The following is a 288,358-nucleotide window of genomic DNA, read 5'->3' as shown; positions in this document are numbered from 1 at the left end:
ATGTGCTCAGCAATGTGTCCAAGACTAGTCTGTGCAGCTTGTAATTTACATTATCTCCTTGGAAATTAACGTTCAGTTTTGTGCTGTAATTAGATTTCTTATCCTGAGAGATACTGCGCAGCCCCAACTCCCATTGAGGTAGGAGTTGCATGCTGAGTTGCAGGTGGTCAGTACCTCTCATGATCAAGCTGTCATCCAGCCTCATGTAAGAACAGCTCATTTATAACTAGGGCCCTACCAAATTCAGGCCATGAAAAACACATCACGGACCATGAAATCTGGTCTTTTGTGTGCTTTTACCCTATACCATACAGATTTCACAAAGACCAGCGTTTCTCCAATAGTGGGTCCTGACCCAAAAGGGAATTGCAGGGGGGTCACAAGGTTATTTTAGGGGGGTTGAAGTATTGCCACCCTTACTTCTGTGCTGCCTTCAGAGCTGGGTGGCCAGAGAACGGCAGCTGTTGGCCGGGCACCCAGCTCTGAAGGCAGTGCCCAGCCAGCAGCAGCGCAGAAGTAAGGTTGGCAAAACCATACCGTGCCACCCTGACTTCTGCGCTGCTGCCTTCAGAGCTGGGAGGCCAGAGCGTGGCGGCTGCTGACTGAGGGCCCAGCTTGCAGGCAGCAGCGCAGAAGGGTGGCAATACCGTGCCATGCCATCCTGACTTCTGCGCTGCTGCTGGCGGCGGCTCTGCCTTCAGAGCTGGGCTCCCGGCCAGCAGCCGCTGCTCTCCAGCTGCCCAGCTCTGAAGGCAGCACCGCCACAAGCAGCAGCGCAGAAGTAAGGGTAGCAGTACTGCGACCCCCCACACCCTACCATAACCTTGTGACCCGCCTGCCCCCCAACCCCCCCCCCCACACACACACACAGCTCCTTTTTGGGTCAGGACCCCTCCAATTACACCACCATGAAATTTCAGATTTAATTAGCTGAAATCATGAAATTTACGATTTTTTAAATCCTATGATCATGAAATTGACCAAAATGGACCCTGAATTTGGTAGGGCCCTATTTATAACTCATTCAGCAAAGAACACTGAAAGCACCTGAGGTTACATGCCTAGCAACCTGCAGGTGGCACTCCAGACCAAACAATCCCTTGGAAAGAAAACTAAGGGAAAGCAATGTTACGCAATGATTTTTAAAATGAACATTCCTATTGGCAGCATGCCAGATTCCCAGCGTGGTTACCTCTGTGTAAATCCAGAGTAACTCCACTGAAGAGTTACTCCAGATTTACACTGGGGTAGTAGAGTACATTCTCTCTCTTTTTTAAATTGGATTAAAAGCATCAAGCCAAATAATGCCACAGTAATTTCAGGGAGGTGGGGAGGTTGCAGTGAAAGGTCATACTGGTTTGTCTTTTTAATTAAAATGTTTTGGCTTTAACTGATGAAAACTAATTTATTTTGTGCAACTATTTTGATTTATTGCTGGAATGAGTTGCTGTGCATCATCAGTGTTAAATCAGGCTACTCTGTTCAGAGGTCTTGACGTGATGGAAATGAGAGAAGGAACATTTCACATCTTTGCTACTTGGCAATGGGAAAAAGCTGCCAAGTTCTTTGGGGCAAGTAAGGGAAATGGCTTCTTTTCAGAACTGTGGCGTGTCAATGAAGATATGGAATGTGGGTAGAAATTAGTTTTTAGCTCTAAGGGCCCGATTCTGCCTTAGGATGTACGTCTACACTGCAGTTGGGGGTGTGATTGTAGCTCAGATAGGCATACCCGCTCTAGCTTTAATCGAGCTAGCATGGCTAAAAAAAAATACTCTGGCACAGGCTGTACAAGCCTGCCTAGAATCTGTCTGCCAAGCTAGCTAGTTTAAAGCTAGCAGGAATGTACCTACCTGAGCTCCAATATTGCCTCCCCTTGCAAAGTAGATGACCCCTTAGGTACACAGTTGCAACTCTCATTGAAATTCTGTGCCTAAGCACACAGAAATTAGATCTTGGTGTCTAAGGGAAGACTGGTGCACAGGAGATTTATACTTGAGGGGGGTTGAAATTAGAGCTGGTCAAAAAATTTCTGTAAAATGGTATTGCTGGGTTTTGACCAGCTCACAGATTAGCTGAAATTTTTTGAATACTTGAAATTTTGATCATTTAAATTACCCACATTTTTTCTGCATGGATTTTATCCCTAAAATATCTTTTCTACATATGAATCATCTCAACATTTTTTTGAAATTATATTTTTAAGTCTTTCTACCTAGTTGTAAACGTAACAAAAGTTTTTCTAAGAGCTTGATTATGGAACCTTTATTCATATAAAGAAAAGGAGTATTTGTGGCACCTTAGAGACTAACAAATTTATTTATTTGATGCATCCAATGAAATGAGCTGTAGCTCACGAAAGCTTATGCTCAAATAAATTTGTTAGTCTCTAAGGTGCCACAAGTACTCCTTTTCTTTTCGTGAATACAGACCAACACGGCTGCAACTCTGAAACTTGTCCTTATTCATATAGTCCCCTTGAGGACAATAACTATATCATTATTCAGAGAAGTCGGGGCCAATGTCCTCCCAGTAGCTCAGACTCGCAAGAAATAAAAATACTTTGAAATTTCACACTTATGCCTTCACATCACACGTACGCTCACAAATCATTGAAATCCTTCTCCAGCATATTTCTACCATGGTTTTGTTTACAAATAGTGATCCTGATTCCGCAGTCTTTATACTGGCAAAGCTCCCATTGAAGTGCCACATGGGGTCTTCTGCTAAGTACTGGTACTGATTGAAGCATGTTTATGAGGTACAAAGCAAGGTCCTAATACTGCAAACATTTAAGCACAGAATTCGACTGCGACCTATTGATTTCAATGGGACTACTTAACTTTACGTACTTGAAGTACATCGATAAGCGTTTGCAGGATCAGGGCCGTCACTATGTTACCATTGCAAAAACCCTGGGTAAAAGCAACAGCAGTTCTACAGAAAATCTTGGTAAGGATACCTGGGATTGTGCCAAAGCATACAGGGATTTTCAGCTTAATCATGAAAGTGCACAGCATTAGAATTAACAGTGCCATGCATTGTTGTCAGATTACAATATTCCAGAACTTTGTTGCCCAGATTCGATGTGTGATTATGTTAATACTTGACTTTCTGATTAAGATCATTGAAAAGGGGATTGAAAATGGCTTTAAAATGCTGGTAAGTGGCAATTAGATATTAATAGCTTATTTCTGTCCCAAAGGTACTGAGCACTCACAACTCCTGTTGAAATCAATGCAGGCTACAAGCACTCAGCACCTTTGAAAAATCAGGGCATAAACACATTTCACTAACAAATGTCTGGAAGGGGAAAGCAATTCCTTATAAAGTAAAACAAATAAAGGGCAGTACAGCCTTGATAATCTGAGTGATGCATGGACATTTTGAATAGAGCTGGATAATTTATGTTGTTTAGTTGTAACCCAAAACTCTAGAAAACTACCAACCAGTAAATAAAAATCAGAGCCCAACAATATCCTACCTCACCCATATATTATCAGCCCTCATCACATCCTTCCTTTCATGAAAGCCTGGTAAAATAAGATGGGCTGTGCAGTTTATTCTGGGCTATTTCAGGCCAGCTGGGACTTCAGATTCTAAAGCTGAAAGCCCCTTGCAGAGAATCCCCCACCAGCAGCCCCCTCTTTGTTAATGTGAGGATGCTCCTACTTGAGCCCCTATGCTGAGTTCAATGGCAACAATGTCACAAAGGAAGAGTGGTGCTCTCTAGGGTAGGCAGGTGCTAAGTCATGAATCCTACAATCAAAGCTAGCACCTAAGGCCTACCAATAGGCAGCCAGATCTAATCAAGGAGCTCTTGTGCAACATGCCCATGGTGAGAGGTCTTAATCAAGAAGGCTGTCGCATTCTATACCAGTTTCAGTGTTCAAATTTATCTGAGGCATAGTTCCACATACTCTGCAGTGGTTCAGTCTAAAGGTAACAAAAGCATGGATGATGGATCCACACACCAGAGGAATGATTGCAACCGCCAAGCTAGATGGAGAAAAGCAGTCTTGGCTCCTGCTGCTATTTGGTCATTTTAGGGTATGTCTACACCAGAAATTAAGGTATATTTGGAATGTGTTAGACATAACAATGCTATCTTTAATCTAGCTAGTGTGGGTAACAATAGCAGTGAAGACATGGTGCCTAGGACCCCAGCATCGACCAGCAATCTGAGTATATACCCAGACTCCCTGGTGGGCTTGTACTGGGGCAGCTAACCCATGAGGTCACATCATCATTACCACTGTTACCTGCACCAGCTAGATTAAAACTAGTGCAGGTATGCACTTGAAGTACAGATGTACCCTTTAAGAGTAGCTGGGGATCTAACCAAAACTGCAAACTGAGTTAACGACTGAGAAAAGACAGACACACACTCTCATCACCAGGGCAGCTATAATCCTTACCCTATCCACCGTTTGCTTCCCCAAATCCAAAAGCATCATTTCTGTCATATCTCAAGTAACAATTATACTCCTGGGCAAATTCTGTGCCAGAAAATTAAAAAATTCTGCACACAATATTTTAATATTCTGCATATTTTATTTGTCAAAATAACACAATAAAATCATGCCAATTTCAATTATTTTGGTAATTTATTTCAAAATACTTGTCAGCATATATGTCTGTAACAATACAGATAAAAAGATACAGGGAATGTTTTTTTGACAAATAGATTCCTTAATAGGCATATTAATACAGAGCTAGCTAGCCCTCATTCATAGTAATGCAGATTGCTATATATTGAAGATCAGACTAGATTATCATAATGGCCCCTTCTGGCCTTAAAATGTATGCATAATCAATAGAAATTCAATGTGATTAATAGATCTTGAAGAAATGACACTGATGGGGATAAATGAGATTTGAATATTCAATGCCAAATTGTATTGTAAATATTTCAGTGTTCTTATGGTATATAGTTATGTTCTTCAGTTTTATAAGCTTTGCTGTATTTCTTGCCTGATCCAAAACAAGAGATTAAACCTGTTAAGACAATTCATTTTTCATATTTCCTACAGTTAGAGAACATGTACCAGTAAGAATATTACTCTCATTCTTCAGCTTGATAAAGTGTTTTCCCTGGTGCATTTTGGAGCACTTTAACATTAGTGCTAACTGAACGCACTTGGTAGATTCGAATGCTCCAAAAATTGCATATTTTGTGTGTTCTCATTTCAAGCCCTGCTCATAAAAAGTAAAGAAAACATCAACGTGAAATCTACAGTATTTATACAGCAAGACACCAAATTTATTTGTCATACCTTTATCACTTTGATAAAGTCAGGAATATAATTCTCAAACGGGTTTTGCTGATTTTTTTAAAATACTAAAAAGATTTAGTTTGTGAGGTTTATCTCCCATGTAGTTCAAAATATAGTGAAACCGATGATGACTGTAAATCCAATCATATAGCTTAAAATGCCTACATTTAAATTCCACATTTTCTGCCTTTTATACATATTATAAAATAAAACTTCATTGTTTAGAAGTCATTTCAGTAGGTCAATAAGGGCACCAGTCCTGCATGAACAATAAAAAAGTAGTAAGATTCCTGCAACAAGACACACAAAAGTTACACATGAACAATCAGATGCCGATCTATAATAGAACTGGGCTGGGCTTTATATATAGATAGCTATTCTGGTTTGCCTCCCACTTATCTACAGTAATGTATAAACAGCATAAAGATCTGAATCAACAATCACCCTCAGTCAGGCACACTAACTCAAATATTCATGCCAAGACCAATACATTTTTTTAAATTAGTGGTAATTTGCCATAACCTCTTAAGAGGTGGGCGGGTCCAAACTTCCTGGTTCCACCCAGATCCAAGCCAGTACAACCTTCCTAAGATATTTTAAGTAATCTAAGGGTTTCTAACATAAAAGCTCTATTGGCTTTTTAAAGAGACGTGAACAGTAGCTCTTCCTCTCATGAAATGTCCATGGATCAGCTGGCTGAATTCCTTGAATCCTGGCTCCCTGGCAAGGATCTCACAAGCTCTGCATCTGCAACTGTGGAGTCGTATAGGTCTGTAAATCACAGCTCTCTCTTTCCCAGAGAGGACAAATGCCAGGCACACTTCATCTGACTTATACCTTAACTCTCAAAATCTCTCAGGAAAGTAATAAGCATCCACAAAACCACCCACAGAAGTTGTGTGTGAATGTTATGTAAAAATTGGGGCCAGATCCTTGCCTCAATACAGCCCCTTTGTGCTACTCTAGTGATGCAAAATGGTCGCAAAGTTAGCTTAATCAGCTTCCAGGATAATGCTTGTGTGCGGGGGAATCTCCCAGGTGGCATAAATGGATCGATACATAACATTAAAATGTAGTGTGTGAACAGAGAAGAAAAGATTAAACCAACTATCATGGGAGACAGCTTGATTCAGCAGATGAGGTACAGAATCAGGACACCTGGGCTCTCTTCCTGGGTTTGCCACTGAATTGCTATGCAGTCTTGGGCCAGTTACTTAAACTCTCCCTGCCTCTGATTTCCCATCTGTCCACTCCCTGATTAGCTGCCTTTGTAATACAACTACTTTGTAAGGTCTATGAATTTAAAGGTGCTATATAAGTAATATAGGTAATAATTATTGATGCAAATGAGAAACAAAGACAATCCAACCCAACAATTTATTGTACAAACACCAGTGACTGTCACAATGTTTATTAATAGCTATAAGATGTTTTTTTTCTTCGAATCCACACAAATTGAAAATGTTGACAAGAATCCCTGTGAAGCAAAATTTCACAGCGCCTTAGCGCTGGCTGTATTCTACCAATTAGAGACAAGCCAGCCACAGAACCACAGACTCAAACACCCTTAGCTTGGATTCAAACCCAACTTCTGTAGCAGGCCTTTGCTATTCAGTTCTGTGAGGGAGTTCTCCGAGTGAAGGAGGAGCGATTATGTGATCCTCTGGGAAAGGCTGTTTGTAGTGTGTATGTTTGTGGTGTGCTTGCTGCCTGACTGAAATACACCATGTGGTCTGTTCGTTTGGGAGACCGTGGGCTGAGCCTAGTGGCCTGCTAGGCAAGGCTGAGAGCTTCTTAATGAGGCTTTGAGCCCTAAGCCCTTTAACACTCATCAACCCTTAACCAGGGGGCGGGGCTACTCAGGAAGACCAGGGCTTTAAAAAGCCCACTCCTAAGTGATCAGAGGAGCTAGCAAATGGGAGTAGGTAACAGAGGAGTTCTGCAAGGGAGTTTGGAGAGGGAGAGGGAGAGGGAGAGGGAGTGTGAGGGGAGGGGAGGGGAGGGGAGGGCTAGATACACTTTATATTTTTAAACTTAAAGCCAAAACCACCCCCTGATAAAAACAAAAACAACAAAGGAACAAGCTGCAGGAGTAAAAAGAGAATGCAGGCAGAATTCCAGCAACAGAGTGGGGGCTATCCAGTTTATTGCACCCAATGCAGCATGTATGATTACCTGCCCTATGGGCAGGTGGTATAAGTGTGCATTCAGTGCAAGGAGCTCCTGGCCCTCAGAGACCAGGTACAGGCTTTGGAGCCCAGAGTGGCTGAACTGGAGGAGCTAAAGAAGACAGAAAAGTACATAGATAAGACTTTCCGGGACACAGTAAAATGAACCCAACCCTGGTTCAACAGGCTCTGTTCTGTTGAGGAGGATGAACGTCTCAGGGAAGGAGAACATCCAACTAAAGCAGGTGGAAACAATCCCATAGTTGGGACCTTCCTTCCAGATGTCATGGTATCCTCTCGCACTGAGGATACCTCCCCAGGGGAGGGAACTCCAGTTATTAGGAAGAGACAGGTATTAGTAATGGGCGATTCGATTGTTAGAAACACAGATAGCTGGGTTTGCGATGACGAGGAGAACCGCATGGTAACTTGCCTGCCTAGTGCAAAGGTTGCGGATCTCTCAAGACATCTAGATAGACTTATGTGTAGTGCTGGAGAGCAGCCAGTAGTCATGGTACATGTCGGTAGGAAAGGATTAGAGAGAGGTCCTGGAAGCCAAATTTACGCTGCTAGGTAAGAGATTGAAGTCCAGGACCTCCATATTAGCATTCTCTGAAATGCTTCCAGTTCCATGCGCAGGGCCACTTAGACAGGCAGACCTGCAGGGTCTCACTGCATAGATGAGAAGATGGTGTAGAGAGGAGGAGTTTACTTTATTAGGAACTGGGGAAAACTTTTGAGAAAGGAGGAGCCTATACAGGAAGGATGGGCTCCACCAAAACCAAAATGGAAACAGATTGCTGGCACTTAAAATTAAAAAGCTCGCTGGGCAGTTTTTAAACTAAGGACTGGGGGAAAGCCAACAGGTGTGGAGGAGCACATGGTTCAGACAGAGACATCCCTTAGGGGAGGATCTATTAATTGAGATCCTCTATGTCCTAGTAAGGAGGAGAGGATGGAAGATAATAAAATAGGGGTAGGATCTGATGGGAAACAGTCAAATGAAAAAGAGTCTCATTCAATTACATCATGTAATTGCAGACAACTAAAAAGTGAAAAGTTTTTAAAGTGCTTATATACAAATGCTAGAAGTCTAAATAATAAGATGGGTGAACTAGAGTGCCTTGTATTAAATGAGGATATTGACATAATAGGCATCACAGAAACTTGGTGGAATGAGGATAATCAGTGGGACACAGTAATACCAGGGTACAAAATATATCGGAAGGACAGAACAGATCATGCTGGTGGGGGAATGGCACTATATGTAAAAGAAGGAGTAGAATCAAATGAAGTAAAAATCTTAAATGAACCAAACTGTACCACAGAATCTCTATGGATAGTAATTCCATGCTCTAATAATAAGAATATGGCAGTAGGGATAGATTACTGACCACCTGACCAGGATGGTAATAGTGACTGTGAAATGTTAAGGGAGATTAGAGGGGCCATAAAAATAAAAAACTCAATAATAATGGGGGATTTCAACTATCCCCATATTGACTGGGTACATATCACATCAGGACGGGATGCAGAGATAAAGTTTCTTGACACCTTAAATGACTGCTTCTTGGAGCAGCTAGTCCTGGAACCGACAAGAGGAGAAGCAATTCTTGATTTAGTCCTAAGCAATGTTCCCTCTAATTTTTGACAGGCCGTGTGCACAAAAAATTTCTTCTGTGCAAATTTTTGTGCTTCTGTGCAAATTTTTGTGTGCGCGGTGTTTCGCCGTGTGTGTGGGGTTTAGGATCTGTGTTCATGCACACATGCTCACAGCTTAGAGGGAACAGTGGTCCTAGGTGGAGCACAGGATCTGGTCCAAAGAGGTGAATATAGCTGAACCGCTTGGTAATAGTGACCATAATATAATTAAATTTAACATCTCTGTGGCGGGGAAAACACCACAGCAGCTCAACTTTCTAGTATTTAATTTCAGAAAGGGGAACTATTCAAAAATGAGGAAGTTAGTTAAGCTGAAATTAAAAGGTACAGCACAAAAAGTGAAATCCCTGCAAGCTGCATGGAAACTTTTTAAAGACACCATAATAGAGGCTCAACTTAAATATATACCCAAATTAAAAAACATAGTAAGAGAACCAAAAAAGTGCCACCCTGGCTAACCAACAAAGTAAAAGAAGCAGTAAGAGACAAAAAGGCATCCTTTAAAAAGTGGAAGTTAAATCCTAGTGAGGAAAGTGGAAAGGTGCATAAATTCTGGCAAATGAAGTGTAAAAATATAATTAGGAAGGCCAAAAAAGAATTTGAAGAACAGCTAGCCAAAGACTCAAAAAGGAATAGCAAAAAAAAAAAAATTTAAGTACATCAGAAGCAGGAAGCCTCCTAAACAACCAGTGGGGCCACTGGACGATTGAGACGCTAACGGAGCACTCAAGGACGACAAGGCCATTGTGGAGAAACTAAATTAATTCTTTGCATTGGTCTTCATGGCTGAGGATATCAGAGAGATTCAGAAATCTGAGCCGTTCTTTTTATGTGACAAATCTGAGGAACTGTCCCAGATTGAGGTGTCAATAGAGGAGGTTTTGGAACAAACTGATAAACTAAGCAGTAATAAGTCACCAGGACCAGATGCTATTCACCCAAGAGTTCTAAAGGAACTCAAATGTAAAATTGCAGAACTGTAGTTTGTAACCTATCATTTAAATCTGCTTCTGTACCAGATGCCTAGAGGATAGCTAATGTGACCCAATTTTTAAAAAGGGCTCCAGAGGTGATCCCGGCAATTACAGGCTGGGACACCTAACTTCAGTACCAGGCAAATTGGTTGAAATGATAGTAATGAACAGAATTATTACGATGCATAGTTGAACACAATTTGTTGGGGAAGAGTCAACATGGTTTTTGTAAAGGGAAATCATGCCTCACTGATCTACTATAATTCGTGGGGGCGGGAGAGGGAGAGTCAACAAGCATGTGCACAAGGGAGATCCAGTGGATATAGTGTACTTAGATTTTCAGAAAGCCTTTGACAAGGTCCCTCACCAAAGGCTCTTAAGCAAAGTAAGCTGTCATGGGATAAGAGGGAAGGTCCTCTCATGGATTGGTAACTGGCTGAAAGATAGGAAACAAAGGGTAGGAATAACCTGTCAGTTTTCAGAATGGAGGGAGGTAAATAGTGGTGTCCCCCAGGGGTCTGTACTGGGACCAGTGCTATTCAACATATTAATAAATGATCTAGAAAAAGGGGTAAACAGTGAGGTGGCAAAATTTGCAGATGATACAAAACTACTCAAGATAGGTAAGTACCAATCAGACTGTGAAGAGCTACAAAAGGATCTCACAAAACTTGGTGACTGGGCAACAAAATGGCGGATGAAATTCAATGTTGATAAATGCAAAGTAATGCACATTGGAAAACATAATCCCAATTATACATATAAAATGATGGGGTCTAAATTAGCTGTTACCCTTCAAGAAAGAGATCTTGGAATCATTGTGGATAGTTCTCTGAAAACATCCACTCAATGTGCAGCAGCAGTCAAAAAAGCAAACAGAGTATTGGGAATCATTAAGAAAGGGATAGATAATAAGACAGAAAAATATCGTATTGCCTCTATGTAAATCCATGATATGCCCACATCTTGAACACTATGTGCAGATGTGGTCGCCTCATTTCAAGAAAGATATATTGGAATTGGAAAAGATTCAGAAAAGGGCAACAAAAATTATTAGGGGTATGGAACGGCCGCCATATGAGGAAAGATTAATAAAACAGGGACTTTTCAGCTTGGAAAAGAGATAACTAAAGGGGGAATATGATAGAGGTCTATAAAATCATGGCTGGTGTGGAGAAAGTAAATAAGGAAGTGTTATTTACGCCTTTTCATAACACAAGAACTAGGGGTCTCCAAATGAAATTAATAGGCAGCAGGTTTAAAACAAACAAAAGGAAGTATTTTTTCACACAACGCACAGTCAATCTGTGGAACTCCTTGCCAGAGGATGTTGTGAAGGCCAAGTCTATAACAGGGTTCAAAAAAGAACTAGATAAATTCATGGAGGATAGGTCCATCAATGGCTATTAGCCAGGATGGGCAGGGATGGTGCCCCTAGCCTCTGTTTGCCAGAAGCTGTGAATGAGCGACAGGGGATGGATCACTTGATGATTACCTGTTCTGTTCATTCCCTCTGGGGCACCTGGCACTGGCCACTGTCGGAAGACAGGATGCTGGGCTAGATGGAACTTTGGTCTGACCCAAAATGGCCGTTCTTATGAATGGCCAATGAACTTTCTACATAAAAGGGACAGTGTCCTAATTTAATATAAAAACCCATTTAAAGAGATTCAGTGCACACTACTCACCTTGTGTGTCTTATCTCTATTTTTTTAATCCTGTGATTTTTTCTATGTTAGGATCTTAATAACCTACTTCTTAGCTAGCTTAGCTAACCATATTATTTTAAATAACATGCCAATCCCCAGAGTGGCTTACAGACGCCACTACAACTGCTCGGCTGTTACTGAATAAGCTATTTCACAAAGCAAATACTGAGTCAACAAGTTGTATTTTTGCTTACAGTACTTCCATTCAAAATTTTGTGAAGCTTCTATTCAGCCTAACATTTAGCAGGCCTTTTGTAAGCACAGCAATATTCTCGTTCTGCTTCTAAAAGCTATAGGGCACATAGTACACGTAAAACCACTCAACTGGCATGCAGCCATCACATTTCTTTTACATTTCCCTCAAACGCTCTTTCGCAATATCATCGGCATATGGAACAAATAGGAATCTGCAGGACAAGCCACCAAATGCAAAGGATGCCAAGTAAAAAAGCATTTGGCTGAATTGCAAACAAGCTGAGAAGACTATTAAAAAAGTGGAGAACTAAAATGAATCATGTGCCCAAGTCTCCTAGTTTTCCAGGAATGTCCTAGTTTTAGGTCTTCTGACTTTCCAGTAGGGAGAGCAAAAAAGAGTATGTTTTGTTTTGTTTTGCAGTTTTTGCTAAACCCTAGCTGGCTTGAGATAATAGTTATTTGCCCACCGTGCCTACCCACTTCCCCTGCCTCCTCTGGCTCTGCTGTCACACAGCTGCCCTCTGAGTGACTGCAGTGCAGCTTCTGCCCTCTGCCAAGGGTTGTCAGCAGGCAGGGAGTGAAGAGCAGATGCGCTGTCAGATAAGCATCTCCTCACCCCGTTTCCAGGGCCAACTTAAGGCCAACACTTCAAAAGGTATGTGTTTAGGGCCCCAGAGCTCATCTCATCCTGTTATGTTGAGAGGGGCTTGGATCACAAACCTCTGTGAGATTGGGCCAGTGGGAACACACACGTCAATTAACAAGTTAATCAGAAGCCCTCCACAAATAAGACAAAAGGGAGTTGTGACGCCACCCAGGAGCTTGGACTGAGTGGTTGGAGAGGTTGTGTTGAGTATTGTTCTCTGTTTATGTGTTTGAGGGAAGGCAAAAGATTAGAAAAAAGAAAAGGAGTACTTGTGGCACCTTAGAGACTAACCAATTTATTTGAGCATAAGCTTTCATGAGCTACAGCTCACTTCATCGGATGCTTTGAATGTTGTTTTGATTTTAGCCAAACTGTTCTGGTTAAATTGTCTCAACTAGTCTGAATCACCAACTTTTCTTTAAAAAGAAAAGGAGTACTTGTGGCACCTTAGAGACTAACCAATTTATTTGAGCATGAGCTTTCGTGAGCTACAGCTCACTTCATTGGATGCATACCGTGGAAACTGCAGAAGACATTATATACACACAAAGACAGAACACACAACAGAGAACAGACAAGAACAGAGAGAGAGAGAGGCAGAAAGCAAGAAAGCCAAGCAGCAGCCTGTGAGTACTCTGTCACCTTGGTAAAAGACAGAGAGAGAGAGAGAGAGAGAGAGAGATTTGGGGCCTGGCTTCTGGTGCTAGTTAAAAAGAGGCTTGAGGCTGTTAGCAAAGAAACTGCTCCTTTTGTTCTTGTTTTTTCCTGCTTTTGGAGAAGCAGGACTTTGTACATTCCTTGTAAATAAACAAGATTGCATCAATTTCCACTTCCAACTGGCACATTGCCAGGGCCCTGAAATTTGACTAGCTGCTTGGGTTGAAAAGGGGGAACAATACCACCAGTAGGAGATCATCATTCACATGCTTGGAGGCAGTATTGCCATACCCAAGCACTTAAAAGGGCAGACTCCCCAAAAGCATGAGATTATTATTTAAAAAAAAATTTTTTTTAAAAGCCAAGTTTTGTATTTGCTTCTAGCTTTCGAGACATAGCATGCTTGTCTTCAAACTTTTCTCCACAACCATGAGCGGTAGAATGTTACTCTTGTTTTAAAATGAAAGTCTCACATACTGACACAGCTCTACATGCTTCAAGACCCACCAAATATTGTGAGAGTTACCAGCACTGCAGCAGGGAGCAGACTGTCACCACAAAGCCATCTGCTCCACAAGACAGGCAGAGACAGCAGCTGCAACTTCACCCACAGCTGCTAGAGTAGAGAAGGAAGAAAGAAACTGCCCAGACCAAATACCTCCATGTTGCCCTGCCATATAACACTACAAGCCCCGTCCCAATTAGCCCAATTTGCTAGAGCAAATTGGCCAAACAATCACAGCCAGGCAGAGCTGGGGTAAGGGGCCTCTTACCTATTGTGCCTTTGCTCTTCAGGGAGCTGGTGTGTGTGTGGAGGGAACTGATAGGGCCTCCTCTGCTCAGCTGCTACACAGTGCTTTATTTGTAATGAAACAGGTGCCAGGGCTGATGCAATTTTTTTTTTTTTACTTTCATAACTGATGTGGCAAGCCCAGAGGCATGAACTGCCAAGCCAAGGGGTGCTGGGGCTCAGCCCTGGCAAGCCCTAGCACAAATTAAAAACTGCAGCTACAGATTGTCTTTTGGGTAGCAGATGCATGGGCTGGGGCCACCTGACCACCACAGCTGCTCCCGATGGACCATTTGCTTGGACAGCAGGAAAGCAGGGAGCTTCCAGCTGCTACTGTTGCTCCTGCTCCAGCAGGCAGGCAGGCTGGGATTTCTTCCATTCTGGCGCACTAGAGCCAGGGCAACTGCTAGTATTGCTCTGTGGCAAGCTGAGGTGGAGGGTTTGACTTGTGCTGTTCCTGCTCTTTGGGACAAACCCTAGCCCGTGGTGCAGAGGGCTCTGTGTGTGGGAGAAGGATCTCCTGGCACCCCAGCGGATAGTTCTGATCACCTGACACCACCGCAGCAGAGCGCTCTCTGAGGTGGGCTTGGTGGGGCATCACTCACAGACTCCTGTGAGGAATGGCAGAGTCTCAGGCTTCCCTTCTCCCAGGCTAGAGACTAGCCAACCTGAAGAAAGGAAAGGGGGCTGAGGAGGAAAGAAACCCCACCAACCTAAAGACCACCAGTGCATGACACCTGCCTGCCACCCCAGCAATAGACGGGTCCTGAGTGGGAGTTTCCAACACATCACACCCCCCATCTCCAGGCAGAGGATACCATGTTTGAAAGAGGTGCTTCTTTCTCTGTTATCCCAGCAAACTCCCCTGCTGGGATGACAGGAACCACCCCCCCGAGTCCTCAGTTCTCACTGAACTCAGTGAGAGCTGGGGAGCGAATGCCTTCCAAGGCACACTCATCACTGCACAGGATAGGGGTCTGCAGTGGAGATTCATTACACTACTGATTAATCTGTACCAAGTTTGCAACAGGAGATTGGTGCAGCTGAAGCTCATTCACCCTCCTCTCTGACAGGCTTCAGGTGGCAATTCTAGGCCAGTCCTACTCCCCACTGAAGTCGGTGGCAAAACTCCCATTTGACTTCCATGGAAGTATGATCAAGCCCTTGAACCTTAAAACGTTATGCCTCAGGACAAGTGGAGCTGCTTACATGAAAATGGTGCACTCAAAGGCAGAGCCTGGATCAGAAACTATTGACACATCACAGCAAAAGTCCTGGGAAAAGTCCTCTCTATTGCAACCTAAAGACCCAGTCTCATGAGAAGCAACTACTTGCTCTCTGGTACCTGTATGGCTTCTATTTAAACACGGGGGAGCCAGATACAAGCATTCAATGGCAGAACGTGGCTTTGAATTTATAGTTTGAACAAGGTAAATAACTATATATTTTGCATAGATTTCAGGCCAATTTTCTTTATTTTCACCCACCTGCAAAATTAAAGGCTGTTTTTAAAATTGGAGCCCTCTCTGTTACCATGCTAGCTTAAGAGAACAAAGTGAAATAAAAAGCAGGTTTGAGTTCCTGGTGAAAAAAAATTGTGACTCAGAGCCTCATTCTGGTTTAGGACACACTAAAGATAATTCTAGGCCATTATCAGAAAAATGAATGGTTTGCTATTGAAAGCTTATTTTCTTTTTTCTATTTATTTTTAAGATAGCAATCAGCATTGAAGAATGCTCTTTGCATTCTTATTTCAAGTGAAGTAGTGTTTAACCATGGGCCATCTGCTACCAAACAGGCAATCTGCCCACTGAAGATCAGAAAAATGTAAAGACTTGAAGCATAAATTGCAATGTAAAGGGGTATTCTCCTTTTCTGCAAAGTATTGATTGGGAGACTCCTATATTTGGTATAAAGTAGAACAATTTGGCCAGAACGGCAGGCAGTCCAGAGTCAACGACATGAACAAGAAGTCATTGTTATATTAGAATTTGAATTAAAAATGTTTTGTCCTACAGTAGAGCAGTCCGCTTTTGTGATGCGTGTTCTTCTTCTAAGCTGTGCTGCGAGCTTAGATAAAAGTGACCTGTAAACAGATGCAAAGCAATGTCATTATATAAACAGGACAAGGCAAGGCAGTAAATCATTTTACCTGTTTGATTTCCTGTCCTGGAAGACAAGGTATATTTAAAAAAAATCTGCAGAACTGACACATTAATTTGTTTTACAGGTAAATGGATACAAGCACTCATATAATAGATTCAAATAAAAATATGCTGGTGAAGGTGTATATATAATTTAATGAGTTCAAGTCAAGTCCTTGATCGCTTTAAATTTGGTAGACTTCACAGCAGCATTGGATAATACAGTCACGGTATTCTTTGACATGATATTTTTGAGACCATAAGCTGCATTTTTAGGGTGAAGCAGATGATACCTTAAATGTCTTCCTGCCATCCTCAGAATATCTAAAATGTCACAGACATCTATGGCACTATGGGCCTGGTTTTCAAAAGTGCTGAGTGGACATCGGATGAAGTGAGCTGTAGCTCACGAAAGCTTATGCTCAAATAAATTGGTTAGTCTCTAAGGTGCCACAAGTACTCCTTTTCTTTTTGTGAATACAGACTAACACAGCTGCTACTCTGAAACCTGTGTAATTACAGTACGTGCACATCCTTTGGAGGGTCCCTCTAGCTGTGACAAGTTGAGAGAGACATGAGGGCTTAAAAAAAGCTGCACTTTTTAACACTGTGGTAACTAACACAAACGAGCGATCCTGAGGCAAAAACATAGTGAAGAGCAGGCACTGCAGTTTTACAAGATAAACTCACTGAGGGCAGCCCTATATCCCTCCTTGGGGTTGACCCTGGCAAGCTTACCTCATGGTAAAATTTAAGTGCCCTGAGGTAAAAAACAAAACAAAACAAAAAAACCCCAAACACAAAACCCACAGCTTTTTTAGCAGTGAAACCAAACCTTGAACAGTAACAGCTCAATAACTCTAGGAGCGGAGGTTTAACTTTTTGAATTTCCTTTCTACTTGTTCCAAAGTGATACCGTCAAGTTTGACATTAGTGATATCTTCACTGCAAAAGGTTTGTTTTTACATCAAGCTAGCTACTTTAATGTAAAATCCCAGTGAAGCAAGGCTATGTACTCGTCACCTACGGGTAGCTAGTTAAAATCAATCTTGTAGCTCATACACACACGCTCCTGGGGTTTACCCCATAACTACAACAGTGCCTTGCCTCCGCTGCTGGATTTTACAGTGAGACAGATTGATATCTGGTGAATTACTTATAATAAAGTTTTAAACCAATTTTAGGTGCTACAACTGCCAATGTTAAACGTTTATTGTTCCCTATCCAGGCTTCCCCAGGATCATCCCTTTTTTTAAGCAGCTGTCCCCGGAAATATAGAAGGGTGCTCAGTCCACAATGCCAGCTGTCCAGTTTTCTAGGCTCAAGATCATCCAGGATGGCCTGATTTTTTTGTACCTTAGAGATGGCAACCCTATCCTGAGCGCAGAGACCTCGTGACAGGCATGTTGCATACATTGAACCCATGACAGATCTTGGAGATAGGATATGCTATAGGGCTAGGCAAACTGACCCCAGGCAAACAGAGCCAGCATGGGCTGTTACCTCCTGCTGCCCTGGGTTTGCCTTCTTTATTCTCCTAAGAACAATCCAAATCTCTCCCAGCACAGCTTCAGGGGCTCCAAGGTGCTGAGTTGTAGCCCCAAGGCTGACCTTGCCCTGTTTGTGCACTCAGGGCTTGCTGCGCTCACTGCCCACAGCTTCTAAACAGGAGTTTGGTGCCAGCTACTTTTTCGCTGTTGGAACAGTTAGACACTGGAAGGAGGAGTCTAGGCCCCAGACACACGGAAGCACAAACTATTCTCCATCCAGTGCATTACCTACCCCCATCCGCGCTGGGGCTGAGGGCCAGGGCACCCAGTACAACATCTCTCCTCACCCCCAGCCCGTGCTGGGGCTTCAAGCCAGGGCTCTCCATCCTCCTTCCAGCCCAATTCATGCTGAGGCTGGGACTAGGGTGAGGCAGGTATCTGGTTTTTGACCAGAACACCGGGACACAGGGTGGATAAAAATCCATGATTTAAAAAATAATAAAAAAAAATAGGATTTTTTTTAAATTTAAATTGGATTTTTTTTTATAAAATGCTTTTTGAGGAAAAAAACCTATTAAAAGATAGTTTTAATTAAGATACATTATAGCTCAAAGATATCTCATCATGGAATAGGGATTAAAAATTCTAATTCTATAGTATGAGACAATATATTCATGTAATGTTTAAGGAAAGTTTTGTAAATGAGTTCCAATAGTTCATGGATTAGGGACCCAATTTTATGGGATTCCACAGGCTTCTGTATAGATTATTTAAGTTAATCTTTCTATCTACCCAATGGGACTCAGTGCTAACTCTAAAAGATACCATCAGAGATGCTTAGTTTTGCAGTTCTCAAACTGTGCATTTGTGTCTCCAGAGCTAACATACTTGTTAACAGCAAAAATGTTTTTAAATAAATACATAAATAATATATAGCGGTGAGAAATAACAGACCTCAGCCCTATTGTCCCTCTGCAAATTTGTGTACATAGAGTCAATCCCTTACCACTCTCTAAAAGTGCAAAGTTTCAAAAAGTTCAATGAATAGAAGATTGTTGGGGGCAGAATAAACCTGGACAAGGAGAAAAAGCCTGGAGATGAATGTGAGAAGGGAGGGACAAGAAGTAGAAACAAAAGTGAAACTGTTTTTGAGCAGCATATTCCAGAAGTCTTGAGGTCTTTCTGAGTGTAGCCTTCATTGATTTGAGGTCTACCATACCATGCTCATTTGATGCACCTTCTAGCCAAAGACTTCAGTGTTCCAGAAATAAAGGCTAATGCTGTTGAACTTGCAAAATACTTCCGTAACAACCACTTTGCAGCAGCTGCTCTGAAAAATGTGAGAGGACCCAAGCTAACTCTCCCACAAGACGTGCGATGGAACTCAGGAATGGACTGTTTTGAGCACTAGATCAAGAACTGGCCTAATCTGATGACACCTTGTGAACAAAATTGTGAAAAAACAGATGGCACCATCACAACCAAAGTTCTCACCACTGGGGCTTAAGAGAAATGTTGAACACATGCTGAGTACCCTGAAGCCTATTTCTATAACCTTGAACAAAATGCAGGGAAATAGCTGTTTTATTGCTGACGCTGTTGAAATTTAGAAGGAACTGAGTGAGATCTTAAAAAGAGAAATGTGCAATGATAGAGTTAAATGATAAACATTAAAAAATGAATGGGACAAGCACTTTCTCAATACTCAGTACCGGGGTCAAACCTTAACTGCTGAAGAAGAGGAGTTGGCTATGACATGGACATCCGGCAATCATCCCTCCATAATGCCAACTATAATAAACTTCAGAGCTAAGGGTGAACCATTCAAGAAATAGATGTTTGCTGATGATGTTTTAAAGAAAGTCACACCAGTGAATTGGTGGAAGTCACTTAATCACTTGGATTCAGAGATCGTTGAAGTGATAATTTCACTTTTAACAGCAGTAGCTTCCCCTGCCAGTATAGAAAGAATATTTTCTTCCTTTGGACTAATTCATTCCAAATTGAGAAATCGTTCGGGACCTGAAAAAGCAGGAAAGCTTGTTTTTTCTTTTCCAGATTATGAACAAACAGGAAAATGAAGGTGAAGATGACTGAGTTAGCTGCAGAAGCCAATATTTTAAGTTTCTCATGTTGACCTGGCTGACATAGTCGATTTAATTTTTGTTGTTTTTTTAAAAATATTTCATTTAACTATTTTAGCTAAAAACAATTTTAACAAAAACAAACCTGATTTAAAAAAAGTTTGAATGTTTAACTAAATTCAAAAATTCATACTTGTTTTGTTAAAATATTATATGTTTGCTGTTGAAGAAAAAAATCCAGAATACATAACATTATTGTCTTAGTTAAATAAAACAATTTAAATGTCTGTCTGGTGATGTTCTCCTAATACAGCATGGCAAGAAAATCCTCCAAATATTAATGATTAACCTATTGAATTGGAGCTAGTTCACCTCCCAATGACTTCATAAATATCTGCTTCAATTACCTTTGGTAAATGAAATAACCAAACAACCATTCATTTTCTGATATAGCTGTAAAACTAATCTGAGAAGTTTTTTTTTTTAAAAAAATCACTTAAAAATGTATAGTGTGTACCTTTGTTGCCGGCACAGAGTGCTCGAGGCAAGCAACAGCTGGGTTTGTTGCCCGGTGCGCGTCATGCCAATGACCACAACGGGGTGGAGAAGCAGAGAGATTTATTTGGAGCTTTAAATGGGGCGCAAGGAGACTGAGCTGTTTTAAATTCTGCAGCAGATTTTAGTATATATTTTATATTTTTGTTAATTTTATTATATAAGCTTATGCAATTAATTATTTGTTGCCCTGTATAATATTGTAGCCAATTAGCTACAGCAGCCAGTTGTGTTTTTTTTTTTTAAGTAGCATTGCTTGAGCCTTACCTTATTTGGTTTTATTTGTTATTGGTTTTTGTTAAATATTTTTGCTTTATTTATTTGTTTTTTAGGCTGAAGCTGACTTTGGTTGGCGAGCCGTGTGCAAACCTGTTTGTTTGTGTGCTAGCTTTTTTAGTGTTATGCAGGATTATAGACGGTTTAAGGAGCAAAGGGGCTTTGGTTTATTTGGGCTTAGAGCAGGGCTTTTTTGGTATTTGTGGTTTTTTATTTTTTTGAGTTATTTAGTGTAGTGTTTAGTGTTTTTAATAATTTTTTGGGGAATATTTAATAAGTTTGTAGCTGAATTTTTTTATATTTTTTGAATAATAAGTGATTTAGCGCTGAGGAGTTAGAATTTTTAACAAGAGGATATAATGGGGTTTTTGTGGAGCGGGAGGCACATATTTTGTATATGACTGCTTTACAACAGGCAAGCAAGAGGAGAATTATAATACACAACACGACACCTGTGAACAGGAGACGAACAATGCTTTTTTTTAGGTTGGGCAGCCATTTTTAGAGTGAGTTAAAGATAGTGGGCTTTTTCTGGGGGGCTTTTTATTGGTTAAGGGCCTGTTTGGCTGACAGGAAGTACTTGTTAATATTTTGTGAATTTTTTGGGACATACATATAGCATTTATTTTTAATTAGGGCATACACCTTGCTTTGTGTAGCCAAAAGGTAAATATCTGCTTCAATTACCTTTGGTAAATGAAATAACCAGTCAACCATTCATTTTCTGATATAGCTGTAAAACTAATCTGAAAAGTATATTTTTTTAAAAAAATCACTTAAAATGTATAGTGTGTACCTTCTACAAATGAAACCTACACCTATCTCTGAGTTGTGAAGAATATGTATTAAGGGTATAACAACCAACAAGAATGCACTTTTATGTAGAAATCCATGATTAAATCAAATCTTCCTGACTAGTGATTTAAATCAATCATGATTTAAATCAAATCCACCCTGGGACTAATATGTAATGCTTAGGTAATCAAAAAAGGCAAGCATTTTCTACCACATTTCTTATGAACAAGTATAGATCTGTTACAAAATTTCAAGAATCCCATCTTTTCTCTGTATAATTTTAGGTATCCTTCCCAACATCCTTTTTTGACCTAGACACTTGTTTAGCTGAATGTTACTTACAGCTAGTATTCCTGTAATCCTATAATCTTGGCACAATGAGACCGGCTAAGAATCTGATGGGAGAAAATGGAGATTTAACTAATATAGTTTCATCCAAATAAGAAAATCAGCATGTTTGTGAGTCCTTGCTGTAGAAAATTTTTGCTATTGATTTCCAAGCTCTTTACAATCATTAATCAATGCTCAGCACAATCTCATCATTTTACAGATGTGGAGATTAAGATTTTTAAAGATATTTGCGTGCCTAAAGATGCAAACAGGCATCTAGTGGGATTTTCATGGGAGTTATGCACTTATGCACTTAAATGAAATCCACCCACCCAGTCGAAAAGGGATCCTGGCGGCTCTGGTCAGCACAGGGACTGTCTGGTTTGCGGCACGCAGAGTGGGGCTGGCAGGCTCCCTGCTGGCCTCCGCTCTGCGGGGCTCCCAAAAAGTAGCGGCCAATGGGAGCTGCGAGGGAGGCGCCTGCGGATGGGGCAGCGTGCAGAGCTGCCTGGGCGCACCTCCACGTACAAGCAGGAGGGAGAACAAGTAGCTGCTTCTGGAGCTGATGGAGGTAAGCGCTGCCTGGAGCCTGCACCCCTAACCCCCTCCCGTCCTCCGAACCCCTCAATTCCAGCCTGGAGTACCCTCCTGCACCCCAATCCCTCATCCCCGAGCCCACACCCCCAGCTGGAGTTCTCACTGCCCCCAACCCCCTGCCCCAGCCCTGATTCCCCTCCCACCCTCTAAACCCCTCAGTCCCGGCCCGGAACACCCCACTGCACTCGAAACCCCTGCCAAACTCATCCCCCTGCCCCAGCCCCTAACCCCCGGCCCCAGCCCAGAGCCCACACCCCCAGCCGGAGTTCTCACTCCCCCCACCCCAACCCCCTGCCCAGCCCTGATCCCCCTCCAAACCCCTCAGTCCCAGCCCAGAGACTGGACCCCCATCCCAGCCGGAGTCCTCATCCCCCTGCCCCAGCCCACACCCCCAGCCGGAGTTCTCACCCCCCCCCCCCCATTGCCCCAACCCCCTGCACCAGCCCTGATCCCCCTCCCACGCTCCAAACCCCTCAGTCCTAGCCCAGAGTGCCCTCCTGCACGCCAAACCCCTCATCCCCACCCCAGAGCCTGGATCCCCGCCCCAGCCGGAGCCCTCATCCCCCCTGTCCCAGCCCAGCAGCGAAAGTGAGTGAGGCTGGGTCGGGGAGAAGGAGCGACAAAGGGAGGGGCATGGAGTGAGCGGGGCGGGGCTAGGGTGTTCCTTTTGTGCCAGGAAAGTTGGCAACCCTAGCTGGGAGGGGAGCCCTTAGGGCTCTCCAGTGCAACATCCCCCCCCAGTCCGTGCCCGGGCTGAGAGCCGGGATTCCCCAATGCCAGCCCCCTGAGGCTGTGCCGGGGCCCCTAAGGGCCACACCCGCTCCCGCCCCCCCCGCCGAGGCTGTGCCGGGGCCCCCCAGGGCCACACCCGCTCCCGCCCCCCCCGCCGAGGCTGTGCCGGGGCCCCCAAGGGCCACACCCGCTCCCGCCCCCCCCCCGCCGAGGCTGGGCCGGGGCCCCCCAGGGCCGCTCCCGCCCCCCCAGGCTGGGCCGGGGCCCCCCAGGGCCACACCCGCTCCCGCCCCCCCCGCCGAGGCTGGGCCGGGGCCCCCCAGGGCCACACCCGCTCCCGCCCCCCCCACCGAGGCTGGGCCGGGGCCCCCCAGGGCCACACCCCGCCCAGCAATGCCGGGGGCCCCGCTGCTCCCCGCTCCCGTTCCGGATTTGCAGCGTGGCTCCCCGCCCCAGCTGGGCTCGGGCTGGCCCCGTGGCGCCTGCCAGCGGAAGGGAAGGGAGGCGCCCCCGGCCAGAGCGCGGCGCCATGGAGGCGCTGCTGGCCGCGGCCCACTGGAGCACGCTGCTCGTGTGCACGGTGATCAAGCTGCCGCAGGTGGTGGCCGTGCTGGCGGCCCGCTCCGCGCGCGGCGTCAGCCTGGAGAGCCTGGTGCTGGAGCTGAGCGGGTAAGAGACCGGGGCAGGGGGGCCGTGGCCAGGCCTTGCCTTTGCTCCCGGCCTGGGGCCGAGGGACTTCTTGGCACGGGGAGCTCGCCCCGCTTTGCCCGCTCTCCGTGGGCCCGGCCGGCTTCACACGCGAGCCCAGGGCTGAGGACGAGTTGTTCCCCCGGCTGAAGTTTGCTGAGGGCGGGTCCTGACTGTGAGTGGAAGGAGGGACGCGCGCCCCGCTCCTGAATCCTTATGGAAAAGGCGGCGTCTCCCTGTAGCCCACCGAGAACTTGCAAAGCTCCCGCCAGCTTCAACATGCAGCAACTTCCCAGCCCCCCGGGCAGCCAGCCGGGGATTCCCCGCGCTGCATCTTCACCACCACCAGTATCAGCGCAGCGGGGAGACGTTGGCTTCCAGGCCTGGGCTTTAGTCCAGCAGAACAGGCTGGTACCTCATGTACTTTCAGCAAATGTTTTATCAGTTTCTGTCAAGGTTCCTCCCCCACTCTGAACTCTAGGGTACAGATGTGGGGACCTGAAAGACCCCTTAAGCTTATTCTTACCAGCTTAGGTTAAAAACTTCACCAGGATATAAACTTTTTGTGTTGACCTTAAACAGTACGCTGCCACCACCAAGCGATTTAAACAAAGAACAGGGAAAGAGCCCACTTGGAGATGTCTTCCCCCAAAACCTCGCCCCAAGGCCTACACCCCCTTTCCTGGGGAAGGCTTGATAACAATCCTCACCAAGTTGTATAGGTGAACACAGACCCAAACCCTGGATCTTCAGAACAATGAAAAATCAATCAGGTTCTTACAAGAAGAATTTTAATTAAAGAAAAGGTAAAAGAATCACCTCTGTAAAATCAGAATAGAAAATAATTTATAGGGTATTTAGATTCAAAAACACAGAGGATCCCCTTCTGTGCAAAACTTTAAAGTTACAGAAAACAGGAATAAATATCCCTCTTAACACCGGGAATAGTCACATAAAACAAAAGATAAACTAATCCGCCTTTCCCGGTTTACCTATGCTGGTTGCAATATTGGAGACTTGGATTAGGATGGGTTGGAGAAGATGGATTTCTGTCTGGCTCTTTCAGTCCCAAGAGAGAACAAACACATAAACAAAGAGCACAAACAAAAGCCTTCCCCCCCCCCCCAACAAGATTTGAAAGTATCTTGTTCCCTTATTGGTCCTTTGGGTCAGGTGCCAGCCAGGTTAGCTAAGCTTCTTAACCCTTTACAGGTAACAGGATGTTGCTCTGGCCAGGAGGGATTTTATAACACTGTATACAGAAAGGTGGTTACCCTTCCCTTTATATTTATGACAGTTTCCATTCCCCAGAAAGCATGTTTTAAGTGAAATGGGATAATCCTTTACCTTGGTTTCATTCTTAAAGCAGGCCCCAGCCCAGGGGGCTGGCTACGCTAAGCTTGCCTGACTTCAATTGGAAATGGAATGCTGTTTTAAATTAAAAATCCTTACAATTACCCTCTTATGAAATACCCTTTTGCTCTAACAAAGAGATTCTGTAGATGTGTGCTTAAAAGTAAACCCATTTTGGCCCAGGCTCATATGACTTACCTTAAACGTTAGTCAACAGTTAGTGCTCAGGGGCAGTAGTTTTGAACTCCTGGTAATGCCACAATTCCCCAGGGAATGATAACCAATCAAGGCTTATTTTAAAAAGCCTTGACTTGAAAACCTATTTATTTATGGAGTTAGTCTGTGTAACTTGACCTTCCTACTGTTGTCAGCTTCATCCACTACCCACCACCCACTCAATTATCTTTCTTGGCAGCTGGTGCATCCTGTCTTAATTTAGACTGTAAATTCTTTGGAGCAGAAACTGTCTTCTTGATTTGTGTTTACACAGCACAATGAGGCCCCCAATCCTGACTGGCACCTCTAGGTGCTACTGTCATACAAATAAGAAGCAGAGAATTGTATGCTCCATTTTTGCAATAAGTTTGCTCAACTTTGTAAAGTGCACGCAACTGCTCTGGTGCTATTCTCATCACAAGCACTTGCAAGAAGTAATAATGAGTCCTAAGCTGACAGACTCAGTCAGACAGGTGGTGGTGCTCTTTATTGGCAATGCTTTATATAGAAGGAGCAGATGCACTGATGTTTAAATCTGCTGAACTGGAGTCACAACTTTTGGATTATGTTTGAGAGTAAAGTCATTGGTAAACTGCAGCCTACATAAACCTCTGAACCAAGCCTCCACCTTCAATCCAATCACCCTTCTGCTCTGAAGCCTACAATAAGCTAATTTATTACTATTATAAAAGTTCGGAGTAGGGCTTGAGTGCTCAGCATCTCTTAAACTGGGGTCTTAAAAAGCTGATTTTATATGTAACTCTGCCCACTGCACCCTATTCTATTTCTGTGGTGTCTGAACTCTGGATTGTGAATTCCTTGTGGCAGGATCTGTCTCTCTCTTATGTGAGGCATCAGCCCCAGCTGCAGTTGCACCACAAATAATAAAGGACATTATTTGCCTCCTTAGTAGTTTAGACCTGTCCACACTGTGGCCTCAATTGTCTCCTGAACTGGCCACTTTGTGTGTCTTAGATAGCACCAATTTGCAGCATCTGTCTCTAAGTGTCTAGCTGAGAATCCCATAATACAATAACTGTTATTTGGATGTAAATTATAAAGACAGCATTCAGTACAATATTTACCAGCAAGTGTAGGCTTGAATGGAAGGATGGTGCAGTTATTAAGACACGAGACCACAGTTCAGTTCATTGCTTTCCCCTTGGCTTCATCTGTAGCTTTTTGCAACCTAATTTCTCTCCTCAGTTTTCTCATCTAGATCAGGGATAAAATTCCTTACCTACCTCACAGGAGCATGCTCAGGAAGTTTGTAAAGCATCCTTTTAAAGAGTTATATAGAAGGAGCTGGGGGAATGCAAAGTATTATGCAGTTGCAGCTATTAAAACAAAATATAATTAAAAAACTAAAACCCAATTTTAAATATGTTGAATAAAAAGAAACTAACTGGAGTACCACATTTCAAATATTCAAAACACTGGTTTGTACAATGCACACTTTTAGAACTGACAGTGGTATTGTATCCTACCTTGCAGTTGATTAACTAAATGAACCCAACTATAACTATAACTAAATGGACACAAAAAGAAAAGGAGTACTTGTGGCACCTTAGAGACTAACCAATTTATTTGAGCATAAGCTTTCGTGAGCTACAGCTCACTTCATTGGATGCATACTGTGGAAAGTGTAGATGATCTTTTTATATTCACACAAAGCATGAAAAAATACCTCCTCCCACCCCACTCTCCTGCTGCTAATAGCTTATCTAAAGTGATCACTCTCCTTACAATGGGTATGATAATCAAGTTGGGCCATTTCCAGCACAAATCCAGGTTTTCTCACACACACCCCCAACCCCCGCTGCCCACGCACAAACCCACTCTCCTGCTGGTAATAGCTTATCTAAAGTGACCACTCTCCTTACAATGTGTATGATAAACCTATAAATAGGTTTGTTTCTAACCAAAACCAAATTGTGTGTGTACATGCATGTCAGTGCATGGGAGAGAGAAAATCTATGAGTGACTTTCATTTGCAAAGTATTAAGTGTTCCTCATTGGGTGAAGTTGCTAGGAACAGCTGACTGCATATACATTGCTAGCACTCCCAACTTTACTAGAAATGCAGTTTGATTCTGAAGATTAACTATGTAAAAATGACAGGTTTCAGAGTAGCAGCTGTGTTAGTCTGTATTTGCAAAAAGAAAAGGAGTACTAGTGGCACCTTAGAGACTAACCAATTTATTTGAGCATAAGCTTTCGTGAGCTACAGCTCACTTCATCGGATGCATCACGATTGAGTATTGAGCATCACAACAACTTAAGCTCAAATAAATTGGTTAGTCTCTAAGGTGCCACTAGTACTCCTTTTCTTCATGTAAAAATGGCATCTTTTCTCTTCACACATCTTGGTCTGTTCAGGGTCGTAGCTGCTGACTGTGACCCAGTTTTGCAAAGATGTAAGTACACATGGAAATTTATGCACTTGCGCAGTCCTTGTTGACTTCATGCTACACCAGGGGTGGGCAAAATTTTTGGCCTGAGGGCTGCATCGGGTTTCTGAAATTGTATGGAGAGCCGGTTAGGGGAGGCTGTGCCACCCCAAACAGTCAGGCGTGGCCCGGCCCCTGACCACTATCTGATCCCCCTGCTTCTCGCCCCCTGATGGCCCTCCTGAGACTCCTGCCACATCCAACACCCCCTCTGTCATAAATATAAAGGGAAGGGTAAACCCCTTTGAAATCCCTCCTGGCCAGGGGAAAGCTCCTCTCACCTGTAAAGGGTTAAGAAGCTAAAGGTAACCTCACTGGCACCTGACCAAAATGACCAATGAGGAGACAAGATACTTTAAAAAGCTGGGAGGAGGGAGAGAAACAAAGGGTCTGTGTCTGTCTGTAGTCGTCTTGGCCGGGGATAGACCAGGAATGGAGTCTTAGAACTTTTAGTAAGTAATCTAGCTAGGTATGTGTTAGATTATGATTTCTTTAAATGGCTGAGAAAAGAATTGTGCTGAATAGAATAACTATTTCTGTCTGTGTATCTTTTTTGTAACTTAAGGTTTTGCCTAGAGGGGTTCTCTATGTTTTTGAATCTAATTACCCTGTAAGATATCTACCATCCTGATTTTACAGGGGGGATTTCTTTATTTCTATTTACTTCTATTTTTTATTAAAAGTCTTCTTGTAAAAAACTGAATGCTTTTTCATTGTTCTCAGATCCAAGGGTTTGGGTCTGTGGTCACCTATGCAAATTGGTGAGGCTTTTTATCCAACATTTCCCAGGAAAGGGGGGTGCAAGTGTTGGGAGGATTGTTCATTGTTCTTAAGATCCAAGGGTCTGGGTCTGTAGTCACCTAGGCAAATTGGTGAGGCTTTTTACCAAACCTTGTCCAGGAAGTGGGGTGCAGGGTTTTGGGAAGTATTTTGGGGGGAAAGACGCGTCCAAACAGCTCTTCCCCAGTAACCAGTATTAGTTTGGTGGTGGTAGCGGCCAGTCCAAGGACAACGGGTGGAATATTTTGTACCTTGGGGAAGTTTTGACCTAAGCTGGTAAAGATAAGCTTAGGAGGTTTTTCATGCAGGTCCCCACATCTGTACCCTAGAGTTCAGAGTGGGGGAGGAACCTTGACACCCTCCTTCCCTGATGGCCCCCCGGGCACCCCTGCCCCATCCAGCCCCCCTGCTCCCGGTCCCCTGACCGGCCCTGGACCTCCCGCCGCCCCATCCAACCCCCCCTCCTTCCTGACTGCCCCCCCTCCAGGACCCCTGCCCCATTCCACCCCCCTGCTCCCTGTCCTTTCACTTCCTTCTCCTAGCATATAACTGAGAGATTGTTTGACCTACAGAATTATTACTTATGCATGAATTATATGGAAATAGCCTATCTATCAAGCCCTGGGTGAGTAAGCAGTACTGGCAGTTACAAAATATCATTTATTTGTGAACTGAGCAGATATGATCAGCAAGTCAGAAACACACACAGAGCTACACAATGCCATCTTACAACGTTATTTTTCAGAATAGAATCTTGTATTAGAGGTGTCAATACCAATGAGAAGGTGGTGTCAAAATTTAAAACTTTGTTGATGCATACAAGGAATACCTGATGTTGTGTTTCAGAGTAACAGCCGTGTTAGTCTGTATTCACAAAAAGAAAAGGAGTACTTGTGGCACCTTAGAGACTAACCAATTTATTTGAGCATGAGCTTTCGTGAGTTACAGCTCACTTCATCGGATGCATACCGTGAAAACTGCAGAAGACATTATATACACACAGAGACCATGAAACAATACCTCCTCCCACCCCACTGTCCTGCTGGTAATAGCTTATCTAAAGTGATCATCAAGTTGGGCCATTTCCAGCACAAATCCAGGTTTTCTCACCCTCCGCCCCCCACCCCAAACTCACTCTCCTGCTGGTAATAGCCCATCCAAAGTGACAACTCTCCCTACAATGTGTATGATAATCAAGGTGGGCCATTTCCTGCACAAATCCAGGTTCTCTCACTCCCTCACCCCCCTCCAAAAACCACACACACAAACTCACTCTCCTGCTAGTAATAGCTTATCCAAAGTGACCACTCTCCCTACAATGTGCATGGTAATCAAGGTGGGCCATTTCCAGCACAAATCCAGGCTTTCTCACCCCCCCGCCCCCTTCCCGGGGACACACACACACACACACAAACTCACTCTCCTGCTGGCAATAGCTCATCCAAACTGACCACTCTCCAAGTTTAAATCCAAGTTTAACCAGAACATCGGGGGGGAGAGGGGGTGTAGGAAAAAACAAGGGGAAATAGGCTACCTTGCATAATGATTTAGCCACTCCCAGTCTCTATTTAAGCCTAAATTAATAGTATCCAATTTGCAAATGAATTCCAATTCAGCAGTTTCTCGCTGGAGTCTGGATTTGAAGTTTTTTTGTTTTAAGATAGCGACCTTCATGTCTGTGATTGCGTGACCAGAGAGATTGAAGTGTTCTCCGACTGGTTTATGAACGTTATAATTCTTGACACCTGATTTGTGTCCATTTATTCTTTTACGTAGAGACTGTCCAGTCTGACCGATGCAAACGGCAGAGGGGCATCGCCGGCACACGACGGCACACATCACACTGGTGGATGTGCAGGCGAACGAGCCCCCGACAGTGTGGCCGATGTCACCAGGCCCTGCGATGGTGTCCGCCGAACAGACACGTGGGCACAGCTGGCAACGGGCCCCGCTGCAAGAATAAGTTCCTGGGCCAGTGGCCCTGCCGTGCGGCACGTGGTTGCCGGTGAGCATCCGCTTCAGGCCGCGGGGCCGTCCACAGGCAAGGACCGGCCCGCCCCCCAAGACCCGCGAGAGTGCTGGGCCATCCCCCAGGACAGGCCGCAGATCCCCAACAATGCGTTGGAGGGGTCCCAGTTGGGGGCCGAAGGTGACGGCCAGTGGCGCTCTGCCACTTCCCCGATAATGTCACGGCTAACCGTGAAGCGCTGCCCCAAACCAGCCATAAAAATGTTGGCATACTGTGGGGCCATGCGGGTACCCATAGCAGTGCCGCTGATCTGAAGGTATACATTGTCCCCAAATGTAAAATAGTTATGGGTAAGGACAAAGTCACAAAGTTCACCCACCAGGTTAGCCGTGACATTCTCGGGGATAGTGTTCTTGACGGCTTGTAGTCCATCTTTGTGTGGAATGTTGGTGTAGAGGGCTTCTACATCCATAGTGGCCAGGATGGTGTTATCAGGAAGATCACCGATGGATTGAAGTTTCCTCAGGAAGTCAGTGGTGTCTCGAAGGTAGCTGGGAGTGCTGGTAGCGTAGGGCCTGAGGAGGGAGTCTACATAGCCAGACAATCCTGCTGTCAGGGTGCCAATGCCTGAGATGATGGGGCGCCCAGGATTTCCAGGTTTATGGATCTTGGGTAGTAGATAGAATATCCCAGGTCGGGGTTCCAGGGGTGTGTCTGTGCGGATTTGATCTTGTGCTTTTTCAGGAAGTTTCTTGAGCAAATGCTGTAGTTGCTTTTGGTAACTCTCAGTGGGATCATAGGGTAATGGCTTGTAGAAAGTGGTGTTGGAGAGCTGCCGAGCAGCCTCTTGTTCATATTCCGACCTATCCAGCACTCCCAGCTACCTTCGAGACATGAACCCATGGAGGGGAAGCCCTTGAGGAATTCCACCATGATTTCAACAATTTCCATCCCACCATCGACCTCAGCCTGGTCCAGTCCACACAAGAGATCCACTTCCTGGACACTACAGTGCTAATAAACAATGGTCACATAAACACCACCCTATACCGGAGGCCTGCTGACCGCTGTTCCTGCCTGCATGCCTCCGGCTTTCACCCTGGCCGCACCGCGCGGTCCATCGTCTGCAGCCGGGCTCTGCGATGCAGCCGAGTTTGCTCCGGCCCCTCAGGCGGAGACAGGCACCTGCAAGATCTCTGTCAAGCTTTCTTGCAACTGCAGTGCCCACCTGCGGAGGTGAAGAGGCAGGTTGGTGGAGCCAGAGGAGTTCCCGGAGGTCGCCTACTGCAGGAGAGGCCTAGCAAAGGAAGTGGCAGAGCGCCACTGGCCGTCATCTTCGGCCCCCAACTGGGACCCCTCCAACGCATTGTTGGGGATCTGCAGCCTGTCCTGGGGGATGGCCCAGCACTCTCGCGGGTCTTGGGGGGCGGGCCGGTCCTTGCCTGCGGATGGCCCCGCGGCCTGAAGCGGATGCTCACCGGCAACCACGTGCCGCACGGCAGGGCCACTGGCCCAGGAACTTATCCTTGCAGCGGGGCCCGTTGCCAGCTGTGCCCACGTGTCTGTTCGGCGGACACCATCGCAGGGCCTGGTGACATCGGCCACACTGTCGGGGGCTCGTTCGCGTGCACATCCACCAGTGTGATGTGTGCCGTCGTGTGCCGGCGATGCCCCTCTGCCGTTTGCATTGGTCAGACTGGACAGTCTCTACGTAAAAGAATAAATGGACACAAATCAGATGTCAAGAATTATAACGTTCATAAACCAGTTGGAGAACACTTCAATCTCTCTGGTCACGCAATCACAGACATGAAGGTCGCTATCTTAAAACAAAAAAACTTCAAATCCAGACTCCAGCGAGAAACTGCTGAATTGGAATTCATTTGCAAATTGGATACTATTAATTTAGGCTTAAATAGAGACTGGGAGTGGCTAAGTCATTATGCAAGGTAGCCTATTTCCCCTTGTTTTTTCCTACACGCCCCCCCCCCCCCCGATGTTCTGGTTAAACTTGGATTTAAACTTGGAGAGTGGTCAGTTTGGATGAGCTATTACCAGCAGGAGAGTGAGTTTGGGGGGGGGGGGGGCGGAGGGTGAGAAAACCTGGATTTGTGCTGGAAATGGCCCAACTTGATGATCACTTTAGATAAGCTATTACCAGCAGGACAGTGGGGTGGGAGGAGGTATTGTTTCATGGCCTCTGTGTGTATATAATGTCTTCTGCAGTTTCCACGGTATGCATCCGATGAAGTGAGCTGTAGCTCACGAAAGCTCATGCTCAAATAAATTGGTTAGTCTCTAAGGTGCCACAAGTACTCCTTTTCTTTCTGATGTTGTGTGGTATTAAGGTTTAATGGACAACATTTGGGATGGGCCTGGGCTTAAGCCACACGTGCAAGTGAGTTCAAACAAATGCCAATACATTTTATACCACGTACCACCACAACATTGCTCCTTCCATGTGTTTTACAGGAAAATTATTTTGGGAATGTTTTAAAGAGTTTTTTATTTTGAAAGTTCATTGGCACTGTTCCTTGTGTCCTTCCACCTGTAAAGTCACCTGATTTAATTACCTTGACTCCAGTTGTACAGAACTCACCTCAGCACTAGAATACTTAGCAGTTCTCAAACTTAAGTAACCCAAGCCCAGATTGATTTAAAAATTTTTGCAGACCCCCAACCCCACCCCTCAATCCCAGACCCTGCCCCCACTCCATCCCTACCCCAAGGGCCTACTTCTTTCCACCCCCACTCCACCTCCTTTTCCCTCCCCTTCCTTCCCAGCACCTCCTGCACACCACTGAACAGCTGTTCCGTGGCATGCAGGAGGCACTGGAAGGGAGGGGGAGGAGTTGATCAGCGGGGCTGGCTGGCCCTGGAGATGATTCTGCCCCCTCCCACAAGTGCGCCCCATCCCTGCACCTCCTGCAAACTGGGGAACAGCTGTTCTGTGGCATTCAGGAGGCACTGAGAGGGAGGGGGAGGAGTTGATGAGTGGGGCCGGCAGCTCTGGCCACGATTCCGTCCCCTCCTGAGCACCTCCCGTCCCTGCTCCTCCCTCTGTCTCTCAGCACCTCCTCCATGCCATGGAACAGCTGTTCCCCCTGGCATGCAGAAGGTGCTGGGAGACAGGGAAGAGTTGAGGGAGGGAGGGGGAAGAGTTGATCAGCAGGGCCCACGGACCCCCTGGAGTACACTTGCAGACCCCCAGGGGTCCGCAGACCCCAGTTTGAGATATGCTGCTCTATCTATATGTGAGGCCTCTCTGTAGACCAGACTCTCTGAGTGCCATATCATGCAAGAAGATAGGATACAAATACTCCAGAAAGTTGCACTAGTGTCTAATAAATTTTCAGCTGGGGAGTTCAGGAGTTAGTTTTAAGTCTTAAATGGTTTAGGAGCCAGATACGCAGGGAACTGCCTCTCTCCCTGCCCCATACTGCTACATTTGAGACCAGTAGGTATTTAAGCTGGAGCTCTGTCCTACAGTTCCTCTTAATTCTACATGTGGACTCCTTGACTATGGCATTTGGTTTCTTCTGGCTGGGCCAGAGCTTAAATTTTTACAGGATGCCAGGGGGTTAATATGATATTTTTTGTGAAAGTTTAACCTGGTGTCAGGGAAAGCTTTCTGACAAAGATCTGTTATGGTATGGCATAGTCTCACAAGGGAAGTCGTAGAAGCACTATTGCTTGGGACATTTAAAACTAGATTTTTCACCACACTAGTAAAGATCCACTAGGAAATGAAATGCACAATCCTGCACCCACAGTGAGAGGCTCTGGATGGTTTAGTAGGTATTTTCCACTTCCAGGTACTAGGATTCTGCAATTATTCAGCGTTTTAAAACAATTTTATTACCTCATTTTTAATTTGGAACATCATAGGTAGGATTATTATAATAAATTGAGAAATCAGAATTATTCCCAAGGCAGGTCAAAGAAGATTTCTCATAGGTTATGACTGGGGTTTAAAGACCTGAAAGCTTCTTTTCCTTCTCTTGTAAATAGCAATTGTTTGAACTAAACCTTTCAGACACTATCACTGAGACCTTTGTGTGGAAGTGATGGCCAATCTGTACAGCTTGTCAGTTCACGTTGTGACAGGGTCGGGCCAGATGGCTACAGGAGAGTAACAGAAGGCAGATATATTAGCCTCAGGTTAAGTAGGTCCCTTTTCCCAGATTTCTTTCGCAATATCTAGTATGCCATGGGGGTGGCGTCCCGTATAATAATTCAAAGGGGGGAAAACGTAGTTGAGACCTGAGGTACCTCCCAGATTGCAAACATAAGGTAGGGTAGTATGGTGTCCCAATCCTTCCCATCCCGACTTACCGCTTTCCTTATCATTCCCTTGAGGGTTCGGTTAAACCTTTCTACCAGCCCATTGGTCTGCGGATGATAGACTGAAGTTCTCAGGGTATGTGTATGGAGCAGCGTACAGAGGTCCTTCATCAGCTTCGACATAAATGGAGTACCTTGGTCTGTTAATATCTCCTTTGGTAGCCCCACTCGTCAAAGATCCCCACCAGCTCTTTAGCTATTGTTTTAGAGGCCGTGTTCCGCAGGGGGATGGCTTCTGGGTAGGGAGTAGCATAATCCAGAATGACAAGTATATATTGGTGGCCCTGGGCTGTCTTCTCCAGGGGTCCCACTAGGTCCATGGCTACTTGCTCAAAGGGGACCTCTATGATGGGATGGGGACTGTGCAGCTGGCACTCCGGGCAGAACACACAGTACCTCCGCACTTCTTCATGTACTCCGGGCCAGAAGAATCGTCGCAGGACCCGTGCCAGGGTCTTTTCTACCCCCAAATGCTCTCCAAAAAGATGACTATGGGCCAGACTTAATACAGCATTCTGGTTTGGTGTCAGATCAGTGGATATCCTGATCTGCTCCTGCATGTTATTTCCCTGGATCGGGGTCTCTTGAGCCACTACACACGCCTCTCGTTGGTGCCAAGGCTTTAAGAGGTTAATGTGATAAATTTGTTCTTGTTTCCGGCGTCCTGGCTGCCACACCTTGTAGGTTACTTCCCCCACAGGTTCAACCACCTCATAGGGCCCCTGCCATTGGGCCAAAAGCTTGCTTTCTGCCATGGGTACCAACACCATCACCTGATCCCCTGGTTGGAACTGTCGGACTTTTGCCTGGCGATTGTAATGGGTTTGCTGGGCCTCCTGTGCCTTTTCCAAATGTTCCCGTACATTAGGGGTGACCCGGGCTATCCGTTCTTGCATGTGCAACACATGGTCAATTATATTTCTCCCCTCATTGGGTGCCTCTTCCCACTCAGTGCTCCGACTCTTTGTGGCTTCTGGTGGGCCTTCAGCCCCTCTCTTTTTCTACCTGGGCTCTCCTGGTGGCCCAGTCACCCGCGTTCTAGGGCTTGGTGCTGCTAGTTTAACCCGGGGAACTGGGCAGACCCGTGCTCCCTAATCCACCTTGTGGGGGGGTCTCACTAACCCCACATATGTACACCAGACCAGTGAAGCTAAATGGGGTAGAGACCACAGCACCGATCGATTCGGGGAGTGCTATCACGCTTGTCTCGGGGAAGCTCGTGAAGCGTAGTCAGCTGCTGTGGGCTAAGCGTACGGCGATAACATGCGTCCATAGGACAGTTGGTTATTACCCCACCATCCCAGTAAAAATCGAGATTCAGGGGAACACTACTGAGGTAGCAGCAGGTGTAGTCCCTAAACTCCCATACCCGGTGCTCATAGGGAGGGACTTCCCAGGGTTTGAAGAATTACTCCCAGTAGGGGAATTGGAGAAAGGGGGAAGCCCTGAAAGTAGTGAGGCATCCACCGTAGACTGTCAACCCTCAGCCTTCTCTGAAATAGCCCCAGATTTGTTCTCCATTCCCAGACAGCATAGAAAGACGAAAAGGGAAAGAAGGGCAGCTAAGGCCTTGGGAACCCGAATACTGGCCCAAAGCCAGAGGTTGCTCTCGTAGGTAGGCAGACCCGAGCAGCTGAAAAGGAGGCTACCCAGGAGGGAGAAGCACCCGAGTCTGACCCTAACGCCTCTGAACCAGTAAAGGCAACAGAGACTGGCCCCCGAGATCTTGGGCAGATTAACCCCGAGAGAGGAAATATTGGACGGGATCAGGCCAAAGACCCAAGGAACGACAGCATTAGGAAGGAGGTGACTGAAATAGATGGGGTCCCCGTGGAAGGGAAAACCCAGGGACCAGGACCCTACTTCATAACGAAGAAGAATCTCTTATACTGGGTTGCTCCAGTACGGGGGCAGAAGGTACAGCAGATCCTAGTACCTCAAAAACACTGGAATGCAAGGGTGACCAGATGGTTTCTGTCCCTACAACCTTTCCAATTCACCATACAACACTGGGCTGGAAGCCACCACGGCAATGCAGATGGCTTGTCACGAGTACACTGCCTGATGTCCCAAGTTTCCCAACCCCGTAGTGTTGAGCAGAGGGGGGGATATGTGACAGGGTCGGGCCAGATGGCTACAGGAGAGTAATTTTTTTTTTGAAGCAAAAGATTTTTTTTTATTTGCATAACACACTTACAAAGTAAAAACAGCAGCGTATGCAATGTGTAACACAGCAACCAATCACAATTGTTTTCGCATTAGCTTCAGGGGAGGGAAGTGTTCAAGCTTGCCTGGGCCCAGAGCGGGAGGCTTCCTCGACTCTCATGGTCTTCCACCCTTCCGAGTTACCTAGTGGCCCAGAGCGAGGGGGCTTCCTCGACTCTCGTGGTCTTCCACCCCCTCGAGTTACCTGGCGCCACGCCCGAGTGTCACCAACAATTCCCTCCTCTGAAAGCACCCAACAAGAGGGGCAGGCTGTGGGGTGGACAAGCGGGGTGGGGGGGTGGACAAGCGGGGTGGGGGGGTGCACGTGCCCCCACGTGTGAAAGGACCCCTCCTAGATGGTGTCCGCAGCAGCAATGGCTGGGGCTGGGGTCCCTTACTCTCTCCCCCAATCAAAGGGACCCGGATGGGGACACCGAGCAGAGAACCTTGGACAGCGCCCACCGCTCCTCTAAAGCATCAAGGGAGTCGGTGGACGCCGCCCAGAGGAACTCCACCCGGATACGTGAACGGACAGAGGATCGGAAAACGGCCCCACAGTCACAGGAAACTCCATCGGCCAACCTCCTCTCTCTGGTTTTATAGGTGGCCATTTTAGCCAAGGCCAGGAGGAGGTTAACTAAGAGATCCCGCGACTTCGTGAGGCCACAGATGGGCAGTGCATAAATAAAAAGGTGAGGGGAAAAATGCAACCAAAAACATAATAGGAGATTTGTGAGGAGCTGGAACAGGGGCTGCAGCCTGGCACACTCCAAATATAGGTGAGCCAGGGTTTCCCTCACACCACAAAAGGGACAAGTATCTGGGACGGGGGTGAACTGCGCCAAGTACGTGCCTGTGCTCACAGCTCCATGAAGGAGCCGCCAACTGATATCCCCGATGGGCCTCGGAACCAAGGTGGAATATAGGCTGGCCCACCGGGGCTGCTCACCCTCCAAAGGTGGCAGAAGGTCTCGCCCCTTTGTGTCAGGGCTTGACACTAGGGTGAGGGCGTGAAGGGTGTGGAGCATGAGCGTGTATAGATGTTTCCTTGGCGCGGTTTGGAAGCGTACCGGCTGCAGTTCATGCAGCCGGCTTGCAGTGAAGGGGTGAGGGGGTTGATTGGGTCTGCGGGGCAGGGGTCCAATTAAAAGGTCCAGCGGGCCTAGGATAGAGGGTGGGCAGGGCGTGCCCTTGAGCAGGACCCGGTCGAGGTAAGCTCGAGCAGCGGGCGGCAAAGCGGCCTTCGCCTCCTGAAGTATGCGCCGGGGGGGCGAGGTCTGGAGAGCCCCATGCGCCGGGCGAGTGTCAGGGGATCCAGCCAGTCTTCCTGGTCGTAGTCCAGGAGGTCTCTGACTCTCGTGACTTCTGCCAGGATTCATCTCTGGCGTACCGAGCAGGACTCCGCCACCTGCACACAGAGCTGGGGGTTGTGTAGAAGGGGCTCCGCGAGGAGATCTACCCCCTCGGCGGCCGCCGCGGACCTGGTCATTAAAAACAGTTTCCAAGTCCGGAGGAGGTCCTGGTAGAAGACCGGCAGCCCGGAGAGGTCTCGCGGAAGTCCTCCCGGATGGAGATAAAAGAGCTGCCGTTCATATCGGAGCCCTCGGATGCGGCGCAGGATGGCGTGCGCCAGTGTGCTCCACGCCAAACTGCCTGCACGATAGAGGAGCCTCTGTAGGGCCTGGAGGCGGAAGACACGGACCTGATTGTGTAGACGCTTCAGGCCCTGTCCTCCTTCCTTCGGGGTAGATGAAGAACCCCTAGAGGGGCTCAGTGCGTTCCTGACCAAAAAAACCCAGAATCGATGTCCGGAGGTCGGTCAGGAAACCTGGGGCCAGGACCAGGGTGTTGAGCTGGTACCAGAGCATGGACAGGACAAGTTAATTAAGCACCAGCGCTCTCCCTCGGAGGGAGAGACACTGGAGTAATCCCGTCCATTTCCAGAGCTGCTCTATCACCCCGCCCTCTAAATTTTCCCAGTTTTCCGGTGGAGAGGGATGCGTGGTAGAAAGGTAAACGCCGAGGTAGAGCAGCAGACCCGCGCTCCACCGGATGGTCTGAAGTGCGGGTGGGAGGGAGCCCACCTGCCGCCAGTCTCCTACCGCCAAGCCAGAGCTCTTGACCCAGTTGACCCGGGTGGAGGAGGCTGCCGAATAGATGGCCTGACAAGCCTCCACCCGCGCCAAGTTGCCAGGGTCTTGGATCATGAGGAGCACGTCATCTGCATACGCCGACAGGACCAGCTGCAGCTCCGGCTCCTGCAGCACCAACCCTGTCAACCTCCTGTGCAGGAGACAGAGGAAGGGTTCGATCGCCAGAGTGTACAGTTGGCCCGAGAGGGGGCACCCCTGCCATACTCCTCACCCGAAGCTGACCGGTTTGGTCAGGGTCCAGTTGAGCTTAACCAGACACTCTGCGGAAGTGTACAGCACCCGGAGAAAACCCACAAACTGGGGTCCGAAGCCAAATGCCTGCAGAGTGCTCAGGAGGTACCCATGGTCCACCCTATCGAACGCCTTCTCCTGATCTAGGGACAGGAGGGCGAGTGACAGACCGTCTCTCCGCCCGAGTTCCAAAAGGTCTCGGACTAGAAATGGGTTGTCAAAAATGCTGCGACCCGGGACAGTATAGGTCTGGTCTGGGTGGATCACATCTGCCATCAAGGACCCTAGCCGCAGCGAGATTGCTTTCGCTACGATTTTGTAATCCGTGCTAAGGAGTGAGATGGGACGCCAGTTTCATAAATCGCAGAGGCCCCCTTCTTTGGCAGCAAGGCGAGCACCGCTCGCCTGCACGACAGAGGGAGGACCCCACTCTGCAAGGACTCAGCCCAGACGGTGACTAGGTCTGGGCCGAGGATGTCCCAAAACGCGCGGTAAAACTCCACGGTCAGCCCGTCCATGCCCGGAGATTTATTGGTGGGCATGCGACGGAGGGCTTCTGAGAACTCGGCCAGAGCGAGAGGCAATTCTAGCCAGTCTCGGTTGCTCGCGCTGACTGTAGGGAGCTCCTCCCAAAGCACTCTGCAAGCACTAGTGTCGGTCGAATCTGGGGAGAAAAGACTTGCGTAGAAGGCTCGGGCCCTCCCGCACATCTCCGCCAGTTCTGTGAGGAGGGCCGTCTTCTGCCAGGAGGCAGGTGACGGATTTCTTAGCCCCCCTCGTTTTCTCCAGGGCATAGAAGAAGCGGGAGCCGCAATCCATCTCCCGAAGGAGGCGGATGCGGGATCAAACAAAGGCATCCCGGGCCCAATGGTCCTTGAGGGCCCAGAGCTCCTTCCGCTTCTCCCGGCACACTCTGCAGAGGAGCGGGTCTTTGGGGCTGGCGGCCAAACGCCTCTCCAACTCTAAGACCTCCCGTTCCAACTGCTCTATCGCCGCATTTCTCCATTGGCTGGTGCCCTGGGTGTAGTCGCGGCAGAAAAGCTGGGCGCGCACCTTCCCCAGGTCCCACCATCGCTGCGCCAAGGGAAAGGCACGCCGCTGCCTTCGCCAGGCCAGCCAGAATTCCTGGAAGGATGTCACGAAGCCTTCATCCTCCAACAGGCTGTTGTTAAAATGCCAATAGGCCAGCCCCGGCCTCTCCGCGCAGAGGGAGGCTGTCACGGTGGCTAGGTAATGGTCAGAAAATGGGGCCAGCCGCATGCTGGAGGAATGGGCTCGTGAGAGATGGAAGCGTGATAAATAAATGCGGTCCAACCGGGAGTGGCTCGACCGATGGGCTTCCATCCGGACAAAGGTGAACGTGGAACTGTCATCCGGGAGGTGGTCACGCCAGATGTCCACTAGGGAGTGATGTTCAACTATCTCCTGGAGGGTGTCCACGGCGGCCAGGCTCTGCTCGGTCCCCGAGCGGTCTCGCTCCTAGAGGGTGGTAGTAAAATCCCCTCCCAGGACCAGGCACTCGTGAGAATCTAAGGTGCCGAGGAAGGCGGATGCCTGCTGATAAAATTGCAGCCGCTCCGGGCCCGGTGTCGGGGCATAGACGTTAACGAGGTTAACCACGAGCCCCTCTATACGGACCCGGAGATGCAGCAGGCGACCTGGCATGGCCTCGGCGACCCCTAGCACCTCAGGCCGTAGGTTGGGGGAGAACAGGGTCACCACTCCAGCCTGCCGAATCGTGGAATGGCTAAAGTAGACCCTGTTCCCCCACTCCAGCCCCCAACTGTCTTCGGCGGTCGGATCCGTATGGGTCTCCTGCAGGAAAATCACAGAGTAACCTCCCTCCCGAAGGAAGGGGAGCACCTGGAACCTGCAGAGAGCCACCCTACAACCCCGGGTGTTCAACGTTGCGATGGTGAGAGGTGTCATGGGGAGGGCCAGGGGGGATCCTCACTGACAGGGACGCTCGCATCCCCCAGCGGGCCGCGCAACAGTCCTTGACCCATTCCGTAGGTGAGTAATTGGTCACGGAAGACGCGGACCTGCCAGTAGGCCGTGGCATCCTGCTTCCCCATCCCTTTACCTTCCCCCATGAGGGCCCTTGTGGCCCGGAGGATTTGAAAAAAAATCCCCCCATCGCTGGAGAGCAAGCTGTACCTTGTTGCGGGAGCCACGGACATCCTCTAAAAACTTCTGCAGCTCTCCTCGCAGCTCATGGGGGGGTGGGGTTACAGTTTCCCGGTTGTTCCCCGGTGGGGCCCTTGGTGCAGCCCCGTGGTCCACTAAAACGGACAAGCAGGGTGCGGACCCCCGACGGGGTGCCTGATGGGCTGGAGCTTCTAGGCCCGCCTCAAGCTCTGGGGCGATAGGGGACGGTGGAGGGAAGATAGCAGCTCCTAATGGGTCTGGGCAGGAGAAAACAAAGGCTGCTCCCTGGGGGTCATCAGTTGGGAAAGGGAAGGAGACAGCCCCGGTGGCAGCAATAACATTGCAGGAGGTAAATTGGATAGGGGCAGGGGCGAGATTCTGGGTTTCGGGAGGCAAGCAGCTGGATGGTGGCGCCTCCCGATCAGACTTGAGGGTTAAGGGGGTGGGGAGGGAGCTCTCAGTGATACTGGGCGCGGGCTCTATGGTGGATTTAGCGGCCACAGCATCAGGAGGTGGATTATCTTCTGTTGGGACCCCGCCCGGGAAGGAAATCGATTGCTCTGCACCAACGGGGGTGCCCCTGGCGACTCGTGTCCCAGCTGCGTGGCGCCGGCTGTCACCTGAGCAGGCTCGCTAGTCATCAGTGGGGTGCCATCAGTGGCCGGGTCGATGGAGGAGTCCAGGGGCTCCTCGGAGGTGGGAGCAGAAGCAGCAGTTAGGGGGAGGGAGCATGGGGAAAAGAGGGGTGGAGTGAGGTCGCCCAAATCTAGGTTTGCTGGCAAAAGGTCGTCCTCCCCCTGGGTGACCGGGGTCAGATCTAGGGCCTCGATCTCCTCGAACATGGAGGAGAGGACACTTTCCGTCGCCCCGGGGTTCTCCCCGCTGGCACCCGCCACAACTGTTGCCTCGGGGTTCACGGGGGCTTCGGGTAGTGTCAGGACAGAAGGGGCTTCCTCGAGGGTCTCGGAGGGGAGGGTCTCCCGTGGAGGGGAGACACTATCTTCTGGTGCTACCACGTCTTTCCCGGCTAACACCGGTGGATGTGACGCACTCATGGGCAGAGCGGAAGGTTCGGCATCGGTGCCCCCCTTCCTGGTCTTCCGGGGGGCCTGCACCTCGGGTAGATGAGGCGGAGCTCGAGCCTTCCGCTTGCCTCGCTTCCCCTGGACTAGGGCCCAGCCCTCTATGGCCTCATCTGGGGGCTGGTTAGCAGGGGTCGTGTCAGGGGGTAAAGGCGATGGCTCAGGGACTTGGGGCGGGGGCGGGGACGGACGGACGGTGGGGCAGCATAAGAGAGGGAGGATTCTCCCTGGGGCAGGCTCTCTCCCATGCCTGGTGGTATCTCTGCCACACCCTCCTCCATAGGCCCCGCCAGATGGTCAGCAGCGAGGGCGGGTCTCTCCCGCTCGTCTGGGCGTTGTAGGGGAGGTGCCCCTTGGGCCTGAGCAGGAGAAGTGGTGGTCCGAAGAAGAGGGGGGGGGCGGGTTCGGGTATCGAGCGGCCAGGGGCGTCGGCAATGACGGGGCCGATGTCCTACCGGGTCTCGGGGATCCCAGGTGCCCCTCCTTGCCGGGCTAAGGGGCAGTCCCTCCGGACATGCCCTGACGCCCGGCAGAGGTAGCACCGGGCCTCTCCCGTGGAGAAATACACCCGGTAACGGGCCCCCTGGTGGGGACTAGGAAGGACCCCTCGAGCGCCTCTCTGCATGCGCCACCGACGGCAGTAGAAGCTGCACTTGCCGGCGGAAGGAAAAGATGTGACGGAGGGTGGGGTCCTTGCAGCCCAATGGGAGAGGGCTGATGACAGAAAAAGGTTTCCCCAGCGTGGAAAGGGCAGGTAACAGGGCAGCATTGGGGAGAAAAGGAGGGACAGAGGTCAGGACCAGGCAGACGCCCAGGTCCTCTAGCGGCTCTAGGGGGACAAACACCCCCCCCACTGCCAGGCCCCTCTCCACCGCCTCCTGGGCGGCAGCCTCCGATGCTGAAAAGAAGACGACCTTCCCATACATTTTGGAGGCCGCCACAATGGCCGAGGGCCCTACCACCCTCGCCAACGCCCGCACGTAGGTCTCCATGTGGGGCGAGGCGGGCACCAGGAGGCATTGGACACCGTGCTTCCTTGTCATGGTGGGGAAGGGGCCCCGGCCGCTGTTGATGGTGGCAGAAGCAGTGGGCAGGAGAGATGACGAGGCGGCGGGGGGGGGGGGCTGCTGCCGCCAAGGCATACATCATGGGGGGTGAGGGAGGGACACCCGCAGAGCTGGTGAAGGGGGCAGCGGGGAGGGACGCCGTGGTCAGTGGCGGGGCCGCAGCAGTGTGGGTAGCCCCTGCCACGGAGGGCCTGGTGGTTTTAGCGGGTCCCTTCCCCTTCTTCTTGCCCTGGCTTTTCCCGCTGGCTGGGGACTCCCCTAGAGTCTGGGGAGATGGTGGGCATGGCCGTGGCAGAGGTCACCCCGGTGCCGTCCATTGCTGATGCTCCAGTGGGGCGGTGGCAGGTGGTTAACAGGAGTTGGGGTCAGGTAAAAAGGGACAGGCTGTGGGATGGGCAGTTCGGGGTCAGGGGTGGGGGGCACATGAACCACTGTACACTTGTCCAGAGAGTCCTGTTTGGTTGGCTGGTGCTTCTGGCCTACATGGTGGAATCAGGGCGAGCAGCTAAGTCCAGAGGCAGATGTTAAACAGCCAGCAATGACGATGGAGGAGGCAGTTGTGAAGATGGTAGTGTGGGGGTTGGGAGGACACAGATGGATTGGGGGGCAGCTCCGTGCCACACCCCCTGTGTCCCTACAAACACAGTCACGACACAGTCAAGGCCTCCCCCCACACGAGAGCACAGTTCGAAAGTTACTCAGTCTTGGGCCCCCTCCACGGCGATTTGTAAGTTCCCCGGGTGGTGTTCCTCAGGTAGATGGCTGTTTCTCTGTCTGTTCCAGGTTTTCTTTTTTGCACTCCAGAAATGCCAGAGCAAGTGATAAGATTCCTTTCAACCAGAGATGGGTCCGCAGACAAACAGCAAGCAGCTGGGTCTGGGGGTTGGGTCCTTCCACTCTCCCCCTCCAGGGAAGTGGGCCGGCAGGACCGCCTTTCTCGGGCGGGGGGGGGGGGTTCAGCTGGAGCAGCAGCAGCATCCAAGGGTGGGTGGGGGGCAGCTAACAGCCGGCCGGCACTCTGGCAACAACGGAAAAAGAAAAAAAAACAACAAAGGAAAAGAAAGGGAGGAGAGCGTCTGGCCTGGTCGGGGGCGGGGGGGGGGGAGCTGAAAGCAGGGGCAAAAAGCAAGGAAAGCCCAGGCCAGAGGGCAGCAGCAGAAGAGCAGGCTAAGTAGGTCCCTTTTCCCTGGGTAAGGTAACAAGGAAGGTTTCAGAACAATCAGGAACCTTCTGGAGACAAGACAGGCTGATTAGAACACCTGGAGCCAATCAAGAAGCTGCTAGAATCAATTAAGGCAGGCTAATCAGGGTACCTGGGTTTTAAAAAGGAGCTCACTTCAGTTTGTGCATTTGAGGAGCTGGGAGCAAGAGGCACTAGGAGCTGAGAGTGAGAGCGCGGACTGTTGGAGGACTGAGGTGTACAAGCATTATCAGACACCAGCAGGAAGGTCCTATGGTGAGGATAAAGAAGGTGTTGGGAGGAGGCCATGGGGAAGTAGCCCAGGGAGTTGTAGCTGTCACGCAGCTGTTCCAGGAGGCACTCTAGACAGCTGCATTCCACAGGGCTCTGGGCTGGAACCCGGAGTAGAGGGATGGCCTGGGTTCCCCCCAGATCCTCCCAATTCCTGGGCAGACACAGGAGGAGTTAACCTGGACTGTGGGTTCACAAAAACGGCCAAACTGAGGGCTGCCGTGAAGCTCCAAGGCGAGCAAATCCGCCAATAAGCATAAGACCCACCAAGGTAGAGGAGGAACTTTGTCACAACGTATATATATTGAAACAGACTGCAAGATCTTCAGGCCTAGGACTTTGTCTTCCTGAATGGACAGTTTGCACAATGGGAGCTGGATTCCGCTTCTGGTGTTTAGGCACTCCCACAACAGACAGGTTTTTAAAATGAAATTGTCAATGAACCTATATTATTATAGTCTCTGTGCACAAACAAACTGTTCAATTATTTTCTCTTTAGCTTCCTTGTGTTTCTAAGGTACCAGAGTTACTACAGTTACCCCCTAGAGACTTACCTGGAATACCCCATCCTAATTGCACAAGGTAATATTTTTCTTGTTTTATATTTTACCTTTTCCCTGATTTCCTATCTGTAATGACTGATCTTTTCTTTCAGATGTCATTCTCCTGCTCTTTGTTCTGCATTACAGTGGCAACATGAAGAAAGCTTTGCCTTACATAGTCATGTATCCTTTGACGTCTACTCATTTCCATTTACACAGCACTTCTGGCAGCTCTTTGACAGAAGACTGAGCATTTTATCTCCTAGTGCCAGTGAAAACCATATTCAGCCACCTTTTAATGTGCATTTCGTATTTGCATGCAACTTTCTTAGATCCCAATAAAACCCTGTATACAGCAAACCCTATGTCAGTAACTGATTTTACTGGACCCACAACTGAGGAGGAATGGGAGTAATTCATAATTTACATTTGTGTCAGATATGCACAATGGAAAATATGAAGCTTCTTGTAACTCTTTTACACAATTACATCAACTGTGGCTCATACACACAGTGACTTTTTTAAATGCTCCGTTGAAAAGATATACAGCTTTGGGTTTCCATTTGGCACTGGATGCTTTGGAGCGGGGCTTGATAAATTTATCAGACACCAACCAGAGATAATGTGAAAAATGCGGGTGAGGGAACCACCAGCAACATGTGGGGTAGTGACTGCTGAGAAAGTGACCACCCTGCCATTCCTGCTGCTGCTGAAGGGGAGAGGGCTGGGATTTACACCAGCATACTGTCTTTGGGCTCTGTTTTGGGGCTCCATCTTTCCTAACAGCTTCAACCTGCAGGTATGTGTTAAATGTGAAACTCCATCCCCTCTATTTCCTGGAGGGCAGAAAGAGAGGTTGTTGGGTCCTGGGTTTTTATTATCTTCCATGCCAAGAGCTCCAAGTCGTCTGGCTGCTGCTATTGGGGATGCTCTGTAGTACTTCTCCCTCAGAGTCTCCTGGCTCCTGCAGGGCAGTGGGTGGGTGGGTTTCTGCTATCCTGCACCTCCCATCTTCTGTTTGGCTCCTCTTCATACTTGGGTAACCAGTGCTGCCACTTGCTGCTGCTTTAAGGATGGACATTATTCTTGACAATTTCACTACTATTCCTAGGGTTTTGAATAGCAGCAGTAAAACAGTATTGTTAATTTCACTTTGCCACTGCCTGCAGACTTGTGCTATTGCGACATTAGATTAAAATTTATAATAAATAAATTACAACGCAGTGGGTTGTTAAAATGCTGCTACTGATAGAACATCTTATTTGCAGTTTACAAAACTGCTATAAAAATACTCAGAATTATGGTCCTGAACCTTAACCAGGTATGTGACTTTATTCACATGAATAGCCCGATTGATTTCAGCAGGTCTACCAATGTGTTTAAAGTTAAGTATGTGCCTAAATGTTTGCAGAATCAAAGTTCCAGGTTTGTGATGGAAGTAATTATTCCAGCATAGAGTGACTTTTATTCCAGAGTAATGTCCACACACAGAGCTGTTCTACAATTGCTATTACAGACTAGTTTATTCTTAAATAGCTATTCCAGTCAGTTTCCTAGAGTAGACAAGGCCTTGGTGAAAGTCCAGCCCTCAGTTCCAACATCCCCCAGGGAAGGGGAGTGTATGAGGCCTGGTCTGTTGTCCCCAGGACCCTGCCACAGGCGTATTAGCCTGTTGTAGTAGCCTCTGGGAGGTACAGTGATTGCTAGTAAAGTGGTGATATGTTTCATACCTCTGCTTACTTCTAGAGCCATCCTGGGACCAGTGTTAATCTGATTAAAACTGTTTTGAGTAAAACAAGGTTACAACACATTTTCTCTATAGAAACCGTTTCAGCAAGAGTATTTTCAGTGAGATTAGGAAAACATAACTAATATCCTGACCTACAGATTTTTAAGTGTTCAGGTGCCCACATAACTATGAGCATTATGAAACTTAACCCAAGGTAAGATTTGTGGGAGGATGGTACTTTCTAACTCTGCAGAAATGGATAATAGACCTGGCCATGGTAAGTAGTAACTCTTAAGTTGAAAGTGTCCCCATATAGATGTCATCCCTTTCATAGCTCCATTTATCAGTGAAAAACAATTTTAATCATTTTTATAACAGTAGAATCCTCTTTATCTGAGCCACCTTTATCCGGCTCTCTATATTAACCAAACCCACCAGTGCACACAGGGGAATATGGGAAATTGACGCTTTAGTGGGCAGGGCTCAGGCTGACAGCTTGTTAAAAACTCTCATTGGTTTTCCTGTTAATAAATGAACAAAACATTGTATGCAAGAAATAAGGGTTTGTGTATTTTGTAAGCAGATAAGATGCTTTTCCCAGAGGGGTCAGCTAGTTTAAAAGCAACTCTGCATCTTAAAAAAAGAGAGGATAGAAAGCTCTTTACCCATTCTCCTGATTATCTGAATCCGACCTGGCCCCGGTTCCACTTAGATGGTAAATGGGGTTTCACTGTATTTTATAATTTATTCTAGAAGGTGTTCTGAAAATGAACTCTTCTGAGCTGTTAATGAGCAGTTTTCAAGTACTGATTTGTCTCTCATCTCTATTAATACAGTCACCAACTGCTGTAATTGTTACAGTTCATGTTTTAGATTTCTCTTAGAGCCTGTACCACAAAACTAGGCCAATTGGTTTCTGGTCAGTTTACTTTGTTTCATAGTTTCTTAGTAAGATTCTGTAACATTTGGGATGCAACCAATGAAGGAATTTTTTTAAATGTCAAAAGTATTTCTACTTTTAAAAAAATGGCAAAGCATACATTTTAGGCCTACGCTAAATACTTTATTCGAACTAGAAACAGGGTGTTTTTTTTGTTTTGGTATCCTTTTCTGCAGAATTTGTGTACGTTAATCAGTGCAGCAAGTAAATTTGCTCAGCTGCGGTATCTGTGGCAGACAAGAGATTCCGGACAAGTGAGCGCCCTGACCTGGAGTATGTCTGCATACACATGTGCAAGTAAGCAACATGCAAAAGCATTGGGTTTTGTATAATAAAGCGACCACCCCAAAGCCATTACTGTTCCTAATGTATCTACAGCAAGAGGCCTTGTCAAACCCATAGTAAATCTGAATCTTCCCCAGGGTAGCTTTCTGTATTATTGTCTAAAAGTAAGGGTGAAATCCTGACCCTGTCGAAGCCAATGGGAGTTTTGCCATTGACTTCAGCCTAGTCAGGACATTGCCCTAAGTTTAATAATTTGACCATATTTGAATGTTTTTCTTTGAGAGCAGGATATTTTTTATGCATGATATTTCATCTGTTACTTTTATGCAGAAAGGGTCTGTCCTTTATTATTTTTTAAAAAAATAATGAAAATCCAGGCTAGAAAAATAACAAAATTTGCAGCTCTGATGTGCATTGCAACTGTCTTCCTATTTTGTCCTCACAACTTAATATCCTAGGACTTTCCATTAGTTAATTACTATAATACCAGACAATTGACAATATTGGAACATCACTGATCAAACATAATATGGAGCCATATAATAGAGCCAAAAATCATATTTTTCTTCATTTAAATAAATGATTTATACATAATTCTGTATTTCATTAGAAAAAAAGCTCTCCTGTCTTAAAGGATCAAATGAAAGGATCTCAAGCCATTTTCCAGCAATAATTTTAAAGACATAGCACTAATTCAGGAAAACTTTTAGAAACATTTGCTAAACATTAAGTCATGTCATGAAAGGAATGAACTTAAGCATGTTCCTAAATCCAGGCAATAGCTTGTATAGGGTTCTGGTGTATAGGTTAGTTATCCTTGCCAACTCCTGGTAGCAGTTCATACAAAAGGGCCTGCTACAACTGTTAATTAGAAATGTCTTGTGCAATTATGTCTTAGCTTCTGATCTTTACACAATTTCTTTTTAAATTACTAAAATGTTTTATAATAGAGATAGTGTCAGATCACTCGCATTGTGAGACATGATCTTGATCCAGAGATTAAGGCCAGAAGGGACCATTATGTTCATCTAGTCTGACCTCAAGCATTATACAGGCCCATGGAATTTCATTCAAATTCCTGCAGTGAAAGGAATTATTCTTGTGTATAGCATAAGTGAGACATGGACAGAGATATATATATAAATTCCCCAATAAATTATAAATTATATAAATTCCCCAATACAGTAAACTGGTGAAATTTTGCTATAGTTTTTAACTGGCAATTTGATATAGAAACTCATAGCCATCTGACAGACTGAGATCAGCCACCAAAAGAGAGAAGAAAATGGTAAATATGGAAGTAAGAAGCAATAAGCTTTTGCCACGGCTTACCTGGTGGTAAAATTTTTCCATTTGAAAATTTAGGAAAGTTCCAGCTCTATCAGCATCTTGTTTTATTACTTTCAAATGAACTCTTGAAAGAAAGCGAGCTCAGGGTTGGGACTTCATTTTTGAGGCTACAATAAGCGGAGGTTACATTTAAGATGTGGATATTTGTATGGGTTGTGTGTGTGTGTGTTGTGTTTTTTTTTTTGCTTGATTTTTCTCAACTGCAAAGCAGAAGTTTCATTGTTTTTAGTAGTTGGATGCATCAGCAGATCCTCTCTGGCATGCTAATGACAATTCCTTTAATTTACAGCAAGAATAGTTACAACTTTAATGACCACAAATGATCTTATGGGTGAGTAATATATGAAATTGCCTTCATTTCTTCACTGCCTCGCTATCCAAAGAGAACAGCATCCAGTTCTCAATAGAATAAACTATGTAGCTGAGTGGCTTATTCCAGCAAGGGAACTGGATTACTGCTGAGAAAACAGCACAGGGCTATTATTATGGCGAGGCGTTTAACACCCATGGGGAAGACGATGGGAAGAAAAATCTATTTGTGTTCATCATAGGGGATGTTGGCAGTTTAAAAGGCAGCTCTACTCTTAGAGAAAAAATAGATTAAAAATTTTGCTTAATTATGGAAAGGCCTGCATAAAGTAAAAACAAAACCCCCTCTTTCTGTTGAAACACATGGTAATTCAGTAGTGACTTTTCCCAAATGGATAAGATGTGAAAAACAGCTGCTTCTCTCTCACTGGTAGACTTGTGTAGTTAAAAAGAAAACACCACCCCTATTCAAGAACTGTAAAACTATTGAAATTATTTGTACTAGTTTAAAATGTGAAGGAAGTACATGAATAATGAAACTTACATTTGGCCGAAAGTAACGTAGATTGCTGTGATGCTGTCACCAACAAGTGCAGTGAAGTAAGAGATAGAATAAATTCATTATAAAACTAAGGGATGTTTAAAATCAGCCATTTACTCGGGGTGGGGGGAGGAGGGGGGACAGACAAAATACAGTGCATTTGAGAAAGTGACCCTGCCTATTTTTGGCATTTCAACTGCTCAAACTAGTACAATCAAAAATGTCATTTTTAGTGGAAAATGGCTAAATTTTCACGTGGCAGAAAGCAGTTTTAGACAATGGAAATGAGTAAGTCAGTATTTTTGATGTTTTACCAGATGAGCTAAAGAAAACTGCTCCATTGTACTACAGAGAGTAAATTTTAAAAGGACATTAGTACCCATAAACTGCATCAAAATGTAGCACAATGAAAAACAGATGGGAGCAGTGACATTTGGACTTTAAACACAAATGTGGCCTGTCAACTGTTTGAGGGTTGAGAGCTCACACTATTTTCCCCTTCATTGTTCTTGGTTACTCCATGTCTGGTGGTTATGCAGCATAGTGTATTTATAAATATCACCAGCTCTTAGAAAAGTTTGTTTTTGTATATTTCAGTATATTATTTACTTCCTAAAATGGAACAAATGGGATAAAGACACATGTGTAGTGTCAGGTGAACAGAGAAACTGCTTCTTTGATTTTTCAAATAAATTTTGTAGCCTTACCTAAAAAAAAATACACTGAGCAAATCTCATTGTTTCTTTCAAGTTTGTGTCAGATTTTTGCATATTAAACTCTAGCAATTACCAATAAATGTTTACTGTTAGAAAAAACAAACCACCTCACAAGCCTGAACTTAGTAGACAGAGTAATTTAAATAGAACATTACATATGTTTATATACTCCTGTAAGATGCAGGTGATGGAAAAACAGGTATTGTGTGAATTTAAACCAGATTTATTAAACTTGCCATACATGGCAAGTTCATTTTTAATGTCAAAGTGATTCAAAGAAGCAGATTTACATTAAGGAATCTAGATGTATTTATTTTTTAAATAGTTCTGGGTATTACTTAACAAATCACTATTCATCAGGTGAGAATACATCTGCCTAGTTCATTTCCCCCGCTCAAACAAAAAATGAATCTGGAAATTATTTTCAGAATTTTTGATGTCTGACATATGGGTTCCTTAACACAGTATTTTGAGGCAGTCCATTAAGGAGTTGTGGAAGGTGAACTGTTCAGAATGTACACTAGTAAAACTTTGTGCACAAGTTATTGTATCCTGTGGAAACGGCAGCAGGTAATGTTAGCATTCATGCTTATAACATTTTATTAATTGAATGTTTTTCTCCTTCTTAGTTCTAGTCCGTTTCATAATCATGCTGGTTCTTAACATATGGGTCACAGCCACAATACTGCATTACAGGAAGACTGAAAAGACTGATTAGATGACAGCTTCTCCCCAGCTTCAACATATATCAAACAGTTTGGACCAAAAAAATACAGTGAAACCTGAACAAGAGATCTCCATGTCCAGGCAGCCTTCTGTATGCCACCTGCCTCATCTTATCCCTTAAAACATTAACTACAATGTTGCCTATGTTTTATTACAATTAATGCTACTTAATGAAGCATATTTTATTAGAAGAAAATTTTATTGGTCATTTAAGACAGGTTTCAGTGGTACCTGACATTTTCTCTGCAATTTTTTTTCTTCATATTTTGTACTATGTAGATTCCTTGGTTTTTTTTACTCTTGGGGGAATTTTGCACCAAAAAATTAAGTTGTGTACAATATTTTCAAATTCTGCATATTTTGTTAAAATAACCCAATATAATCATGCCGGGTTCAATTTTTTTGGTAATTTATTTCAAAATACCTGTCAGCAACTATGTCTGTACCAATACAGCTGACAAAAAAGATTCCCCCAGGAGTAGAGAGTTAAAGAAACCCCTGTAACAACCCCGTTTCTGTTTCTCTGCCCCCTCCCCCATCCAGAGCTGAGCCACAGGGCCAGACACCTGTACCTCTCTCCCCAGAGTCCAGTTGCAGGGCCCCCAAGAGGGAGAAACAGCTTGATGCTAGGTTCCAGACTCGTACAATAAACTCCATACACCACCCTTTTTTCAGGGTGTGCTGGGAACTGCAACTGCTAAGAACCCTCCAGCTCTGTCCCTGTCCCTCTAGCAGTGTCTTCTATTTGTGAGCTGGGCTCTGCTGGGTCCAATGGGGCTCTGCGATGCTAATTCTGCATAGAACAGTAATTCTGCACAAATTCTGCATTGTGCAGTGGCCCAGAATTCCCCTGGAAGAAGTTCTTGTAACACTCCAGTTCTCTTCAGATTAAGGGTCATCTTTTCAGCAGTTTTCTTCATTTATATAGGCACAGTTTTGTACCTCCAAATTATTTTGATTTTTCTTTTGCAACTGTATGACCACAACTCATTAGTAGGTTCCTCTATCTTTTTTGTAAACAGATCTGTAATTAGATATCTGACTACCTATGGAGTCTGCAAAGAAGGAAGCCAATTGAAAATCTGGCCCTAAATTTGTAATTCAGCTGTAGTATCACAGAACAAGCTAGGTTTGCCGCACCCATAATGAATATATCAAATGCTCCTTTCATCCAATTAAAAAGCTTATATCATCATACAAAACACCCGTAAGTCAGCTGTTTTGTCTAACCCATCTTTACTGGGATAAAAGCAAAAGTGCACCTATTAACCTTTTAGGGATCTTTCAATCCTACAACTCTAACCCATACCCATTTATTTGGTGGATGTTCAGCTGCCCTCTAGTAATGGCTAGGTCACATAGAGAGGTTAATGTGTAAAAAGACAGGTCGTCCTGGGATGCCCCCTCATGGCTAGAAGTGGCCCTGAAGGTGCCCCAGCATCAGCTTCTCCATCCTAAGGTTCCTCAAACTCCACCTTCACTCTTTAGTCCAATAATACCCTCATTGTGATCTAATTTATTAGTGTAAATGCTTCAAAATGACCCCCAAAGTCAAAGTACAGTCCATCATCATAATACAAAAGCCAGGCTGTTCTTTGGCCTCCCTCTTTGATCACAGCAGGGGGTGCTCAGTGTTCTCCCCAGTGTCAACCCTCTTCTCCCCCCCCCGCCCCCCCCAAATGAACAGTGTCCACCTGCCCTTGGCTTAATGGAAGTGCAAGATAATTAAGGGCCACCCATCCTGGGCTTAAATTCTGAGTCCTGCCCTGGATTCCCCCAGGATTAGTCCCTTGTATCTTCCTCCTCACCGAGCTCTAAGAGTCAGCAAGCAAACTTCCTTCCACTGCTCTCCTGGCCCAGAGCTTTCCTAGCTCCTTGTCTGGAACACTGGCCTGTCTGGATTTACCTTCTCTCTTGACTCAAAGTCAGCAGGGTAAACTCTTTTCTGTTGCTCTCTAGCCCCGAGTTTTTTTCCAGCTCTCTTCCTTCATCAGCTCTCCACGACTGCTTCCGTGGGGAACTCCAGCAGCTCACTCTCACTGCAGGAACCTTCTACCAGATCCCAGCTGCCTCCTATTGCCTTCTTTTCCAGACTTCTGCCAGACCCATTTTATAGGCCAGGTGTCTCCTCTGCATTCCCATTAGAAGGCAGCTATCCAGGCACAGGTGGACTAGGCCTGCTCCCTTTTAAAGGGCCAGTACTCCAGCTCAATGAGCCTGCTACAGTCTTAGCGAGCAAACAGCTCAGGCAGTAGAGGTTTTTGCTTTAAGATCCCAGTGATGCCAGGTTCGCTCTCCACTGCTGATGCCTCACCTCAGTGCAGGACATTACACAGCCACAGGCAAACTCTCTCTCCTAGGGGCTCACCTACTTTCTAATAGAATCTGACGTAACTCCTTCTATTATATGGTTCTGCAAGTTCTCTGAGTTGTAAGATGCAAATATGTACTTGAGGTTTTACTTTTACATTCCACTCATAACATGCTTTGTAGTAGAGCAAAATATCAGGTTTATTAAAAGAGATAGGTTTGCGTAATTACTAGCAGTGACTTTTGACATTTGTCTGTGGGGAATGAATACTACGTTTCCAACCAGCAATTGTTATATTATTCTGGTGTGTAGCATGCCTTGTTTTCTCCCAGAATTACATTTTTCAAGTAGAAAAGCATCTTCTTTTTAAAAGAGCTTCTATACCGCTATTGATTTAGTCTATTGATCACTAAGGGGTTAAAGCCTGGTCCCATGGCAAAACTTCCATTTAATTCAACAGAATCAGGATTTCAACCCAGTGTGTGAGATCATAGGCACTAATCCAGCAATTAGAACCACAGAAGTGGACCCTGTGTACCTGTGCAGAGCTCCATTACTTCAATGTGAGCCTAAGGGTCTGCTTGCACAGAAAAGATTGCAGGATCAGGACCTCCAGTACCAGAAATCACAGTAACTTCATAATATTAAAATATTTTTTGCCAACCGTACAGGTATTTTTAATGCCTTTCATTGTATTTCAAAATCAGTTACTTGGTATTGAATTAACGGAGCGAATGCAAGGGTAGATTTTTAGCTTTAGACAGTCTGTACAAATTTTCAAAAGTTTCTGTATTGGCTGTGCAAAGTGTGACTATTTAAAAAAGCATTTAAAAATATTTTCCTACTGGGTAAAAACTGTATAAAACACACTTAAATGGATAAATCAGCACCAGTTTTTCTGTTCTGTAGTTACACATGAATAATGTCATTTTCAACTATTTTTGTTAATATATTAGATATCTTACACTGGATTTTTAATAAATCCCATTTCTGCAATAAAAAAAGCAACTTTTATGACATTTGTCTTGATCTTGCCATCATACACAGAGGGAAAACTGAATGTTTATTATACATACATATTTATCTACGTATTTAACACCTTAGTGTTGGAAGCATCATGCTGTTTAATAAACTATAAATAGTTATATATAAATAGTTTATTTCTGGAGCATCATCCCTCAACAGTGGTGCATTAGAGAGCTCCCACAATCAGATCTCTTGGAACATCCACCACTAGCTCACTATGATATGGGATGATTTGGGGATTAGAAATGGATTATTTGTAGAGGCATTTGTTTTTCTGGGGAACAACTTCCTCCACCTCCATAATGAAAAAAAAGTGTCTCCTAGTTCAGTGTGGGTCACAGGTCCCCCTTAGGGAGCTACAAAGGGTTCATCGAGCCGTGAGTGTTTGGAAGGAAAAATGTAATCAATATGCCTGTTTTTGGTTTTTCTAATTAAAGAGACTACACTAGTCTCTTATCTCTGTGCCCTCCGCTCTCACAGGGGATCTTCAGCAGAGAGAGAATCCCTGCTATGGGAATCATTCATCAGGAAGTCTCTCAGCTAAGTGGGGGGTAAAGAGGCTCCCAATGTCAGCAGGAGCCCCAGCTCTAGCAGATAGGGAAAAGCGGGTGAGGGAGAGACAGGTGCATCTCATCTTTATAATGGAATGATTTTTACCAAGTGCTAAGCCTATGTTCCAAATAAATATCTCAGCTCGAGAAAATCTTAAGAGTTGTGAAGTCATCACATGCCAAAGGCTAAGTCTGCAAATATACCAAACCAGGAATTCTGTTTCTGTTAAAGACGTGTATGAAGAACTCCCTGATGAAGCTATGAAAGTGCTGCTTTCATACACTTCCAGTTACCTGGGCAAGTCTGGGTTTTCAGCAATGATTTCTGTGAAAACTAATCACCAAAATGGTTTTAACTTGGAAAATGACTCACATCTGGCACTATCAGAGATTCAGAAACATTGAGCAACTCTGCAGTTCAAAACAGGCCCATTCTGCTCACAAAAATCTTAGGCTGTTTCCAAACATGCCAAAGAATCCATATTTTCAAATTATAGTCTTAAAAACCCAATTTAGATTGGATTATATAATTAAACTCTGTAGATGAATAAGGTCACAAACCATCCAAACTCTAATGTCCTTTAGCCACAAAATGACTGAAGATGTCTTCTCCTTCCCCAACCACCATGGCAATAGTGACTGCTGAGTACTGAGACTCTTCAAAACGGGGAGATGAGCTCTAAAGAAGATAGAAAAAAGCATTCCAACAGGACAGGCTTTCCGCAGGATATCACAGATTCACATGAGGAATTTCACCTGATAAAACTTACTTATTCACTGTTAAGATAAACTCCTAGGTTCTTTGATACATTACAATCAGTCCAGTATTTGAAAAAGTTCCAGAGCTGGATGTGACCGCAAGTTGAGAGGAGCCTCCATTTAACTAGTCCTCTACACAAGGCGTGATTGCTATCCCGTGCTATCCAGTCACCCTTCCTGCCAAAGCACATGGAGCTAAAGAAAAAAAATGTATTGAAGATTTGGAGCCACTAGACTGAATGTCACTTACTACTTGTGAAGGACCATGAAGATATGGAGGTCAGTGGAAGAGAGGTAGTCTCCCAGCCCCACTGTTATGCTTGCTATGCTGGTGACTGCCATTTTAATTATTTTCTTTGTTACGTGCTGTTCCATCTCCTCCCAGCTTCTTGAGTGCTACATGTAACAACAAATTCCTGTAAATCTAAGCAGGTGAACTGGAATTTGCAGCTTTAATCTCTAAAGTCTTATCTACACGTTGTGGCAGAGCACGCCTGAGGGGTGTTTTTTGTAGAATACTCTAATGTGTTGCCCTAATTACCCAGTGTAGACCACATTATGTTAATGTGAACTAGGTATCTGTTAGAATGCTCCAACTCCCCCATGTAAATCCTGCTAGCGTGCTCTACCTATCACACTCCTCTATAGCACTTTGCTGTACTGTGTAGACAAGCCCTAGCAGGTGACAAACTGTTGATAATCCCCCCACTTTTGTCCCCAGGGACACTGGACTTTCGACTGCAAAGAGGTAGCTCCGAATATATGAAGCACCTCCATAAATTGGACGTATCTAGAGAGTTCACCAAGATAATCAGTGTGACAGGCTGACATTCCTGCAATATACTGAATTAAGTTGCACTTTATGTATTGCGCTTTAATACTTTTGGGGCTCATTGTATTAAAAATGCAATTGAGTATGTGTTATTGTGGAATTTTATGTATTTAACTTCTGTAGGAGACTGACTAATGCAATCTCTGGCAGGTATTAGGAATTTCCAAGGGCGTTTTGAAATAATACATGTGAAGCAGATTTCCTAGGAAAACCTGAGTGTAAGGGAATGCAAATGACCCACTTTGAATCCACTCTTTTGAAACTGTGCCCTGAGGATGAAAATTAATTACCTGGTCCTCGAAACTCCAGATCAAAAGTCTCCTGAACAGTATAAAGGGTGGACAAAACTTATGAGTGTGCTTGTTCTGAGCTGAAGCTGTGATGAACTTGTGATCACAAAAGAAACCCCTTAGGTGAGGTTTGGAAGGACTGCTCCGGCAAGAGCCCATGTTAGGGTGGGGCTGATCTCTGGTAAGAGTAGTAGCATGTCTGTAGGTTCTTTTACTGTGTACTTCGTAGTGCTTTTACCTTAAAGAATCAAATAAAAGTTATTTTGTGGTAATTTATAATTGCTGACAATCTCTCTATCATCAGTCTCAAGAGAAAGCAAGAAGGTGCACTTGGGCAGCCTGCTGGGATTAACACAGTGAAATCCAGGAATGGTACATCCTGGAAATACCCCAGTCAGAAGGGAGAGAGACGCAGGTCTCCACCCAAGAGAGGCAATGACCAGGGTGTTAGGAGCCTGAAAGTGGGTGCGCTTGCTGGACCATTGAGGGAATATACAGGTGCTGTTGCCCTGAATTGTGACAATCAGGACTCCCTGTAATTTGTAGACTGTTGGCCTCCAGTATTTACCCAAGGGCCAAAAGAAACATTTCCAGAAAACCTGCCAATTACTTGCCTCTGCTCAGTCAGGAAGAACAATACCCAGCCACTGGAGCTCACACAGGGAATCTGAGGATACATCTAGACTGCAGTTACTAGGCCTGATTGCAGTTTGAGCCAATGTACCCAAAATAGCTGTAATCTAACTAACCGAGGTCCTGGAGCAGCGAAGCTATAGCAGTACAAACTTCAGTGTAGGCTAGCCCTATGAGAAATTACCAGGGTTATAAATGGGTTTGTGCACCCTGCACATACTGCTGCGACTTCACTCTTCTGGGACCTGAACTAGCTAGATTAACATTAGCTCAGCTATGTTGGCTGGAGCTGCAGTCAGACCCTGTGATTACAGTACAGACATACCCTCAGTGGGACTGGGCTTTAATTTCACAGATTACCAAGGTTCTTTTATTCCCAGCGATGTTCTTGAGAGCCTGATGTAGGGGTTCACCAGAAAGAATTTAAACAATGGCAAAACAAACTTTCTAAACAAATAATGTGAACAAATATAACCCTCCATAGCTCTTCTGTACATTATGCCAATGGCAGTAGCCTTTATTAAATTAATAAGAGATTGCTGTATGTTGTGTCTTAATCACTTAATCTTGTTCGTAGGGAAATGCTTTTAAAAGTTAAGTTTGCAATGATGGTCAGAATTAGTAGAACAAACAACATGGTCTTGGCAAGTATTTCTGAAACTGACTAAAGAATGAGCTTGCCCAATTCTGAATAAAACAGACCCTACATGGGCTATGGGGAAGTGTGACTGTGAACAGAATGTAATCAGATCAATAGGTTAAGGTAATGTTTTATACAAAGCGAGGTAAATGGGAAGAGCTGAGTATGAGGAAAAGGAAGCTGATATGCAGGTATGTCTACAGTGATTGTAATTAAAATCTTGATAATTTTGCATTCCAGATTACCTTTTTAGCAGGCATCCTAGTTTTCCATGATAAAAAACCAAAATCCTCCAATAAAAAAAACCCCCAAATCTATATTTTTTTGCAATTAAAATGAAACGCTGAACTTCAGTTTCCCTAGCCACAATAAATATGGGTAGCAGTTGAACATGTTTTATTGATATACAGTAGAACCCTGTTTATCCAAAACTCCACTACCCAGCTGTCCATATTAACCAAATCACCAGCCGCCCGGTGTTGTCAGCCCCTGGTGGTTCTGTTAATACAGAGAGCTGGATAATGGAGGCTTAGATAAATGGAGTTCACTCCGTGTATGTTTTTATATTTTTCACAAAATGTAAAAAATAAAGAGTCTCTGTAAAAATGCAAATTCCACGTTTTTTCGCGGCAAACAGATTTCTAGGATCCCTGATTATTAATGTTATTCCTCAGTACAGGGAATAATTAGGGAGTTCCACAGTAACATTAGTTACTTGCAAGGGCAAAACTAAGTACAATTTACTGTTTGTACAAACACACACACATACATCTCAAAGATGAGGCTGGTAAACACAGTATATTCTCTCTTTGGAGGGTGGATATTTCACAATGATTTTTAAGGTTAAACTTGGTTATAAAAATGCTAGCTATCAGAGGCCATATTATCTCCTCCCATATGAAAAGCCACATGAAGGAACTTCTTATGAGGAAATCCCCAGGATGATTTCTTTGTGGAGATTCCCTGTAACATGATGCTTGGAGTGGGGTGTTTCTTCCACAGAAAAGCCACCCCAAATTTGGCAGATCCCTAGGGATCCTCGGGAGGTCAGGGCCTTCCATGTGGAGACACTGCAGTGGCTCTGGCCCCAAGCAGCTCCTGGGCCTTGCTTACCATGTTGTCATTGGATCTGTGCTGCCAGGGACCTCCTTCTGGCCTTAGTTAGATTTCTTTACACCTTCCCCTTAAATGACAGATTTCATTTTCACACAATCATGACAATTGCTGCCTTTTATATATAAATATTTCAATTAATTACCAGTTTTGTCAACATCAGGAACTATTTTACCTTACTCAGATAGCTTTTTTTTTTTATATATATATATATATATATATATATATATATATATATATATATGTATATTCTCCAATTCAGAATAGGATAGAACTTCCCACAATGTAACAAAATATTTTATATAAAATATGCATGCTTTCAGTGAATGGAAACAGTTTTATTGAATACATTTTTAAAATTTTGTTTTGTCTGCAAATAAGCATTACCTAAAACCTGTTTCATTTCAGTAAATCACAACAAGCAGGGAAAGGATACACAGCTTTTACTGTGCATTGGGCCAATACTTGAACCTTTTAGTTTTAAGTTGAAGAATACCCAAACATTTTAGGTTGAGAATGCATAACTATAAAACTGAGCACAGACTGGGAAAGTTACATTGTATTAGCGGTAATAAAATGTAACTATATCCATTTTCAGTACTTCTGTGGTCCTAAGTTCACTCTCCATGATAGTGTTATACAAGTCATGGTCCTATCCTTTAAACATCTCAACACTGTTCCCAAAGAAAAGATCAAGTGAAATGTCTTCCTTCCTTGAAACGTTCAATAATATTTTTAATGATCACACTACCAAAAATTATATAAATATATATATATAAAAAAAGAGACCAAGTAGGAGGTTACATTTTTTTTTTTTTTTTTTACTGTCGATATGTTTAACATAGCATCCTGTAGTTGTATAAAACATGCATTTTTGGGGATAATTATGAACACAGCATGAACGAGCCCACATAAATTATATTTTTGTACAAGTCCAAGTTAAAAAAAAAAAATCAGATTAAGTGCCTCTGAGGCCCTTTATTCCCAGCTATAAGTTCTCAAAACACACTACTGAAATATTTTTCTACGCCTACAGCTATGTGCTAGAGAACTGGATTCAAAAATTTAAAATACATCTACAGTCTGTTTTAGTTTTCTTCAAAGTTTGTGACAGTCCTTTGATATTGTACTGTGAAAATGTAAAAACAGTCAGACTTTTTTTCCAGAAATAAAAACACATCTAGGAGAATACGCAAAACAAGGCAAAATGAAGTTTCATAGCACTTAATAAGGGTAATATAAAGTCAATGACTAATATTGAGGTTTGTAAAAAGGACTGGATGAAAAGTTACATGTACACATGAAAGTTATATTAGTTTCAATACTATCAATTATTGTTTCTGTAACCAAAACTCCTCCCCCACCCCAAAACCAATCAATATACATTCAAAATAGGCTGACATTGATATAATTGTGTGTAAAAATAGTGCACTATTTTTTCTGCCACAAAGCAAATTTGTATCCTAAGAGCTGGTAAACATTCTTTTATCCTTAAATACAGAGAATGGGCATAGACCTTGAAAAAATTAAATTAAGGCATTCAGATAGGTAAAATAGGACTGCCCATTATGAAATAATTGAAATGAGTTTGTACTTCAAACGTCTCATTATACTAGCTGCTCAACAATGACATGCAGCTTTTGATAAACATGTATGAATGATATTAACTTCAACATTATGGCTTTACACAAGTGCATAGTTGCAACTGCAGTAAGTAATGGTATCTGATTAATATGCATAAAAAAATAAAGTGGAAAGTTTTTTTAAAACCCTCTTGCAGTATTACAGTACAATATATATACACAGTATAATGGTCACTTCTTAAAGATGCAGTCTATACCACTGTGGTGGATCTTTCCCGCCTACTTTTCTGGCAAACATGCTGGTGGCATCTCTCTATCAAAGTTGAAAGATGGATTTCTTCAGTTTTAATTTTCACTCTTCTCAATTCTTTTGTGAAATGTAGTGTGTGTGTCTTGCCAAGATAAACTTTTTTGGAACAAGACTCCAAAAGGTTAGCTAAAGTATCCTTATACTATTACCAACAGTCCTCATTTGATCAGTTACCCCAAGGGATTACAAAACAGCCCTCAGAGATTAGTAATTTATATTGCAGCAAAAATTGTAAACCTCTGATATATATAGTACAGTCTCTCAGGAAAATATATATTTTAATAAATTTTGGGATATCGTGTTTCAGTCTTGTTTTAGTGGGAAGAAAATTATCACCTTGAATAGTGACTGCATTCACAGAAGGCAGTTAGCTGAAAAAGAAGAAAGGTTTGATCAGTAAATGCAATGCACATCCCTCTGCTGAAAAGATAAATTTGCTCCAATTTTTTATTTTAAATATGCACTTCTGCACTCTTGCAACAAATGCTACTTATTTGCATTAAATAGCATTATGTTATTTTAAAACACTGTATCCTATGCACCACAATTTCAAACTTATTCTGAGATTAAGACAATTATATTTTATTGATACTAATAACTCAGTTCATTGGGCATTCTCCTGAGGGAATTCTGCGCCAAAAAATACAAATTCTGTGCAAAATATTTTAAAATTCTGCACATATTATTTGTCAATAAATAATCATAATCAGCATGGCAGCGGAGAGCGCATGGCAGCAGAGAGCACAGGCCACTGGCTGCATGGAGGTGGGAGGTTGCCCTGCAGCTCCCCTCCCCCTCCAGGACACATTTGGCAGTGAGGCTGCACCTGACCGTAACACAGCACAAGGGCTGGACCTGCTCCAGAAACACCTTGGAGCCCTGCCCCGCCATGCCAGGCACACTAGGTGTGGGCAAGCAGGCTCAGACCAGCAGGATCCAAGTGTGGAGGGGCTTTGTGTGTGTGTGGGGGGGGAATCCAAGTGTGGAGTTGAGAGGATTTGGTGTGGGGCAATCTAGGTGAGGATGGCTCAATGGTGGGGTCCAGGTACAATCTGAATACACAGGAGCTCTTTGGGGAGAAGGGTTCCAAGTGCAGGGACAATGGGACTCTGCAGGAGGGGTCCAGGTGAAGGCAGTTGGGGCTCAGCAGGGGGAGTCTGGCGCTCGTTGGGCGGGGTCTGGGTGTAGGGAGCTCACTGGGGGGTCTGGGTGTTGAGGGAGTGGAGCTTGGTGGGATGGGGGTCTGGATGGCTCATAGGGATGGTCCAGGTGCATACAGGGTGGGGCTCATTGGGGTGGGGTTTCAAGCATGTAGGGCTCAGCAGGGAGTGGTCTGGGTTTAGGGGTGGGGATCTGGATGCACAGGGATGGGACTTAGTGGGGGAGTCCAGGTGTGTGTGTGTGTGTGTGTGCGCGCGCGCGCGTGTGTGTGTGCGCGTGTGTGTGTGTGTGTGCGTGTGTGTGTGCGTGTGTGTGTGCGTGTGTGTGTGCGCGTGTGTGTGTGTGTGTGCGTGTGTGTGTGCGTGTGTGAGGATGTGAGGTTCAGAAGGGGGTCTGGGTATAGGGGGGGAAGTCCAGATGCATGGGGGTTGGGTGGACAGGGGAGCAGCTCCGTATACAGTGACCCCTCCCTCCATGGTTGAGGAGCAATGGGGGCAGGAAGCAGGGCAGAGGAATGTGCGGAGCCAGGGGAGATTTGCAAACTAATTAAACTAGTTAAATTAAACAGTTAAACTAGTTTTACTTAATTATAAATAGAACTGCTTTACATTTACAATAGCATTCAAGGAATTCAGCTCACTGCATTAGCAATGCAATTTTACTTAGAATTTTTTCAAGTGCACTGTTAGAAACCCAAAAAGCACAACACTACAGAGAAAAGCCAAGTCATAAATCTGTATTTCATAGCAATATTAGGAAATGCACAATGCAAAGCTCTTGTTTCAAGTTTGCTAGCCATAGACAAGTCACTTTACACTTTAAAAAGGCATTTTTACTGCAAACTGACATATCTTCAGTGTGTCAAATAAAGATTAAAACGTGACAATTTTTATTTTTACATCTCAAAAATGGTTTGTTTATAGAGGTTAGCAGTACTACTGCTATAAGTATATTCTCTGACAGTAGCAGTTATCTCCTTTTCCACTCAACTGGGGCAGATAGACATGAATTCTGAACAGAAAACTATAATTAAAATCACGTATGTAAAAGGCAAATACTCATTTTTAGTTAAAGTGACTCCTCTGAAAATTGATCTTTTTCAAACTGAATGAAATCTCATTTTGAATGCATAATATTAAAAATGAGATTTCTCATACTTTTTCTGCTTTGAAAAACAAAACCCAACTAGCATGCTCTATTCAAAAGTCAAACAATGCATTCCTCACTACTTTGATTTACCCTTTTACATCTTCAGAAATCAAAAACATCATCATCACCATCAATATCATCATCAACATCATCAAATGACCAATCCCAGTCTTTAAATGCCAAATCAAGCAATCTGCAATAGGAGGTTTTGATGTTTAAAATGGACTACTCTTTATTAAAATATTCCAAAGTCCAATGTTATTAAAATTATCACTATCTATTACAATACTGCCTTGTGTACACAGTCTTCTGATTTAACATTTCATGACATGTGGCATAACAAAAAGCAGGTTATAAATGAGGATTAATCTTTACATAAGTTTTCATTTCTCTATACAAAGTCCATGGCCATGCTAAATGCATATATATAATTTGTTTTAATAAACTAGATGAATTTAGTGCTCATGTAGATCAATATATTTTATACACTGGAAATTTGACACATAAATCACTAAATGTAATGTAGATTCCATTTAACTAATTCATATGACTCTTTCAGACTAAAGTCAGGAATCCTATTTTTGTAACATTTAGTAAAGTTGTTTAAAAAAAAAACAACTCTAAAGCTTCATAAGGGCTAACTGCCGTCTTGTCTTGATGTTGCAGTTCTTCTTGGCTGAGCTGCAATTTTATGCTCATCTGCTAAACCTTCCATGAAAAAATGTGAGCCATGAACAATTGTTTCAGCTCATCTAAAGAGCTAATATTTTATGCAAGTTAAGATTAATACATACTAAAGCATCTGAATACTCTAAAGGGGTTGGTCGGTCTGGATTTGCAAACAAATTAATGTAAATTTTACCATCCAGCATTTAGGACTTCATCGGAAGCCCAATAAAGTCAATAGGGGTCTTTCCATTGACTTCAATGGATTTTGCATCAGGCCTTTAAACATGACAAAGCGAGGATGGAGGAAAAACACTGACCTAAATAAAGTGCGTAAATGAACCTCCTCTAGCATAGTGTTTAAAATAAAGCATGTATTTATTATAATTAGTTTACATGTATTAAATATGATGGGCTTTGAGTTTTGTTTTTAATTTCTTTAACTTTCAAAAAATGATGAATCACTGAAGTTTTGATATTTATTTATTCTATGAGCTGTAAGTGTTGTCATTCCTCATATAGTGGTAGCAGATATTAGATATCAAAAGAAGTTGTCATTCATGTGGGGAAGCGAAGGTTAAACTTCTGCCACGATTTAGTGCCGCAATGAAACTGATAATCAGAAACTACACATAGTGTATGTGGAAACTGGTTTGCCTTTTAAATTATTAAAAAGAACAGCTGCGAAAAACTTAAAGAAACAGTCAGGACATTCAAGTCTTATGAGGGAAAATCCTCATTATTAATGAGGTATAGAAAAGAAAAATATACATTCCATATTGTAAACCCTTGCAGTAAGAACCTTTACAGAAACACAAGTCAAACACAAACTGGCCATAGCATTCACACTAATTCACAAAAAAATATGTCGACTATTTGATGAACACACCAAAAAAAAATCTTAATTGAATTGATTTGACAAAGAAGCTCGCAATAGTAAGATGGATGTGATGACCTCACAGGCCTTTTCCATCTATAACTCCTACGATTTTACAACATAATTCAATATTAAATACATTAACAAAAAGCCATAATCTGGACAGGTTTCATAGAATCAGCAAAAACAACGAGGAGTCCTTGCGGCACCTTAGAGACTAACAAATTTATCTGGACATAAACTTTCATGGGCTAGAACCCAGTGCAGTTGCAGGAATAAAATGTGTAAAAGCAAAAAGATACGCAGAATACATTTTTTGTTGTTACTCTGACATACTTCAGATTTCCCACAGTATATTTAATTACAATATCCTGGGGCAAATTGGTCCCCGGTGCAGCTCTGCTGAAGGTAGAGTTGCATCAAGGATTAATCTGAGCTATTATGCAGTTATCTTAGGTGAAAATAGTATCAGACTTTAATTTTAACAATCCCATCCGTATTAGGATACAGAAACAGAGTATATGGGTTATGAAGGAGAAAGATTTAAAACAGCAATACACAAGCAATATACAAAATCCAAAAATGACAAATACGTTTAACATACTTATGTGAATTTGTTCTTTTTTTTTCAAAAACTAGATTACCAAATGTGATTGATTGATAGATATAAATATATAACTTTCAAAATATTGTCATTTACAGATTTTAAGTGAGTTCTCATGGTTAGTATGGTCAGCATGCTCACAGGATGAGACACAGGTCCCTATTACTTACTGTTGCTATGGCAAAATATACAGTATAGAAAAAAAATCAGTGAAGAATGATTCGAAGGAGAGGGCCAGAGCTAAAAAAAAATTAGTAATAAAATGTAGAAGTAAATCTTACATGTACTATGTTACATGAACATTTTGTTAAAAAAAATCATGAGGATGAAAGTAGACTGTTACATACAAGGTGAAAATCTTAACTGAAAATTGCTGTTGACAAGTCAGAGTCTATGATTTGCTTCTTCAGAGGTCAGTAATACAGCCTGGAATAAAAAACGGTTACCTACCTTTTGTAACTATTGTTCTTCGAGATGTGTTGCTCATGTCAATTCCAAGACGGTGTGTGTGTGCCGCGTGCATGATCATTGGAAGGTTTTCTCCTAGTGGTACCCGTCGGGTTGGCTGTGGAGCCCGCTGCATTGGCGCCCTTATGCTGGTATGAATACAAGTCCCTGATGACCTGCTCACCCTTCAGTTTCTTCTTGCTGGATACTCCGACAAAGGAGAGGCGAGTGGGCCTTGGAATGAATATGAGCAACACATCTCAAAGAACAACAGTTACGAAAGGTAGGTAACCGTTTTTTCTTCAAGTGATTGCTCATGTCCATTCCAAGTAGGTGACACTCAAGCAGTACCCTGGAGGAGGGGTCGGAGTTCACCGAGCTGCTGACTGTAGCATGGCTCTACCAAATACAGCATCATCTCTAGCCCGTTGAGTGATGGTGTAGTGCGACGTAAACGTGTGAACAGACGACCCCGTCTCTGCCCTGCAGGTGTCCTGAATGGGGACCTGTACCAGGAATGCTGCAGATGAAGCCTGTGCTCTTGTGGAGTGCACTGTCAATACCGGGGCCAAAATCTTTGCTAGGTCATAGCATGTTCTGATGCTGGCCGTGAAAGAAGAGATTCACTGAGATGAAATAGGGAGACCCTTCATTCTTTTGGCAATAATGATGAAGAGCTGCGTTGACTTCCTATATGGCTTTGTTCGCTCGATGTAAAAGGCTAATGCCAGTCTAACATCCAGGGAATGGAGCATGCATTCCCTGTTGTTGGTGTACGGCTTAGGATAGAACACCGGCATGTGAAACTGTGAAACTGCCTTTGGGAGGAAAGCTGGGTGCAGCCGCAATTGTACCTTGACCTTATAAAACATGGTATAAGGGGGCTTGGACGTCAAAGCCTTGAGCTCAGACTGGCTGATGTGATAGTCACTAGGAACACCACCTTTCCAGTACAGGTAGAGAAGGGAGCACGTTGCTAAGAGCTCAAAGAGAGGGCCCATGAGCCTTGAGAGCACCAGATTAAGACCCCATGGAGGGATTGGTTGTTTTATTTGGGGTACAGTCTGTCCAGCCCTTGAGGAAACAACCCACCATAGGGATAGGAAACACTGAGTGTCCCATTGAGCTGGGATGGAAAGCAGAGATTGCCACCACATGCACCTTTACTAATGAAAATGCCAGCCCCTGTTGCTTCAGGTGAAGCAAGTAATCCAGGATAAAGGGAATCAAGGACTGCAACAGAGTACCACCTTTCTGGAGGGACCAAATGGAAAATCTCTTACACTTTGCCACATAAGCGGCGTGAGTGGAAGTCTTCCTGTTGCTGAGGAGACCCTCCCTAACTGAGTCTGGGCAGGAAGTTCTAGCGGAGTCAGCCATGGAGTTTCCATCCTGTGCGATGGAGAGACTCTAGGTTGGGGTGCTGGAATGGCAGTGGTCCTGTGTGATCAAGTCTGGAACCAAGGGCAAAGTCATGAGCGTATCCACTGACAGGTCCAGCAGTGCTGATGTGGCCATGGTGGTAGGAGGCCTCCAACTATATTGAGTGCACAGCTTGAGGGCTTCCTGGCACATGGGAGAGGAGCGAGCACCACCTTCTCTGTTTATATAAAACACTGCTGTGGTATTGTCTTTCAGTACGGATACACATCTGCCCTGTAGATGGGTTTGAAATGTCGAGCAAGAGAGGCGAACCATCCACAGCTCCCTGACGTTGATATGCAGTGGAAGTTCCACCTGAGACCAGAGGCCTTGTGTCCTGAGTTTGTCCAGGTGTGCCCTCCATTCCCTCGCTGATGCATCTGTGACTGGAGACAGCGACGGCTGAGGCATGGAGAATGGCATTCCCACACATACTGCTTGTGGGTTGAGCCACCATGGGAGAGATTCGAGAACCCTAGGAGTAAGAGTGACTAGTCTATGTGGTCTCGGTTTGGCCTGTAAACTCAGGCTAGCCACACCTGAAGAGGATGTAGCTGCAACCTGGCACACTGTACCACATACGTGCAGGCAGCCATATGCCCGAACAACTTCAGACAAGTTCATGCTGTCATAGTGGGGAAATCTCTTGAGATCCTCTATGATGGCATGCATGGCAAGGAAACAAGCTCCTGGGAGAAAAGCCCTGGCCTAGGTCGAGTCCAAGAGGGCTCCGATGAACTCTATCCTCTGTTTCAGAGTAACAGCCATGTTAGTCTGTATTCGCAAAAAGAAAAGGAGTACTTGTGGCACCTTAGAGACTAACCAATTTATTTGAGCATGAGCTTTCGTGAGCTACAGCTCACTTCATCAGATGCATACCGTGGAAACTGCAGCAGACTTTATATATACACAGAGAATATGAAACAATACCTCCTCCCATCCCACTGTCCTGCTGGTAATAGCTTATCTAAAGTGAAATATCTAAAGCTATTACCAGCAGGACAGTGGGATGGGAGGAGGTATTGTTTCATATTCTCTGTGTATATATAAAGTCTGCTGCAGTTTCCACGGTATGCATCTGATGAAGTGAGCTGTAGCTCACGAAAGCTCATGCTCAAATAAATTGGTTAGTCTCTAAGGTGCCACAAGTACTCCTTTTCTATCCTCTGTGTAGAGGTTACAGTAGAACTTTTCACGTTTAGAAAGAGACCGAGCCTGAGGAATTCACCAGAATGCACCAGAGTCACATAGTCCTCCACTTGGGCCCAAGATCGACCCTTGATCAGTCAGTTGTCCAGGTACAAGAAAACTTGCACCTGTCACTTTCGCAGGAAGGCCACCACAACTGTCATACATTTGATGAACACCCGAGGGGCCGACAAAAGGCCAAATGGGAGGACCGTGAACTGACAGTGGGTGTCATTGACCACAAATAAAATGAAACGTCTGTGGGACAGGATTATGGACACATGGAAGTACGCATCCTTCAAATCAAGAATGGCTTACCAGTCCCCTGGATCCACAGAGGGAATGATGGAAGCCAAGAAGACCATGCGAAACTTCAGCTTCTTCATGAATCTGTTAAGGTTTCACAGGTCAAGAATAGGCCGGAGCCCACCCTTGGCCTTGGGGATTAGGAAGTAACGGGAATAGAATCCCCTGCCCCTGAACTCCATAGGAACCTCTTTTACTGCCCCGATTTGTAGGAGCATTTGCACCTCCTGCACTAGAAGTTGCTTTTGAGAAGGTTCCCTGAAGAGTGACAGGGAAGGTGGGTCAGAGGATACAGAATTGGAGAGAATATACCAATCCTACCATGCTCAAGACCTAGACATCTGATGTTATTTGGGCCCAAGCATGGTAGAAATGGGATAGACTGTTCACAAAAGGAGGGGAAATATCAGGGATTGGACTGGTGTGATGTCCCTGGGCGCATCTTCAAAAGTTTTTCTTAGGAGCTGGCAACTGTCTCACTGAGCCATGGCTCCGGGTAGAGGATGACTGCGGAGGCCTTCCCCTAGTATTCCTACCTCGTCTCCTGTTATAGTCTTGTCTCGGCTGAGAGGGGTAGAAGCAAGGCGGTGGCTGAGGCTTAAAATGCTTTCTTTGCGGGGCTGGCGTATGATGCCCCAAGGACTTTAACGTCGCTCTAGAGTGCTTGAAACTGTGGACCCTAGAGTCCGTCTGCTCAGCAAAGAGACTCGTACCATCGAAGGGCAGGTCCTGGAAAGTCTGTTGGACCTCCAGGGGGAGGTTCAAGACTTGAGCCACAAGCTGCACCGTATTACAATGGCCGTGGACATTGTACGGGTGGCCGAGTCCGCTGAGTCTAATGCAGCCTGCAAGGAAGTCCTTGCAATGGTCTTCCCTTCCTCCAGGGCCACCCCAAAGTCAGAGCAGGAGTCAGATGGAAGCAGCTCCTTAAAGTTGGACAGGTAGTTCCAAGAGTTAAAACTATAGTGCCTAAGAAACTGCCTATTGATTGGTGATTCGAAGCTGGAACCCCCGGTGGAATAGACCTTATGGTCAAAGAGGTCCAGCTTCGTTGCCTCTTTAGACTTTGGACTGGGGCCCTGGTGACCCTGCCTTTCTTTGGCATTGGCTGCATCCATGACTAGCATGCCCGGCTGACGGTGGGTGAAAAGGTATTAGTATTCTTTAGAGGGTACAAAGTACTTCCTTTCCACCCCTTTAGCCGTGGAAAAAATGGAAGCAGGAGTGTGCCAGAGGGTCTTGGTAGTATTGTGGATGGTCTTGATCAATGGCAAGGCCATGCTGGAAGGACCTTCTGGTGTCAGAATGTCCACCATAGGGTCCATTTCTTCTGACACCTCCTCCGCTTGCAGGCCCAGATTTTGGGCTACTCTTCTCAGCAGCTCCTGATGGGCTCTATTGTCCAAAGCCGGTAAGGAGGCAGATGAGCCCGCTACTGCTTCGCACAGGGAGGAGGATGAAGAAGCCCTCATAGGCACAGGGTCCTCCTGACCTTCCAACTCACAGAGGTCCTCCCTTGCAGGAGCTTCCTGTGCAGTGGCGGATGTGAATTTGGAGTCGGTTCTGGTGCTGGGCTTGGAACCCCTTTGAGGTTCCCTCACCATGGAGGCAGGTGGAGGTCCCCGTCTGTCAGACGTGACTAAAAGGGACCTGAGGCTTGGCCTCTGGGCTCTATGATATGCCCATTGGGTTCAAAACAGCCACTGAGCAGGTGCCTGCCACTGTGGTGGCCAGAGCATCATTGGAAGTTGCTGCGTCTCGTTATGCCTGGAGTGACGAGACCAGTGCCGGCTGCGTCTGGAAACACCTGACTCCAGCTCTGACTCTGAGCATGAGTCTGATCTTGGGCTCCACGGCAGTGTGGGACGGTACTGGTGATTGGTTCCAAGGTGAGGACGACCGGTGCTGTAGCATGTCCTGTTTGCCCTTAGACAATCCAGCCACCCTGCGCCATGCTGGAGCTGCTGATGCTGTCGGCTCTGCCAGCTCCGGGGAGTGCTGGGTTGCCATCTCTATGAGGTTCCTAGCAGCCTTGAAAGTGTCAGGAATGGACGGCATGTCCAACTCCCCAGTTTGGCTCTCCCCTCCCGGGGAGTCCAACGGGACTGGACTCAACAGTTCCCCCTGGGTGGCCAGAATTAACAGTACCAGCTGTCCCTGAGCAGGAGCTGAGTGTCCCAATGTGGGATGCACTCCATGGGCAACCTTGTGTTCCACTGCTCGGACTGTCAGCGAGCGCCCTTTTTCAGCTCTTCTCCATTTCTTATGCGGCACTTGGAAGTGAGATCGGTGCCAAGAAATCAACAAACTTGTCTTCAGTGCCAGTGCGTCAGTGCTGTGGGTCTCTGGACCCTGAGTTCTTCACAGGCACCACAGCCTCCCTTACTGAGGCCGATGCGTGCTGCATTGAAGCACTGGGCTTGGATCCGGATGCAGTCTGAGCCAGCTGGGGACAGAGATCTGACTCCATAAGGAGAAGCTTAAGTCTAAAGTCTCTCTCCTTCTTCGTCCTTGGGCAGAAGCTCCTGCAGTTCTTGCATTTGTCGGTCTGGTGGGTTTCCCCCAAGCACTTTAAGCATGAGTCATGAGGATGCCCCGGTCCCCAGAGGGAAGTAAGAAAACAGGGAATGGGGAGAACTTCCACCAACAGAAACTTATCTACGAACTAACTAACTAAAACACTAGAAAAAACTACACTAAGCAGAACTATATAAAAGAACACCTGTTCGCTAGAAGAGCTTGCCCGAGGCAAGAGAACAAAGTAGCTCCAACAACCGTCACTGGCGGTAAGAAGGAACTGAAGAGGTGGCGGGTCGGCAGGGACCTATATTCACTGCCATAAGGGCACCACTCCAGGAGGCTCCACAGATCGACCCGACGATCGAGCATGTGGTGCGCATGCACCTGCTTGGGACTGATATGAGCAATCATTTGAAGAAAAATGTTAACTAGACTGCAATTAATGCGCAAGTGAGTGCATCCCACTTTGCTCCTGAACAGTCAGAAGACAGTACTGGCAGGGTTCATGATTCAATCTGATTACAAACTTCCGCTTCCTGATTGGTTCAGGATGATTATTTCTTTTTAACTTCTAACTTTGTCTACCATTTAGAATGTAAATTTAAATACCACGGAATTTATTTCATGACTACGATGGAAAGCTTTCTAGATATTCTGAAAGTACGCAAGAATGTAAGGAAATCTTCCTGGGGTGAACATCAAGATTTATTGCCCCTCAAGTTATATATCATTTTAAGCTTCACCTGAGTCAATAAAGCTTGATGTTCACTTCAACATAGTCAATATCAGTTTAATAAATTGGGCAAATATGGACTAGACATGACCATCAGAAAGCTACTAAAATGTTCAGGTTTAGTGAAGGATTTTTGAGCATAGTTTTTTAACTGTTAGCTTTAAGGATTTAGGAGGAAAATTCATTTACAAATGTTTTAATAGAGATGTACAAGTATTCAACAGATTATAAATACATGAAAATCCTACTGACGTCCACTTTGGAAAAGCTAGTGCTTTAGCAAAGATATTCTTCCAATAGACTTTTCTCTATTAGGATAATTCCTTAGTGGATGGCTGGCAACTGACTTACTCTGCGTATTTCGCTGATATACTCAACCAGTTTGACTGGCTTTGCAATAATAATACAAATTTAACTCTGAAATAGGACTACTAGAGCTTACCTTTTGTATCATCACTGATAGGTCTAAAAGGAAATTATTTAGAAGTTGTTACCATGGTTACAATTTTGTTGTTTTGGGGTGCAAGAATGGTCCTGGCACCACATTCAGCCAAAGTACTGAGAAGCAAGTCAGTGACCATTCATTTAAAAGAGACAAACTGGTTGAGAGTGGGGGAACTCAGTTACTGCAAGCACAGGTAAGGTTTAATCCTCTGATAGCCATTACTGTAAAAGTTTTTTGGGGACTATAAGACTTTTAACAAATTTTGTCCCTTCTCTTTTTACAAGTATCAATGTCTCTGTCACAAATGCATGTGCTGTATATGGACACACATCATGATTTTCCTCCCCATATTATACAAGTATAATTTAATGTGAACTTTTCATATAAATAATGTATAGCAGAGAGAATCCCATACAACAGGCTACAAGATGGTACACAGAGTTGTCTAGGATTGTAAGGTAAACCCGTGTTTCAGAAATACAGTGTGATCTGTAAATAAAGATCACTGTAGTGCACACACAAAAAAGGGCAGAGTTAAGAGTGGACATTTAACTTTTATATTTCCTGACTTAAGTGTTTTATTTTCAACCTTCTATTCAACCTTAATCTTCTATTAACACAGGAGTTTCGTGTACAGTATTAGATACAAGTCAGTCCCAGAAGCTTTTTCTCTGAATATAATTTGCATATCAGTAATGTAAAGCTGAAGAGAACGAATATGGGTATATCACCCAATCAGACAGGGCAGCTCTCACTCTACTGGCTCCTATCAGAGGACAGTCTGTGTAATTGGGAATTGTTTTCGGAGAAACAAACACTTTTGTTAGTACACATCAAAAATACATCACAATTATTCAACTGTGATGACCGGGAGAACCTCATGGTGACTTGCCTGCCTGGAGTGAAGGTTGTGGATGTCTCAAGACATCCAGTTAGGCTTATGTGTAGTGCTGGGGAGGAGTCAGTGGCTGTGATATATGTAGGTATCAATGACAAAGGGAAGGATAGGAGGGAAGTCCTGGAGGCCCAATTTAAGCTGCTAGGTAAGAGACTGAAGTCTAGGACCTCCATGATAGCATTCTCTAAAATGCTTCCAGTCCCACGTACAGGGCCAGTTAGCCAGGCGGAACTGCAGGGTCTCAGTGCATGGATGAGATGATGGTGTAGGGAGGAGGGGTTTATATTTACTAGGAACTGGGGAAACTTTTGGGAAAGGGGGAGCCTATACAACAAAGATGGGCTCCACCTAAACCAAAATAAAACCACATTGCTGGCACTTAAAATTAAAAAGCTTGTTGAGCAGTTTTTAAACTAAGGGCTGGGGAAAAGCTGACAGGTGCGGAGGAGCACATGGTTCAGACATCCCTTAGGAGAGGATCTATAAATGGAGTTTCCCTATGTCCTAATAAGGAGGAGAGGATGGAAGATGATAAAATACAGGTAGGATTTGATGAGAACCAGTCAAATGAAAAAAAGTTCCTGTCAATTACGTCGTGTAATGGCAGGCAGCTAAACAGTGACAAGTTTTTAAAGTGCTTATATACAAATGCTAGAAGTCTAAATAATAAGATGGGTGAACTAGAGTGCCTTGTATTAAATGAGGATATTGACATAATATGCATCACAGAAACTTGGTGGAATGAGGATAATCAATGGGACACAGTAATACTATGGTACAAAATATATCGGAAGGACAGAACAGATCGTGCTGGTGGGGGAGTGGCACTATATGTGAAAGAAAGCGTAGAATCAAACCAAGTAAAAATCTTAAATGAACCAAATTGTACCACAGAATCTCTATGGATAGTAATTCCATGCTCTAATAATAAGAATATAGCAGTAGCGATATATTACAGACCACCTGACCAGGATGGTGATAGTTGCCCGCAGACTAAACAATCCCAGTTCCCTCAGCCTCTCCTCAAGTCTTGTGCTCCAGTCCCCTAATCATTTTTGTTGCCCTCCACTGGACTCTTCCCAATTTTTCCACATCCTTCTTGTAGTGTGGGGCCCAAAAACTGGACACAGTACTCCAGATGAGGCCCCACCAATGTCGAATAGAGGGGAATGATCACGTCCCTCGATCTGCTGGCAATGCCCCTACTTATACAGCCCAAAATGCCATTAGCCTTCTTGGCAACAAGAGCACACTGTTGACTCATATCCAGCTTCTCATCCACTGTAACCCCTAGGTCCTTTTCTGCAGAACTGCTGCCTAGCCATTTGGTCCCTAGGATCTAGTCCAAAAGGTGAATATAGCTGGACCTCTTGGTAATAGTGACCATAATATAATGAAATTTAACATCCCTGTGGCAGGGTAAACACCACAGCAGCCCAACCCTGTAGTATTTAATTTCAGAAAGGGGAACTACACAAAAATGAGAAAGTTAGTTAAACAGAAATTAAAAGGTATAGCACCATAAGTGAAATTCCTGCAAGCTACACAGAAACTGTTTGAAGACAACATAATAGAGGCTCATGTTAAATGTATACTCCAAATTAAGAAACATATAGAACCAAAAAAGAGCCACTTTGGCTAAACAACAAAATGAAAGAAGCAGCGAGAGGCAAAAAGGCATCCTTTAAAAAGTGGAAGTTAAATTCTAACAGGGAAAACAGAAAGGAGCATAAACTCTGGCAAATGAAGTATAAAAATATAATTAGGAAGGCCAAAAAAGTATCTGAACAACAGCTAGCAAAGACTCAAAAAGTAGTAGCAAAAAATGTTTTAAGTACATCAGAAGCGGTGGGGCCACTGGATGATTGAGATGCTAAATGAGCACTCCAGGATAATAAGGCCATTGCGGAGAAACTAAATGAATTCTTTGCATAGGTATTCATGGTTGAGGATATGAGGGAGATTCCCAGACCTGAGCCATTCTTTTTAGGTGACAAATCTGACGAACTGTCCCAGATTGAGGTGTCACTGGAGGATAGCTAATGTGATACCAATTTTTAAAAAGAGCTCCCTGGCAAATACAGGCCGGTAAGCCTGACTTCAGTACTGGGCAAATGGGTTGAAACTACAGTAATGAACAAAATTGTCAGACAATGAATGAATGAATGATGAACATAATTTGTTGGGGAAGAGTCAACATGGTTTTTGTAAAGGGAAATCATGCCTCATCGATCTACCAGAATTATTTGAGGAGGTCAACAAGCATGTGGAGGGATCCAGTGGATATAGTGTATTTAGATTTTCAGAAACCCTTTGACAAGGTCCCTCACCAAAGGCTCTTAAGCAAAGTAAGAAGTCATGGGATGAGAAGGAAGGTTCTCTCATGGATTGGTAACTGGCTGAAAGATAGGAAACAAAGGGTAGGAATAACCTGTCAGTTTTCAGAATGAAGGGAGGTAAATACTGGTGTCCCCCAGGGGTCTGTACTGGGAGTAGTCCTATTCAACATATTCATAAATGATCTGGAAAAAGGGATAAACAGTGAGGTGGCAAAATTTGCAGAAGATACAAAACTACTCAAGATAGTTAAGTCCCAGACAGACTGTGAAGAGCTACAAAAGGATCTCTCAAAACTGGGTGAATGGGCAACAAATTGGCAGATGAAATTCAATGTTGATAAATGCAAAGTAATGCACATTGGAAAATATAATCCCAATTATACATATAAAATGATGCAGTCTAAATTAGCTGTTACCACTCAAGAAAGATCTTGGAGTCATTGTGGATAGTTCTCTGAAAACATCCACTCAGTGTGCAGTGGCAGTCAAAAAAGCAAAGAAAATGTTGGGAATCATTAAGAAAGGAATAGATATTAAGACAGAAAATATCATATTGCCTCTATGTAAATCCATGATATACCCACATCTTGAATACTGCAAGCAGCTGTGGTGGCCCATCTCAAAAAAGATATATTGGAATTGAAAAAGGTTCAGAAAAGGGCAACAAAAATGATTAAGGGTATGGAACGGCTGCCATATGAGGAGAGATTAATAAAACAGGGACTTTTCAGCTTGGAAAAGAGATAACTAAGGGGGGAATATGATAGAGGTCTATAAAACCATGACTGGTGTGGAGAAAGTAAATAAGGAAGTGTTGTTTACTCCTTCTCATAACACAAGAACTAGGGGCCACCAAATGAAATTAATAGGCAGCAGGTTTAAAACCAACAAAAGGAAATACTTTTTCCACACAACACACTGTCAACCTGTGGAACTCCTTGCCAGAGGATGTTGTGAAGGCCAAGACTATAACAGGGTTCAAAAAAAGAACTAGATAAATTCATGGAGGATAGATCCATCAATGGCTATTAGCCAGGATGGGCAGGGATGGTATCCCTAGCCTCTGTTTGCCAGAAGCTGGGAATGGGCAACAGTAGGATGGATCACTTGATGATTACCTGTTCTGTTCATTCCCTCTGGGGTACCTGGCATTGGCCACTGTCAGAAGACAGGATACTGGGCTAGATGGACCTTTGGTCTGACGCAGTATAACCATTCTTATGTTCTTATGCTAGTGAAAAATGGCATTAAAAATTGAATTGTATTAAAATTAACCTATAACCTGATTAGGTCTGAAATCTGAGATAATTTAAAACTGGTATAGCACACAGGGAAAATCAGTCTGTGCTTGATTTGATTTAATTATTTAGCTCTCCCATTCCAGCCCTAAAATTCAAAGGGTTAAATTAAAACAATTATACTGTGTTGTCTCATCACGTTCCAAAATACAACGGGGCCAATTAAAGTTATATATTCGCATTTCACTACCTATCTTCTTAAGGCAATTCTTGCAGTTCTGTACGCTTGCTCAGCTGCTGATTTTACAAGTTACATAGATGATAACACACATCTGAGATAAGAAAAGGGCCCAACAGTTCAGGCTTTCCTTAGTGTTCTGTAACATCTGCTACCAAGCAAAGAGGATTATGGACATTAGAAGTATAATAACTGTATTGTTATTGCATGGCATCACTAAAGGGTAGAGAAGTTAAGGTGGTTTGTGTGCTTGAACTATGTATTTTCATTGTTTAAAATATCTGGATTCCTTTTAAGTGTAACCTTGATGCTGAATTTTGCATTTGTAATGCTTGATTTTGTGATAATTGCAACATCTCTCTAATGTTTTTTACTCTTAAATTACTATATATAATCTCCAACTTTAACTCCATTTTAAACATTTTTTTAAACTGGGAAGAAATGTAAGGCCTGACCCAAAGCCCAATGAAGTAAATGGAAAGATACCAATGGAGCAGCTTCTCTTAAACATGTAATTTACCTACATTTACCTGCAGCCCAGCTCAACACACACAAAATGTTAAGTGTAAGAATTGGGTTTTCAGTAGAAATACCAGACAGGCAGTAAGATGCCTGCACTTTTCTACTAAGTCCTTCAATATTTTGGTACAGCTGAAGTTCTAAATCACATATGATCTAACTATATGAAGTTCCATTTCTAGAAGGTTTGGGGTGGAGTGGAATCTCATCTTCCAAGACAAGTAACTGTACTGCTGGAGCATTCTTTAGTCCAGGAAAACTGCTAATTAGACTGTGATTCTAATAAGCTATTGGATAGCAAAGTAGTCAGTACTTACCTAAAAGAATATTAAAAATGAGATCAGTTTATTGTTTTGCTTTTGGAGTAAATTTATCTTTAGTGTCATTCAGCATTAAAAAGTAAGAGAGACAGAAGGAAATATGGCTTTTCCTGTCTCTACACTGGATTTCAGCAGGTAACTCCTACAAGCTGCAACTAATAGACTTCTCCATCTCCCTCAAAGAAAGATGGGGTAGAGAGAGAAAGCATGTGTACACATTCTTATCTGTTAATCTGGGTGCTTGTGACAGAAACAAAGAGACCAACAGAAAGAGGCTAAAACAACAGTGAAAGAAGAATTGGTACCTAACTTTAGCTACTCCTTTTCTCAGAGTCCCCATTTAAGATTTCAATAGTCTCTCTATTTTAAATCAACCATATTAATCCTGACTTGGCAAAAATGTAAAGAATTAAATGATATATGAGATAGAGAAGGCAACAACTTATACCATCTCTACGTATTAGGTTCTGAAAAGAACCAATTAAATTTAATTGTTTTTTTGTTTCATTTTTGGGGGGAGGGAGGGTGTTTTCTAATTAGCTCTAATATTAGCAAAGTCATCTAGGTTTGTATGCTGGCACACATAATGGAGTATACATGGAGACTCCCTTTCAATAAACTAGCCTGAGTTTTCCCTCCATTAACAACAATTCGACACTGTGAGAGGATGATTTAGGATATCAGAAGAGGAACTTCTCTAAAAAAGTGCTATGATCACTGGTTGGTAGTGACAACTAGCCCATAGTATTGTGCATCATTGAGAACGTTACCCCTCACAACTGAACAATTTCTCTTGATGAAGTTTGAGCAGACATTAGTCTTCTTGCTGATCCTCTCCTCTGACAGACTGCTGCACTAAGCACAACCCTTTCAAAAAAATCAATGGTCTAGATAAAGTTAGAGCCCTCTTCTCCTGATTATAAACCAAAGACTAGGCAGAAGTAAGCTAATCATCTAGATAAATTTTCAAGTACATTTTCCTCTGTCTTAAGATAACAGAATCCGCTATCAAGACCTTTGGAAAAAATTGAGGGGAAGAGAAATGAAAACCTGATGTGGAGATGAGAATTAAAAATTGTCTTTGTCAACAGCAAATCTCAAGAATTTCCAGTGGAGATTAGCTATGGGAATATGAAAGACTGAATCTTAAAGGCCTAGGCAGGGACACATGCACCCTGGAGATGAATAAATGGCTGCAAAGATGGTATTGATCAGAGGACGTGGGCTTCCTCAACCATGGGATGCCATTCGGGAGGGAAGACTATTGGTAAGAGATGGAGTCCACCTGACCAAGAAGAGGAGCATCCTTGGACACTGACTAGACAAACTATGAGGAAGGCTTTAAAATAGGTTCAAAGGGAGCAGAAGAAAAATGCCCACAGGTTGGTATATAAAAAAAAGTGACCTTCACAAAGGGCGAGATGCTAGGGGGATAGGGGAGGGAAAATGGACAATTACAATAGTTTCAAAGAAGCAATAAGATGGAAAAACTGTGGATGTCTATACACAAATGTAAGGAATATGGGGAATAAACAAGAAGAACTGGAAGAATTAGTACACAACAGTTAAGTCTTAATTTAGGTTATCACTGAAACTTGGTGGGATAAATCTCATGATGGGAGTACAGGTATGGAGGGCTATATCTTATTCAGGAAGGAGAGACAGGGGAAAAAGGGAGGAGGTGTTGTTGTATACATCAAAAATGTATACACTTGTTCTGGACTTGTTTATAGACCTAATGGGGGTCAAAGTGGACTTTCTGTGGTTGACAAATTACCTGAGAAGATAGCAGATGGTAGAGGAATTGGGTTGCTAACTGGACTTCCTTGTATTATCTGCCTGTAAGAAGCCAGTCATTAAGCTATGGGAAGACAGTAAACCCATTTCTTCTCATCCAAGCTGACACCACTGAAAAGACCTTTGTAAAGATCCTGGGTGCCATAGCTAGTCTCAGTGGAAGGACTCTGAATAGTTAATGGTCATGACCAAGGAGGAACCTGAGGAACCTTCTGTGAGCTGGGTGAATGTCTATATGAAAGTATACGTCTTTCAAGTCTAGAGCCATGAACCACACGGCTTTGTCCAGAGAGGGAATTACTGATACCAATATAAAGAAAAGGAGTACTTGTGGCACCTTAGAGACTAACAAATTTATCTGAGCATAAGCTTTTGTGAGCTACAGCTCACTTCATCGGATGCATGAATAAATGTGTTAGTCTCTAAGGTGCCACAAGTACTTGTTTTCTTTTGGCGGACACAGACTAACACGGCTGCTACTCTGAAACCTGATACCAATATGACCATGCAGAATTTTAATTTTTGTATAAATACATTTAGTCAGTGTAAGCTAAGAATCAATCTCCATTCCCCATTCTTTTTGGGGACTAAGAAGTAAGGGGAATAGAATGCTTTCCTTTGATGTTGAGGTGGAACTCTTTCTATGGCTCTCCAGTGGAGAAATGAGTCCACTTCTTGACACAGAATTTGGTCATGAGATTTATCCCAGAAAAGGAACCATAAAGAGGTTTTATGGGCTGGGGTTGACAGAAGCTCGATCAAATAGCCATAGTGAATAATTTCCAGCACTCGTTTGTCTGTTGTTAAAGCTCTCCAGTTGTTGGTCTCCAAAAATACTGAGGGGCAATGGGTCTTGACAGTCCCATCAAAAGAAATTCGTTGTCTGTGGGTTAGCGTGAAGTGTGGCAATGGATGTTGCAGGAGCTGTGTACTTAGGCCTTTGTATCTTTTGTTGTTTGAGTGGTGGTTCCTGGAAGCACTGGTGGTAAAATGGTTAAAGAGGTAGTCTTGCTCTGTACTCCTGCTTATGATGTTTTCTCTTAGGAGCAGGAGTATAGATACTCAGAAAACAAAGCATGGTCTTTGAGTCCTTGAAAGAGTGAAGAGAAGCATCCTCTTTTCACAGAGTAATTTAATTGAATCAAAGGGCAGATCTTGAATTGTATTCTGCACCTCTCTAGGAATACCTGAGGATTGTAACCCAGAATCCCCCCTCATGGGAATGGCCATAGCGTGCACAGGATCTACTGCAGTCTGGAGATAGGTTTTGGCCACTAGTTTGCCTTCATAAATTATGGACTGCAACTGAGGTCTATCTTCCTGAGAGAGCTTGTCCTTAAAATCCAACAACAAGCATGATTAATGAAGTTGTATTTAGTTAGAAGGGCGGGATAATTTGACATTCCAAATTGGAGAGAGGGGGAAGAGATTTTTCTCCTTAGGAAGCTGAGCTGTTTAACACCCTTGTCCAAGGATATAGTTTTGAGATATTGCAGTCTGGATCTTTTGGTGGCTGCTTGTACCACCAGAGTTGGGCCGGGTGCAAGAGAATAGAAACTCTGCCCCCTTACATGGAATGAAGTAGCATATCTCAGCTCTCTTTGCATTGGAAGTGCGAGAAGAGGGAGTGTGCCACACTGTTCTAGCTGTATTCATGATGGCCCCATTTATCGTGAAGGCCTCTCAACAGGGACTTGAGGTTTACAAGATGTCCAGAAATCTATGTTAGGGCTCCTGAATCTCTTCAAGCTGTATCTGGAGCTCAGACACCACCCTTTGTAGGAACTCCTGATATTGCTTGTGGTCATCTGGCAGAGATGGTAAAGATGGGGGTAACTGCCTCATTTGGGGAAGATCATGAAATTGCTCCCGAATCATCAGAAATGTCAGATCCAGTTCAACTTCATTTTCCTCATACACTGATGGGGCCAGTTCTTGTTGGCCAGGAGATGGTAAGTAAGGCTCACATACTGCTCCCAGGAGCATAAAGTAGGCATCCCAGGGGCCCCAAGGACCCCAGTATGAGGAATCAAGTGGCTGAGAAGGACCCCATGGCACAAGGTGACACCTGTGTCTTGGAAAGTCATATCTGGTTGGAGAATGAAACCCAATCTCTGAGGACCAGTTTCTAAATAGTAAGATTAGGGCCCTTCTGGAACTTCTGACTCAACGAATGAAAAAGCCGGATCCTGAACTACCATTGTAACCAACTGGTGATTGGGTATTCAGGCTTGTGGGTGGCAGAGGAGAGCAGATTTGTATCCTTGGAATAACTTCCTTCTCTGGCGTAACTATGTCTCTGAATAAAGAGGGACACAAAGGGGGAGGGTGATGATAGGGGAGAGCAAAAATATCCTTTGGAAAGACATAGGTCTCGAACCACCCTAGGGTTTGGCGGGAGTTGGTGGAACTGTTGGATCTGATGATTCCCTGGTCACAGTGGAAGTTGGATCCAGCCACAGCTGTGACTGTATCAGTACAGGGTCTGATCTGGATGTCGAAGGGATGTCTGCCTTTCAGTTTACACATTGGAACCAATATCAGAACTTAAGTATCTGTGCTCCTTTGCACCACTTCCTCCTGCTGAGGTGGTTTACTTGAGTCTAAATCTTCAGACCCATGCACAAAGACTCTCCCAACTTTGAAGAATGCAGACAGGGAGGGATCTCTTGTCTTCAGGGAAGCTTTGGAAAAAGATTTGTTTCTATGCTTGTGAAAAGCCCCTTGTTCTCATGAGAAGCCTTCTTCTTAGGCTTGGAAATCTTAGCTTTGACTCCTGAGCTTGTGCTCAGAGGAGCACTCCCTGTTGACTGAGGCCAGTGTACTGGGGTGGGGGTGGGGCAAAGAGGGAGGCATGGTGTGTGTCTCCATGGCCCAGATCTGATCGGGGTCTCATGGTCTTCTCCATCAGATATTTTCTAAACCTTAGCTCTCAACCTTCATGAGTTCTGAGAAGGAAGGAGAGGCCAATACTGTACTTAGATGAGATGTGAATCCCACCTAGGCACTAAAGCCAACGTTGGTGTTCGTCACTCACTGAAAAGGAGTGGCAGCAGAAAATGCAATTCTTGAACCCTGGGACACTGGACATAATCCTAAGTTCCCTGGGAGGATTTCCAGGAGGCAGGGAAAAATAACTAACTACACTAGTAGTTAACGCTAAAAGAATAAAATACCAAAACTATTTACAATATGTTTACAGATTGAAGGAGTCAAGGGAAGAAGCTGGACACAGAAGATTCTGCCTTAGGCCATGCAGTGGTAAGAAGGAACTAGAGAGGTGCCAGTCTGCGCTGCCCCCTATGCCCTCTGTTCAGAACACGAAAAGAACTGCGCATGTGCAGACCAATGGACACAGTTTACTAAAAATCTCCAGACTCAGGTGCATGGTGCACATATGTACCCACATTTGGAATATACATAGGGACCATTCATTTGAAGAAATACTAATGGGTCTCGCAATGTAATTATAAATGGAGAATCATCATCGAGCAGGCGTGTTTCTAGTAGAGTCCCACAAGAATCTCCTTCTTGGCCCTATGCCATTTAACATTTTATCAGTGATCTGGAAAAACAAAATCCTCACTGATGAAGTTTGCAGATAACACAAAAATTGAAGAAGTGGTAAATAATAAAGAGGAGAGATCACTGATACACAGCAATCTGGATCACTTGGTAAACTGGGTACATGCAAACAATATGAGTTTTAATATGCCTAAATATAAATGTATACATCTAGGAACAAAGAACGTAGGCTACACTTACAAGCTAGGGGGACTTTATCCTGGGAAACAGATTCTGAAAAAGATTTTGGGGTGGAAGATAGTCAGCTGAACATGAGCTCCCAGTACAATACCACAGCCAAAATGGTTTAATGAAATTCTTAGATGCATAAACAGGGGAATCTAGAGTAGGCATAGAGAGGTTATTTTACTTCTGTAATTGGCACTGTTGCAACTGTTGTTGGACCATTGTGTCCAGTTCTGGTGTCCTCAATTCAGACAGAGGTTGATAAACTGAAGATGGTTCAGAGAAGAGTCACGAGAACATGTAAACGATTAGAAAACATATGTTATGGTGACAGACTCAAGGAGTTCAAACTATTTAGCTTAACAAAGAGAAGGTTAAGGGGTGATCTGATCAGTCTATAAGTACGTACAGGGGGAACAAATATTTAACAATGGGCTCTTCAATGTAGCAGAGAAAACATGATTCAATGTTTGGAAGTCTAACATGATTCAGTGTTTGGAAGTTGAAGCTAGACAAATTCAGATTGGAAATCATGCTCAACTAATTATTTTGGGGAAGTTCTATTGCCCTGTGTTACCCAGGAGGTCAGAGTAGATCATCACAATGGTCCCTTCTGGCCTATAAATCTATGAACAGTCTTCAAATATATTAAGGCTGTTATAAAGAGAATGGTGATCAATTGTTCTCTATGTCCACTGAAGATAGGACAAAGAGTAATCAGCTTAATCTAAAGCAAGGGAGATTTAGGTTAGATATTAGGAGAAAATTTCTAATTATAAGGATAGTAAAGCACTGGAATATGCTTCTGTGGGAGGTTGTGGAATTTCTGTCATTGGAGGTTTTTAAGAAGAGGTTAGACCAACAACTGTCAGGGATGGTCTAGGCATACTTGATTCCTGCCTCAGCACAGAGGGTTGCACTAGATGACCTCTTGAGGTCCATTTCATAGCTCTATGATTCCATAAGCCATTAGTGACTTTCTGGCATCTGTGTTCTACCACCACTATGCTGCTTAGCAGGGTCTTTTATTCTGAAAAGCACATTCGTTGAAAACACCTCTCTGTTACCTATGTTGGCTATCAATTGATGAAAAAAAGGATGGGGAGTCCTGCTGTTTATCAGAAGTTTATCAGAAACTTTTCTTTGTTACCACAGAGAACTCTGAGAGCTTGGCTGAGTTCTGTGCTCTTTCAGTCAGAAGCATCTTTTATATTTACATCAGCCCTTGTGTTCTGGAGAGGGACAATAAAAGAAAGTACAGTCCCTATTGAAGGGTATGTTCTCTTGTTCTCTGGAAGGAACATTTCTGAAGTGTCAAGACTCCAAGTTTTTCAGCAATTAGACGCTAGAGTGAAAAGACCATCCCTTTAAGTGGGACTCCTTTCTCAGGGCACTGAAGATGCAGGAGACTGGCTCTTGCAGTGCTATATCTGGGGGAGAGGGAACTGTGGTGGGAAACAGCTTGACAGCTCCATTTATTCTGCACTAAGAGTGATATAAAGGCTAAGGAATATAGAAATTTGTCCATGCAACTATCCAATGGATTAGCTGACACAGCGGGTGGGAAATGGACCAACTAGCACCTTTGAATCCTAAAGATTCATTGCCTCCAAACTGTGGCAAAACTTTAGGGTGGGTGGGGGTGGGTGGGTAAGTAAATAGTACTCGTGCCTGGAAACACAGACTGAAAAGTAAGCTAAAGAGAAATATCTTCTGTGTACTGTATGAAGTTAGGTAAGATTGACACAGAGTTCTGAGGACAGGAATAGTCCTGATGTCAATTTTTCCTCACATGTAGATGGACAATAGAGAAGGTAGAAGTAGCCTATTTACTTAAACACTGGGTGAGCTTTAACAGGAATACCTGACACTTAGACTTTACATGTTCAAAGGGCTCTTGTAATAGTATGTACACATTACTTGCAAACACACACACACACACACACACACACACATACACACAGAACACATTATTAAGGTTGCAACGTCAAGCACCCAAAAGTTAGGCAATTCCGGAATTAAGGTTGCCTTAATTCAGCCCTCTTGTGAATATGCATTATTATAGGGACTTCAATTACACGAATACATGCTCTTTCTTCCACAGAACTCCTGCCTCATTCAGTGCACAGACAATGAATCAGTGTTGTGTAATGAATAAGGTTGTTGTCTGTCAGACACTTACTTCATTTTTTGCAGAAATTGGAATGTGTGTGGTGAATGAGGCAGATGACTGCAAGAAGAGAAAGGATGGTTTCATGGTGAAGGCAGCTGAATGCTGCCCTGGGGAAAATGGATTCTATCCTTGCCTCTGCCACAAAGTTCCTACGGGTATATCTATACTACCCGCCGGATTGGCGGGCAGTAATCGATCCAGCGGGGCTCGATTTATCGCATCTAGTCTAGATGCGATAAATCGACCCCCGAGCGCTCTCCCATCGTGTCCTGTACTCCACCGCCGCGAGAGGCGCAGAGAAGGCACCACGGTGAGTAGGTCTAAGTACGTCAACTTCAGCTACATTATTCACTAGTGTAGACGAGGCCTATGTGATGGCGGGCAAGTCACTTATACCAAACTTTTCACAGATGCTCATTAATTGCGTGTTCCTCATTTTCTAGCTCCCCAACCTGAAACCTTGAGGTACGGTTTGAAGAAGTGCTGACATTGTAACTTTTAAAGTAAGTGTGTCTGTGTGTGTACTGTCCTAGATTTTTCAAAGAAGCAAACTAAAAAAATAGAAATTCTATCTGGTGGAATCATATTGACACCCACAAGGGTAATTACCAGAGTTGGAACCTTTAGATCCACTGCACAGATCTCTACCACTTGACCTAACAGACTAACTGATAAGAGTAGTACGTAGTCATCCTCTAGAACTAGAGTACAGGGTGGAGAGAGACTTTTGCCAGTGGGTTTTCACAGATATTTGTAGGCAGCACAGGGATAGTGAGATTCTGAAATCTTGGATTCCATTCCAAGCTCTGCAGTAGAGTGGCTCTAGTGGTCACAGACCCTTCTGCCCCAGTTCCTACTAGCCTCTCTTTGCCCCAGTCTCCTCGCCTTGCCAGTCCCAGTCTCCCCTCCTACTATGCACTGGCATCCCTGTCCCTACCTCTGTTTCCATCCTGGCTCCCAGTCTCTTTCTCTAGCCAGCCCCAGTCTTTCCCACCAGGCTGCCAGTTCGATTTCAGCCCCCGCTATCCCCCATCCTCTTCTTCCCACATAGCTCCTTGCCCTCAATCTACTCCTTCTACTGCCCCACCTCTCCTCTGAGGTCTGGCTTTTGTCCCTTCTGTATTCAAGTCAGACTGCTCCTCCTCTACGCTGCCTAGTTTCTGGGTGCCTCCACTGAAGCAATGAGAACACAGAAGAACCACACAGCCTATAGGAGAACCTGCAGGGAAAAAAATCTTACTTAGCATCTGCAGCCCTGAGATGCAGCATGTTCAGTGCACACAGAATCTTCAGACAATCTAGGTGCCAACCGCTAACAAGTCTTTACTGAGCATGTGTGAACTAAGAATTTTCAAAGGTTTGTAAATTTGCCAAATTTGGGTTCCCCCCCGGACAGTAAAAAGCACATTCCGGATACAAAGGCAACCAGCATTGACAGATTTAAATTCCCTGCTCCAAAGCATGGAGGCACTATTACTTCTTAATGAAATACCTGTAAGAACTTTTTTAACGTGAGCAAAACAACATATTTCCCCCTAATCTCACGCTCTGAAACAGATCAACTATTTTTGCTGCAATGTTTCCAAGACATTTGGCAGAAGAAATTTCAGCCCAAATGGTTAAAGTTTCACAAAAAGTTATAAGCAACTGAAAACAGGATCCTATAATGTGAAGCAAAAAGCACCCTTACACATAGGTGACTGCTACCAGTTCTGCCTATAATATATAACACATACAGTAGATTTAATTCAGAGATAGGCTCATTTAAATAAGGAAATGAAACATGCTTCCTCACACAGCTTTCTTAATATTTTGTATACTGAAATTCACAAACGATGACAGGATGGTCTTGCATTTCATTAGTCACAGTATAAATACAAAAGGAATCAAAACAAAAAAAGATATCTTTGTGAATTGCCCATAACACTTATGTAATGTAATGTATCACAGTGGGAAACTGTTTAAAGTTATTCTTTAATAGCAACTTTTGCGTTACCTTGGTTTGTTTGGAGGAAGCTGTCGGCTTGGCCGTCTCATAGACTGATTTGGCTGTACCTTCATGGAAGTTCTAGGAGAAGATCGAGCAAAGGGGTCAGGTGCTGGAGGCTTTTTTGGAATTTTTTTCACCAATCGGCTCACCCATTTCTGTTGTTCCTCTGTAGAATTAGCTAACAATAGTAGATTCTTTGCAGTTGAAATATCATAATATACTGTAAGAAAAATTTTAAAACAAAATCTCATTATTACATTTTTTACATGAGCTCACCTTAAAGACTAATGGCCAGATCTCTGAGTTCTCATAAATTGCACAGAGTGGAAGTCAAGTGGTGCTATACAAACCCAGTATAAAGCTGTCACTTGGGCTGTTATGATCACAATGCTACTTTGGGTATATAGATTATGCCACAGCACCTTTAACCTTCCCGCCAAAGGAGCCTTTCCAATCTATCCACAGTCTGCACCCTCTTCTGATTTCTTCCATTTGGAGGATAAGGGGATGATTATTCTCCATGTTACTAAGGAAGCAGGTATACAGGGAAACAAACATATGCTGTTACAGCCATCTCATATGCCCATAAGAGATACTGAGCACAGAGAACTGTGGAACTCAGTCCAGAGGGAGCAACTTTTCTGAGTGTCATAATCCTTATTGCCACATACACCGACATCGCTGTCCTATACCAAAATGCGACACAATCCGCTGTGTAAGTAGCCTTTTTGGGTAGCCCTTCCCTTACGATGTTGACAGCACTGAAAGTATGTGGCATACATGCCCCTGTGCTGGCTGAATGTCACTATACTGCAGTGAGCTGATCTTCCCTAACGGAATCCTGATATGCACCCAAGGATCTGTCACTCCAGCAATTACTACCTTGAGCTTATCTGAGATCCCATCATTATGAGAAACCTGTATCTGAATTATTACCTTTAGTTAATTGGCAACCAGGCATTTATTCAATTATTCACTACTTACCTTTGCAAGGTGCTATAATCTCTTCCTTTTTATCCATGTGATCTTTGTGACATTTGATATGGCAGCGGCGACACTCTAGAGCAGGAGGAGGTTTAAACATGTGCCACAGTGGCTTCATACAAGCCTCACAGTTGGTTGGAAAATGATACAGAGTGGGTATAAACTCATGTCCCTTGTGGCAAATGTAATTTGATTTCTCCCCCATAGGCTCCACAGGAAATTCTGGTTCCTTCTTGCTTTCTCCTTCATTAGCATACAGAATCTAGAGTTAAAGCAAAATAACCAGAACATTCATACACAATGGGTGTAGGTAAAGGGCAATTATTTAGTTAGCAAAAATTCAGAAATACAAATTAGAGTAGGTTAGAATAGATTTTCTGACAATTTATATGATCTACTTTTCTCACTTGTACTTGTGCCTTCTTTAATAAAAAAGTTAAAATATTTTTGAAGCATCTTGTATTTATTTTCATAAGGAATTTTATCAGTTTGTTTTTCTAAAAAACACTAATTTATAACTACATACCTGGAATATCCTGGGAATCTCTTTGGAATCTGCTCTGTACACATCGGTCTGTGTGACTGGCCGGACATGGAACAATTTGCTGTAGAAGCAGATTTCAAAGAAATAAAATAAAACAAAAAAATACATTTGATATTAGAGTGTTATCTAATTATTAAATGCACTGATTTAAAATATACAATTACGGAATTGTATTGTACCTTAGCTAAAAGGGTACATCAGTGTGATGTAAAGACTGCCAGCAAACAAAATTCTAAATCCACTTTATTCAACTCCTATTCCCAACTCTGCATATCAATCTCCAGCCCTTAAACCACATAGCCACAAGAGCCAAATTAAATCTGAGTATCTGCATTCTGCACTTGTTAAGCAGAATGTTAGGAACCATTAAGAAAGGATTAGATAATAAGACTGAAAATGTCATATCGCCTCTATATAAATCGACGGTACACCCACACCTAGAATATTGCCCAGTTCTGGTCACCTGGTCTCAAAAAGGATACATTAGAATGGGAAAAGATACTGAGAAGGGCAACAAAAATGATTAGGGGTATGGAACAGTTTCCATATGAGGAGAGATTAAAAACACTGGGACTTTTCAGCTTGGAAAAGAGGCGATATGATAGAGGTCTATAAAATCTTGACTGTCATGGAGAAAGAGAATAAGGAAGCGTTATTTACTCCTTCACATTACACAAGAACCAGGGGTCATGCAATGAAACTAATAGGCAGCAGGTTTAAAACAAACAAAAGGAGTATTTCTTCACATAATGCATCCTGTGGAACTCGTTGCCAGCGGATGCGGTGAAGGCCAAAACTATAACAGAGTTCAAAAAAGAAATAGGTAAGTTTATGGAAGATAGGTCCATTAATGGCTATTAGCCAAGATGACCAAGGATGCAACCCTATGCTCGAGTGTTGCTTGCTTCTGTTTGCCAGAAGCTGGGAATGGACAACAGGGGATGGATCAATCACTGATTACCTGTTCTATTCATTCCTTATGAAGCATCTGGCGTTGGCCACTGTTGGAAGATAGGATACTGGGCTAGATGGACCATTGGTCTGACCCAGTATGGCCATTCTTATGTTTATGTACTGCACTTGTAACCCACAGCCGAGTGTGTGACACAGTTTCCCCACTCTGTGACAATCTGAGAGGATCTGAGTTGTTACAGCCCCCAGCTATAAAGTTTTGGCTCTTTAGTTCAAGCTATAGCTCCTCAAGCTCCTAGTTCTGGAGGTCTCTAGATCAGTGCCCAGTGTGTCAGCCAAGAGGGCAATCAGACACACACTGACTGACCTCAAACTGTAGTTTAAATAACATATGACAACAGAGTCATTATCAGCTCTCAAAAATATTTTCTAAAGTTGTTTTCTTTTCAAGGTCATCTGCTAATGTTCACCTGAAAGTTAACAAAGTAACGTATACCACAATCTCCTGTAATAATACTTACTCAATATCTAACACCATGTAGGGGTTAGAATGTTCTTTATCTTGTTCACTATCATAGAACAGAATCTTCTTACTGCTTACAATTACATACTGTTAAAAAAGATACAAAGGTATTAACATAGTTCTTGAAATACAGGCTTTATCTCAAGTATTTATTTCTGTCAAGTCAAATACTTTCATAACATTCTTTCATAATTTTATTATTAAATAGTCAATAATAGCATGGTAGTTTGGGTCCACAATTTGAGCACAAAGTAAGTCATACTTTATATCACAATGACATAAAATTATGATAATTTGGTAACAAACGACCTTTATATTTGTAAACATCTATTTTAAAAAAGGTTAAAGAATGGAACCCAATAGAACTGCTAACAGGATACAAAGCTTTTGGTTTCTATGTTACTAGTTTAATTTTGACTCAGATTGGTCCTGTTCACAGTGAACACGCATCCGTCCCCTTCACAAAAATCACCACAGTTAGCACATTTGTTGGTAGTCTCAATAAAGGAGCCAAAGACTGAGTAGATAAGAGAAAACCTCCCACCCTAAAAGTTGTCCAGAATAGGCAGGTTGGTAGACTAGAGGGAGAGAGCTGACACCACCATCACCTATGCTGTACCTGTTCTGTGTTTAAAAAAAAGACATCAGGGAAGCTTGAGATACACCACAGGCTGAAACACCACCAGTTCAGGGAAGACATCCAGTTCTTTATCTCCTACCTATCCTAGTGTGTTGTTGGGATCAGCACCTAGATGATGAGCAGTTGACTAAAGCTGAACCAAGGCAAAATTGAGGTGATGCTGGTAGGAAGAAGGAAACACCTGAACTCACCTCTTCCTCCCTTATCAAGGGCATCCGCCCTTGGATTATGTCAGTTCACAGACTTAGGATCCTGTTTGGACTCCTCACTGCTAGATAACCAAACAGTAAGCGGCAGGTGCGTAAAAAATGTCTACTCCCATCTGTACCCTAACCTAACAGACTCAGACCTGTCAATGGTGATCTGTGCATGTACTATCTTCAAGACTGATTAGAGAACTGATTATGTAGGAAACAAGTCACATCTTTAAAAAGCTGCAACTGATACAAAATCTAGCAAATCTGTTAAGTAGAGGTCAATGATTTATATTTCTCACCTTTTTCACCCATCCAAATTTCTTAGTGTTATTTCGGACAGGTAGTGATAGCCAACCCTCTAATCTTGATTCTGCAAATAAATATTAAAGTAAGTATTTAAACAACACACATCCGAGGCCACCATGCATATGAAATAGCCTTTATTTAGAAAGAATAAGGCAGACATACAAATACCACAATCTGATAAGCAAAATGCCTTGCAACATTTATCACAGCAGATTTTTCAGGGTCAAAAAGCTGTATTGCACAGCCAATACTAGCAAATAATGCCACTCAAAAACTAGTCATTCAGACTAAGAAAAAAGACCCAATGTCTAACTATAAAATTATGCTATCACACATACATTCTCTTTAGTAAAAATAAGACAAAGACATTTATGATTTTAAATGCCTATAATTATTTAACTATCAGCCTCCAGCCACTAAAATTGCTTGTGTGAAGACATTAGTACAGAATACACAACATTCAGTTTTAGGGAAAAAAACACCTTCTAAATATGAATACACATAAGCAAATACATATTTTAAAGCCTGTATATTGAAGTTTATATTTAATGCATACTACATTTATTTATTTACTATACAAGATCAATACATTTCCTCAAATATTAATTTACTGTGGGAGTTGCGGTGGGTTATAAATAAAATTAACTATTTTCCTGAGTAACAGCAATAGCTAAATCACAAGAGTTTTGGCATTATAATTAGAACTCCTTGCTCTACAACCTTTTCCTCAGAACCTGTGTAAATCACCACAGCTTTCTCACCAGTAACAAGAAGTCACCTTTGGCTAACCTTTTTGCCTTTACTGCATTCAGTAAACGCTCACTGAACCACTTAATAAGAAATAGCTTTTGCTGCTAGTTTCACACACTAGGAATATTTTATACCACCTTTTCTCTGAAGATTTCAAAGTGGCTTTACATACATTAAGCCTCAACATCTTAACTGTAATTTAATATTTGTTTTGTGGTAGAAGCCAAAGACCAATCAGGATCATGCTCTCACTGTGCTAGGTACTGTATCTACATACAAGATCTCCATGCTCCCGCTTACGAACTACTTGAAGATAAGAATTTACCTCATTTGTGAGGCAAGTAGTATTAGGCAGAACTGCTTACCCATAATAATTGCTTTTTGATTATCTATATCAGAAGAGATCATCATACTCATAGATCTCTGCCTCTGCACAAAAACTCTACATTCAAAGTTCTAACACATTTGATTTTAACAAGAGCATCTTGTTCCAGCAGCCTGTGCGTGGAATGTAACATCCCCTGGCCCTGTAATCACCAGTTCCTTTTAAGCAGGTAGTGAAACATTCCTATGTGTACAAATGGGAATTGAATACAAAGAGATAAACTTTGCAGAACCCTCAACATTGTAGAGAGAAAGGTAGGAGAGAGGTTATCTAGTATGATGTATACACTATCTTCAGAGTATATTTGTTTGTTTGCAGGTACCCTTAATGAGGATGCACATTTTAATACACACACCAAGTACATGGGCAGCACTGCACATACATTTTGCCCCATTTGTCTGGCTTGTTAGATTGTAATGAAACAATTTAAATCTTCATCACAGCATCACATGTGGCTCTTCAGGGTCCAACATATGACTTTTAATGGTCTCAGTGGGTTTGCCTGGAGCTACTCTCACTCTGCCTGATATCAGGCAGAGCAAGAAGAATGCTAATCAAAAGAATGCTCCCCAGTGTGAAAAGAAAGAAATATTCACATACTACTCTCCAACCTCTAAGAATTCAGCTTGAGGGGGGACAGAAAGTGAATCCTCCCATTTTACTGCTTCTGGGGGCTATTCTCTACTAAGAGAACAGAAAAAGTGACAGGCAATTGTCCCTTACCTGCTGTCAGTGCAGCTGCATAGTTTAAATACTCTTCATTTGATTTGCTGCTAAAACTGGCTCCACCACAGTAATGGTTAAATGCTCTCCCTCCATAACTTTTCCCACATACAGGGATAAGAGAAAAACCGCTGACGAAAAATATTCAGCCACCTCCAGGAAAAGGAATTGGGAGGAGAAACTGGGTCCCACGAAGAAATGCTCAAGGGGTTTAAAAAATCTCCGTCAGCGGAGCTGCATACGCATTCACCTGCTTCTGTTGTTGTGTATCCCTATAGCATGTTTCCCAGTATCAGAAATATGAGAATCTAGTCTCTCTCCTCTTAAACTGCATCCTTAGTCTGGGGGCAGGTACAGGATGAGAATCTAGTTTCTCCTCAAACTGCATCCTTAGTCTGGGAGCAGAGACAAGACAGAAGAAAACATATTTCCTAGGAAATCCCCCTCATGGCAGCTTAGATTTGCCTGTATGCTCAATATTGAACCGTGGGGTTTTTTTAATCTCATCAGGGCAATGTCCCAGCCGTGCTTTATTATCGGAAAGGCAACAGATGTGATTCACTGAAGTCAGTATATAATTAAACATTTCTTAAAGACAGCCTAATTTGGCCTGAACTCTGAAAGCCCTACTGATCTAAGAAGGGTCCCAGGATAAAAGTATGGCGGTTATAACAGCAGCTAGAAAGAGAGACCAAAATCTAGTTTGTGTTTCTTTTATAAGGAGCACCAGAACATAAAGAATCTACTTTTTTCCCTACCTCCGTGTGCTGACAATATTCCAAACTTAAATTTATCCCTATGTTGAAAGTTAGTGCATGTTTCAGTTAATCCATAATCAAAGAAATCTTTAGTCAGATATTAGATGTCACTATGGTAAAAAATCCCCTCACTTTAGTACTAGGAGGGTTGATCCATAGAGTATGTGTATATTCACATATAATTAGTTCAAAATACATAATATATGTTTATAAAAAAGAGCTATCTTTCACCACAGCCTTAAATAATTATTTTCTTCTTGCTGCTGGAAAAGTAAATTTTGATAACTTGCTACTGCCTTTTATGCTGACAAGGATCCATAATGAACACACAAATCTTATGTATTAGGGACCAATTTTTCAAAAACAACCTCCAAGTTTTTGGCGTCTTAGTCATGTAACATCCAACTTTACACAAAGAATTTGGGCAAGCCAAAATTGGATTTGCACAGGCAAGTAGTAGCTGTACTCACAAAAAGAAAAGGAGTACTTGTGGCACCTTAGAGACTAACCAATTTATTTGAGCATGAGCTTTCGTGAGCTACAGCTCACTTCATCGGATGCATAACCACAGTATGCATCCGATGAAGTGAGCTGTAGCTCACGAAAGCTCATGCTCAAATAAATTGGTTAGTCTCTAAGGTGCCACAAGTACTCCTTTTCTTTTTGCGAATACAGACTAACACGGCTGTTACTCTGAAACCTGTACTCACAAAGTGAACTGCTAGATATTCAACTGGAGTAGTTAACTGCTCAACCGGAACAAATAGGTAACGTTTTGGATACCCAAAAACTTTGAGGTGCATAAAGTTAGGCACAGACACTGGATAAAGACTACTTTGAACATAGGACAATAAAATCACCTTACAAAAGATTTCTACAAAATGATTGTTAAACTATAGGTCTGATCTGGTTGCAAACACTGAATATTTAGAAAAAAACAGGCCAATTCTTTGTTCATGCAACATTCTCTTTAGTATGTTCTTGATTACAACTCGTACTTCCAGTGCTTTCGAAAATAGCATATTAATGGTGTTAGTTATAAAAAAGGCCCAAAAGAAAAAGTTAGAACAAAACATAAGTGCACCAAATCGTTTCAGGCATGTCACCTGTGCTATCAGATTCTGAAGGGATGTGTACACAAGACAATGGTTCTTCCTCTGAGTCAGAATCAGAGTCGAGAAGCATGTGAGAACTGGAAGGCTTAGTGGCAATACTGACAGAGGTAGAAGAATGCTGGTAGGTAAGAGACATGGACTCCATAGTGTGGGATTGAGTGATATGGACTAAACACCCAGCACAAAGGAGGAAAAAGGACAGAAAAGTTAAAACAGAATCACTGAAAAGAGAATATTAGTTTTTACATTTTATCATTTAACACAGTATTTACAAATGAACATATCAATTAAGAGGAAAAATAATTGTTAGTTCGAATGAGATACCGAATGTAATACTTTAATACTTAAACAATTGAAATGAACTTTTTTAAACAACTTCAGAAGAACGAACTACGTATAGTCAAAATAAAGATTGTTTTCAGTTAGTGCATGGATATTAAGTGCTATCAGATTACTGAAAAGGTACAAGGAAGTACAGAAAAAGCAAGGAAGTCATGGAAGCATAAGAATGTCATTTAATGATTTGATGTCCATGATAAAACACTATGACACTGATAAAGATAGGAACATTAATACAAACATCGTACCAGGGAATCCATCATCTGCCTCGGCATCCCCAGGTCCGCTGCCTATGCTGCTGCAGTCTAGGCCAATATGTATTGACTGGAGCTGCGAGCGAAGCTGTTCAATGTCGCTATCCTTGCTGTCAAGCGTCATCTGCAGTTCGATTCGTATCTGGCTCTCCTCTGCTATTTGCTGTGAAAATTATTTGAAAAGGTTTGCCTTTTAGTATTACTGGTGTACTCTATAATTTCTTATTTTTAGTATTTTCTTGGTGGAATGAGGACTTTATAACCAATCTTGAAATATACAACTATTTAATTTCTTTAGCTGAATCATCCCTAAAATATGGAAAACGTACATATAACATATATGACATCTTGGAATAATTTTAAACTCAGATTCAATTTCTTAAAACAAATTTAAGAACATTTTTATTGTTATTTATTGCTGCAAATTCACTTCTTACTGCCTGCATTTCATTGATCTCCTTCTGATATTTAATCATCATCTGGGTCAACTTTTCACGTTCAGATTTCAGTTCCATATGCAATTTCCTATTCTCCTTTTCTTTCCTCCGCACATCAGTGTCAGCTCCACGTTTGACTGGATCCTTCCGATTCATGATCTCAGCCAACTTGTTTACAGCCTTAAAACAAAAAACAAAACAAAACACAGAACACATAATAAAGCCCCCATAGGTAAACAATAGATACAAATAATGTCATCTCTCCAACCCATGATTAGCCTCTATTAAAATATTTTACCCATGAATTCAAAAATATTTGTGCATTTCCATCTAAATAAAATGCCAATTTAATTCTGTGGATCAATGAAGTATTGTAAAAATGATAATGACATTTCACTCTGGAACAAAGTACTTTTGTTCTTTTACATACTTTCTTTAGATAGCCCAGTTAGTTGGAAGCCAAATAAAACTTTGAATTGGAATGTCTAATATGCCTCTAGGATGCCCAGAGCACAATGCAGGAGCACAAAATCTGACACGAAGTCTAGTATCCAAACTTTGGCAGAGTTTATTACCAGATGCTTCAGGGAAAGATGAAAACACAGAGGAAGATAATTCAGGGATGCTAACAATATAATTAAATCAAACCATGTCATAAGCAAAATACATGTTAAAACTAGCTTCTCTGAATCAAAATAAAGGATTTATCTGGATTAGGGATTTATACTGGGCTAAATCACACTGGGACAAACTGTTTTATTCAAGTACCGTGAATCTATATTACAGGTCTGTACCCAAGATGTGCAAGTTTTCCTTATGTAATCTGGTTTAGTAAAAATCTCTGAGGATATAAAAATTGTGTCCAGGCTTCAATGAGTGCATACAGCTGGTTTATAACAGAAAGCAATCATTACATTTAAAAATTCTATCTGCTGCCTGAACAATATATTATTCCAATCATCATGATAATCTGCTCAATCTTTTATACTTACCTGGGTTTTCAGTGTTCTCTCAGACAACAACTGCTTCTCAAACTGAGTTTTAATAATTGTTGTATTTGTTTCTTCCTCTTTTAGCCTTGCAATTTCTGCAACAAGGTAATAAGAAATCTGTAATGGCTAATTAGAGCATTAAGTGGTACACTTTTTGAGAACTAAAGCATTTTCAAATCAAATTCAAGTTGTGCAGTGAACACTCACGTTCTTGGACTTCTTTCAGTTTATTATTCAGTTCTTCTTTCTCATTAGCAAGATTAGCCACATCACTAGTTAGTGTCCTATTGGCTTCCTCCAGCTTAAAAAAAAAAAGTATATATTACCACACAACAAAAAGTAATGCAACAGATTTATCTGATTACTTAAAAGAAGGAAAATACATCAGAATGAGACCAAGGTAAAAGAAAAGAGGATTTGGAGCAGGAAGAGAAATTGGAGGCACAGAGGAGAGAATGACCAAACAAAGATATGTGAGGAACTGGGGGCATGGAGAAGAGAGAGGGGAGCGAAATGAAAAATGTTGTAAAGATTGAGAGATATGGAAAAAAGGAACAGGAAGAGTCTGCCATCAAAATCAAGACACTAACAAGCTCAGGACTTGGCAGAATTCATGAAAAATTACAGCCATCTGGAGGCGAGAGACTTCAAAACAGAGAATGTGCAGGTTTAAGTGCTGTATGGAGTTGAGAAAGCTTGGAATTGAAGACAGGGAAAGGAGCTCACTGCAGCAAATATTTAGAATGAAAAGGAACTAAAGGAGAGCCTGCTGAAAGAGAGGGCAGGGATATAAACTGAATCAGAGAAGCACAAGCACAGAGCTGAAGATAATCATATACTGAAGTGAATTTCTTGCAAGACAGAGCAGGCATTCCATAGACAATTGAAGGAAAGGGTTAAGTTTAAGACTGGTAGGGACAGAAGAGCATATGGTTATGAATACATCAGGATTAATTCATATTTCAGAGATGTGGAGGAGGAGGCAGATTTTAGATAACGATCTGTGAGAGCTGGAGAGAGGTGATAGAACTGAAGTACAGAAGGTTTGTGTAATAAGAAGGGCAGGTGAGGGGAAAAGAGAGACCCACGTGACGAACACAGTGGAGGTGAAGATCCAGAAGATGTGTGTGGAAGCCAGGGATTGAAAATGAAGAAACATTTCAAGGAAGGAAAAGAGGTAGTGATGCCAGTTAATGATGGAATCAACAGCAGTTGATGGAAAATGCAGACCACATGCCTACTGATTAACAGAGATGAAGTAGGCTCCACATTTTGGGATGTGACTAAGAATTAATGAGACATTGCAAGAAAGTCAGTTCTTAATTGAGAGTGCTGGCAGCTCCAGCTGCTTCTTGCTTTCTAGAGGACCCGAAGGGCAGAGAGGGTGACCTATACCTATATGTTTAGCACATTAGGATCAGTGGATATAGAATTGGCAGGCCTGGATCTTTTCTCTGGAACTAGCTAATAGATCTGAATCCCTCCCAGGCTGTTTACCGCTAAGTTTTAGTCACAGGTATTTTTAGTAAAAGTCATGGACACGTCACAGGCAGTAAACAGAAATTCACAAGTCCATGACTTGTACTATATACCCCTAACAAAAACTTGGACCAGGGGGCTGCGGGTGCTCTGGGGGGAAGAGGTGCTGGGGGTAGAGGGAAGGTTGGTGGGGCTGGTAGGCTCCCTGCACCGCTCCAATAGGAGCTGCATGGGCAGTGCCTGCAGGCAGGGGCTGCGCCCCCTGGCCCCTCCACCTAGGAGCTGTAGGGACATGCCGGACGCTTCTGGGGAGCCCTGCCGAGGAAAGCACTGCCCCGCACCCCAACCCCCTGCCACGGTCCTGAGCCCCTCCCAAACCCAAACTACTGCTGCTGTGGGGGTGGGGGGAGAGAAACAACACGGTGGCCCAAGAGTGCCCCAGCAGCAGCCCATGCGGCTGGCCCAGGGGCTGTCTGAGCTGCTCGGGCAGCCCTGGAGCTAACCATTGCAGAATCCCTCCAGCCACAAACCCCTTCTAGCCAAAGGAATCAACTCCTAGGATGTCATGTTTCAGAACGACTAGGAATTCTTATGGCCACACTATACACATCTGAAAAAATATGATTTAGAATGGAAAATGTGACATAACCTTGATTATAGCAACATAAACTATACCATCATACACAGATTTTTATATACAACTGAATATATATACATTCTCAGTTTTGTTTCCATAGATTCAAAGTATGGAAATAACTATTTTTTCATCCAGATGTGAAAAATATGTAAACAGAAAATGTTTCTCGGTATTTGTAATGATTTCTAAATTTCAATTAAACAATATTAACCATGTAATGGCTTTTAAAATAAGAAATTCATGATCTCATACTGCTTTCCTCTAGTCTACTTTAACAAAAATCCAAAAATCTTTCAAGCTGTGTATTTCTGTAAGCCTCCAAATGTATCTTTGTTATAATGATTAAAGAACTTATAGCATGCACAAAAATATACCACAGGAGTTATGATGCAGATTACTCACAGATCCTATGGTAGCGTCTTTCTCAGTAAGTTCTTGCTTATGCCTAGCCATCATCTCTTTAATCTCCAATTCTTTCATGATCTTCTCTTTTTCCAAATCAGAGTACTGTTCTTCAGCAATGGAGCGAGCAAGTTGCTCTGAATCAGCTTTTGTCAAAGTTATCTCAAGTTGTGCAGCCAGGGAGTCTCTACAAATTATTGAAAAAATAATTAGTTCAGAAACTATATGAAAACCTTTTCCAACTGAAGTAAATATCCTGATTTTCTGTACATATACAAATAAGCGTCAAACCCTCACCTCTCATCTTGTAACTCCTGTATCTTTTGCTGCATTTCTTTACAAAGTTTGGTCTTTTCTTCACATTCCTCTTTAAGCTCACGAACTTGAGTCTTGTACAAAGTCTAGAATTTGAAACAAAGAAAAGGAAAGAAAAAGGACTTGCATATTCTAGCTGATGGGGTATCTGAATGAATGAGACAAGATCATGTTAAATCAAAAATCCTTTAATACAGCAAGAGACCAAGCACAACAGTGTCTTGTCTCTTCTAGGCAGCAATACTCCCCAAAACAGTTTCTTTCACCTTCAGTTCATGCACCCTCTCAAAGAATCCCCTTCATCACTACCCTCCTGAAACCCAGCTAGTGGGGAAAAGTGAACCCATTGAAATCCCCTCCAGCCACCCATACATTCCTCCATAAATGTAGTGTGCTGTCCTCACACAATGATTAGAAGTTCGAAAGTATGTATGCAAGTACAATTTATACTCCACACATACACGCTTTTTGATGGGTTTTTTTTTTTTTTGTATTGCAACGTAACTCATTAAAAATACTTTAGAAATTTGTTTTTAGAGTGATTTGGAAAAAGCAGCCTTTCCAAATCTATAATATTAAGACAGTTCTTCATAAGCTATCACGTCCATTTAACGGAAACATAACTAACAATCAAGAATTATTTATTTGTTCATGTACAAAGTTGATCTCCCACAGAAATACATCTTTTTATAAAGATTATTATTTTAAGCGGGCAAATAAGTCATTGCAAATTAATTACATGACAAATTGAATCCTTTTCTTTCTGTTTATGCATTGCTGTGACAGATCCTACTTTTGCACAAGTATTTGCAAAGTAGTTTATGAGAACAAATTTCAGACTACATGAACATTTGCAGACTGTTCTTTAAAAAGTATTTGCAAGTCACTATCTGAGATACAACTGTTCATCTAACTTAGATGGTACTGTTTCTGCCCCTTAAAGACTGGATTGGTAAAATAAAAGCTACAATACATACTGAGAAATACTGTTCAGCTTCAAGCTGGTCTTGAAGCTCTTTCATTTGTCCATCTGCATCCTGACGTTCTCTGTAAAGTTATAAAACAGTGCTTGTAAGCAAAATTTGTGAAGACGTTCCAAACAACTGCATAAGCACAGAAGGCTGTGTGCATGCACACACATCTATAAAACTCTCTTCTATCTTAGCGTCCCCTGATCAAAGTATGGTCATCTACACCAAATCCTGAGGGATCCTCTGTCCCCCAGGTCTCTCTTGTTCTCCTGTTCTTCCCGGACAGCTACGAATACTGCGCTCCTTTCTGATCCGGAAAGGTTAGTAAACAGCCTTTTAAACTGACAGTACTGTTACATGGACTAGCCAACAAGAGACATTACAAAAGCAAATAGTCATTGGCCTCTTCTCTCATCTCCATGCAGGACATCAATAAAATGACAATCTGAGCTCCAAAACCTCAGGTAGTCAGAGTCGCAAGATGGACCTTGAACGTTAATTTACTGCTCTTTATAGTGCAGATTTTTTTAAACACACCCATTATTAAAGCAACTCATTCAATCACTAGTCAGCACTTCTGAATAATAGTAATACTTTGCACTTCTTCCATCAGAGGACCTCAAGAGTGCTTTACCAATGGCAGTGAATTAGACCAGAAGAGCCTCCACAAAACTCATTTTATAGATGGAATAAAAATGAGATCTTTCTAACACCTACATTAGTCTTGACCATTCTTGCTCCAGATAACATACATTGCTAATTACAACAATGAGCAACAAATCTCATATGAAACAAACTCCCCTTCCCAATTTGGTTTTTAGTATCATCATAAAAGATTTATTTTAATTAGTGGTAACTGCTTAGTGTTTGTAAGTCACACTGAAGATGAAGTTACTAAGTGCTAAGTCTATTATCTCATTTTTAGCTGCAAATTTAGAGGTGTGCAATCATTTTAGTCTGATTCCAATATAGACTCTTCAGGAAAGCTAATTCTAATCAGCTTGTCATGTCACTCAAATCTTAACATGATCCTTTATGCCTTCACACAATCTATTTTTTGGAAAACAGCATTTCAGAGTAGCTTTCTATTGAATCTACAGGTGTAACTCATGTGGTCAGGATTTTTTTTTCTTTTTTGTAAGCTCTTTGGGGCAGCAACTGTCTCTTAGCATTTGTTTGTACAGAACCTATTACAATAAGGCCCCAATCTCTGCCAGGGCCATTAGATACTACTATAGCATAAACAACGGCAAACAACCATCAGGAGTGTCTATGATATGATTGATTTTTGTATAGTCAGGATTTTATATACATACAGCTTTCAAATTTTGCATAAGTAAGATAAAAATGCAACTGAATTTTTAAAATTAAAGAATTAAATAAAACTGTGATGCAACTCTACTTACTTGCGGAGTTCATTATTTTGCTTTTCCAAACTCAGTTTGATTTCCAGGAGATGGTTATTCTCTTGTTTTAGCTGTTTCTCTGACATTTTCAATGTGTTGACTTGTTGTGTTTGCATCTTCAGGTCATTCTGCGTGAGGCAGCGCTTTTGTGTTTCCTGTTCTATTTTTAATGTCAAGTTTTTAACCTGAAAAACATATTAATTTTTGTTTTGTTACATCAGAGGAATTTTACAGACCCATACAGTAAGGAACTCTAAAAACAATATTTACACTTGCACTGATTCTCTATTGTTTTTATTGTATTAACTATTGCACAGCTCAAACATGTCTTTTTTGGATATAAAGATTATTCTATAGCTAAAATTATCTCTAAGTAGAATAAGAAAGTTTTTCACCCTAATATTACAGAATTTTACATTCCACATAACAAATTTTTTAAGTCTGTCACAACATTGAAAAACTTCAGAAAATGAAACTTTACACTGTAAGGAAACCTTCCTGCAACCTACAGAAGTGAGTGTGGAGATATACTTACTATTATTTTCATTTGTAAAGATTTACAGATACTGCCCATAATCAGGAAACTTTCATACTTTTAAAACTGGAACAAATTTTACAATATCCAAAAAGTTCCAATTCAGACTTCTTATATAATTGCTACTTACATCTTCATTTAGTTTATCCTTTTGTTTAAGGAGCTCATTTATTTTCTGTTGCGACTGTTTGAGATCACAGTCCAACATAGAACACCGCTTTTCAATTTCTAACAAGGAGTTTTCTACTTTTTGCTTTGAAGCTCTCTCCTCCAACAGCTTCTTTTCCATTTCTGTGAAATAAGAGCATTTAAATGTGAAGTCAGTAAGAGTTGTGGGTGCTCAGACCTTCTGAAAATAAGGACACTTATTTAGGTGCCTAGCTGTGGCCAAAATTTTAAACTTGGGTGCCTACAATTTAACATACTTTGGATTCCTGTGGGATGAAAGGTATTAGATGGCACGACAAACTGATGATAAAATTATGAGACACACAAAGATGAGTGACTTAATATCTTTTACAGGACCAACTTCTGTTGGTGAGAGAGATAAGCTTTTGTGCTTATATGGAGCTCTTCTTCAGGATGTGGGTCTAGGATCCTTAGAAAACAGACAGCCATTTTCCCACCAACAATGCTTCAAAGCCTTGGCAACTTTAACAGAAGGATCTGGAGTTAGAATTGATGAAGAGCTCGACGCCCTGAAACCTTCAGTAAGCAAGCTTCCTGGAGAAAGCCACAGGCACCAAACCTAGTCTCTTAGGCTTTGCATCTGATGGCCACCCAAGAACCAGAGGGTTTAACAGCTAGAGCTTCCTTAAAGGAAGTACCTGGAGCCTATTCTGCCCATCTTTGAACAGTCTGGGCATGAAAGTCCAGCAAATGAAACACATAGAAGGAGAATGACCTTTCCTCAAGGACTTCAGGCACCTAATATGGTTGCCCAACACTGGGAGGACAGATGAGCACAAAGTATGCCTCTTAAATCCAGTTGTTTTTTTTTTGATTCTGCCATAACACGGAATCAAACCTACCAATTCTACAAAACCATCTACACTTATTACTATACTTCAATTACACTACACACTAAAAACAACCACCACAAAAATTACCAAAGGTACGCTCAATGGAGAAAAACCCCTGGATCTGAATGGATCAGAGCAGTTCATTTCCATTTAGCATAGCAGTTGAAAGGAACTGAGGTGGTAGAGGACCCCCAGCATTTCCTTATATGGCCTCGTGCTCAGAATGTTCAAAAACACTGAGGGGAAATATAGGAGAGGGCGTACAACTGCTCCAATGAATACGGCTTGGAGACGGTTCTACTGTTAGGCACCAACAGGCCTATAAGTGGGAATATGCAGAGTCATTCAAAGAGGTTAACGTACATGACATGGAGTGACTACCTGTACTAAAATCCTTTTATTTATCCCCAGAATAGCTACCAAGAGGGCAGTGCATGAATCCTTAAATCATTCCACCAATGTACCTTAACCCTAACATGCAGGAGGGTATAATTCAAACAGCATCTGCATTCAAACCCTGACCACTCTTGGGATGGTCAAACGGGGGAGTGGGGGTGGGGGAGAACTATGCCAAATGTGATTACTTTATGTGATCTGAGCAACTCTAGAATTTTTAATTTATATGCAAAACTCTTGAATCAGCTTCCTAACGTGATTCAGAAGTGTATAATCTTATAAATTTCAACTTCACAATTAGCATTATAAAACTTATATTATCTAGATTACATAATTTTAAAATTAAGATTGTATGCATACCTTTCATGGCTTCAGACTTGGCTTCCTCAATAGATTCATAGATTTTATTCTTGTCTGCTAATCGTGCTTTTGTGGCTTTATGTTCAGCTTCTTCTTGTTCCAGGTTCTGCTGCATAACCTTGAGTTTATATGTCATGTCTATTTCCATGTTGCTCTTCTCCTGTTGAAGTTACAGGAAAAAAGGAAATTGACTTATTTGACAAAACAGTTACTCTTGACTGCAAACTAAGGCTAACATAGTTACGAATGGTAGTACTATGAAGCATGACTAAAAGGCAATACACTAACAGAAGAAGACATAGTCCATGCTCCAAGGATCTTACAATTTAAGACATCAGTCCTGCAATTGATTTAGTGTGGGCACAAAGAGGCACTGCATGGTTGCAATGGTACTCCTGTGTGTAGGAAATTATTGGATTGAGGCTTAAAAAGGGAGTACTATGTCAAGTTAAATATGGTTCAAAATTTAGGATTTGTGAAAGCAAGATTTTATAAAACTTAATACCAATAGAAAAGTTTTTCATAGATTTGCTATTAACAGCAGTTTGTTTTCTTTAAAATTTCTGCTTTAAAAGAAATTTGTACGGAACTGTAGCTTTACTTGGCACTTTACAGAGAAAGAAAATAACATGGTTCCTGACTAGCAGACTGTAATCTAAGTGAGAAAAACACAGAACATACACACAGAGAAAAGGTAGCCAATATTAAAGCAAAGAAACGTAGTGCAAATCACATTCTATAATACAACAAGTAAAAAAGTTCTACACTTCAGCAAGTTCCGATTTTTCAATGGGGACTAAAATAACCTTGTACACAATACAGCCTACACAATAGAGCATCCCTATAACATCTAATCTGCTATGGGCAATCTTTCAACATGTTGCACAGGGAGCTTTCTAAGCAATCTATGCAACACACCAAGAATAAATTCCTCTAATACACTGGGGTCGGTCCACAGACCATGTCTAAGATTTCCAAAGGGGTCCGCACCTCCATTCAAAAATTTTTAGGGGTCCACAAATGAGAAAAGATTGAAAACCACGGCTCTAAGATATTCCTCTATCTTAAAAATACATTTAGTGATTTCCTATACATGCTGAAAATTATTTAAAGAGAAAATTTAGGGAAAAAAGTTACCAATTCATGTAACTACCATGGAGCTTCAATCTGATGCAGTTTAGTTTCTATTAATGCCATCATTTTATATTCTACCTTTTATACTGCAAACCAAGTATATATTCTACTCTAACGTGTGCAGTTACCTTTTCCAAATCTGTGAACCTCTCTTGCAATTGTCGCTTCTCCACTTCTGCTTTGGCTAATGCACTCTTTCCATTTTTTACTTCTTCTTCTAGGCTAGATATTCGACCTAAAAATATTCAAAACAACCACCACTCAGAAAAAAACTTAGCAATAAAAAGAAAAAAAAGGTAGCTACAAAAGTTAAAACAAATACATTCACATTTAATAGGTGTTAGCAACATTTTACATCTACTGATACAATTTTATTAAGGAAAGATACAATTGACTTGGACAATTTATTAAAATTAGTTACAATTCCCAGATCAAATAATTACACTATACTCTTTTGTATTTCTGAAATGCAAATTAATGTAGACATTTGCTGTAATACCTTGTAGATCACTGATAATCTCTGACCCATGACTTCGATCTCTTCTTTCAGATTCTAGGGCTGACTGAAGATTGATGAAGTCCTTCTCAAGTTTGAGTTTAGCATTCTCAAGCATGCAGTTTTTATCTTGTAATTCTCGATTATTAGCTTCCAACTGCTGGATTTGCTTTGTACTTTCAGTGTGGTTCTTCCTTAACCTGGCTGCAGTATCAGACTCTGTGCGTAGTAAAGCATTGGCTTCATCCAGCTATTGATTAATAAATGCACATTTTAGACAATTAAAATGAAAAACGACATCTCCATTACAAATTAATCATCAATTTATGGACTGAAGGAAAAGGAAAAATATCAAAATGTTTTCTAACATGACATTAGTAAACCAACATTTCATATTAAAGAGCAACTTCTGTAACTTCTTGCAATTTTCTTCTGCTAAATAGGAAGCCTGAACTTCAGTAGCCCATTATAACAATGGCTTTAAATTAACACTAACACACACACACACACACACAGAAATACAACTTGCCTGTCTTTGTAGCTGATTGATTTTCTCATTTGATATCTGAGAGTTCTGATTTCTTCTTTTCAAATCTTCCAGCTGGTCTTTCAAACTGTTAACTATAATAAAATAATCATATGTGACCTCCATCACACACTGATTCACAATCTTTAAACAGATCTTACCAACAAAACAACAGTTCTGTTATCTTATGTTAAAATCCCCGTGTACCACGTTTAAGGTTCTGTTGCACATACCATCATTTTCCAAATTGCGTTTTTTATCTGCTTCATGTTCTGCTTTCCGCTGGTATTCTGCATTCTTGTGTTGAAGAAGAGCTTTCTCTCTTTCTAATTGCCTTAATGCAGATTCTACATTCTTCCTTGATGTTACCTGGAGATAATTACAGTTAAGTTCAAATCAAATACACAGAACCATGGTATTACTTTAAAGTTATAAAGGATAGCTCATGGATTCCAATTAACTTACAAATATACAAAAATGTATTCCATCTGCTTGCTGTATACACACACCATAACACCTAACAGCTGTGTTTGTATATAACTGCAGAACAATACACAATTAGCAAATAACTATATAGTTATACAATTCTATTTCTAAGGAATCTGGGTAGTCAGGAGATCAGCAAAGGATGTAAGGCCAGTTCAAATCCACTCCAGACTGGCAGTGCCCTAAAGCTGTTACTGTATGAAGGCTATTGATAGTCTATGTTAAACGATTGTGCGGGCTTCTGTCTAGTTTCCAGTGAACAAGTATGCAATGAACAAGCAGCATCAGCAAAACTGGCAGACTCAGCAGCAAAACCAATGATTAAATGGGCATGAAAACTAAGCTATATTCATCTCCTCCAGAGGTGGTCCCTGAACATCAGGGTTGAGGCACAAGGATGGGGGCAGTAGAGGGATGCTTGAACTGCTACTACCTGTTACCTGCTCTATGGAGGGAATATTTCAGCCTTCAACAGTATCAACCCTGCATCTTTAACTGGAATTCAATTCACACATGCTATTTCTCTATAAATTATTAACTAAGGCACAGGACATAGTAAACATGATTCTGAAATCAATTAAATAATGCAGGAATCACTCTACCCTTCTCTTGCCAAGATATTGCAATAGTGGCAGCAGATTTATGCTAGGGTATACTGTTAGAACACAAACTCATGTTCTTGTGCCATAGTTCCATTGTTCCTTAAAAGTTAGTGTATCCTGAGAAACGTAAACACACCTAAAACATGTAAGAACACTTAAGCAATAGAAAATACACTGATTTACCTCTTCATCTAGTTCTTTCACAGTCTTCTCTAAACGAGCATTAACAGACCTGAGGAATATGAAAACAATTAGAACAAAAGCAAGCATTGGTTATAATGAAAAACGCAATAACATGGATGTGTCTTGTGAATCCTGCTTTAAGCAACCACACAAGCACCAAGAAAAAAATAATTTGTCCAGTAGAGGTGGTCTTCTCCAAAGACAAAACAAAAAGATGGTCAGGGATGCAACTCCATGCTCCAAGTATCCCTAAACCTCCAACTACCAGAAGCTGGGACTGGACTACATGGGATGGATCACTCAATAACTGCCCTCTTTTGTTCCTTACCTCTGAAGCATCTGTCACTGACCACTGTCGGAAGACAGCCTACTGGGCTAGATGGACCACTGGCCATTGGCCTGACCCAGTATGGCCACTGTTATGTTCTAAAGGTAGAGGGAATCATATGGGGCTAACAAATTGACTGTTTAAAATGGGATCTCCTTAGTGGAGCTGGGATCCCTTAAGTATGCTTTTAATTGTATTTTAAGTTTTTAAAATGGAAAATTAAAAAAAGTTTGGCATAAATATACCAAATATAAACCGCTAACTCTTACCTGCACTTCTGTTCTAGTTCATCTTTGGCTTGTATTTCATTACTGAGTTGTTCTTCTAACTTGCTCATTTTTTTCTGAAACTGTGCAAACTGTCAGAAAAAGTATGGTCCACATATAAAATACGAACACGTAAAAACGAGTGTAGTTCAGTTAGATAACCAAGACAGATGAGCAATGAAAATCAATATAATCTTACAACTTGATGGGAACAGAACATTATTTCTTAACCAGCCACCACCACTGGATTACTGGGAATTAAAGTTACATCTCTGCAAGATATTAACGCTCATAAAGATTCTTCATGAAGATATCCATAGAAACAAAACTTGTTGCATACAATATTAAAATAAATCTATCCATCACAGTATTATGTGCTGCAGATGGTGAACCACAAAAGCTCCACAGGAATAGAATGTTGTTTTTTGCCCTCTCCTTTATTCTCTCTAACCCCAACTCTTGAGAGCAGATTCTTTGGATTAGTCTCTCCAAAAAAACTATATTGAACATATGACCAAAATGGATGACATTTTAAGAATGCCTCTGAGCATGCTCAGGTAGAACACATCATGAAAGAAAGTGAGAATTTCTTAGTCTAACACTTGCACAGAATCTAACTTGTCCCCATTACATTTTGGAAAACGCCATATTGCCAATTCCCAACATTCTAAAACCATACACAAAATACACAAAAATTCATGAGACTGGATTAAAGATCATAAATTTAGGAGTTTTTAATTGCCTTCTGGGCTTCTGAGTCTATAGGGTTCATGTTTTTAAACTTTCTTCTGCAAACATAAGGGGAAGAAACATTTTAAAAAAAACAAAATTTGAGATGGTCACAATTACATGACTATAGGAGCTGGGGCATTAAGAAAAACATGAAATACTGTGATATTCATAATAAAAATGACAAGAGTTGGCAACACAAATATAGCATTTTATCAATCCTTTGTATTTTACTAATCAGAAATATAGAAAAATAAAATATTTGCTATTGAAACATACAATTGAAGGGACTATGTCACATATGCTTGGCTCTAAAACTACTGGAAGAATTCAGCAGACACTGCATGCAATTTTAAAAGGCAATAGCCTCCTTTTAAAGAGCACCACACACTCCTAATCTGCACAGTATGATGGAAAGGCAGTACAGAAGCACAGGGTGTATTTATTTTTATGTTTGCCGATGCATGGCATGAGCTTTTTCCGCGGCTGTTTTTAAAGGTTTAAAAATTACCAACCCTCACAATTTTTAATTAATGGAATAATCTCCTTGATTTACTAAGAGAGGGCTAAGATCAATAATGGTTAGTATATTTGTTTATTTTGAGATACACAAAAATCCTATCAGACTTGCTGCCATTTTAGTGAATAAACTCAGTTGGCAAGCCACAAATACTGAATAAACCTTCCTGCTTCAAAACTCACTCATACTGAGGGTCACTTTTATGCTCACAACCATTCCTTCACCAGTACTGTGTGAAAATTTACTTTTCATGCCCTGGACAAATTAGCAATAAATCACTTAGATGTGGAGCCAAAATCTACAACGTTCCCTGGAGCAAAATCTTTTGTGGTGAACAGAGCCTTACACGTTTATTTGCAAAGTAAATTGTGGTTGCCAAATAGGAATTAAAGGTAACTATAGTATAAATCTGAACAAATATTAACCTTATTTCACTTATAACTAACTGTAGGCTCTTTCTTAAAAGCAATTTACAAGTTCTTTTATTCATAAACAAATTAATCTACTGTTAGCAGTTTACTGGGATAAACCCTTAACATCTATTACTTCATGCTGACAAAAACTAACTTAGCTATCTTAATTTCTTTCATGATTCAAAATAATACACCTACCTCTTTGCTGTCCTATAAAAAGAAGAAAACATTTTTTTTAATCATGAGCATTAAAAAGGCAAAGAACAGGAAACATTTCCTACAAATCTTTTTTTTTTTTTTTTAATGGTCTCACCATGCTTAATAAAATTTCAGACTTAGAATATTTTATATTTTGAAGGTCATCTTGGATTCTAATCATGTTTTAATTACAAAATGTTAAAGAATTTACAAATATTTGTTTTATTAGAACTAATATTCTCTACTATAGGGAATACATTTTCAATGGTTGCAGAAATTTATAAAAATGTTAATACACCTTTTTAAATTTCTAAATTAAACTAATACTATATAAACACAATCCTTTCATTTAAAATGTACACTGCACAATTTCATGTAGTAGTTTGACATTTTCATGTTTACAGATGGAATCTGTCAGTAATTATACAGAAATATTCTAACATTAAGCAATACAAATTAACTATTCATAACTGAATATTGTTTAAATCCACTGTGCAAGTCTTAACAGACAGCAAAATAATTTAAACATACATTAATGTTTATTAAAAAAAAGTACTTACCTCATTTTTCCTGGATTGCATGGATTCATTTTCTCTACAAGACTGAGGAGAGTCACTTAGCAACCTGTCGGAAAAAAAACAACTCTTATTCAAGTTTTCAACAACTCTAGCAACCATGCCAATCAACTCATTTTAATCAATTCTCTCAAGTCTTAACCTCTGCTAGGCTATTCTCCGAATGAAGCCATTTTTATTCAGTATGAGTTTTCATTTGAATGTTCTCTTGACCAAAGTAAACGTTCAGACTTTTTCAGTTCAACACAAGTTTCTAATGTTTAAATGAATACTTACAATAGTTCTATAATTATTTAGATACAATACACATGACTAATAATGCAAATTCAACATAAATAGTAATGAAAAGAAACAGCCCTAACACAATGTATGTCCTAGTTGTACACTTTTTTCTAAAATTAGCTAATCCAAAAATCCAGTATATATGCTGGAGTACAATATGTAGTAAATTTTATAAATTACTGCATAAAAATTAGAAACATCCAAAAATTGGCATATTTTGATAAATCCAATTTAAACTCCACATTTCACATATTCAACAATTTTACAGTGTAAAATTAGATGTGTGTTTAAAGCAAAAGGAGAGGAATGTAATAAAATAATTTTCAACTGTATTTGACAAGATGCACATTAAAATACATCACATACAGATTCTCTCGATAGTAGGTAAATCCTATAAAAGGCAGCTGGTTTCCCACAAAGGCTTTGGGGATTGGAAAGGTTTCCACATCTCCTTTGTCATCCTCAATGTCATCAAAATTACTGCTGTCTATGTCACTGCTAAGCTCAGGTACAACAGGAGCAGCAGCTACAAAGGAAAAAATGGTCAGCTTCATGGTAAGATTCAACATTCTGTTGTGGATATATCAACACACTATATAATGAAAGGTAAATACGGCATACAGTAATTTCATCATTTATTTTATATTATTTATCATATAGCAGATCCATTAATATTTTTGGATTAATAAAATAATTTTCTTTCCACACCCACATCTGACAAAGTAAATGTTTTGAAGTGATCTGTTACCATGCAATACAAAGAAAATCATTTAAATAAATCAGTTTGCCGAAGAAGGCAGTTTTTATTGCATAAAACATACATTTTCTAAAGCATCCAGATTTAGGTCAGATATTTAATCCCAATTTTATCTTAACTATATGAATAAGCTTCAATAAGTGTGTCTGATTACAGAAGTTTTGATCAAATGGTAAACTAAAACAGCTAAATTTTTGCCAGAGGCAATTAAGTTCTATGAACTTAAATGATTCTAAGTGGTAGGTTAGACAGTACTCATACAACTTCAGGAGGTAAGCAAGTTAGGAAAGTACAACTGACTATGTAGCCATTTGTTAAAAAAAATAAAAGATCAAACTCTGTTGTTCAAACAAATGCACTCTCTCTATATTTACAGCATGGCAAAAAGAGGAAGGGGGGGGATGTTTATGAACCCATACTGGCATTTCTTTTATTATAAACAAGAACAATAGTAAGAAAAACAGCCTATGTGACACCCCTTGAGACCCAAAAAATTACTGTACAAAACTGTTACGTGAATATTTTAAGTGTTTTACATTTTTAATTCCACACTGTTAAAACAGTAGCTGTTTATGCAAATATTGAACATATTCAAAATATAAACTACAGTTTACTTACTCTCTCGAATGTTATCCCAGTTCCACTGATCACTCTTAAAGAAAGGGTGCTGTTTAATTTCTTCTACACCATTTCTCCCAAGTCGCACCTCTCTAAACATAGTAATTAACCCAATTTCACATTAGAAAAATCAGTACTCCATTTTTGTTAAGTAACTTGTGACTTTGCGCTTAAGTGCACAGAGACTTTAAACAAAATTAAGGTTCAAAGAGATATGGGCAGTCAATGTAATTCAGGCGAACTTTAATTAAAATCAAATCATCTGTTGTTTCTCATATTAAAAATGCTCCCAGTTTCTTAGCAGGCACTCTCTCTGCACGTACTAAAATGGCTAGAATTCTGAATCTGCCACGTGTGGAGTAAAATATTTTTCCATCTAGATTTTGTGTAGAAAGGGAGCACACAGGCACAAGTTTTAAATAAAAAAAATTAACTGCAAACTTAGAAAGTCTGCCAAACCACATGACAAACCTTAGGACGCAAATGAAGGGAGGTCTGGCTTAGTACACAGAACGGTTATTCAAAATTCCAATGAAATAAATATTTCAAAACTTCTATCCTCCTCCCCTGAAAAATAACCCTTACATGCCTTTTGCTTACATTTACAACAAAGACACCATGTGGCAAGTTTTAGATGTGACAACAAACATTCTTTATATAAGACTATCTTTTAACATAGCTCTCAGAACATAAAAATAACTTATGGACTTGAACAGATAAGTCACATGATAGATGCTCATTCCTTCTTGTCACTTTAAGTGCTTCAGTAGTGATTATGTATACAGAAAGAGAGCATCTGTTTTAAATAAATCCCCCAAGCACACATTTAATATAAACAGGAAGATGTACACACGTGGGGGAAGTACTCCTGGACACTTTTATATTATTAAACTCTTCTCATATCTCCTCTCCACCTTTCAGCCATCCTGGGTCTTGAACAAGACAAATCCCCACTAAAGCAGCTCTTTCATGAATGGTATTTCTTTAGCTGCATGTAATCTTACTCAACAGACCAGACAGTCCATCTTTGAAATAAAGAACTAGTACATACCACCAGATACATATTTCTTTAAGTTTTTTTAGTTGTTGTTTTTTTTAAATCAATCATTCTACACAGTCAGTTACCGGGCTAGATTCTCTACTGTGGCCAGGCTCTGTTCAGCACTAGGGAGCAGAGGGCACCAGGGAATTAGTTATTCCTCTGATTCTGCACTGTGTAGCTCTTGTGTCCATTGCAGCATCTCCTAGGCTGTGCTAGTGCCTGGCACAGGAGGATAGCAAAACATAGGTGAGAGGGAGGAAGGGAGAGAGAGAGGTGGAGGTGGCTGGGGCAAGAACATGCTACATCAGCTTAATACCAATGAGGAGCTCTATTATACAAGACGAGATCTCATCTAGCAGTTTACATCCAGAATCATTCCTCTTTGTGGGGAAATTAGCTATACTTGTAAATTCTTACCTCAAAAGCAGGTTTTAAAAAGCATATCTAAGAAAATCTCTTCTAAGAAAACTAGAATAACTCTCTGCATAAAATTCTCTATTTTTGATAATGTATCTGTTTTCATTATTATTTACTGAGCGCTGACGACACGCTCAGCGCTTAATGAATGCAAGACAAGTTGGTCCCTGTCTCAAGGAACTCACAATGTATTTCAAACATTGTTACTGTATTTTGGACCTTGTTTGCATGGCACTAGGAAAGATTTTCTTTGGGGCAATTTTGAATTCTTAGGAAGAGTGCAGACAATGTAATTATTGCCAGAAGTACTCATGAAAACGTTAGTTTTAGTTAAACATAACAGAGTTTGCACAACAGCCAGCCACTAGAAAGCAGAAGATACGGTTAATTTCTCACAAAATGAGAATGATTTAGATAGCACAATTAAGGGGAAGGAATCCATTGTTCTAAGATACAGCAAGTGTGTTTGCACCCACTATAAGAGAGATTGTACAAATGTAGTACACACACGTACCTGTCCGTTAAAAAGTCACAGATGAGGTTCTTTGCATGCTTAGAGATTTCCACATCATCTGGGAAACTTAATGAATTCTTGTGATCCATGATTTTACTATATGTTCCTACCAAGGAGTCTGCATAAAATGGAGTGTCCCCTAAAATAAAACATGCATAAATGTTAAGATTTTTAATTTAAAATTTAAGTATTTTAAGATAGACAGAGAAAAAAGAAAGCAGACCTATAAATTATAAAGTTCAGGCTTATTCTGAAAAGTGGCTGTATAAAAATGGGATTGCTTGATCCATGTTTATTGTATCTCAATTTTAAAAAAAAATCATATGTACTCCATTTACAACTAAAACTATTTCCCCCCTAAATACCCACACTACAAACTAAGCCTATGCCCAGGGGAATCAAGCTACGATATTTCCACCATCATTACTGAAGTTTCTGCACACCAAAACAGATCTGTCATACTCATACAGTGTCTTTCAATTATGCCCTCAGTAACACCTTTGTAAATCCACTGACTTCAAGGGGCTTGGATAGGAGTAATTGATTGGAACCATTAAACATTTCGGTTGATGGATGTTGTGGAATAGAATTCACAATTAACTCTTAGTGGTTTCAGTTCTGCACTTCTAACAAGAACAAACAGCAATCAAAATGTATTTGTCACCAAAGTGATCAGCTAACACTCTGAATATGCAAAAAGAACAGATCCGTTGACCAAGAGGCGGACATTTTTACATAATTCTCTTTCAGAGTTGAAACACACTTTAATGAAAAAAGCCCCTGAGGAATATGTTTACTGACCAAGTTACCTATTTTGTCCATCAGAAGGAAAACATTCAGCAGAAAAAGGCATTCTGATTTAACAGATTCGATAAATTATCAGCAATTAGAACATTTTCACCATGTGGAAAGTTTATTAATCTCTACAAACCAATACATAGAAGCCATTTTGCTCTTGAGGAGGATATAAAAGAGAAGAACCAAACACAAATAGGCTCCAAGAAAGAACAAGTTAGCATTCACATTAGTATCAATTAAACTCCCAGACTCTGCTGTGACCTCCCAACTAGTCCTAGTATGGTTCCTACAGAAATCATCCATTTAGGGTGACCAGACAGCAAGTGTGAAAAATTGGGAGAGGGGGTGGGGGGTAATAGGAGCCTATATAAGAAAAAGACCCAAAAATCGGGACATTTGGTCACCCTACATCCATCAGATGCACAGATTCCATGGTCTACCAATGCTCCCTCCTTCTTCACTCTAAAAGGGTCTTCTCTCCCCTTTTCTCTTCAGCACCATCATAAAAGGCTCCTATCAAAGCCATTCATCACCACCCTAGTATCCCCTCAACTAAGGTAATCCCTCTCTTGGCAGCCCAATTCTCTGCTTTCCAACTAATACTTCAGCTTTGTATCTAATGTACAATAAAATGTAATACAATTTCATTCGGTGTAGCACCTTTCATATAAACTGTATCCCAAAATGCTCTACAGCCTTATTTTAAATATAAATTAAAATTGATGAAGTCAGAAGCAGAACTATTAAGAAGTAAAGCCAACAGAGAACAGATATTTTCAGCTGAAATTTGAAATAAGGAAATCAACGAGGCCAAGAAGTTCAACCACTGTTCCTGACTGCAAGAGCTGCAAAGGATTGTTTTTTTTTTTTTTTATTAAAAGTGTTCAGAGCTATATTAGCAGAAGGAATGGAGGGCAATAGAAGGAAGGATTGTTTAACAAGCTGAAGCAAGTCTACTGCAATGTTCCCTCTAATTTTTCTCACCTATGTGCAGAATTTTGTTATGTGCACCAATATGGAGGTGATGTGTGACACGTCATCTTCATATTGGTGCACATAACATAATTCATATGATAGGGGTGGAGCCGAGGGGTTTGGAGTGTGGGAGGGGGCTCAGGGCTGGGTCTGGGGATAAGAAGCACAGGGCTGGGGCAAAGGGTTGGGGTGCAGGCTCTGGGGTGGAGCCGGGGATGAGGGGCTTGGGGTGTAGGAGAGTGTTCTGGGGCTATGGCAAGGAGAGAGGACTCCCCCCAGCTCTCTCTCCTCCCTGCAGCACCTGGGCTCCCGGAGTGCCTGCACGGCACTAAATAGGCTGCTGCACATCCGCACAGCTTACAGAGAACTTAGGTCTACCAAGGTATTTAAAACTGAAAAGGTAATTTTGAACTGGATCCTCAAATTAATGAGGTGGCATTGGAGTGGTTTTAAGATGGGGATGATATAGCTGAACTTTGTGTGTGTGAGAAGGCAAGCAGCTATAGTCTGCATATCCTTGGTGGTGAAAAGAAGCTATCTGCAATAGTCTACGAAAGAAGAGAGGAAACCATGGATGCGGACTTCAGTGAAGTTGGACTTTAGGCAGTATTGTACATGGGCAATGTTGCTGAAATGTTGAGAAGAACATTTACAAACAAACAATATATGCTTGTGATGCAGGAGGAGTAAATCAGATATAAGCAAGACATCAATTATATGTATTGTCGGGTTCAAGTCAAAGAGGCAAATTGATGATGCTCTTATTTAAGAGAAAACACTTATATGTGTAAACATTTAGTTGAATGAAGTTGAGCCACAGCTCAGTATAAGGAGAGAGCGTGCACAAGCAGGAGTCATTGAAAAATATTAAAAGGTAGACATGGTTGAGTATCATGACTGTAAAGGTAGTTAAAGGCTGAAATAAGATATCTGAGGAGAAAGTAGATGGAAAAAGCAAACTGACAACTAAACTATTGTGAGATACAAAGGAGCAGGAACGATGGTGCAGAGAGATGGAGCAGTCATCAGCAACCGAAAAAGACTAGTTATGCAAATAACAGCGGATCCAGGACAGGGGGGGAAAAGGGAGGCTCATGTAACTATCCATATGAAGATAATGCTGGGAGACAAAATGATCCACAGTGTCAAAGCCTTAACTAAGGTCATGAAGAATGAACAGAGAAAAGGAAATATGAACAGTAAGGGCAGAGGAACCATAAACAGGTTAAAACCTAAACAGAAACATTCCCAGGAGATGAGATGGGGAAACGGGAAAAATCTGAGGGGAAAAAGTTCAGAAGAGCTGGCAGTTTATCAAGGAGACGATATTAAAGGCACAACTGCAAACTATCCTGATATGAATGAAAGATAATAATAAGCCAATACAGCTGCATCAGGAGTCTCTTCAATTACTTGAAAACCAAAAAGGAATCCTACAAGAAATAGAAACATGGACACATTGCCAAGGATCAGCACAAAAGAATAGCACAAGCATGTAGGGACAAAATACAGAAAGGCTAAGGCACAAAATGAGTTACACTTAACAGGGACATATAAGGCAATAAAAAAAACAGATGAAAGAAAATGTACGTCTACTACATAGTGGGGAAGAAGAGATAATAATGGACAACACCAAGAAGGCTGAGATGTTTAATGTCTATTTTGTTTCAGTCTTCTCTAAGAAAGAGAATTTATCCAGATGCTTAATACAATTAATATTAACGGGGGGACGGGACGTGGAGAGAAGACACAAACCACAGGGAAATGAAAAGTTAAAGAATATTTAGATAAGTCAGATATATTCAAGTGGGCAGACTTTAATAAAATTCACACTAAGATCTTAAGCCTTAAGGTAATAGCTGAAGCAATCCCAGAACCATTAGTGATGATGTTAGAGCTCTCATAGGGTATATGTCTACACTGGAATTAAACACTTGCAGCTGGCCCTTGCCAGTTGACTCGAGCTCCCGGGACTTGGGCTGTGGGGCTGTTTAATTGTGGTGTAGACGTTCTGGCTTGAGCTGCAGCCCGAGCTCTGGGACCCTCTGACCTCACAAGGCCCTCGACTCTGGGTTTCAGCACAAGCCCAGACATCTACACCGATATTAAACAGCCCCGCAAGCCAGAGTCAGTTGGCAAGGGCCAGCCACAGGTTTTCAATTTCAGTGGAGACATAACCATAGAGGACGGGTGAGGTCCCAGAAGACCGGGGAAGGGCAAACATAGTACCTATTTTCAAAAAGGAGAACAAAGAGGACACAGGGAATAATAGACCAGTCAGACTAATGTTGATACCTGGAAAGATACTGGAGCAAATTATTCAACAATTTATAAACACCTAGAGGATAAGAAGGTGATAATTAATAGCCAACATGGATTTGTCAAGAACAAATCATAACAACCCAACCTAGTTTCCTTCTTTGTTAGGGCTACTGGCCTTGTGGACGGATGGGGATTTTAATAAAGCTTTTGACACCATCTCAAATTACAGTCTCATAGGCAAACTAGGGAAATGTGATCTAGATCAAATTGTTGAAAGGTGGGTGCACCACCGGTTGAAAGGCCAAAGTATCAATGGTTTGCTGTCACACTGGGAGGACTTATCTAGTGGGGTCCTACAGGGTGTATCCTGATCTAATACTATTCATCAGTTTCATTAATTGGAGAAAGGAGTGAAGAGGATGCTTATAAAATCTGCAGAAGACACTATGCTAGGAAGAGTTGCAAGCACTTTTAAATTCTAATCCTGTCCTCCAAACAACCTGGATAAATTGGATAATTGGTCTGAAACCAACAAGATGAAATTCAATAAAGACAATACAAAGTACCTCACTTAGGAAGGAATAATAAAATGCACAAATACAAAATGGGAAATAATTGGCTAGGCAGTTGTACCGCAGAAAAGGATCTCGGGGTTATAGTGGAGCACAAATTGAATATGAGTCACCAACGTGATGCAGCTGTAAAAAGAAAGCTAATATTCTTGGATGCATTAACAGGAGTGTCATAGGGAAGACACGGGAGGTAACTGTCCTGCTCTACTCAGCACTGGTAAGGCCTCAGATGGACTACTGTGTCCAGTTTTGGGTACCACACTTAAGGATTTGGAGAAATTCAAGAGTGTCCAGAGGAGAGCAACAAAAATTACAAAAGGTTTATAAAACCTGACTTATGAGGAAAGGGTAAAATAAACTGGCATGTTTTCTTCTTCAGAAGATAAGACTTTCAGGAATCTGATAACAGTCTTCAAATATGTTATGGGCCGTTATATAAAGGATGGTGATCAACTGTTCTCCATGTCAACTGAAGGTAGGACAAGGAGTAATCAGCTTAATCGGCAGCAAGGGATATTTAGGTTAGATATTAGGAAAAACTCTCTTACTATCAGGGTGGTTAAGTACTAGAATAGGTCACCAAGGGATGTTGTTGAAACCCAGTCATTAGAGGATTTTAAGAACAGGTTAGACAAATGCCTGTCACAGATGGTCTAGGTATACTTGGTCCTGCCTCTGTGCAGGGAGAATCTCGAGGTCCCTTTCAACCCTACATTTCTATGGTTCTAAGAGTCACAATGAAACAAACAGGAAGGAAGCAAAGAAGAGGAGAGCATGCAGAAGAGAAGGAAATGAGGTTGAGGAGTAAGAGGGGGAAAAAAACTAATAGAGATGGAGAAACGTGGTAATTAGAAGCATCACAAACAAGATGGGCCATAGGAGAGGAAATGTATACAAACCATGAAGTATCATTAACTCTCCCAAATGAAACCCCAGATTATAGAGAAAACTGAGCTAGTGAGCCCCTCAACGATAAAAACTCAGACTCTCAAAATACTGGTGTTCCCCACATTTGATGATGTACTGGAGGAGAGAAAAGAGGTCCCAACCACAAAACAAAAATGAAAATGAAGCTCTGTCTTGGCACTACAGGACAGACTTCTAACATATTAACTATTAAGGTGCATTGATTAAATTGATCCTGGGATTCAACTTACTAATTAGCCTTCATAAGTCAAATGTGCTTCATCCTCAGAGGCATTAACATTTCAATGACTGCAGACTCGGGAGGAGCTTTCCTTCCCCCAGAACCTTAGAAACGTATCTGTTCCTGAAGTGTTCCCAGAACATGTTGGTATGGATAGTGAGTAATCATGCTCAGTTCCAGACTCCTCACCAATGCTCTGATACTAGACTCTGAGGCTTGTTTACAACCTTGGATGGCTAGGGTCCGCTATAATGGATCTAATATTCATATACCTTACATGACCTAATGGTCCAGTGCTTTACAATGGAAAATCCTGACCAGAGAGTACAAGAATTAGCCAAAAGCAGAAGCAGTCACAGGCTGAACTGTCTCGATGCATCCATATGTCTTACTTGTTGCTATATAAGGATAATTGAATCATAAAATATATTTCACTAGGAGAGGGGTGGTGAAGCACTGGAACGGGTTACCTTGGGACCTGGTGGAATCTCCATCCTTAGTGGTTTTAAGGCCCGGCCTGACAAAGCCCTGGCTGGGATTATTTAGTTGGTGTTAGTCCTGCTTTGAGCAGGGGATTGGACTAGATGACCTCCTGAAGTCCCTTCCAACCCCAGTAGTCTATGATTCGATGATAAAAGTTCTTGAATAGAAGTTTCCAGAAGGGGATGGGGGAAAAATTTAATGAACTAAATTATTACTCACCAACAAGCATCTCAAAGAGAAAAACTCCTACGGACCACCAATCACACTCCCGTCCATAGCAGCCATCACCTCCTTGTGACTTCAAGACTTCAGGCGATATGTAGTCAGGCGTTCCAACAGCTGTATCACAGCGCACCATACCAGTCTATGTAATTGCAAAAAATCGCAAGTAATAATCGATTTAATTGAAACAATATAATAAACACAGTGTTTCACCAAAAATAAAATTAACCCATTTATGTTATTTTGAGAAAAACATGTCCCAAAGTAAGTAGTTTGGGAAACATTTAAGGCCTCCAAAAGTTCCTATTCCAGAAGTGGTTTCTGACTGTCATAAATATAAAGGGAAGGGTAAACCACTTTAAAATCCCTCCTGGCCAGAGGAAAAATCCTCTCACCTGTAAAGGGTTAAGAAGCTAAAGGTAACCTCGCTGGCACCTGACCAAAATGACCAATGAGGAGACAAGATACTTTCAAAAGCTGGGAGGAGGGAGAGAAACAAAGGGTCTGTGTCTGTCGGTACGCTGCTTTTGCCAGGGATAGACCAGGAATGGAGTCTTAGAACTTTTAGTAAGTAACCTAGCTGGGTATGTGTTAGATTATGATTTCTTTAAATGGCTGAGAAAAGAATTGTGCTGAATAGAATGACTATTTCTGTCTGTGTGTCTTTTTTGTGACTTAAGGTTTTGCCTAGAGGGATTCTCTATGTTTTGAATCTAATTACCCTGTAAGGTATCTACCATCCTGATTTTACAGGGGTGATTCCTTTATTTCTATTTACTTCTATTTCTATTAAAAGTCTTCTTGTAAGAAAACTGAATGCTTTTTCATTGTTCTCCGATCCAAGGGTTTGGGTCTGTGGTCACCTATGCAAATTGGTGAGGATTTTTACCAAACCTCTCCCAGGAAGTGGGGTGCAAGGGTTGGGAGGATTTTGGGGGGAAAGACGTGTCCAAACTACGTTTCCCAGTAAACCCAGTTAGAGTTTGGTGATGGCAGTGGATATTCCAAGGACAAAGGATAAAATTAATTTGTACCTTGGGGAAGTTTTAACCTAAGCTGGTAAAAGTAAGCTTAGGAGGTTTTCATGCAGGTCCCCACATCTGTACCCTAGAGTTCAGAGCGGGGGAGGAACCTTGACACTGACAAAATGACTATTCCTGGTAACGCCTCATTTCTTTTTTAAAACATATCTTTCGAGATTGAAAAAAAATTAAAAAGGAAATGTGACTTAGCCTAGGTTCCAGTATTAACAAAGCTGAGTATGCATACTATGGGCCTGATCCAAAGCGCACTGAAGTCAATGACTCAAATGACTTCAATGGGCTTTGAATTAGGCCCTAAAAGAGCAGACAGAGACAGACACAGCTTTTTTTTTTTTGGTTAGGCACTAAGACCAGTTAGGGGCTGAGTTCTTTGGTCTTGTTTTGTTTTTATTTTAATGCTTGAAAGAACAATTTAAATGAACGGAAAAGCTATTTTGGAAGAATGGGAAGGTTAAGCTCTACAAGAAAATATAATTTTTAAAGCAAAGCACAGGTTTTATCCTTAAAAACACTTGCTAGTACTTCATTAATTTAGCAACATAAAGGCCCTGACTATCCATACTCCTTGCTCCTAGCTGAACAATCAATAAAAGAAGAGTCAATATCAGGTCTGCTAGCATACTGGTTCAAAGTGATATGAGTTCAACTTCCCTAAATTCAAGCTTCAACTAGGTTTATTCCAGAGAGTCCAGATCGCAACAATGAAAAGAAATCCTGGATAAAGTACAGTATAAGTATCACAAATACTCTTGCACCATTGCTTCTTATCTAATCTCTCCATCCCAAGATACTTGTAAACCACAGAAAGTTTCTCACCCACCTTACCCTCAATTCTGTGAAAGAAAATAAGTAGTAACAGCTGAAAACAGAATTAAAAACAAAACAAAAAACAAAAAACACCAAAACCAAATTTCTGTTTTCTCAAGGAAACGTATTGCTGTCAGAGCTACCATGACAGAGGTCCAGTCAGATATTCTAGACTCCCCATTTAGAGGGTGACTGACAAGTTGTAAAGTAGTATTGGTTTGGTTATCACAAGTAACATAAACCAACATGTGATCTGATTTTTCTTTTAAACCAAAATCACAGACCATAACGATTACAGGGAGAAAACAGGTAAAATTAGGATATGTAAATGGACACTGCAGAGACCCTTAAGGAGCTACAAAAATGACCCCCAGTTAATGCCTGTGCAGTCTACTTCAGAGATTCCATTCTGAATCCGGGGTCCCTAAGAAAAGGCTAACTCTACAATTCCAGGTTGCGGGATAGGCAAGCTACGGCTTTCTGCATTATAAAATAAATAGAGTAGATGATGGCCACTCTGGGATAAGGCAGTAGCTTCTTTTTACAATGGGTGATTAAAAACCCATTACATTCTCTTCCTTTTAGGACAGGATGAATAAGAAAATGCTATATTTAACTCTACAGAATACCCAGATGCTACAGTATCCATGACTCAAGTGTATATTGTTGATTAGGCATAGGCATGGAATACGTCTTTAAACCTTCTGCCTATGACAGCATTGTGGGCACAGATCTATAGACCTTGTCTGAACTTTGAGTGTCTCTCTCATCCTGATTTTGAACATGAATGAAGTTTCTCCAGTTGAACCTACCTCTCCTGTTTAACGAGGATTGTGGCTGCTAAATAAACTTTGGTATTGTTGGATGCCCCTGGAGGTCTGGAAGCCATACTAGATGGCGGAAATGGGAGACTGCTGAGGGAGATCTGGAGTCTTTGACAGTGATTTGCTGAAGCCACCTGAATTCCTCCCCAAACAAGAATTTTCCTTGAAAGGGAAAAGTTGTCAATCTGGTTTTCAAGGAGTAGTCAGAAGGCCTCAGCTTCAGTCACAGTCTATGCACTCAGACCAGGCTAATCATTGTGATATTTCCCCCCATTCCTTGCACAGCTTTGACTAAAGAAGCCAAAAAGTAAGAAGACAGATTCCTAATATTTCTGTAGTATCACACGGTAGAGAGGTCAAACCAAAGTAGGGCAGCGTCTTAGTCAATCTGACTGCTCGTTTCCACAAAATCTCTTGATTTACTTCGTTTTTGCAGTGATCTGATGCTTGCTGAAGGATCTTAGGTAATGTAGACTGAAGTTTGCAGAAAAGATCCCAAATATCTCAATGTCCAGCAAATGAAGTTTCCATTTTTCTCTCAAAGGGGATCTTCAGTGCTATTCTGAGCCTTCAGAGGATAGTATTTCTCCTTTTTAACTGGATATAGCTGCATCTTCTCTTGCATTCCACATGAAATTCTCTCAGGAGCAGATCTGGGGACTTTAACATCTCCTTGATGGACTATATACATGAAATTGCTATTTTCCATCATTCATTCGTCAGAGCATGCAAAAAGCTTTGAGGGCTTTGTATGAATATTTAAATACTAGGTACTCTAAGACTAATTGCATCAGCTTTTACACCTCCAATGTTAACATCCGGAAATTAGAGAATGAGGTCCTCTTTATCCCAAGAATAAGGATCAGGAACTCTTTACCAATTCCGTGGATCATCTCCTTCCCAGAGTTAATTGACCTCCATACTCTACTGTCTCAATGGCTGGGTTACAGTGAGATCAGACTGTCAAACAGGACTGCTCCGAAGCTGAAAGCTCAGAGAGCTAAAGGGGGATGTCTTTCTCTGGGCAGAGAGCATCCTATTCTCTTTTGATTAAATCCTAAGCCTGTTTCTCTCTATGTCTCTAGTGCTCTGGCTACCATATTTACCAGAGGAGCTCTGTGACATAATGTCTCTTCTGTTAAGTAAAGGGCCTTTTCTTTCCCTGAGACTGTTATTGCCCTGCTCAGGACAGCACTAGAAGCTTTTCAGAGGTGAAAGATGTAGGAGTTGGGCAGTCTCAGAAGCTGCACCCCGAAAGGGGCTAAGTACTTCCAACTGGGAGGTGAAAGGGTTCCTCCAATAAGATGCAATATGTTTATATCTTAGAAGAACTGGGAACTTTGTGTGCCTTTTCTCTTGGTATCTCACAGAGGTCCCCTATGCTGATCATCTCCCCAAGTCCCTGTGGCTGGGAGTGAGCTGGACTGGCTTCTGCAAATGCTGCAGACAGAATAGTTTCTTTATTCATCTCCAGGGCCTTTTGAAGAGGTCAGAATGGCTCAATATGTAAGAATGCTGCTGCAGGAGTGATGGTTTAGACTTCCTGATGATGCTTTTCTGAAGAGAGAAGTACCAGCACCCTCCAACTCTTCTTTGTAGAGATAATGGAGTAAGTCAGGCCAGGTCTGGAGGCAATACTGAGCCTGGGCCTGCGTATCACAGGGCTTACAGCACAGAGCTAGAGCAAGAGTTATCCAAGATCATTGTGTGATGGTATCAGGGGAGCAAAAGACTGAGTTGTAGAAGGAGGAAGAATTTCTCTCTGAAGGTTATTCCATCTACTGACGGTGTAGTCCCAAATTGATGACCACCATTCCTTCTGTCCTGCAACACCTCCTTTCCTTAGAGTTCCCTTTGAGTTTGAGCTTCCCTAAGAGCTCAGCTACAAGGGAACAGAGATCCTGACTGGTCTATCTGAAAAGCCAAGCTTTGTGGGCAGTTCTTGTCTCTGGAGTTTCTACAGCAATCAGCCATGATGCATGTTGTAGTCCTGTGATGCCTGTTTCATTAGTCACAGAACCAAAAAGACAGCAGTCTTTTGGTGCCCCAAGTACTGTAGCTGAGGCAGCTGCATGCAAACATATGATTGGAGCTCCTACTAAGCCTCTGAGGCCTACTCCATTTTTTCCTTTGTTCAGGCCTTTCTTTCAGTTAGGGGAAGACTATACATGATCCTCCTGCAGGAGATAAAAACAACTGAGCTTTGTAAGCCAACAAGTCCCATATATGAGTGGTAATGTCATGAAAACAATTCGCAATTCTGTGCATCTGCTGGTTGGAAGAAATTACACTCTGAGTGTCTACCTGGTACGGAAGATTTAACAGATAACGCTGCTTTGAATTCTATAAAAAATGGTTACTCACCTTCTTGTAACTGTTGTTCTTCGAGATGTGTTGTTCATGTCCATTGCAATCAGGTGTGCATGCTCTGCATGCACAGTTGCTGGAAATTTCTCCCCCAGCAGCTCCTGTCGGGTTGGCTGTGGAGCCCCCTGGAGTGCTGCCTTCATGGCGCTCAATATATGACCCTGCTGACCTGGCCCCTCCTCAGTTCCTTCTTGCTGGCTGTTCCGACAGAGGGGTAGGAGGGTGGGTATTGGAAAGAACGTGAACAACACATCTCGAAGAACAGTTACAAGAAGGTAAGTAACCATTTTTTTTTCTTCGAGTGCTTGTTCATGTCGATTCCAGTCAGGTGACTTCCAAGTTCTACCCCAGAGGTGGAGTTGGAGTTAAGGAATTGCTGATGTGAGCACTGCTCTGCCGAAAGCTGCATCATCTCTAGCGTGCTGTGTGATGGCACAGTGAGAGGTGAACATACGCACCGAGCACGAAGTAGCTGCCCTGCAGATTTCCTGTATCAGGACCTGAGCCAGGAATTCAGCTGATGAGGCCTGTGCCCTTGTGTAATGAGCCTTAAGAGGCGGTGCTGGGACCTTGGCCAGCTCACCACATGTGCAGATACAGGCCGTGATCCAGGAAAATAATCTTTGAGATGAGACCAGGAGTCCTTTCCTTCAGTCTGCCACTGCCACGAACAGCTGGTTTGACCTCCTGAACGGCTTTGTGCACTCGATGTAGAATGCCATCACCTGCCAAACATCCAGTGACAGGAGGCTTTGCTCTTGGGTACTGTTGTGGGGCTTGGGATAGAAAACAGGTAAAAAAATGTCTTGGCTACTTGCACCTTGTCCTTGTGGAGGACCATATAGGGTGGATTGGAGGTAAGGGCCTTTACCTCCAACACCCTCCTGGCTGATGTGATGGCGACCAGGAAGGCTACCTTCCATGACAGGCAGAGAAGGGAGCAAGTCGCCAGCCATTCGAATGGGGGTCCCATTATTCTGGAGAGGACCAGATTAAGGTCCCATGCCAGAAGAGGCTGTCTAACCTGAGGATATATCTGTTCCAGGCCCTTAAGGAAACATCCTATCACAAGGTTAGTGAATATGAAGCGTCCAGATGTGCCCAGGTGGAAGGCTGAGATAGCAGCAAGTTGTACCTTGATGGATGACACTGCCAGGCCTTGTTGGTTGAGGTGCACAAGGTACTCCAGGATGAGTGGTACAGACGCCTGGAGTGGAGGAATGTGATGTTGGGCACACCAGCAAGTGAACCTCTTCCACTTGGCCAGATAAGTGGCCCTGGTGGATGGTTTTCTGCTGAGAAGCAGGACCTTTCTTACTGGTTCCGAGCCACAGGAGCTCCACTGGGTTTAGCCATGAAGCTTCCAAGATGTGAGATGGAAGGACTGGAGGTGCAGGTAGCGAAGGCAATTGTGGTCCTGTGTCATCAGATCAGGGTAGAGTGGTAACACGATAGGAATGTCCACTGACAGCTCCAGAAACATGGTGTACTAATGTTGGGGCCAGCAGAATTACTTTCGCTCTGACTCTGTGGATTTTCAGCAGTAATCTGTGCACGAGTGGATGGTGGAAAGGCATACATGAGACGGTCTCCCCTGGAAAGCAGGAACGCATCCGAGATCAAACCCGGGCTGTGTTTCTGAAAGGAGCAGAACACTGGGCACCTCCTGTTGCTCCAGGTAACAAACAGATCGACCTGGGGAACCTCTCACTTTTGGGAGATGGAATATATGACATCCGGGTGGATGGCCAACTCGTGATTGTGAAACGATCTGCTGAGGTGGTCTGCAGGTTCGTTCTGCACACCTAGGAGATAGAACACCTTCAGGTGAATGGAGTGGGCTATGCAGAACTCCCATAGCTGAAGGGCTTCCCGACATAGGGGGGAAGAGCGGGGTCCACCCTGCTTGTTGATGTAAAACATGGCCATAGTGTTGTCCGTCATTACCCGCACACACTGGCTTTGAAGCCAGGATAGGAAGATTTGTCACGCTAGCTGTACTGCTCTGAGCTCTCTATTGATATCGATATGCAGGGAGAGCTCATCCTGTGACCATAATCCTTGTGTCTGGAGCTCTCCCAGATGCGCCCCCCAACCGAGAGCTGACACGTCCATTACTAGAGACAAGAAAAGCTGAGGGCTGTTGAAGGGGACTCCCTTGCACACTGTGCGAGGGTCTAGCCACCACTGGAGGGACGAGTATTTGGTCTGGCACCATGACCACAGATAACAGGCTGTCGTGCCCTGGGAGGTATACAGATGCGAGCCATGCTTGAAATGGTCTGAGCCTCAGTCTGGCATGCTGGACCACGTAAGTGCAGGCTGACATGTGGCCAAGGAGACTCAGGCATCCCTTCTCTGTAGTAGTCAGGTACCATCTGAGGCTTCGGATAATGTTTTTCATGGTCTGAAATCTGGTGTCTGGCAGGAGCACCCTTGCCTGCACTGAGTCCAGCACCGCACCGATGAATTCTATTTTTTGAGTCAGTGACAAGGTTGACTTGTTCACGTTGAGGAATCGTCCCAGCCTCTCGAAAGGAGCTCTGACTAGTCGGACTTGAGACTCCACCTGCTCCCTGGTGCGCCGCCTGAGTAGCCAGTCGTCTAGGTATGGGTATACCTGTACCTGCCTCTTGCGAAGGAAGGCTGCTATGACTGATATACACTTGGTGAACACTCAGGGGGCTGTCAACAGACCGAAGGGGAGGACCATGAACTGACAGTGTATGGTGCTGGCTATACACTGCAGAAATCGTCTGTGCACAGGCCAAATAGCTATATGAAAGTACGCATCTTTCATGTTGAGGGTGGCGTACCAGTCTCCCGAATCTAGGGAAAGGATAATAACGCTCAGGGAGACCATGCGGAACTTCAACTTCACCATGAACCAGGTCTAGAATGGGTCAGACACCCCCCTCCCCGTTTGCCTTGAGGATTAGGAAATAGCGGGAGTAGAACCCCTTGCCCCTTAGCTCCTGAGGAACCTCCTTCATTGCCCCTATGGCAAGGAGCGATTGCACCTCCTGGATAAGGAGTTGCTTGTGAGAAGGGTCCCTGAAGAGGGACCAGGAAGGGCAGTGGGTGGGAGGGAGGGAGGGGAGGAGCAGAATTGGAGAGAGTACCCCACTTCTACCGTACGGAGAACCTAGCAGTCCTATGTTATTTGGGACCATGCATGGTAGAAGTGGGATAGACAATTCCGAAAGCAGGACTGAGGAACCAGTATACAGACTGGCACTTTGTCCCCGGGTACACCTTCAAAAGGTCTGCTTGGAGGCTGTTCAGGCATGCGCTTGGCCCTGTGATGATGAGGGCTGGGACGGCTTATGCCTGCTGTTCCTACCTCGCCATCTAGAAAGTCTTGCCTAGGGCGAAGGTGCTGCAAGTCTCTGTGCTCGGAGATCTTCTGCAGTGCCAATTCTGCCACCGATACTGGTGCACTCCGCACCGAGGAGATTGGTGCCGGGTCCTGCCATGCCAAGGTGGACTGCAGTTTAAAAGCCAGCTCCATGAGGAGCTGTTTCAACCTGAAATCCCATTCCTTTTTGGTCCTTGGTCGAAAACCCTTGCAAATCCTGCACTTAACAGCTTGGTGAGCCTCCCCCAGACTATTTAAACAAGTGTGGTGGGGGTTGCCCATTGACATCAGCTTACTGCAGGACTTGCAGGGCTTGAACTCTGGGGATTGAGGCTTGCCCTGACGTCCCCAAGGGGAAAGGTCGGGGTGGAGGGGAAACCCCACTCCCAACAGAACTACTACTAACTAATAAAAACTAGAACTATAAACTATTGAGATAAGCTATACTAGAAAGCTACAGGAAGTGAGGAGAACTTGCAATCAAGTCATTCGCAGTTCCGATAACCGTCACAGGTGGTAAGAAGGAACGGAGGAGGGGCTGGGTCAGCAGGGTTGTATATTGAGCGCCATGAAGGCTCCATTCTAGTGGGCTCTACAGCCGACCCTATGGGAGCTGCTGGGAGAAAAATTTCTGGCAACTATGCCCGCAGCATGCACACACCTGACTGGAATAGACATGAACAAGCATTCGAACAACAATAAGGTTCCTCCTTTCCATCCCCTACAAATCCATGCTGCTATTTTTCTGGGCTCTTTATACATAAATGAACTGTTAATACACACTACTGGTAAAGAAACTCAAAGTTAAAAAAGAAAAATAGGTGCTAGGGAGATGTCATAAATATAAAGGGAAGGGTAAACACCTTTAAATCCCTCCTGGCCAGAGGGAAAACCCTTTCACCTGTAAAGGGTTAAGAAACTAAAATAACCCCCCTGGCACCTGACCAAAATGACCAATGAGGAGACAAGATACTTTCAAGGCTGGAGGGTGTGGGGAAACAAAGGGTTCTCTCTGTCTGTGTGATGCTTTTGCCGGGACCAGAGCAGGAATGCAGGTCAGAACTCCTGTAAAGAGTTAGTAAGCAATCTAGTTAGATATGCGTTAGATTCTGTTTTGTTTAAATCGCTGATAAAATAAGTTGTGCTGAATGGAATGTATATTCCTGTTTTTGTGTCTTTTTGTAACTTAAGGTTTTGCCTATAGGGATTCTCTGTGTTTTGAATCTGATTACCCTGTAAGGTATTTACCATCCTGATTTTACAGAGGTGATTCTTTTACTTTTTCTTTAATTAAAATTCTTCTTTTAAGAACCTGATTGCTTTTTACATTGTTCTTAAGATCCAAGGGTTTGGGTCTGTGTTCACCTATGCAAATTGGTGAGGATTTTTATCAAGCCTTCCCCAGGAAAGGGGGTGTAGTGCTTGGGGGGATATTTTGGGGGGAGGCGAAGAGATGTTTCCAAGTGGGCACGTCCCCTGTTCTTTGTGTAACACTTTGGTGGTGGCAGCTTTTAACCTAAGCTCGTAAGAATAAGCTTAGGGGGTCTTTCATGCAGGTCCCCACATCTGTACCCTAGAGTTCAGAGTGGGGAAGGAACCTTGACAGGAGGCCTATGTTTTATAGAAGTCATCCTGCCAGCATCAACATATTTTTACAGCTGGGACATCCCCAGGATTTGGAGACATTCTAGAACTACGTCCATGTGTCTGATTCTACAGCTTCTTATATAAAATATTTCCTCCATTCCATTCAGTCTGAGACCATCTAAGTCTATAAAGACTTAAACTTTAAGGTATTAAAAAAACAACAACCCTAACTTCTAGGGGTCAGATAGTAGTTCAGTCTTGATTCCCAACCCAATCCTGGAGTTTCTGCTACAATTACTTACAAAAATGCTGCAAACACTTCAAACTTTAGAAAGGAATTAAAAGTCTTATTATAGTTCAATTTCCTTCATAGAAAAACATGAGTAATCTTACGGTTACTATTTTTGTAGCCCCCAGAGAAATTACTGATAGTTCCCCTCAACTTTGTGGGTCAGTATAATTTTATACATATTACTGTTTTATTATTAGCTCTGATTAACAATAGAGCTTTATAATACTCTCAGCAGTCTTTGTTCACCAAACTTTTAACATATACTGCTGAACTAGTACTCTTTTGGTTCAAAACCAGTAGCCCTTTAAAAATAAACATAGCATAAAAAACGGTTACTGACCTTCCATAACTGTTGCTCTTCAAGATGTGATGTTCACGTCCATTCCACATTAGGTGTGTGCATGTCACATGCACCGTTGCTGGAGATTTTTCCCTCAGTGGTATCCAATCGGGTTGGCTCCAGTGCCTTCTGGTGCCACAAGCTTATGCGCCAATACAAGGGGCACTGCCAACCCTGCACCTTCTGAGTTTCTTCTTGCCAGCTAACTCTGACAGAGCGGTAGAAGGGTGGGTCATAGAATGAATATGAGCAATTAATCTCAAAGAATAATAGTTACAGAAGGTCAGTAACCGTTTTCTCTTTGAGTGCCTGCTCACGTCCATTCCACATTTGGTGACTCACAAGCGGTACCCAAGGCAGTGGGCTCGGAGTTCATGGAGAAGCGGACTGCAACTCTGCTATCCTGAACCTCATGTCATCACAAGACTGTTGGGTGATGGCATTGTGGGATCAGAAGATATGCATTGCTGACCAGGTTGCAGCCCTGCAGATGTCTTGGATTGGATTGCTTTCAGCAATCCCAAATACAGGAGGTTATCCAGAATGATATTCTCTGGGCTGAAACTGGTAGGCCTTTCCTTCTCTCTGCGATTGCCACAAAAGAGTTGCATGAATCTGTGGAAAGGTTTAGTCCTCTCAAGGTAGAAGGTGAGGAGATGCCAAACATCCAGTGTGTGAAGCCACTGCTCTTCTGAATTCTTGTGAGGCTTCGTGAAGAAGACTGGCAGTAAAATGACCTGGTTGCTATGGAACTGAAAAACCACCTTTGGCAGGAAGGCCGGATGGCGGTGTAGCTGGACCTTGTTCTTGAAGAACACGATGTACAGTAGTTCTGATGTAAGGGCCCTGATTTCAGAGACCCATCTGGCTGAGGTAAATACTACCAAGAAGGTGACCTTCCAGGAGAGGAGCAACAGAGAGCACAATGCTAGCGGCTCAAAGGGAGGGCCTGTGAGTTTTGATAGGATCAGGTTTAAATCCCATGGGAGGGATCAATTTGTGAGCCTGAGGGTAAAGTCTCTCCAACTCCTTAAGAAAAAGAATGGTCATCTTGTGAAAGAAAACAGACTTACTGTCCACTGGCGGATGGAAGGTCAAAATTGATGCTAGATGCATCTTGATAGATGTGAAGGCTAGACCTTGTTGTTTTAGATGGAGCAACTAATCCAGGACTGAAGGGAAGACCGAGTTGGAGAGAGGCCCCATTTCGAATGACCATATTGAGAAATGCTTCCATTTAGTGAGGTAGGTATTCCTGGTGGAGGACTTCCTACTACCCAGAAGGACCTGTCGAACTTGTTCCGAACAGGCTTGTTCCATCGGGTTCAGCCATATAACTTCCATGCAGTCAGGTGAAGGGACCCAAGCTTCAAGTGGAGTAAATGGCTGTGATCTTGAGAGATCAGGTCCAGGCAGAGTGGGAGCATTAGCTGGGGTACTACTGGTAAGCAGTGTGCCAAACCAGTGTGGGTGTGGCCATGCCGGGGCTATACAAATAACTCTCACCTTGTCTTGCTTGATTTTCAGAAGCACCTTGTAAACCAGAGGAACCAGTAAAAATGCGTAGAATAAGAGCTCTGCCCCTGGAAGTCAGAAGGCATGGGAGCCCAGGCTGTGCCCATGCAGCAAGCAAAACTGATGGCATTTCCAGTTCTGCTTGGCTGCAAACAGGTCAACCTAGAGCAATCCTCACCATTGAAAGATGAACCTGATGACCTCTGGGTGAAGGGACCACTCGTGGTGAGAGGAGAAAGATCTGCTGAGGTGTGCCAGGGCATTCCAGGCTTCCAGAAGATGAGATGCCTTGAAGTGGATGGAGTCCTTCATGCAGAAGTCCCACAGACAGACGGCCTCTTGACACAAGGTGGAGCAGCATGCTCCTCCCTGCTTACTGATGTAGAACATGGCTATGGTGCTGTCTATCAATACCTGCACTGCCTTGCCTGCAATCTGGGGAAGGAACACTTGGCAAGTCAAGCAGACCCCTCTGAGCTTCCAGACATTTATGTGCAAGGAGAGTTCTTACTGGGACCACAGGCCCTACGTTAATCAAGGTGGGCTCCCCAACCTAGGTCTGAAGGATACGACACTAGGCACACTGATGGCTGGAGGGCAACAAAGAGAACATCCGCCAGTGCCATCCAGGGGTCCTTCCACCAGTCAAGGGAGGCAAGGATTGGGGCTGGAACAGCAAGCACAGAGTCCAAGTAGTGACAGTTCGGAGAGTACACTGAAGCTAACCATGTCTGCAGGGGCCTGAGGCACAGCCTTGCATACCATAGCATGTAAGTGCATGCGGCTATGTGTCCCAGTTGCTTGAGGCAAACCCAAGCTGTTGTGATCAGTTAAGCCATGACCTTGGATGTCAGGTCTGGAATCGCATCCTTGGAAGGAAGGTTCTGGCCTGAGTTGAGTCTAGCACTGCCATGATAAACTCTATTCTCTGTACTGGAATGAGAGTCGACTTTTGTTCGTTTACCAACAGGCCCAGTGCTTGGAAGGTGGCTTGGACCAGGCTGATGCTTTTCTTTACTTGAGCCTCTGAATGACCCTTGATCAGCCAGCCAGTCACTGTGGTATGGGTAGACTTGAACACCTCACCTTCTGAGAAAGGCAGCTACCACCACCATACCTTTTGTAAAAACCCAGGAGGCTGAGGACCCGCCAAAAGGGAAAATGGTGAATTGGTAAGGAGTCTGGTTTATAATAAATCTGATAAATCTTCTGCGGCCATGGAAGACAGAAATGTGAAAATAAGCGTCCTTCAAGTTGAGGGCTCCTGGATCCAGGGAGGGAATGATTGAGGCCATGGAGATGAGGCAGAACCTCAGTTTCTTGATGTCAGAGTTCCTTCCCCACTCTGAACTCTAGGGTACAGATGTGGGGACCTGCATGAAAACCCCCTAAGCTTATTTTTACCAGCTTAGGTTAAAACTGCCCCAAGGTACAAACTATTTTACCTTTTGCCATTGGACTTTATTGCTGCCACCACCAAGCGTTTAACAAATATGTAACAGGGAAAGAGCCCGCTTGGAAACATCTTTCCCCTCAAAATCCTCAGCAAACCCCACACCCCCTTTCCTGGGGAAGGTTTGATAAAAATCCTCACCAATTTGCATAGGTGAACACAGACCCAAACCCTTGGATCTTAAGAACAATGAAAAAACAATCAGGTTCTTAAAAGAAGAATTTTAATTAAAGAAAAAGTAAAAGAATCACCTCTGTAAAATCAGGATGGTAAATACCTTACAGGGTAATTAGATTCAAAACATAGAGAATCCATCTAAGCAAAACCTTAAGTTACAAAAAGACACAAAAACAGGAATATACATTCCATTCAGCACAACTTATTTTATCATCCATTTAAACAAAACGGAATCTAACGCATATCTAGCTAGATTACTTACTAAGTTCTAAGACTCCATTCCTTGTCTGTTCCTGGCAAAAAAAACAACACACAGTCAGAGAGAACCCTTTGTTTCCCCCTCCACCCCCCCCCAAACTTTGAAACTATCTTGTCTCCTCATTGGTCATTTTGGTCAGGTGCCAGCAAGGTTATCCTAGCTTCTTAACCCTTTACAGGTGAAAGGGTTTTCCCTCTGGCCAGGAGGGATTTAAAGGTGTTTACCTTTCCCTTTATATTTATGACACTTGAGATAATTATTGAGGTAATGCAGGTCCAGAATGGGGCAAAAGCCAATCTGGGCCTTTGGGATTAGGAAATATCGGGAGTAAAACTTTTTCCCTCTCAATTTTCGAGGTACCTCTTCCACAGCTCCCACCGGTAAGAGGATCTGCAGCTCCTGGACTAGGAGTTGCTTGTGAGAAGGGTCACTGAAGAGGGACGGCGATAAGGGGTGGGAGAGAGGAGTGGCTGAAAACTGCAGGATATAACCACCCACCACTGTACTTAGCACCCAGTGGCCCGATGAGATGTGGGACGATGCCGAACTTAAGTGGGAGTCAGTCCGAAAACAAACAAAGGATGGCATTTGTAACCTCTGCCCTTTCTCTTGTACAGGTCCTGTCTCAGTGGTGGAGCCGAGAAGTGGGCTGGCTGTTGAGGCCTGAAGTGCCTCCTTGAAGTGGATGAAGCACAGAGGCCCAGGGATCTGAAGGTAGCCCTTGAGTCCTTCAGGCCATAGAGTGGTGTGTCCGTTTGCTCTGAAATAATGAGGAGCCTTTGAAAGGGAGGTCCTGGATCGATTGCTGGACCTCTTGAGGTAGCCATGAGGACTGTAGCCAAGAATATCACCTCATGGACACTGCAGAGGCCATCGTCCTGGCTGCCATGTCAGCAGCATTCAGTGTCGCCTGGAGTGAGGCTCTGACAACATTCTTTCCCCTCCACTAATTGGGCACAGAATTCCTGCCTTGAAGTCCTCAGGCACAGAGACCTTAAAATTGGATAAGGAGTCCTACAAGTTGTAATCATATCTCCCCAGCAGGGTTTGCTGGTTTGAGATTAGTTGTAGACCACCTGTTGAATAAAAACTTTCTTCCCAAACAGATTGAGTTTCCTTGCATACTTCTGTTTGTGGGTAGCACTTGCTTAGCTCTGTCTACTCCTCTCATTGGCCACCCATACAACTAGGAACCCAGGACGGGGGCTGAGAGTATAGCTACTCATACCCATTGGCTGACACATAATATTTCTTCTCTGCCCTCTTCAAAGTGGGAGGAAGAGAAGACTAGGTCTGCCACAGGGCTCTGACTGGACCCATTACCACCTCGTTAATGGGTAGGGCTGTACGGGGAGATTTCTGCAAACCAGTAAAGTGCCTGATACCACTATTGCTTAAAATTAAAGGCAGCCAAGTCAGCAGACTGCAAATTGGCCATGCAGCAGCCTCACCTTAACCAAGGCAGGAGGGGAGGGGGTTTTGGGTGCCACAAACAGGACAGCTTGACCCCGCGTCCTTCCTGATAAGAATTGTGTTGAAGTTGCTGATACATGCATCTTAGAAGAGCAGGGTGTGCCCTCAGGAATGTGTCTGTTAGAGCCTCAAGACTGCAAACTCTGGGAAAAACTCACACCTGGTTAATCAATAATTAGAAGGAAACCTCTTGCTTGACCGTTGAAACTGCTTGCTTAACAAGTGACATGTCATTGTTTTACTAATGTATAAATAAGGGGGAAAAGTTTGAGGTAGTGGGACTCCTCGGGACTGGACTCTCCTTCTGGATGCAGCTTGTGTCCTCCACTGACAGACAGGCTGCAGCTGTGCCACTCGAGAGCCACACTCAGCTTCAGTAATTATCGAGGGTTGGGGGTGTTTTACTAACCTGCTGCGGACATGTATAAGTGCTTGAGACTAAGTAAAGTTTAGGTTTAAGTGAAAGCACTCTTGTGTTGTCCTGTTTGTGCCAGCCATCTATCGGTCGGACGGCCGTGTCTCCCATGATTTATTTCCTGACACCACCTCGCACAGAGTAAAAGTTACCAAGAGCTTTCGGTTGAAAGAACCCCGGGTATCAGAGCCACCTTAAATGGTGCTGTTGCATCTAGAATGTCAATGAGGGTGAGAGACAATTCCTAGAGCTCCTCAATCTCTAGCTCCAGGTTAACTGCTACCCGCTTCAGAAACTCCTGATGGGCTCTAAAATCACCTTGCGGCAGTGAGCCACTCGGTCCCGAGATGTCCTGGTCTGCGGAGGAGGAAGAAGAGGCCTCTACTGGAAGGTGAGGGCTGTTTTCTCATCTTCAGCTTTAATTACCTCCATGTGGCCCACGTCATGTGCATCAGCACTGGGAGTTGGTGTCCAGTACCGAGCGGAGTGAAGGGGGATGCTACCCCTCGGAAGCAAACGAGTATGACAGGTGAGAAGACGGACACGGCACTGAGGGAAATGGCCATGGGTTCCTGATTGGCCACTGAATAGGCCATTGTCCACCTGACCAGGTACTCGTGGGGCAACCTGCACTGAGGTCCAGCAGCACATAGGACAGTACCAGTGGTGGCTCTTGCACTGGGTGTAGGGCTCCACATAAGACTCAGATGACGAGTCCTCCCGAGGTGACCAAGGGCAGTGGTACTCCTTATTTCCGACGTCTGGTGCTGAAGGTCTGGAGACCAGTGGCTGAAGCAAGAGGAGTTATTCCAGCAACCATCGGGGCGGTAAGAAGGAACTGATTGGGTGTGGGGCCAGTGGCGCACTTTATACTGTCACATGGAGGGTGCTAGAGTCAACCTGATGGATACCACTGAGGGAAAAATCTCCAGCAACAGTCCATGCCATGAGCATGCACCTAACATGATATGGATATGAGCACGTACTTAAAGAAGAAAAACAAGTTAAGGGTTCATATTAAGCAGATCAAATATTATTTTTACCTTACTTCAATTACAAGTAAAACAAGGCCCATTATCACATTAAGTTTAGTCTCAGACGACTAAACAAATTTGGCTTACTGCAAGCAAAGTGTCAGTCAGGGTTCTGAATATCTATACAAGGAAAGGATCAGAAAATGCGTTCAGAGAATGAGAACCTGGAAAGCCTTATAGAATTTGTACAATGAAAGAAGCAAAGTCTGAAGGCATAAGCCACCTTATATGTAGCCTAATAGTATCAATACAGATAGGGTGGTCCAATCGGACTCTTACAGCTACAAGGTTCACATTATATTTATTTATTTATTTGGATTTAACATTTCAAAGAATACGTATTCAAAAGGACCCTGAAAATAATTAGACTTACAGTAACAACCTGGCAACATATCTATCTAATATAAAAATAAATTAACTCTGCCAGTCAGCAGCCTTATATAATCAAATTAACTGTACGTAAGCCATGCTGGTCCCAGGATATTAGAGAGATAAGATGGCTGAGGTAATATCTTTTATTGGACCAACTTCAGCAGTTGATCCACTAAAAGATATTACCTCACTCACCTAACAGAAGTTGGTCCAATAAAAGGTATTACCTCAGCCATCTTGTCTCCCAAATAATCAAATTAAGATAAACAATCTATCTACCTGTGGAATAGAATCACTGTAGCATGAACAAAATGAACTAAATGATGCTAGAAATGAAGGCTATTACATTTCTCAATAAGCTTATAAAATACCATATGAGGAAAAAAGACATCAGTATTTCAGAGTACATTTGCAATTACTATAAAAGGGTAGTAGTCAAAAATATATTACAAAAAAATACTGGAGAAAAGAAGAAGTGAAATAGGTTGCAAAGGAACAAGAACATATTTTGTATAAGTAATATACACAAATTCTAGCACAACATAGCAGAAGAAAGCACTAAAGTAATATCCTTCAGGCCAAAATATACTCTTGTTAAGTCAAAGCTGACAAAACAAAGGAACACCAATATTAAAATATCAGAGAAACATTTTAAAACTAAAGGTAATCAATGTAACACTTGCACATTCACACAAAGTTCATGATAACTTACGGTGCCTTTGTAGAGTAAAACACAAGAGGTGGGGGAATATGTCTAATTACAGAGTAATTTCACTGTTTACTTTTTACTCCTCACTTAACAAGAACAAAGTGTAAACTGAAAAATACAGAAGATTTTAAAAGTCTGCTTTAAAATGTTGTTAGTAGTCCAAATAAGGCTTTTTTAAAGCCATATGAGTTTATCTTGAAACTAGCACATAAAATGTATTGCCTAATGGACCACGTTCTTTAAATATGTGGGCAATGAAAAAATAGAATATTTTGAATACTAGCAATAAGCAGTCCCAATCAGTGCATCACACTTCATTAGTCACATTACTTTAATCTAAATTTTTAAGTTGAAAACCACTAGGGGGTGCTGTTGGAGCAATTATATATAGTAATGACTATATGGGACTATGTAAATTGTTGCCTCTTCAGTAACAATTTCATTTATACTAAAGTGTTAGCTTATAAACTGCTCCAAGATTACTAATGTTGAAATTAGGAGTTGTCTCATGAGCTGTTCAAACATTTGGCTAAAGAATGAACACACAGAAATTCATAAACATATATGCTCCCAGAAATAACAAAAAGTAGGTCTCTTTCCTTTGTCGCCATGCCAGAATAGTTTATTATGGACCAATGTTACAAAATACAGAATGTCCCTTCCTCTACTTAAAATTAGACAGCAAGGAATATTCTGCCAATCAAGAAGCTCAATTAGCTGAACATTCCTTTATTCCTTACATCCCTGAGTAATTTACAATAAAATAAAACCTATCTTTATGGTAGATAAAATATTTAATTGCATACTTACTTCATCCATTTTCATACAGGTGCCAAAATCTGCCAACTTTAGATGCCCATGTTTATCCAAAAGCATATTGTCAGGCTTCACGTCCCTGTGTATCAAGCCCATGGAGTGAATTGCATCCAGAGCAAGGACAACTTCAGCTGTGTAAAACTTGGCCCATTTTTCAGGCACATCATAATTGCTCATAAGGTTTACAAGATCTCCACCCGGCATGTATTCCATTACCATGTACAAGTATCGGTCATCTTGAAAGGCACAAAAGAGCTAAAGCAGAAAAGAAGGAAAATTACTCGAGGGATATTTGAAAAAGCAACCTTCTTTCTATTCTGCTTTCATGAAACTCTGTTCTTAGATAATCAGAGATTTTCAAGATTGTTGTAAGGCAAGTTCAATTTGTTTTTAAAGTTTCGAATAAAGACTTTGGTTAATTTAACAGTAATCTAACATATTCTAAACATTAAAACTACCTTATCTCACAATTTTTAAAAACTACTAATTTCTTATTTATTCCATTTATTAAGTGCATCTCATTCTGTTTCTCAGCATGAAACGGGCATCATTGAAATGTCAGCTCCCTCTGAGATACAAGTACAATTCAGAGTACTGGAAATAGCTAAACAGAGGCTGATGTCTCTGAAATTGCTTTGTAATTTCATTTCTGTATTATGTTATAGCTCCCAAATATTTACATAATTATTATTTGGAACTCATTACTGCTGTTTTCCTCTAATATCACCAAGCAAAAGTAGAAATGATAAATGCAGGTTAATGTGTCTATGAAGTGGAGATGCATGAAGTGATTAACTTTACTAATAATTAAATATAGCTTGGTATATATTACAGATGATATTTTAGGTTACTGGTCTATTGAAAGTAAGTTCATTTCTTTGCAAATTGTTTTAGTGGGTTTCATTGAATGCACTCCAGGACTTTCACCTCTAGATCCCATCCATTTGAAAACAGCCCAAGTAAGGCCAGGCCATTACTATGTAATTGGTCAGTGGCAGTATTTACCTTTTACATACAGAGAATCACATCTACACACTTGAAAATGTTTCAAATTATAACTATTTAATTCTTAAATTACAAGTACCAAGAATTTTTTTCCTGCATTTAGGTTTTCATTGTTACAGATTATTGAGGTACATGGGTGCATAAATAGATACTTTATACTTAAATCCACTTTCCTCCTCCACAATAACACAATGAATTGTTTGTGACCTCATGATTGAGCCATATTACAATCACTAATAAAATTAATCTGGCAGAATAGATTAGTAGAAAAAATTTCAGTTCACTCACATATTTTTGTACTGTAATTGTAATCTGACTCACAATTTTCCCTTCACACAAAAATTATTATAATTTCAAGTAGAGTACTCATTTGAGGCTGTTTTGTAAATTCCATTTCATTTTATACTGCAGCTGAAGTGATCAAGCTAAAAGTTAGCCTATCAATATGGACAAATATAAACTAAAACAAAATCACTGATCCTGATTCATAATTCAGTTACACTGGTGTGACTTCTAAATTGAGATCTGAATCTAACCAATTATTTGAATTTAAATGCATATTCAAAACTGACCCAAAAATTAAATACTTTTAACTTAAATTTAAAAACTAGAGAAAAACACTCCTTACTTGAACCACCCAGGGACTGTTGGCAAAGGCCATGATATCTCTTTCTTCCCAGAAAAAGGCTGAATCCGATCTTTTTATCATTTCAAATTTACTAAGAAGCTTCATTGCATAAACCTTCTGTGATGTTTTATGGCGAACCTGTTGGTTAAGAAGAAGGGAAAAAATTGTGTTTTTAAATAATTATAAAAAACAAAGTAAAACTAATTTCTTACCTGCTAATTGTTTTCTGTGACATGGCAAGTCCCCTACATCAGGTGGTAACCAATCCAGATTTCTATGTCTGCAATTTCTAGGCAGTCAGGAAGTCTGTAACTAGTTGAGAACTTCCAAAGCCAAAAGAAAAAACCTTATAGCTCTACTTAACTTCTAGCCATTCTGCCAGAGTCTGTTAATCAAATAGGGTATTTTAGAGGGTGTCTATACTGGAGTCACTATACGAAAGAAACTAATAGGCAAGAGTAATTTGTTCTTCACTGATATGCTGCCACCTTTATAAACAATGGGTCGGCACAGCGGTGACCTGACCTCACTCAAGAGAGACACTGCCTTTAATGAGACATGCACCAAGCTTGAGATTCAACTGGGAGGCTGGCACTGAGAGAGATTTCTTTTGAAACTGCTCCTTGAGTACACAACATCCAAATATTCTAGAGCTCTTAAAAAGAATGGAGACAAGATGGAAGTTAGCGGAAATGCTCCTCCCTCCCAAAAGTCTCACTGGTTAAGGACAGACAACCTCAGGAAGCTGGCATCTAGTCAGATGGATTCCAATGTTAACTGATTGAGACTATCTACTGCAACAAAGCACTTGGAGAGAGGTTCCTGAAATTAGTCTTAGAACTTTGGAATTTCCCAAAATTCAACTGGAACAGTCTATCTACTCTAGCAAGAATGCCTGCTAGCAGGAAAAGGGAATGAAAATGACTGACAGATGACAGAGATATACCCATCATCTATACTAGTGGCAGCCACATCCTTGAATTAGCACTGCACAGATAAAACTTCACAATGCTTTTTGAAAAGGTATCCCGATCTAGAAGAGACTAAAAATAAGATGTAACTACTGAAATATATTTTTACTGCACATTCACACATGTAAATGGTGACAATGAAATAAAGCAATCACTGACGAGTCATTTTCATCCACCCATTTAGAACACACATGCCCCACACTGAAACAACAAAATAAACCAATATGTGAAAGCCATCAGGGCATGTGGAACAGGGGTAGAGGAAAAACATATTTTTAATCCCTTATACATTTTTATTCTAACAAGTTTAATTGCAGATTTTAATATTCATAAATGTCTCCTTTTTAATACTATTGAGCTTTTTGTTTCAATAGTACCTGCTGCAGTGAGTTAAAGGCTTAATTATACATTGTTCAAAAAATGTTTTCAGCTGTTTAAAATGTTTTGATTTTTAACTTTATAAGACATCATCTTGTTATTCTCCTACAAGAATAGTAGAAGGTACAAGGTAAATAAGAACACCCAACTGACCTTCTCTATAGATTTCATTATTTTATATACCCTTATGTCACCGCTTATCTAAACTGTCTCCATATTGCCATGTCTAATCATTTTACATGTCCTTCTAATTCTGCTATATTCTTTTTGAAATGGAACAGCTAGAACAGCATTCAAGCATCTCATCTATCTATAATAGTATGGTAACATTACAGTATTATTCTCTATCCTATTCCTAAAGCAAGCTGGCATTTGTTTGCTTTTTTTTTTTTTTTTTTTTTTAACCAATGCTTTCATTGAACTATTCACAGTTACATCCTAAACGTTTTCCTGAGTTGTTGCAACTAATATTTACAAGTAACTCCACTTGTTCCTTCTAGCATGTTACCTTACATTTGTCTACATTTCATTTCACCTACCAGTCTTGCCCAATTGTCTAACTTTGTTAGGATCTTCGGATAGTCTTGACTAGCCTAAAATGTGTCATTTGAAATTTTACTACCTCAGTGTTCGCCCTCTTTTCCAGTTCAGTAAAGTATTAAAACAACATGTCTCACTACAAATCCTTCGGGCAATCCACTTTAGCGTCCTTCAATGTTGAAAATTGACCATTTATTCCTATTTGTGTTCCCAATCAGTTCCTCAGTCCATTTAGGCTCTAACTGAATAAATGGTCTAAAACTTGTATGACAGTCTAAATGAGAACTTATATCACAAAATCTGGAGTAGTTCTGGAAAACTCTAAATAGGCAGAGTTTGGACACATAACCCTGTGGAGATATTTGATAATCCCTGTGACATAAAAGACAGACTAACTGGCACTTTAAGGACCCACTAAAGGCTTTTAGTATCCTTGAAGGGATGGGTTCAGACATTATGACAATATAGTATTGAAGTGAAACAAAATTCAAAGGACAGATGTCTGAATTCTCCTAAAGCTTCTTTTGAGGAATAAAACAGATTATGAGTAGAATATGTAATCAGAGGTAAGATACCTGAATCACACAGAAAGAAATTTATTGCATCTCAGATATATGCATTCATCTCCCTTTTTGGTTTTACAAAAGGGATTCAGCTTTCTTTTACATAGTAAATAACCTAAATTTGTAAAACCAGAATCAGAAGGTTAGAGATTTGATTGGTGTATTCCAGGACAGACCATTTAGTAAAATCAACTAGAAAACTATTGCTCAGCTAGCGACCAATTAAGTTATGCAATTAAACGTTTATTTTAAGAATGTATCGATTTGCATAACAGCATATTGTGACAAAGTTCCTCCTCTGCCATGGTGGGTCCTGCGCTTATCGGTGGATTTTCTCGCCTCAGAGGTTCATGGCAGCCCTCAGTTTGGCCACTTTCGTGGCTCAAATCTGCGGTTCACTCAGTTAGCCTCATCACTGGCCAGCATGGGGAAAGGAAGAAGAATAATCCCTGCAGTCTCTGCTGATCCACCTAGTGGATCGGGGAACAGGCCAGAGACCTTCCCCTCTGGTGGAACCCACAGTCCAGTTCAACTCCTCTGGAATCAAGTAGGGAGTTGGGGGTGATGGAGGGAACCAGGGCCTGCCCTCTACTCCGGGTTCCAGCCCAAGGCCCTGTAGATTGCAGCTGTCTACAGTGGCTCCTGTAACAGCTGCGTGACAGTTACATCTCCCTGGGCTACTTCCCCATGGCTTCCTCCCAACACCTTCTTTATCCTCACCATAGGACCTTCCTCCTGGTGTCTGATAATGCTTGTACACCTCAGTCCTCCAACAGTCCGCGTTCTCACTCTCAGCTCCTAGTGCCTCTTGCTCCCAGCTCCTCACATACACACCACAAACTGAAGTGAGCTCCTTTTTAAAACCCAGGTGCCCTGATTAGCCTGCCTTAATTGATTCTAGCAGCTTCTTGATTGGCTGCAGGTGTTCTAATCAGCCTGTCTGCCTTGTTTCCAGAAAGTTCCTGATTGTTCTGGAACCTTCCCTGTTACCTTACCCAGGGAAAAGGGACCTACTTAACCTGGGGCTAATATATCTGCCTTCTATCACTCTCCCGTAGCCGTCTGGCCGGACCCTGTCAAAATATGTCTTATGCTCCTATTGATCTCATAGTAAAGTCTTTAAAATGTGCACAGCCTCTTGCCTCCCCTGTAACCATGGAAACCTCAACCAAACACCTCATTCTGAGGAGCTGCCGGCATTACAATTCCTTGAGACAATAAGCACTAGTCGTAGGAGCAGAAAAATAATCAAGGCACAAGATACTCTGGAAAGCAGCCAAAACATGTCTTGAAACATCATTAGGTAGGTGTATACTATGTTCTTGAATACATGAGCTTTGTGTTGCCTAGACAGGTATGCACATTTTAGGGATCAGCCTCTTACACAGCCTGTTACTAGGCTACAACTTTCTAGATGGTTAGTTCATGGGAACTGTAGATTTAAAAAAAATTATCCATATGCTGCAATACCTCTAAAGTATATACAATTTAAGGCATTAAGGAAATGTCCTAACATAAGATTACTTGGAGAACTAATTCCTTTCCTATTCCAATTATCAACATCGTGCACAGAACTGTTGAATACAGTGGAAGCTATATTACATAAATCAGAGCTTCCATAGATCCTTTTGCTCAGTTGCAGAAGAAATATTGGCACAGAGGCCCTCAGAGAAAAATCTATTCATCAGAGGCATTGGGATAAAACTGCCTAGGGTCAGCCCTAAGTCATGCCACCAGTTTATGATTCTAAGCGATCACTCACTACTGGGGGATCAGAGTAGCAGTTTTGGGGTTGGTGTGGCATGCACAGCTGACTTTATGCCAAAGGAAATTTTCCTGCCATTAGAGAAATTCTCCACTGGCCAGTTACAGGCAGAAACCAAATCCTATGTAGCACATGTCGAGTGCAAAGCAGTGGGAATGGAGACAAGAATCTGTCTCACTGACTGGGCTGGGGGTGTCAAATTATCAGGTGGCTAAAAACATTTCCTGAGAAAACTACAGGATACATCCACTATCTTGGTCAGCACTGAAAAACAGAAGTACCTCAAGACAATGAATAACTGTGGCAATGACACATCCACAGATTTGCTCTGTCCTGAGCAGGCCACATGTGTGAAAGGACCTATGGGAGATCTCTCTTGTAGTATCAATATGGCCACCAGTGAAGCAACTAATTTAGAGGCATCTTAGATGGAAGAATTATCAAGCCATTTCCTCAAAGCAGTGTGTATGTGTGAGTGTGTGTATGTATGTATGTTCACTGAGGTGCTAACATTTGTCTAGGCACCCGTGAAACTGTTCTAATGCAGTAAATTGCATCCAACTGCACTGAAGAGAGATGCTGAAGTTGAAAGAAACTTATATCAAAATATAGGGGAAAAATCTGTCAAATTTCCTTCATGTTGCCACCATGCACTAAAGCTAGTTTGATTCATGTATGCTTTCTTAAAGCATCACAGTTACTCTATGGCCTGGTCCCTGCTTCATTAATGAAATGTAAAACAAATTAATGGTGTCTTAAAAGACAAGTCTCCCCAAGACACATTCTGCCACCACATAAGAGGTGCACTGAAGACCCTCCCAATCACTATATCAAAAGGTAATCTGCATATTGAGGAAATGATGCAGCTATTCTAAATAGTCAGCTTTCTCCATGCATCAAATCTAGTACTGATAATGGTGCCAAGTCTTGTCATGCCAAACTTAAAATCCTAGCGCGCAGAAAGGTTTTGAAAATACCTAAAATATCACAAGATGTGCTGCTGATGCAAGAGGTAAACTTAGTTAGGGCTGCTACAGAGATGGGGCCAGAGTTAGTCTCCTCAAGGAGGTGGTTTCAGCTGGTAGAGACAAAAGAAACATCTGCTCCTTTTATATGGGCTAGCATTGAAGCATGCACCCTGTCAGCAGGCAGAGTAGATGCAATAGACAATGCGCTGCATGTTTAATGGCAACAATTCAATGGTAGCCCATTTACACACATCTTGACCAGTGTGGTCTTCATGAACTCCATAAGACTGCAGAGATTTAACACTGAAATTGTGTAATACAGATCTCCCAGAGACACTGACTACCCGAAGGTATGGTAAATGGACCTAACACACTCTGCAACTAGGGGTAGGCCTTTCCCTATTGTGTAGGCAGGGAGCTCTTATGGTAAAGGATTATGCTAGTCAGCAATATCACTGGACCATAACCCAGTACTTTGTGATAAGGCACAAGAGAAAAAACACAGGAAACCACTTATATTTGAATTTCAATCAATACGATTCCCATTCCTCCCCTCCCCCCCCCGAAGAGAAAACAATATGCAAAACCACATACTGAATACACATTAACCTCCTTCACGTAAACTATTGGCCTTAATCTAAATATACAATATTTGTTTTATGTCTGCCTTAGACACCAGTCACAGCTCCTCACTCAATGCGTAATGAAAGGAATTGGCAGTTGAAGATAGATGCATCCTATTCACCCTCCCACCAGGTGATTTCTACATTCTTAGGTTGCTCATCAGCTATTGGTCTCTCTACACCCAAGGCTAGAATCCAAGAGTGGAGTTTTATTACTTTTGGAGCACCAGAAAATTGTTTTTCCACCAAAGTCAGAGACTGAGCCCAGAGCCAATTGGTCTCCCTCTGCAGGACTGACATCTGGGGACAGGAGAAGGGTATTTGTTAATCTATGCACAAGACTAAATGCCACAGAATGTGTTGTCCCAAACTGAGTAGGCAGAACACGGAAATCAGGGAAACTAATCTGCATTAGCTCTCCTTTCTTGGGGAGCTGCCACATAGGAGCTGCAAATTTTGGGGGAGCTGGCTTTCACTGCAAGATCACCCTTCTGCTAGATAGGTTAATGTGCCATCTTTTTGGCTTGCTTTAGTGCAGCAATATTTATGATGCAGAACAGTATGCACTGTTCAGAGAAAATGTAAATGTTTTGAATTTTATTGATTTAATTCAGATCTTCAATCTTATTTTACTCATGGTGGAGAGATTAAAAACACTCTCACTGTTCATCTTGGAAAAGAGATGGCAGAGGGGGAATGAGATAGAGGTCTACAAAATCATGAACGATGTGGAGACAGTGAATAAAGAAGTGTTGTTTACCCCTTCACATAACACAAGAACCAGAAGTCACCCAATGAAATTAATAGGCAACAAGTTTAAAACAAACATAATTTTTCACACAACTCACAGTAAACCTGTGAAACTCATTGACAGGAGATGTTGTGAAGGCCAAAAGTATAACGGAGTTCAGAAAAGAATTAGATAAGTTCATGGAGGACAGGTCCAACAATGGCTATTAGCAAAGATGCTCAGGGATGCAACCCCATGTTCTGGGTGTCCCAAAACCTCTGACTGCTAAAAGCTGGGACTGGATGACGGAACGGATCACTCGATAAAAAGCCCTGCTCTGTTTACTCTCCCTGAAGCATCTGGCACAGGCCCCTGTCACAAGAGAAGATACTAGACTAGATGAACCACTGGTCTGACCCAGTGTGACCATTCTTATGTTATTATGGTGCCCTCTGTTTTTAGAGCCTGCCAAAGCAAATTCCTATCTTGGTTGTAAACTGAACTATATGTTTTAATTATTGCAAATCATCATCCATGATTGTTTGAAAAGACTTATGATAATATTCTGAATGCAGCAGAAAGTGATAGGGCTTAGAGCTCAACAATTTCAACTTGTATTGAACCTTCTGAAGTCAAAATGTCTATGTATACCCTCATTATGACTCAAGTTAGTACAGCGCCATGAATGGTATTTTTCAGTTCATTGCTATTCTAGATTCAGCAAAATGTTATGGTTTTTATATATTATACAAGGCTAATAACTACAAAATTGAGTGATTTTTAAAAAATTCTATATATAGAATTCATAGAATTTTTGGCAGCTTGTAACACCCTTATAGTAGAGCAAATATTAAGTCTAAATTATATAATTTAAAAATAATTACTTGGGATGTATCATTTTAAGTTGGAATGAAATGTATAAAAAGATATGTGTAAATCTGAGTGTGTCAAAATTCCCTCCCTCCACCCCCAACAATTATTTTAGGCCTTCTTCTGGTGCATTTGCTGAAACCAATGCCAGGTCAAAAACACATACATTTTAATCTGAACATATTATGAATGTTAACACACATTACAACATTCTTTTCCCTCTTCCTCCTGTCTGATGGAGGAAGGACTGTACTCCACATTAGCCCATTTGCACTCTGGCTTTCTCTGCTAGCCCATGGACCAAGTACATACCTACAGCACCTCTCCTAAGCACTTCCCGTTTCTACGGTCAAGCGAAACAAAAAAAAATCTCTATTAGAAGTATTGCAAAGTAACACTTGATACAGGAATCAGTAGTGGAAGGCGGACAGAAATGTGGCCTACAGGGAAAATTTCCTCCTCACAAAATTATTTGCAGCAGCTCCTCTTCTGTCAAGTGGGGTCCTAAGAAGTAGTTTCTCTTCTTCTACCCCTGAGAGCAGACAGATTAAAGATGCACTGTTGGTATTGAGTAAAGCCCTGATGATAGAGAGTAAATCCCTGCGATGCCTATATTTTGTGGGCTCTCCGTTAACTCTGCTGCAACCAAGCAGAGCTCACCTAGCGGTACAGTGTGTAAGAGCTGCACTCTTACATTGTCACACAGGGATGACCTTGCCAAAAAATCACTGCTTTTTCACACTGCCCACATGAATCACATCCAAACTTGCAAGTTACTCATGAGTAAGGCTGCGATTTAGTCACGGAGGTTACGGAAGTCACGGAATCCGTGACTTCCAGCAGCCTCCATTACTTCAGCCTGCAGTGGTCAGGAGCTGCAGGGTCCCCCCACCGCCCGCTGGGGCAGGAAGCTGTGGGGTACCCCTCAGCTCCTGGTGGCCGGGAACCCCCATCTCCCTGCCGCCTGGGGCAGCGCAGCGGAGGAATCCCAAGCTCCCAGCAGGTGGCAGCAGGGGAACCCCCGAGCTCCCGGCTGCCAGGTGTGGCAATGAACCACAGCAGCCAGAGGTGGCGGACAGCTCTGGGCTGCTGGGGAGGAACCCAAGCTCCTGGCCCCCATGGGTGAGCTCCCAGCCCCTGCAGGCAGCCGGGGATGCACAGAGCTGCAGGCAACCGGGCACCCTGCAGCTGCCCTGCTTGAAGTAGTGTGAAGATCCGCAGATCCCCATTTTGTCAAGGATATTTTTAGTCAAAGTTAGAGACAGGTCACTGGCTCCGTGAATTTTTCTGTTTTGCCCGTGACCTGTCCATGACTTTTACTAAAAATATCCGTGACAAAACCTTAGCCTTACCCATGAGTCATGCAAATGTTGTTACAGTTGCTATTTTCGCTCTCCCATTTATCTTCCAAACTATTATTTCATTTTGGAAAGCATCTTAGGCATATTTCGCATGTAAGAAACTATCCAAAAAATGTTATTCTATTTAAACTGCGACAATTTTTTTTAGTTACAGTAATTTTAATGAGGAATCCAGTACCTAATTAAGACAGCAATAAACCTATTACAAAGTATAGGGATAGGGGATGAAAACTTTTTCTAATTATTTTAACTAGGGCAATTTGTATTTACTCGTCAAGACATATCAAATCTACAATATTTCTCTTTGAAAATTAACCCAGCTTGCTGAAGAGGAAACCAGCAATACAAACAACAAAAGTTGTCACGAACCTTATGTGCATGCCCTGTTTTTTCTTCAACATTCTATTTGTTAAAATACTCTGGATAATTTTCTTGGCTCTGTTTTTATTATTTCACCAGCCTTGGGAACTGCTAGCAGTTTTATAAATGGACTATAAGTGTCTAATTTCATTGCAGCTTCTCTAAGTATTTCTACATCCTTTCTTGAAGTGTTATTTTGTAACTACTTACAGCAATGCTTCTTGGCAAAGAGCAAACATTCTTTTTTTCCCCCCTCTTCTTCATAGAAAGAAAAACAACTATCACAAAGCTGTGAAATTTACAGGCACTTTCCAACACAGATCCCAGCTGGTCCTACATCTATTATATTTACAACTGTCATAAATATAAAGGGAAGGGTAAACCCCTTTGAAATCCCTCCTGGCCAGGGGAAAGCTCCTCTCACCTGTAAAGGGTTAAGAAACTAAAGGTAACCTCGCTGGCACCTGACCAAAATGACCAATGAGGAGACAAGATACTTTCAAAAGCTGGGAGGAGGGAGAGAAACAAAGGGTCTGTGTGTCTGTCTATATGCTGGTTTTCTGCCGGGGATAGACCAGGAATGGAGTCTTAGAACTTTTAGTAAGTAATCTAGCTAGGCATGTGTTAGATTATGATTTCTTTAAATGGCTGAGAAAAGGATTGTGCTGAATAGAATAACTAATTCTGTCTGTGTATCTTTTTAGTAACTTAAGGTTTTGCCTAGAGGGGTTCTCTATGTTTTTGAATCTAATTACCCTGTAAGATATCTACCATCCTGATTTTACAGGGGGGATTTCTTTATTTCTATTTACTTCTATTTTTATTAAAAGTCTTCTTGTAAGAAAACTGAATGCTTTTTCATTGTTCTCAGATCCAAGGGTTTGGGTCTGTGGTCACCAAGGCAAATTGGTGAGGCTTTTTACCAAAACTTGTCCAGGAAGTGGGGTGCAAGGTTTTGGGAAGTATTTTGGGGGGAAAGACGCGTCCAAACAGCTCTTCCCCAGTAACCAGTATTAGTTTGGTGGTGGTAGCGGCAAGGACAAAGGGTGGAATATTTTGTACCTTGGGGAAGTTTTGACCTAAGCTGGTAAAGATAAGCTTAGGAGGTTTTTCATGCAGGTCCCCACATCTGTACCCTAGAGTTCAGAGTGGGGGAGGAACCTTGACATGGTGGCATAGTGGTGGGATTAACCTGAAATCATTTTGAGATCCAGTTGAGATTTTTTGAACTAGAAATACAGATTTTAAAAAGGAAATTTTTTTTTTCCTTTGGAAGGGAAGTCCAGAAAGCAGCTGAAACTGAAAGCAGCTTGTTTTTTCTCTGCTTTGTGGCCATGCAGAGACAAAAGGGGATTATCTTTGTGAATTGCAGGTTTTCTTTGCCTGGAGGCAGGGTACTTAACTCCTGCAGGGAAATTCACAGTCTTCCAACCCAGAGGTTTTTTTTCTTTTCTTCCTAAAAGTAAATAGGGGGTGTGTGTTCTACCCATTTGCTTTTTCTTTGGGCTGGGTAAGCAGGTTTCCAAGTAGTTGGAGGTTTTTTGCTTTAATTTGGGCCCAGAGCAGAGACAAGGGAATTGTCTTTTTCTGTAGGCTGACAATCACTATCAGAGAATAGGTATTCTATTCCAGCACAGCAAAATTTTACAGCCAAGTTTTGTTTGTTTATTTCTAAACCTCGGGTGTAAAGTTAGTTAAAAACAGAGAGATTAGAATGACCAAATCCGCAGCTCGACTACAGCTGGAATTAGTCAAATTTCAGGCTGAGGAAAAACAAAGGGAACATGAAAGACAGATAGAACTCATGCGGCTGGAGAAGGAGGTACAGGAGGCTGCCCACAAGAGGGAAATGGAGGCAAGGAAGCATGTGGAGGAGGAGAAGGAAAAAGAGAGGAAGCATGTGGAGGAGGAGAAGGAAAAAGAGAGGAAGCATGTGGAGGAGGTAGAGAGGATAAAGGCCCAGCAGAATATACCAACAAACCCTAGCAATCCTTCTCCAGGTACCACTTCCCATCCCAGAAAGTTCCCCACCTACAAGGCAGGTGATGATACTGAGGCCTTCTTAGAAAACTTCGAAAGGGCCTGCCTTGGGTACAACATCTCTACTGACCAATACATGGTAGAGCTGAGGCCGCAGCTCAGTGGACCCTTAGCTGAGGTGGCAGCTGAAATGCCTAAAGAACACATGAACAAGTATGAACTGTTTAAATCCAAGGCAAGAGTCAGAATGGGGATAACACCCGAGCAGTCTCGTCGGAGGTTCAGAGCCCTAAGGTGGAAACCAGACATGTCATTTACCCGACATGCCTACCACATTGTGAAACATTGGGATGCCTGAATATCAGGAGCAAGTGTTGAATCTCCAGTAAATTTGCCCTTCCTAATGCAAATGGAACAATTCTTAGAGGGTGTTCCTGAGGAAATAGAAAGATACATCCTAGATGGGAAACCCAAAACTGTAATCGAGGCAGGAGAGATTGGAGCCAGATGGGTGGAGGTGGCAGAGAAGAAGAAAACTGGTCGCAGTTGGAGCAGAGACCAGAAGGGACCACCCCAGACCACACCCTATTACTGGGGGCCGCCCAAAGCCCCACCTACCTCCCAAAGAACCCTCCAGACCCCTTATCGTCCCACCACCCCGTTCTCCAGCAACCCTCCTCGCCCCAGTGACCCGTCAGCTGGACGATGTTTTAAATGTAACGAGCTGGGGCATGTAAAGGCCAACTGCCCCAAGAACCCCAACAGATTACAGTTCATTGCACCGGAATCACACCAGAGGTCCACAGGCCCAGATACCTCCCAGATACCCTTGGAGCGGAGGGAAACTGTGAGTGTGGGCGGGAAGAAGGTCACCGCGTGGAGGGACACCGGAGCACAAGTGTCAGCTATCCATGCTTCCTTAGTGGACCCCAATTTAATCAACCCAGAGATCCAAGTGACGATTCAACCCTTCAAGTCCAACTCTTTCAATTTGCCTACAGCCAAGTTGCCTGTCCAGTACAAGGGCTGGTCAGGAATGTCGACTTTTGCAGTCTATGATGATTATCCCATCCCCATACTGTTGGGGGAAGACTTGGCCAATCATGTGAAGCAGGCCAGGAGGGTGGGAACGATCACCCACAGCCAGGCTAAACAAGCTGTGAGGCCTAGCTCTGTTCCGGAAACTTCTATCATGGACCCGGACCCCAGGCCAATGTCTGCAACAGCAGTAGTGGATCCAGTCCCAGAGACCCAGACGGAACCAGTCCCAGAACCGGAACCAGCCGAACAACCAACACCAGACCCAGTGTCAGCACTGAATCCAGTACTTGCAACCTCAACACCAGATGGCCCCACCGAACCTGAACTGGCAGCAGCCGATAACCCGACACAAGAGGCTCAGCCGGAGCCTGAATCCCAACATAGTGCACCAGCGGAGAGCGGTTCACAGTCAACAGAAACAGCTCCATCCCCTATATCGCTTCCAGAGGGACCAAGCCTAGGTCCACAATCCAATGAGGGACTGATGTCTCCAGCATCAAGGGAACAGTTCCAGACCGAACAGGAAGCAGATGAAAGCCTCCAGAGAGCTTGGACGGCGAGACGGAGAAACCCACCGCCTCTCAGCTCTTCTAATCGATCCAGGTTTGTTGTAGAAAGAGGACTTTTATACAAGGAAACTCTTTCTGGGGGACACCAGGAAGACTGGCATCCTCAGAGACAGTTGGTAGTTCCAACTAAATACCGGGCCAAGCTCTTGAGCTTAGCCCACGATCACCCTAGTGGCCATGCTGGGGTGAACAGGACCAAAGACCGTTTGGGGGGGTCATTCCACTGGGAGGGAATGGGCAAGGATATTTCTACCTATGTCCAGTCTTGTGAGGTGTGCCAAAGAGTGGGAAAACCCCAAGACCAGGTCAAAGCCCCTCTCCAGCCACTCCCCATCATTGAAGTTCCATTTCAGCGAGTAGCTGTGGATATTCTGGGTCCTTTTCCGAAAAAGACACCCAGAGGAAAGCAGTACATACTGACTTTCATGGATTTTGCCACCCGATGGCCGGAAGCAGTAGCTCTAAGCAACACCAGGGCTAAAAGTGTGTGCCAGGCACTAACTGACATTTTTGCCAGGGTAGGTTGGCCCTCCGACATCCTCAAAGATGCAGGGACTAATTTCCTGGCAGGAACTTGGAAAACCTTTGGAAAGCTCATGGGGTAAATCACTTGGTTGCCACTCCTTACCACCATCAAACAAATGGCATGGTGGAGAAGTTTAATGGAACTTTGGGGGCCACGATACGTAAATTCGTAAATGAGCACTCCAATGATTGGGACCTAGTGTTGCAGCAGTTGCTCTTTGCCTACAGAGCTGTACCACATCCCAGTTTAGGGTTTTCCCCATTTGAACTTGTATATGGCCGTGAGGTTAAGGGGCCATGGCAGTTGGTGAAGCAGCAATGGGAGGGATTTACACCTTCTCCAGGAACTAACATTCTGGACTTCGTAACCAACCTACAAAACACCCTCCGAACCTCTTTAGCCCTTGCTAGAGAAAACTTACAGGATGCTCAAAAAGAGCAAAAAGCCTGGTATAATAAACATGCCAGAGAGCGTTCCTTCCAAGTAGGAGACCAGGTCATGGTCTTAAAGGCGCTCCAGGCCCATAAAATGGAAGCATCGTGGGAAGGGCCATTCACGGTCCAGGAGCGCCTGGGAACTGTTAATTATCTCATAGCATTCCCCACCTCCAACCGAAAGCCTAAGGTGTACCATATTATTCTCTAAAGCCCTTTTATTCCAGAGAATTAAAGGTTTGTCAGTTTACAGCCCAGGGAGGAGACGACGCTGAGTGGCCCGAAGGTGTCTACTACGAAGGGAAATGTGGTGGTGGTGTGGAAGAGGTGAACCTCTCCATGATCCTTGGGCGTATGCAGCGACAGCAGATCCAGGAGCTGTGCACTAGCTACGCGCCAACGTTCTCAGCCACCCCAGGACTGACTGAACGGGCATACCACTCCAATGACACAGGTAATGCTCACCAAATTAGGGTCCACCCTTACCGGGTGTCTCCTCAAGCTAAAACTGCTATAGAACGGGAGATCCAGGATATGTTACAGATGGGTGTAATCCGCCCCTCTGAAAGTGCATGGGCATCTCCAGTGGTTCTAGTTCCCAAACCAGATGGGGAAATACGTTTTTGCGTGGACTACCGTAAGCTAAATGCTGTAACTCGCCCAGACAACTATCCAATGCCACGCACAGATGAACTATTAGAGAAACTGGGACGGGCCCAGTTCATCTCTACCTTGGACTTAACCAAGGGGTACTGGCAAGTACCGCTAGATGAATCTGCCAAGGAAAGGTCAGCCTTCATCACACATCTCGGGCTGTATGAAGTTAATGTACTCCCTTTCGGGCTGCAAAATGCACCCGCCACTTTCCAAAGACTTGTAGATGGCCTCCTAGCGGGATTAGGAGATATGCAGTCGCCTACCTTGACGATGTGGCCATATTTTCGGATTGCTGGGCAGACCACCTGGAACATCTACAAAAAGTCCTTGAGCGCATAAGGGAGGCAGGACTAACTGTTAAGGCTAAGAAGTCTCAAATAGGCCTAAACAGAGTGACTTACCTTGGACACCAGGTGGGTCAAGGAACTGTCAGCCCCCTACAGGCCAAAGTGGATGCTATCCAAAAGTGGCCTGTCCCAAAGTCAAAGAAACAGGTTCAATCCTTCTTAGGCTTGGCCGGTTATTACAGACGATTCGTACCGCACTACAGCCAAATCGCCGCCCCACTGACAGACCTAACCAAAAAGAAACAGCCAAATGCTGTTCAGTGGACCGAAAAGTGTCAGAAGGCCTTTAACAAGCTTAAAGCGACACTCATGTCTGATCCTGTACTAAGGGCCCCAGACTTTGACAAACCGTTCCTAGTAACCACAGATGCGTCCGAGCGTGGTGTGGGAGCAGTTTTAATGCAGAAAGGCCCTGATCAAGAATTCCACCCTGTAGTGTTTCTCAGCAAAAAACTGTCTGAGAGGGAAAGCAACTGGTCAGTCACTGAAAAAGAATGTTACGCCTTTGTCTACGCTCTGGAAAAGCTACACCCATATGTTTGGGGACGGCGTTTCTACCTGCAAACCGACCATGCTGCACTGAAGTGGCTCCACACCATCAAGGAAACTAACAAAAAACTTCTTCGGTGGAGTTTAGCTCTCCAAGATTTTGATTTCGACATCCAGCACATCTCAGGAGCTTCTAACAAAGTGGCTGATGCACTCTCCCGTGAAAGTTTCCCAGAATCAACTGGTTAAAATCGTCCTTGAGATGTGGAAAATACTGTTAGTCTTTATGTACTTGGTAGTATATTTAGAGATGCATGTGTCTTATTAACTCTGTTTTTCCTAGATCTCCAGGAAGAAATCCCAGCCAGTGTTTCACCCTAGCTGAGATTTGGGGGGCGTGTCATAAATATAAAGGGAAGGGTAAACCCCTTTGAAATCCCTCCTGGCCAGGGGAAAGCTCCTCTCACCTGTAAAGGGTTAAGAAGCTAAAGGTAACCTCGCTGGCACCTGACCAAAATGACCAATGAGGAGACAAGATACTTTCAAAAGCTGGGAGGAGGGAGAGAAACAAAGGGTCTGTGTGTCTGTCTATATGCTGGTTTTCCGCCGGGGATAGACCAGGAATGGAGTCTTAGAACTTTTAGTAAGTAATCTAGCTAGGCATGTGTTAGATTATGATTTCTTTAAATGGCTGAGAAAAGAATTGTGCTGAATAGAATAACTAATTCTGTCTGTGTATCTTTTTTGTAACTTAAGGTTTTGCCTAGAGGGGTTCTCTATGTTTTTTAATCTAATTACCCTGTAAGATATTTACCATCCTGATTTTACAGGGGGGATTTCTTTATTTCTATTTACTTGTATTTTTATTAAAAGTCTTCTTGTAAGAAAACTGAATGCTTTTTCATTGTTCTCAGATCCAAGGGTTTGGGTCTGTGGTCACCTATGCAAATTGGTGAGGCTTTTTATCCAACATTTCCCAGAAAAGGGGGGGGTGCAAGTGTTGGGAGGATTGTTCATTGTTCTTAAGATCCAAGGGTCTGGGTCTGTAGTCACCTAGGCAAATTGGTCAGGCTTTTTACCAAATCTTGTCCAGGAAGTGGGGTGCAAGGTTTTGGGAAGTATTTTGGGGGGAAAGACGCGTCCAAACAGCTCTTCCCCAGTAACCAGTATTAGTTTGGTGGTGGTAGCGGCAAGGACAAAGGGTGGAATATTTTGTACCTTGGGGAAGTTTTGACCTAAGCTGGTAAAGATAAGCTTAGGAGGTTTTTCATGTAGGTCCCCACATCTGTACCCTAGAGTTCAGAGTGGGGGAGGAACCTTGACAACAACAAACTTTTAAAATGAGAAGTCGGTGAAAACATATATATAAAATTTAAAGTAGGTATTTTAGAAATATTACACACACACACACTTTTAATTTTAAAATTGTTGATTTATCCTACAACCGCACTTGGCAGCCTTAGACACATCAAAATCAATTGCAAAGGAAACTATGGATGACCCAAATCAGCAGATGGAGTGTTCTCTAATCTCATCTTTATGTAAATTTCTAAATAGGTATTTACATTGGGTAATATACCTTGAAAACAAACTGTTTGGATTTTTAAATTAGAAACAAAAATTAAGAAAAGAAATTTGGAATAAAAACCTTGTATGTAAATAGTATTAACTGAATGCATTATAAAACTGTTGTCCCACGTACCAAGAGCAAGAGAGAACTGTGGGGAAAGCCTTCTTGTTGCACTATTGACACTTTACCAACAAAGGAGGTTTCCTGATACTATTGTGGCCAAGAAAAAAACATACCTAGCACAAGCTAAATACTCTAAAGCTGCCCTAGGTAAGGGAAACAGCTTTTCAGTTCTTTCCCTTGCAACCCACCATTATGGGTAAACTATTTTTGAGGTCTGATTTTATGATCTTCAATACACTACTAAGCTTCAGCACAGGAAAGTGTGTTAAGGATATAATGTGAACATTTAATTCCCTTGGATTTCTTTATGTCACAAAGTTTATATTTAACAAGGAATTTGATACTAAATTACAACAAGCAGAGAATTAAAAAAAATAAATCCATGTTTGAAAATGTGCATACTTTCCATTAAAAGTGTGGCTCTAAGAGTATCTAGTTGGTACAATAAATCTAGCTGACAAGTAGTAATCAGATGATGAGTAGACATTCTTACCAACTGTACTTCTCCAAAAGCGCCTCTTCCAATCACCTTAACAACATCATAGTCTTCAGCTTTCATTTGTAAAGCTCGAATTTTTTCCACAATTTTCTCATCTAAAACAAGTTTAAAGAATGACGTCATAAAGACAGATCTGTAGCAGTGTGAGAACAGCTCTGGTAATATTTGTCATCCAGACGGTAAAAACAAGCCATTTGAATACAAAAGTTAAAATTTGCAACTAACTCCTACGTTGTTTTTAAACCATTTGCTCAGAATTAAAATCCATAATTGCAGTCTTTTTGGTATTTCTTGGTAAACAGTTGAATGATCATCTCCTCGTAACTGTGAAAACTAATACTATTCTAATTTCAGTTGTAGTCTACCTAATGCCTTAGAAACATACACTTTTCAAGCCTCCAGACACATTTTAGCCGTTAAGGACCCAACATGACAACCTTGAACTTTTACTCCTCTGCCACCTGCTGTGCTGCCTCCATCCACTAATATTCTTTTGATGAGGGTGTAACGTTAAAGTACCAAGCACATTCAGCAGCATGGCAGGTACAATTTGCCGGGATATACCTGTGAGGTTCAATAGCCATCAAATGGTTAAGCATAATACTGAATATATTTCTTTCACAACAGGACCAGAGAAGAGTCTCTGGTCCAGGAAACATTTGTGGTTCTTTCTTGGGGTTGCCCCTTTCCAGTCCTTCCTTAAGCAGGACTCCCCAGCTTTTCTCTTTAGAACGGGGCTGTACTACTTTCTCCCTACCCAGGAGTCTCCCCAGCTCTCCTCCATGGAGCTGAGTTGTATATTAGCCAACTGGGGGGCCTTTACCAGCTTCTGCCCCAGCTAGTCCCCTTTCCTTAATTATCATTCATGTTGCTCAGCAAGGCAGCCTTTCACTGCTGGTATCTCCTGGCATCTGTTCTGCTGTGAGAGGAGGCAACCTTTATGCTAGTCCTTTTCTCCCAGGTCATCCCCAGTTGGTCATGTGAGAGGGGAGCTTTGCCCCACCCTCTCTGCAAAGCTCCCAGCCTTAAGTCCTTAAAGAAACAGTAACGGGATTTCCTTCTGAACGCTTCTTACCCCCAGGACTGCTTCCTCTCTCCCAGTGTCTCCCAAATCCTTGGGTATATAATCAGATCTTTCAATCTCTTAAAGAGCTGTGCCACATAATGGGTTAGGCAGACCATTAGGCCATACTACCCTTAAGGGACAGATAACCAAAGGAATTTTTGCTCCCCAGACCAATGTAAACATTAATGGAATTATGGTTCCTCCTGTTTTTCCCAGGACACTAACATTTGAAAGGAGTGAGTATTCCCTGAATAGTTGCAAATCTCCCCCCCCCCCCGCCCCGCCAAGTTTGAGTTCTAGTTTAGAAAGCAGTTTTAACTAAGCTAGTTATAAAAACTGCATCAGCTAGCACAGCTTTGTCTATACTGCAGCTCCAACTGGTTTTAAAACAAGACTGAATTTTTGGGAAAATGTTCCTTCCATAGACAACAGCTATGTTTTGAAGTGGTTTAAGAGAGAATCACAGTAAGTTTGTTATTTACATGACAAAGATGCACCTAAAACAAACATTGCAATTAAACAACCATACTTTAAAATCTATTTAAGATGTGGTAGAAGGACTTTTCTGAATTAAAATTAAAAGTATAGTATTGATCAGTATACTTTCCGATACATTTGTAAGAGTAATGAAATTTTAGTAATGAAACATCACCATTGCAATGAGATCTCAAGTATCTACTGAGAAGGGAATGCTGTTTTTATAGTGCAAGCTCTGTTTTGTGGTAATTAGCGAAGTACACATAAGTAATGTATAGTATTTCTGCCCATTCAGCTTCCAAGACTGTTATAGTGCAATCATGACAACATCAAGCATACTTAAGTGCAACTTACATCTATTTAAGAAATTATCTATGTTCTTGTTTTTCCTCAGTGCTGGAAAATCCAGATCAAGGACCAAAGAATTCAGGCCATCCTGAAAAGAAATAAAAATAAGTTAATTGTAAACGTGTTTCTAGAATTTCAAAATTAACCTCTCTCTTAAAACTATTGTAATAAGTATGGTTCTATATTATTCAAGCACAGACCACAATCCCATTATGCAAATACAGTTATCTTAATGAACGAAAAGGATTGCACAGGCGCAAGGGCAGCAACATGTGTTTTAGAATTCTCCCTCACTCAAGGTATCGTTTCACTGGATTTCTGATCTTGAATTCGGACCCCCTAGGACAAGACAAATCAGAACTTCCCTACATCTTAAAACATTTTTGTTCTTTGAGGCACAGTAAGGCAATCCTCATTCTGAAATCAATTGTACAGAATAACTGGTTTCAGTAACTTTTATGAATGGGAAGCAAAGAGCTCCCCAAAATCTAAGTATAATAAAAGTCCAAAGAATATTTATAGAACAGAAAGAGGCTATTAAAAAAAGTTTAGTTATTGAAAATATTTCTTTCCCTTATCAACACTGAAGGGAAGTGGGACAAGTGAGTGAGAATCTCATCTAGAAAAGGAAAAATGCAAAATTTCTCCTCTAAAGAAAGCATATTAACTGGATTCCTTCTCTTAGAAACCAAAGCTCAAAAGGCTGTCTCCACAAATACATAAATTGTCCAATCATGAAGAAACAAAAACTGTTAAAGGAAGTTTCATGTATTCAGAAGAATCAGAGGTCATCCAAATCCCCCATCCACAGAAGCAGGCTGGAGAGCTGAGGGGAAATACTAATCAGGTGGGAAACAGCCAAAAGGTAGGACCAATATGGTCCTCAAGATGAGCAAAATGAAAGACTTTATGTGCTACACATTTGCTACAACAGAGATACAAATACAAAAGAACACATATTCCTTCTCATTAGCATAAATTCACGAGTTAGGCCAGATTTTTGGTCCAGAAAATGTGATTATTAGGGCTGTCAAGTGATTAAAAAATTAATTGTGATTAATCATTGATTAATCATGCTGTTAAACAATAATAGAATACCATTTATTTAAAATACTTTTGGATGTTTTCTACATCTTCAAATATATTGATTTCGCTTACAACACAGAATACAGAGTGCACGGTGCTCACTTTATATTTATTTTTATTACAAATATTTGCACTGTAAAAAACGAAAGAAATAGTATTTTTCAATTCACCTAATACAAGTACTAAAGTGCAATCACTTTATCATGAAAGTTGATCTTACAAATGTAGAATTATGTACAAAATTATGTACACTCCAGAGTAGTGGTGGACAACCTGCGGGCCACACGCAGCCCGTCAGGATAATCCGCTGGTAGGCCACAAGATAGTTTGTTTATATTGACCGTCTGTCTGCAGGCACAGCCGCCTGCAGTTCCCAGTGGTTGTGGTTCGCCATCCACCACTGCTCTGGAGAATACCAGCACCAGAACCACTATCTTGTGGTTAAATGTACTGACGAAAAACTTGTTAAATTCCACAATTTTACCAAACTGGTATTCCTCAAGGAAAAAGGAGCTTGTATACAACTGACCTGCTATGTCAAAAGAACACAGTCAATATAACTCCTTATGCAGGAGATAATATATTTTTTTTTTTCAAAACAAGATAGTTCAGATCATTGGACAGCCTTTATTACATTCATTGTGTTCAATCCTCAATATTGTAAAACATTAATGATACACCCCACCATAGGAAAATACATAGGAAAGTTTAGGCTCTGTGTACGATGATGAATTAGCATCTGTTTAGAAAGGCAAAATGAGTGAAACCTGATGCTGAGGTGCAGACACTGTCAACTCAGGAGGCTAGGATATCACCTTGCAATAATGAGGTACACAATGTTCACTTGGGAACCTCAAATATTCACACACTGCCAATGCAAAGAACTAAGCAGCAGAGGGATTACGAAGCACCTGCGTTTAAGGTTCTCCCACTCCTTAGAAACAAACATCAAGCATTGCAAGAAGCTCACCAAAATACTGTCATACTTCTTAATGCTAATCAACTACTCAGCAAGTCCTTGAAGGCACTAAGAACTGAAGATTTAGAAATGCAGAAATTCAAATAGAGGGATTCAAATATAGTGGAACAGAGCAAATGTCTGCACTTTGAAACATGTAGTCATCCCGTAAGGTCTTTTGAAAGGTAGAGACTAATCTCTGGGCTGTTGGATGTCCAGCCTGCAATGCAGCTTCAAGCAGTAGGAATAGCACATTAAGGGTATGTCTACACTGCAAAGATAACCGCAACACTAAGTCTCAAAGCCCAGGTCAACTGACTCGGTCTCTCAGGGCTCAGGCTGCATGGCTAAAAATAGCAGTGTAGATGTTCCTGCTCAGGCTGGAGCCCAGGCTCTGAAACTTGGCATGGGTAGAGGGTGAAGAATTGCCTAATCTGTTAATTTGGGTCTTCCTAGATTCTTTTCTACATGCAACATAGGAAAAACTAGACTTGTCACTGGGACCCCAACTAAATCTGTAACAATACTAACAAGATTTCTAAGGCCCAGATCATCCCTCCAATTATGTGTCCACAATTGCCATTGAAGCTAATAGGCATCGCACATACAATTAATTTATCAGCTATGTACATATAAAAGGAATAAAACTTGGATAACAAATTCTATTACTGCGTGCACTATAGACTGAAGTATCTTCCTCTGAAAAGCTGTGTCTGCAGATGAATACACCTATCTTGCACTGTCTGATGATGGTACGAGAGCAAGGCCATATTGCTGCTTGCATCTCTTTTCATAGGAGTCACGAAAATTTTCCACCGACAATGGAACTACTGGCATATTTGATGCTTATATCAGTAGGTTTTTCTTTGCCTTTTGTAAGATTCTAAGATACCTGCCTTAATCCAGTTATCTATGGAGGAATTGGAAGTGTTCTGCATTAGACCGCGTGATGATAATAAGGATCTCGAAGTCCTAAAGGTTTCAGTCTTCTTTTGATAGACATTATGTGCACCATACACATCTAGTTTATGCTAATCTCTCCCTTTGAATTCAAGGCATTAGATGGAGGAATATAACAATATCATTCTGGTCCATGACTAGGGCTGCCAGGTACTACAGTAATAGTATTTATAGAATTGGGAGTTTTGTTTTGGGATAAAAGGCTAAATCAGCCCTCTGTGGCTCCCCCGACAAATATTCCAACTCTGAAATTCTCTTATGGTCAGATGACCATTATGAAAAAGGTTGCTGGACACTACACTGGAAAGTAAATATAAATGATACTGAGTTAGGGGTATCAAAAGGAAAGCGATGATACAGCTGAAAATTCCAAGTCCCAGTTGTGACGGGTTCCCCCTGGGGTGCCACTTGGAACTGCGATACCACTGAGCCTTCTGACCCACCAGCCAGGGCTCCCTCTCACACTGTGCTGCTGTGACAAGCTGCAAAGCCCTCCAATCTTGCACTTTCCCTACCTGTGTGAATGCTGGTGACACACCCAGCTGCAGTTACATACAGGCTCTCTAACCACCAGCCTTCCCAGCCTGGGACCCCAGAGCAGTACCGTCCTGCCCTCGTCAAATCTGGCCAGTATATAGGTTTAACATCCAGTCCGCTTCTCCCTCAGTGTGAAGAGCACACTTGTGATAACCCAGCTGAGATTTTCCCCAGACACCTTAGTCAAATGCACACTGGTCTGGATTAAAAGTTTATTAACTACAAAAGGAAAGATTTTAAGTGATTATAAGTGACAGCAACAGATCAAAGCAGATTACCTAGTAAATAAACAAAAACACAAACTGAGTTTAACATACTAGATAGGCAGGATATGAATTAGCAAATTCTCACCCGAGTGATAAACAGGCTGGAAGATTCTTAAAGCACAAGCTGCCTTGGCTTTGCAGCATGGGTTTCCCAGGTTTTCATACACAGGCTAGAAATCCCTCTAGCCTGGGACCATCACTTCCCACAGCTGAGTCTTTGTTCCCCGGGTGTTTCCAGGTGTTGTTGTTGTAGGGAGAGTGAGGTACCATCATGATGTAATTTCCCCCTTTTATAACTTCTTCTCACTTGCTAGAAAGCTCTTCTGCTGTGACCTGGGTCAAACAGTTCCCATTGTGTGGTGCTATCTCTGAGAGGTTTCTATCATACATAATTCCTTGTGCTTGTGCGCATTTCCTCAATAAGCCATTAAAGATTTTTTGGCCTTTTTACTGTTGTACCTGAAAGGCTGCTTGTGGGTGTTTTCAACCTCACATGTTTCAGTAACTCATACATAGTCAAACTTCGTAACTTCACATACAATGACAGCACATATAATCCAATGAGATATTAATGTCTAGCAGATCAAGACTTTTAGACTGATACCTCACACGGCATACTTTGTACAAAACATATCCTAATTATATGACAGTGGTGAATAAGGGGGAGCCATGGTGTCACACCAGTTTCCCCAAAGGAAGAGGAGAAATAACTCCTGATCCACTTGCTTGCTCGTAACACTGTTTAAAGCTGTCACTGCTAACTTCCAGAAGTTTGACACAATCGTGTACTTTTTGAAGGAACTGCAGACACAACTGAAGCCATAAATATATAATATACCACCACAAACACGCAGATTTCAATTCTGTAATTTCTACCTTTATAAATATGCTACCCTAGGAATTGCTATACCAGATCATACCCATAATACATCTAGTCTAGCATTCTAATAGTGGCCAGTACCAGATGGTTCAAAGGAAGGCACAAGAACCCCTGTAGTTGGCAGCACGTGGTATGTTCACTAAAAATTTAGATAATCCATTTACAGAAGTTTTTCTGAACATTACTGACAAACACCTCACAGACACTATTTGTAATCTGGCACAATAACTCACTTTCTTATATGAATCAACATGAACCATGTACAGAACTATGTGCAATGTAGTTTATAAAACAAACAACCTTAAGCTACTCAGCAAAACAGAAACATAACCAATAAACAGTCAGATTTAAGGCTGTTCAGAATGGGTAATGTGAAAGGGAGACAGGTGAGGTTAAGAAGGGGAACTGATTATCTGAGTGCAGATGGGGACTGTCACTACCATTTAATAGAATCCAGCACAATGGGGCCCCAATTGCAATTGTGTACCACAGTGACTGGCTACTATGGACTACCAACAGTACAAACAATGGGGCTACAATTCCATAAGGTGGTTTTGATGATGCTGGAAACCTCAACTATCATCCGATTTTGAACTTTTGATTCCTCAAAAGCCCTCAATTGACTATAGATCCATAATTGAGCCTGAATTTATCTTAGATACAGATCAGGGATGTTCATTACTAAATGTACCTGCATAGACTCAACAAGAAAACCTGTTCTTTTCCCAAACATCAACAGTCCTCCTAACTCCACTGCTCCCTACATGGACCCATATCTCCTGCTTGCTCTCCATTTATTGTCACTGTCCCAGTTCACCTTAACTGCATTTGTATGTCCCTTCAGTGGCCCACCAAAGGCACCCACTCGCAGGTTTCCACCTCCCCAGTCATTGCCTCTCTTGCGTGGAGATTGGCATCTCATTCCCATTTGACTGGGGTATTTGTAGGCTACACTGTTCCCTGACTTCACTGTGTTATTCCCAGCAGAGACAGGCTGGGTTGCCCAAGCCCACCTGCTCGCTTTCTCTTCAGAGACAATTAAAACGCTGAATTGCTGTAATTATAAGTTACCGACAAAGCACTTCTTATACAAGCCTATTTTATCCTTAAGGTAAAAGGATGACAGAGAAACAGATCAAGAACAATAAAAGAACCTACACTCACGCTAATAAGCTTACCAGAGAACATCCCAACTCTAACATAGGCTCTGGCAGGAGCAGTCCTTCAAAACCTCACCCAAGGATTTTCCTTTGCGATCACAAGTTCATCACAGCTCCAGCTCAGAACAAGCACACAGTCTTATGGGGCTTCAGTAGCCACAGTCTTTCCATCCTACCTTAAGGATTGGGGACCTCTGTGGACCAGAGGTCCTGTCCATTTGCTGGATCAGGAAGAAGGCCCTGAGCCACTTTAAAACCAGGTTATTTATCCAAAAATCCTTTCTTTGTCTGTTGGTTCCTGGAGAATCCAGTTTGCACTAGCATATGCGTACCTCTCCAGGGGTTGGCTTCAAAGGGCTGATAACAGAGAAAGTATATTAGCATCCCCCTCCAACTAGAGAAGGTACATATAATTCCATAACATATACACAATTACATTTTTAATACAATGGGCCCCCAAAGATATTAACCCTAATTCAATAAGGTTTAACTTAAGACGTTTCTCTTAATTTGATAAGGTTTATCCAGGATATTGTCAGTCTGTCACAGTCACTGTAATTTGTTTTTTTAAACTACTACTGAGCTGTAGCTCACGAAAGCTTATGCTCAGATAAATTGGTTAGTCTCTAAGGTGCCACAAGTCCTCCTTTTCTTTTTACTCCAGAATCTGTACAAGCTGGAAGAGAATTGAAAATTACTTCTGGCTATTTATGACCTGCAAGGTCATTTTGCATTATATTTTGGGTGGTTTTTTTTTTTTTAAATGCATGGATTACTATGTTCAATCTATATCCTAGTTATAGATCCGGGGGGAAAAGGCATCAAATTATATATTTTAGTGATGCTGTACTAGAGGGTCCATAGAATTGTAACAGTTAAATGTAAGTTACCAACATCACACCGTGACATTGTTAAAATGTCTTAGGGTGACGGCGTGTACTAGGCCTTTCAGGTCCTCCAGATGGCCTTGTGCTTCTTCAGCACTCCACCCCAGAAAAAAGGCAGTAGAGTGGGGTCCTCTTCGCTGCCTAAAGAGGTTGCAGGGGAGGCAGCCAATCAGAGCCTAGAAGGCTAAAGGACCCTGTTCCTGACTGAGGAAACCGTAGCAGCTGGACAGAGCAGTAGCTGGCTGGGACCACGAAGAGTGGAAGGCTGGGAGACTCCACAGGTACAGAGACTGTGGAGAAACACTGCCTAAGCAGAGGTAGGACTCTGAAGCTCTCTAGGCACAGAGGCCTGGGAGAAAGAGCCCCGACAAAAAGGGCGAGAAACTTGTTATAAGCTCACCAGGCAAAGGAGCCTGTGAGAAAGAAACAATCTTTTAGAGGGCAGAGATTGTTACCAACTCTCTAAGCAAGGAGGCCTGGGAGAGACGCTGCTTAAACGAAGAAAAGGCAGAGGACCCAAGAAGCTAATGGGACAGAGTGAGAAGCAACCCAGGCAATGCAGCAATAGACAATAGTGAAGGAAGCACCAGGTGGCTGCTAGTTGTAGGGTCCTAGGGTTGGGACCCAGAGTAATGGGCGGGCCTGGGTCCCCACACAGGCCAAGGAGGCAACAAGTTTTGGTTGGCACTCAAGAAGGGGGCAAGTGCTTAAACAGGCCCAGAGACAGGACTCTGGGGAGGGGCCAACCTTTTGTTGGACTGTGCTACCCTGGAAGGGGTTTGTTTTCCATTTGTTTCACCTACAGACTGCGTGTGACTTGGCTGAGTCACTGAAAACCCATCTAAAAAGAGAAACTACCAGCACCGGGCACCAAAAAAAAAAAAAAAACTAGGCATGTACCTCGCCAGCAAGAGACGCTCGCGAGTGGCCACACCTTTACACTTATGTCAAGGATCCTTCTCTTCAACCCACCAATTCCTATATTTTATGAAGACTGGAAAATTGTATCACTTTAATTATGCCAAATGTACAATGATTAGCTCTCTCTTCTCCCAGCTTTCCACAAATTCTGTTCATAAAAATTTAAACAGCTTTTACATGTAGCTGCCAATGAACAGTCATAGAAACTGAGATGACAATTATGCCACCTAGATCACTAGAAATCTTCCTAATTTCTGATGTCTATCATCCACAACGTGCAACAACAAAATCAGGCCTGGTGAAAACAAGCAGCATTTCGAAGTCTAAAGTTTATCCTTGAAGTTGCATGTTTGTTTTAGGTTATATTTGTAAAAAGTGGGGTTTTTTTCTATAAAAGTAGAAGCTAAAAGCAAACCCAAAGGCCAATATTTCTGTGTTTTTGCTTAATCCTGGGAGAAGTGATAGAAAGTCTTATAAAAATTCTTTCAAAGAAAGCAAATTTTAAGGTTCACAAAAACATTAAACAAATACGAGGCATTTCATATACATGTTAATATTTATTGTATGAAAGACCTCTCTATATTTTAATACTTGACCAACTGATGTTTTAAGCTCTAAACAGTTGCTGAAGGGCATCTTTCACCTAAGAGCATTAAATTTGTATTACATTTATGAACATTGATGAGCATGCCTGGGCCAAAAGATAAAACAGACCATCCAAACTGAAGATAAGTAATCCAGGAAATGACATCCTCTGTTTAGGCCTCATTGATAAGTCATTCCTACCAGGAAATATGTTATTAAAATGATATCACTGTTCACTTCCTCTTTCTGTTATTACAAAAGGTTTAAAGCCATCAGAACTAAAAATAGCAGGAACCAAACACACACATTGTTGGCAAAAGCAAAGGCAACCCCAGTCCTATCAAAAAAGATCTACTTGTGTAAATTCGCTTAAACACTCTTTATATTGCATTTCTCCAGCAGACAAATCTCAATTAAAAGTTTTTTTCAGCATTCTCCTGAATCAGAAGAGAAGATTTCCCAGAACAATTAGCCACTAGGAATCCACTTTGAAAGTAGCCCTCAATTTTGCCTTCTAAGCAGGCATCCTGTACAGTTTGAAGACCTAAATAAATGGAGGAAAAATTAACTAAGGGAAAGCCTTGGAAACAAGAGAGAGCTAAATGTATGTGTTGTTCACTCTGACAAAGACAACTGGGGAGAAAACAGAAGCCACAAAACAGCCAGTCAAATTCTCTGCTTATATTTCAAGTAATCCCACTGAAATCAGCACAGAATGTGGCCTCACCTGTGTTGGCACTTAATTCTAAAGTTATAATGGCTGGTTGAGTCTGTTTGGGGTTTATGCCTTCATCAACCCTGTTCAGTTGAATGGCCTGGCCTACTCAGATTTAGGCCCCGCCATACTATGAGCAAAAATGAGTTGGCAGAATCCAAAACATCTTTTCACAGTACCACCGGGTACAATACCAATTACATTTTTAGTGTTTTCAGTTCATAACTAATCTAGAAAACAAAATCACCTAGGTGATTTAGAAGCACAACTACTGATAATATAAACTCCTAAAAACAGAATATGCACTTTTTAAATGTATGCATACTTGAACTGACAATCCAATGGCTTTTTAACTGATTAAAACATTATAATATTCCCAGGTATGGATTTATACGAGACCATAACATACCTAAAATACGCTTAAATGGTTTTGGACCTGCTGGAGTGATTACTTCTCTCCATGTTGTTGGAGCTACTATTACTAAATCAGGCTAACAAGCCATATAGCAACAACAGGACAGGAAAGGTGGTTGGATATTTATGTGAGACCCTGAGCTCTAGAATTAATTTCACAACTTCGCTCAGCAAATCCTGACTTTAAATTACTATCAGGACATTTTAGAAGACTCATTTGTTCTTCTAGGACAGGGGTGGGCAAACTACGGCCTGGGGGGCCGCATTCGGCCCTTCAGATGTTTCAATCAGGCCATTGAGCTCCGGCTGGGGAGCGGGGTCAAGGGCTTGCCACGCTGTGCGTGGCTCCCGCAGATCCCATTGGCTGGCAACTGCAGCCAATGGGAGCTGCAGACGCGGCACCTGAGGACAGGACAGTGCACCGTGCCCCCTGGCTGCGCCTCCGCGTAGGAGCAGGAGGGGGGACATGCCACTGCTTCCAGGAGCTGCTTGAGGTAAGTGCCACCCAGAGCCTGCACCCCCAGCTGGAGCCCTCACCCCCACACCTCAACCCCTGCCCCAGCCCAGAGCCCCCTCCACCACCCTGAACTCCTAATTTCTGGCCCCACTCAAGAGCCCGCACCCCCAGCCGGAGCCCTCACCCCCTCCCGCACCCCAATCCCCAATTTCGTGAGCATTCAGGATCCACCATACAATTTCCATACCCAGATGTGGCCCTCGGGCCAAAAAGTTTGCCCACCCCTGTTCTAGAATGTTCCCAAAGCAAGACAGTAAGTAGAGGTACGTGAAGGAAGTGATGGAGGGGGCTATAATCCCGGCAACATGTACTGTTGGGAGGTTTTATTGTTCTGGAAGACTACTTGAAATTTAATAGTTTTTTTCAGATTACATTATTTGAGTTTAACTGTATGGAATCTCGTAGTTTAGACTTGTGACTAAAAAGAAATGTATTCAAATATATCTGAACGTAGTCGTCATCTACAAGTAAATACATATTTAGACATTTAAACCATGTAACATAGACAATAGGTTTCAGTGAAATGTGGTTCTTCTCACAGATTTTGCACCTGGACAATATTTAAAACAATTTTTCAGGGGTTATTTATTTATTTGACTATTGGGGGGAAAAACATCTTGATTACCATTTATAGTACAGTAGCACATACGGTCACCACTCACATCCTCTTAGGCAGTGTACACATAAAGAGATACGGCCTCTGCCCTAAAGAGCTTACAATGCAGTTTAAAATGGAATTTACAGATGAACAAAGTAAACAAACTGGAGGAGAGGGGTGAGAAGAAGGAGCAGCAACAGTATATTCATAACTTACTTGTTGAACACAGGTTTTACAGATAATTCATATTTTCAATATTACAGTGTTATTTAGCAATAAAGACTCTAAAAATATTATATATGTACTTTAGCCAGAAATATTTCAATTAAATATTATTTCCACTTCTATTAAATGTCACCATTTGTCTCCTCCCACAGCTCATCTGCTGCCATTTTTGTCTTCAGACTCCAGCAATATAAAACAAATTCTAGGTCTACTTTTGCTGTGACAGTGCAATCATAGAAGATTCAGTCATCTAGTATAACCTGTCCTGAGCCAAATGTCACTATATATTTATAAATTCCTTAGTTGGTTTTAATTTTTGATTTGGCATTGCTCTCAAAAGAGCAGACAAGCATAAAAATGCACAGAGTCCTAAATTAAAAATGTTTAATAAATACAGTATTAAGGGTAATTTCTTTCCTGTTAATTTGGCTTCTCCAAGGTTTCCAATAGCGTATCATACAACAGACTTCAGCAGAAGGACACAGGAAAGCAAAATAATTCCGATTATTACTCTTCCACAAAAGTAACTGGCTGTATCAACTCAGTTGAAGGCTTCCCAAACAACCAAATTGAATTTACACCCAAAAAAAATTAAAACAAAAAAATCAAAACTAGAAGTAGAGTTGGAAAAAGAGAAACTAATGTTCAAGGTTCAAGTCGTACAAAGTATTCCTTTCCAATGCTGACAAGTCACAAGATATTGACCAAAAATTTTAACTGATCCACCAGTTTAGTAAAGCTTTCTGACAATGGTCCAGAATATAGCAAGTGAATACAGAAAGTTTCAGATCAGACTACAATATAATTTTAATCCCTAGTAATATTGGTAGAACAAGACTAGAGTTTTAACTGGAACGTTTCCCAGGTAAACGGTATACTTAAGTAAACCATTATGGTCTAAACAATTAGCTTAGAGTACTATGAATAAATACCCACCAATACATTTTACAAGAAGCGAAAGAGTATAGTTTAAACAAAAGTATATGCCACTACCTGTTTTAAATTAGAAAATGAACAGACTAGCAGCAGCGGGAAATAAAACACACATTTTATTTCTGCACTAACATGGAAGCATTATCAGCTAAGAAGCAGAAAATTCCTTCAATCCTCAGAACTTTACAATAATTATGACACACTTATTGATAGAAACATGCATAAGATTTTGTTTACAAAATTTTAGAAAGGAACTTGGTTTACGAAGTATGTTTTAACAATTCCATTTAAATTAATGTCTCACCTTTTTGGGTAACTGGTATCAAAAGTAATTACACTGTTCATAAATATAAATCACACTTAATATTTCAAATTTTCTATTTAAAATGGAAACCACATATACCTTGCAAATGTCAAGTGTCAGATTGTAAAAGTGTTTTTTTAAAAGATAAAAGTGCATTCACAAAGATTCTCATTTCATACTTAGCATCTACTACATTAGGAATTTAAGAAAAATTAGCTGGGACTACATTACATCCCTCGGTTCAACATGTGTTCAAGAAAGTACCAAACTTCCCTAGGAACCTTAGTATTGCAGTTAGATTCACTGATAATTTTCTCTCCCAAGAAGAAAAAGCATACGTTATTCAAGCACGTGCATGTGAATATATGTTTAACAATACATATTCTTATAAATACATATTCAGGCATTTTAAAAAGTTATTTTCTTTTACTAGAGAAGTCTGACAGACATATTTTATATGCCAAACTCTGCACCAGGACTGCTCCAGTTGTAAGTGTAACAGAAACATTCCAGCAGTTGAATCATTCTGACATGTGCTGCAATGTAACATCCTAGGCCTAAGGAACAGAGGAGACCTTCTGCAGAATACTACTCCTGCTCCAGTATGAACGGAGGGCACATTTTTGGGGACTGACAATACTGATTCCTGCTTCCTAAGTTAAAACCTGAAGGACTCTGCGAAGAGATAACCTCCAAGGAAGTCAAATTGGCATTTCCAACCGTCAATAGCTTCAGGCAAGGCAATTAAGAGGATACTGGTCCTGACCTTCATCTTCGTGCCTACTGGAATTAGAAATGGAAGAGAACACATCACTTCATATAACAATCCCAATAAAAAAGGGTTCATTTTCCATGGCCTCCTCTCTGAAGCAAAAAAGATCCAACTTCCTGTTGTTGTTTGAAACAAATCAGTCTGTGGAATCTCCCATTACTGGAACACTGCCTGAGAAGCTCTGCTGTTAAACTCCCACTCCTTCAGAGACAGGATCAGCTATTCATCTTAGACATTAAGTTGCCTTCAATGAGGAAAGCACTGTTAGGGGCCAGTTTTCTACCCAATAAAGGATCCAAAAGGCTGCTTATTCTCAGCTGAAAACTGTTCCAGATGCCCTGAGAAGAACTGCTCTCTCTTTATTGTTAAATCTAGTAGAGGAGTGGAATCAACAAAAGAGCTGCTTGCCCTCTATTAATTTCTGTAGGCTTAACTCTGACAACTAGATAAAGCCAGCAGCTTTTCTTTACCCCTTGCTTTAATTATTGCTTTATCCAGTGGCTAACCAAAACTTTTCCCTTTGCATTTGGACGAGTCCATTAGATGCACTGCCCAAAACAGCAGTCAAAGTTGTCTTGAAAATACGAATGTTCCCATACATTTAGCCACAAAGGACAGGGCATGAATGAGACACTGGAAACAAAAGCTGCAGGCAATGAAAGTTAAACATAGGGTAGATTTAAGGTCTTTAACCTTCCCTGAAGGATCCTCCAATTAGAAGCTGGTCCATGCCAAAGAAGTAGAAACCACAGAGGTGCAGAGGGTCACAGAAGATCATTTCTTCTGAGGGAGGCTTCAATTCTTCTATTTGTGGTTGATCTTATAGGGGTGGGTGACCTATTTGTTCACTAAAAAGCCCCAATTTGGAGGAGATTAACAGTCTGCCTTTGACCTGGCTACAGCATAAAACTTCTAGGTTTATTTATTTATTGGGGTGGGGTGGGGTGGGGGTTATGTCTCTTTATAATTGCTGGGTTGCTCCCATTCAGAATTAATTCCATAATTGATCATGGAAGTGGAGAATTTCATATCTTGTCAGATGCATATTTTGCTCAAGATTGTGAAGTTGCTGGAAGTAAAATAGATTTACCTTCTCAAAATCTGCCTCAGGAGAGATTTAGATCCCAGCAGTAGTTATACACCCAACATAACCACAGCAGTGTCAATAGCAAATTATACAGAAGGCACTAATGAGCATTGGTGGAAAGTTTCCTATGAAACACTAAAGGAATTCACAAAGAAGGGCAAGAAAAGGAGTGCCAATTAAGGCTGCTTAAGAAAAACCCACAAAAACATAAAAAACAGACTAGAACTTCAAAACACACTTACACACTCACATACCCCTTTCCAACCATAAACTTGAGAGAATTATGTAACTTATAAATAAAAAGTGTATTTGTTCATGCTAAACACATTTGAAACAGTGCTACCTATCCAATCTGGCTTCTGGCTAGCTGCCCTCAATTCTCCTCACACAGGTTGAATCTCCCAACATTCCAATCTGGTTTGGTTGCTACAGTGACTTTGGCCTCTTGCTAAAACATAAAAGAAAACTCCACTCTTTCTGGATAGACCCCAAGTCCAAAACACAAACAAAACAAATGAGTCTTGCACCCCAGTGTCAAACTGGGCACAGGCCGTCCCTCCAGACTTGAACTGTGGCTTTGGGAAGGGGGACTGCCTTTTCTATGCTCTTGATGCTCCTTTTGTTGGTGCCCACACAGTATGGAGGAGAAGGAAGCAGCCTGACTCAGATGCAGAGGTTAACCAAGGACAGGCAGGAGGTTAGACACAATAGCGGCCGGGGCGGGGAGGCGGAGGGAGGGAGAAGAGGAGACAGAAGCAAAAGGGACCGATTGAATGAGATATACTACTAAGGGACACGGGCAGAAGATACTCTAACCATTGGAGCATGCTTCCTTCCAGAATATGGACTTGAATTTATGATCACCAAGTGTCAACATTTTTCTGCTAACTATGAAATCATTTGCATAAGTCTCTCTCAACACACAACAGGAACTGATGGAAAGGATAACAGCCTACTGCTGCTATAATTTACTCTGCTAGCTCTAGTTGCAGAGGTCAGAACTGTGGATTTAAGAGTTTCAATGCTACTGATAACCCATGTGAGAGTCAATGTCACTTTACACGACTGAATGTGTTTTTTCAAAGGTTAGGGAAATACATTAAAAATCGTTTAAAAGAACATTAAGGTTTCAAAGTCAGGCACTCAACATTTAGGAAATGCCAGATTTAAAGTTTACCTGTGCAATTAAGGAACCCTGTGCATAATGTTTTGTCGTGTAGTCTTTAATTACATGATGTGACAAAGTTCCTCCTCTGCCTTGGTGGGTCCTGCACTTATCAGCGGATTTGCTCGCCTCAGAGATTAACGGCAGCAATCAGTTTGGCCACTTTTGCTAGTGGCTCAAACCTACCGTTCACTCAGCTAACCTCATCACTGGACAGCATGGGGAAAGGGAGGAGAACAATCCCCGCAGTCTCTGCTGACCTACCTAGGCCAGGGACCTTCCCCTCTGGTGGGACTGGAGTGACCAGATGTCCCGATAAAATCGGACTGTCCCGATATTTAACCCTTTGTCCACATCCTGATCAACGTTACAATCAGGACGCCATTTGTCCTGATATTCAGGTAAGGAGGCGAGCAGGAGGGATGTGCTGACCCCGTGGGTGCTCTGGGGCTGGAGCACCCACGGGGAAAAATTGCAGCCAAGCTCCCCACTCCTCGCCTCCTTCTCCCCCCAGCGTGCCGCGTCCCTGCTCCTCCCGCCCAGCGCTTCCCGCCGCCCAACAGCTCCTGGCGGTGCTTAGCGCTTTCCAGGAGGGAGGAGCGGGTACGCGGCAAGTTCAAGGGAGGAGGCGGAGAAGAGGCAGGGCAGGGGCGGGGACTTGGGGGAAGGGCGAGGGCGGTGCAGAGGTGGGGCATGGGCGAGCTCCATAGGAGTGAGTTGCGGGCCGGTGAAGAGGTGAGTGGCAGGCAAGTGAGTAGGCGTTGAGGTGAGCAGTGGGTGGGGGACTGAGGAGGGATGCAGCAAGCCAGCGGCAGGCAGGGGGATGAGGAAGGCTGCGGTGGGAGGGGGGCCAAGTGGGGGCAGAGCCTGGGAGGAGCAGGGGTGGACTGTGGGCAGGGCTGATGGCACTCCAATGTGTTCTGATATTTTAGTGTGGTGATCTGGTCACCCTAGGTGGGACCCACAGTCCAGGTCAACTCCTCTTGTATCAAGTAGGGAGTGCCTGCCCTCTACTCCGGGTTCCTGTCCAGGGCACTGTGGATCACAGCTGTCAACAGTGTTTCCTGTAACAGCTGCGTGACAGCTACAACTCCCTGGGCTACTTCCCCGTGGCCTCCTCCCAATACCTTCTTTATCCTCACCGCAGGACCTTCCTCCTGATGACACTTGTACTCCTCGGTCCTCCAACAGTATGCCTTCTCACTCTCAGCTCCTTGCCACACCTCACTAATTGAAGTGAGATCCTTTTTAAACCAGGTGCCCTGATAAGACTGCCTGTCCTAATTGAGTCTAGTAGCTTCTTAATTGGCTTCAGGTGCTCTAATTAGCGTGCCTGCCATAATTGGTTCCAGCAACTTCCTGATTGTTCTGGAATAGCCCCTTATCTTACTCGGGGAAAGGGACCTGCTTAATCTGGGGCTAATGTATCTACCTTCTATCACTCTCCTGTAGCCCGACCCTGTCACAACGATCAGAAACTGTTCTTTCCACAGCACTCCAGCCTCATTCAGCGCACGGGATAGATAGTGCTCCTCAAATGAATCTGAGTTGTACAGCAAAATGAGACTGTTGTCTGTTGGATCCCTGCCTTATTTATTGCAGAAACTGAAAGATGCAGTGAATGAGGCAGTCTCATGGTTATCTAGATTCTATTCCTGCCTCTTCCAAAGAGTTCCTGTGTGACACTGGGCAAGTCACTTAAACCAAACTTTTCATGGGCCATTCTATGTGAGTTCCTCATTTCTAGATACCACACCAGGGCCTGATTTGAAGATGTGCTGAGCACTCCCAACTGTAACTCGGTGTAAGTCAATGGGAGTTATGCTTTCAACATCTGAAATGCTACATCATGCTAAGTACTTTGACAAAATTAAGCCTTAGACTTCCCAAGCTGGGCACCCAAAATTAACTAACACTTTTTACAGTTTTTGGCCTTAACTCTGGGTCTCAGTTTCTCATCTGTAAAATGGGGGAAATGCCATCATTTTACCTCAGAGGGGTGTTGTGAAATAATTTCATTAATGTTCCTGAAATATTCAGATACTATAGTGATAAGCCCCATAGAAAATTCTACGAGGAAATTAATTGTTAGCATCTGATCCCACTTTAGGTTCCTGTAAAATACTGTATGTTGCTGTCCTCTGATATAAAAGACCAGACGAAGACTAATATTTTTACTATGTCAACTTACGTGAACTTTAGGTACCTCATTTAAAAATATTGGGGGTATTTGGATCTAAATTGTTATTATGGAAATAAAACTGCAACTCTACATTTGAACCTAGTTGGAGAGAGATTTGTATTGCTCCTTTAATAAGATCACATATAGCAAATGACAGTTAATTATTAACCAGGATCCCTCTGCAATTATCCCCCATTTTTTAAGTGTTAGGTAAACAAATATTTGGTGAACTACTGTTATGACCATTTCAACTTATCATCCCATTGATTTTTTTCTTAAAATGATACCAGCTCAATAAAGTACTGTTTGAGCACAAAAATAATCTTTTAATGAGGCAGAAATGAATAGCAATAAAGACCTTGTAAGTAATGCTGCATTTTTAAGCCAACTGCAATGACTCCAGCCTTTATAATATTACACACACAGAAACTCCATTAAAAGAACATTAAGATTGCATACTCAAAATTTAGGAAATGCCAGAATTAAGGTTGCCCATGAAATCGTATTTTGGCCCTCTTGTGCACATGTATTCTGATAGTCTGCAATCATGTAATTAAAGATTATTTTTCCCCATAGGAATCCCCATCCTGTGCTCTGAATGAGGTAGGATGGATGATATCCACTGAAAAAGAGGTTACTTACTTGTATAGTAACTGAAGTTATTCAAGATGCGTTGTCCCTGTATGTATTCCACTGTGGATAAATATGCATTCACTCCATGTACCCAAGAATGGAAGATTTTTGTAAGCGGTGTTCATTGGCCTCGCATGTGCTCTTCTTCTCCTGGTATAAAGGGTGGTGCAGACAGAGACTGGTTCTTCAGTTCCTTCTCTACCATGAACGATGAGTAAAGGATCCAAACCAGAGGAGAAAGAGGAAAGGCAGGGAAATACAGATAGGGATCACACATCTTGAAGAACTCCAGTTACCATACAAGGTAAATAATAAAAAGGAGTACTTGTGGCACCTTAGAGACTAACAAATTTATTTGAGTATAAGCTTTCGTAAGCTACAGCTCACTTCATCGGATGCAGCTCACGAAAGCTTATGCTCAAATAAATTTGTTAGTCTCTAAGGTGCCACAAGTACTCCTTTTCTTTTTGCGACTACAGACTAACACGGCTGCTACTCTGAAAAAAGGTAAATAATGTCTCTTTCTTCTTCATCCCTATGTGAACTCCACTGTGGGTGACGGACAAGCTGTAATCATTGAAGAGGAGGGTGCAAGGACCCATGCAGTACAGACGAATGAAGGACCACCGATCCAAAAGATGCATCAGTTGCAGAGGCTTGGACCTATGTGCAATGTTTTGTGAATGTACGTACAGAGCTCCACATTGTAGTTTCACAGATGTCAACTAGTGGCATTTCATAAATAGCAGCTACTGAAGCTGCCTTGGCTCTGGTATAATGGTCCTTCACACCTTGCAGAGGAGGGTATCAGCTTACTAATAACAGAGGAGGATACAGCCTGAAATCCAAAGTCTCTGAGCAAAGATTGATTGTCCTTTCATCTGTTCTGCCAATGAAACGTACAGGCTAATGATTTCCTAAATGACTGTTCTTTGTACGTAGAATGCCAATACTTGGTGAACATCCAGGGAATGGAGTCTCCTCCCCTCATTAGTAGCACATGACTTCAGAAAAAAGACAGGTAGGTATATTGTCTTGTTTATGTGAGAAGCCGAGATTATTTTGGGGGTGAATTTTTGATTTTCTTAAAAAAACCTTATTCTTATGGAAAACTATGTAGGATGGATCACCCATAAGGGCTCCTAGTTATCCAATACTTCTAGCCAAAGTGACAGCCACTAGAAAGGTGACCTTCACAGACAAATGGAACAGTGAGCAGATCACTAACGGTTCACCAAATCATAGAATATCAGGGTTGGAAGGGACCTCAGGAGGTCATCTAGTCCAACCCCTGCTCAAAGCAGGACCAATCCCCAACTAAATCATCCCGGCCAGGGCTTTGTCAAGCCTGACCTTAAAAACCTCAAAGGAAGGAGATTCCACCACCTCCCTAGTAATGCATTCCAGTGCTTCACCACCCTCCTAGTGAAAAAGTTTTTCCTAATAGCCAACCTAAACCTCCCCCACTGCAACTTGAGACTATTATTCCTTGTTCTGTCATCTGCTACCACTGAGATCCATCCTCTTTGGAACCCCCTTTCAGGTAGTTGAAAACAGCTATCAAATCCCCCCGTCACTCTTCTCTTCTTCAGACTAAACAATCCCAGTTCCCTCAGCCTCTCCTCATAAGTCATGTGTTCCAGTCCCCTAATCATTTTTGTTGCCCTCCACTGGATGCTTCCCAATTTTTCCACATCCTTCTTGTAGTGTGGGGCCCAAAACTGGACACAGGACTCCAGATGAGGCCTCACCAATGCCAAATGGAGGGGAACGATCACATCCCTCGATCTGCTGGCAATGCCTATACTCATACAAAATGCCGTTAGCCTTCTTGGCAACAAGGGCACACTTAACTCATATCCAGCTTCTCATCCACTGTAATCCCTAGGTCCTTTTCTGCAGAACTGCTGCCGAGCCATTCGGTCCCTAGTCTGTAGCAATGCATGGGATTCTTCCGTCCTAACTGTAGGACTCTGCACTTGTCCTTGTTGAACCTCATCAGATTTATTTTGGCCCAATCCTGACTTGGTTAACACTGACAGTACCAAGTTAAGATCCTATGTCAGAGCAGGTTTAGTTACTAGAGAGAAGAGATTCTAACTACACCCTTTAGGAAACATATAGTCACTGGATGGTTGATAATGGAACGGTTGAATAATTGTCAACTGAAGGGTAGAAGATTCTAATCACTTCAATGTGCACTTGTAGGGAGCTACAGGAAAGATCTGCAGTCTTCAAAGTGAATAGAAAGTCTAGAATATAGTGGTAATATTTGATTCTTCTGGGAGCATCTGGAGATGTTGAGCTCAAATAGAAAATCTCTTCCACTTAGCCAAAAAAACAGTTTGTGGTGGATTCCTTCCTACTATTGTTAAGGATGGCTTGAACTACTATTGAATATGTCCACTTTAGATTTGATCCCCATTCAAATACCAAGCTGAGAGGTGGAGGGAGTCAGAATTGGGACGTCTGATCTTGCCCTTTTCCTGTGGTGAGAGGTCTGACAAGACCAGAGATAGATGGATGGATGGGTTGACAGCTGAAGAAGGTTGTAAAATCAAAACTGTCTGGGCCACCTGGGAGCGATGAGGATGATCACCGCCCCATTCTGCTAGATCTTCCTGAGAACTGAAGGTAAGAAAGATATGGGGGGGAAAGGCATACAATATTAAGGGTCCCTCCCACAAGATTAGGAGGGCATCCACTTTGGAGTCCTAACCGTGCAATCCTCTGAAGCAGTATATCTTGGAGTTCCTGTTTTCTTGTGATGCAAACAGGTCTCAAGAGGGGAATGCACATTGCCTTTGTATGTTCACCACAGAATCGTGCAGCTCCCATTTGTGGGGAGGGATAGCTCAGTGGTTTGAGTATTGGCCTGCTAAACCCAGGGTTGAGTTCAATCCTTGAGGGGGCCATTTAGGGATCTGGGGCAAAAACTGGGGTTTGGTTCTGCTTTGAGCAGAGGGTTGGACTAGATGAGGTCCCTTCCAACCCTTATATTCTAGGTTTGATAATGAAGTGTCTGTTAAGACTGTCCACTAATGTATTGTGTAATCCCAAAATGTGTACTGCTGATAAGGTGATCTGGTGATGAAAACACCAGTGCCACAGACTGACCACCTCTATGTACAGGAGTGTACATCTCATTCCCCTTTGCTTGCTGGTGTAGAACATGGTTGTCATGTTGTTGGACATCACCTAAATATGTTACGATTGTATGAGCAGTAAGAATTACTTCCAGGCCTTTTCAACAGCTCTGGACTCTAGGAGCTTTATCTGCATCCTGGTCTCTTTGCCCTTAGGTAGTAAGTGCCCTGGACATGTAAAACATAAGTGATATTATATTTATGCTAAAAGTTATACATTTGTAAGTCAGTTATTTCAGCACATAACCAATAGCCACTGACCTCGAGACTATGTTAGCTACATCAACTGCATACTGTAGAGATGTTCTAGCCACCAATCTACCCTCCTTAATTAGGGTCCAAAATTGTGCTCTATCCTTTGGAGGGAGAGCTCGTCTCTGAATTCTGAAATCTTTGAATAGTTGACAAAATCATACTTAGACAGCAAGGCCTCGTATTGGCTATTCAGAATTTCAGGCTGGTGGACATGAATGTTTGGCCTCTTTATCTGAGGGAGAGGACCTCAGGTGCTTTTGACCTTTCAGTGGTTACATGAGCCATCAAAGAGTTTGGGCCAGGATGCATAAATAAAAATTCTGCTCCCTTGGCTGGGACGATGATTCTCTTTTCTGTGCTCTTGGAAGTAGGCGCACATGTTCCTGGAGTATGCCACATTATTCCAGGACAGCCTTGTTAACAAAGAGCATCACTCCACTAGGTCCTGCACTCTGTAAAACATCCAGGAGTCTGAGGTGTTTCCTGCAGAGGAATCTGGAGCAAATCCACAACTGTCCTCCACAGGCCTTGAAACGGTTTATGGTAATCTGGTGGGGATGGTGAGGCGAGAGCAACTACCTCATCAGATGATGATGATGATACTCCTGTTAGGGGGAGTACCACTGGATCTGGCTCTTCCTCCTCCTCTTCCACGGGCTGCTGAGAAAGCTCTAGCTGTTCTCTGGGGTGGGGAGGGATGGTGTAATTCCCCATGAAAATGTACCAATACTTGATATCACATGTAGGGGTCCCACAATCCCCAGTAATGCACAGAATATAAGTGATTCCTGGGGACCATCTTTACGAGGTCATGACAGGGCCTAGGAGATTCTGGATCCTCTATCTGGGCTCACATCTCTCAGCAAAGGTGACGTTGGATCCCTCCTCCATATCAGATTCCTCTGAAGAGGAAAATGTGGACTCCAGTTGCAATGGTAGTGCCCTCAATGCTCTAACAAGTACATAGAGTAAGGGATCAATCTCTCTCATAGTATTCATGGTCCAGCACTGTTAGGATCTCCCTTGTAAGGGCTGGATCCAATAGAAGGGGGGGGATTCTGGGTCCAGAAGGAAGAAGGTATCCTCCAAAGTGGTGTTTCTTTCAGTCCTCATTGGAATGAAGAGTTTTCTCCCTGTGCACTTTCAGAGCTGGTGTAGAAATGCTCTTGAAAGCCAGTGTTTCCTTATGTGCTCATGTCAATACCAGCAGTGCATGGCATTTTCTGGTGTCTTCTGTCAGTACCGATAGTAGTCCCAGCCTTGCCTCATGTCGCTCTTTGCTCGATACCAACGGCACCGATGTGGAGGTACTTTTATTTTTCAGAGCCTGTGCGTTGGTATTGTGACCCCTATGGGCTGAGAAGTCCTTAGCTCTACCTTTTTTTACCCCGTATCAGACGTAGCTGTGCTGGATGGTGTGTTCTTTCACACCTCTGCCCAATATACAGGATGGTCTGCCCAGCCTGGATAATACTGGGGTCTCATAACACTCTCCATAAGATGTTTCCAAAGTTTCAATTCCCACATTCGCCAGTTTGGCTGGGGAAGGAGTGGTACTACTGCACTGAGCAGAAACATGAGCTTCTTCAAGCAGGATAGGCACCTCTGAGTCATCGCTGACTAGCAGGAGAAAGGGTTCTTGAAGCTCAGAGTCCTGGGCATAATCTGAGTCCCATGGGGGGGGGGGGGTGAGGGGAGGTGCGAGCTCCTGAGGGGGTCCCATATGGAGGGGTGGGGCACGCGAAGGGGGTTATCCCCAGAGTACTAACTAAATCTAAACACCTATCAAATTTTTATATTTACAAGTGTGACAGTCTGTACCTTACATTCACCACTTTTCAAATTATCATAAATCTCATACAAAGTTTGCCTTGTGAGGTATCATTTGAAAACTCATAATCTGCTGAACATTATTGTCCTGATAAAATATGTATGGTAATATTGTATGTAAACTTATACGATTGTACTGTTTAACTTCACTGATATGCGCTCCAAGTTTAGAAAAAGCAGATACAAACGGCACACTGATGCCTCAGCCAGGTGTCAACAAAATCAAATTGACTATCAGCTGGTTAAGCGGCCAATTCTTTGGCAGAAAGAAAGATGAGAGCATGAAATTTATGTCTTGGCGATGGAAGAGCTGGTAGTTCCCATGTAAACAGACTTGCTGTCACCTGAAACTCGGCTGGAGGTGATTTTCAAAGAGAAGGAAGAGATATAAAAATGAGGAACAGAGGCTCCAAATCACTTTTCTCCCCTCATTTCTACTCATGGCATCAACATTTGAAAGACAAAGGAAGAATCATTGAAATGGGGGAGGGGTCCTAGCTGAAGAGATCCAGGCAGATTCCTATAAGCATGTGGTGAGAGAAACCTTTTTTCTTTAAATTCACTTAACTTGCTAAAGTAAGTATTAGCTTGTGTTTTACCTTTTATTTCTTTGTAACCAATTCTGACTTTTATGCCTCACTACCAAAAAGTTAAGATTTTTGTCATGGGTATTGTTAGTAAAAGTCACGGACAGGTCGCAGGCAATAAACAAAAAATCATGGAAGCCTGTGACCTTTCTGTGACTTTTATGAAAAATACCTTAGGGGTGAGGGGACATGACTAACAGTGGGAGCCCCGCCAAGGACTGACCACTGGCCCTGGGCCGCTTACCCAGCAACAGCGGCCACTGCTTCAGCCCCGGGCCATTGCCCTTGCAATAGGGACTGACCACTGGCCCCGGGCTGCTCGTCTGGCAGTGGGGGACACTGGTACAGCAGCCTCAGGCTGCCGACAGCTGCTCCAGTTCTACCACTGCAGCAGGCTGAAGCCAAAGAAGTCACAGACATCTGGTAAAATCACAAAATCCGTGACAGATTTGTAACCTTACTCATTACTCTTAATCACTTAAAATCTATCTTTCTGTAGTTATTAAACTTGTTTTATTGTTTTATCTAAACCAGTCTGTGTGTGTGTTTGGGAACCTTCATTTGGGATAACAAGATAGATGTATATCATTTTCTATTAATAAAATGACAAACTTTCTATGAGCTTGTATTGTCCAGAAGGAAAGAACTGGGCAGTGCAAGACGCACAGAATTTGCATGGGACTGAGAATTTGCTGGTGTCACTCTGCAGTATAATTCAGGAGTGGTTAGCTAAGAGCACTCATATGCTTGAGGCTGTGTGAGAACAGGCCAGGAGTGGTTGTTCTCACAGTGAAGCAGTGTGAAAGGCACCCAGGTTGAAGAACTGAGGGGACACAGCTGTCCAACAGTCCAGACTGTACCCTGGGTAATGTCACAACAATAGTTACAGGTTGAAGTCAGAGGATCAGCTCTGTGGAGACTGGAGGGTCTCAGACCATGTGGCGATAGAAAGTAACTGGAGAGGTCATCGATCTGTACCACCCCTTATGCCCTTGGTCTGGGGCACAAGGTGAGGAGACCAGGTGCAGATCAATGGACACTACTAGTAAAAATTTTCCAGTCTCAGGAACATGGAGTGCATGCATACCCACATTAGAATACACACTGGGACCAGCACTGAAAGAAGAATGGTAATAGCTATACCACGTTATTTTTTTAATCTAAATTGTGCGTGGTACCATGCCTCATTCACTGCAAACAATCCAAACCTTGCACTGAATACAGCATATATTTCTCTTTGGATATTTTGTGAAAGTAGTCCATTTCAGGTAACTCAATGTTCTTGACCTGATTGAAATCACTGGACGGTGAGCACAAAAACTGCTATCACTGCATTCTCAGATATCATGACGGATCACCAATTTTACATCTGATTAAACCATACTCTCGTTTAAAAAGCTATTTATTGTGATAATACTGTATATAGTAATTCTGAAGCAAAAGTGGGATACTGGATATGTCATTTGCATAACTAATACTCAGGACGCTCTTCCATCCTAATTATTTTTCAGCAGTACTAGGGTCTGAACTCTTGGAACAAATTAAACATTTGGGTGTACTTGTGTATGTACCAAAGTCTTCCCTGTGTGTTTTTAAGCACTGACATTTAAAACAATAGTCGGATAACTGGAGTATTTAATGAAGGTTCAAAATCAAAATAAAATTCCCAGCCTTTTACTGCTCAGGTTGAAAACTGAATAATCTGTTTAACATATTGTTAAAAGAGAAATTCAGACACAAAGAATTGAAATACTCAGTTTCCCTTTTTAAAAGTAAAAACATGCACTATTACCTTATCAATTATTGTTATTATTATTATTATTATTAAGGTTAGTTACACAATTTTATCACCTTAGAACTAACTAGCACTGCTTTAGAAGTTTACTAATAAACTCAGATTCTAAATAAGATGGGTCTCTCACCACTTACACAACTTGGACTGTGTTGCTAACATTTATGAAAGCAGAAGTTGTGGGCTGATACCATACTTCTTGCTTCACAGTAAAAAACATGGTGAAATAGCCTCATACTCAGACCATGTTCCAGAAGCCTCTCCTCCTCCTCCCCCACATGTTGAAAATGAACTGCAAAAAAGGGGGGGGAGGGGATTTTCTGTACACACACACACTCTCTCTCTCTCACCCTTCAGCAATATGGGCTGCACGTCCATGTTAAAACCACTTAACTTTTTTCAACAAAAAACAAAAAGAGGGAGAGCGACCACTACGATTTCTGGATCAAACCTGATTTAAAAATATTTTCCCCCATTTGTACTTTTTGGGGAGTAGACATATAAATTTCATCACTTCTTTATTGTCCCAGAAGAAAATCCCAGCTCTTTTATTGCTAACAGCATAAGCAGTAGACTCAGCAGGGGAAGGCTGCTGCAGAAAGCAGCACTCACTTCCCTCCCGTGACAAATCTGTGACTTAGGAGGTGATGGGGAAATGTTACAGTTTACCTCGAAAGTCACAACTAAAATTTAGAAAAATTTTACCACAGAGCCCACCATTTAAAGATAAAAAGCTAACCTACTACATAGCCAATAAATATAAAGGAGTCATGCCCTACTGTATGCAATAATTCATATTTTGTAAAAGCTTTTTCTAGCTTCTGATATCACCACACTGTCCTACATACTAATGCAATTCTATATTTATGACCACATCTCTTCATCTAGAAAGCCATAACTCTCAGTGGAAATTCTTTTCACTAGATACTCAAAATAGTAGTCATAGAAACATTAATCCATGCTTTAGCTGACTCACTATCTGAAAATACAATTCAAATTTCTTCGAAAGTATACATTTATTTTTCATGCATGCTCAAACACTAGTGTTTCTTAAATCTGTAAAATTAAAAATCCTGACCAAATCAAGGGGCTTTTTTAGTAAAAATAATCAAAAATTGTGAACTGATTAAGAATAGTAAGGAATTATATATATTTAAACTTCACTGACCAGAGTGAATCTAATCTCTTATTCTGCCTTCCTTGCAATAGAAATTAATTTATAAACTACAGTACAATCATATTAACTATTGTTATTTCCTTTGCTTCTTGAGAGACTGTGTGATAATCTGGGTTTGATTTGAATAATAAAAGGTCTTTTTAAAAAGGTGTTAAAAATTATGAGAATGCATTACTATTGCCTCTTAACAAAAGGGGTGGGTAAAATAAACCAACAAAACCCTGCTGCAAGAGTAAACAAAGGGATTTGATTGGCTGAGAGGAATTACTACTAACCATGCACACAAAACTAGATGGTGTCCAAAGGTAACTCTGAATTTCAGCCAAAGTTCTAAGTGAGTAAAACGCTAGCTGTTGGCAGAGTAAACCATTTTGGAGAGTGAAATCCCACAGCAAAGTGCCACCTAAGACCAGGATTTATAGTAAGTGACCAAGGAAAATCAGCTAGAAGACGAAATGAAAGATGAAAGGACAAAAGGAAAGAGTACGATTAAGTGGGGGAATGCCAAAGGCCACCCCAGAGATGATTTGAGAGAAACTATTATTTGTATTACTATAGTATCTAGGAGCCTTAGTCAAAGACCAGGACCTTGGTAGTGTACAAAGACAGAACTAAAAGATGGTCCTTGCCCCAAATAGTTTAGTCTATGACTACTGTTAACATGGAGATAGATTTGGACTGAGAGATCGGGAAAAACAGAAGAAGCTATCATTTTGATCTTGTATTTTGTGCATCTAACCCAGTCCTTCTGGACTTCAGAAAAGCAGACTTTGACTCCCCCAGGGAACTGATGGGCAGGATCCCCAGGGAGAATAACATGAGGGGGAAAGCAGTCCAGGAGAGCTGGCTGTATTTTAAAGAATTCTTATTGAGGTTACAGGGACAAACCATCCTGACGTGTAGAAAGAATAGTAAATATGACATGTGACCAGCTTGGCTTAACAGTGAAATCCTTGCTGATCTTGAACACAAAAAAGAAGCTTACAAGAAGTGGAAGATTGGACAAATGACCAGGGATGAGTATAAAAATATTGCTCGGGCATGCAGGAGTGAAATCAGGAAGGCCAAATCACACTTGGAGTTGCAGCTAGCAAGAGATGTTAAGAGTAACAAGAAGGGTTTCTTCAGGTATGTTAGCAACAAGAAGAAAGTCAAGGAAAGCGTGGGCCCCTCACTGAATGAGGGAGGCAACCTAGTGACAGAGGATGTGGAAAAAGCTAGTGTACTCAATGCTTTTTTTGCCTCTGTCTTCATTAACAAGGTCAGCTCCCAGACTACTGCACTGGGCAGCACAGCATGGGGAGGAGGTGACCAGCCCTCTGTGGAGAAAGAAGTGGTTCGGGACTATTTAGAAAAGCTGGACGAGCACAAGTCCATGGGGCCGGATGCGTTGCATCCGAGAGTGCTAAAGGAGCTGGCGGATGTGATTGCAGAGCCATAGGCCATTATCTTTGAAAACTCATGGCGATCGGGGGAAGTCCCGGATGACTGGAAAAAGGCTAATGTAGTGCCCATCTTTAAAAAAGGAAAGGAGGACCTGGGGAACTACAGGCCAGTCAGCCTCACCTCAGTCCCTGGAAAAATCATGGAGCAGGTCCTCAAGGAATCAATTCTGAAGCACTTAGAGGATAGGAAAGTTCAGGAACAGTCAGCATGGATTCACCAAGGGCAAGTCATGCCTGACTAATCTAATTGCCTTCTATGACGAGATAACTGGCTCTGTGGATGAGGAGAAAGCAGTGGACGTGTTGTTCCTTGACTTTAGCAAAGCTTTTGACACGGTCGCCCACAGTATTCTTGTCAGCAAGTTAAAGAAGTATGGGCTGGATGAATAGACTATAAGGTGGATAGAAAGTTGGCTAGATTGTCGGGCTCAACAGGTAGTGATCAATGGTTCCATGTTTAGTTGGCAGCCGGTATCAAGTGGAGTGCCCCAAGGGTCGGTCCTGGGGCCGGTTTTGTTCAATATCTTCATAAATGATCAGGAGGATGGTGTGGATTGCACCCTCAGCAAGTTTGTAGAAGACACTAAATTGGGAGGCGAGGTAGATACGCTGGAGGGTAGGGATAGGATACAGAGGGCCCTAGACAATTGGAGGATTGGGCCAAAAGAAATCTGATGAGGTTCAACAAGGACAAGTGCAGAGTCCTGCACTTAGGATGGAAGAATCCCATGCACCGCTACAGACTGGGGACCGAATGGCTCAGCAGCAGTTCTGCAGAAAAGGACCTAGGTGTTACAGTGGACGAGAAGCTAGATATGAGTCAACAGTGTGCCCTTGTTGCCAAGAAAGCCAATGGCATTTTGGGATATATATGGAGGGGCATTGCCAGCAGATCAAGGGATGTGATCATTCTCCTCTATTCGACATTGGTGAGGCCTCATCTGGAGTACTGTGTCCAGTTTTGGGCCCCACGCTACAAGAAGGATGTGGAAAAATTGGAAAGAGTCCAGCGGAGGGCAACAAAAATTATTAGGGGACTGGAACACATGAGTTATGAGGAGAGGCTGAGGGATTGTTTAGTCTGCAGAAGAGAACAATGAAGGGGATTTGATAGCTGCTTTCAACTACCTGAAAGGGGGTTCCAAAGAAGATGGATCTAGACTGTTCTCAGTGGTAGCTGATGACAGAACAAGGAGTAATGGTCTCAAGTTGCAGTGGGGGAGGTTTAGGTTGGATATTAGGAAAAAATTTTTCACTAAGGGTGGTGAAACACTGGAATGCGTTACCTAGGGAGGTGGTGGAATCTCCTTCCTTAGATATTTTTAAGGTCAGGCTTGACAAAGCCCTGGCTGGGATGATTTAGTTGGGGATTGGTCCTGCTTTGAGCAGGGGGTTGGACTAGATGACCTCCTGAGGTCCCTTCCAACCCTGATATTCTATGATTCTATGAAACTTGGGACGCCGCTTGTTCAGGGAAAGCCCCTGGCAGGCCCGGCCAATTTGTTTACCTGCTGCGTCCGCAGGTTCGGCCGATCGCGGCTCCCACTGGCTGCGGTTCACTGCGGGAAGCAGTGGCCAGTATGTCCCGCGCAGCTTCCCGCAGCCCCCATTGGCCAGGCACACTTGGGGGGGGGGGGGGGGAGCGGAAAGAGATGGGGCAGGAGTGGGGCCTTGGAGGAAGGGGTGGGGGCAGGGCCTAGGCTTGAGCAACTTAAGAAACTAGAAGTCCTTATATGTTAATACCTATGAAAAAGGAATCAGCCTCACTAAGTTTTCAAATCAACAGAAACTACTGTTGAAGTCATTCCAGATTATTTTAGGACAAATGACTGAGGGTTTTGCTTATTTGGAGAGGAGTCTGATCATGTTAGTTTAGAAATGTGAATTAATTTTTTGAAATTATTTATTTTTTCAGTTTATATATTCATTCAATATAAAACAGTCTATCTTTTGCTCCAGGCATTCCTTGACATTTTAAAAACAGTTATACAAACAACTACTCATGGAGCATAAATCATAACTCAGCAGCTAAATATCTATTTCCAACCCTTATGACCTAGCAACAGAGTCCTACTAGTCTCTCTCAAGTAGGGAAAAGCAAATGTGCTTTGTAGTGTGCTCCAAAAGTCAAAAAGTAGGACTATGTTATATCAGTGGGCTCAAGTTCCAAAACTGAAAATCCAGCAAACAGCACCCCCCACCTACCCCAAACCTTCCCCAATATCCACCCAACCTTAGCTGCCAAAACCAATCAGTGGCCTTTGGTATACATAATTATTTAAAAACAACCAACAACAGGATTTTACCAGTCATCAAACAAATACAAGCACAGTCAACATGAAATTTTCTCAATCTTCCACTTGCTGTGTGGCAATAGGGTGAGGAGAAAAGAGAATCTGTCCACCCCTAAGAACTATTGCTACAATAGTCTACTGTGCTGAATACATGACTAGTTAAAAAAGTGAATTTCTTCATAGTTTTTCATTTCCTGATCATACTTAAACTGAAAAGAGTTACATAAACATTGTCTTCTTATTTTCAGCAGATTATCTGCATCATCCACCCAGTGAGAGCCAGGAACTGTTTTAACATATCAATTATTCTGCAGATATTGTGCAAAATAGAGACCAATACAGACTAATACAATCATCCAGCTGTCTCAGGAACATTCATTCTGTCACAGCACTGTCAAAATAGCAAACTACAGGTCAAGAATGGTCAATCACATGGATTCAAAAAGACCCTTCGTATTGTTGGTACATCATAAACTGTGTTATACAGCCACTTCAGAGTATGATATGAACTTGTGCTTCACCTATAGACCCATACCCAACATTGGATAGGGAAGTGGGCCAACGCTGATACAATGCGGTTGGGAGGAAGGTGAAAGAAAAAGTGGGATCTGTACCAAAGTACAATTCCCAGGGCTGCTCAAAGGTCAAACAAGGAATATCCCACTAGCTTATATGAAGGCCATGTGTCCATTGTGCTCCGTTATAAAAAGGAGATTACCAAAATGTTTGAAGTCCACGTGGAAACTTAGCAGTTCCATTCCTTTGTGCTCTCAGGACCTCTAGCTCAACCTCAATATTGAGGTTGCAACATTTTGTATATTTCATTTCAGTAATGGCTGCACAGGATGCAAAGGTCAACAGTGATTAATTTTCATAAACTAAAAGGAGGCAAGAGAATTAATTTATCATTTATCAAGTATTCAACTCTCTATTGGCTATGGGTTTCAGGCAATAGGTAGTAGCAGGTTACAAGATGGATGAGGAAGAGGCTTCACGCCAGCAGACCTTTCACACCACAATTCAGAGCAATTAATCAGATGGGAGTATCTAAGAAAGTCAACAGAAGTAAAAGTATCAGAAACAATCCAAAACATTCACCAGCCTTGGTTGAAATTTGTCAGCTTAGTCAAGGAGGGAGAGAAAGTTCCTGTGTAGCCTAGATTCATTAGTGACCACAAAACAGAAAATGTCTAAATTTCTTATTCATTAGTATTACATCTATTGCAATGGTAGCTCATTACTTCATTTATAAAAATTAAGATATGGAAATTACATGTTAACTGCAATCGAGGACACACAAAAACTACAGTTACTGGTACTTTTGTTATTAAAGCACTGGAGGCACAAATGTTAGGAATATAACAGAAACTTTCCTAAATTTTAAAACAACTTGAGCAGGTTCTGATGAATAGCCAAAAAATTACAGTTTTAGCTGCTGAGCCTCTAAACAGTGACTTTTAAACTAGATCTATTTTGATGCCAGATGAGATCCTGATGTAGTAAGTAAAGGGGGAGAGGAACAGTCCACAGTGGGGATATAGACATGACCACACCCCTGCAAATCTGTGGATATCCGCCGACCATTTTCGCAGCTCGAAGGCAGATACAAGTTTTGTATCTGGGCACGGCTCTGGAGCACACACTCCCTGAATGAAGCGGCTGTCACCCAGCCATCAGGCTCCAGCTCAGCTTTTTGAATCACATATCAGCGGGCTGTGATATGTGGCAATAGCCCAATGGGCATTCTGGGAGTTGTAGTCCCCCAGGTTGCTCGGATGGAGAAGGTAAACTACAACTCCCATAAGAGAGTAAGCCAAGTGACATTTTGAAAGAGGTGTGGTTATACTTTAAACTAAGGGACAGCACCAGTGGGTTCTGTGAAAAAAGTGGCTGCTGCCACTGTCTGTCGCGGCCAGACGTGTGTGTGGTAGAGCTGCCACGGCTGCTCAGGGGTGTCCGAGCCCCCCACCACTGAGAGGGCAGTGCTGCATAAAAGGACACAGGATTGTAGCCTCCCTACCCAGAGCAGGGAAGGAGGTACGTGGGGATGGAACAGGCGGCGGGGCAGGAGGTCTCTGGGGAGAAGGGGGAGGGAGGGGGGATTGGGCGCTTGTCACAGACCTGCATCACTGGTGCACAGTGACCTGTGGAGCTGTTAGTAGAGCTTTGCAAATCCGTGGATATCCATGGACAATTTTTGCGGATCACAGATCGGATGCAGATACAAATTTTTGTATCCGTGCAGGTCTAGACATAACTAGAAAACAAAGGAGCCAGTCTCTCCTTGATCAGAAGCCATCTACAATAATGATTTCAACTTGATAGGTCTTTGGTTTTTCTGGGTTACTATAGCCAGGCCCCAGTTCCAGCCCAGTTTGCAAGCCACCAAAGACTCATCTTCAGCACACAAGAGGAAAACCCTTCATCTGCAACAGACTACATTTATTAGGGCGAGACATTTACCTACCTAAATCTAGATAAAGGAGAGACTGGCTGTGTTCTTTCTGTGCTGCCCACTAGACTAAGGAGAAAACCGCTTTGACTTTCAGATGACTGTAAAATCTGCTTCCATTTTTGAATGTGCTTTCAATAGCCAATCATTTAGATATAGTAGAATGCAATTGACCTGAAGCAGACTGATAGTATGAATGCTAAAAACTCCTCCCAGACAAATAATTTTTATAAAGCCTCATCAAATATACTCACTGAAAGACAGATTTAAGAAAGTATTTCTAAAGGAGTAAAAGCCAGATTTTACATTATCTGAACTGAGATGAAAAATAGCATGACTAGGAATTTCAAAAGGAATGTGTGTTATGTTTTTTTGTGTGTCTATGTCAAGATGGAAAAGAAAATTAACTTTTTTCTTTTAAACTTTTTCCTCAATAAACTGGGACCTGGAAAAGCAAAGCAAAGCAATCTGTATTTCAGAATCTGAGCTATAAAGGTTTCAGAGTAACAGCCGTGTTAGTCTGTATTCGCAAAAAGAAAAGGAGTACTTGTGGCACCTTAGAGACTAACCAATTTATTTGAGCATAAGCTTTCGTGAGCTACAGCTCACTTCATCGGATGCATACTGTGGAAAGTATAGATCTTTTTATACACACAAAGCATGAAAAAAAAATGGGTGTTTACCACTACAAAAGGTTTTCTCTCCCCCCACCCCACTCTCCTGCCAGTAATAGCTTACCTAAAGTGATCACTCTCCTTACAATGTGTATGATAATCAAGGTGGGCCATTTTAAGCACAAATCCAGGGTTAAACAAGAACGTCTGGGGGAAGGAGGTAGGAAAAAACAAGGGGAAATAGGTTACCTTGCATAATGACTTAGCCACTCCCAGTCTCTATTCAAGCCTAAGTTAATTGTATCCAATTTGCAAATGAATTCCAATTCAACAGTCTCTCGCTGGAATCTGGTTTTGAAGTTTTTTTTGTTGTAATATCGCAACTTTCATGTCTGTAATTGCGTGACCAGAGAGATTGAAGTGTTCTCCGACTGGTTTATGAATGTTATAATTCTTGACATCTGATTTGTGTCCATTTATTCTTTTACGTAGAGACTGTCCAGTTTGACCAATGTACATGGCAGAGGGGCATTGCTGGCACATGATGGCATATACCACATTGGTGGATGTGCACGTGAACGAGCCTCTGACAGTGTGGCTGATGTTATTAGGCCCTGTGATGGTGTCCCCTGAATAGATATGTGGGCACAGTTGGCAACGGGCTTTGTTGCAAGGATAGGTTCCTGGGTGCAATCCTGCTAACAACATTAGCCCGAACTAAATAGTTTATGGGACTTAAACACAGTCACCACCATTGATCCAGATAGAGAAAGAATGAGACACATACGGCATAGTTTGGTAAATGGGGAGTCCACAATGTCATTAAAATTATTAACCAATGGAGAACCACTACCCAAACTGCCTGGCAGGGCTGCTCCAGTGTGGATTTCACCAGGGCACCACTGGCCTACGTTCTTCAAACCTGAGGGCAGGCATGAGGCAATACCCTCACTACACTCTCAGGCCTGCCCGGGGACCCTGGCTGGACGCCAGAGATCCAACCCATTTCACCATAGGTGCCAACTCCATGGGTGCTCTGGGGCTGGAGCACCCATGGAAAAAAAAATAGTGGGTGCTCAGCACCCACCGGCCACAGCTGTTCCCCGCTCCTGTTCATCAGCTGATGGAGGGGGCTCTGCTGTTTGGTGCCTCAGGGAGGGCAGAGAGCGGCAGGTGGGCAGGGGCCCCAGGAAGGGGGGTGGAGTGGGGGCAGGAAGAGGCGAAGCAAGGGCAGGGCCTTGGGGGAGGGGAACAGAGCAGGGGCAGGAAGAGGCTGAAGGCGGGGCCTGGGGGAAAAGGGCGGAGTTGGGGCAGGGCCTCTGGGCAAACGGGGGCTGAGCACCCCTGGGGAAAAGGAAAAATCAGCACCTGTGCATTCCACTCCTCCACACAGGAGAGATGAGATATGGGGAACTACATACTGCACAAGACAGGGAGGTGCACTCCTCCCCATGCCATATCATACTTAGAGCTCATGCCCAAGCAGGACGTGCAGGGACCTCACATTGGATCCTTTTTAACTCACCAACTATGCTGAAATCCACCACCTTGAGACATGCAATTTAACACCCCCAAAACAGGCCTCTGGGATGCCAGGTGGAAGGTGAATCCTTCTCCACCCCAGTAGTTTGCCAATTCTGGCGTATGAGAAAAATCTCTTCCAAATCCCAAACCAAATTTGGCAATTAGCCTAGCCCAACATCATAAGAGATCCAGCATACAACATAAAGTTGGGAAAGGACAGAATTTGGAACAGTTACTCACTAGCAGCCAACAGAAACATTGCCCCTTTGCAGGTGACAGCCAACCATCCTGATGCCTGCTGTTCCATGGCAGCCAAAGTGGGAAGGATAGATGCCAGTACTGTATCTGGATGCCATGAGAGACACCACACCACTTATACAGCATGGGAGGGAGGGAAGAGGAAGACACAAGAAAGCAGCAGCTCCTTCTCCCCATCTCTCTCTCTCACACACATACAGAGCAGGCCATTGGCAAGGAAGGGGGAAACCTGGGGGAGTGTGTGTAACTGGTTCAGCCACTCCCACTTGATATATTTCCCTCTCCCTGCTGTGGAGGGGAGGGGTGTCCCCACTGCTCCAAGACCCATCAAATCACACCCTTTGCTAGAGAGGTGAACATTTCCTGAAGTACCTGGAAGTTCCTTGGAAATCTTTGTTTGCAAACTCTCCAGGCGTGGAACTATTTCATATGGTTTGAATGGGCCATACAAGGGAATATTGTGAGGGAGGATTCAATACCCCTAAAGAAAATGGTTACATATCAGATCAAATCACTGAATTAAGGGTGTCAAGGTTCCTCCCCCGCTCTGAACTCTAGGGTACAGATGTGGGGACCTGCATGAAAACCTCCTAAGTTTACTTTTACCAGCTTAGGTTAAAACTTCCCCAAGGTACAAATTAATTTTATCCTTTGTCCTTGGAATAACCACTGCCACCACCAAACGCTAACTGGGTTTACTGGGAAACGTAGTTTGGACTTTCCCCCCAAAATCCTCCCAACCCTTGCACCCCACTTCCTGGGAGAGGTTTGGTAAAAATCCTCACCAATTTGCATAGGTGACCACAGACCCAAACCTTTGGATCTGAGAACAATGAAAAAGCATTCAGTTTTCTTACAAGAAGACTTTTAATAGAAATAGAAGTAAATAGGAGTAAAGGAATCACCCCTGTAAAATCAGGATGGTAAGTACCTTACAGGGTAATTAGATTCAAAACACAGAGAATCCCTCTAGGCAAAACCTTAAGTTACAAAAAAGACACAGACAGAAATAGTTATTCTATTCAGCACAATTCTTTTCTCAGCCATTTAAAGAAATCATAATCTAACGCATACCTAGCTAGATTACTTACTAAAAGTTCTAAGACTCCATTCCTGTTCTATCCCCGGCAAAAGCAGCATATCAACAACACAGACCCTTTGTTTCTCTCCCTCCTCCCAGCTTTTGAAAGTATCTTGTCTCCTCATTGGTCATTTTGGTCAAGTGCCAGCGAGGTTACCTTTAGCTTCTTAACCCTTTACAGGTGAGAGGATTTTTCCTCTGGCCAGGAGGGATTTTAAAGGGGTTTACCCTTCCCTTTACATTTATGACAAAGGGACATAATTAATCTTGTCTCCCTTTGACACTGACACACACGCGTGCACATGCTCATGAAACTTTGCCCACAGTCCTCAACACCTAAGATTACTTTAGCTGGAAGATAAACAGGGAAATTTATCTCTTGCTATATTTTTCAATTTTGACATACTTTTGGCTGTAGTTAGTTTTCCTATTTTCCTCCTGCACAACTAGTAAGCCTCTGATTCAGAAAGGTACCTGATTTTAAAGTATGAGTAGTTCCATTGACTTCCATGGTGTCAAGTATCAGAGGGTAGCCGTGTTAGTCTGTATCCACAAAAACAACAAGGAGTCCAGTGGCACCTTAAAGACTAACAGATTTATTTGGGCATAAGCTTTCGTGGGTAAAAAACCACTTCTTCAGATGGACTCCTTGTTGTTTTCATCAACTTCCATGAAACTATAAGTGTGCTTACAGTTATGTGCATATGTACTTCCTGAATCACCGCGTAAGTCAATTTCTCCTGTTTGTGTTCCCTAATCTTTCAACAGAGGGAAGAAAACTAAAAAAAAAAAAAAAAAAAAAAAGTCTCCCCTCAGCCCTCTCCAACAATACTTCCCAAAATCTTCCAACTTTTCCTCCATTCAAAAGAGGACTTGCATAGAAAGTTGCCTTTACCACATCAATAAAATTCTTTCACAGATGCAGAATCCCTACTCTTCTAATATCAAACACAGACTTGATTTAGGGCTTCGAGAAGAACTGATTTTTCTTGTAGTTCCTGGCAGTTTCCCTGGTAGTTCCAAAAAAAGTAATTGGTTCAGGTTGAAACAAAATTGACATTTTTCACTGAATGAAAAAGTCAGAATTTCATCCCATTTCAAATGAAACTCTTAGTGATCAATCAAAAGACCCTATTGTATTCCTGTGAACTTACTCTGTCATTTCAAACCATCTCAGTAGCTTAAAAAAATGTTAAAATGGACAATATTAACATCAAGTGTTCGACTGCAATGCTAGATGAAATACATGACTGCAATGCCAAATCAGAGCAGTACACCTCTACAAAATTTTAGCTACGTTATATTAAGTTGACATGTTAACTTCATTCTATGGAGAGCATCAAATTACATTTTTAATTATCCATGGGTCAGGGTTACCACATTAAGACCATACTCTATTCTTGATCCACATCAGATATCCCGCTGGTTAATATTTCCCCAATATCTTTTTTTTTTTTTTTTTTTTTTTTTTTAAAGATCACTGGCCTTATTTAGCCAACTGAGCCAACACCCATTTTAGCTATTTTTCACTTTCGTCAATCAACAAAATATCTCAACTTTACTTTCGAAATCTGGTCAGAGAGGCTTGAGGGGGTGAGCGGGAGAATCATCCTTAAAATAAGCATCTTATTTATAGGTTGGTGTCTCTGAAGGTTTTTTTTTTTTTTTTTTTTAAATAGTTAAGTCTATTTAATGCCTTGGTAATAGAACTGTAACAGTTTTGACAAAGTGCATGATAAACTGGAGAGCCAAACTCGAAAGCAACTTTGTTAATTCTCACATAATGTGCCAGATTTTAAAAATCCATTGCTCTGAATGATATTGCTACCTTATTTTGATTTGAAAATATCAAGCTTGTGACGCTAATCTCATTTTCAGTAAGCTTTAAAGACTTTTCTTGTTTCAGTAGCTGAAAAATGAAATTTTTCAAGTAAGCAGCACTGCTGCATGAAATTCAAAGCATAAACACAACTTGCTGAAAGACTCAGTAAATGAATGCATATTTGACAGAAGTTCTATTGAAGACTCTCACAAGGCTCTGCACGTTTGGGGACAGGGAAGAGAAGGGTGCCCCCAGTTGCCCAGGGCAGGGTCGATACACCCTGTCACACAGTCCTTGAGACACTCAGCTGAGCCAGACAATCAGGGACTCTGGCCCACTAGGCGGGGCAAGGCAGAGCAAACAGTCTATAGGCAGGGTCTCCAGCATGGGGCAGAAGGTAGGGGAATCAGGGTCAATGCTACTCCACCAGATTCCGACCCAGGAACCTGTGAAGCCAGCAACCCCTTTTTTCGGAATTCAAGTATTGGCTCCCAATACATTCCCTGGGTCACTTACAACTCTTAAGTTCACTTTGGGCCTGTCTTTTCCAGGCAGCAGCCTGGTGTCCCCACAGCCAGTGGGTTCTCCATAGTGTAGTCAGGGATACCCACCTCAGTAGTCTGGAGGGCTGATGGTTCTTCAGCAGGAGCCAGCAGCACACATCCATCCTCCTCCTCAGCCAGCCCAGACTGAGCTGACCCAGCTTCCTTTTATTTGCTCCCTGCACCTGGAGCAGGCACAGCAGAGACAAAGGGGTAGGGGTTTCTTGGGCCCAAAGTGATTGGTTAACTCCCATTTGCCTGGTGTGGGGTTGATACAGCCCATCTCAAGGATGTTTTACTAACTGTGCTAGATGCCTGTTGGTTAAAAGCTCTTTTACTCTGTTCTTATGGAAACCATGGATATTTGGTGAGCTGAACTGAGAGATGAGATTTTGGAACACTGACTCTTAACAGAAGGTGACTGAGCAGCCTTATGTTACATGCAGCTCATTGTGTTTCACTGTTAGTTCCATGGTTTTGGAATTCAGTTCATACGTTGTTTCAGGGATATTTGAATGATTTTTTTTTTGGGGGGGGGGGGGGAGGAAGAGGAGGAGAGAGCCGGGAGGGCCTGGAATTTTATACTGAAAGTTTTATCTGTGTAACTTTGTTTCACCTCTGTAGTTTTTATTTGATAGCATCAGCTCCATACTCAAGGTACCTAGTTATTTTCTTTTAACAAAAGCTTATTTAAAAGATTACATCACTGACATTACTTCTCTGTTATTGCACTCCCTTTTATTGAGAGCTTCAAATTCAAAATACATCCCTCGTGCCTACCCGCACCCATAAAATATTTGGAGCTCCAATACAAACAATTCATAGCACATACTGCACATATTTCAGCTAGACAGGAGGGATAAAATTCGATGATTTTTTTAAAAAATAATTTCCAGATTTAAATTAAATGTTTTCCTTTTAAAAATAAACCTGTTTAAGAACAAATGGATATCAACTGGTCATCAATAAGTTTAGACAGTAGGGATAAAAAATGGTTTCAAGACTGAAATTGGTAAATTTATGGAGGGGATGATATGATGAGACTGCCTGAAATGACGTGTAATCCATCTGTGACTGCTAGTAGCAAATATCCCCAACAGCTGAAGATGAGACACTAGACAGGGAGGGCACTGAGTTACTACTGAGAATTCTTTCCCAGGTGTCTAATAGGTCTTGCTGACATACTCAGGGTCCAACTGATGGCCATATTTGGGATTAGGAAAGAACTTTCTCCCAGTTCAGATTAGCAGAGACTTTTTTTTTTTTGGGGGGGGGGGGGGGAGGTTTGCTCTCCTCTGCAGCATGGGTCACTTGCAGGTTTAAACTAGAGTAAATGGTGTAATTTGAAGTCTTTAAAACATGATTTGAGAACTACAGTAACTCAGCCAGAGGAGTGGGTGAGGTTCTGTGGCCTGCAATGTGCACGAGATCAGACTAGCTCATCATGATGGTTCCTTCTGGTCTTAAAGTCTATGAAGCTCTTTAAAATTAAATTTCAAATTAGGACAACCTATCGTAAGGCTTAAAAATTATAATCTATTAAAATCATTTAAATAAAAAAAAAAAAACAACATGCTGAAATTAAGATGAGAAGAATTCAGGACGAGGATAATGAAGTATACCTAAAACTTATAACATGGGTACACAGTGCTCCATTGATGTATCTTTTGGCCACAGACTTAGACACTCCAGGAATAAAGGAAAATGTTGCTGAAATTGCAAAATACTTCAGTAACAACCACTTTTCTTTAGTTTCACTTAAAGAAGGATGATCAAAACTAGTTCTCCCCCAACATGTACAACTGAATTCAGTGGCTGATTGTTTTGAGCTATTTATTCAAGACTGGCCTATCCTGATGACAATTTTTGTAGAAAATCATGACAAAATACATGGAATTATCATAGCCAAAGCAGTTGACAGTGGACTGAGGAGAAACAGATGACATGCTGAAAATACTGTGACTTATTTCTATAGCTTTGTACAAACTGCAGAAGAAGAAGCTGCTCTACTGCTGATGCTGTTGAAATTTGAAAAGAACCTCAAGAAACACTGGAGAAGTATCCAACGACAAAGTTAAACTGCTGGCAGTGAAGAAGTGGATGGATCAAGCACTTAGTCCACCTCTTTTACTTGTCAATCTTCTCAAAACAAACTACCAGGGTAGACATCTTACTGCTGAAAAGGATACTGTTATGTCATGGACATCAAAACCAAACATCAACCATAATAAATTGCAGGGTTAAAAGATGAATGATTCAAGCAGGATATGTTTTGCTGCTGAAGTTTTAAAGAAAGTCAAACCATTCAAATGGGGAAAGTCCCTGATTAAGCTCCTGGAACAACTTTTGACAGCAGAAGCCTCTTGTGCAGGTGTTGAGAGAATATTTTCTTCATTTGGACTAGTCTGACACGCTGACACCCCAATACTCAACACCATCATGTTATTAGGATATGTTTTGTACAAAGTATGCCTTGTGAGGTATCAGACTAAAAAAAGACTTGATCTGCTAGACATTAATATCTCATTGGACTGTGTTATCGTCATATGTGAAATTATGAAGTTTGTACGAATGTGTTACTGAAACACGTTGCGATGTTGAAAGCACCCACAAGCAGCCTTTTAGGTACATCAGTAAAAAGACCAAACAATATTAATGGCATATTGAGGAAATACACACAAGGATTACCCCAGGAACTGTGTACAATAGAAACATCTCAGAGATAACACTACACAATGAGAACTGTTTGACCCAGGTCACAGCAAAAGAGCTTTCCAGCAAGTGGGAAGAAGATATAAAAGGGGGACCTCACTCTCCCTGCAACAACACACCTGGAAACACCAGAGGGGAAAGGACTGAACTGTGGGAAGTGATGGTCCCAGGCTAGAAGGCTATTTAGCCTGTGTATGAAAACCTGGGAAAACCAAGGTAACTTGTGCCTTAAGAGTCTGCCGGCCTGTTTATCACTCGGGGTGAGAATTTGCTAATTTATATCCTACCTATCTAGTGTGTTAAGCTCAGTTTGCAGGTTTTGTTTATTTACTAAGGTAATCTGCTCTGACCTGTTGGCGATCCTTTATAATCTCTTAAAATCTACCTCTATACTTAATAAACTTGTTTTTGTTTTAAACCCAGTTTTTGTAATTCATAACTGGGGGGCGGGGGAAGCTGTGCATATCTCTCTCCACAGTGAGGGAGAGGGTGAATTTCAATTAGCTTACACTGTACAGTTCTGGTGCAGAGCAAGACCATACAATTTTGTGTTTACTCTCCAGCGGAGGAGTGCTGGGCAGTTCCTTAGCTGAAAGCCTTCCTAAGCAGTACTGATTTCAGTGTCTGTCTTTCTGCAGTTGGGTGTATCCCTACCTGTGTGTGTGCTAGAGGAGGCTTGAGAGCCTGGAACAGCAGGACAGGGTGAGGGAGCCCAGGCTGGTGGAACAGGCAGGCTCAGTGGAACCCTAGTACATCAGGTAGCAGAAACAATTATTTTAATTCATTAACTACAGTTAATAATTCCTTTCTTTTAGAATCTGAATAAATATATGTTAAACTATATAACTACTTAAATGTGTATCCTCTTCATTAACAAGTTGTACCAAATTTATCATAAAGGCTATATTTAGTTACAAATCAACATGTTTAAACAGTTATACCAACCGGTGAGAATGACTCTCTCCTTTGAAAGATAACTAAGAAGTACAAATGCAAAACAAGGTTAAAATTTATTTAAATAAGATTTCCTTAATGATTTAAATCAATCCACCCTGTAGCTTAAACAGAAAATGATGAGAGGACAGATGGTCTCATCCTTCAAAAAGAGAAGACATTTAAACTTGTCCTTTTGTGAAAAGTCAATTTTTTTTCCTCCTCATGAGAGAATTTTATTTGGATTTAAATGAAGTAGCATAAAACGTTTCTCCCAGGCTCTGGGCACCTTTCCCTTCAATTAAAAAAAGGGGAAAAAAAGGGCAATACAAAAAAGCCCTACAAAAATCAGAACAGCAGCATATTTTGTCCTCTTCCCTCCTTTCTGCTCTCCCTCCCATCCTGGCAAATGATGACTTGGCCTCAGTTATTCACATCTGTGTCACCTCTTGACTTGTCTACAGCAGTGCAATCTACTTGGAAATGTAGCCTTCAGCTCTTAGGAAACTCCAACTGGTACAGAACATTACAGCACATCTCCTCAGGAATACTAATTACTACTGCAAATACGTCATACTTGTCCTCCACTCCCTACAATGGCTTCTCATAGATTGAATATCAAATCAAGTTGAAGGCCTCAGTCCTCACTTCAAGGTGTTCAATGATCTGAGCCCAGGAAATCTAGGAGATGGACTAAAGCTCCAGGATGAAGACAGTGTTTGACAACTTTGCTCCTCTGGCACAATGGAATTGTCTACACTAAAGGATAAAACTCATCTATGCAGGAGACGGAGCTTTCTCAGGGATAGTCCAAGACTCTGGAACGAACTCCCACAGGAATTAAGGACCACCACAAACGTCACTATCTTTCACTCCGATGACAAGGCACATTTCTTTGACCTTGCCTTCTCCAACAAAGTTATGGAAACATATTATGAAAGAAAAATTCCTAAATAGGACACTCCACTGCACACCCTTCTCCCATTGGAGACAGGATAAGATAACAAGCATGTGATAGCTGGTTGTCACATTGCTTAATGCACTACTCTAGGAGGCACCCAGACAACACAATGATGAGGACAGTATATTAATTTACACAGAACAGAACAGAATTCATTGCCCAATATAAAAGGGTGCATCTACCCTTTTGTGCCCCCTGCTGGCCAAACATGGCTCTGCAAAGGCCTGCATTGGTTTCCCCTTCAATTCAGGCTCCTCATTAACTTCACAGACACTTGCGTCCAATACCAACATCCCTTTTGGGGATCCGGCTCGTTAACACAAAATCAACTGAAATATAAAGTCTCTTCTGCCCTGTCTCACACTGGACGCAGCCCCTTATCCATGAGGTCTACCTTTTTAAAGTTCCTTTCATCCCAGTCCCAAGCCGGGCACAACCCCTCTTCCCTGAGGGTCTGTCTTCCTGTTCTCCCAGCACTTCTTAGAATGGAGTTTGGCCTTGTCTGTTGGCTTCCTTCCTTGCTGGTGTCTTCCCTCTGGTTCACTAAAAAGGCTCCTGCAGGGCCCTGATTCTCTGCGGTATTTGCAAAGCATCTGCCAATACTCAGCACCTTCCATGACTGCGTCATCTGACTCAGTCACATGACTTTCATTCTCCCCACTTGGAGAGGTGAGTTAGCTACGTCATAGGTGGACTGAGGCCCATCTCTTCTTAAGGGGCCAGCTACCCTGGGACACCAAAATTATGAGGTTAGTCCTACAGGTCTTGAAAATCTTGATTTTGTGTTCTTTATTTATTTTGTGTTCAAGTTTTCCAGAACACTTACAGAACGTCAACGGGAGTTTGTTGCAATAGGTTACAAGAGGGCAACTTGTCCAGAGTTCCATCTCTGCTAGCCAGGCTCTTGAAATGACACCCATTTAGACTGAAGTTTAGTAAAAGGGGGAAAATTAGGAGATTAAAAATTGGTTTTAACTTCAAAATTGACAAACTTTAGGCTTAGATTACTCTTCAAGAACTAGGTTAACCAAAGTAAAGCAGCACAGGTTGAAGCTAGCAAAATGTACACCAAGCTAATTAAAGTATTTTGCTTTCAGAGTTTGATTAAATAAAATGTATCACGTGGAATATTTCTCAACCAATCAAGACTGTGTGCTAAATCTTGCTCAAAATTACTGACTGCAGGAGGAAAGGGATATTATGTCAGGAATACATATACATTACTCTCATTAAGCCTTATTAAATAAAAGTATGAATTACTGTTTTGGGGAAATAAAGTATTAAAAATTGAGGATTAAATCAAAGGGACTGTATTAGTCAAGAGATTACTAATAGAGGTAAAAGACTTCGTAATCTAAATCACCAGTTAGATTCTAGCTGACATCAGCAGTTACCAGAAGTTGTTACTACCAATGCCATAAAGGAAATTTCTGATCAAAATTCAGTTTCCATTGTACAAAATATCCATTTATTTATTTATTTTTAAAAGGCCACAACTTTTATACCAACAAACTCAGAAGAAAGATTAGCAATTAAATGGCATGGCATGGAGATTGACCTATCCCTCTGACTGCTGCAAGTGCTCTCCCAAGAACTGGATTGAGGCATACAGATGTGGAAGCTTCAATCATCTTTGCCTGCACTGTTCTGATTCTGTGGAAGAAAAGGGCACTTGTCTTCAGTGCACACTTATTACTTTTTTTGTAAAGGGATTATATTTTTAAATTAATTATACTATCCTGCATATATGTGGAGCTCTGATAAATTGATTTTTTTAAATCCTAAAGTTGTCACAATAATATTCCACTGTAATATTCTAATTACATTCTAATTCAGATTTCACATCTTGAGTCTGTAAGAAAGTATACAGTACATGCTGGTTCTCTGGTGCTGTTTCTGTTTGTCCATTGCAGCCAGTGTATTCTATAAAGCCTAAAACAAGGGCCTCAAACATGTGGCCTGCAGAGATATTTGCTGCGGCCCACCAAGCTCCCCCCCGCACACACCCCCCCGCAGGTTATTTCCTGTGGCCGCCAAGCTTCCCTCCCCCACTGCCCCCCCAGCACGCCTCGTTCCCGTTCCTCTACCTACCTCCAGGTGCTTCCTGCCGCCAAACACCTATTTGGCAGCACTTAGCAGTTTCTAGGAGGGAGGGGGGAGGAGCAGGGAGCCATGTGCTCAGGGGAGGAGGCAGAGAAGAGGCGGGACAGGAGAGGAAATTTGGGAAAGGGATTGGAATAGAGGCAGGGAGGGAGCGGAGTTGGGGTGGGGACTTTGGGGAAGGGGTTGGAATGGGGAAGGGGAAGGGGTGGGAAAGGCTTCAGACTTCGACTCCCTCAGGGAACGGATGGCCAGGATCCCCTGGGGGACTAACTTGAAGGGGAAAGGAGTCCAGGAGAGCTGGCTGTATTTCAAGGAATCCCTGTTGAGGTTACAGGGACAAACCATCCCGATGAGTCGAAAGAATAGTAAATATGGCAGGCGACCGGCTTGGCTTAACGATGAAATCCTAGCGGATCTTAAACATAAAAAAGAAGCTTACAAGAAGTGGAAGGTTGGACATATGACCAGGGAAGAGTATAAAAATATTGCTCAGGCATGTAGGAATGAAATCAGGAGGGCCAAATCGCACCTGGAGCTGCAGCTAGCGAGAGATGTCAAGAGTAACAAGAAGGGTTTCTTCAGGTATGTTGGCAACAAGAAGAAAGCCAAGGAAAGTGTGGGCCCCTTACTGAATGAGGGAGGCAACCTAGTGACAGAGGATGTGGAAAAAGCTAATGTACTCAATGCTTTTTTTGCCTCTGTTTTCACTAACAAGGTCAGCTCCCAGACTGCTACGCTGGGCATCACAAAATGGGGAAGAGATGGCCAGCCCTCTGTGGAGATAGAGGTGGTTAGGGACTATTTAGAAAAGCTGGACGTGCACAAGTCCATGGGGCCGGACGAGTTGCATCCGAGAGTGCTGAAGGAATTGGCGGCTGTGATTGCAGAGCCATTGGCCATTATCTTTGAAAACTCGTGGCGAACCGGGGAAGTCCCGGATGACTGGAAAAAGGCTAATGTAGTGCCAATCTTTAAAAAAGGGAAGAAGGAGGATCCTGGGAACTACAGGCCAGTCAGCCTCACCTCAGTCCCTGGAAAAATCATGGAGCAGGTCCTCAAAGAATCAATCTTGAAGTACTTGCATGAGAGGAAAGTGATCAGGAACAGCCAGCATGGATTCACCAAGGGAAGGTCATGCCTGACTAATCTAATCGCCTTTTATCATGAGATTACTGGTTCTGTGGATGAAGGGAAAGCAGTGGATGTATTGTTTCTTGACTTTAGCAAAGCTTTTGACACGGTCTCCCACAGTATTCTTGTCAGCAAGTTAAGGAAGTATGGGCTGGATGAATGCACTATAGGGTGGGTAGAAAGCTGGCTAGATTGTCGGGCTCAACGGGTAGTGATCAATGGCTCCATGTCTAGTTGGCAGCCGGTGTCAAGTGGAGTGCCCCAGGGGTCGGTCCTGGGGCCGGTTTTGTTCAATATCTTCATAAATGATCTGGAGGATGGTGTGGATTGCACTCTCAGCAAATTTGCGGACGATACTAAACTGGGAGGAGTGGTAGATACGCTGGAGGGGAGGGATAGGATACAGAAGGACCTAGACAAATTGGAGGATTGGGCCAAAAGAAATCTGATGAGGTTCAATAAGGATAAGTGCAGGGTCCTGCACTTAGGACGGAAGAATCTAATGCACCGCTACAGACTAGGGACCGAATGGCTAGGCAGCAGTTCTGCGGAAAAGGACCGAGGGGTGACAGTGGACGAGAAGCTGGATATGAGTCAGCAGTGTGCCCTTGTTGCCAAGAAGGCCAATGGCATTTTGGGATGTATACGTAGGGGCATAGCGAGCAGATCGAGGGACGTGATCGTCCCCCTCTATTCGACATTGGTGAGGCCTCATCTGGAGTACTGTGTCCAGTTTTGGGCCCCACACTACAAGAAGGATGTGGATAAATTGGAGAGAGTCCAGCGAAGGGCAACAAAAATGATTAGGGGTCTAGAACACATGACTTATGAGGAGAGGCTGAGGGAGCTGGGATTGTTTAGCCTGCAGAAGAGAAGAATGAGGGGGGATTTGATAGCTGCTTTCAACTACCTGAAAGGGGGTTCCAAAGAGGATGGCTCTAGACTGTTCTCAATGGTAGCAGATGACAGAACGAGGAGTAATGGCCTCAAGTTGCAGTGGGGGAGGTTTAGATTGGATATTAGGAAAAACTTTTTCACTAAGAGGGTGGTGAAACACTGGAATGCGTTGCCTAGGGAGGTGGTGGAATCTCCTTCCTTAGAAGTTTTTAAGGTCAGGCTTGACAAAGCCCTGGCTGGGATGATTTAACTGGGAATTGGTCCTGCTTCGAGCAGGGGGTTGGACTAGATGACCTTCAGGGGTCCCTTCCAACCCTGATATTCTATGATTCTATGATTCTAAGGCGGGGCCTCATGGAAGGGGTGGAGTAGGGGCAAGGCCAGGGACAGCAGGGGGGGCAGTGTCAGTGATGCGGTCCTCGGGCCAATGTATTAGTCTTCATACAGCTCTCCTGGTAATTTGAGTTTGAGATCCCTGGCCTAAAACATGTCTAGTGTAGAACAATTGATTAGCAAATAGAATAGACTATACAATCTAACTGTCACTTTATATTTATTTTGCAAACAAAATAACAGAAGACAGTGTTTTCTGCTGAAAATAAAAGGGGAAGGAATCCTATTAGTATGACTAGAGAATTTACATTTTAAGTGCAAGGCATATAAAAACAAGTGTTATTGCATGACAACGTTTATGTGTAGCTCACGAAAGCTTATGCTCAAATAAATTGGTTAGTCTCTAAGGTGCCACAAGTACTCCTTTTCTTTTTATTTTAAGTACAGCACTGTAATGTATTTCATGAAAAAAAAACAGAACAATCCACTTTCTGTACGTGATTTTTCTTTTAGGTCCTTATGGTATCCTAATCTGATCCTTCCTATTCTCCTCAAATCTGCCATTGTCTACATCCCTTCTAGTCTTCCACCTTCTTGTCATTCCTTAATTCTCCCAACCTCATGAAAAATATACTGAGCCAGGTAGAAGAGATTAAAGCAATTTGCCTGTTTCTGTTTCCATCCTGCCAGCCAACATACTGCTACACTGTCAGAATATCCTCTCTCCATTCTCTAAATGTATCAACATGATAATATGTGAGAGAAGAGATGCTGTCTAGGTAGACCTGTGGTTAGTTGGAACACAGCACCAAAGATAGTTCAATACCTGAATGAAATACCAGAAAACGAGACTTCTGTTACACCAGTGGTGGGCAACCTGCAGCCCACATGCAGCCTGTCAGGGTAATCCACTTGCGGGCCATGAGACAGTTTGTTTACCATTGGCCTTCAACATTGGTTCTCCACTTGTAAGGTAAATTCCCTTCTCTTCATGTGCCAATATATATTTATGCCTGTATCTGTAATTTTCACTCCATGCATCTGAAGAAGTGGGTTTTTTACCCATGAAAGCTTATGCCTAAATAAATTTGTTAGTCTTTAAGGTGTCACCAGACCCCTCACTATTTTTATGGATACAGACTAACACAGCTACCCCTCTGATATTTGGTACCATGCAAAACACTGAATTTAGCCGTATGAAGTGGAAATCCATCAACTTCATGAAAAAAACTTTCACAGATACAGACAGACATCATCTTCCTCTCCAAGTGCAAACAGATGGACATCATACCAAATGGACTGAAGGTAAAAAATCCATTGCAATCAACATACTACACTGACAATGGTGAGAGATTGTGCCACACACTCCCAAAGAAACTGAGGAACTACCTGATCAGCATCCTGTACAGCAAAGCGGAGAAGATCAAGAATGAGTTCTCAAAACTGGAGACTCTCATACAAAACCAACCTTCCACACAAACTTCCACATGGCTGGACTTTACAAAAACAAGACAAGACATTTACAACACACTTTACTTCTCTACAGAGGAAAAAGGACAGTAAACTATCTAAACTCCTACATGCCACAGCGGGCAACAACAGTGGTACCCTTAACTCACCCAACAATATTGTTAATCTATCCAACCACACACTCAGCCCAGCGGAAGAGTCTGTCCTATCTCGGGGACTCTCTTTCTACCCCACCATCCCCATGCACATGACACAGTTCTGTGGTGATCTGGAAGCCTACTTTTGCCGTCTCCGACTCAAGGAATATTTTCAATACACCACTGAACAGAGCACTGACCTACAGGAACCCTTCTACCAACACTACAAGAAGAAGAATTCTGCATGGACTCCTCCTGATGGTCAAAATGACGGGCTGGACTTCTACATAGAGTGCTTCTGCAGACGTGCACAGGCTGAAACTATGAACAAACAGCATCACTTGCCCCATAATCTCAGCTATACAGAACTTAATGCCATCCACAGCCTCAGAAACAACTCTGACATTATAATCAAAAGGGCTGACAAAGGAGGTGCTGTAGTCATCATGAACAGGTTGGATTATGAACAAGAGGTTGCCAGACAACCCTCCATTACAACATTTCTACAGGCCACTATCCTCTGATCCCACTAAGGAGTACCAAAAGAAACTACACCATCTGCTCAAGAAACTCCTTGCCTCACCACGGGAACAAATCTACACAGACACACCCCTACAGCCCTGACCAGGGGTATTCTATCTGCTACCCAAAATCCATAAACCTGGAAATCCTGGACACCCCATCATCTCAGGCACTGGCATTCTTACAGCAGGATTGTCTGGCTATTTGGACTCTCTCCTCAGACTCTACGCTACCAGCACTCCTAGCTATCTTTGAGACACCACCAACTTCCTGAGGAAACTACAGTGCATTGGTGATCTTCCTGAAAACACTATTCTGGCCACCATGGATGTAGAGGCTCTTTACACCAATATTCCACATGAGGATGGACTACAAGCTGTCAGAAACAGTATCCCTGATGAGGCCACGGCACACCTGGTGACTGAGCTGTGTGACTTTGTCCTCACCCACAACCATTTCAGATTTGGGGACAACTTATACCTTCAAGTCAGCGGCACTGCTATGGGTACCCGCATGGCCCCACAGTATGCCAACATTTTTATAGCTGACTTAGAGCTACACTTCCTCAGCTCTCGTCCCCTAGCGCCCCTCCTCTACTTATGCTACATTGATGACTTCTTCATCGTATGGACTCACAGGAAGGAGGCCCTTGAAGAATTCCACCTGGATTTCAACAATTTCCACCCCACCGTCAACCTCAGCCTGAACCAGTCCACACAAGAGATCCACTTCCTGGACACTACAGTGCAAATAAGTGATGGTCACATAAACAGCACCCTATACCGGAAACCTACTGACTGTTATACTTACCTACATGCCTCCAGCTTCCATCCAGGACACATCACACGATCCATTGTCTACAGCCAAGCTCTACGATACAACCGCATTTGCTCCAATCCCTCAGACAGAGACAAACACTGACAAGATCTCTATCAAGTATTCTTAAAACTAAAATACCCACCTGGGGAAGTGAGGAAACAGACTGACAAAGCAAGACGGATACCAAGAAGTCACCAACTACAGGACAGGCCAAACCAGGAAAATAACAGAACACCACTGGCCATCACGTACAGCCCCCAGCTCAAACCTCTCCAGCGCATCATCAACGATCTACAACCTATTCTGGAAAATGATCCCCCACTCTCACAGCCCTTGGGAGGCAGGCCAATCCTCACTTACAGACAGCCCCCCAACCTGAAGCAAATACTCACCAGCAACTACACACCACACCACAGAAACACTAATCAAGGAACCAATCCCTGTAACAAACCCTGTTGCCTTCTCTGTCCCCATATCTACGCTAACACCACCATCATAGGACCCAACCACACCAGCCACACCATCAGAGGCTCATTCACCTGCGCCATCAGAGGCTCATTCACCTGTGCTAGCAATGCCGCTCTGCCATGTATGTTGGCCAAACCAGACAGTCTCTATGTAAAAGGATAAATGGACACAAATCAGACATCAGGAATGGTAACATAAAAAAAGCCAGTAGTAGAACACTTCAGTCTCCCATGACACTCACAAGCAGATTTAAAAGTAGCCATTCTTCAACAAAAAAACTTCAAAAACAGACTTCAAAGAGAAACTTCAGAGCTACAATTCATTTGAAAACTTAACACCATCTATTTGGGCTTAAATAGGGACTGGGAGTGGCTGTCTCACTACAAAAGCAATTTTCCCTCTCTTAGTATAGACACCTCCTCATCAATTATTGGGAGTGAACCACATCCACCCTGACTGACTTGGCCTTCAACATTGGCTCTCCACTTGTAAGGTAACTCCCTTCTCTTCATGTGACAATATATATTTATGCCTGTATCTGTAATTTTCACTCCATGCAGAAGTGGGTTTTTTACCCACCAAAGCTTATGCCCAAATAAATCTGTTAGTCTTTAAGGTGTCACCAGACTCCTCATTGTTTTTGTGGATACAGACTAACACGGCTACCCCTATGATGCTTTGTTTAGCATGACTGTCCGCAGGCATGGCTGCCAACAGCAACCAATGGCCACGGCTCACCGTTCCTGGCCAATGGGAGCTGCAAGTGACTGTGCCTACAGACGATCAATGTAAACTAACTGTCTCGCGGCCCGCCAGCAGATTACCCTGATGGGCCGCAGGTTGCCCACCACTGTGTTACACCCTGGGTCCAGGACATCTGCTCCACCTTTAGTTTTCCCTCACATAGCCTGACATAGATGTACTATAAAGGGATGTAAAAAGTTAAACAGTTAACCGGTAAGCATTAGGTTTACCGTTAACTGGACCTTAACCGTTAACCCTGGCTGGGCTGGCCGGCCAGAGGGACCCCACCCCTGGGCGCGCCCGGCTGGGCAGGCCGGAGCAGCCCCAGCCCCGGTGATACCCCAGCCCCTGCAGCCCCAAGCCAGCGTGCCAGAGGAACCCAAGCCCTAGCCAGGCCAGGCCAGTTGAAGCGACCTTGGTTAATGGTTAAACAATATAATTTTAATCGTTCAACTGGTTAACTTTAACCGATATTTACATACCTATACTATATTAATCTTAACTGCAACCAAAACTGAGAAACAAGGTGAGGAAATCCAGTGAAACAGCACGAATGTTGTCCCAAGGTCTAGAGAAGAAAAATTGTTTATTTCAAAATAGTGATCAGGAAAAGGAGGGATCTGAGAAAACTGACTCTTACACAATTACAAGAAAACAAAATGTCCAAACTTTAAGACCCAAACTTCAGAAAAAACAATTAAAGCATACATACACTTTTATTGGAAAATAGGTCTCAGTTGTTGCTACTCAGCTGTTGCTTAAATTAATCCTTCATGCTCTAAAGAGTGGTAAGGAAGATTAAAAAAAAACAGAAATTGTATAAAATATCTATTATAAAATGAATAGCTATTAGAAGTATCACACAAATCAAAAAGATGACATATACCAAAAGGTCACATCTTTGTATATAGTCAACTTTGTCATCAACTGCTGTCTAAATTCCCAATCCTACAAACACACACACAAGCATGTTCCTGACTTTAAGTATATGAGTAGTCCCAATGAAGTAGACAGGACTACTTTCAAGGTTAAAGTTAAGCATATTTGCAAGTGTCTGCAGGATTGGAGCTTAATAAGGATACTTAAACAGGAATTTGTAATGAGAAATATGGTAGAACCCACAGAGAAGCAATGTATGACAGAAAGAACCACTTCCTTTTAAAAAAAAAAAAAAAAGTTTTTCAAGCTTATATTCTAAAGTGGATATACAATGAAAGTTTAGGGAATACACAGAAAGTAGAATAATTTTTATTTTTAATTTGTTCCCATTTTTACATTTATGTTTGTTTTTAAAAGTAACATTTATTAAAAAGATCTTGAACTCCTTGAATTTTCTTAGTATACATATTTCTGAGAATGACTATTTCCTTTGGTATGTCTGACCACAAGATCCTGTATCTATAGACAGTGAAGCTTTGTCATCTCCTGAACTTGAAAAATATTTTGTCTTTGTATTTTTATCTGTGTTTTTTTTTTTTTATTAAAACAGTGCTCAGAATTGCTTAATGCCAAGCTACAAATAGGAAATAAATTAATGTAAAACAGATTGTGGTGAAACTGAAAAAGCTCTCTAATTCCCTCTATACAGCATACTTGACATACTTTTGAAAGATTATTAAAGTGAGGAATTGAGAGTACCAGTTCCACTTTAGCTTCAATAAATGCTTCATTAAATTTCCCACCACCACTGCTTAAAAAGACAAAACATATCACTGAGGTAACCAAGATGTTCCCTTAATAATTTAAATATTCTGTCCACTCAAAATGGACTATTCTTTTACCATCCACAAAAAAGTAATCCAAACACCATATCTAAAAGTGTATTTTCAATAAAACATTGGAAACAGTTATATCAGACTTGGGATTTTTTGGTATGTGCATCCATCTTTCCCTTTAAGCGCCTAGAAATAGGCTCTCTCATTGTGTCTTTGAATTCTAAATCAGTACTCACTATAACAGCATTGTTGTAGATGGTCCTGAGCTGGCAGGAAGTGGCACTAATACTGGTGCATCCTCGTGCAGTAAAACACCAAAACAAGCTGCAATGGAATTAGCCCTATTTTGTGCTAGTGCAATGTGCCTACATTAGGGGTCTACACTGCTGTAACTGCATCAAGGTAACAACAGTGTGAGCTTCCTTAAGGTAGACTGGGCCTAAGATTAGACACAGCATATCATACAGTGGGGTAGCATTTCAAATTATAATGCCAATGTTTCTACCGTTACTATCATGTTCTTTAAATGTGCACAAGCATCCTTTTTCCATTTCAAATAGACTCTTTACCTGAAACGACTCCATTATTTCCCAACCCACAAATGAAAGACAAATAGTAAGAAGGATGTGTGATGTAAATCCACAGAAGTTGACTGAGATCTTGGGCAAGCAGTAGAGTTTTTTGGGAGATAATGCTGCTCACTTCTTATTTACAATGTCAATGAAAGTGAAAACAGGCTTTCGCATAGCACTTCTGTAGCCAGCATTGCAAGGTATTACATGCCAGCTATGCTAAATATTCATATGTCCCTTCATGCTTTAGCTTTATGCCATTCCAGGGGACATGCTTCCATGCTGATGACACTTATTAAAAAAATAATGCGTTAATTAAATTTGTGACTGAACTTCTTGGGGGAGAATTGTATGTCTCCTGCACTGTGGTTTTACTTGAATTCTGCCATATATTTCGCATTATGGCAGTCTCAGATGACAACCCAGGACATGTTGTTTGATTTAAGAACACTTTCATTATAGATCTGACGAAAGGCAAAAAAAGTACTAATGTGATATTTCTAAATATAGCTACATCACTCAACCCAAGGTTTAAGAATCTGAAGTGCATTCAAAAATCTGAGAGGGACAAGGTGTGGAACATGCTGTCAGAAGTCTTCAAAGAGCAACACTCCAATGCAGAGACTACATAACCCAAACCACCAAAAAAGAAAATCAACCTTCTGTTGGTGGCATCTGACTCAGATGATGAAAATGAATGTGCATCAGTATGCACTGCTTCAGATTGTTATCGAGCAGAACCCGTCATCAGCATGGAACTATGTCCCCTGGAATGCTGGCCAAAGCATGAAGAGGCATACCTTGTCTGTTTTCAAAGATGTGCGTGCATGACTATACACCCAATCAGATTGACAGTTCTGTTCATCTTCTGTGTTCTATGCCTTTGATTGAATCTATATTGCTTCCTTACGTAGGCTTGGAGATCCTGTGCACACCTTTTTTTTGTATATGACATGGCACATTTTCTGTCCTTCCTAACATGTATTCTTTCCTTTTAGAGTACCGGACATGTTTTAGGACTAGTCCAATTGCTCTCTGTTCCAACTAGTTTATACTGCTTCAGTATTCACTTCTGCTCCACTGTCCCAGAGTCATTTGACACAAATAAGCTTCTGTCTGCAATTAAACAACCCTTTCTAGTTCTAGGAGTCAGCTCTGCAAAAAAGTTTTTATATACTCCTCCACTCTAAGGATGCTCTTAAATCGCATGTTAGTATTTTCATTCATGTCTAGGATCTGGGATAAACTGTTCCAGAGAGATAGCAGGAAATTCTGAAGGTCCTTTGGCTCATATGAAAAGACTGTTATACAAGACAAACATTTTCAGGAACTTCATAAGAAAGTCCACAGGTTTTTCATAGAATTCCAAGGCCAGAAAGGACCATTCTGATTATCTAGTCCAGCAGTTCTGAACCAGTGGCCCACAGGCTGCATGCAACCCAATTAGCACATAGCTGCAGCCCAGCTATGTGTTAAAGGCTGCCGGGCCACGGGGTCCAGGTTCCCGGCTGCCCAGCATGCCTGGCCCAGCTGGGGTCTGGGCTGCCAGCCAGTTCCGCAGGGTCTGGGGCTGCCGGCCAGCCCCACGCAGCGGGATTCCACAGCTGCCAGCTGGCCCCACGGGGTCAAGGTCCGGACTGCCACCCGGCTGCACAACCAGATCCAGGGTCAGGGCTGCTGGCCCCCTGCCCAGGGCTCTGCTCCTGGCCTCACTCTACGGAGGGGTCTCTGGGCAGGAGACACTGGGCATAGGGGTCTGTGGGGAGAAATGGGGGGAATACACTGTGGTTCTCAACCTGCATCCCACAATGATAAATAGGTTGAGAACCACTGATCTAGTCTGATCTATTGCATAACAAAGGCCATAGTACTTCACCAAAATAATTCCTAGAACATATCTTTTAGAAAAACATCCCATCTTGATTTTAAAATTCCCAGTGTTGGAGAATCCACCACAACCCTTAGTAAGGTGTTCCAATGGTTAATTACCCTCACGGTTGAAAATTCACACCTTATTTCCAGACTGAATTTGTCTAGCTTCAACTTCCAGCCACTGGATCATTTTACGACTTTGTCTACTATATTGAAGAGCCCACTATCAAATATTTTTACCCCATGTACATACCTACAGATGTGATCATCACCCCTTAAACCTCTTTATTAAGCTAAACAGACTGAGCTTGTTGGAAATGTCCACAATGCAATTTAAAAAAAAAACATGGCACTAAGTCTCAGAGACCAGATCAACTGACTTGAGCTCAGGTTGCGGGGCTAAAAATTGTAGTGTACACATTTAGGCTCCAACTGGAGCCTGGGATCTGAGGACCCATCCCCTCATGGGGTTTCAGAGCCCAGGTTCCAGCCCAAACCCAAACATCTACTCTGCAATTTTTAGCCCCACAACTTGAACTAAAGTCAGCTGACCCAGGCCAGCCACAGCCATGCAATAGGTCTGTTATTGCAGTGTAGATGTGGTACTTTGAGTCTATCACTACAAGGCATTTTCTTTAATCCTTTAATCATTTTCATGGCTCATCTCAGAGCCCTCTTCAATTTATCAACATCCTTCTTGAATTGTGGACACCAGAACTGGACACAGTATTCAGCACCAGTCACACTAGTGCCAAATACAGAGGTAAAATAACTTTTCTCCTCCTACAGATTCCCCCGTTTATGCATTCAACAATCACATTAACCCTTTTGGCCACAGCATCACACAGGAAGCTCATGTTCAGCTGATTATCCACCACAATCTTCAAATCTTTTTTCAGAGTCACTGCTTCCCAGGATAAAGTCCCCAATCCTGTAAGTATGGCCTACATTCTTTGTTCCTACATCATATACATTTAGCTGTATTAAAATGCATATTGTTTGCTTGCACTCAGTTTACCAAGTGATCCATATCACTCTGTATCAGTGACCTGTCCTCTTCATTGTTTACCACTCCCACAATTTTTGGGCCATCTGCAAACTTTATCAGCAATACTTTTATGTTTTCCTAAAGTTCTTTGATAAAAACGTTAAACAGCATAGGGCCAAGAACCAATCCCTATGGCATCCCCTTAGAAACAGACCCACTCAGTGATGATTCCCTGTTTACAATTACACTTGTGGGGGGGGGTGGAGGGTGAGAAAACCTGGATTTGTGCTGGAAATGGCCTAACCTGAAGATTACTTTAGATAAGCTATTACCAGCAGGACAGTGGGGTGGGAGGAGGTATTGTTTCATATTCTCTGTGTATATATAAAGTCTGCTGCAGTTTCCACGGTATGCATCTGATGAAGTGAGCTGTAGCTCACGAAAGCTCATGCTCAAATAAATTGGTTAGTCTCTAAGGTGCCACAAGTACTCCTTTTCTTTTTGCAAATACAGACTAACACGGCTGTTACTCTGAAACCTGACATTGAGACCTATCAGTCAACCAACTTTTAATCCATTTAATAAGACATGTTAATTTTATATTGTTCTAGGTTTTTTAATAAAAAAGGCATGCAGTAGCAAGACAAATGCCTTATAGACATCTAACGATATTACATTAACACAATTAACTTTCTCAAACAAACTTGTAATGTCATCAAAAAAGATAGTTGACTGCTATAGTTTAATATATCTTTGATTATCTTTCTTGAGATAAAGATACAACAAAGAGAGGCACTCTAGCACTGCAGGTTGTGAGCTGGGGTGATGTGATTTTTCTTCCATTATAGAACAGAAACAGTTTTGAAGGTTTTAGTACTGGACTGAAGCAACTGTCAACCAAAAGTCATCTTAGTTATTAGATCATTCAGAAAGGGACATGTATGCATGCCTTTAACGGGACACAGTCAAGTTTAAAAAAAACCCAAAATCATACTTCCGTCTAAAATTTACTTTACTTACTGTTATAAGTAATTCCTAAGGTTATCATAACTAAAGGCAAATAAAGAAAACATTTTTTCATTTTGTTTACTTTGTGTTTCTCCCTTCATAGTCAATTTTGTCTGTTGATTTTGTGGGTTTTTCACAAGGAAACAGTAATATAAGGAATATCTATCTTTAAATGAAAAAAAATGTGATTGTAAAAGCAAAAAATAAAAGGCAGGAATGGAGAGACAGACGAAACTACTTTAATTGATAAAGAAAAAGGTTTAGATGTCAAGCTGTGTCCCTTTACTTCCAAAATATTAGCATTCCCAGGGAAAAACACAATCACTTCCAAACCTCTTTTCATTTTGGCCATAGCTGCTCCCTAGTAGGCAAAGACTTATTTGCCTGTCCACAGGCAAGCAGTTCCCAAAAGGGCACAGGAATCAATAATTTGTTCAAGTGTGTGGTTGAGTACTAGAGCTCCTATGTTTAAAGAGCAAACTCATTTGTATCAAGTACACTGTGGTTAGTCCATGTGCATCCAACTCGTTATTTAGGGGTATAAGAATGCAGACATGTCTCCTAAAAGAGCACAGCTTAGTCTCCCCTGGACCATCCTTCAGTCCGTCCCAGTTTCTGGGGGGTTTTCCCTCAGCCTCCATTCAGGCTGAGCAACAGGCCAAATCAAGCATACCTGGAGCCCCTTGAAATCATCACTGCTACTATCCCCCTCACCCAATTCCAAGACTCAAAGATTCAGTATGCAACTATCTTTGCTTCACCCACCTCAAAACTTCCCTGTCGTGCCAGAGGTGTGTAAGGTGACCAAAACTGGAGTATTTCTGGAAAGAGTTAAGGCATCAGTGAATGGAGATAACTGGGTTTCCTTTAAAACAAGAGGACACTGTACTCTGTTTCCCCAGAAGACTCAAGTACTGCTACAAAGTTTTCAATTAACTCAAAGGAGCTCATATGCCCCGTTACAGAGCAATGGAGTATGAGCAGTATCCTAGCATTGCAGGCTCTTCCTGGTGAAGTGATGCTCTCCTTATCTTTGGACTCCCTGCAGATGCATATTCAGCAGCACTGCCTAGCCACCATAGGTTCCTTGCCATAGCAAACAGCAAAAGGCACTATACTACCCTTCACTGACAATGTATACATAATTAGCCAAGTGCACCTCATCATCCCAGGAAGTAGAATTGAGGAGGAATTTAGCAAATAAATAGGACAAGTAGACAATTCATCTTCTTTTCCTTTCATTCAGTGATGCTTCCAAAGTAATTGATATAACAGGCCAGTTCTCAGTTTTGTTTTTGAGACTATGGCTATACTAGAAAGCTTACAATGGTGCAGCTCCAATGTAGCTGCTCTAAGCCGCTGGCAGAGAGCTCTCCCATTGGTTTAACTACTCCAGTCCCTGTGAGCTGCAGTAGCTATGTCAGTGGGAGAAGCTCTCCCGCCGTCATAGCACTGTCCGCACCTGCACTTATGTCGGTGTAACTTAAGTTGCTCAGAAGAGCTCTTTATTCACACTCCTGAACAAAATAAGTTATGTCAACATAAGCTGTAGTGTCAGCAAATTTGTCCTCGAGGTAAGGACAAAGAAACCAATTTTATATTTAACCAAAGTAATTCTTTCTGGCAACCAATGAAATGGGGCAATTTGAGGGGGTGGGGGGTGTCAGATAATAGGAGATCCACACTTAGATTTATTAGGAACTGGGGAAACTTTTGAGAAAGGGGGAGCCTATACAGGAAGGATGGGCTCCATCAAAATCAAAGTGGAACCGGTTTGCTGTCATGTAAAATTAAAAAGGTCGTAGAGCAGTTTTTAAACTAAGGGATGGGCAGGGGGGAAAGCCGACAAGTGCGGAGGAGCAAGTGGTTCAGATAGAGACATCCCTTGGGGAAGATCTATTAATGGAGATTCTCTATATTCTACTAAGGAGGAGAAGATGGAACGTGATAAAATATGGGTAGGATCTGATGAGAAATAGTCAAATGAAAAAGAGTTCCATTCACATAACATTACATATGTTATTACATCACATAATGGCAAACAGCTAAAAAGTGACAATTTTTTATGTGCTTAGTATACACAAATGCTAGAAGTTCAAATACTAAGACAGCTGAACCTGAATGCCTCGTATTAAATGAGGATATTGATATTCTAGGCATCACAAAAACTTGGTGGAATGAGGATAATCGATGGGACAGCAAATACCAGGGTACAAAATATATCAGGAGGACAGAATAGGTCATGCTGGTGAAGGAGTGGCACTATATGTGAAAGAAAGCATAGAGTCAAATGAAGTAAAAATCTTAAATGAACCAAACTGTACCACAGAATCTCTATGGATAGTAATGCCATGCTTGAATAGTAAGAATATAGCAGTAGGGATATACTCTCTACCACTTGACCAGGATGGTGATAGTGACTATGAAATGCTCAGAAAGATTAGAGAGGCTATACTAAAAAAACACCTTAATAATAATGGGGGATTTCAACTACCCCCATATTGACTGGGTATATGTCACCTCAGGACGGGATGCAGATAAAGTTTCTTGACACCTTAAATGACTGCTTCTTGGAGCAGTCCCTCTAAGCTGCCCGGCTACACAGCAGGGTTTCAAGGGCCATGCAAGTGGGGAGAGGCACCTCTGCTCCAGCCCCAGAGCTCCCGCAACCGGGGAGAGGTGCCTCTTCCCTGGCCTCGGAGCTTCCCCGGTCCCAAACTGCTGCAGTGAGAGAGGGCTGGGGGGAGTCCTCTCTCCCAGCCACAGCCACTGGATGTTGTGAAGGCCAAGACTACAACAGGGTTAAAAAAAGAAATAGATAAATTCATGGAGGATAGATCCATCAATGGCTATTAGCCAGGATGGGCAAAGACGCAGAACCATGCTCTGAAGTGTCCCCAGCCTCTGTTTGCCAGAAGCGGGGAAATGGACGACACGTGATGGATCACCTGATGATTGCCTGGTCTGTTTATTCCCTCTGAAGCACCTGGCATTGGCCACTGTCGGAAGACAGGATACTGGGCTAGACGTATCATTGGTCTGACCCCGTATGGCCATTCTTATGTTCAGAAATACTTTACATAAAAAGCTTCCTAGTCTTCCTTTTCCGTATCAAAAACTCCTTCTGTTGTCAGGAGATTTCCCTCTCTTTTTTTCAGCCTCTCTCAGCCAGTTAAAACCCAGAAGGTACCATAAGCTAGTTAACTCTTGTTGAAATCCTCTACACTAGCAGTTTGTCAAACTGTGCCATACGTATCACTAGTGGATTGTGAGCTGGCTGAAAGCACAGTATCAGGAGAAGAATCCATCACAATTATACTGATACACCAACTAATTTTGAGTTTTAGACATGGTCCATTAGGTCTTGAACTTTAACAACCACTGTCCTACACTGCAATACATATTTTAAAAACAAAACAAACAAACTCTGGTCCAGACAGCATATTAACATGCATACATGTGCATATTAAATCAGCAGAAATCCAGATAAAACAGGTCCACTTCACTGGGATTTTAGGTTGCCTGTTCTTAACTTAAAAATAAACCTCTGGTTCCTATCTCTCTTATACTTATCCACATTCGAACCCACAGCAAAGTCTGGCCTGTTCTGACAGAGCTGATAATCTCATAAAAAACTGACTTAATAGATTGAAAATAAAGCGCAACCCTCCGCTATACCCAAATTGCATTTTTTTTTTAATATTCTAAGACACGTCACTTTCCCCAGTACTTGATATATAATCAACCATATTTTGGAGAGAGAAAAAAAAAAGTGATCCTCACTGGATCCATCACATACTTCCAATGTCATTGCACCAGGTTCAGTAAAACAATCCCCACAGCATCAAAATTGCTAATGCATTTTCCTCTTCTATAAAACAAACAATGTTAGGGCAGAATCTCCCCAGTATTGTTCAGCTCTAAGAAAAAAAATACAGTAGTAAAAATAATCCTCATTTGATTCTGTACTACAGAAAATTTTCTGTTTCGTATTAAAACACTCAAAGGACAACAGATTTCCCTTGCTCCAAGAAAACAGAGTTGGGGAGAGAGCAATAGCGCACATGAACTTTATTTCTGGATATTTCTGCCCTAGGAATCAGGCTTGGCAGCAAGACAGAAAAAAATTAGGTGTCACATCCTTGGGTAGAATGCACAAATAAGGCTTTCGGCTTCTCCAGTCCTGCACCCCAGCACAGTACTTTATCTTGGAAAGAGTCCAATAGTTCGCATATAATGTAATCTTAAAAGTCAGCATCCTTTCTGTGTAACATGCTGACAGTCAGAAATATAAACTTTATTTGTACATTACTTAATTGGTAGGATGCTCAAGTTTGTTTTTTTTTGTTTTTGTTTTTTAAGTACAGTGGGAACTCACTAATTTGCACTTGTGACTGGAAGACCCATTGTGGATTATCTGATTTCATAAATGAGGATGTTGGAGTGATTTAAATCACTTATTTTAATCATTATTTAAATTAAAGTTTCCTGCTTGCTGATTTAAGTTATCTATTTTAATATTTTGCATTTGTTCTTTTCAGTTATTTTCCTAAAGAAAGCTTGATTCTCATTGGTTGGTTACCATTAAAACATGTTAATTTGCAACTAAACGTCTACTTTATACTATCTTTGGTTCTCCTTTTAACTAATCAGGGAGATACACTGCCTATATACACATTTATTTAAATCATTATATAGCTTACATACATTTATTGAGATTTTTAATTTCCACATTTTTGTATAAAAAATGGTAAATGATGCATACCTTATTTACTAGATAAATTTTTTTACATGTGATGGCAACTGAAATTCAATTTAAAATGCACATAAACAGTATTTTAAAATTGTTCTTTAATTAAATGAGAAACTTTTTTCTTATGTATCCAGAACATTTCGAAACATGTCTTGCATTTAAAATTATCTGATTTATTAAACAAAAGAAGTATTATCTGTATTTAGAGTATTGAACTGATTGTTTCTGGTCACCATGTTCTGCAAGTTCTTAGAACTAGTATATTTCATTCTCTCCTACCTAGTTTTTATTTCTTTCATTCCTCTTTCAATGTAGGAGTTTAAATAGCAATATGAGTGAACCTGACTGTTTGGTATTAAATAAGGATACTGATATAATAGACATCACAGAAACTTGGTGGAACAATGATAATCAATGGGACATGGTAATACCAGGGTACAAAACATACAGGAATGACAGAGTAGGTTGCACTGGTGGCACTATACATGATAGAAAGCATACCGTCAATTACAGTAAAAATCTTAAATGAATCAAAGTGTAACACAATCTCTATGGATAGAAATTCAATGCTTGAATAATAAAAGAGTACAGTAATGGGAATATACTACTGACCACCTGACCAAGATGGTAATGGTGACTGTGAAATCCTCAGGGAGATTAGAAAAGCTACAAAAACAGAAAACTCAATAATAATGGGGGATTTCAACTATCCCCATATTGACTGGGAACATTTCATCTCAGAACAGCATGCAGGGATAATTTCTAGACATCATTAATGACTGATTTTTTGGAGCAACTAGTCTTGGAACCCACAACGGAAGAGGTAATTCTTGATGTAATTATAAGTGGCACACAGGATGGGGTCCAAGAGGTGAATATAGATGAACTGCTCAGTAATAGCTATCATAATGTAATTAAATTTAACATCCTTGCAGGAGGAAAACATACCAAAGAAACTCACCACAGTGGCATTTAACTTCAAAAAGGGGGACGTGCACAAAAATGAGGAGACTACTTAAATGGAAACTAAAAGGAACAGTTGCCTGAGTGAAATGCCTGCAAACTGCATGGAAGCTATTTAAAAACACCATATAGATGCTCATATTAAAAGTATACCCTAAATTTAAAAAAAAACCAGTAGCAGGACCAAAAGAATGCCACCATGACTAAACACTAGAATAAAGGAGACTGTTAGAGGCAAAAAGGCATCTTTTAAAAATTGGAAGTCAAATCTAAAAGGAAAATAGAAAGGAGCATGAATTCTGGCAAGTCAAGTTTATAAGTATAATTATGCAGGCCAAAAAGCACTGGAAGAGCAATTAGCACAAGATTATAAAAATTAATGTCAGTTTTTGAAATCTAAGTGCATCAGAAGCAGGAAGCCTACTAAACAATCGGGGGGCCACTGGACGACTGAGATGCTAAAAAAACAACAAGGAGTCCGGTGTTGTTTTTGTAGATACAGACTAACATGGCTACCCTCCTCATACTTGAGATGCTAAAGGAGCTCTCCAAGAAGATAAGGCCATTGCAAAGAAGCTCAATGAATCCTTTGCATCACTCTTCACAGCTGAGTATGTAAGGGAGATTCCCACACTTAAGCCATTCTTTTCAGGTTACAATCTGACAAACTGTCCCATAGTGAGGTGTCAATAGAGGAGCTTTTGGAACAAACTGATGAATTAAACAGTAATAAGTCACCAGGGACCAGATGGTATTCACCCAAGAGTTCTGAAGGAACTCAAATATGAAACTGCAAAACTACTAACTGTGGTATGTAATCTATTAAGTCAGCCGCTGTACCAGATGATTGGAGGATAGCTAATGAGGCGCCAATTTTTTAAAAAGGCTCCAGAGGCAATCCTGGCAATTACAAGCCAGTAAGTCTAACTTCAGTACCAGGCAAATTGGCTGAAACTATACTAAAGAATAGAATTGTCAGACAGATGAACACGTTATGTTGGGGAATAGTCATCATGGCTTTTTTAAAGGGAAATTATGCCTCACCGACCTATTAGAATTCTTTGGGATGAGGGCCTCCAACAAACATGGAGAAGGGTGATCAGGTGAATATAGCATCCTTGGACTTTCCGAAAGCCTTTAACAAGTCCCTCACCAAAGGCTATTATGCAAAGTAGAGAGATAAAGAGGGTGAGGTAATAGCTTTTATTTGACCAACTTCTGTTAGTAAGAGAGAGAAACTTTCGAAGCACACAGAGTTCATCTTCAAGTCTGGGAAAGGAACTCCCAGTGTCACAGCAAAATGAAAGGTGGAACACATTGTTTAGCATGTTTTAAGGGACCATTCAAGGTACAGTGGCCCATTAACACCCCTGAAGTCATAGGACAAAAAGTGGGGTTAATGGGTTAAAGATTATTGTAATAAACCATAAACTCCAGTATCTCTGTTCCATCCATGATTTTGATATCTAGCAGAATAACAAATTTAACTCCCAGGCTTGTCTTTTTAAAGTACCGTGCAGGTTTCCTTTGAGGATGAGGACTGATAGGTCAGATATAGAGTAATCATCTTGTGATAGAGCGTTTTGTCTTTTATCAATTTCCTGTGTGAGTTTATTCGAGAGAGTAGTTCATTAACATAGTCATCATAGTTGATGACTACAAAGAGACAAACCAACAATTCTCTGACACCACCTACTATAAAGAATTCAAAAAATACCCCACATCACAATTTACCCAGTAACTTAAGGATATCATCATATCCTCCCCCAAACCACTCCAAGAGAAAGTCTACAAACTCATCCCCCATGAACCCATCTAAGGACCTTCTACATTCTTCATAAGATACATAAACAAGAAAACCCAGGCAGACACATCATATCTGGCCACGGCATTATTAATGAAGAATACTGGGACTCGTAGAAACCATCCTCAAACCACTCACCACACAAACAGCCAGCTTCCTCCAGGACACAAATGATTTCCCTGCCACAAATATAGCAGGTGACAGCTAATATAGACCCCATCATTTTGTATGTCCAGTTGGGATTATGTTTTCCAGTGTGAATTACATTACATTTATCATCTGCCATTCTGTTGCCCAGTCACTCAGTTTTGTGAGACCCCTTTCTAACTCTTTGCAGTGTACTTTGGACTTAATTATCCTGAGTAATTTTGTGTTGCCTGAGAACTTTGCCACCTCACTATTTACACTTTTTTCCAGATTGTTTATGAATATGTTGAACAGCACTGATCTCAGTGCAGATCCACAGGAGTTCCTTTCCCAGACCTGAAGAAGCTTAAAAGTTCATCTCTCTCATCAACAGAAGTTGTTCCAATAAAACATTACCTCACCCACCTTTTCTCTCTAATATCCTAGGAACAACAAGGCTACAACTACTCCGCACTTAAGCAAGCTAAGCACTCATGGGATAAGAGGAAAGGTCCTCTCATGGATCATTAAAAGATAAGAAACAAAGGATAAAAATAAATGATCAGTTTTCACAGTGGAGAGAGGTGAATAGTAAGCTTGGGTTCTGGAAGAAAATTCTGTATCGTTTTTGCAGCAAGTTCAGGGAACGCAGAACACAAAGGCTTTGTGGTTTTACTTTTTCAGGATAATAATTCATAACAATAGTAAATTTAGTCCTGAAGTCTCCTCACAGTAGCACACTGAACCGTTCCTAAGGAGCGGCATGGTAACACTGGCTTTCTAGGAAAATATTATTGGGGTTTGCATATTTTCACTTTGCTAGATAGTAAAGTTCTACCATACAAAAATATGTCATTCTATTTCTAGTTCACCCCCTGGTCTGTTTCAAGTGAATATCACACTGATATGGGCGTTGCTCAAAAATTATTTTTTATAATGGTCTGAGGTTCCAGAGAAGCTATTAACTAAAGAACAACAAAAAAGTAAACATTGGTGACTAGACTACAAGAACAAGCTGTCAGCATCACCTTGATACATGAGTAATTCAAGGAGTTGTCTTCAGTCACAGAAGGAGAAAAGGGACAGTCAGTAACGTACAATCCAAATTGATATGTGCCTAAATAAATTACCAAGTCAAACTGACTTGGAGCTTATTAAGATATTTAGGTTAAGGCCCTGATCCACATGGGTGAATCCATTGCAAGATCAGGATCCAAAAAGCCTCTATGAATTGAAATGGATTGTATGTATACAATGTTCATTAAAATGCTCTCCTTATTTTCACTAAGCCAACAGCTTTAAACATTTGATTACCTGAGAGTCTCTTCATTTTTCTTAGCTATCACTTTTCATTCTCAATGTGAACAATTCCATACCAAAGCACTTTCTTTACAAACTGAAGATATATTCCACTAAAAAAATTGCATTAAGTGAACATTAAAGTTCCACACTAAAGAATTCAAAAGTTTAGACTGTGTATGCAACATTATTCTGCTCCCTTGGATAGAACTGCTATGATATGGTTGTATTACACAACCACACATTATTTCTCAGAAATTAGACTTTTAAGAAGCTCAGGTTAAAAGATTATTATTAAAGTTGAAAAGTTAAGCTCTCAAAAGTTAGGGAAAAAGGTAAATTTTACATAACATGTACAACTATAACAACCTCATCATCATCATAGGAGGGCGGGTGGAATCCAGCTCTCTTTCCCTCCTGCCAGAGCAGTTGCAGGAGCTCCTTCCCCATGTGGTGCCCCCAGAGATTGGGGGGCGGGGGTGTTGAGGGAAAAGAAGGACCACTAAGGCTATATGCTATGTTTTAGGGGGAGGGGGGAAAGAGTGGTTGGGAAGAGCCTGGCTCAGCTGTCTTCTCCCTTATAGAGAGGATGCCCATTCCCAGGATTCCCATCCCAGTGCAGCATCTGATGGTGCTGCAGTAGGGGTCCAGGCTTATATTAGAATGTTCGCATTCAGTTATTATTCTGGCAACACTACAAGCAACGGAAGAGAAATGGAAATTTTCAGAAGTTTCTCTCTCAGCCAAACCCTGAACAAATTTCAAAGGATTGTTTAAAAAAAAAAAAAAAGAAAGAAAATGGTAGAGAATCTCAAATAAAAGTTGCAAAAATCTTTCATAGTGGAAAGCATTAGACAACCTAAATATAGTGGGAGCTGGTATTAACTGTTTATATTAATGTAGGGTAACTTGAAGATATTGCAATTCTCCTGTTTTCCTGTTATGTTAACCAGAGATCATTACACCATCAAGACAACACTAAACTGTCAGTCACCAATTAAACTGGCATAAATCACCTACAAATATATTTATTTATTTATATAATATAATATAATAAATTATGTTTTCTGTGTGAAAGAGACACTTGGAGTACAATATAGTAATAGCTATAGCCAAGTCAAAATCAGAATGATTTTCATTTTAGTTACATGCCATTGTATGCAAAAATATTTTAAATGAGTAAACTATTTCTGTAACTGTCACAATAGCACATGAACGTAGAAAGAGTGTGTTAGAGCTGCTTCCAACAAGCACCTGTAATTGAATAAGGCCCTGCCTACACTAGAAAATTTTGTCCAAAATTTCCCAAAATAGCAACAATGTTGTTAGTAAAATTGCACCCATGGTATAAATTGATTAGTGGCCACTGCCATCATTTTAAGCACTGTGTCACATAACCTTGCTCATGGCAGATCTAATAAATATAGTGCTTGGAATAGGGCAAACAGCTGACATCCCATCTACACTAGGACTCCAAACAATGGTGGGAATTTTTTTTTTTTTTTTAAACATTTTCCTAGTGTACGGAAGGCCTGACACACAGTACACGTGATTTAGGAACTAAGCACTAACTTCAGTGTTTTGTTTACACAGTTATAGACTAATTAAAAAGGTTTGTTCCTTATAAAGGTTCCCAGAATAAACACAGTACTCTTGTTCTTAACTAAAGCTGTATGCTACTGAAAAAAGTATTTTAAATAAATCAGTTACTAAAAACATTTGGTGGTTTTTGATTACAGCTTAAACAAAGTTTGAGTAGGAATATAAAATTTAATCCATGATTCTTTTTTCTTTATCATGTAATCTATTTCTTAGGACTCAATCATTTACATCCTTAAAATATACAGACAGCTTCTCCATGCAAGTGGTATGGTTACAGTTACTTTCTACAGATGAAACACTGGCAAGCCACAATAGGTATTAATAGAACAATGGAGATAAGTTTTTTTTTTTAAATGTAAGCAAAGTTTTGAATTTAATAGATTGGAAACCTTCAGCTAACAATGAGACCAATTATTTATGATACGTATTGTATTAATAATAGGTTAGTAGCTAACAAAAGAATATTCCATTATTCAAAACATGAAGTTATATTTACTATACACAGTTTTTTTTATGAATACATACATTCATCCTCCACTTGGTGGGAGGAAGGTTGAGCATAAGCAAGACACCTTAAATTTATATCAATCTACATTTTTAATATATAAAAAAATGTAGTTAATTCACAGAACTGTATAGTTCATTTTTCCTTAAGGGTGCTAATTAAGGACCCAATCTTGTACACTGATTCATGCTGATCTTTACAGCAGACAGTCCCTGTGCGGAAGTCAATAGGGCTGCACAAGGGCCCACCCACATAGATGAGTTTGCAGCAACAAGACCTAAAGAAGTAGAACTTGTCGGAACGTTTTTGCCAAAATGGAAAGTTTTGTTTCTGTTCCAATGCAGAACAAAAACAGATTTTCAAACCAAGAAAGCTGCAATGAAACAGAATTGTCATCCTCCAGTCAGCTCTACTAGGAAGACTGCCGTTAAGACTGTTTGCAAATGATGAACGAGCAACAAAAGTCAAGCAGTTCTATTGCTATAAAAGCTTATTTTTTTCTGCTACTTTTGCTCCTTAATCAAACTTCTGGAATCATAAAGATTAAAAAAAAAAAGCAGGTGGGGAGGGATTTTGGATGCCTCATGTTGACTAGGGGCTAGTCTACACTAGAAGTGCTACATTAGTGCGACTGCACTGCTGTAGCGTGTCTGATGAAGACACTCTATGTAATAATCCACCTCCACAAGAGGCAGTAGAGAGCTTCTCCCGGGGACATAGTACTGTCCACATGGGCACTTAGGTCAGTGTAATTTACGCCGATCGGGGGGTGGGCTTATTCATACACCTGAGTCATGTAAGTTATACTGAAGTAAGTAGTAGTGTAGACTTGGCCTAATTCTTGCAAGTTCTATTCACTGTCTTACCAAGAACTGCATGAAACAAACGGCCTCTCCACAGACAAACGATTATTTGGTCTTCTCACTAGTTTATTGCCCTAACTCTCCAGATCAGAACTAATGGCATGTTCACTGAGCTCTTCCTGGTGTTTGACTGTGCAAATTAATAAATGATGGACTAATATTACTCATTCAGAATTATGTAGAGGAAAATACATGCCAATCAGACGGCTTTTCTATTAGAAGAGAAAATGGGAATTGATTCTAAAGTTTTACTTATTAAAGCCCCTCTCCTGCAAACTAATCCATGTGACGCTTATGCATCCAATGAAGTGAGCTGTAGCTCACGAAAGCTTATGCTCAAATAAATTGATTAGTCTCTAAGGTGCCACTAGTACTCCTTTTTTTTTTGCGAATACAGACTAACACGGCTGCTACTCTGAAACTAAAATATTAGAATGTCATGTGTGCTAAACTGATAGAGTTGAATCAGGGGAGGGACCTAGCTTCAACCCTTCAGTCTACACTGCCTTGTCTGCACTAGATTTTTAGAACATGTTAAGTATTAGCAAACACTTATCAATACACTTTTAAATCCTAATAAAGACAAACCCATTGAGTGATACAACTGTTACATAAATGAAGTGTATAATACTGGCATATAATGAAGCATGAGTTAAACAGATTAAGAACTATCTGACAGATGTAAAAAAGCAGCTATCAATGGGGAATCATCACTGAATAGCGGTATCTCTAGTAGGGTTCTAAAGGGATCAGTACTACACACCTGACACTATTCAACATTTTTATCAATCATCTGGAAGTAAATATATAATCACTTCCAAAAATTTGTGAATGACAGACTGACAGAACAGTAAATAATGATGAGACCTACAGAGCAATATGCATCACTTAGTAAGCTGGGCCCATTCAAACAGAACATGTTTTAATACATCCAAACATTAGGTCACGCATCTAAAAGGGAAAAAACACAGGCCGTACCTATGGAATAGATGACTATGAACTGGGAAACAGTGATTCTGAAAAAGTAGGGGGTCACAGCAGAAAAGCAACTCAACATGAGCTTGCACCTTAAAGACTTATTTATTTCAGCATAAGCTTTCATGGGTAAAAAACCCACTTCTTCAGATTCAGGTTTGTTTACCCACGAAAGCTTATGCTCAAATAAATCCGTTAGTCTTTAAGGTGCAACGGGACTCCTCATTGTTTTTATGTCTGTCTATGGCATCACTGAGACCAATACTAGAATACTGCGTACATTTCTGGTGTGCATATTTTAAAAAGGACCTTGAAAAATTGGAGAGGGTGCAGACAAGAGGCACAACAATAATTTGATGGCTGGAGAAAATGCCCTAAGCGTGAGACTTAAAGAGCTCAATGTGTTCAGTTTATCATAAAGAAGACAAAGCTGATTTGATTGGAGTATGTAAGTATCTTCACAGGGAAAAAATATAGGGTACTATAGGACTCGTCAGTACTGTAGAGAAAGGCATAACAAAAACCAATGGCTGGAAGCTAAAGCCAGACAAATTAGAAATAAGGCACATTTAACTAACAAAAACAGTGAGGGTGATTAACCATTAGAACAAACTATCAAGGGAAGCGGTGAATTCTCCATCTCTTGATATCTTCAGATCAGACTGGATGTCTTTTTAGAAGATATGCTACCATCAAACAAGATACTGGGCTCAATAAAGAGGTAGCTGATTGAAATTTAACGGCCTCTGATGTACAGGAGGCCAGACTAGAGGGCCTTAAACGCTATGCATCTACATACTGGGCTCCTTAGGCTCTACCGATCAACATTTAGCCATGTTCCAGACTGCACACTGCAAAAATCTCTTCATTTATAAATTACTGAATAGAATAGCCTGTGCTAAGTAGTGGAACTGATATCTCAAGAAAGATAATCCTTACCTCATCTTTTCAATTCTTTCAAATTTGCACCATGTGCTGCAGATTAAAACTATTATTTTCCCCCTCTCTACAGCTTACAGAAAATAAGATACACACACAAAATGCAGAACAGCAGCTGTTTTATGACTTATTAGATGTACAGTATTAGGAAACAGATTCCACTTCAGATTCCATTCTATAGTTTATGTTTTAAACTCTTCCTATTCAGACAATGATCAGTTACCATTTCATCAACCTAAAAATAATGTAACTTTTTTTTTGTAATGTAACTAGTTTCCCCATCCCCAATATCTGCCACTGTATTTCCACTTTAAGTACATTTCTACTTTCAGCACAAATCGCCCTAACTAGCTGTTTATAAAGAAACCTTCCTCTCTACTTAAATGTGAGGTTTTCATATGCAGTACATCATATTCAATCTAGGAGAAAACAAGCATGGAACACCAGGCTAACCTTCACAAAGCTACACTATCAAGCTCTAAGAGTAAAAATATCTGTAGGATAATTACTACAGCTTTCACATACTACAACAACAACAATAAAATTCTTTAGTAACTGATTATTTTAGATGTATAAAACAGAGACAATCAAATTTTACTATTTTGCGTATACGCATTATACAATTTTATCCATTGTTATTCATTCCAAACAATATTTAAGTTGTATCTATTCTAGAAAGAGGGAGTGCATGTGACACTTTTGCCCTTTACTATATGCCCTTTACTATATTGCCCTTTACTATATTATGCCCTTTACTATAAAAAATAAGCACTAATAATCTACTCAATAAACCTCTTACCTTGTTCTGTGATGTCTCATTTATTGCATAAGGTGATCTAACCACAATATACTGGTGTAAGTTTACAAAATATATAAGATATGCTAAACTACTGTCAAGCAAACACTGGTCTTAATTTTGCATCATGCGATTTTTATTCAAGATCACATTAACAACTGCACTTTTACAATATCTACCCTCCCAAGCCCAAGGACAAAAAATAATGAGTTTAAAAGCTGAAAATAAAGTGTGAAAAAAAATCAGCCAGCATTAAGTATTAACCTGATGAGTTTTTCAGATCTGCTGTACTATTTTAAACTACTCTTTCTGGCCATAGGTCAAAGTTTTCCGAATGAAATACCGACATGAAAATGCTGGGAGTGAAGCCCGGAGGCAGCTCTCTTTGCTTTGGCCTAGGTTAAACCCTATCAGAGCCCAGCAAAATCAGTAGCACTATTTCCCACCCTCTCCATCAAGTATCACCGGTGACAGTAACCTCTGAGTATCCATGACAGGAATAGCACAACTAGATCCATGAAAAGAACTTAATACACATTACAGGGGATCCCTGCATCCTCCCCCTCCCCACTCCCCAGCACAGACACACACACACTGTTCAGTCAGTTCCTGCACTTTGGCCAAACAGGACTGAGTCATTTTTGCAAACGACTCCCATGGCCTCTCAGAATAAGTGTCTGCAATGAACAACTCTTGGAACAGAGAAAGAAAAAAAAATTCAAACCTTTCACTCAGGCTGCAGGCACTAGGATTTCTCTGCCACAGAACACCGTTCTGACAGAGAAGACCTGATGCCTGGTAAAAGCACTGAGACTCCCCCTACCATCTTTCTAGGGCTTACATAAGAGGTGGGCAAACTCCGGCCCACGGGACCATCCCGCCCGGTCCCTGAGCTCCCAGCTGGGGAAGCTAGCCCCCGGCCCCTCCCCTGCTGTTCCCCCTCCCCCACAGCCTCTGCACGACGCGCCACCAGCGCTCTGGCCCGCCACTCTTGCCAGGCAGTGCAGTGGTGTGGCTGGCTCCGGCATGGTAAGGGGGTGGGCAGTCCTGGGGGGCAGTCAGGGGACAGGGAGCAAGGGGTGATTGGATAGGGCGGAGGTTTGGGGGGGGCAGTTAGGGGACAGGGGACCAGTTGGATAGGCTCGGGAGTCCCAGGAGGCCTGTCAGAGGCAGGGGTGTGGATAGGGGTCAGAGCAGTCAGAGGACAGGAGGGGTTGGATGGGGTGGGGTTCCAGGGGGCGGTTAGGGGTGGGGGGGGTCACGGGAGGGGGCGGTCAGGGCACAAGGAGCAGGGGTGTTGGATGGGTAGGGGGTTCAGAGATGGGCAGTCAGGGGGCGAGAAGTGGGAGAGGGTGGATAGGGGCAGGGGCCAGGTTGTTTGGGGAGGTACAACCTTCCCTACCCGGCCCTCCATACAATTTTACAACCCCAACGTGGCCCTCAGGCCAAAAAGTTTGCCAACCCCTGGCTTCCATGTTTCAGATGAGGAGATCACACTCCCTTTCCACTCCTTCTTGGAGGCATGGGTTTCCCCGGAAAGAAAACAGCACTTCATACTCAAACAGGAAAAAAAATGCTATATTACAAAAGGCAGAGAGCAATCTCTTCACCCCAAGAGGAAATAAGTGTCCCTGTTATATCCCCAAGATACATTCATTTCCTAGACGTGTTCTTTTCCTGCAGCGTTTCTACATCATGCTCCGGGCCACAAGTCTCATCTTTAACTTCACAGTAATTGAGTGTGGTTTAATTTGGGGGCCCCAAGAAGGAGGTGGCACACACCTGGACTCTACATAGGAGAAAAACGTATTTGCTTCCAATTCTCAAAATAATCTTAGAGTCCATGCTTGGTACGAGATTAAGTAAATTAAGTGCAAATAAAGCTAAGGGAAAGGAGCTCTCTGCCCACATCCAAAGGCATTTCCCTCATCATCCAAGAAAGAAGCCCTCTCAGCCAGTCAAGCAGGAAGCACTCCACAGCCCCCCACCCCCAACACAAACACACAAAGTTCACTGGGGGGCGGGTGAGAGTTGTTCTCTACCACCCCGCTCCTGCCCAACGCCAGCCATCAAGAAGAGCACATTTTCACCATCATGGCCTTCCCTCATTATCCCAAAGGGGGATCGCACCAACACCCTCCCAAATTCATTCACGGGGAGAACACTCACCATCCCTTTCAAAGTCATCAAGCGAGAGCTCCCCCCAACCCACCCATCGGGAAGTACTCTCTCTCTCTTTTCCCATTCCTTCCTCCACCCACGTACCCACCCACCCACCCACACACAGAGACACAACCCCTCAGCCAAGGGGGCTGTAGGTATGCACCCCGCTGAGGGGGACATCTACCAAAAACCCATCCACGTCTGAGTGAACCGTTGCCCACCGAACAAGCCAAGGGGAGCGCTGTTTATCACCCCGCCCAGCCAGTCCGTCCGTCCATCGATCGATCCAGCCCTGGGAGGGGGAAGCTCCAAAGGCCCCTATTGTGCCCGGGGTGGGTCTAACTCACCAGCAAACTTTCCACATTGACTGGGGACCGAGGGTCTCGGATCATGGACTCCAGCTTCCTCTGGCGGCTCGTGGTCACCCCCTCCCCGGGCTCCAGGGGCGCAGGCGGGGGGAGAGCGGACATCTTCGCCGTCTGAAGCTGGCTCATCCTCCCCCTCCCCGCGGGGCTGTGCGAGCTGCCGGGCAGGAGGAGATCACTCTGTAGCCGGCCCCGGTGTCCGCTCCGGGGCCTAGCGCTGCGGAGAAGCCGGGGGCTCCCGGCCGGGCCTGGGCCCTGTCTCAGGAGCAGAGGGGACGCTCCCCGACTGGGCGCTGCGGAGGCTGCTCCGCCCCTGGGCACCGCTCAGCTGCAAACGCATGAACAGCCCGGAGCGGCAGCCGGGGCTGGGGGGAGAGAGATTCCCGGGGCGGCCCCGACTCCCCCCCCGCTCAGGACGGCTCTGGACGGGCACCGAGTCACTGCCGGGTCCCGGGCACCAGCCTGGCCATTGCACCAGCCAAACACCCGCCGCGGCGGAGGGAAAGCGGCGGGCGGCGCTGGAGGCCGGCTCCCCTCCTCCTCCGGCGGCGGCGGCTGGGCGGGAGAAGCGGCTCCCAGCGGCGGCGGGAGGCTCGCTGCTGCCCCTCTCTCGCCGTGTCACTCAGTCCATGGGGCGGCCGCCGCCCGCAGCGAGTCACTGTCCCTGCCGCTGCCTCCCGCCGCCCCCATTCTCCGCTCCCGCCCCTCAGCCTGACACCCAGCAGCCGGCCTCCCTTACCCACAAGCCTCCGCTCCGAGCTGCCGGACACGCCGCCCCGCGCCCAGGGCGCATAGCTCCGCGCTCGCTCATTGCCTAACTATACCCCTCAGCGCAGCTGGCGGGGCGGGGAGCGGCGCCGAGCGGCGGCCCGGGGACCGCGCTGTGTCACCCCTCCCCCCCGGCTGCTGCAGGGACACGCCGTCACCCCCCAAAGCGGGCACTGAGCAGCTTGCCCCGCCGCCTCCGGCTGCCCTCAGCCCGGCCAAAATAGCAGGGTGACCCGCCCTGTCGTTATCGCCTCCTCCTGAGTCAGCGCGTGAAGGAGAGCGGCGAACCCAGCACGTGGAGGGGTCTGTGAGGGGGGCACAAGCTTCCCATCCTCAGTGTTGTATGTATGTATGTACCAACTGGTCCTATAAAGCCCTAGACATGTTGTATAATAATTGGGTGGTGACTCCAAACCAGCCCCCCCCCTTCACTGCAACCCAAGGTGCAGCTCTAGAACCCCCTGTGCACCTGGGGGTTGACCTGGAGCTGAGGGCTTCCAAACTGCATGGATGTGAAGAACCCAAGAGCTGCTGTAGTGGGTTGGACCAATGGTCCATCTAGCCCAGTATCCTGTTTTCCTACAGTGGCCAGTATCAGATGCTTCAGAGGGGATGAACAGAACAGGCAATCATCAGGTGATCCATCCTCTGTCACCCACTTCCAGTTCCTAGCAAACAGGCTAGGGACACTCAGAGCATGTGGTTGTATCCCTGACCACCTTGACCAGTAACCGTTGATGGACCTATCTTCTGTGAACTTATCTGATTCTGTTTCAAACCCATACTTTTGGCCTTCACAGTATCCCATCGTAGCAAGTTCCACAGGCTGACCATGTGTTGTGTGAAGAAGTACTTCCTTTTGTTTGTTTTAAACCTGTTGTCTATTAATTTCATCAGGTGAGCCTTAGTTCTTGTGTTATGTGAAGAGATAAATAATACTTCCCTATGAATTTGTTCATACCAGTCATGATTTTATAGACCTCTCTCATATCCCCCCTTAGTCATCTCTTTTCTAAGAGCTCTCCCGTCAGCTTAATTACTCCAGTCCCCACAAGTGGCAGTAGCTATGTTGGTGGGAAAAGCTGTCCTGCCAACATAGTGCTGTCCGCACCGGTGCTTAAGTCAGCGTAAGGTATGTCACTCAGTGGGGTGGCTAAGTCACACCCCTGAGCGATATAATTTATCTCGACTTAAGCTGTAGTGTAGCCATAGCCTAAGAGTAAATCTCTTCCATGTGAGAGACAGAACCTTCTCCACAGGTAATCTGAGACTGTGGAATGAACTTCCCTCGGAACTAAGAACTATCACAAACCTCACCACTTTCCACTTCCATGTGCAAGGCACATTTCTTTTACTTTGCCTTCTCTATTATAAACTCCTAGCAACAGGTATATGTAACCAAAACAAAAAAAAAACCTTATCAAAACAAGATACTCCTCTCCATACACTTCTTCCACCAGGGAAGGATAAGAGAACAAATGCGACAGATGTGTAATCATGTTGCTTAATGCAGTATTTAAAGGTTCTTACAATAATGAGCATAGTATAAAAATCTAAAGAGAATGTGAGTAGGCTGAGCCAGAATGTGCTGGGAACTGAACAACCACAAACTGGGGGGAAGTTTGGGACTGCTGGCCTACTATTTATTTGTATTGTGTTAGCATCTTGAGGCCACAAATCGAGGATTGTCCCCATTGCACTAGGTAGGCACTGCATACACATAAAATGACAGCCCATGCCCCTGAGAACTTATAATCTATGTATAAGATGAGAGAAAACAGAGAGGGGAGCACAAGATAATAGTAAGATGATTGTGATCAATCATATAAGCGGTGGTCACAGCAGACCAGGTGCCTAATCATTGTCAAATATTTTGTAGTCATCATGGTATAGGTGGGTTTTAAAAGCGGCTGTGGCCTTGCAGATTTTTACAGGGTGCTTCTCCCCATGTATAAGAGTGAGTGTGGGAGAAAGCACGAAGGTGTTCATTGGGAAATTTGACAGATGGGCACTCTGGGTTGGCATCCTGGACATAGCAAAGGCAGGAGTTGTTGTTTCCACAGTGTGTTAGATAAGAGAGTAAAGTAAGGGATGGAATAGTTGGTGAAGAACCTTAAAATTGAAGACCAGTAGCTTGTGTACTATAAGGGGAGGCAATGGATGAGTACAAAGAGGGGGGTGATGTGGCAAGTGAGAAAGATGATTTTTGCAGCAGCATTTTGTATGAATTTAAGATGGCATTAGACGAGAAAAGAAGAGGTTATAGTCAGGAAGCAAGATAATGAGGGCCTGGCAAAGAGTTTTAGCTATGTGGGTAGAAAGGAAATACTGGATCTTACAGATGATGTGTAGGAAGAAGTGGCAAGATTTAGACGCAGCCTGGATGCATTAGATCTAGAGGAAGGGACAAAATAAAGACTAAGCTGATATTACTGTCATGAGTGTCAGTGGTCACAGTGACTGAGAAAGGTCGAAGAACTTAGTGGGGAAAGATCAAAAGTCTAGTTTTGGTCATGCTGAGCTTGGGTTGACAGCTGGGTATCCATGAAATGATGTCAGAAAGACAGGCTAATATTTTAATTTAGACAGGAGACAGGTCCAGAGTGGACGAGTAGATCTGTGAGTCGCTTGCATGGTTTTGAATAAGATCACCCCATACAATATTCTAAGTCAGAGCCCTGGAGCCAAACAATCCCAGATTATGCGGAAGTTCAGATCTGAATTTCACAGCTAGACTCTATAGTAAACTGATCAAAACCCTGAATCTGACACGCACAAAAACCTCTGAACTTTGTGGAAGACCAAAATCCAGATTACATGGTTGAAGCCTGTATGTAGTTGTAACACCTTTATAATATTGTGAAAGAGTTCCTTGAGGAAGTGTGTGAAAAAATATTTATTGAAATATGTATTATTATTTTATTATTAATAATATTTTATTATTTAATGATATATTGGAGTAATGCCCACTCCGCATTACCATTGTTCTGGTTACTGTTCAGAAACACGTGAGAAGATATAGACTCTACCTCAAAGAGCTTTAAATCTAATTTGAGACAAGACACAACCAGTAGGTGTGACAAGTAGGACTGAAGGGGTTGGAGGAATAATGGGGTAACTATAATAAGTTACCTAGGTTAGCTGTTCAATAACTTGATAGTTCTAAATCACCTGAAAGATTTTTTTAATAAATAAATCAGCTATTCCCAACTACTACACAGCCTAGTCATAATTGGTTGGCTGATTTCCGGTACATCGTATCAGATTTCCATCACATCAGAAATGTATTTTAAGAAGAGATTTAACATTAGTTGAACAAAAGACTAAAAAATGTATTGTAGGGAACAAGTCTGTAATAGTTAGTATAGAGCATCAGAAGCCTGATCCAGTGCCCATTAAACTCAATGGGAATATTTCTGTTGACTTCAGTGGCCTTTGAATCATGCCCCAGACTGAGAGTCAAGACCCTGGACTCTCTTCTGAGCATTCACAGGGTATGTCTACACAGCAAGCTGCAGCCCACAGCAGTGAGTCTTAGAGCCTGGGTCTACAGACTCAGGCTTGCAGGGCACACATTATGGCACTAAAAATAACTGTGCACCTGTTCAGGCTCAGGTTGGTTTTTGAAGCCTAACCCCCTTGCTAGGCTTCAGGACCCAAGCCCAAATATCTACACAGATATTTTTAGCCCGTAGTGTCAGCCCAAGTCTGTAGACCCAGGCTGTGAGACTCGCTGCCACAGGCTGCTGCTTGCTATGTAGACATACCCACCTTGACTTCGGGCAAGTTGCATATCTGTGCCTCTGTTTCCTTATACTTATTAATTTTTGTAAAGAACTTTGAGATCTATAGATGAAAAGCACTTTACAAATGCTAAGTCTTCTTATTTATCACTTTCTCTAACTTTTATGATTCTGTCACATTTAAGGTAACATTTAAACTCATCATAACAAAGAAATTCTTGGCCAAGCATGACAAAGCCTGTTTTGAATATCGTTTAGTTATAGTCTGAAAAGTGACTGTGTAGAAACGGTACCTTCTTGAAGTTCTTACTCAATACATCTGTTCCATCTGTGTTCAGGTCATATCTGTTTACTGACAAAATAAATTTTACTACCGTTAGAATTGAAGAGTCAGTATAGCAATGGTAGAGTGATCTGAAATCTCTTCTGGCTTATGAATAATCAACAAAAGCATCACCTAAGTTCCAACTGCAGAATCTTTACTCTTGGTTATAAGTGACAGAAAGGACATATTTCAGAGTGGGAGTCATGTTAGTCTGTATCAGCAAAAACAACGAGGAGTCCTTGTGGCACCTTAGAGACTAACAAATTTATTTGGGCATAAGCATTTGTGGGCTAAAACCCACTTTGTCGGATGAAGTCCTGTTCATCAGGACATAGTTTGACTGTCAGATCCCAGCATGAGTTCGCAGGGCTGGCAATCAGAAAAATTTTCTTTAGACATGTAAGTGGAGTAAATTTTATATGAATATAATTAAGAAAAAAGTATATTCTGTTTTTCTACTTTTCTAACTAAAATAATAAGACTTATTAGGTACGTAGTGCTTTTCAGCCATAGATCTCAAAATACTTTACAAAGGAGGTAAGTATTATCCCCATTTTAGAGATGGGGAAACTGAGGCACAAGGAGGCAAAGTGACTTGTCCAAGATCACCCAGGTGACAGAGTTGGAAATAGAACCTAGGTTTTCTAAGTTCCAGTCCAGTGCTCTATCCCATTTTAAAAGGACACAGGGGAAAATAATTTGGCCTAACATTTAGATTTTATAAAAACTGACTTTACAAATACTGTAGATACGTTTGTCATGAAACATTTTTTCAAATAGTTAAAAACATTCACCTGCAGTGCTTGAAACCCAAACATTGCAGCACTGAGAAACTGAAAGTGAAACTAGTTGTAACAAAATTGAAACAGACTTCACTAATTTTCATTGTTCACACTAAAATAAATATGAAAAAGTAAACAAAGAGCATAGGGTTAAGTAAATAGACTTTTAAAAGTTATTTTACTTTTACTAATCATAGGTGTTATTAGTAAACTGGAAAAAGATATTTATTTACAATACATTACAAGTCAACAGTGTCCTTTTAAGTATAGCAACGTATGCAGTCTTGTCATGTCCCACAAAACTGAGTCAATATAGAAAGAAACTATATTTTTAATTAATAGTTTGCAATGCATTTTACATAGATACAAAATTATATAAATAATTAAAGAAGAGGGAATGCATCTTCCCAGAACGAAAGAAAGGGAGGGGAAGAAACTGGCAGTGAGAAGAAGAAAGAAGAAGTGAAGGAGAAAGATGATCCATAGTGTGTTCAGCAAATGCAGAGCATGTAAAGTGGAAGTATGATACAGACATGAATTAGTTATAAAGTTGTTATTGTATGATCACTATCTATAATTTCAATTTTTCTCGGCTAGCCGTTCTCAGCATTCCCAACCTAGAATCCCCATGGACACGCACACTGAGCTGCCCATGGAAACAATACATCCACTGCTAACAAAGCCAGGCCTTGTGCTCACTATGCCCTTTCCAATAAGCATGCATACACCTAGCCCTGATTTCCTTAATTTGAGGGCTCAGAAAGGATGGTGTTAAGTGCAGTAATGAATCAGATACCCCTGTGAGTGGAGATACCTAGAGGATCAAATTGTCAGCACTGTTGATAACATTGAGATTAAAAGTGGATTCCACTGGTATGACAAGTGATGCTGCAGATCTGAACACAGGTTAAGAGAGAGAACATTCTCTGATCAAAGCTGGAGTCAAGGCTATATGCTAATACCCATATCTTGAGAAATATGCCTGGTCAGAGCCTATGTTTTATCTTTCTTACAAAAATTAACACTTTCAGTGATACAGTGCCCTAAACATCAACTGAGTACTCTACTTGCGCTATATTGATGACATCTTCATCATCTGGACCCATGGAAAAGAAGCCCTTGAGGAATTCCACCATGATTTCAACAACTTCCATCCCACCATCAACCTCAGCCTGGTCCAGTCCACACAAGAGATCCACTTCCTGGACACTACAGTGCTAATAAACAATGGTCACATAAACACCACCCTATACCGGAAACCTACTGACCGCTAGTCCTACCTACATGCCTCCAGCTTTCACCCTGACCATACCACACGATCCATCGTCTACAGCCAAGCTCTGCGATACAACCGCATTTGCTCCAACCCCTCAGACAGAGACAAACACCTACAAGATCTCTGTCAAGCTTTCTTACAACTACAATACCCACCTGCGGAAGTGAAGAAACAGATTGATAGAGCCAGAAGAGTTCCCTGAAGTTACCTACTACAGGACAGGCCTAACAAAGAAAATAACAGAACGCCACTAGCCGTCACCTTCAGCCCCCAACTAAAACCCCTCCAATGCATTATTAAGGATCTACAACCTATCCTAAAGGATGACCCAACACTCTCACAAATCTTGGGAGACAGGCCAGTCCTTGCCTACAGGCCAGTCCTTGCCTAGCCCCGCAACCTGAAGCAAATACTCACCAACAACCACATACCACACAACAGAACCACTAACCCAGGAACTTATCCTTCCAACAAAGCCCGTTGCCAACTGTGCCCACATATCTATTCAGGGGACACCATCACAGGGCCTAATAACATCAGCCACACTATCAGAGGCTCGTTCACCTGCACATCCACCAATGTGATATATGCCATCATGTGCCAGCAATGCCCCTCTGCCATGTACATTGGTCAAACTGGACAGTCTCTACGTAAAAGAATAAATGGACACAAATCAGATGTCAAGAATTATAACATTCATAAACCAGTCGGAGAACACTTCAATCTCTCTGGTCACGCAATCACAGACATGAAGGTCGCTATCTTAAAACAAAAAAACTTCAAATCCAGACTCCAGCGAGAAACTGCTGAATTGGAATTCATTTGCAAATTGGATACTATTAATTTAGGCTTAAATAGAGACTGGGAGTGGCTAAGTCATTCTGCAAGGTAGCCTATTTCCCCTTGTTTTTTCCTAGCACCCGCCCTCCCCCCCCTCAGACGTTCTGTTTAAACTTGGATTTAAACTTGGAGAGTGGTCAGTTTGGATGAGCTATTGCCAGCAGGAGAGTGAGTTTGTGTGTGTGTGTGTGTGTGTCCCCAGGAAAAAAAAGGGGGGGGGGGTGAGAAAGCCTGGATTTGTGCTGGACATGGCCCACCTTGATTACCATGCACATTGTAGGGAGAGTGGTCACTTTGGATGAGCTATTACCAGCAGGAGAGTGAGTTTGTGTGTGTATGGGGGTGGGGGGGTGAGAAAACCTGGATTTGTGCTGGAAATGGCCCACCTTGATTATCATGCACATTGTAGGGAGAGTGGTCACTTTGGATGAGCTATTACCAGCAGGATAGTGAGTTTGTGTGTGTGTTTTTTGGAGGGGGGTGAGGGGGTGAGAGAACCTGGATTTGTGCAAGAAATGGCCCACCTTGATTATCATGCACATTGTGTAGAGAGTTGTCACTTTGGATGGGCTATTACCAGCAGGAGAGTGAGTTTGTGTGTGTGTGGGGGGGGGGGGTGGAGGGTGAGAAAACCTGGATTTGTGCTGGAAATGGCCCAACTTGATGATCACTTTAGATAAGCTATTACCAGCAGGACAGTGGGGTGGGAGGAGGTATTGTTTCATATTCTCTGTGTATATATAAAGTCTGCTGCAGTTTCCACGGTATGCATCCGATGAAGTGAGCTGTAGCTCACGAAAGCTCATGCTCAAATAAATTGGTTAGTCTCTAAGGTGCCACAAGTACTCCTTTTCTTTTTGCGAATACAGACTAACACGGCTGTTACTCTGAAACCTCTCCTTGACCTGTGTCTTAGGTTTTATTGAGGCTGCAAACAATAAAACAATCTTTGCAAGTAATTTGCTTGAGATTTAGAAGAAACATTATTGTTAGTATGAAGTAGAGAATGAACTTTTAACTCTGAAGCCCAGATAGTCAATTTTTCCATGCAATTTTAAATACTTTTGCAATAGTTTTATTGCAAAATTATATATACATACTATTTGCTTGTTTACATTGATAATACATTGGTAAGGGGGTAGGTAGCCAATCCTTAGCTCAGTAGGGCTTCTTATGTGCATATTTGCAAGATCAGGATCTAAATATGCAGTTGGCAGAACATAGGTTTTTTTATTAACATACTGCAATTTAATATTGTCAGGTTTCAATCAGTATTATCACACCTCTGTTTTAATTTAATTTTTGCCTAGTTGGCAGCTGGTTTTCTCTTTTCTATATAGATCATTAATCAAGTAGCAGTGATCTGTGAATAATTACTGGGAGGTAACCATCTAGGAAAGAACAATTCTGGTGTTATCCTGTGTCTGGCAGTTTTGGAGTCTGATTCACTGCAATTATAGATTAGTTCATTCTTATCACTTTTTGTAGAGTGAAATCCCAGGATTTCAAAGTTCTTTGAAAACATGAATGAATTAAGTTTCACAATACCTCTATGTAGTAGTATTACTATATTTATTTACTATATGGGGAAAACGAGGCACAGAAATGTTAAGTGAGTTGCCCAACATCACAGAGGAAGTCTGAATTAAGACATCATTCCCCTCCATCCAACACTGAAAAATGAGTAATGGCAATAAATCAAGCACAAACAAGAAAACAAAAAGCTAAACCAAATAAATATTCTTTGTATTATGCCTTGAAAGCTGCCGAACTCAATTCATGTTGGACTACCAAGGCTAATGAAGTCCAAAGCTGAGAGCCCCCTACGCTCCTGGAGAGTTCAGTCCGAGGAACTGACAGCTCTTAAATGCTGTGATGGAGAATAGGGTAAGAGGTGGTTTCTCAGATAACCGGATCCCAGACCATTCGGGGGTTTAAAGATTATTACCAACACTCTATCCAGAAATAAATCATTTAAATTTATTTCATTAGCATAACAGATTATTTTTATTTTTAGATACATAAATACTAAATGTGGAAAAATCAGAAATAACGGTTTGTTTCTTATTTTCCCTTTGTCATATGTTGGTATTTTAATTCATTCTCATGGTTAATGAGTTACCTTTTCCAAATCTATTTTACACATGCCAGGTAATAAAACCACGAACACATAAAGGAAGGAATATGCTATGGGCCTCCATAGTCTGGATGGTAATAAGGAGCTCAGTATGTTATAATGATTAAGTTAAAAAATCAGCCAAAGTCATAGTAATTGGTCATTTTCCTATTCCAGTGTTAGTTGATTGAATGTTACAGCTGGGTAGGATTTAAAGAAACAATTTCTTGATGCTGTATCATTTCATTAATTTATACAGCATCTGTTGGTTTGCAACAAGGTGCATTAAATACAACATAATTTTCAAAACCCATATATTTCCAAAGCAACCCTCAGTAAGAGTGCCACTACCATATCAATCACTAACACAGGGCAGATATAAAAATATTAAACTACCCAAATCAAAGATGTAATTAAATACACACCAAAACAACCAACCAAATGTTAAACAAAATAAATTAGCTTTATACTTCAACTATATAGATAAAAGATGACATTGACCTCCAGGATCTGGAACAGGTCCTTTTCTCAGACAGGTATGATGTATTATTATTTCTTCTTACTGTTTCTAGTAGCACCCAAAATACGCTATATGATGTATACATACATATAGGAGGGTACAGTCCCTGCTATGCAAAAGTTTACAGTCTATAAAAGACAAATGCCAAAGGATAGATGAAAGGAGGTACAACACACAAAGTGGTGTAGGTGATGACTGGACATTTCTTGATAATGCAAGGCTTGTTCTGTCTGTGCATTTGATTAGATATATATAATATCCCCCTCAACACTGCCACTGCTGGCTTCTTGGGGGCACTGAGAAGGTAGCAAAAATGTATAATCTGGGTTAGTTGAAAACGATCCATGGTGCTAGTCAGTGGCGGATTTAGAGTTAGTGGGGTCCTGTGCATAGCTTCATTTTTGGGGCCCCCCTCGGGACCCACCCAAAAAAAAGAATATTTTCTCTTATCTGCCCCCCTTTTTCATTCTTTTTTTCTTCATCCTCCTCCTATATAATAAGTAATGGGAAGTAAATGAAAATAAAGTGAGGTACCTTGATTGAGGCAGGGGATTGGGGTGCAGGAGGGAGTGCAGGTGGCAGGCTTTTGGCTGGGGCAGGGGGTTGGGGTGTGCGAGGGGGTGAGGTGTGCGATTTCTGGGAGGAAGTTTGGGTGCGGGATGCAGGCTTTGGGCTGGGTCAGGAGGTGGCACTTACCTCAGGCGGCAAGGCTCCCAAAGCGACCAGCATATACACCCCTCCAGCAGTGGCTCCTAGATGGGGGGGTGGGGGTGGCGGGCAGGGGGTCTCTGCACGGCGCTACCCACAAGCACCACCCCTGCAGCTCCCATTGGCCACAGTTCCCAGCCAATGGGAGCTGCGGAGTCAGCGCTCAGGACGTGAACAGCACGCAGAGACACACACCCACACACACACACCCAGGGGTCGCAGGGACATGCCGGCCGCTTCCAGGAGTGAAGTGGTGCAGAGGGAGGGAGGCAGAGCTGTCAGGGAGCCGCCTTAGCCCTGCTGCTGGCATGTCTTTGCACACCTCTTGAGGAGCGGGGGGCAGCAGGTCTCCATGTGCGGAGCCACCTCCCCACCACCACCACCAGGGGCGCACAGAGACGTGCCAGCAGCCAGCCGCTTCCGGGAGCGGCATGGGGCCACCAGCCATGGCATGGAGGCAGCCTGCCTGCCTAAGCCCTGCTGTGCTGCTGGCCAGGACTCGGGGGCAGGTTGTCAGATATTTGTCCTGCATTTTGGGGCCCCCCTGTCGGTTTGTTTCATGGTAAATCTGCTCCTGGTACTGGTGTGCCAGATTCTGTGCTGCACCTCTCAGGAGGAAGGCACATCCTGGAGAGAGGGGGCAGGGATAGCTTTAAGTCCTCTTTGCTTCTCCCAGCTTCTAGGACCTATCGAGGTGTGGCATACTATAAAGCTACTCCAGGAGCTGCTCTCATTACAGTAGCTTCCCCACACGTAGGAAGCTTCACAGCCCAGAACAGTTAGAACATAGAGTGCTCCAGCCACTCCAACTCTTGTCCTCACCATGCTCCCTCCCTCTCCTTGGCATGACCCTTTGCCAAGGCTGCACGGGTAGAGGTTAAGAACAACATAAGGCTGCCTATGCCATGACTATGCTATCCTTGTGCTGGGGCCATTTTCTGGAAGCTCTGCCGTCAGCACACTGATGTGTTATCATCTCTTCCAGTTAAGACACACACATGAATGCAATAAACTTCTATTTCATTTAGGAGGTGGCTGCTCTGGACTTAGTCTTGTGTGATATACCGTCACTGGTTTAGAAGGTGAGTATAGGCAAACTACTGGACACCAGTGATCACAGCACAATTAGGTTTGAAATACCCATAGCAGCTGACTCTCCACAGGGCAATGTAACTAAAGATCTTTATTCCTGCAGTTCTGGCTGCAACTTCAAATCCCCACACCACAATACAGAAATACATCAGAACTAACAGTATCATCCCACATCAAAGGCTAAGTCTTCCCTAGTGTTGTTGGGAAAGTTCAAGCTGGTCTAGCCAACCCAGTGGTATAAACAACCACTTCTCTTATAGCTGCCACTGAGGAACCTGCAGCGGTGGTGGAACAGGAGAGAGTTCCTGAGAAGTTTGAGTGTTGACATGGCTTTAGAGATAAGAATTTACTCACTGCAGGGAATGATGTCATTTATATTTAAACAGACCAGTCAGACTGCAATTCAAACATTGGACAGAGAGAGAGAGAGAGATGGAATAACCAAGATCCTATTTTTCTTTTTAGGTGGATTTCTGAGTCTGATTTTTTTTTCAGTTCTCGCTTTCTCTAGTTTTAGAGCTTTCTTTGTTTTGCTTCTTTCTTCCTTCAGAACACTTACGCTTCCCTTACACTGTTCCTATGGCCACAGCCTGAACAATCAATTTTGACAATTGTTACTAAATATGACTGTCAGGAATTTTCTGGCTGAATAGTTTTTGTCAGAAAATGAGAATTCACCTTAAGCTAAATGTTTCACAGAAACATATTGATTTCTATGAACTTCCACTAAACCAAGGGAAGGTTTTCTGCCTGATTTCTTGCCAGCTGGCTGGATGAGCTGTTGGGGATCCCAGGCTTCCAGGCAGCTCTATCATAGCCTTGGCTTTCAGGATCTATGTCCCTGGGGCAATCCCACAATACAGACTGCTCCAGGGTTAGAGCTCTTGGTTCACCATCGTCTGCTAGCCACATCTTAGCTATGAGCCTTGGAGCTTGGGTTCCCAGACTCAATTTCATTTTAAAATTTTGGAAATGAAATGTTTTGATTATTTTGAAATGAAATTATTCAGATTTTCCCTTCCATAGGAAATGTCAAAATTTAGACTTTTCATTCTGAAATGGTACTTTTTTTTTCCTTCAGAATTTTAGAATTTCTCCTGGAACAGAAATTCCAACTTTCAACCAGGTTAAAAAGCTGTTCTTCATCTGAGGTTTCTGGGGGAGAGGGCTGCCTAACCTAAATCATATGTGTTAATCTGTTTGACCCATTAATGTGGGTTTGACCCATCTATGCAGCTGAAACAAACTGTTAAAAACTGTTTAATAAACTCTGCTGTTTTGACTGTGTTCACAAGGTCTGTTTTCCCACCCATGATTGATTCCTATTTCCTCCTCAGTGAAGTGCCCCTGCAGCAACCACACCTTTCTCCTGCTCTTTTCAACTGCCTAATTCCAACTGCTTCTCCAAAATGAAACTGAATCTTTCAGGATCTTCTGATTCCAACATTCCTGGCAGCAAATTTAAAACTGATAAAATAAATACTCTTGTCACTCAGTGTATAGTTAACCTGTGGAACTTGCTGCCACAATATATAATTGAGACCAAGAGCTTAGTAGGATTCAGTAAAAGGATTAGACATAGTAGTGTATAGGAATTGGATAATGTCCCTCTAAGTCATTTGTGACCTCTCTGGATACTATCTTCTATGTTTTAAAAGCCACTGGAATCCTGCCAGAGTCCAATGTGTATTTGGACCCAACGGTTTCTTCATATTACATATGTTGTGTAAAGAGCAAAAGACACAACCTATATGTGGTCCTGCCTCAGCACAGGGGACTGGACTTGATGCCTTCCTGAGAAACACTTCCAGCCCTACATTTCTATGATAATCAGAAGAGTTATATTAGATAAGATAGATTTACATGCCTTACAAAACATGTTAAGGACATAAGCCAACCACTAGATAATGGAGGCTAGGAAGAAATTTTTCCAATGGACAATTCATTCCATAATTGTCGACTGCAAGGGTTACTTTCTTCTTAAGTATCAAGTACTATCTGCTAGCAGAAAAAATACTGGACTAGATGGACCAGTGATCCCATACATGTGGCAATTCCTATGTTCCATAAGGGCACCAAACCAAAATATATATCCAGGACAATACACAAAATGAAGATATCGGGCTAGTTTACAGCAGTGATCAGAAAAGCAAAGAGGAAGTAAATTATATGAAAAGTCTTACAATACAATATTGTACAAAACAATGGTATGCCCTCATCTGCAGGAATGAGATCATCTTGCCACAAGAAAGATGTACTGGAGCTTCAGAGAAGGGAAAGGGAAACTGGTTAGAGCTAATCAAGGTTTACATATAACCAGAGATTATTTAGCCTGGTGAGGAGGAGACAATTTTGAGATTGTTCAAATTATGAGAGTTATACTGAAAATGAATCAGATGCTGCATTGTTCCTGTCTCATATAAGAATGGGGGTCATGAAATGAAACTAAGATAATCAATGTAAAATAAAAAAAAATACATATGTACACAATCTTTGGAATTCACTGCTGCCTAAGGCTATCAACACAAATACTGAAACAGGATTTTTAAAAAACTGAATTACTTTATTAGACAAGGTAATGTCTTTTATTGGACCAACTTCTGTTGGTGAGAGACAAGCTTTGAAACTTACACAGAGCTCTTCTTCACATCTGAGAAACTAACTCAGAGTGTTTGACGTGGAACAAATTGTTTAGCATAAGTATTAACACACATTTCTCTCAATATATAAGTTCCCATTAATAATATCTACAGCTTTGCAAGTTAATTTGGCCAGTCAGGTCTTATGCTTCAAGATATAAGGTATCAGCCACTGCTAGAAGCTTGTTACTCTTTTCTTTGTACCACTGGTCTGTCTTGTGTGCAAGTTCTTACTTTGTGCTGTACTTATTATGTTCTAATGTAGTGCTAGTAAAAGACTGAAAAATGGGAGATTGAACTCACTCTTTGTCCAGACAGTGGGCATTGCATAGGCAGCCAAGAAATCTTTCCGGCACTACATATGGCATATCTGCCACTACCTGACCTGAAAGAAGTTCAGAAATTATTTCCAGGGAAAGTAGATGAGGTTTCAGGTTCCTCCACTTACTGGCTTTTCAAATGAGATTGCAAACAAAGATACTAATTTGAATGGTGATTTTTGCGTTTGTTGCACTGGACTTAGATCCCTGGTTCATTTGTTATAGGACGCCATGCACTTGCCAGATGGTAACGATAAGTGAAGACAATAAGGGCTGGTATATGGTCAATCAACACTCTTGGGAGCATTTCAGGTGGTTCCTTGAACAGAATTCTTTCCCTGGGGACCTTGACACCACTCCCAGGCAGACTTGTCATTCCAAGGCAGTTTTTTCTTGGGTAGAAATGCACTAGTATGCCATCCACCATAGCATTGCCTTCAGGGAGCACACTTGTCATAAATATAAAGGGAAGGGTAAACCCCTTTGAAATCCCTCCTGGCTAGGGGAAAGCTCCTCTCACCTGTAAAGGGTTAAGAAGCTAAAGGTAACCTCGCTGGCACCTGACCAAAATGACCAATGAGGAGACAAGATACTTTCAAAAGCTGGGAGGAGGGAGAGAAACAAAGGGTCTCTGTCTGTCTGTCTGCTGGGGATAGACCAGGAATGGACTTAGAACTTTTAGTAAGTAATCTAGCTAGGTATGCGTTAGATTATGATTTCTTTAAATGGCTGAGAAAAGAATTGTGCTGAATAGAGTAACTATTTCTGTCTGTGTATCTTTTTTGTAACTTAAGGTTTTGCCTAGAGGGGTTCTCTATGTTTTGAATCTAATTACCCTGTAAGGTATCTACCATCCTGATTTTACAGAGGTGATTTCTTTACTTCCATTTCTATTAAAAGTCTTCTTGTAAGAAAACTGAATGCTTTTTCATTGTTCTCAGATCCAAGGGTTTGAGTCTGTAGTCACCTATGCAAATTGGTGAGGCTTTTTATCCAACATTTCCCAGGAAAGGGGGGGTGCAAGTGTTGGGAGGATTGTTCCTTGTTCTTAAGATCCAAGGGTCTGGGTCTGTAGTCACCTAGGCAAATTGGTGAGGCTTTTTACCAAACCTTGTCCAGGAAGTGGGGTGCAAGGTTTTGGGAAGTATTTTGGGGGGAAAGGCGTTTCCAAACAGCTCTTCCCCAGTAACCAGTATTTGTTTGGTGGTGGTAGCGGCCAATCCAAGGACAAAGGGTGGAATATTTTGTACCTTGGGGAAGTTTTGACCTAAGCTGGTAAAGATAAGCTTAGGAGGTTTTTCATACAGGTCCCCACATCTGTACCCTAGCGTTCAGAGTGGGGAAGGAACCTTGACAACACTATTGGGACTTCTTATACCAGCAGATTCACTTCAGGGAGTCAGGCATAGTACTCTCTCCCCACTTAAAATCACCTTCAGAGGACCCAACACTGGGCTTCCTCTCTAAATGGAGTTGGACTACCTGAACTTTCCTATTCTGGTAACGGAACTGTGAATCTCAGTCTACTCACCACATTATACAATACCTCCATCATAATTGTATTGCTATTAGCACTTCACCAGAACTCTTTACTGCACGAGAGACAAGACTTTACTGCCCCAAGACAAGACACTAGAGAAAACAAACTCTGTACCAACCGATTTCCAAGTGCCACTCCTAATTCTCCAAATGCCCCTTTCAAATGCCACCCTACTCTTGTTATTCTCAGTACCAATTGCCATTATGATTCAGGCATGCTGCTGAACAGTTATTTCTGATTTAATATTTGGGTTTAGTGAAAGAACATCACTTTTACTGAAACTAAGATAAAAAATATTAATTAAATGCAAACCAGATAACTTGCCCAGCTTGTGATATGAGAGGTTGAAAAAGAAGATTTGCTGTTTTATCACATTTTCTTTCGAAAACGTGAAGATAGCTCTGCAGATTTCCCCTCCTTATCCCACATAAATTGCTCCTGCTTTTCAGTGTTAGGCGTAGGGTCTGTTAATTGCTGATGCAGAAGAGGGAGCATAAATGCATGCAGTATTTTCAGCCCAGTCCTATGTAAACAGTTATTGTGGTCTTGTTTTTATTTCCAGGCAACAGATTTCAGAAAAATATATATAGAATATGGAGCACATAAGGACAGCCCCTTTCTCCCATCCTTCAAGATTCTAATAATTTTAAGACACAACAGCATAAATTTGGAGTCTAGACTTTCTCCATATACAATGGTACAGTATTTATAACACTGGACATGAACATTTATTTGGAAGCCTCCAGTAAGTGACCATTTTAATTTTGTGAAATTTTATACATCCACCCACCCACCCACTTTTATAAATCAGAGAAGTGAAATGTTTCAGGAGACTGAATATGCAGTAAATCTCCAATAAAGCATGGGAGACTTTCATAATGGGGGAAACAAAAATATATAATCACTGTTCATTTTTCTTACTTGAAATGTTCTGTACTATTTATTATTTATGCAAGGTCATTGGTGTTCCTGGCACCTTACAGACAAATCAAAAATAGGCCCATGTACTGAGGAGCTTACTACTTAAAGTCCAAATTGGGCAAAGTACAAAGTGCCTTCAGTACCTAATCCTGTTCCACTGAAGTCAATAGGCATTATGGGAATCAAGATGGTAATTGAAGTCAAAACCTGGAGGGCACACATCTTGCAGGAGCAGACCCCCAACTTAAATGAAGGGAAGGAAGGGAGGACAAAAAGTCTGATCCTAAGAGGTGTTTTACACCTGTAACTCCCATTGACCTAGGACCAAAATGGGGGTGGGACGGGGAAGGAGTCTGCATTGGAAGGATAAGAATACTGAACTGTATATCCTTTGTAGTTACTGTTATTTGAATTGGAGTTTAGCACAGTATATCCCTTTGCTGGATACTCAAAGAACAGAGGGAGAACATGTGCTAGTCAGTAGAAGTTATCTGAGTTAATCATAGAGCACGAAGGTACAGAATATTGCATTGTAAAGTCATTACAGAATAGGTTCACAGTTTCATAGATTCCAAAGCCAGAAGGGACCATTGTGATCATCTACCTCCTGCATAACACAGGCCATAGAATTTGCCCAGAAAATTTCCTAGACCATATCTTTTAGAAGAACTTCCGATCTTGATTTAAAAATTCCCAGTGCCAGAGAATCCACCACAACCCTTTTTAAATTATTTTAAAAACTAATTACTTACTGTTAAAAAAATTACACATTATTTCTAGTCTGAATTTGTCTAGCTTCAACTTCCAGCCATTGGGACTTGTTATACATTTCTCTGCTACACTGAAGAGCCCATTATCAAATAGTAGTTCCCCCTCTAGGTACTTATAGACAGTAATTAAGTCACCCCTTAATTTTCTCTTTATTAAACTAAATAGATTGAGTTCTTCGAATCTATCACTAAGGCATGGTTTATAATTGTTTAATCATCCTCATGGCTCTTCTGTGAACCCGCTCCAGTTTATCAACATCCTTCTTGAATTGTGAGCATCAGAACTGGACACAGTATTCCAGCAGCTGTTGCACCAGTGCCAAATAACCTCTCTAGTCCTACTCTAGCTTCCCTGTTTATGCATCCCAGGATTGCATTAGCTCTTTTTGCGATAGTATTACACTGGGAGCTCATGTTCAATTGATTATCCACCACAACAGTCAAATATTTTTTAGAGTCACTCCTTCTGAGGATAGAGTCCCCCATTCCGTAACTGTGGCCTACATTGTGTGTTCCTAGATGTATACATTTCCATTTAGCAGTATTAAACACATATTGTTTGCTTGTACCCAGTTTACCAAGCAATCCAGATTGCTGTGAATCAGTGTTCTGTCCTCTTCAATATTTACAACTTTCCCAATTTTTGTATCATCTGCAAACTTTATCATTTATGATTTTATGTTTTCTTCCAGGTCATTGATATAAATGTTAAATAACATGGCCAAGAACTGATCTTGTGGGACGCTATGGCAACACACCCACTTGATAATGAGTCCTTGTTTACCATTACATTTTGAGGTCTATCTTTAATGTGTGCCATGTTAACTTTATATTCTATTTTTTTAGACAAAAAGTATTAAGTACCAAGTCAAATGCCTTTCAGAAGTCACTTACCTCTATCAACCAAACTTGCAATCTCATCAAAAAGATATCAAGTTAGTTTAACAGGCTCCATTTTCCATAAACCCATTTTGATACACAATTATACTACCCTCCTTTAATTCTTTATTGAGTCCTGTATCAGCTGCTTCATTATCTTGCCCAGGATGGATGTCAGGCTGATGACCTGAGTAATTATAGGTTATCCCATTTACCTTTTTTTAAAAAAAAATTGGCATAACACCAGCTTTCTTCCAGGCTTCTAGAATTTCCTTAGTGCTCCAAGACTTACTGGAAATCAACGTTAATGGTCTATCCTCTGCCAACTCTTTTAAAACTCTTGGATAAAAGTTATCTGGACCTGCTGATTTAAAAATTACTAACTTTAGTAGTTTCTGTTAAACATCCTCCAGAGATACTAATGGAATGGAAAGGGTTATCTTTGCCATGTAGAGACTATATCCTCTTTCCCCTCCTTTCCAAATACAGAACAAATATTAATTGAATACTGCTTCCTTTTCTGCATTACTATTGATAATTCTACGTTTCCCTCTAGTAATGAACCATTACCAGGATTTTTTGTTAATATATTAATAAAGTAGATCAGAGCTTCAAACTAAATCATTCTCGTGTTATTATAAACTTTCTAATCTAGTCACAGTAAACAATTTATTAGGATTGAGCCTGCCATCCTTAGTAAGATAAACCTCCTATTGACTTTGAGGGGGATTTTCCTCACCTAGGAACTGCTGGAGTGGGATCATTTTGTTTTACTTTAGAAGTGCTTGTTATAACTTCAGTTGTGCTAAGAATGCACATCTTCAGCTCCAGTAATTTCTCACTTTGAGCACGTTGTATACTTATTCCTGTAGTGAAGCCACAATCGTTTAATGGTTTGAGACATCAGGCACTTGCCTCAAAAGCAATCTCCCGCAGTTGAATGGAGAAACCATGACAGATACGCAGTTTCAGTAGAAATACACCATTATTCCTGTAATTCACAGCTTCAAGGTCAAATCACTCTGTCAGGCTTATGGAATCTTGCTGCAAATAATTTATTTCTCAGCATGCTTTATTACCACCATTAATTGCAGAGAATTTAACTTGGCATATAGCAATTGTGGTGACTGGCATCAGTGTAAAACTCTAAAATAGAAAGAAAAAAAAGTCTCTCAGGCTTTAGTTCTATGCATGCTTCTTCAGCAAAGTGGATGGAACTACAGCATGGCTGTTGCAATTTTCTTTTGGTATTGCCTGGAGGCCCACAAAGAGGAAGCGCTGCTAAAACTGATGACTAATGGAAATTTTGGTTCAAGCCTTGAGACTGAGACCTCATGCTGACAGCCAGTTCAATGGTTTGTACAGTGCCTAACACTGTAAACGAGTACTGTCATGGCTTCTGAATGATCAGGAAAGTTTAGTGGAGCATTTCCTTATTGGGAAGTAAATAAAGGAAAAAAATATCCAAAGTCAACTCATTTGCAATATTTACCTGACACTTTTGAATAGATATTAGAAAACAAAGCTAGAGTACAGCTTACAACTCTCAGAACCAGAATTTCAGAAAATAACTGTTTATAGCACAACAGTTCATGTGTCTAACACTAAAACCACTGGTTTTTACATCCCCATCTCTTTCTTAACCCAACACATTAAATCCTTCTTCATGTCCAGATGCCATTGAAAAATCTCTCTCACTTTTCCAGGATTTGCATGCGTCTAGCAAGATGGTTTCTTCCAAGGGCTAGAACAGCTCTTTGTATGTGTGTTCTTGGGCTAAAGCTCTCCATATAAGTGAGGAAGGTAGAAGCTAAGGCCCAGATCCTCAAAGATGTTTAGGCTCCTAACTTCCATTGAAGTTAGGAGCCTAAATACCCTTGAGGATCCAGGCCTAAATGCCTACAAAGAAAAGCATTAATACTGTTGCAAGTAGCTAACATTTGCCTTTTGCTGGGGCTTTCAGATCCAGGGTTCTTCTGTTCAACTTCTAGTTGCATCTTGGCTGTGCTGGGCCTCAACCAAAACTGCAGATCTTCAGGGAAGTGTATTATGATGTAGTGCTTTATATAATGTATACTACATTGAAATTTAATAAATAAAAACAAAAACACATTTTGAGTTTAAGCAATACATTTAAATGCTTCCATATCCCAGTTTTCAGTACCTATCCCTCACTCACCAGTATTCAAGTGCAACTGAGACCCCACCCACTTAAATATTTAAAAACCCAAATTTCTTCTCATTTACATAAATGGTTCTTTAAAAAAAAGTATCGAACTATGCCATTTCAGTTTTATTTTCAAAAGGATGTAGCTATTTTTCTCCTGTAAGTTAAAAGTGACAAATATAATTACCTCACTTCAATGCCTTGCAAGTAAAGGGACCTCCTGTTCCATATTTTGATGGTATACACAGTTGAAGGGAGGATTTCTCTTAGAAGTTTAGAAAAATATGTACACAACATAGAAACTACAGAAAAGTACAGTATCTATACCAAATTGTCATTTAGGCCTCAACATATTTTAAAATATATGTATATTATTGTCAGAGACATCAGATGCAAGACCAAAAAGAATAGCAGATCATGGCTTAGGTAACAGTAAATACCTTTTTAACAGCGTCAGATCTGGGCACCTTCATTTCAGATGTAAACAGTTTAAACCTGATTCAAACTACTAAGAAACTGAGACCTTGTTCATACTCAGGATTAGCCACAAATCAACATTTGGCAACTGGCACCCAGCATAACTACACCACTGTAAACTGCAAGTGTAGACTAAGCCATGATTTATACCAGTTGACCTCAACCCTGCTTGTAAGTGGGATAGACTCCTTGCAAACACAGCTTATTCAAAATGTAGAGCTTGTATCCTTAAAGGGACCTTCCAAAACTGTCTCTCTCCCTACCAAGTCCTATTGGTTTCAACACTTATTCACATTCAAAACTCTGCAGTAGTTATCTTCTCTCTCATTATGCCAAATAAGGTCTGAATTGGCCAGTTATGTGGCTTGCTCTAATTATGGAGTCAGAAGCAGGGCATTTTATAATAATGCGTTCTGGTTATGGCTATCACTGACTAATGCAATTAGAGATGCTCAATCATTCTAATGTAGGCAAGAGTAAAAAAAATTCATACCTGTTCCTAATGTATTGAAAGCAGAATACCTAGAGACAGTTGAGGGAGGAACATTATACAGGCACACATGTTGCAAAATGGTTTATTTTTATATAAAAACAAGAAATTTCAATAACCACTTTACACAAAAAAAAATCAAATAGATGCACTGTATCATATATACTCACATGAGTAAAGTCTTATCTCCTCTATTAAGGTATCCCATCACATTCACCTTTTATGACAGTTTCTAATATTCAAGCTGAGCATAATTCAACATCTATTCCTACACTGTCAAGTCTAAGCTTATTCAACTAGCTGGCTACTTCCATGATCATCTGAAATATGTTAAGGTCTTCCTTTAGCACAACTAGATAAGGTTACAAAGATTCAAGTAACAAAAAGGTACTGCTTAACCATGAATAGAGGGTAGAGTGCACATTTTAAAATATTTAATATACATTATTAAAGTCAGTATACAGGGATAAGGCTAGTCCATTGTAAAAACAAATTAAGAGTAGTTTCATATTTACATCTGGCCCGAGGCTTCCCTCACAATTTTGTCATTTTACCACTTTTTTTTATGTTTAAATGTTTTTCTCCATCTGTTTCTGTGTGAAAGACCCACACTAAAAGGTGAAAAGAGGAAACTATTTACAAAATGCTGTTAAATGCATGACAAAGAAAAAACTTCAACTTCCCTTTAATAGTGATCTTCAGTGTTACTTGTAACAGGTAAATATATTGGCAAGCGTGTTTAAGATGGAGTCCCTTTAATATATGCTATAGCTCATTATTCCACGTTACATGGCTGCACAGTTCAAGACCCTATCCTAATGCACAAAATGTAGGTTTCCTCACTCTTGTGCTAATAAAATCTTAAGTGTTCATTTCACAGTAAACAGTCTATTGTCCAAACTGTTGAAATGATCCTAGAAAAGGCTAATTAAATGATTACTGCTTATTCCGTCCAAAAGCAAACAACTCTGCCACCTAGAGGGAGATATGTTTTGTCAGACAGACTAAGGTCTTGCAACTCAGACAATTTAAACTAAGGTCTACTGATCAGGTTCTCGAGAAAGCATGTCTTCCTCCAATGATCTTTCTACTCACAGATGCTTTAGGATTTCTTGCTTGCTCCGGACCCTTTACAAGCTTCTTCCCAGTCCATATTATAACCAAGCCAGCAGGTGTACCTTCATTTTTTCCTAAACTTAGGATTCATCTAAAGTAATGCTTCTATTGAAGCCCATGGTACAGTTCACTGTTCTGAAGGAAGCCAAAGTAGGAAAGATAAGGAGATTCCAATAATGCTGAAGTCCCATTTGGAATTCACTAAGCCATCTCCCTAGATCTGGAAGTTGTTAGATCACATACAAAACATCTGAGTGCTGCTTGAAACAAGTACTGGTCTGCTTAATACTTTGTCCAGTGGGCAAACTATATATAATTGGATTAATTTGGGGTCTTCATTTAGTTGCATTGAAGCTATTTAGAGTCCACTACCCTCTGCTGTTTGTTAACAAAATAAAAGCAGACTTGTTTTAAACTACAGCTGTATAAAACATCAGTATTTAAAAATTCTGATTATCTGAAGTCTCCAATAAGCATTGGCTTTAATGGACTTAACTACAGGAAAGTATTTCAGCAGTTAGAACATAGTGGTAGTTCTATTTTTGACCTTCCTGTGAATTGAGAAAGTGATTACACTAAGTCTGTCACAGTTGGAAGTTTAAAATTATGCATGGGTAAATTAAAGAAAAATCTTGATAAGCATACAATCTATACTATAGCAAAACAATAGGGAGTCCCACACTTAAGTTGTTGATATCCCAGATGAACTAACTCATTTGGAAAACTAATCCCAGAGGGACAGTAGTGTAAAACACTTTGTACCTTGCTAAATATTTTAGAAAAAAAGGGAAACTGCAGCTACAGCTGAGAGAACAGTTCCAAATTAGGCAACTTTTTGCATGGTAAAAATTATGAAAAGGCAGCTCTACTATTTCGAAGCACTGCGTTACAGTTAAGTTCAAGACATATGCAGCAACCGTTAATAACAGATTTACACATCAATCTCTGGGTATGTAGCACTGTCAAGATGCCTCAATACTACAATGACATACCATCTACTTATAGAAGTTAGTGAGTCGGTACAATACAGTGTTTCAATTAGGGCTGGCAAGCGATTAAAAAAAAAAATCACACGATTAATTGCACTGTTAAATAATAGAATACCATTTATTTAAATATTTTTGGATGTGTTCTACATTTTCAAATTTATTGATTTCAAGTGCAACATAGAATACAAAGTGTACAGTACTCGCTTTATAATTTATTTTTGATTACAAAGTATTTGCACTGTAAAAACCAAAAATAGTATTTTTCAATTCACCTAATGCAAGTACTGTAGTGCAATCTCTTTATCATGAAAGTTGAACTTACAAATGTAGAATTATGTAAAAAGAAAACTACATTCATAAATAAAACCATGTAAAATTTTGAAGCTTGCAAGTCCACTCAGTCCTACTTCTTGTTCAGCCAGTCGTTTGTTTACATTTGCAGGAGATAATGCTGCCCGCTTCTTGTTTACAATGTCACCTGAAAGTGAAAACAGGTCTTCTCAAGGCACTGTTGTAACCGGCATTGCAAGATATTTACCTGCCATATGGGCTAAAGATTCATATGTCCCTTCATGCTTCAACCCCCATTCCAGAGGATGCGTGTCCATACGGATGACAGATTCTGCTCGATAACAATCCAAAGAAGTGCAGACCGTCACATGTTCATTTTCATTATCTGAGTCAGATGCCACCAGCAGAAGGTTGATTTTCTTTTTTTGCTGGTTTGGGTTCTGTAGTTTCCGCATCGGAGTATTGCTCTTTTAAGACTTCTGAAAGCATGCTCCACACCTCATCCCTCTCAGATTTTGGAAGGCACTTCAGATTCTTAAACCTTGGGTCAAGTACTGTAGCTATCTTTAGAAATCTCACATTGGTACCTTGTGTTTTGTCAAATCTGCAGTGAAAGTGTTCTTAAAACGAACATGTGCTGAGCCATCATCCGAGACTGCTATAACATGAAATATATGGCAGACGCGGGCAAAACAGAGCAGGGGACATACAATTCTCCCCCAAGGAGTTCAGTCACAAATTTAATTAATGCAGTATTTTTTTAATGAGCATCAGCAGCATGTCCTCTGGAATGGTGGCCAAAGCATGAAGGGGCATACAAATGTTTAGCATATCTGGCACGTAAAGACTTTGCAATGCTGGCTACAGAAGTGCCATGCGAACACCTGTTCTTACTTTCTGATGACATTGTAAAGAAGAGGACAGGATTATCTCCTCTAAATGTAAACAAACTGGTTTGTCTTAGCGATTGGCTGAACAAATAGGACAGAGTGGACTTGTAGCATCTAAAGTTTTAGATTGTTTGTTTTGTTTTTGAGTGCAGTTGTGTACAAAAAAAATCTACATTTGTAAGTTGCACTTTCACAACAAAGATTGCACTACAGTACTTGTATGAGGTGAATTGAAAAATAGTATTTCTTTTGTTTATTATTTTTACAGTGCAAATATTTGTAATAAAAGTATACTTTGATTTCAATTACACCACAGAATACAATATATATGAAAATGTAGAAAAACATCCAAAATATTTAATAAATTTCAATTGGTATTCTATTAACAGTGCAATTAAAAACTGCGATGAATCGTGATTATATTCACATAATGAATTTCTACTGTTTAAAGAGAAAGCCAAGATGAAGTTCAACTAAACACCGTTAGACTGACTTTTTATATTTACAGGTTTATTTCAGTTTTTGCTGTACAAAGGCAAAAGTGCAATTCATTTGGTCAATCTCCAGTAGTGACTATCTAAACATGATACAGATATATACACCACAAAAGCCATGCCTTTAACTTCATTGTTCGCACCGTGCGGAGTTAGATGCAAACCACATCCACACAGTGCAAGGCATAGCTTCAATTTTTCATGATGTTTACTTGTCATATTCCTTATGGGTAAGAAAAGCCTTCCAATGCTCCAGTTCTTGATTCTTACATTATATTTAACAATCCTGTTTAGTGACAGTGCAGTTTCAGAATTAAAAGTGCTTCTTTATTATCTGTAGTCTTGCAGGACCATATTTTGGTCCAGATGTGGCTTTAAAGAATATTCATTTTTGAAGTAATTTCTTGTCCATATTTATTATCATTCAAATTATTTAATAAAAACGGTAAAAACAAGGCCATTTCCCCCAAACGCTGCAGATTACGCACAAGTGTAGAAACAAAGCTCCTAAAAATGGTTCCTTGAATTACCTTCTTTTAGACTGAAGCAATTGAAGATAATTGCGTGAAAGCACTCAACAACTGAATTATTCCCATTTTAAGTTTGAAAAACATTCATAGTTCCAAGTAACTCAGGGAATTCTGCAGTGCAGATATTCATGATAATCCGCACCGGACTTGGTGTTCTAATGGTTCTTCACCCTTCATGTTGATTTAGAAGATCTCACTCTAGAAGGGAAGTGAAAAAAGATTACCAAAACATGTATTCTTTTTCAGGGAACATTCATATTTATGAAAGCTAAGGTATGGTAGAATTAAAAAAAAGTACTGCATCTACATGTGATCTTATTGTGCTATACACGGATTTAGAAACTTTACATATATGCCCTTTAAAAATTCAGGTGTAAGAATTCCAGGGTAACAAACGACACTATAAAATGGTTCTATCGCCCCTCACCATTAAGATCACTCCGCTGATACTGCAAAACAAAAGGGCGGGGAGGTGCTAAGACAGTAGCACTTAAACCAGTGAAATTTAAAAAAAAAAAAAAAAGATGTGGTCACGTGACATGAAAGGGAATGTAAATCTTGATAGGCACAAAAACAAGGAAGTGGGGCGAAAAACAAACTAGGCAGATACAAGAAGTGTTGTTATTCTTTAAAGCTTATCCTACATTTGAACGGTTTATAGAGACAAGCAGTAGTTACACAAGAAGTGCTAACATGAAGCATGACTGCTTATGCAAGTAAAATAATGAACTAATTCATGCTGTGCTTTATAGCTTAAACTGCTAATAGAGGTTTCCCAAACTTTACTGAGATAAATGCTTGACACAGAAAAGAATTTAATATGTCTTATTCAAAGATTTCAAAATATTTAGTCTCATCACCCCAGTTATTATACTCATTTTGCAAGACAGATAAATGGAGGTAAAGATTACATGATTTGCCCAACTTCACATTGAATGTGCAGCAGAGGAGGGAATTAAACCCAGAAATCCTTATTGCTAGTCTTTTTGTTCTAATAGGACAAGTTGCTAAGTATTGCCATGGTTGAAAGCAGAAATGTACTTTAGAATCCTGACTACCTCACTTAAAAAAAATTGGAATGGCTGATTGTTAATAATTTAAGTTACCTTGTAACAGAAATACTCCCCAATTCCTCTTTTCCTTGGCACTCAAAGAAAAATCCAAGACTAATTTATGTAGGAAGGTACAAGACACGAGAATTTTGAGGGAAGTTAGTGATTTTATTGAGCATTGCTGTGGCAAGTAAACAGGAACAGGTCATCCACAGTTTTATACCCATATTAATGACAGAAATACTGGGCTCCGTTATTTTAAAAAAAATATTTCCACTCCCTATGGAAGACAATTAACATTCTATAACTACATACTGTAAGCTACAAATCTCAGACCTCTTTACACTGACTTTTGCAAAGGGTTAACTCCTCAGTCCTCTAGAATTAGTGCCACTAAACACAGGAGATACTTTATGAGGAAAAACTATTGCGTTAGGATTATGTTAACACAAAGACTGTTGGAAACAGACCAATCACATCATCATGTTGCTATTCCACAAGTGGCACAAAAACAAAAATCTTAGTGGACATCGGGGGAAGGTGTTTCAAATAGCATTGCTGAAAATAAGTCACCTTAACTACTCCCCCCACCTTCCCATCAAACTACGTATCCTGCTTTGTTTACTTCCAGACAGCAGTAACCTGCATATATGACTGGTTATCTTGCATCTCTATTGATGAAAACAGACATATCCGCTCTCACTTGAAGTGAGCTATTGAGTTAGTTGTCAAGTTTTCCTGTTTTGCAAACTCTAAGATTCTGTAGCAAGGCATTATACATCTAATCACAAAACAGCAGGGCACCAGATTATATTATACAATAGCGTTACCTATACATATTTTGATTTGTGTAACAAGTAGAGCAGAGCAAATAACTGATTTTTTCAGTTCACACAGAGTTCTGTAAAAAAAAAAAAATTAGTTTGAGTCAAAATGAATCTAAAGATCCTAAAATGTTTCAGCGAATCAAGAAGTCCGTTCCTGGATGAACAAAACATGTTTGATCCGAAATGCTTTGTTTCCAGCATTATTACAGGGCTAGATTCACTAAACAACAAGAAGAGGAGGAGCCTTCCTTATAACTTTTAGCCCAGTAGTTAGGGGACTCACACCACCAGGCTATGTTCACTCTCTCTCCCCGGCTCAAGTACTTTATACAAAGTGGAACAGCTTCAACAGGAGGAAAGAGACTTGACCCAGAACACACCATAGCTTGGTGGTTAGGGGATGATCCTGTGAGGTAGAAGACCCAATCCAAATCCTTGCCCTGTATAAAGAAATGGAGATAACGGAACCCAGGCCTTCCACATCCCTGGTGAGTGCCCTATGCATTGGGCTAAAAGTTATAAGGAGGAACCCATTGCCAGCTGTTTTCTGAATGGGACCTATGTTCCCTTGCAAATCTAGCCCAAAAACTTTTTTTTGGACTAAATTATTCAATTAATGTGTGTCAAATCTGAAAACAGTTTCATGTCAACAAAAACCACATTTTTCAACAAAAACTATTTATCCAAAAGATTTTGCCCAGCTCTAGTAACAAGGGCTAAAGTTGATTTTGAAATATTTTTCATATGCTGAAAATTTAGCCCACTTTAAAAATTACACAAGTTTCAGGGGGATTAGAAGCGTTTATCATTCTGACAAACTGAGTTGGATACAATACATATTTCACAGTAGTTTGTCTCATGTTGATAAATACCTTTCTTCCATTTAAATTTCTCACATACCTTCATCAAGAGGTACCGGTGATTTAGTTTCTGACGTCAGAGTATCCATATCTTCAAAAGTTTTGGCACCTGGGTTATCTTGCTCCACTTCACATAAATATACATCAATGGGTCCCTTTGTGCTCTTTATACGTACTTCTATACAATCCTGTAAAACAGATTTTATATATACAGAATCAGAAGAAATTTATAGATTAAGCCAAACTAATTTTTACTTCAAGTATTTTGCATCTATTTTAACACAAATAGACATACAAGAACAGGTCCAGATATAGGAGGGACATATTAGCTTCAACAGACTTTAATTAAGCCAATTTAAAGGTTCTTTAGTTCTTGGTAAATTGGTAGGGTTACCTATGAACCTGCCATATTGAATGACATCTATTAAATAATGTAATTAAGCAACTGAACACTTGTGTGTGCTAGAAGGATTTTATTTTGATGAGGGTCCATCCAATGTGAAGAACTACTTTCTTTCGTTGCTCATTTTCAACAGGCCATGTTGATAAATGACTGAATTTTATTATACTGTTATAAACAGAGGTAGCAAAAGTGATGAGTTTAGGGTCAATGTGACAACTGAATAGCTCAAAACAATCAGTGTTGGCACAAATTTTACTGCTAGCACAATCAGTAAGGCAGGACAAATTTAATAAATTGCTATGTCAACACCCCCACTAGATAATATCAGCAATGTAATGGGCTTTCAAGAACCAAAAGCAGAGGACACGAAATTACCCCAAGACATTAATCAAAAAACTGATTTAGGTGTAAACATTATAGGGAAACAAGTTCTAGAACTATTTTTTCCCCAAAGAGACCAGTGCATTGTAATAGAAAAAAATCAAATATGCATGAAAATTTTACAGTATGTTGTACTAGCTTTCTAAACAATTACAGTCAGGGCTGGTAGCACCTCTTAGTAAGGTTGCTTATAATAGAAAGTTTCAAGCCTCTGTTTTCAGTTGCTTATAACACTGTGCCTAACCAACCAATTAGGCTGAAAATTTCCATGTTAGGCATCTACCCGAGGAGGAATCATTTCGGAAAATTTAAGTCAGGCAGTTTACAGCTGTTTCCAAGAATGAAAGTAGGGAAACCCACTGCCAGAAATTTTTTACTATAGCCAAAGCAATATGTAATTTGAGAAGCTGTCGCTCCCTGATGCTAAGCAAGTTAGCGAAACCAAGCTCGTCAGAGATCATCACTAATTGTGTGTTTTTCTTTTTTGATTGCCTGACTTGACACCCTGGGATCTGATTTGCTTAAGTGCTGCACACTCACAGCTGCAACCGAAGCCAACAGGAGCTGTGCTTTGAACATATGAAGATCTATATAGGGCTAAGTACTCTGAAAAGTCAGGTCTAGGAGTCTCAAATTGGGTAGCAGTGTATGCTTGTAAACTAAGCCCTGATCTACATGGGGGAGAGGGTGGCATCTAAGTTACGCAACTTCAGTTATGTTAATAATGTAGCTGAAGTCGACGTACTTAGACCTACTCACCGCGGTGTCTTCACCATGGTGAGTCGACTGCTGCCGCTCCCCCATTGACTCTGCCTCGCGGCGGTGGAGTACAGGAGTCGACGGGAGAGTGCTCGGGGATCAATTTATTGCATCTAGACTGGACGCGATAAATCGACCCCCGCTGGATCAATTGCTGCCCATGTAGACGTACCCTTAATCTCTGTGCCTCAGTTCTCCATCTTTAAAATGGGGGATGTTAATCATACCGCCTCATCTCAAGGTGTGGTTTTAAATTGTATTAATTTGTGAAGCATTCAGGTACTTCAGCAATGAGCACCTTAGCTAAAACACTGTCCCCACACACTTTTACACCAAACATTATTGCAGGTATCTTTGTTTTATGAAAAGTATCAGATAAGAACACCAATATTATATCATACCAATATTAATTTCTGTATGTGAAAAATGAATTGCTCTTCTTGCAAACTCGAATTCTAAAAATGTAGTTGCCTTAGAGTAATGAAAAGCAATACTTACTTCTTTAGGAGCTGGTATTTCTAGTTTTGTTTCTTCTGGAGCTTTGATTGCCATAACAATCTGTTCTTGAAAGGCCTTAATGCTATGAATATCTTGATATGTCACATAAGCTAGTGTACACATAAGTCAAGGATTCTATAAGGAAATCTGTTAACTGTTTTAAGAAAAAGGGACGGCTGTTACTGTGTTATATAATTACTTTCTGATCTCTTTCAAGGAACGGACAAGTTTCACTGGTCATTGTCTGAAAATGAATTTATTTAAGTACCAGACTTTCTTCTAGTTAGCCTTCAGCCTAGAGGCAAGCATAGAATGAGGAATCTTAGGTGATATTCCCAATTTTCATGTTTGGTGTTTAACTCATCTCAATTACAAAACGACTTTTCATTTGTCAAAGCTTGCCTATGAGATAGGACTACTAAATGTAAATATTCATAATTACTTCAGTGATAGTGTTCCTTTAAGACCACACCTTCAACTTTTACCTTCTGCTGTTTATTCTATATAGACATATACCTGCACATATAAGTTTATTTGGGACCAGTAATTCCAAGTACTACTTGCCCTGTACTAAAGCATGAGAATGAAGGCAATGAATTCCACCTCTTACTCGCTATACTAAATTTCCATCACTAAATGCTTGGTGCCAGTAGCCAAAATAACTGATCCAGCAGTTAAAAGGGTATTTTGTGTTTTCTTTGTCATCCGTTAATTCAAACAACTGGTGAGCACAGTCCTTAATTAATTCATCCAGAGCTTCTTCCATTGCTGATAAATCAGAAAGTTCATCTCTAAGCTTTTGCTGTTCTGATGCCTTTCCAGCAACCTGATCGAGATCAGATCCTCTAAAAGAATATGAAAGTTATCAAGAATATTATTTAAAGATTATATTTATAAATAAATTCTGTAGTGCAATACAGAATACTTAAACATTTTTTAACTTTTAAAAAAGTATAGTTAAAATGTTGAAAGCTTTTTGGTCATAAACTATTATTTTTAGTTTCTTGTGGTCAGTTAAAAAAAAAATCTTCACAATTGCTTCATTTCCTGATACTAGAAAGTTAAAAGCATCTTATAATTAGAGACTGTATTAATTACACAGTGTAATTTAAGAGGCTGTACCATCTCATTTATGAAAGTTACTGCAAAACACAAAAGAAGCTAAAACACGTTTTCACAATTAAGTCAAAGTTAGGTCAAACTACATTACACAAAATATCTGTATTATTTTTGCAAATGTAAGTTAGAAATTTCAAAGCCAACTCACACCCACTGGATAAGATTCTTAGATCTTTTCTGAATCAGGTGGATTCCATCCAATACATTGGTGATGTCATATACTCTTCGTTTTCGTACCCCCAGAGTTGTTGCTACTTCATTCAAATCAAGAACACCATCTGGTGCAGTTTTGACAAGATCCATGAATTTTCGGGTCAGGTAAACCAGGGATGCATCAAAACGAGGCTTTGTGACTTTCAGGGTTTCTGTAAAGGTTTGACATTGCATCATTTAGTATTGATCCATGCAGCTCTGTTCAAAGCATTGTCATAATTTTCCAATATACAATGCTTATGAAAAGTGTTATTAGAACAGGAGGTTGAAGTTTTGTTCTATATCAGTACAAGTCATAAAGAAAGCTGTCCATCCAATATGCCTTAATTAATTTGCAGAAGTTACATCTAGAAAGCTAAAAGGTATCTCCATGCCTTTTAAATTCTTGACATTAGACTTCCAACAAGGATATCAACTGTGATATGAACATATGTATAAGCAATTTTACAAACTGGTAGGCTACTAAACAGCCATGATGATATCTTGTGTTTAAAATAGTCCTGTTGCCAATTACAAGCCTGAAACCAAGAAGTAAAAGACTGTCTGAATGCCACCTACCTATGCCATCTGGTCCCTCACTTAAATAACATAAAATTAAAAGTTACTTATTATGTCTGCACATAACTTGTTAAATGGCTTCTAACAAAAGAAAAAGTAAACTAGACCACCCAGTTTTCAAACAGCTGTAATTATAGGAGTATCAATTACCACAATTTACTTCCATTAAATTAAATCACTGGCTAATTTGCTCCTCCATTTCATTTAATCAAAACATCAAGAACAAAATCTTTTTTAAGAACTCCAGCTGCCTTTTGATCTTTCAGAAAGAAGAGAATAATTCAGATGCTGACCACAGGAAACTAATCAACAGAAAGTTTTCTTTATTTTTCTCCCTTGCATTACAACTAATAAAAGGTGCTAATAACTTGTAAGGGGAAGTTACCCCTTTGGGAGAAAGGCAGCATAAAAATACCTCTTCCAGATTTTTTTTTAGGGGAAGTGGAATTAATTTGGAAATGTTTAGCTTCTGACTATGAGAAAGGCTGTCTAAACTAAGGTTATGTCTACACTGCAGATGACTGTCAGCACAGCTATATTGGTTAGGGATCACACTTCTGACTGACATAGCTATGCCAGCAGAAGTCTGTAGCGTAGATGCAGCCATTCCAGCAAAACTGCACTTTACCAATAAGTAGCACAGCTTTGCTTGTATAGCTGTGTCCACACTAGGAGTGCTTTGCTGGTACAGTATATTAGTACTTCTATACCAGTGAACCACTCCCAGTGTACACCCAGCTTACATAAACTATTAAGATGATTTCTGATACTTGGATAAAGTTTATGGTTTAAAAATAATTCAGTTATTAATCACATAAATGTTTCCGAGCAGTACTTTATTTTACCCTTAAAGTTTTGTTTAGACATCAAAGGCGCAGAGCTCGAGGATATTGCACATGCAGCTATCAAAAGTTTTGAAGACTGACACAGAGAAACTGCTTGGTACCCTTATACTTTGGCCATTTTTCTGCCTTTAATTCCTGCAATTTAACCTGGAAATGTTTTATTCGAACGTGAAATATTAGAGTACATATTCAGTTCAAATACTGCATGTTTTCAACCTCAGGATACATAACACCTTACAAGACAGTGAGAACCAGACAACCAAGGAATCCCAGCCGAAAGCTTGCTATGCTCATCAGAACCGTTCTAATAAACTAAATCCCCAATCCTGTAATTGCATCCATGCAAGAAGACTCTTACTGAGCTCAACAAGAGACACTACAGGTCCAAGAGTCATTTGAGAGTATATGGAATCAAGACCTACCTCTGTCTATCTGTAAAACATTGAAGGTGCTCCACAGGCCTAAGAGGCTCTCATACTGGTTCTCTCTATGGCTCAGAAGTTTCAAATATTGTACCACTAGAGGGTGCACTCCAGTCCAGGTTTTACAATCCAAGAGCACCTGAAATTTGATTTAAAAACACCTATGGGCCAAGTTCTCCACAGCCCACTAACTTCAACTGAGTTGCATGGCATGTAACTCATAGCAAAATTTGTCCCATATATTCCTTAATTTGTACTATTAAACTACCAATTTCTGTCCCTGATTCTGTTAAGACTATGCCTGCTCCAGGTTTGACTTAATAAATCTTAAGATTTTTTTAATTGAAATTTTCCAGTATTAATGAGACACGTGTCCTTAGTTTGCATGACATCTTCACAGTATGTTATTTATTCCATTCCTGTAAGGTTGTGTACTTTATATATCAGAACGGCAGAGATCCAATCACCACATCAAATTAAATACTAACAGCAAATTTTTTTTTAAGTACACCAGAAGCAGGAAGCCTGCCACACAACCAGTGGGGCCACTAGACGATCAAGGGGCTCAAGGAGCACTCAAGGAAGATAAGGCCATTGTGGAGAAACTAAATGAATTCTTTGCATCAGTCTTCACTGCAGAGGATGTAAGGGAGATTCCCACACTTTCTTTTTAGGTGACAAATCTGAGGAACTGTCCCAGGCTGATGTGTCAACAGAGGAGGTTCTGGAACAAATTGATAAATTAAATGGTAGTAAGCCACCAGGTCCAGATGGCATTCACACAAGAGTTTTGAAGGAACTCAAATACGGAACTGCAGAACTACTAACTGTGGTATGTAACCTATCACTTAAATCAGCTTCTGCACATGACTGGAGGATAGCTAATGTGACACCAATTTTTAGAAAAGGCTCCAGAGTCAATCCTTGCAATTATAGGCAACTTCGGTACCAGGCAAATTGGTTGAAACTATGGTAAAGAACAGAATGAGGCACATGGACGAACATGATTTGTTGGGGGAAGAGTCAACATGGCTTTTGTAAAGGGAAATCACACCTCACCAATCTATTATAATTCTTTGAGGGGAGGTCAACAAACATGTGGACTAGTGTACTTGGACTTTCACAAAGCCTTTGACAAAGTCCCCCACTAAAGGGTCTTAAGGAAATTAAGCAGTCATGGAATAAGAGGGAAGGTCCTCTCATGGATCAGTAACTGGTTAAAAGATAGGAAACAAAGGGTAGGAATAAATGGTCAGTTTTCACAATGAAAACAGGTAGTGGTGTGCACCGGGGATCTGTCTGGGACCAGTCCTGTTCAACATATTCATAAATGATCTGGAAAAAGGAGTAAACAGTGAGGTGGCAAATTTGACAGACAAAATTACTTAAGACAGTTAAGTCCAAAGCAGACTGCAAAGAGTGACAAAGGAATCTCACAAAACTGGGTGACGGGGCAACAAAATGGCAGATGAAATTCAGTGTTGATAAATGCAAAGTAATGCACATTGGAAAACAATCTCAACAATACATACAAAGTGTTACAAGGTTATTTTGGGCAGGGAGTGGGGAGGCATCCACAGTACAGCCACCCTTATTTCTGAGCTGGGCAACCGGAGAGTGACAGCTGTTGGCCAGGCACCCAGCTGTGAAGGCAGCGCCCCGCAAGCAGCAGCACAGAAGTAAGGCTGGCAATACCATACCGTGCCACCCTTACTTCTGTGCTGGTGCCTTCAGAGCTGGGTGGCCAGAAAGTGGGCGGACCGAGGACCCAGCTCTGCAGGCTGCAGCGCAGAGGTAAAGGTGGAAATACCATACCATGCCATGCTTACTTCTACACTGCTGCTGTGTAGAAGTAAGCATGGCATGGTATGGTGGCGACTGCTTTCAGAGCTGGACTCCCAGCCAGCAGCCACCACTCTCTAGCTACCCAGCTTTGAAGGCAGCACCACCACCAGCAGCAGCGCAGAAGTAGGGTTCAGTACTGCTACCCCTCCCACAATAACCTTGTGATCCCCCCACTACTTCTTTTTGGGTCAGGGCCCCTACAATTACAACACCATGAAATTTCAGATTTAAGTAGCTAAAATCATGAAATTTACGATTTTTAAAATCCTAGGATATTGAAATTAAACAAAATGGACCAGGGATTTGCTAGGGCCCTACTAATAGTCCATCACTATAATGAGATGGAAAGTGAAAAACAAAATGGTCAGTGATGGGCTGATTATTACTGCTTGCTCAACTGCTTGATTTTGCTCTATGCCATCCTTCCCTCTGTTTTATACAGATTATAAACAAATAAGGAGGCAAATATGTATACAGTGCCTGGCATTCTTTGGGTAAATACGTGAACTAAGTTTGTGAAGAGAGCAGCAGTTTATTCAAACTCCTCATCTAACTGCATAAACCTTGAGAAAAAGAAACATCTCTAAATTTGAAGTTCAGAAACTTACTTCTCATTGTCACAAACTGGACCTCATCTTCCATATTAAGGTTGATTTTTGGTGGCTAAAAAAACAAAACAAAACACAAAAAAGGTGAGTTTAGGACATGAAATATACATATGGCAAACAGGAAGCTTTCCTGCATGAAGGTTAGCTCCCTTTCTGTAGAATGGAGGCTTTTGTTAAATAAGTTGTCTTAAGTCTTCAGACAGCTTCAGTGTTTTTTCTACTGTTCATAGCTTTGCGTAAGTGTAACCAAGGGAAAATTTAACCGTCTGGTTAGTTTTCACTGCTGGGATTGAAAACTCTGTAGGATGAAACTGAGAACTGAGCTAGTTTTCACTGTGCTCTGGCTCAAACCTTTCCCAACCAGTAGCAGATACAGGCACTTGAGCCAGGAAGGATTAATATAAAGGCTTGTGGAAGGGGTGAATAGTGAAGACACCCCCCAAAACTCAACTTCTATCACAACTGCAGAAATCAGGAGTAATGAAGGACTGGTGATCCACCCAGGTGATTGCTATGAGGCACTCAGGTGGGGGAAAGAATGTTCCTGCTTAGCTGGGCAAGAGGTTCACTCCTCACATAGGCATTGCATAGAAAGCATTAAAGGATGCCTTGATCATCTCTTCCTTCACTTCTTGAAGGCCCATTACATAGATTATATAATTCATAACACAGGTCGCTATAACTACAATGCAAATAGTTTGACTTCAACTCTTAAACTGGAAGACTATACTAGGAACCGAATTTATATTAACCCTGGGTGTTTTCTGAGCAATAGAATTGCAACAACGATCCTAGAAGGCCTCCCTCTTTTTCTTGCTACTTCTTTTGAAGTAATGCCATGAAACAAGATCGTTGATCAAAGTTTCCAGCTACCAACCCATGAAAAATTCAGAAAAGAAAGGTATCAAGTCAAAATTAGCCCAAGTTTTAGGATTTGTAAAAATACGCTTTAAGAAAATCCACAGCAGTAGAAACAGATCCGGGAACAAAAAACGCGTCTGAACAGATCCTGTTTTTAAATCACGCTCCCGGGTAACCCACTGCACCGTCGGCGCAGCAGAGCCTGAGAGCGAAGCCGGAGAGAAAGAAGCGGTTTATCCGCAGCAGCGGCCAAGGCGCCCGGAGAGCGGAGCCGCCGTTACATCATTTAACCGCACACCGAACAAAAGTCTCTTTTCGGGCAACTCTGATGTTTAACGCCGCCACGCCACATCCTTCCTTTTCCAGGGGGGCGGCGGGGGGGGGGTCGGGTCATTTACGGCGCGTGGAGCGAGCCTGCCAGGGCCCCCATCTCAGGGGCCCCCCTCGCTCTCCGTGCTGCTCAGAGGGTCCGGGGAGCGGGAGAGCGACTGGGCCGGGGCGCCGCGCAGCCACCAGCCGCTTCCCGCCCTCACTCACCCGCAGCGTGTCCGGGTGCAGCGGCCGCAGGCTCTTCCCCTGGGCGGGGGTGGCCATGTTAGCTCGGCCCCGCGCCTCCCCGCCCAGCGCCAGGCCTCTCGCGGCCCGGGACGCTGCTCACAGGCCGCCGCCCACCTGGAGCGGCGAGTCCATGTCCGGGCGAGCGCCGCCCCCCGTCACACCTCCGGGAGGAGCGGGCAGGGCGCGGCCGCGTTGCGATCCGCTCCCCAGGCCGGCGGCCGCTGGGCAGGGAAAGCGACTCCCGGCGGCGACAGCGTGAGGCTCGGGCCGTCACTCCCCAGCCCCTCCGCCTGCCTCCCCGCGGCCAGCCGCCCTCACCCACAAGCCTCCGCGAGCGGGTGACAGACTGCCCCGCCCCCTGGCTGCACAAACCCCGCCCCTTCCTGGCGCCGCGCGAGAGTGGCGGGCCGGCCGGCCTCGCCCGCCCGGCGGTGGAGACGGTCCCCTGCGGCCGGGGGACGTTACGCGTCCCGCTCCCGTCCCCTGCGCGGGTACAGGGCTAGGCCGACGCCCTCGTGAATCTCGGGCCGTTTTCTTAGCTGAAGGGTGAGAGGAGACAATGGAGGAAAACACCCGTAGCCCAAATCCCCGTCCCGCCCGGGCTAAACCCGGCTGGGTCCATCCCATGGGGGCGCCCTGCAGCCCGACTCCAGCGGTAGAAGCAATTGAAACCGGAGAGGGGTTCTCAAGGCCCCAGGAGCTGTGCTGTGCTCCCCCCCACCCCCCATCTCACTAAACCTCTGGGCCTGGAGAAAGCCCCTTCCCAGGTGCCACCATTGCCCCTCTGTGTGCGAGACCAAATAAAACCCTTTTCTGTGGGGGCACCATCACCTTCCCCCAGATATTCCCTCCCCCCCCATGATTCAGCAGAAAGAGATCTGTGGGGGGATAGGTGGTCGCAGCTCTGAGGGCTGAGGCCCAGGAGACTTCCTGTCCCTGTCAAGAGTCAGCAGGTGGTTTCCAGTATGGGTGGTAAGGAGCTCAGCAGGCTCAGAATCATGGAATCATACAAACGTAGGCCCGGAAGGGATCTCGGTAGGTCAGCTAGTCCAGTTCCCTGCACGGAGGCAGGACTAAGTGTTCTCTAGGCCAGTGGTGCCCAACCTTATTACGTAAGAGGGTCACATAAACGTAAGCACAACCTTGTGTGAGCCAAACAGATTCTAGATATTTTAATAAGATTTAAAGTCACATGTATTGATGTATATTTTAACTTCAGCTTGTTTAGTATGTATTTAAATAGGTTTTTTCTATGTACAGTATTGTCTGTTTACACACTTGTGTAAAGTAAAATGATGTAAAAGTGATGACAAAGTGCGAATGAATCAGCTGTTAGTATATTGTGTTGAAGTATATGAGCCTTATGAAATGCTCTCATGGGCTGTTCATGGCTTGCAAGCTGTAAGTTGGGCACCCCGATCTAGACCAACCTGGACAGATATTTGTCTAATCTGTTCTTAAAAACCACAAATGAGGGAGATTCTACAACCTCCCCAGGTAATTTTTTCCAGTGCTTAACTACCTTTACAGTTAGGAAGTTTTTCCTAATGTCTACTGTAAATCTCCCTGCTGTAATTTAAGCCCATTACTTCTTGACCTGTCCTCAATGGATAAGGAGCTCAATTTATCACCCTACTATTTATGACAACCTTTTATGCACTTGAAGATTATGTCCCTTCCCACAGTCTTCTCTTCTCCAGACCAAACAAACCCATTTTTTTTCAATCTTTCCTTGTAGGTCAGGTTTTCTAGAACTTTAATAATTTTTGTTGCTCTCTTCTGGACTTTCTCCAATTGTCCACATTTTTTCTGAAGTGTGGTGTCCTGAACTGAACACAATACTCCAGCTGAGGCTGAGTAGAGTGGAAGAATTACTTCTTATGCCTTGTTTACTTCTTATGCCTTGTTTACAACATTCACTCTAAGACATCCCAGAATGATATTTGCTTTTTTTTGCAACAGTGTTGGCCCATATTTGGTTTGTCATCTACTATCCTTTTCTGCAATACTCCCTCCTAGGCAGTCCTTTCCCATTTTGTATTTGTGCAGTTGAGCATTCCTTCCTAAGTGGAGTACTTTGCATTTGTCATTACTGAAAAGCCTCTCTCCCTGTTCCTGAGGTGTGAGTGGGGGGCCCTCCAACAACAGCAGCTTGTGCAGCCTGCCTGTACCTTCCCCACCTACTACAAGAGCTCCTGCCTTTCCTCCCAATCATTTCCCCTCTCATAGCTCCTTTCTCCCATCCCGTTCATCTGACTACTACCAAGGGCACTAGCCTGTTTGCACATCTCTTTGCTTTAGCAGGGCCCTCAAAAGGAAAAGTTCAGAGTCACTTCCTGCAATCGAAATGTAAAGTCAAAATATGCCTACTAACTTTTAAATGATGTATAGCTAAAATGCTTATTCATCAGTTAAAATCATTCTGTTCATACTAACTATTTCTGTTGATTGTCACTGCAAGCTTTAAGATAAGGCCACTGATAGGTAATTTGTGGTTGGGTTTCTCTGCACCTCTGAAGTTTCTTCCCTGTATTGGGTCCTGTATGCATTGTGGATAAAATTCATGTTTCTTTCTTTGTGCTGGTATTGTACATAAGTCAGTTTCATCCTGTGTTGTGGTTTGTTTTTTGAACTGCAATGGGCTATAACAGAATATAGCATGAAGGATCAAGTGCTGTTGTTGGGCATGAAGGCCATTCCTCATATTTGATATGCCTTGCCATTCAGGTCAAATAACACTGTTAGACTGATATTTTATTCATTCTTAGTTGTGTTCCGTATCTCTGTAGGAAAGTTAGATGTTCCCTCACAGGAACCTCTGGCACCACTACTTGCTGTACCAGATCTCCTGGTAGATGGTGGCATTTTCTGCATAGCAACCTATTGTTTAGTGTTATACTCTTCAGAGTTTAGATAAAGCTGGTGGCCCCTCTCAAGGTACATGGAATTGAGCTAGGCTGTTTTTATGTCCTAGTCAATTTACAGCAGTATCATACAAAAGTTCACTGTGAGGCAGCTCTTTCAAGGCCTGATTTTCATGTTACAGCAGATGTGCAAATTTAAGTGTTGGTCATTTGAGGATGCTGACATTGTAGATGCTTGTCTGTGCTCCACATGGCTGCTTCAGACAATTGTGCAGCTGCAGGAGGCTCTCAAGTCCTGGTACACCAGCCCATCAAGGACAGTTTGAAGTATTAGTGACATTTGCTACCTATATTCATTACTGTGTGGTGCAGTGTGTCACCATGCCTAAGTGGGTCACAGCTGAGAATACCAAATTCAGGACAGACGGCTGAGAAACAGGGCAAATATACCCCAGACTGGTGCCTATTCTATCGTTCGATTTTACCAACCAGTAACACAAGTGAACATCTGTATTACCAAACTAGTTAACAAGAAGTCATAAATGCAGTCTCTTTAGGCATTCCAGCCCCTAGCTCACCACACAGACAACTGGACTTTATAATTAGGAGATTACTGAAAACTAGATCAATCATATGTAAAGTTCTTCCAAACCCAAAGGACCAGCCATTTCACCAGATCACTATATAATTCAGATCTTACCCAAAAAAAATCACACTTGGAGCCAATCCTTTAGTAACTAAAGATTTAATAATATAAAAAGAAAAAAGTTATTGAATGGTTAAAAGACCATATACATTACAGTTGATTTTCAGAGATTGCAGGTAAGGATCATAACAGCGATGTAAATCTGCTAGCTTGTAAAAGTGCCTCTCTGGATTGCTCAGACCGGTTGTGGGGTCATTCAGTCCCTTTGTTCAAAGCTTCCTTATTAGAAATGCAGTCCACAGATGTGAAGCAGATGATGAAGACAAAGAAGTGATGTCACAGTCTCCCCTTATACCTTCAGCCTAGGTGCATGGAAGGACTCTTAGGTCCCATATCCTCTTCATGTGTCCTTACATGCCATGATGAGTCACTGGGCCTGAGTGCTTTGTGAAACATCTCCTGGCTGTGCACCAGGAAAAGCTCATTGGATGTATTTATTATCTTCGATGGCCCATCAACTCATGGCTGTCTACTCCTGATGTAAATCTGTTTGGTGGTATCACCCAGGAACACAAAACACCTGTTTGAGATACAAATACATAGCTAATTTTCATAACTTCAGATACAAAGATGATGATGCATATAAATAGGATCATCATACTTAGCAAATCATAACTAAGGTTATGAGTTAGTCACAGAGGTCATGGCAGTCATGGATTCTGTGACTTTACCAGACCTCCGTGACTTCTTTGGCTTCAGATGTCAGCGGCTGAAGCCAGGGCTGGAGGCGGGACTGTGCACCCCTGCCCTACAGTTGGGGCTGGAGCTGTGCTCCCCTGTCCCACAGCTGGGGCTGGAACCAGACCATGTGTCCTTGCCCTGCAGCTTGTGGCGGGGGCTGAAGCCAGGACTGTGCGCCCCTGCCCTGCGGCTTATGGCAGGGGCTGCAGCGGGGCCCTGTGCCCCTGCTCCGCAGCTTCCAAGGGCTGTGCCCCCCGGCTGCGGCCAGGGCTGTGCACCTGTGGCTAGGGTTGGAGTCAGGACTGTGTGCCCCTTGCCCTGCAGCTGTGGCCAGTTCCAGAGTGGGAGCTGTGCTCACCCCCAGGGCGGGGGTGGAGGTGAGGGGGCTCGACCTGTAAGTCCACCTCATGGGATCCCAGCTGTCATTCCTCCCCCACATCTAGCCCTGACCCCCAAGTTATTTTTAGTGAAAGTCACAGACCGGTCATAGGCTCCCGTGAATTTTTGTTTATTGCCCAGACCTGTCTGTGACTTTTACTAAAAATAACCATGACAAAATCTTAACCTTAATTATAACTTTTCTGTTGATACTTAGTGCAATTGTGCCATAATGATGATACATTAGCGATTGTAATGGTAGTGATACATTAGTGATTATACATTAGAGTATAGCTGGTTATCATGCCTTCTATACAGCATCACACAGTGCATGAGCTGCTTTAGGCTGATCGAGCTATGTGGTGATACCCTTATTCCCTAGCATTCTTCAGTTAGCTCCCTGTCTGCCACAACTTAGCTAGGGAACACCAAAAGATACTTTTTTCCTTTAACACCTCTATCCTCTCCTCCTTTAAATACCTCCGTAAACATGCTTGCACACTCCTGCCAGAATGGGACTGACACTCTCCAACTGGGGTAGATGGCTGGGGCACACTAAATGTTGGGGCATTATAGGTGAATGCCCAATAGAAGGGCTTTGCATGTTTGTTTGTTTGTTTGTTTTAAAAATAGAGCTGAGATACTGAGGGGACACCATTAGATTGACTGGCAGGCAGACATTCATAATTTCATAGGTTATCATCTAGTCTAACCTGAATGACACAGGCCGTAGGACTACCCTGAGTTAGAGACTTAGAGTTAGAAGGGACGCCAACGGTCATTTAGTCTACCCCCTACCAAGATACAGGATTTGTTGTGTCTAAACCATCCAGGAAAGATGGCTATCCAGCCTCGTTTTGAAAATCTCCAGTGAAGAAGTTTCCACAACCTCCTGAGGCAGTCTGTTCCATTGTCCTACTCTTCGTACAGTTTTTCCTGAGATTTAATCTAAATCTGCTATGCTGTAGTTTGAACTCATTGCCTCTTGTCCTGCCCTTTGTGGCAAAAGAGAACAACTTTGTTGTCTGAACTAGAGCATTTCTTTTAGAAAAATGTCCAATCTTCATTTTAAAATTTCCAATGATGGAGAACCGACAACAACCCTTGGAAAGTTGTTCCTATGGCTAATTATGGTTAATTACCCTCACAGTTTAAAATGTGTGCCTTATTTCTACTCTGAATTTGTCTAGCTTCAGCTTCCAGCTATTGAATCCTGTCATATCTTTGTCTCATAGACTGATGAGCTGTCTTATCAAATTTCTGTTCCCCATGTAGATACTTACATGTCACCCCTTAACCTTCTCTTTGTTAAGCTAAAGAGATTGAACTCCTTGAGTCCATCACTATAAGGCTTGTTTTCCAATTCTTTAATCGTGCTCATGACTGTTCTCTGAACCTCTCCAATTTTTCAACATCCTTCTTGTTTTGTGGACACCAGAATTGGACAGAGGATTGCACCAGTAGTGGTTGCACAAGAACCAAATATAGAGATAATATAACCTCCTACTCCTATTTAAGGTTTCAGAGTAGCAGCCGTGTTAGTCTGTATTCGCAAAAAGAAAAGGAGTACTTGTGGCACCTTAGAAACTAAATTGGTTAGTCTCTAAGGTGCCACAAGTACTCCTTTTCAAGATTCCCCAGTTTATACATCCAAACATAGCATTAGCCCTTTGGGCCATAGCATCACACCGAGAGCTCATGTTCAGCTGATTATCCACCAGGAACCCCAAAGTCTTTTTCAGAATCACCAGGAAAGAGTCTCCTATCCTGTAAGTATGGCCTACATTCATTGTTCCTAGATGTATGACTTTACATTTGGAAGTATTTAAACGTTTTTTATTTGCTTGTGCCAGGTTCACTAAGAGATTGCCCTGTATCAGTGACCTGTCCTCTTTATTATTTGCCACTTTCCCAGTCTTTGGGTCGTCTGCAAACTTTATCAACTATGATTTTATGTTTTCTTCCAGGTCATTGATAAAGGCATTAAATTGCATAGGACCAAGTACTGACTCCTGTGAGGCCCCCGCTAGAAAACACCCCTGCTCAGTGATGATTCCCTGTTAAAAGTTACATTTTGAGATTTACCAGTTAGCAAGTTTTTAATCCATTCAGTGTGTGCCATGTTGATTTTATATCATTCCAGTTTCTTAATCAAAATGTAATGTGATACCAAGTCAAATGCCTTACAGAAATCAAAATATATTTGTGATGAGGTGTAGTAGGCATTTGCTGCTTCCTGCTGTCTTGGCACACCCTACCTAAAGGTGGTATCCTTTTGGGGAAAAAGCAGTGAGTTTAGTCTTCCAAGAGCTACCTAGAAAGATCACCCAGGATCAGCTGTGGGCAGAGCCAAGAAGAATTGATCTTCCAGCTGCTAGAAGGGCTAGAAGCAAGCAGAAACCAATCAGGCTCAAGCAGGCAAGGTAACAAGGGCTGGTTGCTTCTTCCAGGATCATGTTTAGGTAAAGCTGGGACAGGGGAGGAATGATTTCCCCGTCTTAATCCAGGAAATCTGGCCTGGTCAGGGGCTTAACTCTGACACATCTTTTGGTTGAACTAGCAAAGGAATGTTAGGGATTTTAAAGCCCAGGTGGCCATCTTGAGTTAAATGTTACCTTAATTTTTCAGCAATAAATTAAGTTTACTTAATGAGATGGTCCTTTGACTCAGAGGAGCCTGTGATAATATTACATCTACTTTTGTACCTTTATCAACCAAACTTGTAATCCCATCAGAAAAAGGTATCAGGACAAATACATTCTACAGCTTCTAAAAGTACCCCAAAACCCTGGCAATACCAGCCATTTGTCCTAAAGCGAGTGGTTTGCTTATATACTTTGAGTCCTTGACTCTCTCCACCAGGGGGCAGTCATTCCATTTAAAAAGTATGATCTGTTAGAATAAATGTATTTTAAAGCAGTAATTTCATCCAATGTTCTTTAAAGGAAATATATCAAAATTAAAATATATTGTACCCAAACCCCCCTCACTTGTATAACTTGTGTGCTTTTAGATTATCAAAACAAATCTTACGTTTTACTATGTTCTATGTTTACTGTTGGATTAGATTCCATGCTTCTCTTAGTTTGGACAATGAAATTAACCTGTTTTGTATAATGTTGTTTTCACTATTGGTTCTAATGCAGTAGTACTATGCTGCAGTGCTTAGGTTGCATGTACTACAGGAGAATGTTTACATTTAAAATGGCTGTATTAACATGTTAAAAGAACTATATTAAAAGCTGTTATGCTGATGTGTTATACTGTTTTAGATTCTTACTAGCATTTATTAACCATCTAAACCTAAATGTTGGTCTTAAATCACTTGGTCTTCCTTTAAATGCCATTTATTTATTTTACTTATTTGCATTCCAGTAGTTCCATGAGGCCACAATCAAGATCAAAGCCCCATTAAACTCAGAATTGTACAAATATAAGACATTTTATAGCTAATACTGTCTTCTATTTTATGGCCTTGATCCTGCAACTAGATCCTTGCAGATGAACACTTGTGCCATTGTGGGCTCCGGGTCAGTGCAAAGTTCTGCCTGCAAGGACATGAAAGCAGAATCTGAGCCAATAAAAGTATAGAAGACATTAGCTACAAAATATCTTATAGGAGTTAAAAAATATATTTTTTCAATTGTATATGCCTAGTCCTGTGAGGTTCTGAGCCTCCCTCAACTCCCATTCAAGGTTTTCAGCACCTCAGTTTGGGCCCAACAACATTAGTATTTAGAAATGTAACACCATTGTGCAACTTTTTCACACTTAATAAGTAATGAATTTGTGTCCTGTATGGCTGTGATGCTCTGCTGAAAGCCACATCATCACTGGAGAAATTTGATACTGCACAGTCACACTGTTCAAGAAACTATGCACTTTCTATGTCCTTGATTTTGTTCTTATTAAATTATGTGCTGAGTTTTAGGACAAGTTATAGTACTAAGAGGGCTCTCTAATAGGAGCAGATTCTGGTAAATTATCTGTAGATTTGAATGATACTTTTAATACAGTTTCTTTTTCGAGCAGTAAAAATTTGTTATATTATTTAGTGCAATATTACCAAGTCCAAGTATTACTTTTTTTGATAAAATAAATGAACCAAATCCTGCAGCCCTTATGCAGGACCTAGACAAATTGGAGGATTGGGCCAAAAGAAATCTAATGAGGTTCAATAAGGATAAGTGCAGGGTCCTGCACTTAGGATGGAAGAATCCAATGCACCGCTACAGACTAGGGACTGAATGGCTAGGCAGCAGTTCTGCGGAAAAGGACCTAGGGGTGACAGTGGACGAGAAGCTGGATATGAGTCAGCAGTGTGCCCTTGTTGCCAAGAAGCCAATGACATTTTGGGATGTATAAGTAGGGGCATAGCGAGCAGATCGAGGGACGTGATCGTTCCCCTCTATTCGACATTGGTGAGGCCTCATCTGGAGTACTGTGTCCAGTTTTGGGCCCCACACTACAAGAAGGATGTGGATAAATTGGAGAGAGTCCAGCGAAGGGCAACAAAAATGATTCGGGGTCTAGAACACATGACTTATGAGGAGAGGCTGAGGGAGCTGGGATTGTTTAGCCTGCAGAAGAGAAGAATGAGGGGGGATTTGATAGCTGCTTTCAACTACCTGAAAGGGGGTTCCAAAGAGGATGGCTCTAGACTGTTCTCAATGGTAGCAGATGACAGAACGAGGAGTAATGGTCTCAAGTTGCAGTGAGGGAGGTTTAGATTGGATATTAGGAAAAACTTTTTCACTAAGAGGGTGGTGAAACACTGGAATGCGTTACCTAGGGAGGTGGTAGAATCTCCTTCCTTAGAGGTTTTTAAGGTCAGGCTTGACAAAGCCCTGGCTGGGATGATTTAACTGGGAATTGGTCCTGCTTCGAGCAGGGGGTTGGACTAGATGACCTTCAGGGGTCCCTTCCAACCCTGATATTCTATGATTCTATGATTCTATGCAGCCTTTACTCAGACAAATCTTCTGTTGATGTCACTGGGAATATTGCTTAAGTGAGGCGTGCTGGATTTGACTCTATATATTTAACTCCAAAAAATCAGACTCCAGGCAGTGAGGCTCAGGTTTTGGTTTTGTCCCTGGGTCTCAGCAAGTCTAACACCAGCCCTGGCAACCCCAACCTACAGTTTGAGACCTGCAGGTCTAGTTGCATGTGGAAGTGAAGCTGCCCTTAATAAAAGTTTGCTGCCACCTCCCACTGTTTTCAGTGAGATTGAAGCCAGGTCAACAGGCAAAGTGGCTGCCATTCTATGGTTCAGGAGGCTAGATGGGACAGTGAGGAGCAGCAGGGACACTGTGAAAAATGGATAGAGAAAGTGAGGGGGAGCAGGAGGCAGAGGTGTTGTAGGGGGATGGGGTGTGGGAGGGAGGTGCAGAGGACAGTGATGGGGCTTTTTGGGGTGGGAGATGGAGGGGATAGAATGGCAGCTCCCTCAGCCAGTAATGGGTAAGGGGAGCCCCCTCTGAGCAGCCAGGGGAAGGTAGTGTTACTAACTCTTTCAAATTGATGGCACGTCATGGGATTTGGCATCTGCAGGAGAAGTTCCTCTGATACTGCAATTTTCAAAGTGGGCGGAGCTCTGTGTGAGAGCCTCAGGGCTAAGGAAATAGACCTGCTCTGACTCTGAGCCCTGCCTTCAATATATGGTCCAGCAGAGAGGGTCCTGAGGCAGTAGGGGGAGGATCTGGGGTAAAGCTACTGTTGTCTCCAGGGCCCCGAACGTAGCAGCAATGTTTTCCTCCTCCAGCTGCCTTGGGATTTCTCCACTGGGGATCCAGGCAGAAGACAAAGTGAAGTCAGAGCGGAAGTTGGGAAGGTGGTGCTGCTGGGTCCAGGGAAAGGGAGAAGCCCTCAGGGGCACCAGAAGGTGGGGAGGGGGTGTAATCAGGGAGGTGCTCCTGATAGGTCCAGGCAAGGGGAGAATCTTAAGGGAAGAAAGTTGGTGGGAAGGAAGGGGAGTCAAACAGTAATAGGAAATGAATGGCAGTTCCCGTCTTAGGGAGTGAGGAGAGGTAAATGCCAGAGAGAGGCATGCATTGTGTGCATTAAAGGTTGACTTTTCAACCTGAAATTGTCACACAGACATTGGCAGAGGCGCAGAGGGGAGTTAAAAAGTAAAGAGACTGATTAAAAACAATGTTTTGATTATTTTAAAATGTCGTGATTTTGGGGGGATCTGACTCATTTTTGATATCGTGAGGTGGTCCAACTTATCATTTTTGATCTCTAGAAGTTAGCAAAACGGATCCTTTTACTGTGCTGAAACATTATATGTGATCAACATTGATCATCTGTGACCTGACCCAAGTTCTTTCTTTCATTCATTATATCCTTAGGTTCCTGGAAAGAGAGTAAAGACTTTTAAATACTGAGAAATCTTGGAGCTGACATGGTACCACCGGGTGGGCACTTACAATCTGCAACAGATTCATCCCACATAAGGCTATTAATATCAGCTGTTAAAGTCTCTAACAGGTTCCCTTGATATTGTCACCAGGAGAGCTATAGCTGTCTATACGGTCAAATGTAGTAATTTTCACCATAGCAGGGAATGTTCAAAGAGATCATGCAGCATCTAGACATAATAAACTGGACAAAGTTTTTGTGAATACTAGCATTTCTATTCAAGATAGTCATTTCTTTCCTCTGATGGCTGGGACAGTCACATGTTTTAAATGGTGGACATGCGGTTTCTTGTATGGTACATATAGTAATAATGAGTAGTGGTTAGATTTCATAGACTGTGTATTCCCTGAGACTTCAGTATCTAGTGACTTCTAATATTTAGGATACCAGCGGTTACTTAACTTCAGCTCACCCAGAGCCTGATTCAGCGTCCACTGACATCAGCAAGAGCCTGTCTACTGGCAGGCCCCCTAAAGGAACATTCAAAACAGTTGTTTACTCATTTTGGAATACAGACTTCAGATGTTTGTCATTTTCAGCACATATTTAAATAACCTGATCTTTGCTTTCTCATCATTTTGTTCTGCCAAAATTTCTCTATTTTTGGAAGACACTCAATCATCTTCATTTTTCCACTGTGAAGGATTTGTTGACTAATGTTTCCCACTGCAATCATAGAATTGTAGGTTTGGAAGGGACCTAGAGAGGTCATCTAGTCTAGTTTCCTGCACTCATGGCAGGACTAAGTATTATCTGGACCATCCCTGACAGGTATTTGTCTAACCTGCTCTTAAAAATCTCCAATGATGCTGTAGCG

The 288,358-nt window shown here is 42.2% G+C and overlaps 3 protein-coding genes across 7 annotated transcripts; 1 reads left to right on the top strand and 2 right to left on the bottom strand.

Moving 5' to 3' along the window:
• The first annotated feature begins 23,471 nt into the window (after window positions 1-23,471).
• On the top strand, window positions 23,472-55,696 carry SLC66A3 (solute carrier family 66 member 3). Of its 2 annotated transcripts, XM_077812518.1 has the most exons (7): window positions 23,472-23,746; window positions 45,733-45,815; window positions 45,889-45,958; window positions 47,724-47,781; window positions 48,621-48,741; window positions 50,369-50,410; window positions 52,275-55,696. In XM_077812518.1, exons 1-7 carry the CDS (start codon window positions 23,607-23,609, stop codon window positions 52,361-52,363), a joined length of 603 nt encoding a protein of 200 aa, XP_077668644.1. In that variant the 5' UTR covers window positions 23,472-23,606; the 3' UTR covers window positions 52,364-55,696. The 2 variants fall into 2 exon arrangements, with proteins under 2 accessions (XP_077668644.1, XP_077668645.1); XM_077812519.1 differs by lacking the exons at window positions 47,724-47,781; window positions 48,621-48,741; window positions 50,369-50,410; window positions 52,275-55,696 and adding an exon at window positions 47,097-47,527.
• Window positions 55,697-89,201: 33,505 nt separating this feature from the next.
• On the bottom strand, window positions 89,202-238,686 carry ROCK2 (Rho associated coiled-coil containing protein kinase 2). Its single transcript, XM_077812517.1, has 32 exons — window positions 237,980-238,686; window positions 162,862-162,943; window positions 160,959-161,059; window positions 143,601-143,738; window positions 141,962-142,222; window positions 123,124-123,268; window positions 116,668-116,806; window positions 114,695-114,786; window positions 113,686-113,845; window positions 113,023-113,086; window positions 112,463-112,474; window positions 110,606-110,694; window positions 110,009-110,057; window positions 108,971-109,106; window positions 108,741-108,832; window positions 108,215-108,461; window positions 107,844-107,950; window positions 106,582-106,741; window positions 104,934-105,094; window positions 104,269-104,453; window positions 102,869-102,938; window positions 101,874-101,977; window positions 101,577-101,763; window positions 99,266-99,359; window positions 99,059-99,153; window positions 98,067-98,246; window positions 97,624-97,792; window positions 93,299-93,369; window positions 92,161-92,249; window positions 90,710-90,788; window positions 90,184-90,445; window positions 89,202-89,419 (listed from the first exon to the last, which is right to left on the bottom strand). Exons 1-32 carry the CDS (start codon window positions 238,124-238,126, stop codon window positions 89,202-89,204), a joined length of 4,185 nt encoding a protein of 1,394 aa, XP_077668643.1. The 5' UTR covers window positions 238,127-238,686.
• A 21,755-nt stretch (window positions 238,687-260,441) lies between these two features.
• Window positions 260,442-276,803, bottom strand: E2F6 (E2F transcription factor 6). 4 transcript variants are annotated; one of them, XR_013345551.1, is made up of 8 exons: window positions 276,469-276,803; window positions 275,071-275,125; window positions 270,728-270,944; window positions 270,147-270,305; window positions 269,461-269,575; window positions 267,460-267,607; window positions 266,563-266,633; window positions 260,442-264,878 (listed from the first exon to the last, which is right to left on the bottom strand). XR_013345551.1 is itself a non-coding variant. In XM_077812515.1 (7 exons), exons 1-7 carry the CDS (start codon window positions 276,523-276,525, stop codon window positions 264,874-264,876), a joined length of 756 nt encoding a protein of 251 aa, XP_077668641.1. In that variant the 5' UTR covers window positions 276,526-276,803; the 3' UTR covers window positions 260,442-264,873. The 4 variants fall into 4 exon arrangements, 1 of the variants encoding a protein (XP_077668641.1); XR_013345552.1 differs by having other exon boundaries at window positions 270,734-270,944; XR_013345553.1 differs by having other exon boundaries at window positions 276,604-276,803.
• Window positions 276,804-288,358: the final 11,555 nt, after the last annotated feature.

Source organism: Eretmochelys imbricata, chromosome 3 (assembly GCF_965152235.1).
Source record: "Eretmochelys imbricata isolate rEreImb1 chromosome 3, rEreImb1.hap1, whole genome shotgun sequence".
In the NCBI taxonomy this organism is placed as follows: domain Eukaryota; kingdom Metazoa; phylum Chordata; order Testudines; family Cheloniidae; genus Eretmochelys; species Eretmochelys imbricata.
The sequence above is the reverse complement of the archived record's forward strand: the minus strand, read 5'-3'. Positions and strand labels throughout refer to the sequence as shown.

Coding starts and splice junctions, on each gene's coding strand:
- SLC66A3 (XM_077812518.1), top strand. CDS start 23,607: ATGGAGGCGCTGCTGGCCGCGGCCCACTGGAGCACGCTGCTCGTGTGC. Junction 47,782..48,620: donor GGATAATAGACCTGGCCATG/GTAAGTAGTAAC, acceptor CCTTTTCTGCAG/AATTTGTGTACGTTAATCAG. Junction 48,742..50,368: donor GTCTGCATACACATGTGCAA/GTAAGCAACATG, acceptor TTTAATTTACAG/CAAGAATAGTTACAACTTTA.
- ROCK2 (XM_077812517.1), bottom strand. CDS start 238,126: ATGAGCCAGCTTCAGACGGCGAAGATGTCCGCTCTCCCCCCGCCTGCG. Junction 143,739..160,958: donor CTTTTGGAGAAGTACAGTTG/GTAAGAATGTCT, acceptor CTTAACCAACAG/GTTCGCCATAAAACATCACA. Junction 99,154..99,265: donor ACTGAAAGAAGTCCAAGAAC/GTGAGTGTTCAC, acceptor ACCTTGTTGCAG/AAATTGCAAGGCTAAAAGAG.
- E2F6 (XM_077812515.1), bottom strand. CDS start 276,525: ATGGCCACCCCCGCCCAGGGGAAGAGCCTGCGGCCGCTGCACCCGGAC. Junction 270,945..275,070: donor CCAGTTTGTGACAATGAGAA/GTAAGTTTCTGA, acceptor AAACCTTTACAG/AAACCCTGAAAGTCACAAAG. Junction 269,576..270,146: donor GATGACAAAGAAAACACAAA/ATACCCTTTTAA, acceptor ACTTATGTGTAC/ACTAGCTTATGTGACATATC.